Source organism: Dromiciops gliroides, chromosome 1 (genome assembly GCF_019393635.1).
Source record: "Dromiciops gliroides isolate mDroGli1 chromosome 1, mDroGli1.pri, whole genome shotgun sequence".
Classification (NCBI taxonomy): domain Eukaryota; kingdom Metazoa; phylum Chordata; class Mammalia; order Microbiotheria; family Microbiotheriidae; genus Dromiciops; species Dromiciops gliroides.
The window spans coordinates 624,465,618-624,734,399 of NC_057861.1; the positions used below are offsets into that span (position 1 = coordinate 624,465,618).

Genomic DNA, 268,782 nt, shown 5'->3' on the forward strand with positions numbered 1-268,782 from the left:
AAAAAATAAAATAAATGTTTGTTGCAATGATAGCAAAGATCTGGAAGCTAAGTAGATAGATGCCCTTTGATCAGGAGCTGCTTAAATAGATTATGATATATGAATGTACAACATATTTCTATGCTGTAAGAAATGATGAATGTAATGAATACAGATAAGAATGGAAGGATCTCTCTATCTCCTCATAATATTTCCCACTTGGTGGCACTCATTTTGGATTTCTTTGACTTCTTCACCATGGATCCAGTGGATTCATCATTGGGAAATTTCATTATCTTGTAAGATCCAATCAGCCTTGTTCTCACACCCCTTCAGTCCCTTCTGTCCCTCTGATTGGAGGATGGAACCATTTAAGGAAAAGGGATAGGATAGATATCTCAAATTCTCATTTCCCACCCCATTGCATGAATCTTGGACATCTACCATTTCTCTACCTGTTTCAACACTGAGAACCTCCTCCCTGAACCCCCCTACTGTTTTCTTTTCTTTTGGGTGGGGCAATGAGGGTTAAGTGACTTGCCCAGGGTCACACAGCTAGTAAGTGTCAAATGTCTGAGGTCAGATTTGAACTCAAGTCCTCCTGAATCCAGGGCCAGTGTTTTATTCACTGCACTACCTAGCTGTCTCCGCCCCCCTCCCCAAATCTTTTCAACTTTCTTTTGTATGTTGTCTTTCCCCATTCGATAGATTATAAGCTCCTTGAGGACAGGCACTGTCTTTTTCATATTTGTTTCTCCAGCACATAGCAAAGCAAAGTGCCTGGCATATAGTAGGCACTTAATAAATGTTTACTGATTTGACTACATAACTTGATACAGAGTAGAGGAGGTAACATCAATAAAACAATATATACAATGCCTGGATCAATGTAAATGGAAAGGACAAGTGTGTTGGTAAATGATAAAGAACAAGCATGGTTCAAAAGAAGAGATATGAGGAGACATCCTCACTGCACCCTTTCGCCAGAGGTAAGAGGTTTAGAAGTTTACACGTTATACCTATTTTCTTTTTTTTCTTTTCATTTTATATTTTTTCCAATTACATGTAAAAATAATTTTTAATATTTGTTTTTTTTAATTTTTAATTCCAAATTCTCTTCCTCTCTTTCCCTTCTTCTAGAGAAGGCAAGCCATTTGATGGACTATAAACGTGCAGTCATGCAAAACATAATTTCATATTACCATGTTGCAAAAGAAAACACCACCAACAACAGAAAAAAAAGCAAGAAAAATAAAGTTTTTAAAGTACGCTTTGCTCTGCATTCAGACTCCATCAGTTCTTTCTCTGGAAATGGATAGCATTTTTCATCATAAGTTGTTCAGAATGGTCTTGAATCATTGTATTGCTAAGAATAGCTAAGACATTCACAGTTGATCATCCTATAATATTATCATTACTCTACTCAATGTTCTCCTGATTCTGCTGACTTTACTTTGTATCAGCTCATGTAAGTCTTTCCAGATTTTTCTGAAAGCATCTTGCTTGTCATTTCTAGATTCTCTCTCTCTCTCTCTCCTCTCTCTCTCTCTCTCTCTCTCTCTCTCTCTCTCTCTCTCTCTCTCTCTCTCTCTCTCTTTTGGGTGGTGCAATGAGGGTTAAGTGACTTGCTCAGGGTCACACAGCTAGTAAGTGTCAAGTGTCTGAGGCTGGATTTGAACTCAGGTCCTCCTGAATCCAGGACCGGTGCTTTATCCACTGTGCCACCTAGCTTCCTCCAAACTTTCAACAGTTATGCTGAATTTTTCTTTTTTTTCTTTAAAAGATACTATTTGTTATATGGTAGTCGTTCTCAAAGTATGGTCTGGGGACCCCTGGGAATCCCCAAGACACTTTCAGGGGTCTACAAAGTCAAAACTATTTTTGTAATAATACTAATACATTTTATTTTATTTTTTGTTTTTTTTGTGAGGCAATTGGGGTTGAGTGACTTGCCCAGGGGTCACACAGCTAGTAAGTGTTAAGTGTCTGAGGTCAAATTTGAACTCAGGTACTCCTGACTCCAGGGCTGCTGCTCTATCCACTGCGCCACCTAGCTGCCCCCCCTTTTTTTTTTAGTGACTAATACATTTTAATAGGACAACTATCAATAGATATATAACTTAAAACACAAAAGTTCTTTGAGATCCTCAATAATTTTTAAAAGTGTAAAGGGGTCCTGAAACCAAAAAAATTAAGAATTAAGAATTACGGGGCAGCTAGGTGGCACAGTAGATAGAGCACCAGCCCTGGAGTCAGGAGTACCTGAGTTCAAATCCGGCCTCAGACACTTAACACTTACTAGCTGTGTGACCCTGGGCAAGTCACTTAACCCCAATTGCCTCACTAAAAAAAAAATATATATATATTTAAAAAAAAAGAATTAAGAATTACTATTATATGGGAGAGGTCTCTGGGAGAGGGAAAGGGAGGGATCCTGGAGGAAATTATGGTGATGTTTTAAAAAAAATGCATCAATGAAAACACATTTAAAGCAAACAAAAAGATTATACACTATGACCAAGTGAAATGTATATTAGGAATGCAAGGTTGATTCGATATTAGGAAAAACCATAAACATAACATAATGCAAGTTAATAATAAAGAGCTAACTGTACCTCCCTCCCCTACCCCCAACACCCCGCCCCACCCCCCGGATTTTTATGTTTGATTCTGGCAGGAACATTTTCGAAAGGTCATTGACAAGAGAAAGATTTTTCCAGAGAAGGATTACTGGGGATGATACTATGTCCTACTGCCCTCAGAAACTTTACTTTTCTCTCATTTCTTTTCCCATTTCTGTTAGGGATACCACTATCCTCCCAGTCACCCAGGATTACAGCTTTAAAGTTATCTTTGAGGGACAGCTAGGTGGCACAATGGATAAAGCACGGGCCCTGGATTCAGGAGGACCTGAATTCAAATCCAGTCTCAGACACTTAATACTTACTAGCTGTGTGACCCTGGGCAAGTCACTTAACCCTCATTGCCCTGCAGCAAAAAAAAAAAAAAAAAAAGAAAGAAAGAAAAGAAATGGGAACGTTTAGCCTGTAAAAGAAAATGCTTAGAGAAGGCATGATGTCCACCTTCAAGCATTTAGAGAGATGCTCTGTGGAAGAGAAATTATTAAGCTTCTTCTGCTTGGCCTCTGGTCAAAAGTGGGAGCAATGAATGAGTTGAAGTAACAGAAGAGCAGATTTAGGTTTACTACAAGCAAAGAATTTCTAACAATTAATTATAAAAGATATAGAAAAAAAAGGGGGGGAACATAGAATAGGCTTCCTCTGGAGGCAATTGGTTCTCTCTCATAAAATGGGATAATCAGGCAAGCTCTCCTGATCTTCCGAACTGTGACCCTTCCCATGAAGCTGAGCCTGCATCCTGGCCCCTTTTTATGGGCCCCATGCTCAGGCCCCTTGTTAAAGAACATGTGTGTTTAGAGGCTTCTGGTTGGTCTCCATCATCCCCATCACTTGAGGCTGTATCAGAAATGATTGGGTGGGGCAGCTAGGTGGCTCAGTGGATAAAGCACTGGCCCTGGATTCAGGAGGACCTGAGTTCAAATCTGGCCTCGGACACTTGACACTTACTAGCTGTGTGACCTTGGGCAAGTCACTTAACCCTCATTGCCCCACCAAAAAATAAAATAAAATAACAGAAATGATTGGCATCCGAGCAAGAGGAGATACCCACTCAGTAGGCTCTAAAAGAGAAAGAATTTCTAATCTGGATCTCTGCCTCATCTTTTGAGGCAGCCTCTTTGTTGAGAAAGGGTCAATACCAGCCCTCTTGGACTTCTAGTGATGAGGAGAAGGAATTTCTCTTCTGCCTTCCTGACCCTCCCTTTCCCCAACAGCAGCTATGGTGGCTCTAACACATGCAGTGAGATGATAATTGCAACCTTGGTGCTCACCTTGTGAGTTCAAGAGGCCAGGAATTCCAGGATGCTGATGGCAGCAGGAAGTGCTTTCTGAAACTACACTTTTCTCAGAGGAAAATATCAATCAAAAGGATGTGCCAGGCACATCTGGCTGGCCAGAAGATTCAGACCTTGAGTTGTTGCTCAGAATATCCTCAGAGAGAATATATTGGGAATGATAAGCTTCATCTTTTAAGTATTTGTCAGTGTTCCAATAGGGCATTTGTGGTGGAGGAAACAGTTACTTTAATCATGATATCTAGCTGTACAGCAAGTTTTCTAGAAGGGACTCTGTTAAATCCCTGTTGGTGGCACCCTAGATGTGAGCCATAGCTAAGCTTTATTTAAGAAATTTTCCTTAGATATACTTAGATATGCCCAGGGGGCATAATGAGCCAAAGGCTGCAAGAGAAAAGCCTGAACCCTTCTCTTTGGGGTCAGGCTTTTCTAGGACTGAATTCAAGCTCCGAAGGAGTCCAGAAGTCAGGGCTCTTGGGCAGGAGGGTAGGTTAAAGGGCACACTTACTGGAAGTCTACAAGTAAGGGCTTATAAACTTACTTATTGGGGATATTGTAGAGTGAATGCTTGGTAAAGAACTGGTTGAATGGACTAATCCCCTTTTTCCTTCAAGAAGAACCTCAAGGTCCGGCTTCTCTGAGAATCCTTTCTGGACCCCACCTTACTGCAAACATCTTCCCTCCCAAACTATTGTACTTTGAGGCTGGAGATTGTTTCATTCTTTGTATTATATTCCTGATATTTGGCACATAGTTGGGGCTTTAAAATGTTGACAGGGGGCAGCTAGGTGGCGCAGTGGATAGAGCACCGGCCCTGGAGTCAGGAGTACCTGAGTTCAAATCCGGCCTCAGACACTTAACACTTACTAGCTGTGTGACCCTGGGCAAGTCACTTAATCCCAATTGCCTCACTAAAATAAAATAAATTGTTGATTGATTAGAGACATATAGTATTAGATATAATTGTCTCACCTGTCCTAGAGAACTATTTTAAAAAAATTTTAGCCAGTTTTGATTACTGCTAGATAGGATAGGGTAGGATAGGGTAGGATTGGATAGGTTATATGATATTTAATTATGTGAAAAACAACATGGAATAGTGGTAACAGAGAGCTGGTCTCAGAGTAGGCTGTCCTGGTTCAAGTCCCTTCTCTGACACATATTTGCTTTGTGACCCTAGGTAAGTCACAACAGTGGCTGATTTTCATTAATAAAGGGAGTTTGCCCATCAGGAACTCCTTACATTGTTGAAATCACTGGTCTAGGCCACAGACACACACACACACACATAGTAGGGTATAATGTAGGAAGAAGAGTCCTCTGTTCTTTATTTCCCATTACTCTTGGCCCCAGAGGACATTGCTCATTAGGAGAAATTCCCAGGACGACATTTCCCATGAAATTGTGCGTCTGGAGTAAGAAGATTCTGATGGGAATAAAGAGTCTTCTGTGAGGTAGGAGGTTTCAAAAGGTAAGGTTTCCATGCATGCAAGGAAATGGAAAAAATAAGAGTAAAAAGTCTAAGGGAAAGGGAAATGAATTAAAGAATGGGGGTTCAAGAGGGCAGAACAGAAGAGGAAGGCAGAGCAAAATAGGAACTGGGGAGGGATAGGGTTGGGGTTAAAAGGAACTAAGATTGAGGAGTAGTAGCAGAATAAGAGAATTTTTACCTAGGGAGCTACTGACTCCATACCAGCATGTAGAAGTTTGCTAGGTATAAGAAATGTAGAATCATGTGACTTAGACTCTTACCCAAAAAGGTCCTATAATGGCAGAGCATAGCATCAGTTGGTATCCTCTCTGATGAAGAAACTTCTCCTGCCAGTCAGTGTTTTAGGATCAAGAAATTTGTTTTGCTTGTCACTCTTCCCTCCCTAGTATTATCCTCTCTTTTAAACCTCACCCAATCCTCACTTGTTTCCCTATTGAGCTTAATGTATTTCTCCACTAAACTGTGCATGCGTTAACCGTTCCTTGTCTATTTCAGATTGGGGGGAGTTCATTTGATGCCTCCATCTTTGTGTACTCTTCTTCTCACACAGTCTAATTATCAGAAATAGTAAGTTCCACCCCCTCCTTCCCCCTTTCTACTCAAGTGTATTCCTCCTATTGCCCTCTCTTTCTCTTCCTCCTCTTTAAAGCCTCAGAATAGAACCAATCCACCACCCAGGCCCTCTTTTTTTTTCCCCCTTTTTTTGGGCTGGGCAATGAGGGTTAAGTGACTTGCCCATGGTCACACAGCTAGTGTCAAGTGTCTGAGGCTGGATTTGAACTCAGGTCCTCCTGAATCCAAGACCAGTGCTTTATCCACTGCACCACCTAGCTGCCCCACAGGCCCTCTTTTTATTTACCCTCCAGTATACCCTTTGAAGACCTTAAGGTCCTGAAGAGACACTTGTTTTTTCTCCTGTCAGAATGTTAGCATCACACCATTGATACAGCTAATACAAATAGGATTGAACTAGGGCTGGTGACTGTATGAATAGAAAGAAGGGGCCAGCTGGGAGAGATTTGGAGTGAAATTGAAAAGATCTGGATTGGACATGAGGAGTGAGGGAAGAATCAAAGATAGCAAAGATATAAAACTGGGTGACTGGCTGGATGGTTGTGTAGTCAGCAATAACAGAGAAGTTTGGAAGAGGTAGGCGTTTGTAGTGAAAGATAATGTAATGAGATCTGCCATCGGTTATAACCCACCCATGCTTACTCATCCTGAGGGCTTTACTCTGTCCCACCACCCAAAGCTTGACCTCAGGAGAATCTGCTGCAGCCACCAGGAGATCTGGGCTGAGAGTTTTCCTAAAGCCACTTACACAGCTGCCTGTAGTAAGTAGTTGGGTTATAATCACTGAGGCGCCAGCAAGTAACTCAGAAAGAGGGAAGTCTTTAGCTTGCATAGTTGGAGGGATGGGGCAGATTTTTATTTTTGTTCTAACAAGTCATGGATTGAGTTTACACAGATAGCTGAACACCATCTCCTTCCCTTCCCCCCTCCTTCCCCACTTCATTTGTTTAGAGGCAGCTGGGTGGTGTATTGCATAGAATCTGGGCATGGAGTCAGGAAGACCTAAGTTCAAATCCGGTCTCAGTCACTTACTAGCTGTGTGACCCTGGGCAAGTCACATAACCTCTGTTTGTCTCAGTCTCCTCAACTGTAAAATGGACATAATAATAGCACCTACTTCCCAGGGTTGTTGTGAGGATCAAATGAGATCATATTTTTGTTTTTGTTTTGTTTTTTTGCAGGGCAATGAGGGCTAAGTGAGGCTGGATTTGAACTCAGGTCCTCCTGAATCCAGGGCCAGTGCTTTATCCACTGAGCCACCTAGCTGCCTGAGATCATATTTTTAAAGTGATTAGTACAGTGTCTAGCAGGTAGTAGGCATTAAATAAATGCTAATTCCCTTCCCCTTCCCCCCAGTTTCCAGTATGTTAAAATATAATCAGGGGGCTGCTAGGTGGTGTAGTGGATAAAGCACTGGCCTTGGATTCAGGAGGACCTGAGTTCAAATCTGGCCTCAGACACTTGACACAGTAGCTGTGTGACCCTGGGCAAGTCACTTAACCCTCATTGCTCCCACAAAACAAAACAAAACAAATATATATATATATATATAATCATTAAGTTATAACAATGACTGTCAATGATGGTTTATAAACTGCCACCTTGTCTATCATTTTGCCACCATCACTGCAGAAACAGAAAGGGTACAGTTGTCTCAACCGAGGACCATCATGCCACAATGAGGAAGAAGAAGAGGACTTTGTGGAAGATGGTATCATAAGAATATGGAAGTCCAACACCCCCCATTTTTTCCTTTTTCATACTTTCCTTTGAAATTAAGAAAAATTATATATATATATATATATATGAAAAGCTTAACAACAATCAACACAAACATTTCAATATACAAAAAAGAGCAAGAGAGAATCTAATTTTAGTCTTAATATGCACACACAGAAACTCACTCTGATACCTACCCCAAACCATTCACACTGGAAAATCACTGTGCTTGGTTCTGAGGGAGATACAAAGATAAATAAAAATAGGGTCCCTTCATTCAGTTTATAAAAGTCTAGCAGGGAACAAAACACATACACAAATAACTATCATATAAAATAATATATAACAGGTGTAGTGGTACAAATAGTGTGCTATTTGATGTCCAGGGAAAGAAAAACCATTTCTACAACAGATGACTAAGGAAGGTTTCAAGGAGGATCATAGGAGATAGCACTTGGATTCATCCATCTCTATTTTTCTCTCATTCCCTCCTCCAGTTCTTCTTTCTATTTATTTATTTATTTATTCATTCATTCATACATTTATTTATTCATTCATTCATTTGTTTATTTAGTTATTTATTTGTTCATTCATTTACCTATTTATTTGTTTGTTTATTATCTAGTTCTTTTTTGCCTTATCTTCTTGGCCTTGGTTTTAGGCCCCACCCCACCTCTTTGCTAGAGCCCTGGAAGAGAGTCAAATCTGAGGGTTCTCAATCTCATTACATTCTTTGGGTTCCAAAGATGTAGAGAACCATAGACTATCAGAGCTAGACAGGACCTTGGAACATAAAATATGGAACGCTGGAGATGGAAAGGACTTTAGAACATACAAAATCATAATATAGAAGAACGTGGAATGTTAGAGATAAAGAAGACCTTTTGATTGGGATTTCCAAATTGAAAAGTACAAGGACCCCCTTTTAAGGGCAAATTTCACAGATTCCCCCAGATGATAGTATCTACATTGTTAGTATTTGTTAATTTGGAAAATATATCATGACAAAAAAATGCTTTTAATTTAATAAGAGAATCTGTATTTTAATTAAGTCACAATAGCTTCTAAAGAGGTTAAAAAAAAACAGCATGGAAGCCGCCTAAAGAAAGTCCCTTTGCTCCCTTTCTTAGTCTGAAGCCTTAGTCTTTATTCTGAAGCCCTTGATCTAATTTGAAAGAGAAATTCCTATCCGTCTATTTCTAACTTTCACTTCTGAAACAATGTCTGGTTAGAGCCATGCAAGACCAGTAGCCTCTTTCCCAATACCCAGAAGAGGTTAATGATCTATCTTTTACCAAAAGAGATTAGGGTAATGGAAAGGAGAGAGGAGGTCTCCTTGATTAGTTCAAGTGGCCCGGTAGGAAGAGGGAAGAGTCCTTGAGAGAAGTGGGCACAGAGAGATTGATAGGAAAATGATTCTCCAAGATTCAGTAACTATTGTTCTGGATTGATGAAGCAAAATGTTAAATTTTAGCATTTAACCCTGAGCTCTGTTAATATTTTATTTTACCATGAAATCTACTCCTTGTTCAAGAATCCTATAAATAAGGACTTGAAATAACTCAGGTTAGAGATAATTCTGAGGGCATGAAGGAACTTTGTCAGTTTGGACATCTCTCAAGCAGAACAATGCCTGAATTTAGAATAATGATAAATTAATGAAAATTGTTTCCATTAGACTTGTACCTACAATGCAAAGTACAGTATTAATATTTTTTCTTCAACAATGATAATACATTTATACTATGTGGGAGACATGACAAATGATATCTTTGCTTAGGTAACAGGTGGGTTCTGCTTATGGGCCATGTGTGTATACATATACATATATGTGTACACATGCAGATGTGTGTATATGCACACATATTTTATGTGAAAATGGGTGAAAATGGTATGACAGGCAGGCAGGCAATCACTTGACTCATCACTCCCCCACCCCCTCACATAGCCACCCCTTCTGATAGGCCCAGGCTATTAGCAGTCAGTCTGAGAAAGTTCATAGTTAGTTTAATTACATTAATAAAAGCATGATGATATCAGCAGTAGCAGCCACAGTAGCTGCAGCAAATGTCGATTCTGACCCCAACCTTCTTACCACCATATGGTTCCTGAGCCACAGAGAGAGAAAATAGGAAGTTTACTTATGAGATATACATGTTGCACCTCCTGGCACTGAGAGTGGAGGCGGTCACTCAGTAACTCATTAAGGAAGCAAGTGACCCATCACATAGAGGGAGGAAAGGGAAGTGAAAAAGCATTTATATAGCACCTATGGTATTCCAAGCACTGTACCAAGTGCTTTTACAAATAATTAACTTCTTTAATCCTCATAACAACCTTGGGAGGTGGGTTCTGTTATTATCCCCATTTTATAGTTGAGGAAACTAAGGGAAACAGAGGACTTGCCCAAGGTAAATACAGCTAGTAAGTGACCGAAGCAGGATTTGAACTTAGGTCTTCCTGACTACAAGTTCAATGCTCTATCCACCATGCCAGCTGTCTCTTGAGAAGAATGTAGTTATACCTATAGTATAACTATAGTATAGTACCTGTAGAAAGTTACTCCCTGTGGGCAGCTAGGTGGCGCAGTGGATAAAGCACTGGCCTTGGATTCAGGAGGACCTGAGTTCAAATCCAGCTTCAGACACTTGACACTTAACTAGCTGTGTAACCCTGGGCAAGTCACTTAACCCTCATTGCCCTGCAAACAACACCACCAAAAAAACAAACAAACAAACAAAAAACCCCCAAAAAGAAAGTTACTCCCCATCCAGTCCTAGGAGGAAAGGAAGACCATATACATGGATGCAGCCATGTTCTTGCATGTCTCTGTTCCTTTCTCTTTCAAGCTTTTTGCCCCACTCCTAAGTCTTACGTCATGACTACAAACCATCACCAATCCAGGCTGTGCTGGCACCAAAGACCAACGGCAAATATCCCAGTACTGGCAGCCTGGATGGAAACACTGTATTCCAACAAACACATTCCCTATACATATTTATGGATTTGTAAGTCTCTTGCAAAATGGGGATGGTCCACAGGCTGGGAAGCACGGATGTACAAGACAGAAGAGACCACGACTGTGATTTAGTTCGAGGCCCCTCCCTCACTATACAGATAAGGAAAGGAAAGAGGGCTATCACATCATCTTCCTCATCTGCTGCCTAGCTTGTTCCCTTACCTAGACCCCTAAGCCCTGAACACTGGCCTCTGCTTCTTCTTGAGACCTCCATTTTTCCAGCCATGGAAAGGGAAGCTCACAGAACCAAGTTGGTACAAACTATTCCACCGCCCACCCCCACCCCCCCATGCCCCAAACTGGGCCCCACAGGAAGGCAAAATGAGAGGAATTGTTCCCAACAGAATGGGACTGCTGGAGGAGAGGAAGGAGAAGGAAACCCAGAACAGGAGAAGAGAGTGTTTACAGCTTCCAGCACAGTTATATTTAGTATTGGTGAATTTATGACACATTGTTTGGCTCTCATTCTGCCCCTCTGCACCCCGCCTTTCCCCATGTCCCCCAGCCTGGGCCACTCTGTTGACACAGGAAGTCAAATAATCATAGTCTACTGTTTTCTCCTGCCAGGTGTTCTCCGCTACGCCCCCTGCCCCCACCCTCAGTCCCTGAGTTCCCCTTCCCCACAGCCTCTCTGGACTGTTGCCTTGGGCCTCACGGCTGGGACCAGTTTGGGTAGAAGGAAGATACACAAAAGTCACAAGGCTCATGGGCTCATTGAATATATAGCTGGAAGGGACCTTAAAGAACATCTAATTTAACCTCCTTATTTTTACAGATGAGGATTCTAGGGCACAGAGTTTTTTTCTCCCAGGCTCCAGTTCTTTTCTCCATGAAGATGTGGAACTTACATAGGTAGAAAGGGGTAATGGGCTCCAAGTGCAAAACTACTGCACTGGAAGTGAGGGCAGGGGATATGAGGAGGAAGTAACTGAGCAACATAGAAGACCTTCAACTAATGATGAAAAGAGCTGAAATTCTGGGTTTACCAGATCAGAGGATCATAGACTTAGAGCCTGAGAGGACCTTAGGGACATAACCCTCCTTTTTTTCTCTTTTTTTGTGGGGCGAATGAGGGTTAAGTGACTTGACCAGGCTCACACAGCTAGTGTCAAGTGTCTGAGGTTGGATTTGAACTCAGATCCTCCTGAATCCAGGGTCGGTGTTTTACCCACTGTGCCACCTAGCTGCCCCCTATAACCCTCTTATTTTACAGGTGAGAAAAATGAGACTCTAAGATGTTAAGTGACTATCCCAAGATTATGATTATGCAGGTAGTGGCAAGACCAATGTCCACAGGGGCAGCTAGGTGGTGCAGTGGGTAAAGCACTGACCCTGGATTCAGGAGGACCTGAGTTCAAATCCAGCCTCAGACACTTGACACTTACTAGCTGTGTAACCCTGGGCAAGTTGCTTAACCCTCACTGCCCCGCCCCCCCCCCCCCAATAAAAAGACCAATGTCCAGAACCAGGTGCTTTGCTTCTAAATCCAGCACTCTTTCCATTGTACCACACTAGATGTGGGGAGGCAAACAATGAGTTAAAATTCAAACTTGACTCTACTGGACAGTGGATTCCATTTCCTACCCTTGGTAGCAAGAACTGCATGTGGGCTGAGATTAGGCCACTCTTGTCCTACCCTTTCCCACAATTAATTAAATTATTCAGTAGGAGGTCCAGCCACCTCCTTAACCAACAGTTGGGCATAATGGGCATCCCCATCTGGCCCGGGATACCCCAGGCTATGTGGGCAGTTTCATCATCCCTGGTCATTACAGAATTTCCACTGAGGGGAAGAAGGAGTGGGAAGAAGAGGAGGAAGGAAAAAGGATGCACAGGGCTCCCACATTCACCCCCATTTGCATTTTACTTACAAGGACCCACATGATCTCTGAAGTCTTATCATAAAACTGTAGAACATTAAAGCTGGAGGAGGCCTGAGAGATCAAAGATGATCAGATTTTCAAAGGACTTCAGAATCCCAATAGAACTAGCGTTTGTCATGGCTGTAATCAGAAGAGATGCTATTTATGAAGTGCTTTGAGATCTGCAAAGTCTTTTAGATATGCTGACTTGGTCAAACTCCCCAAGAACTCTGAAGTGGGTACTACAGCAATCAAAACCCTCATTTTACAGGTGGAGAAACTGAGGCTCAGAGAGCTTGATTGACTTTTCCTATGGTCATATATACCTATTAAGTCTTGGTCATGGGATTCCAACAGGAATATGCGACTCCAGGTCCAGCATTCTAGCCATTATCATATTAGCCAGCATTTCTAGAGGGCCATACTAGTTACACAAGTGCTTCACAAATAAGATCTCATCCTTATGACAACCCTGGGAGGTAGAGAATATCATTATCTTTGGTTTACCGATGAGGAAATGGAGGCGAAGTGACTTCCCCGGGGCCACCTGGATAGGAAGTATCTGAGATCAGATCTGAACTCCTTTGGAGTCCTTCTGACTCCAGTGACTCCAGACTCGGCACTCGATCCCTTGGATCACCTAGTAATTTCACTATTCCACTCTGCCTTATAAGAAGCAAAAAATAAAAAGAAAATTCTGTTCAAGGAGGTAACCAAAAAATGTCCCCAAATTACAAACATGCAACCATGCTATTAGCCGCCTTTTGTGCAAGTATTGGTTAGTGCCTCTCTCCCCGATCCAAACTGAGGCCATTCCTGACAGTCATCAAGCTCTGCTCTGAATAAGGCCCTGACTGACACATACATCTCTTTGTGGAAGCCCTCAAGCAAATGCTGATTGAATGCTGGAGATTCTTTTTCAGGCATGACTTAGACTAGATGAATCTTTACAGTGTAAAAGCTACCCCTCATTCCTACAGTTGTTTCTATATTTAGATGATCTAATTTCTCTATTTCCTTACAGCCATGCACTTTTTGGATTAGAACACTGAGGCTCAGGGGCAGCTAGGTGGTGCAGTGAATAAAGCACCGGCCCTAGATTCAGGAGGACCTGAGTTCAAATCTGGTCTCAGACACTTGACACCTACTAGCTGTGTGACCCTGGGCAAGTCACTTAACCCTCATTGCCCCACACAAAAAAACCCCCAAAAGAACACTTAGGCTCATAGATGCTAGAAATAGAAGAAACCTTGGAAATCATCCAGTCCAAATCCCCCTTTTACAGATGGAAAAACTGAGGCTTGGAGAGGGGAAACAATTTGGAGTAAGGATTCACACCTAAGTTTCCTGAGTCCCAAGTCTGTGTCTCTTTACTATAGTCCAATGTCACAGTGTTTCTTGTACTTAAAATGTGCCCTGAACGTCCTCAGTGTCTTGAATTTTACTGTCCTGTCCCTGTTCAATTGCTCACAGCCACAACCCAAAATCTATCCTCCCACATTTTGCCCTGGGAATAGAAGGGGGAATGTATAGTGGGAAGGAAGGTGGGAGTGGGAGGAAATGAGGTATAGTGGAGTGAATGAGTGAGGGATGAAGAGAAGAAGGCTCTGGCTCTGACCAGGTCCCTTGAGTTTCCATTTACAATCTTATTCTCTCCCTGGTTGCTCTATTATTAGCTTTTAACTCCTGATGACCAAAAGCCCTTTTAAGTCTATCAACATCCTACATTCTCTGAGTCTACATCTCATGTCTAATCCCAACCCTATGCATGCCCCTGGATGAATTGATAGATTGATAGATAGATAGATGGTAGATATACACATACTTTTTATTTTTTTATTGATACATTTTTTTTTTGGCGGGGTAATGGGGGTTAAGTGACTTGCCCAGGGTCACACAGCTAGTAAGTGTCAAGTGTCTGAGGTTGGATTTGAACTCAGTTACTCCTGAATCCAGGGCCGGTGCTTTATCCACTGCACCACCTAGCCGCCCCCATTGATACATTTTAAAAAATTTTACTCACATCTTCAAATATGTTCTTCCTTCTTTTTCCTATCCAGTGAGCCACCCCTTATCATACAAATTTTTGAAAAGGGGGAGGGATAAGTTTAGCATATCAACCATGTCTGCGGACATATGTAACATTGCATATACCTAGTTCCCAGCCCCCTCTACAAAAAGAGGAGGAGTTTTCTCAACTCTTTTCCAGGGCTCCAGGGCAAAGTTGGCTCATTATAGTTATACACACACACACACACACACACACACACACACACACACACACACACACACACACACACACACGACTTTTTAAACATCAAATACCACATCCTGTGGAGAATGTGGGCCTAGAGACCCTTACCCGGTCTTCTATTGTTTCTTTCTCTTCCTCTCTCTCTCTCTCCCACTTTTTAGTTCCCCCAGACCTGCTCAGGGTAGGATAGTAAGAAATTGCTCCTATTTCTATAGTGCCTTAGAGTATACATTTGTGCTTTCCCCAGTTCAGTGCCCCCACCAACAGTGGGGCATTTTCCTCCCTGTCTCCAGGCACTACTTGGTACAGCTTTCCTCATTCATTTTCATCCAATGGACATTAATTAGCTCAAACTCCAACTAGGCCTCTATACCTGTCAAGGACTTTCCTTAGCTCCTGGGATCCTGTTTACCACAGGATTATTTTAGCATTCAAAGCTGTCCTTCCAATTGGTTGACTAATAGCATAGCCCCCTACAGATTAAAAAGCACTTTCCTTACAATACCCCTGTGAGGTAGGTTGTGCAGATATTCCCTTTTTCCCCCCAGATGAGAACACTGGAGCTCAGAAAGGTTCAATGATTTACCCACTGTCAAACACTAAGTACCAGAGTTGGGATTCAAAAGCAAACATACAGGACAGAGAGCCATAGCAGTTAAAAGGAAGGGACAGGGGCAGCTAGGTGGTGCAGTGAGTGGATAGAGCACAGGCCCTGGATTCAGGAGGACCTGAGTTCAAATGTGACCTCAGACCCTTGACACTTACTAGCTGTGTGACCCTGGGCAAGTCACTTAACCCCAATTGCCTCACCAAAAAAAAAAAAAGAAGAAGGAACAGCTCTTGGTTCACTCCCCTTTTCTGACCCTCCAGCTGGTATCAAATAACTCTAAGATTTTCCCTGAATGTAAGGAGGGATGGCTGGTGCTCTTTCCCCTTCCCTATGCCATGCTCTACCAGTCCATAGAACAAGCAGACTCAATTAGGTGAGTTGGCTCTGGGTCCCTGACTGCCTTTTGTGATGTGTTTCCTCTCCTGAAGAAGACTGATCATCGATTTCAAAATGGACACGCCCAGCCTTCTGCGTTCAAGAGGCCCAAAAGTCCTTGGGTCCATCAGGTGGATGCAATGCCTGGCATAACCTACCAGAAGACATCTATCTTGATGGGAACAGTGCAGAGTAGAAGTGAAATATGGAATGCTTATTTGATAGTAACACCAACTGCTTTATAATCTGATGGGTGTACAAATCAACTTCCTAGGAAAGAGTGTTAGTTGTAAGTTACAGAATCTTGTTTTTAAGTTTTTCATGACAACACATGCTTGTGTTTTATGTTGGCATAAACACATGGCATTTCTCTTATGTATAGGAAATAGATACCTGTCCTATACCTGATTTCTACTCTCTGCTTTGGGGAGACCCTAGACATGAGCCAAAAACTAAGCTATAAATAATTTTTCCCCCTGTAACGATTGGAATGACGCCACCTGCTGGATACTTACTGTAGAAGAGTTCTGCCCATGAAGGGAAGGTCTTTGAGGGCAAGACCAGGAGTCAGGAAGTGACGCAGACTAGTGGGAGGAGGAAGGAAGAGACTGGCGCTCAGTCTCGGTCTTTTTTCCTGAGGACTCTGGCGGAGAAGGGAGCTAGAAATGTGCTCTCCCTTTAATAGATAGGAATCTAGGCCTTTTTCTCTCTCTTTACCAAATTCTTATTCTCCTTAATAAATGCTTAAAAGTCTAACTCTTGCTAAAGCTTATAATTTATTGGCGACCACTCATTAGATATTTTAGACAGACTAGCTAGAATTTTAGCCCTTAACAGATGGCTGACCACGAAGAGGAAAGCTGAACCTCACTTCTGATCTTCTGGTTGGGTAAGAAATTTCCCTTACCCTTTAAACTGCTAAGTACTGGCGTACTGGCTGTGTTTTCCCTTTAAATTTTTTCGAATGGATCTTTTAAACTCCCTAATTACCCTATTTTTGATTTTAGTCTGTTTAACCAGACAAATGGGAGATAAGATCATGTTAATGCTTTGTTTTTGTGGATTTTCTATTTTTCTTTTTATTTTTGTTAAAAGAGCCAGCAACTTACTCACACAAGGAAATATCTCTCCCTCTCCCAACCATGCTTTTTCAGAGAAACCTGAAGAGATTCCTGCAGCTTTTCCCAGTTCTAACACTAATTGTTGCTCTAATTTTGCATGCCTGGAGGCAATGACCCACCCTCTAGAAGCTTTTAATCCCCTAGCACCTGGAGGCAAAGTGGGGGAAGAGGAATCCAGGCCTGAGTTCAAAATCAAGTCGGATTCAAATTGCGCTGGTCCCTCCCCTCCTCCCCAGACCCCACCCTCTACTCCTCCTATGGCCAAGCCCATAGCTTCCCCTGCCTGGGAAGTCCAGAGATCTGATGCGCATGCTCAACTTTTTCTACCTGCATTTGCAGCTTCAGGCTCAGCCCTTCCCTGGCCTGGCTGTGCTTTTGAGACAATCTTAGAAAACTCTTTAAATTCCAGATATGCTCGTTTTGTTCATAATTTTGCTAACCTGCTTTTGTCTTTCATTAGTAATCTTATAAAGCATTTGTATGGTGAAAAGCCCGACAGACAATGTAGAGGGGTTAAAGAAGAAAAACTTAAGCTGAATAAGAATGACAATCATCAACATAGTTCAAGACTCTGCTTCTTTTGCCATGGAAGGGTATATATTGTACAGAAATGTAGAAGTAAGCAGCAAGGTATTGATATGAGTATTGGGGATTTTAGATATCGGAATCAAGAGTGTTCTGAATTCACTCAGATTATTAATGTCAGTTCAGAGGTTACATAGGATTTCTATGCTATTACATATACATTTTGGAATTAATGGTATAGGTTTATTTTCATAGAGATTTTAATGCTTTTGAGATTGTGTCTTATACTTAGTTTCTAAAACAAGGAGAATATTTGTAAAAGCTTTTTATAGTCATGCGATCAAGTTTATATTTTGTAATACTCTTATTAATATTAAGTTCATATTCATTTAGATTTCCCTAGTTTGAATTTCATTGTCTTTTATTATTCCACGTGTATTTTCTTCTGTTCATTCATCTATCTAATTTTGAAACATGGTTTTGATTTCATAATACAATGTTAATTCTAGGAGTATTGTGCTCCCATATTCTGAGTTATTTGTTTTTGCTATTTTTTCTCAACTGATTATTTGATCAAACTCTTTAAAGCATTTCCCTGGCAAATTGTTTGCCATGGCAAGTGTAAATTGATTCTAGAAGTATTATTTTTGATAAGCATATTCCAAAAAAAAAAAAAAAAAAAGAGAGGAACATTTGTAAAAGTTGTCTTTGAGATTGTGTTGTGCTTTAACTTGTATTTAAATATGTTCAGATTTTTCAAAAAAGTAATTGTATACTAAGTTAAAAAAGGGGTATTATTTGAAATTGTTGCATAATTATATATTATATTCTGAGTCAAGATGTATTCACATTTTTTGCAATCATTTATTATCCTCAATTTTTAAATCCATATGAGACTTGGATTATGGGAACTTATCATTTAAGACATTAATTGCCTTTATTCTGAGTTATCAGATGCCAGTTGGCCAAGATGCCATCCAATCACAAGAGGAATACATGCAAGAGCAGACACTGAACTGTCACATGAGGGGAGACTCGCATGAAGTCAAGGTATGGCCGAGGGAACGGCTTTTGACTAATGTTGAGGTTGGATTCTCTTGGTTTAATATTTTATTTTATTTTTCCCCACAATATTGTACAGATGGCTGGAAGTATTGATCCCACCCATCTCACTTCTACACCTGGCTTCTATGCTCCCTCCTATATGCCTGATGCCATGGACCATTTCAATCCCATGCATCTGATTAAGTCTGACTCAGTTTCCTCCAATATGTTTGGTGGCATGGACATGTATTCCATCCACCTATTTTAAGCCTGGCATACTGCATGGACAGTATATATTGCTCAAGTGTGGGAATGTTCATATCCCATCATTTCTCTGTTCTTTTATGGTAACCCCCATAATTATCTCAGGTGTCATGATAAATACAGTGTTGAATTTGGCCTTGACACCTGTTACCAATTATATTAGATTTTTTAATTTCTCATAATGGCATGAGGATAATTAGGCAGATGATGCAAAAAGTGATAAAACAAAGATAAAAATTATTTTTATTAATTAATATTGCAGCAATTGTCTTCTCAATTACCCTCCATAAGAGGGGACTATAGTAATATTATAATTTTAAAGAATGGTTCAATTTTTGTTTTATTATATGTTTCATGTGTAACAACTAAGATTCTGAATTCCCTTAGACATGTTTTTGAGAACTTTCATTGTTGGATTTGATTATTGACAAAGCTATTTTAAAGTTGTGTTAAGCTCAATTTTGTAGGAAATTTCCTGGCTGATTACCAGCATCCACACATCAACCCCTGAAAAGACTTCCATTCCACGACTACACCTAGAGGACATCTGAGAAAAGACTTTCAGAGACTTTAAATGAACAGTTTTGATTTGTTGTTTTTGTTGTTTTTTCTCTTTCTGTTATAATATACACCATCTGTAACATGTATTCTCTGCAGAGGCCCTCCCTTTGCAAGACTAATGTCAAAGCGTCAGTTCATGAGGACAAAAAATCGCCCCTCTGGACAAAACTTTCCTCTCTTCCTTTTCTATATTGTTGTTCACATATTATTAGTTAGCAATAGTTATTATATTCTTTTTACTGTTCCGTCAAGGAAACATTTTGTTTCTTGAGGAACAACAGGGGGGACTGTAACGATTGGAATGACGCCACCTGCTGGATACTTACTGTAGAAGAGTTCTGCCCATGAAGGGAAGGTCTTTGAGGGCAAGACCAGGAGTCAGGAAGTGACGCAGACTAGTGGGAGGAGGAAGGAAGAGACTGGCGCTCAGTCTCGGTCTTTTTTTCCTGAGGACTCTGGCGGAGAAGGGAGCTAGAAATGTGCTCTCCCTTTAATAGATAGGAATCTAGGCCTTTTTCTCTCTCTTTACCAAATTCTTATTCTCCTTAATAAATGCTTAAAAGTCTAACTCTTGCTAAAGCTTATAATTTATTGGCGACCACTCATTAGATATTTTAGACAGACTAGCTAGAATTTTAGCCCTTAACACCCCTTAGGGTAGGCAGTAAGCAAGACAAAGTATGTGAGAAAAGAGAGTCTAGCTCCCTTAGAACTGAGTCTGATACAGACCACCTGCATAGGTTCAGAGGACAAGGGCCCCTTAGTAGAGAAGGGATTTTGCACAGTGTCATAGCCCTTTGGGCCCAGCAGTGGCTGCTCAATGTCATAACAGATTGGAACCAGGTTTTTAAGAAGCCTTAAAAACCTGGCTGAGGAGTTTGTGTTTTATCCTTGAAGTAGTTAGGCAGCCAAACAGAGAAAGTTTTTTGCAAAGGAGAGTGACATGGCCAGAACTGTGTCTTAGAAAGATTACTTTGGCAGCTGGGTAAAGAATGGGTTGGGGAGGGGAGGGACTGGAAGCAGGAAAACCAATTAAGAGACTATAACAATGATCCAGTTAATAATGGTCAGAATTATGGTGATGTGAATGTGGAGAAGAAGAGCATGGGCGTGAAAGATGTTGTGGAGATAGAACTAACAAGAATTTGCAACTAATTGGACATGATAGAATGGGAGAAGAGTCAAGGATAACTCTGAGGTAGGGACATTGGGGAATGGAAGGCCAGTGGGGCCCTCAACAGAAACAGGGAAATTTGGAAGTTACTAATTTTATGGATAAGGAAACTGAAGCTCTAAAGTTTAGGAGGAAGATGCTAAATTCTCTTTTTTTTTTTTTTTGGTGGGGCAATGGGGGTTAAGTGACTTGCCCAGGGTCACACAGCCAGTAAGTGTCAAATGTCTGAGGCTGGATTTGAACTCAAGAACTCCTGAATCCAGGGCCGGTGCTTTATCCACTGCGCCACCTAGCCGCCCCCTAAATTCTCTCTTAAATAGGTCAACTTTGAGATAGCAATAAAGTCTCAAAGTGGAAATATACCAGAAGTTACCTTAGTAGATGGAACTCAGGAGAGATTATTTAGTGCAACACTCTCTCTTTACAGAGGAGGGGGTGTGTGTGTGTGTTGATTTGCCCAAGGTCACTAAACCTTTCAAGGACACACATTCATACATATATCTATATGTACCTAGCTCAATACACATTCAATTACATAGGCAGGGAAATGAGTGTGGGTTTGGAGTCAGGAGTCCTGGCTTCTGGTCTAGACTCTGCTATTTACAGACCTTAAGACCTTCGACATTTGAGATTGCAGTATGGAATTCCAGAGTCAGCCTCAGAGCCAGGAAGACTTTGGTTCAAGTTTTACCTTTGACACATACTGACTTTGTGAATTTGGCTAAGTCAGCTAACATTTCAGTGTTGTGGGCAACTCTCTAAGATTATAAGGTGCAGAAAGGGTACCAATTTGTATTGGGATAGGGAATTTCCTTATTGGAAGCCCCCTTCACTAGGGTTATGACAGGTCTAGTTTCTATCCCTGTCCTTCATTTGACTATAATCCCCTTAAGAACAGACTATCTTTTGGTTTTTTTTCGTGTGTCCCCTGTGCTTCACACAGTGCCTCACAAATAGTAGGTGCTTGTTAATTGATTGACTATAACCTTGGACAATAACACTGATTACAAGGTTAATAACTACATTCCCTCCCTCCCAGGGTTATTGTGAGGAAAGAGCTTTGTAAAGGATAAAAGCATGATAAAAATGTGTGCTATTATTACAGGAAGGGGAATGGGCCTTCCTTAAGGCGAGGAGTGCATTTAGGGCTAAAAGTGTATGGGGCCAAATCTTCCCTGTCCAGGAAGAAGTCCTGAAGGAGTCAAGACTTGGTGCTTGAGTAAGATTAATGCTGCAGTTCTTTGAGGGAGGAGAAAGCAGCCAGCTGCCAGTGACTTTGCCTCAGAGGTCACTCTAGCTTGGAGAATCCCACATAGTAGCAAATCTTCTATGGTGGCAGCAAATAGGCTGGACTCAGTGTATGCCAGGACCTGACCACTCTCATCAGCCCTGCCCACAGGGAAAGAAGCAGGAAGGCTGAGGGGAGCAGACTATTCTCTGAGGCCGGGCAGGACTGTGTGTGTCTATAATTAAGTGCAATCTGTCTGACCAGTGAGACCGACAGAACTTTCCATTTGCCTGTAGCCCAGGAAGATAGAGGTAGTAGAGTGATGTTTGAAGCCAGAGGACTGGAGTTTAAATGCTAACTGTCTCTTACTCCCTATGTGACCATTGGGCAAGTCACTTAACTTTTCTCATTCACAGTTTCTTTACCTTTAACGTGAGGGATTTGGCCTGGATGATCCCTAAGGTCCCTTCCAGTTCTTTTTTTTTTTTTTAAGTGAGGCAATTGGGGTTAAATGACTTTCCCAGGGTCACACAGCTAGTGTTAAGTGTCTGAGGCCGTATTTAAACTCAGGTCCTCCCGACTCCAGGGCCGGTGCTCTATCCACTGCGCCACCTAGCTGCCCCCCCTTCCAGTTCTAATACTGTTTATCTATCCAAATTATCATGAGATTTAAAAATCAGGACGATTCTTTTTTAATCTGCAGGAAGCTGGGTGAAATGACCCTAAGGTATTTCATATTCTACAGAATGGTTCTCAAATCTCCAGAATCCCAAGATCATCAAATGTCAGAGCTCAGAATAAAGTGTTCAGAGAGAAATGACACTGTAGTGAAGATGGTGAATTAATGGGCAAAACCTGTGTTTGAAGCCAGGCTTCTGGACTCCTGGTTTTGGGGGTTTATTTGTTGTTTTTTTTCCTTCTTCTCTATCATATTGCTCCTAATGGTGAGGAGAGGGCAGAAAGGAAGAGATTAGTTCTTTTTGAGAACCCTGATTCTAGCTGTTCTAGCGTTGCCTACATAGGCTCAGCAGAGGCAGGGAGAATGGTGTTTCCCTGGAAACACTGCTGATGGGGGGTGAGCCTTGTTGAATATGTCTCCTAGCAAGTGGTTAAACAAAGGGGAATCATGCGAGGCAAAATATCTTAGTGGAAAGAACATGTGACCTCAGGCCAGTCATTTTACTTTTCTGGGCCTTAGTTTCCTTATTTGTACAATGAGGGGGTTGGAATAGATAATCTAAGTTCCTTCCAGTCCTAAATCTATGATCTAAATTCAAATTCTCTGACTCCAAATTTATTTTCTACTACAATCTGTGAACCACGACCCCTTATTCAGAAAACGAGAGGGTTGGACCAGATGATGTCTGGGTCCTGCTGTTCTAGTCCAGTCCCTTCATCTCGCCTATGAGAAAGGAGAGGGCCAGATACCTAGGTCCCAAAGTCATGCAGCTGGTGAATAACAGAGCCAGGGCTTTAGACTCCACATTCAGTCTTCATTCCATTACATTAGGAAGGTCCGCTCCAGCTCTAACTCTTATGGTCTGGTTGGGGCAGGAAGAGAAGCTAAACAAAGGAAAGATATGGAGAGTCAATGGGATTATTCCCATGGGGAGAGTTCCGGGTTGAAACCCAGTAGGAAGGCAGAGGGAAGAAGAATGCCCTCTGGGGAGAGCCCTGGTCTGATATGAGAAGAGAAAGGCACCAACTCATAGGAACTGGGTTCCTGGACAATAGGGAGGAGAGCAGCAAGGTGGATGTGATTTTCAGCTCCAGACCATTCCTTCCTTCCTTTGACCATCTTCAGATGTCTCTCATCCAGGAGCCTGCTTTCCTGTGGGGGCAGGTTCCTCCCACTCTGGAAGGAGATCTTTCTCCAGAATTAAATACATTCATTTCCTGACATCTAAGGGGGGGAAGGGTTGGGACTGCTTCTAAAGTCATTTCTCCTTTCTCCTCCCTCCCTCAACTTCCTCTTTGCGGCTTGCTTTGATCCCCTACAACAAGGGAAGACTCTTACTGCCAAAGTTCTCCTGCCTCCTCCCCTCTTCAACATCTGGAGCTTGCTGGGGGTGGGGATTTCCTCTCATCCTACTCTGTCTACTCCTTAATCATGCCCCTTAATCACGTGGGTAGCTAGAACACTGCCTTAGAATTGGAAGAGCTGGGCTCCAGTGACTTAATCTCTCTGAGTTTCTTGATCTGTGAAATGGGCATAATAATAATAACACCTGTACCAACTCCTTCACAGAATGAGGAAAGTGCTTTACCTATAAAGTATCTTAGAAATGTGAGTTGTTATTACCATCCTGACCATCACCTGACCCTAATAATGACCAGCAAAACTCACATTTCTATGGTATTTTAAAGTTTTCAAAATGTTTTCTTCACAAACACCCTGTGAAGAGGCATTAGAAATACTCTTTGGGGGGGGGCGGGGCAATAAAGGTTAAGTGACTTGCCCAGGTTCACACAGCTAGAGTCAAGTGTCTGAGGTCACATTTGAATTCAGGTCCTCCTGAATCCAGAGTGGGTGCTTTATCCACTGTGCCACTTAGCTGCCCCAAGGCACTAGAAATACTAAACCCATTTTATATGTGAGGAAACTGAGATCCAGAGAAGTCAAATAACTTCCCAAGGTCACTATTTTGTTCTTATCATGTTCCAGGAATTGTGTCATCCAAAAGATAAAGAGACAAGAATAATTCCTGACCTCATGATGCTTAGATCCTATTGGAGGAGAAAGGACACATGCATAAGTATGTACAAAATATCTCTATATAAGTTATATGTGTGCACGTATATACAGATATGATATGTATACATACACATACCCATGCATATATACATACTTGCATAAATATATATGTGTATATACATAAATAATATATATCTATATAGATTGTGTGTATGTGTAGCTTATAGGAGATGGCATGTGGGGTAACTAGGTAGCACAGTAGATAGAGCACCAGCCCTGGAGTCAGGAGGACCTGAGTTCAAATCTGGCCTCAGACACTTGACACTTACTTGCTGTGTGACCATGGGTAAGTCACTTAACCCCAATTGCTTCACCAAAAAAAAAAAAAAAAAGAGATGGCAATTTGACCTGAGCTTTGATTGCAGCTAAGGCTAACTAGCTAGTCCAAGGTAATGAGAGGGTATGCTTTGGCAGTACAATGGTAGAGATAGGAGATGTGTTGCAGGATATACTACAACCATGCTGGTTTGGCTGATTGATAGAGTGTGTGAAGGGGAGCAATGTACAATAAACCGGGGAAAATAAGGGGGAACCAGATTGTGAAGGGACTTCATGTCCAAAACAATAGCTTGTGTTTTATCCTTGAGGTAAAGAGGACCAAATAGAGTTTTCTGATCAGGCAAGGAAGTGCCAAGGTCAGATCTGTTTTAGCAATATCACTTTAGCAACTGTGTAGTTCATGGACCGGAGAGGAGAGAGAGACAGGGAGATCCTTTGGGAGGCCCCTGTGATAATCTGGGTGAGCAGTAAGTGATGAGGGCCTGAACTTTGTTGGTGGGCAATTGACAAGACTTGGCAGCTGACTATCTATGTGAGATGAGGGAAGAGTATGGAGTCAAAGATGACTTTAAAGCTGTAATCCTGGGTGACTGGGAGGATAATGGTGTCCCTAACAGAAATGGAAAAAGAAATGAGAGAAAAGTAAAATTTCTGAGGGCAGGATAATGAAATGTTTTGGACATGTAACTTTGAGATTCCTATGAGAAATTCAGTTGGAAATGCCCATTTCCATGTGAGACTGGAGTTCAGTTACTAGGGCTAGTAAATGTCAGAGCCAGCATTTGTGTTTTGTTTTGTTTTTTGTGAGGCAATTGGGGTTAAGTGACTTGCCCAGGGTCACACAGCTAGTAAGTGTTAAGTGTCTGAGGCTGGATTTGAACTCAGGTCCTCCTGACTCCAGGGCCAGTGCTCTATCCACTGTGCCACCTAGCTGCCCAACAATCCGATTCTTTTTTTTTTTTTTAAGTGAGGCAGTTGGGGTTAAGTGACTTGCCCAGGGTCACACAGCTAGTAAGTGTTAAGTGTCTGAGGCCGCATTTGAACTCAGGTACTCCTGACTCCAGAGTCAGTGCTCTATCCACTGCGCCACCTAGCTGCCCCGAGAGCCAGCATTTGAATCTAGGTCTTTTCCTACTCCAAGTCCAATGCTTTTGTTACTATGCCACCATTTTTAATTGTACTTTACAGTTACTGTGGGACAGGCAGTGCAAATATTATTACCCCATTTTAGATACACAGAAACAAACCTAGAGGGGTCAAGGGACTTGCCTAAGGTTATATAACTAACAAGTGGTAGGATTAGAACTGAAAACTTGGTCTCATTCCAAGAAAACTGTTTTTTCCAAAGTCACAAAATTTCAGAATGGCAGAGCTAGAAGGGACCTTAAAAATCTAGTCTAATTCTTTTGTTGTATAGATGGGAAAACTCGGGCCTGGAGGAGCTAAAAGGCTTGTTTTGGTCACTCTTTCTGCATATGTACCACTTCTCTTCCCTTCCCAGGAAGCCTTCCCTTGTAACAAAGAATTAAAAGAGAGAGGAGAGAGAGAGAGAACAATCCATCAAAACCACTCAACATATCAGCCAATTTTGATGGTTCATATTTTTCTTTTAGGTATAATTTTATTTTTTTTTTGCGGGTTTTAGGTATAATTTTAATGAAGTTTCTCTGGTATATATTCATATGTTCTATTTTCCCTTAAAAAATAAGCCTGGGAAAATGTACTCTGAGGTGTGTAGAGGTCTGAGGTGTGTAGAAATGGGGCTAGAATGTAAAGATGGGAATGGCAGCTTTAAGACCAGGCACCCAGACTCCAAGTCAAGCGGAAAAAGAAGCAGGGGGTAGGATGGGGGAGGGGGGGATAAAAGGATTTTAGTACAACCACTATCTGAACTCAGGGACCCAAACAGTTTCAATGGCCAATAGGATCAAGAAGCTCAATGTCAGGAATTCAGTAATCAGGAAAGTTTATAAAGTAGTGAAAGGTGAAAGCACTTTGGCCAAATAAAAAAGTCTGCAGGATTGACTCCACAAGGAGAAGGTGGTGTCCTGGAGAGCTAACCAAGTGAGTGGGGCTTAAGGCTGAGAACAGGATCCTTCACCGGCTTTGAAGAAGTAAGATCAGATGTTTGGCTGAGACATGGTCACTTTAGTTGAAGAGACCCTTCTCTTGGCCAGTGGTGATGGAAAGTTACCAGTCCTCTGCATTCAGGTCTCTTCGCTGTTTCTCACACAAAACATCCACCTCTTAACTCCAGGCATTTTCACCAGCTGACCCCCATGCCTAGAATTCTCTCTGACATCTCTGTCTCCTTGTCTCTCTGGCTTCCTTCAAGTTCCAGCTAAAAGTCTTTCCCAATCTCTCTAAATGTCATTGCCTTCCTTCTCCTGGTTTATTAGTTTATGCTTTATGTATCTTGTTTGTTTATTGTTTTATTTTGCATGTTTTCCTCCATTAGACTGTGAACTCCTTATGAGCACAACTGTTTTTTTCTTTGTTTTAATACCCCCAGTGGTTAGGACAGTGCATATAGTAGGTGCTTAATAAGTGATTGTTGACAGACTAGTAGCAATAAACCAAAAACACCCACAAAACTCATGATTATGAGTCTTCCCTTTGTGGATTGCCCCAGGTCTATTTCATCATACACAGAGAGAGGCTGGAGAACAGAAGGAATGTCTGAAAAGGTAGTTAAGGCAGTCTTGATCATGGAGGGCAGTGAATGTCAGTTGGAGGGTATTATGATGCAATGGAAAAAGTGATGAATCTGGAGGTTTCTCCTCACCTATTAGTTTGGTAAAGAGAGCAAAGATGAAAATGGTAAATGTTGGAGGGGTTGTGGGAAGACAGGTACACTAATGCATTGTCACTGGGGCTGTGAATTGATCCAACTGTTCTGGAAATCAATTTGGAATTACATCACAAAGGTCACTTTGTAGTTTAACGTCTCCACACACCCTTTGATCTATATATAGCATTACGGAACATATACTCCAAGAAGAGTAGAGTATATCCCAGAGTAGAAATGTCCCAAATTCACCCAAATTCCACAGCAGCACTTTATGTGGTAGCAAAAAAAGAGAGACAGAGACACAGAGACAGAGATTAAAAGGAAAAACCCTTGAAACAAAGTGGGTGCTCATCAATTGGGGAATGGCTGAACAAATTATGGTCTATGAATGTAGCAGAATATTATTGTGCCTTAAAAAATAATGGGAAGGGGCAGCTAGGTGGTGCAGTGGATAGAGCTCCGGCCCTGGAGTCAGGAGGACCTGCGTTCAAATCCAGCCTCAGACACTTAATACTTACTAGCTGTGTGACCGTGGGCAAGTCACTTAACCCCAATTGCCTCACTAAAAAAAAAAAAAGAATTCTTCTAGTCATAGCTGTAAAAGGTAAGTGATGTCATTCTCTTCTAATTTTTGTATGTACTGACCTTTGATATTCAGAATACATATCCATTTTGAGGTTATTATGATGATATATGGTCTATACCATGTATGTTAGACTAAATGAAATTTCTGCCAAACTTTCCAGAAATATTGTCAAAGTGGGAATTCTTCCCAAATAATTTATATTGCCAGGTTTATCTAACACTGGGTTGAACTAAATTCTTTCTTATTCTTCTTGATCTAATATGTTCCACTGATCTACCAGATAGTTTTGATGATTACTACTTTATAGTCTGATTTGAGATCAGGAACTATTATTTCCCCTGTCATTCTTACTTTTTTTTTTTCATAATTTCCTTGAAATTCTAGACATTTTTCTTCTAATTAAATCTTATTATTTTGTCTAGTTCAGTAAAGTATCTCCTTAGTAATTTGTTGGTATGCCTCTAAATCTATAAATTAATTTTGGTATTATGATTTTTAGTATATTGTTCAGTCCAACCATGATCATATCGACATAAATATACATGGCTATTTTTTTGTTCAATTGTTTCAGCCACATCTGACTCTTCATAAGGCCATTTGGAGTTTCCTTGGCAAAGATAGTGAAGTAGTTTGCCATTCCCTTCTTGGGTTCATTTTACAGATGAGGAATTGAGGCAAACAGGGTTAATTAAGTGACTTGCCCAGGGTCACACACAACTATAATAAGTGTCTGAGTAAGGATATGAACTCATGAAGAGGAGTCTTCCTCATTTCAAGCTTAGTATTTTATTCACTGCACCAAATAGTTGCCTATACATGGCTTTGTGTGTGTGTATATACATATATACACACATATACATGAAGTTTATATTTATGCATGTATATACATGTACATAAATATGTTAAGTGAGAATTAGACCTAAAGCTCTGGAGTCAAAACTCATAACAACACTTACTAGCCATGAATATGAGCAAATCACTTAATATCTCTGAACCTCATTTTTCTCATTTGTAATGCAATATATAACACTTGTACTACCCAGCTTATTGTGAGCTGTTACTTGATGTGGTATATCATTCACCAACACTCAGGTCAAATGGGTTAGGGAATATGGCACAGAACCAGGAATTATAAATATGATGTAAAGGGCTAATTGGTCAGGAGAGATATTTTGGGGAGCACAGAAAAGTGAGGGTTTTGCAAAGCATTACAACAGGCTTAATATTGTGGATATACTACAACTCCCAGCATGCTACTGGGGAAGCCACCCATTTAACCCCTTCCTTCAACAACAGTTAATAAATATTTATTGAGCAGCTGTTCTACGAAAGAGACTATGTTTGGTGCAGTTAAAGGCTTCTATTAGGAGATTTCTTCCACAAGAATGCATCGCTGGCTTTATAGCCCCTTCCACAAGAATGCATCGCTGGCTTTATAGCCATAGATAGATAGATAGATGGATGGAAAAACAGGTGTCACTTTAGAGAAATGTTTTATAATTAACATTTTTAGGGTTCATTTATTCACCAAAAGATGTACTTGAAACTTTCACATGGGTCACAATAATCACAGAATGTCAGAGGTTTTTTAAAAAAAGACCTTAAGAATAATTTAATCTGGAAGTCCTCATTTCAAAGAGAAAAAACACGAAGACCTAGGATGTTAAGTGATTTGCTCAAGGTCATACAATGAGGGATAGCTCAAATACTCAATATAAGGTTCTCCTGTAATGTGGATACTGATACCATGGTGTGTTGGACTTTCGGGGCATCCAATTCAACTTGATTCAATTCAACAAACGTTTATTAGTCACTTGCTATGTAAATGCCAGGTACACAAAATCCTAGGCCCTGGGTGGGGGGAAAGTAAAAACTAAATCGGGGGCAGCTAGGTGGTACAGTGGATAGAGCACCGGCCTTGGATTCAGGATGACCTGAATTCAAATTCGGCCTCAGACACTTAACACTTACTAGCCGTGTGACCCTGGGCAAGTCATTTAACCCCAATTGCCTCACCAAAAAAAAAAAAGAAAGAAAAAGAAAAAAAGAATCGATCCCTGATCTCAAGGAATTTCCATTTATTCTGTTGTTAGTAACCAATCTGGAAGATAGAAAGGTAAGTGGTAGGGGTGTGTGTGTGTGTGTGTGTGTGTGTGTGTGTGTGTGTGTGTGTAGAGATAGACAGATACACAGACATAGCTAGACATGCAATATGTATGTGTATGCATGTATATATTATATATAATAATATATAGATATAGATGCACCTCTTTATTTGTCACCATCATCGTTTCCCTCAAAAAGGGCTTATTGTTTTGAAAACACCCAGATTATAAGGGGAGTGAGTCTGCCCTCCAGAATCTTTTATATATATATATATATTTAAAAAAAATTTTTTTTTGCGGGGCAATGAAGGTTAAGTGACTTGCCCAGGGTCACAGAGCTAGTAAGTGTCGGGCATTCCTGAATCCAGGGCCACCTAGCTGCCCCTCAGAAGCTTCTAAGTCCAGGCTTTGGCCCTTACTTTCACAAACCAGGAAAGACCATCCCTCCACTGCCTTACCTCAGGGGGTTAAGGGAAAGCATCGAAAAGAAGGACCCAGGATACTCCCCCAGCTGGAAGTGAGCTCTTCCCCCTCCCCCGCCTCTAGTCTTCCAGGGGGCAGGGCTTGGGGGACGTGACCCCGCCCCTTGCGGACGCCGAATCCGACGCCGCGCAGCGATTGGTGGGACGTTGGCGGGGGAAGCGGAGGTGGGGCAGCTGGTCTCGAGCTCTGGTCCAGGTCCAGATCCGGATCCGGCTGCTTCTCTACCTTGGACTCCGGGTTCCCTGGAGGAGATACCTCCTCCTCCTCCTTCCGGGGTAAGAGGCCTAGCCCCTAGAGACAAGACGACTGCCTCTAAGATTCTCCCTCCCTCTCCCTAGACGCCAACCCCAGTGTGGTCTTCTCCGCCTCCGCACCCCCCTCCCCCGCTCCTCCATTCCTCTGCCCCTTCTCTTTCTTCCGCCATCTCCTCCCCTTTCTTTTCCTCGTCTTCCCCTTCCCCTCCCCCCATCTCGCCTCTTCCCTACCCCCATCTCGATTCTGCCCTACCCTTCGCCTTCCTGCATCCGAGGGCCTCTCCCCACTTCCCAAAGCCCTAGGCCTCTGTTCCCTCTTTCCCGCAGCGCCCCGCCTTCCCTCCTCTAATGGCTTCCCCCTTTCCACCCAGCAGCTCCTTCCCTGTATCCCCCCTCCCCCCTTTCCTGGCCGAGGCTCTCGGCAAGGTTTCATTTCATCTTTCTCTTAAATCTTCCATATCTCCCTTCTCACCGACCCCCTCCCAGCCAGAGCTCCTTCCCAGGAATCAGACCCCCGCCCTCATTTTTTTTCTTCCATAGAATTTCACCCATCCCCTCCCCCACTCAGGTTTTTACTGAGAAATCGCCCCCCCCCCCAGGCCCCAGACTTTTCCTCCGAAATTTAATGTCTCACAATCATCCCTTCATTGGCTTCCTCTCCTAAGAAATTCTTTTCCTTATTCAGACGGCATTTTACAATTTACAAAGGCCTTGGAGTGAGAAAGCCATGGATTTCTAGGCCCAGCTCTCCTAGCCGTTATAACAGTGGGCAAGTCACTTTTCTTTGAGACTCTGCCTCAAGGTCAAGTGATCTTAATTTTTTGTGTTTCTTGGCCCCCTTAGTAGTGTGATGAAGTCTGTAGAGCCTTTTTCACAATGATATTTAAAAAAATTTTTCTAATTTGGGGGGCAGGGCAATGAGGTAAGTGACTTGACCAGGGTCACAGCTAGTAAGTGTCAAGTGTCTGAGGCCAGATTTAAACTCAGGTCCTTCTGAATTCAGGGCTAGTGCTTTTATCCACTGCACTACCTAGCTGCGCCCCCCCCCATCATAATATATATATTTTTTTAATTTAATTTTTTTTTTTTAGTGAGGCAATTGGGGTTAAGTGACTTGCCAAGGGTCACACAGCTAGTAAGTGTTAAGTGTCTGAGGTCGGATTTGAACTCAGGTCCTCCTGACTCCAGGGCCGGTGCTCTATCCACTGCGCCACTGCCCCCATCATAATATTTTAAATGCATAAAGTACCAACATTATAGAAGTCAGTTATGTTGACAGTTATCATATATCTTTTAAAAAAGAGTTAATTGACTCCATATTAAGAAGCACTGCTCTAGAAAAATGGAAGTGATAATTCTTTTTTTTTTTTTTTTGGTGAGGCAATTGGGGTTAAGTGACTTGCCCACGGTCACACAGCTAGCAAGTGGCAAATGTCTGAGGCCAGATTTGAACTCAGGTCCTCCTGACTCCAGGGCCGGTGCTCTATCCACTGCGCCACCTAGCTGCCCCATGGAAGTGATAATTCTTGAATCTGTTTCACCATGGTGATGTATTAACAAAATGTTTCGTCACCTTTTAGATGGTATAGAAAGGTGAAATTATTGTTACTATTTGTCACAGATCAGGACAGAGGCCTAGAAAGGCCACACGTGGTTATAATAACTCTTCCTGTGACCCTACAGTCAGCCTACTGGCCTCTGTTCTAAGTTCTCCAGTGTCCGTTTTCCCTACAGGTGCTGGCCAACACTTGGATGCCTGTACTGTCTTCTTCAGCATTACCATGCACCCTTGGCTTGCCTAGACCTGGGTGCTCTTCTTCCATCTTTTCACCCCTCCATATTTAGGAAGGGAATTCCAGCTTTCAAGATTACTCAGGTGAGTGGGGTTAGGAAAAGCCTTGGCCTGAAGTCCTGAAACGTACCCAAGAGCTTGTTAGAAGTCATAAATTGAAACCTGGATTCCAGACTCAGCCTTAACCCTGTATGACTTTGGACAGAGGGTTATATATTTGGATCTTGAAGGGATCTTAGAGATCATTTAGTCCAACACATCCTACAAATGAAGAAAAACAGGCCAAGATGGATTTTTGACTTGGTCAAGTTTACACAGTTATTAAGTAAGAGAGTCTGGATTAGAGCCTAGATCTCTTGACTAAATTCTGTGCTTCTCTAGCTTGAGGTTGGGATTCATTGGTGCTATTTGTTTTCTCCTCTTGCTGCTATTTTTCCTATGTAGGTGATAGAACTGTTTTGTATCAACTTGAGAATCACAAAGGTTCAGTGTGAAAGAACTTTGAAATATAGTCTAGTAGTTCATACAATTTTTTTTTTTTTGCGGGGCAATGGGGGTTAAGTGACTTGCCCAGGGTCACACAGCTAGTAAGTGTCAAGTGTCTGAGGCCGGATTTGAACTCAAGTCCTCCTGAATCCAGGGCCGGTGCTTTATCCACTGTGCCACCTAGCTGCCCCCCATACAATTTGTTTTTATAGAGAAAGAAATGTGGCTAGAGAAGTGACTTGCTAGTCAGTAAAATAGGAGAGGATTCTGACCCTGGGCCACACCACACAGGTAGCACAGAACATTTGCAGAATGTGCCTGGTAAACAGCTAACCAGGCAAAGGTTTGTATGGTCAGTGTAACAAGTACAGATTTGGGATGACCAGAGATTATCTTTAATCTTTTTTTTTTTTTTAAGTTCCCTTTCCTACTCACAGGAGGGCTCACCAAAAAAAAAAAATTCATTTAAGGGGCAGCTAGGTGGCGCAGTGGATAAAGCACTGGCCCTGGAGTCAGGAGGACCTGAGTTCAAATCCGGTTTCAGACACTTGACACTTACTAGCTGTGTGACCCTGAGCAAGTCACTTAACCCCAATTGCCTCACCAAAACAAACAAACAAAAACTTACAGGAGGGCCCAAGAATTGGACCTTTGCCCTTCATTAAGTGAGACAAGGCACAGCTCCAGAACTGGAACTGGCCAAATGGGCATTTCCCTTCTCTGTGCCTCAGTTTTCTCCACAGTAAAATGAGGGGATTAGACTACCTGATCTCTGAGATGATCTTCCATCTCTAGGACATTACCAGTCGCTGACCATAGGCCAGTAGGGATTCATTCAATTATTCACAAATTCGCTGGTTGAACATAAAATGATTCCAACAGACATGTTATTAAGTACCCACCATGCAGGAGGAAAGTCTTGTTTGGGGTGATAAGATGTTCACACAGATAAAAATTCTATAGATTTAAATAACAGAAATATATAATAGGAGAGATTATACATTAATGGACTGAGTAGTAAACTATTGTTACAGCCTACACATATATTGCATTTTATAATTTACCAAGTGCTTTTTTCACAACAACCCTGTGAGGTAGATTGTACACACATAACCATATAAGACTCCTTTTAATAAATCTATATCCCTAAAATGAGATTTAAAAAAAAAAGATCTTTGAAAGGAAAAATACACATAGATATACATTTTAAAATAATGGCAATTATAGGCTTCACTTGGATTTTATACAAGCCAGATGTTGGGGGAAAGTGCTGCTTGTATTTGAACTGGGGCAGGTATTTGACAGATAGGAAAAAGGAGGACCAAAGCGGGAATGAAACCTGTGCATTGTGACCTAGGGAGCTGATTAGGTCCAGAACCCAGGTCTCTGCACAGCCTCTGGCTTAATAAACTTGGTTATAGATGGACTCAAGTATAGTTTGGCTTCTGACAATGTCAGAAATGCTGCTAAGCCTGTTTGAGGGTAAAGACCTACTTGTCTTGGTGTTTGAGGCCACAGCGTTTCCTATTTGTGGAGACAAAATAGTGGTTTCTGATGTCACTGGCCTTAACTTCTGTCTTCTTAGAGGAGTCTGGAGAAGGGTGAGAGGCCTAGAGATCTAGTTTCACTAGAAGAAAAGTAATTACAGCAAACATTTCCATATTGTCTTATGGTTACAAAACACTTTGCATACATTATTTACTTTTATTCTCACAAATATGTACGGTAGACATTTCAGTTGTTTTTATCCTCACTTTACATATTGGGAAGCTGAGAACCACTTTAGGAAAGTGACTGTGCCAGGGTGACACTAGTAAGTTGTGGAACCAGGACATGAACCCAGAAGTCTGGTACTTTTTATACTACTATAGTATTTCTTGCTTATAATTGAGGTTGCAGAAAAGATGGATGGGATATAATCTCTGTAAGGTACTTTAATGTGCTTCCATTAGATTGTGGGCTAAGAGCAGACACCTTCTGTTTTTCATTTGAGCAACTTCTTTAGTGAAGTTTGCATGTTCATAGCTGTTGGCCTGGCCTACATTTGGAAGAATGTTGCTAGAGATTATTTGGTCTGGTTATCCACTCAGCACACTTACCTCTCGCCTGCACTTTTTCCTGTGGGAGCTCACTAAACTTCACTGGTGCCACTGGGACACGTGAAGTCTAGTCTGTCCAAAGGTTATTAATACTGAGTTGGATTTGGCATCTTTTTATAACTATCTATTTTTGAACATGACCACAGTGGGAAAGGTGAAAGACGAAGATGTGGAGGGCTCGGGAAAGACTTTGAGTAAGCAGTTTGTTGTACTGGAAAGCACGTTGGCTTGCAAGTCCTGGGTTCTAGTCCTTGTTTTTCCTCTTGTTAGATGTGTGACCTCAGGCAAATCATTTAATCTCTCTGAGTCTCACTTTGTCAGAATGAAAGGGTTGACCTAAATAAGCTCCAAGAGACTAGTTTTAATATCTGATTCTATGTCCTAACATTGTTTTCTTCTAAGGCTCCTTACAGCTCTTACATTTTATGAATGTAAGCTCTGTGAAGGTAGAGATCATTGTATTTCTGTCTTTGTATACGCAATACTTAGCACAGTGCCTTGTTCTTATTTGGAACTTAATGCTTAAATGGAATTGGATTAAATTCTATATTGCAACAATCTCATATTCTAGTATCCCTGCAGATTCTTAAGTTCAAATGAAAACTCTTGACACAACCATTCAGTTTGCCTCTCTCAGTCTCCGTTTTTTCTTTTGTAAAAAGGCCTGCTCTGTCTCACAAGGTGGTTATGAAATAAGTGCTTTGCAAATAGGAAGTAAATTGAGTTGTTATTATGGTATGATCTGTATTCTAAGTTCCTTTCGGTGTTGGCATTCTGATGTTTTATGACCGTTCAGCTGTTTGGGGATACTTGGAGATTGAGTCTTACCCATCTGACTAAGAGCTAGCTTAGTGCTCTGAAGCTTTGTTTCTGTAGCTCATGAATACTTTTGGATGGGAGAAATTAACTTACTTTTCATTTTCTTATCATTCTAGGCAAGTGACTCAGAATATTTGTGTCATTAGTGGGCTACCTGTTAGTGTATTTATTGATCAGAACATCATCTGTGGTATAAAAGCCACTGCTTGGTTCTCTGGAATGTTATGACAAAGAACTTTATTATCCCTGAGGGAGCCCTCGTGGCCAAAGAGCCCAAAGCTACAGCCTTTTAATTAATTCTCATTTGCTTATATTAAGTGGTTAGAATTGAAACTCACTATCGAGCCCCACCCAAAAAAACCCAACTCACTATCGAGCACCACATTGATACAATAAACCTTACCTGTTATTTTATTTAATCTATGTGATTGGCAATGCAGGTATTTTCTTATTTTTCCAGTGAGGAAACTGGGGCTCAGTGAAATGTATTTACATTGCACTTTAGGGTTTGTAAGATACTTTCCAAAGGTCAACTCATTTGGTACTTCTCCAAGATCTCGTACTTGGTATTGCTGAGCCTGGAACTCAGACTTGGAGTCAGAAAGACCTGGATTCAAATTCTGCCTCAGATGTTTAGCTCACTAGTTCCATGACTAAGTAATTTATTCAGCCTCTCAAACTCAGTTTCCTCATTTGTAAAATGGGAGGAGTAAGAGCATCTGCCTCACAGGGTTACGAGGCTCAAGTGAAATAACTTATGGTTAAAAACCCCAACAAATCACAGAAGACTTTATGACTCTAAAGTCAGTGTTCTTTCAGAGTGCTGGGCTTGGAGCCCAAAAGACCCAGAATCAAATTCTGTCTCAGGCATGACTCTTAAGTAAGTCACTCAACCTCTCTTAACCTCAGTTTCCTAATTTGGAAAATGGAGATGGTAAGAGCAACCACCTCACAGGATTGTGAGGATTGAGTGAGATCATTTATGTAAAAGACATTGTCAATATTTTAAGTGCTATAGGGCAGCTAGGTGGTGCAGTGGATAAAGCACCAGCCCTGGATTCAGGAGGACCTGAGTTCAAATTTGGCCTCAGACACTTGATACTTACTAGCTGTATAAGTAGGAATGGGAATATTTAAGTGCTATACATGTCAGCTCTTATTGTTTTTATAGAATGTGAAAGCTCAAAGAGACTTTAGAAGAGACATGGCAGAGCTAGGAGGGAATGTTAAGATCATGTAGCCCACTATAGCCCTTATCCCCTCAGGAACCCCCCCCCCCCATTATTCCCTTTAATGTGAAAATGCCTAGATGCTGTCCTTATGGCTCTCCATATTAAATTGTGCCAGGTTGGGATAACCTAGCATGAAAAATCTATTGTCTAAATTGTAGAGCTGTTTAAATATTTATTTAGTTATTTAAAGTGTTGAGTTCCAAATTCTATCCCTCTCTCATTCCCTCCCTCCCTCCCCTCCCCCCTCCCCAAGGTTGCAAGTAATCAGTATAGGTTTGTAGAGCTGTTTAGATTGTGAAGCTAGGTAACTGTAGCTTTAATTGTAGGACTTGTACTCTTCCATCATAAATGCAGCTTATGCATTTAGGAGGTTTGCAAAGGAGTGGAAAGAAGGGACAGAAATGAACTTTTTTTGTTTTGTTTTTTTAATGTTGCAGATAAGGATTTCCATTTTTTTCCATCTCCCTGCTTCCTTTTGTTTATCTAAATTTTAAATAGCATAATAGGAGTTAGGCCTCTTGAGACTCCTGCGTTTTCCAAACCAGCTGATTGTTCCTGTGCCTGGAAGACTTCTGGACCTCACTGGGAAGTAGAAGTGGAAATGGCAGGGGCATCATCTGTGGATTTTAAAGTCTCTGTGGACCAGGCATGTAGAGCCGCTGAAGAATTTGTCAATATTTACTACGACACTATTGATAAAAGGAGAAGGGTGCTGACTAGATTGTACCTGAACAGTGCCACTTTGATTTGGAATGGAAATGCTATTTCTGGGCAAGATGCCCTGAGTGAGTTTTTTGAGATGTTGCCTTCTAGTGAGTTCTATATCAGCGTGTTAGATTGCCAACCTGTTCATGAGCAAGCCACTCAGAGCCAAACTACCATCCTTGTGGTGACCAGCGGTTCTGTGAAGTTTGATGGAAATAAACAGCGCTATTTCAACCAGAACTTCCTGCTCACAGCGCAAACCACACCCAACAACACAGTATGGAAGATTGCAAGTGATTGCTTCCGCTTCCAGGACTGATCTACTTAGTCTTGGCAAAAAATAAACTCTAAAATATTTGAAATTTATTCATTTTTCTCTTGTCCCGTTCATTGTGAAAATGTGAAAAGTGTGCCAGAAGTGATGTATCTTTACAAATGTAGATCCCTAGAAACAACTTCTGCAGTTGCCCTTAAGAGGAGTAGGATTTTATTTGTATGTAATCTGCCTTTTAAATACTCTGATGTTGAAGTTCTGAGCTTGCTGCTGCTTTGTTCAAAGACAACTTGATTAAAAACAAAACAAAAAAAAGACAACTTGATTGATCGATTGAAAAACTGGAATTCTTTGTCCCCTTAGTGAACCATGGACACTCTTAGCTCAGTCTAACACCCTGGGATATGTTTTCTGTGTATATATATATGTATATTGTTAATATAAAAATACCTGCAGTGTTTCAGTAAATAGTGAGAGTAGTCTCAGCTTATGGACCACCTAAATCAGAACAGTAAAAACACCCCTTAATTGTACTTGTTGGGTTTTCATCCCTACTCTGACCTGAAGAAATGTCCACATTACTGTTTTGTTTTGTTTAATTTAAATCTTATTTCATTTATTTTATTGTTACATTTTATGTTCTGAATTGTTTCCTTCCCTCCCCGAACTAGAGAAGGCCACCATTGGACACATGCATTTGTGTTGTGTGTAAAACTGTACTATGCGTACTTTTATTTGTTTTTTTCTGGAGGTGGATTACATCTTTCTTCTTGGTCCTTCGTAGTTGATTTGAGTATTTTTAGTACTCAGAATAACTTAGTCATTCATAGTTATTCTTTGAACTATATCGTTACTGTATATAACATGTTTTTTAGGAGGAGTGATAATATTAACTTGTATGTGGGTTTAAGTTTTAAAAATACTATAGATACATCAATTATCTCATTTAATCTACTCAACAACTCTTTGGAATAAATAGTATTAAATCTCATTCCCATTTTACAGAGGAGAAAATTTGACCAAGATCACATAGCTGGCAAGGGTCAGAGAACTCTCTCTATTATTACATCATGATGCCATGATGTGGGGCAGCTAAGTTGCAAGGTGGATGGAGTACTGGGCCTGAGGTCAAATCGTACTTCAGATATATGCTAGCTGTGTGACTCTGAGCAAGAAACTTCATCTCTGCATTTCAGTTTCCTCAGCTGTAAAATGTGGATCGTAATAGTATTTTCTTCACCATAGTTGTTGGTTCATGGTTTTTCAATGAATTATTTCAAAATTAAACGATGTCATGACTATGTAACATAAATGAATTTGAATGGAAACAATACTGTAATAGTGCACTGTATTTGTAGCCACAGAATCCGAGTTTGTGACCTAGATATGCCATTTATTAATGTGAATAAGTGAGCAGGGGCAAATGAGGTCTCTTTGAGCCTCAAGTTTTCTCTTCTATAAAACAGGTATGATAATACTTCCTGTCTCATAGGGTTGTTGTAAAGAAAGTGGCCAAGTGCTATAGAAATGGGAGGCTTTATGATAGTAGTCAGTTGTATAGAATTTCACAAAGTTTTTATTGCTGTCTTTTTTGTTCTTATATGACCTTCATTTCCCAACCAATACTTCCTTCCCCAGCTAGAGAGCCATTCCCTACAATAAAAAATTTTTTAAAAGGGGGAAAAAAATCAGTTCAGCAAAACTACCAAATCAGTTGAATCTTACAGTGTAAGTAGTATCCCACTCCCATAGTTCCCTCCATCTTCAAAGAAGGGAGAGAAGTACATTCTCTTATGTATTCTTGGCTGTTATAATTGCAGTGTCCGTTGTTGGTTTGTTTTTTAAAATTCTGTTGTCATTGTGTTCATTGAAAAGCATACATTAAAATGTTCATTGATGTTTTTTGTCTTTACATCACCTTCATTTTCAGTTATATCTGCCTTCCCTATCCAGCAAGCCATCCCTTGTAACAAAGGGAAAAGAAAAGAAGAGTAATTTAGCAGAACCAACCAGCACATCAGCCAAGCCTAATAGTATATTCAATATCCATGGCCGTAATCTCCAGTCTAAGAACTAAGTCCTCAATCTAAGAATATATCTTTTTGACAAGGCTTCACAAAAGGGAATGTTCCTTGTCAGAACCCATATTCCAGTTTATAGTAACTCTTATTCATGTCTGCCTATTGTCCATGAAACCATCCCTGTTAGGTCTCCCATTTAATATGTGATGTTTATGGGTAGGTAGCATAAGTATTACTGCCCCTGTTTTACAAATGAGGAAACTGATACTTAGAATAAAAGACTTGCCTCTTGTCACATAGCGACAAAGTGTTAGAGCTGGCATTCAAATGCAGATTTCTCATGCCAAGTCTAGCATGCTCTCTGCTGTACCATATTACTGCTATTAAGGTAGAAAATGCTGATCTTCTTGACTTGTTTGTACCTTTGTCCTGTGTATTTTAATACTTGATTAGACCTTTAGTATCTATGATTCCATTAACATGGATATTTCTCTTACTCATGTGGATTGTAAACCCTCTTTATGTTGAGTTGTCTTTATAAGTTGAAGCAAAGTAAAATAAAAATCATCACCTGATGGTCAACCTTCTTTGCTCAGTAAACATTTATTAGGGGGAAAAAATCACATTTATTAGGCACCTGCTATGTGCAGGGTACTTTTCTAATTGCTAGTGATACAAAGACAAAATACTGTCTCTGCCCTCAATGCCTTCTATGTGCCAGGACCACTTTGCCCATTTTATCTTTTACCAAAGTTTTCTTATACAGAAAGAGAATGATTTACATGATTGCACATGTATGATCCATATCTGATCACTTATTGCCTCAGTAGGGGGAGGGGAAGGATAAAATTTAGAACTCAGAATTTTACATTAAAATGTTTATTTATTTTTAAAAAATATTTATTATTTAAAAAAATAATTGAGGCCTTTATCAGAAACACTGGCTGTAAAATTGTTTCTCTGCTTTCAGAAGGAGCCAGTAGAAAAAATAGAAACAATAGGGAAAGAGTTATGGGAGGGATATTGGGTGGAAGAGTGAAGAATGCTCGTTGAGACAAGTTGGCATATGTCCCAGTGGAGACAGGAGGAGGGGGGCATTGAGGATGGGTAAATGAGTTTGTCATGGCAAGGAGAAAGACTTTTTTCTTTTTGGCGGGGCAATGAGGGTTAAGTGATTTGCCCAGGGTCACACAGCTAGTAAGTGTCAAGTGTCTGAGGCCGGATTTGAACTCAGCTCCTCCTGCATTCAGGGCCGGTGCTTTATCCACTGTGCCACCTAGCTGCCCCAAGACTTTTTTCCCTTGGAAAGGAAGGAGGGACTAAAAAAGAGGGAAAGATAGAAGACTGGAGATTATGTAAAAGGGTTTGGAAGTATGAATTAGAGGATAAGAGAAGGCAAAACAAATGGCTTCCATTTTATTCATAAAATAGGTGAGTAGGAAGAAGGAAGAGGCAGAGGAATGATATAGGGGCCTTCAGAAGGGAAGGAAAGGTTCAAAAAACTTGTTCTAGAGGTCATGACAGAATCAATCCATATTGAATAAGAACATTGCCATCCAGCTGTGAGGGCCCAGTTGAGGTTAGATTAAAAAAAAATTTAATAGGACCAAGTCAACATGACATAGTGGTGTGATTTCTTCCAGAAGTAAATGATGGAGATTGGAGGAAGCCAGGGGAAAGGTATTTGGAGGTCGGAGACAGTAAATGTTGGACTAGTCAACTATAAATAGAATAAAAACTGAAGTGAGAAAAGTGAGGCCAGAGTGGGGATAATGGTCCAAGGAAGCAGGGAGGAAGAGAGGTTCTGGTTAATAATAGGAGATATACTTAGAATCATTAAAATTATTGAACATCAAGACTGCAGGGCATCTTAGTGGACAGAGCACTGAACTTTTGTATATCCTCTCTCTCTCTCTCTCTCTCTCTCTCTCTCTCTCTCTCTCTCTCACACACACACACACACACACACACACACACACACCCATACTCTTATTTTGTACAGTACTCTGCATGGAGTAGGCACTTAATGTTTGTTGAATGAATTTGAGATCTACCCATGGGCTGGACTATAGGACCATTGAGGTCTTTTCCAATTTTTATTTATTTATTTATTTTTTTGGTGAGGCAATTGGGGTTAAGTGACTTGCCCAGGGTCACACAGCTAGTAAGTGTCAAGTGTCTGAGGCCGGATTTGAACTCAGGTACTCCTGACTCCAGGGCTGGTGCTCTATTCACTGTGCCACCTAGCTGCCCCAGTCTTTTCCAATTCTGAGATTGTGAACTTGAATTCTAGCTTTTTCTCCCTAGACTACCACTTTTCTCTCGGTGACTTCACCAGCACTGTTAGGTTTAATTATCTCTGTGCTAATGACTCATTGATTTATATACCCAGTCCTAGTTTCTTTCCTGAACTCCAGTTTCACCTCACAAATTGCCTAACGGACATTTTGAGCTAGTCTCAAAAATATCTCAAACTCAAACATGTCCAAAACCAAACTTGTTATATTCTTCCCCCCCCCCCCCGCCCAACCCTGCCCCAAACCCTGCACCTCTTGTAAATGTCCATATTTCTGGATTCTAAGGTTCACAACATTGATGATGTCCTTTACTCCTCATTTACCCTAAGCCCACACATCTGCTCAGTTTCCATATCTTCTTATTTATACCACCACATCTGTCCCTTTGCAGCTCTTGCATCTGCCTCCTTCTTTCCATTCACATAGCCACCATCATAGGTCAGGCCTCACCACTTTTCCCCTGAACTATTGCTATAACCTATTCATTGGTTTACCTGTCAGAAGGCTCTCCCCTCTCTAATTTGTCCTTCACACAGCTGTCAAAACTCCAGTGTCACCTTATAGCCTCCATGATCAAATAGAAATTCTCCTGTTTGGCATTTCCCATCACAATCCGGCCCCTTCTTTATAACTTTATATTGTACCTTCTTCCCTCAGATACTGTGGGTCAGCCAACCTGGCCTTCTTTCTTCTCCTCCTCTTTGGCACTCCATCTTTCTTTGACCTGCCTTGGCACTGGCTCTGCCATGCATGGAATGCATGCCCTGCTTCCTCACCTCTCCTGCCCAGAGCCCCTCATTTCTTTCAGGACTTAGCGCAAGGTCATGAGTCTTGCCCTGATTTCCCCAGTTGTCCCAGCCTTCTTTCCCAATCACTGTGGAACTCTTTGAGGTCATCACGGACTGTTTGAGTTCTTGTCTTTGCACCCCAAGTACCCAGCTTAGTGTATGGCACGTAGTACATGGTTTAGACTAAATGTGTGTGGATTGGCTGATTCATTCTGTATTCATGTGTATTTCTTTGCAGGTAGACTTGGAAGTGTTTTGTAGTTTCTGCAATTATTTTATTTTATTTTATTATTCATTCATCTGTCTGTCCATCTGTTTTTGTGTGGGGCAATGAGGGTTAAGTGACTTGTCCAGGGTCACACAGCTAGTAAGTGTCTGAGGCTGGATTTGAACTCAGGTCCTCCTGAATCCAGGGCTGGTGCTTTATCTACTGTACCACCTAGCTACCCCAGCTGATTCATTCTGTTGAGAGGATCATAGTTTGAGGCTGGAGGGAACCCTCGAAGGCATTGAGTCTGACCTTACTCCTTTTTTACAGTCACACTGGAAATAGGCAACAGAACTGGAGTCACCCTAGGTTGTCTGATTCTAAAGTCAGGGGTCTTCCACAACCCTGTGTGATAAGGGATCTGTCATTAGGTGAAAATGTGTAGACGTACTTCATCTTCATAGAGCTTAAAGAAGGTCACATTTCAGATATTCTTAACATTTACCTTCCAAATTTTCTGTGAGGTGGGTCAGTAGTAAACCATTTATTTATAAGCAGAGGCAGCTACGTCAAGCACTGAGCTTGGAATCAGGAAGACCAGAGTTCAGATCTGGTCTCAGACATTTACCTAAGCTGTATGACCTTGGGCAAATCACATCATAGCTGTTTGCCTCAGTTTCCTCACCTGTAAATTAGAGATAATAACAGCACCTACATCCCAAGATTGAGGATCAAATGAGATAATATTTGTAAAGGACTTAGCACAGGGCCTGGCACATAGTAGGCTCTATATAAATGCTATTATTGTTATTGTTACCATGGAAACAGATTCCAACAGTTGAGATAGGAAAGTCCAATATTTATCCAGGTGTCTGCACTTTATGATAACTTTATTCACTAAAGCCTACATCATGGCATCTAGCAGTGACCCTAAAGGCTACACCAATGAAATATTAGTTGGGACAAATACCAAGCTGGAAGGACTTCAAGCATGGGCTTGGGTTTTTTTTGTTTTTGTTTTTGTTGTTGTTGTTGTTGTTTTGGGGGGCAGTGAAGGTTAAGTGACTTGCCCAGGGTCACACAGCTAGTAAGTGTCAAGTGTCTGAGGCCAGATTTGAACTCAGGTCCTCCCAAATCTAGGGCTGGTGCTTTATCCATTGTGCCACCTAGCTGCCCCTCAAGCATGGGCTTGGTGATCGAGTCTGTGGGCTGAAAACCAACGGACCCCAAGTTTGGAGAAGTTCATCTCCAGAGGCTTGATTGCTGTCTGGGTGCTACAGCCTCCATTAAGACACTGAGGTATGGGAACCTGTACCCAAATGCACGAGGCTAAAATCAGCCAAGCTGGAAGCACCAAAGCATACACTGTATTGCCCTGTCTCTTTCCTCTGATGGAACAGATCCCAGCTTTCTTTGCAGTTACATTCCAGTCATGCTTATCTAAGCAGATGGGGGTGGGGGAGGGCTATGCCCGAGTCTTTGTTTCTTTGATTGATTCACAGCTTATCAATCATCAGTAATTCCTTCCTCTTGCTATACTGTTGGGAAGATAACACTTTATTTTCCTTTAGTTACCTGCAGATTGCTGTCTCCCTAAGAGGCTTTTGGGGATATCTTCAATCTCTCATCCACAACCCATTTATAAACTATACCTCTGGGCTCCTGTGGGTTAAAGCTTCCTTTTACTGCCGGCTATCTCATCTGCTGTATTATGTTGATTCCTATTCAGCTTAAATTTCTGAGGCTCACTTTTATCTTTTCCTTTACTCCCCAATGCTGGCGGTTCCCTGCTTGGGGGGGACACAGTTCCCCTGGGCAGTGACTATGGGAAACCATGTCCTAAGAGAATGAAGTTCCTACTTCTATAATTGCCTCACGAAAACTCAATTGAATTCATCCAACAATTATTAAGTGACATACATACAGAGCACTGTGCTACATTTTGGTGATAAAAAAGATACAGATGAAGACCTTACATTCTACTGGGTGATACACTGTGTGCACAAATAAGTATATTACAAGGAAAATTGAGGGAGTAAAAGTGTTAACAACAGAGGTGGGAGGGAGCCACGTCTGAACCTTGAAGGAAGGTAAGTATTCTAAGAAGCAAAGTTGCAACTCGGAAAAACATTTATTAAGCCCTTCCTTTATGCAAAGCACTGACTAAGCACTGTGGGTTTCTTTGGGATGGACCTGTGATTTCTTAAATGTGGGAATCTCCAAGTGTGGATCAGTAGTGGTACTGAAAAAAGCTCAGCAACTTCTCTGTAGTTTAAGAGTCTAAGAAATTTCCCAGGACACTCCGGTTAATCTGCTTTCCCATAGTCACACACAGTGACCATGCAGACGGTATCCGAAGCAGGACTTGAATCCAGAGGCTGAACGCTGACACCAAAGCTGGCTTTCTATCCACTAAACCTCATCACTGGTGTTGGGCACTGATTATCTTTGCAGAGTCAAAATCAAAATGATCTCTTCCTTTAAGGAGCTTACATTCTGGTGGAGGGATACCTGTAAGTCAGCATATGGATGAGCAAATTGAAAGTACATATAAAGTAATGTTGAGAAGGAGAGCGTGCTAATAAGTGGGGGACTTCCGATAAGGCCTTGTGCAGGAGGTGGCACCCAAGTCATACCTGGGAGTATGTTCCAGATGTGGTGGTAGCCTGTGTGAAGGCAGAGAGGGAATGGAGGGTTGAGCTTAAGAAGCAGTTAGAGCTAGTTAGTAGAGGAGTTTGGTTGATAATACCTAGAGTTTGTGAAGGGGAATGATATGACATCAAGCCAATAAGCATTTATTAAACATCTACTATGTGCCATGCATAATGCACATACATATATGTGTAATAAAAAGACAAAAATAGCCCCTGCTCTATAAGTCTGCAATCTTGACTGGGGAGAAAACATAAATAAATGGGTACACATTGGAGATAATCTCAGAGGAAAGACACTAAGATTAGGAAAATTGGGAAAGGTTTGTTGCAGAAGATGGGGCTTTAGGTAGACTTCCAGGGCAGAGCCAAGATGGTGGAGGAAAGGCAGTGAGCTCTCGAACTCATGACACGATCACTCCAAAAAACATCCAAATAATGCCATAGGACAATGCCTGGAGTAGCAAAACCCACAGAAGAATGTGCTGAAATCATCTTCTAACCAAGAATGGCTTGGAAGGTCAGAAGGAGGGGGCTGCTGTGCTGAGACAGGAGTGGAGCCCAACCCCACAGTCATCCTGACACAGATGCAGTCCCAGGAAGACCTTGACAGAGAAAGAGACCCCCAGAGACTCTGAATCAGCTGAAACACCAGTGTCATCTGGAACTAAGCTCACAGTCTGGTGAGAGGGCTGAGCCCTTGGCAGGGGGGGAGACTACAGGGGTCTATGCTGGTGCTGCGGCAGAACTTGGGTTTTTCACCACTGTTGGGAACCAGGAGGTAGACTTGAGTAGCAGTGGCCCAGGTTGGGGAGGGGCACAGGCTCATCGGAGCTGACAACCACAACACACAAAGCTGGTTGATTAGAAAGTTGGTCTGGGGTCATCTATGGACCAGAGAACAGGCCAGGTGAGTGAAGAACCTGATCTTCCTTAAATCATACCACCTGGGACTTCTGAAGGTTGGGATAGTGCAGCCTGGAAACAGTGCCCCACTTTAAGGAGCTAAAAGTCTAGTAAAAGAAAGGCAAAATGAGCAGACAGAGAAAGGTGAGGATCATAGAAAGTTTCTTCAGTGACAAGGAAGATCGAGATGCACCCTCAGAGGAAGATGTCAACATCAGGGATCCTATATCTATATCTAAAGCTTCCAAGAAGATGGGCCTTTAGCTGACACTTTAAAAATTTATAATTTTTTAATGTAAAATTTTTTTCCAATTACATGTACAGGGTTTTTTTGAGTTCCAAATTTTTCTCTCACCCTCTCTTCCCTCCTCCCTTCCCCCTCCCTAAGTCAGCAAGCAATCTGATATAGGTTATACATTACAATCACGTTAAACTTATTTCCACATTAGTCATACTGTAAGAGAAGAATCAGAACAAAAAGGGGGAAAATGCAAGAAAGAACAGAAACAAAGAAGCAACAACAAAAGTGAAAATAGTATTTTAGCTGCCACTTGAAGGAAGCCAGTGAAACCAGGAGACAGAGATGAAGAAGGAGAGAGTTCCATGCTTTGGGGGCTGGGGTGAGGGTGGGGGGAAGGCAGCCAGTGAAAATGCCTGGAGCCAGGAGATGGGATATCTTGTTCAAGGGAAGGCATAGAGGCTAGTGTCATTGAACCTGAGTTTGTGGAGGGAAGTAAGGTAGAAGAACCCAGGGAAAGTAGGAAGGGGACAGGTTATAAAGGGGTTTAAAAGCCAAAGATTTTATATTTGATTCTGCCAGCATTTGGAAGCAAGGTAGAAGATAAATGTGAGGCTCAGATTTATCTTTGATATTTGGTTAATAGAAGTACTAAGGAATGACTGGAATTTATTGACTAGTGGGATGATGTGGTCAGACATGTGTTTAAGGAGGATCTGTTTGACAGCTGAGTAGACTAGAGTAGGGAGAGATGAGTCATGGAGACCAACCAGAAGGCTCCTGTGATAGTCTGGGTGTAAGGTGATGAGGCCTGTGTTGAGTGTGGCAGCAGCCTCAGAAGAGAGAAGGGAGAATGCATGAGAGATGTCACAAAGGGTAGAAGGAAGAGAATTAGGTATGGGGGTGAGAGAGAGTGGGGACTTGAGGATGACACCAAGGTTGCAAGCCTGGGTACCTGGGAGGGTGGTAGTACCCTTAACAATAGTAACAGGGAAGAACAGGGAAGTTAGGAAGAAGAGAGGGCTTGGGGGATGGGGGTGGGGGAAGGTAACGAGTTCAGTTTGGGATATGTTAAATGTCAGATTGTTACAAATGAGAGCCTGGAGTTTGGGAAAGAGGTTAGCTCTGGCCAGATAGATCTGAGAATCATCTTCAAGGATAGAATTGAATGCATGGGAACTGATGAGCTCACCAAGCTAAGTAGGATAGAGAGAGAGGAGAAGAGAGCCTGGGATAGAGCCACATAATCCGTGGGGAATAGCCATGGTTAGTGGTTGAAACCTGGATGCAGAGCCAGCAAAACAGACTGAAAAGGAGCAGTCAAATAGGCAGGAGAAGCAGGAGAGAGCCATGTTACAAAAACCTAGAGAAAGGAGAGTGATTGACGTTGTCAAAGCCTGCAGAGAGACCAAGAAGGATGAGCAGCTAAGAGAAATGGGAACCAGATTATGTTTTGGTTTTGTTTTTTGGTGAGGCAGTTGGGGTTAAGTGACTTACCTAAGGTCACACAGCTAGTAAGTGTCAAGTGTCCGAGGCCGGATTTGAACTCAGGTCCTCCTGACTCCAGGGCCAGTGCTCTATCCACTGCACCACCTAGCTGCCCCGGGAACCAGATTATGAAGGGTCTTAAATGCCAGGCTAAGGAGTTGGTTTATTCTAGTATTTGAATAAAGGAGCAGCATGACCAGATCTGTCTTAGATCATTTTAGCAGATGTATGGAGGATGGATTCAAAAGGGGAGAGTCCAAGTAAGAGAGAATGAGGACTTGAACAAGGGTGATGGCTATGGATGTGAGCAATGTTGTGCAGGTGAAATGTGCATGAGGCTTGTGTTTAGGGAGAAGATTTTAGACCTGTTTCTTTTCTTTTTTTTTTTTTGTGGGGCAATGAGGGTTAAGTGACTTGCCCAGGGTCACACAGCTAGTAAGTGTCAAGTGTCCGAGGCCAGATTTGAACTCAGGTCCTCCTGAATCCAGGGCTGATGCTTCATCTGCTATACCACCTAACTGCCCCCTAGACCTGTTTCTTTTGGCATGGCCTTGAAACATCTAGAAGTCAGATGATGAAGCATGACTAGCATTCAAGAGAGATATTATCCCCAATTGAGAAATGGTCAAAGGATATGAACAGGCAATTTTCTGATGAAGAAACCAAAGCGATCTATTCCCATATGAAAAGATGCTCTAAATCTCTAATGATTAGAGAGATGCAAATTAAAACAATTCTGAGGTACCACCTGACACCTATCAGATTGTCTAAAATGACAAAAAAGGAAGATAATAAATGTTGGAGAGGCTGTGGGAAAATTGGAACACTAATTCATTGTTGGTGGAGCTGTGAGCTGATCCAACCATTCTGGAGAGCAATTTGGAATTATGCCCAAAGGGCGATAAAGCTGTGCATACCCTTTGACCCAGCAATCCCACTTTTAGGTCTTTTGCCCAAAGAAATCATGGAAGGGGGAAAGGGTCCCACATGTACAAAAATATTTATAGCTGCTCTTTACGTGGTAGCAAGGAATTGGAAGTTGAGAGGGTGCCCATCAATTGGGGAATGGCTGGACAAGTTGTGGTATATGAATACAATGGAATACTATTGTGCTGTAAGAAATGATGAGCAGGAAGAGTTCAGAGAAACCTGGAGGGTCTTACATGAGCTGATGACGAGTGAGATGAGCAGAACCAGAAGAACATTGTACACAGTATCATCAACATTGAGTGTTGACCTACTGTGATGGACTATATTCTTCTCACCAATGCAATGGTACAGAAGAGTTCCAGGGAACTCATGATAGAAGAGGATCTCCAACAACAAGAAAAAAAAAGAAAGAAAGAACTGTGGAGTATAGATGCTGATTGAACCATATTATTTCTTTTGTTTTGGGTGCTGTTTTTTTTTTTTCCTATTTTGAGGTTTTGCATCACTGCTCTGATTCTTTCTTTTGTAACAGGATTAATGCAGAAATAGGATTAATGTTATTATGTGTATATATATATGTGTGTGTGTATATATATATATATATCTATATGTATATGTATAGAGATATATAGATATAACCTATATCAGATTACCTGCTGTCTAGGGGAGGGGGGAGGGAGGGAGAAAAAGTTGAGAACTATCTTTACATGTAACGGAAAAAATAAAATACCTCATACATTAAAAAAAAAGAGAGAGAGAGAGAGAGATTAGCATTGGGGGCTTAATGTTTGAGAGTGGATGAGATCTCCAGGAGAGAGTGTAGAGAGATGTGAAGAGGACCCCCATGCTAAGGGGGCAGGAGATGGACGATGATCCAGCAAAGGAGCTCAGGAAGGAGAGAGCAGACAAGAAGAAAATCACGAGAGGGCAGTGTCTTTGAAGCCAAGGGAGAGAGTCCTGCAGGAAGGATGGTCAGCAGTGTTAGGAGCTACAGAGGAAAGATCAAGGAGCATGAGGACTTAGCAGAGTCCTTAGGAGTTAGCCTTGAGGGCGATTGGTTTAGAGGAGAGTGTACCTTCAGTTAAATAGTGGAGTTAGCAGCCAGGCCAGAAGGGATTTAGAAGTGAGCTATTAACAGGTAAAAAAGAGGCTATGAGTAAAGATGAAGTGTTCTGGAAGCATCAGGGATTGCCAGGAGCATTGTCTCTGTCACCTCTTCATTCATGGTAACCTTGGGCAAGTCTCTGAACCTCCATTTCATCTGTAAGAATAATGACACGAGGGCAGCTAGGTGGTGCAGTGGATAAAGCACTGGCCTTGGATTCAGGAAGACTTGAGTTCAAATCCAGCCTCAGATACTTGACACTAGTTGTGTGGCCCTGGGCAAGTCACTTAATCCTCATTGCCCTGAAAAAAAAAAAAAAGAATAATGACTCACATTTCTATGATGCTTTTGGGCTTTAAAGATGCCTTCTTCAAAGTAACCCTGTGATGGAAGTTTTCCTCAGAGAAGTTAAGTGACTTGCCCATTATCATAAGACTCAAGTTTTTTGTTTTTTGTTTTTGAAGTCTTGCTTTATTCATTCATTCATTTACTTATTTATTTGGTCTTAAATTTTATTTTTATTTTTAATTTTCCTCATTTACATGTAAAGATATTTTTTGAGTTCCAAATTTTTCTTCCACCCTCTGTAAGGGCCAAATTTAGTATGGGAAGAGTTAATTGGGTGGCTCGCCTTAATATTAAGGTAAGAAAAGAAACAGCCTCTTTCAAAAACAAAACAGGTTTATTAATGGGAACAAATTTAAAACACAATATCTGAATCACACAAGTGAGATTAATAGAACTAGAAACAATGTATAAATCTCTAGGATGAAAAGGCCCCAGGCACCCGAACCTGCCTCCAGCCCAGCCAGCTCCCAAAGAGCTAGCTCTGCCTCAAAAACCAAAAAACACGAACTCACCACACCCAAAATCTATAGCTCTAAAGAGAATTATTTGTAGTCTCTTTTGTTTTGGTCCGAAGGTCAAACACCCGCAGCTCCTCTAAAATGTCTGCCTTCCTTCCCTGTTTCCTTCAGAACCCTCTCCTAACTGCCTTTTAACTGTATCTCCTTCTAACCGAAACTCTAACTGAACTCCTCACAGGAAGGGGAGGGACGGTAGTCTCCAATTGGCTCAGCACACTCACATGGGCTGTAGCCATTATAATCTTGCCAGGGAAGGTCTAGTTACATAGTTTCGATAAATGTTCCCTGTGATCAGAGTTCCTCTTGTTTGTTCATTTATCTCTCAAAGTACACACCCATCCTCACTTAAGCTTTTAAGCTTACATTTTTTCAGTTTGACCATAATAAAGCAAAGATAGGATCATAAAAACCACAAATCACAATTAATTCCTTACATTCCCCCCTTTGCTTCATTAAGAAACACAGGGTGTTTCCTTGATGAAGCAATAAAAAACACCCAGAATATCATAACCGGGGCAGCTAGGTGGCACAGTGGATAGAGACTGGCCCTGGAGTCAGGAATACCTGAGTTCAAATCTGGTCTCAGACACTTAACACTTACTAGCTGTGTGACTCTGGGCAAGTCACTTAACTCTAATTGCCTCACTAAAAAAATATATATATATCATAACCTATGCTAACAAACAATATACCAATAACAATATAGGAAAGGGAAAAAATTTTGTCCAGAGAGGCAGTCCTTCATGGACTCGCACTTTGACAATGTCTATAGAGGGAAGGCCTCTGCAGAAAATACATATTACAGATGCTGTATATAGTAACAGAAGGAAAAAAACAAAAATGTTCATTTAAAGTCCTTGAAATCTTGTCTTCATTGAGTGTTAAGATGCCATCAGGGAATCTGGATTCTGGTCTGGATTCTGGATTCTGGATTCTGGTTGTTTCTGGATACTTCTTTAACTGTTGAACTGCTGGATTTCCACTAATCTTTAGTATAGTATTGTCAATGATCAAATTAAACAGTGAGAGTTCTTCAAAATATAACTCATATAGAACAAATTAATTTTTTTTTTTTGGTGAGGCAATTGGGGTTAAGTGACTTGCCCAGGGTCACACAGCTAGTAAGTGTTAAGTGTCTGAGGCCGGATTTGAATTCAGGTCCTCCTGAATCCAGGGCTAGTGCTCTATTTACTGTGCCACCTAGCTGCCCCTGATATATAGAACAAATTTAAACTTGCTACATACAGCATATTACATTCCCCCCTGTGGAGGATACTTATACCCATGTGCAATACAGAATTGAGGCAGTTATGATACCAATAAAACTTTTTACCACCATGTGTCTGGATCAAGGCCCTAAAGAGGATATATGTACAACAGGAGGAGAGACAGGTACACTTAAGATGCCCTGATGGAGGCTGAGAGAACAGCCATTCAGCGAAACCTGGAGGCAGGATTTCCTTAGTCCAAATACATTCAGGAAGTCCATAGTTTGCTGATGACAGTGGCTATGTAGAGCACAATTGCTGGACACAGCAATTGCTTCTTCTCTCCCTCCTAAAATAGCCTGGTGTCATGGTAACTCCAACACATGCACTTGGTTTAACTTAACTTGGCTTTTTCACTCAGTCTGGTGGCATGGTTAGAATCTATCCACCTGAGGCCTAGCACAATTACTGGATGTCTATGGAACCACGAGATGTGGTACAATAACCTTCCCATAACATTTTCAGGTGTCATCATGGACGCATTACTAAATTTGGCCTTGATCCAGACACATGGTGGTAAAAAGTATTCTTGGTATCATAACTGCCTCAACTCTGTATCCTTCATATCCTTCACACCTCCCTTCCCTCCTTCCTCCTGAGACCAGCAAGCAATTTGATCTAGGTTATACATGACTATCATATTAAACATATTTCCAAGACTCAAGTTCTTGAGGCAGGATTTGAAACCAGGTCTTCTCACTGCCAATGCAGCGTTCCCTTCATGCTGTCATGCAGCCTCATCTGTAAAACAGAGACACTGACTTCCAGCCCTCATGGGTTCATAGAAGGACCCAGTGAAGTCACAGATCTAGAGCTGGGAGCGACCTCAGGGGCTACATCTCATCCACCTTCCTCTTTTTACAGGTGAGGAAGCTGAGGCCCCAATACTTAATGTTAAAGTGCTCTTTTAAGTCCAGCTATGGTAATTATGACTGTGATTCTAATTCCTACTTTATGGATGGGGAAACCTATGGAGGATCTGCTCATAATCACAAGGCTAGAAAGTGGCAGAACTGGGATTTGAACTCAGATCTCCGGGCTTCTACTCCAGTTTTGTTTCTACTCAGCTGTTTCTGTGTCTTTAGGTGCCAAATACCCCAGCCCTGGACATTCCAGTTAGTGTTTCATAAATGCTTGTTGGATTGAATCAGAGCAGTTGAAAGTGCTATTGAAGAAGGGAAAGATAACAGGGCTCTTTTGGCAAAGTGGCTCAACTCCCAGTGACGCCATGTGATCGGGATGCTCAGAGCAGGTGCTAGAATGGTGGCCAGACTGAAAAGGCAGGCATGTCCATGAGCGTTCACACCGGGCTTCTGTGGCATTTTACATTTAAAATGTAATGTCTTCACTTGCTTTAAAATGCTGGTTTCTGTCAAAGTAAGCACTCCTGTAGCCCCAATGGCTTGAGAGGAGGTGTGTTTTTTTTCCAGTTCTTGACCATTCATCAGCCTTCTGTTCTCCTTTAATCTTCCCTCTTAATCGCAGCTCCGAGAATAAGTTTTGGTCCCAAAATAACTAAGATTGTCTAGTCAGATGTTTTAGGACATGTGGCAGCCAGATGGACTGTAGTAAAGTTTATTCTTTCAGGAAAGTAATGACTTTTGCCATGGAAAACTCTACAGCATTTAACTCTTACTCTTCTGTGGTGGTCCTTGGGCCCCTGCCTCCTGTTACTTTGAAAAACAATACCAATTGATGAAACACTTTGTACATTTCCCAGTCACCCCTGTTTTCCAAAGGAGGCAATTGGTAAAGAGCACTAGATTTAAAGTCAGGACACCTAATGCATTTGCTGTCTTTGGCTACACCATTTCCCTTCTCTGGACGTCTGTTTCTAATATTGGTAAGAGAAGGGAGTTGCACTAGACAGTTTCTTCTTTGCTGACATTCCTTGTTGCTGGAGAAGTTGTGGGACCAGTTAGTGGTAGAACCAGAACTAGGATGTGTGTCTCTTAGGACAGTGGTTTTTCCATTGTACCATAATGCCCTTTAGTATCCATAGCCATTAAAAAAAAAATACGTTTTTATTGATGTCTTCTTTTTTTTTATATTATCATAGTTATCTCCATTATCCCTCCAGTTCTTCCTACCAGAGAGCTGTCCTATATAATAAATTATATTTTAAAAGAAAAAAAAAAGAAGAAAGTAAAAAATCACTACAACTGATGGATATGTTGAAAACATCTGTAATATGTCACACCCGTGGACCTCCCACCTCCATGAAGGGCTAGGTTGGAGGTATCTTCTCAGATATGTTTCTCTGAATTACTCATATTAATCATTTTTTACACTATAATGGTATTCCATTTCATTCATATGCTGAAATTTGTTTATTGAGTCCCCAATCAGTGGGTACCCACTGTATTCTCTTCCCCCCCTTTTTTTTGTTTCCACCAAATTTATTGCTGCCAATATTTTGATATATACAGGACCCTTGTCTTTGTCTTTGACTCCTTTAGGCTATATGCTTAGTAGTGGTCTTGTTGCATCAAAGGACATGAACAATTTAGTGACTTGCATGGTTGCAAATAATTTTCTAGGACAGTTGAACCAATTCTCATTGCCACAAATGGTATATTATTGTGCTTATATTCCCACAACCTCTCCGGGATTGACATTTATGTTTTTTATCATCTATGCTGAAATTCTAGTTTTTCCTGAATAACAGCTCTATAGCATCACTATGAGGATGTTGCTTTTAAAGAGATGGATTTTACAGGGATAGGAAATTTAGCAGTATACATTTTTCCAAGTGCAATCCAACCTGACTTTTTCCTCTTCCATCTTCAGCCTATTGCCTTCTCTGCATGTCTAAGATATACATATTGATATACTCATTTGATGGGATGCCTTTCCATTTGCATGGCTTAATCTAATTAATATATGTTTCTAGTACACTTTGTTTTTATAGTATATAGCTAGACTGTTTTCATTCATATTGCTGAGACTTTCTCTAAGTGTATTTAGAGTTCAGAGGCTTGATGCAATTAGTATGAATAAATGAATGAATGAAACCGTATTTATTAAGTGCTTGTTATGGGGATACAGATAGAAAAACAAGATCACCTCAGCTGGCAAGGAGTTCACACTCTTAGGAGGTAGCATAACGGATGGAGCACTAAACATGGAGTTGGGAACACCTGAGTTCAAATATGGCCTTAGCTATGTGACTCTAGGAAAGTTTGTCTCAGTTTTCTTTTTTTTTTTTGCAAGGCAATGAGGGTTAAGTGACTTGCCCAGGGTCACACAGCTAGTAAGTGTCAAGTGTCTGAGGCCAGATTTAAACTCAGGTCCTCCTGAATCCAGGGCCAGTGATATAACCGCTGCACCACCTAGCTGCCCCTCAGTTTTCTTATCTCCCAGGGTTGTGAAGATAAAATGAAATATTTATAAAGTGCTTTGCAAACCTAAAAGTGCTATATGTAAATCCTGCCTTTTATCATTATTACTATTGGCTAGGGGTGGGGGGTGGGAATGACATGGTCAAATCTGTGTGCTCACTTTGAGAGCTGAATGGAGGATGAGTTGAAGTGGGGAAAGACCAGTATAGACCAAATAGGGAGACCAGTTAAAACGCTATTGGAGTAATTTAGGCAAGAAGTGATGGTGGCTTAGCCTTGGACTAAGGTAGTGTTGTGTGGGTGGAAAGAGGGGAAGGTCTAGGAGAAATGTTATAGAGGTAGAGGCAACCATACTGATAGCAGATTGGATATGCAGGGTTTGTGCTTATGATAAATTGAGTATGACATCAAGATTGGGAGCCTGGGTGACTAGAAAGATGGTGGTACCTTCGACAATCTTGGGAAGTGTGGAAATAGAAGGGTTTGGGGGGAAAAGAATGAATTCTGTTTTAGAAATGTTGAGTTTGAAATGGCTATATGGGGCAGCTAGGTGATGCAATGGATAGAGCACTGGCCCTGGAGTCAGGAGGACCTGAGTTCAAATCTGGCCTCAGACACTTGACACGTACTAGCTTGTGTGACCCTGTGTAACCCCAATTGCCTCACCTAGAAAAAAAAAGAAAAAGAAAAAGAAATGGCTATATGATATTCAGTTCCAGATACCCAAAAGGCATCTTATTCTTTACTTTAAGTTTAGAAGGACTAGCCATAGCAATAAGACAAGAAAAAGAAATTTAGTGAATAAGTAAGGGAAAGAGGATTACAAAATTTTTGCTTTTGCTAATATGATGGTCTACTTAACACCTGAGAATCACCTAAAACAATAATTGAAATGATAACGTCAACAAAATAGGATAAAAATGAATCTATACTTTTTTCTTTATTTTACCAACAAAACTCAACAGAAAGTGACAGAAAGAGGAATTCTATTTTAAAAACCACACAGTATATAAAACATTTGGTAATTTGTCTTCTAAGACACACATCTATGAGCTATATGGCTACAATTACAAAAATACTCTTTAAAAGAAAAAAAGACAGACTTAAATACTGGAGAGATATTCCTTGGTCATGGTTGAACTGTGCCAGCAAAATAAAAAGTGAAAATACTATCTAAATTAATTTACTTATTCAGCACCACACTACCAGGGTGTATGGGGTGTTCAGGAGAACTAGCACCTCTGGTGTTGGGGCTTCATCCATCTTTGGTGTTCATGTGATTCATCCAGCTCTCACCCGTGGCTCCAAGAAGCTGTAGCATGTGCAGTAGCCATGCTCTGGTAAACCATTTCAGGAGATGGGCTGAACCAGGTTGAGGGTAACTGACAGGAGTCAAAGCTGTCTGTTAGGGGCATGTGGTCTGCCCAAGCATTTGAACATTTTCCTTGGTAGAATGGGCAGGTGAGAAGTTCGTTTCAATGGCCATGAAGGCAGCTAAAGTAGGCACTGTGGAACGCTTAGAGTTTGGTAAGATATCAAAGACACCAAGGTCATTTACTGCATCCCAGGCCACTGACAGTCGTTTGACTTTTGTCCTGCTAATAGACTTCATTGACTCTGGAAGAGAGAGTGAAGCCTGGCGATTTAGTGCAACTCTGCCTCACTTAAATCCAATTCACCAACGGAGTCAAGACGTCCACCGTGTGAGAATCTCTGGTCCTCTTTAGAAACAAAGGACAAACAACATGACAACTAACAACCATACCACCAAATGATTACTTTATTGACCTAGAAAAAATAGCAAAATTCATCCAGAGAAATAAAAGGCCAAGAATTTCAAGAGAAAGTGTTTTGTTGTTGTTTTGCGGGCAGTGAGGGTTTAAGTGGCTTGCCCAAGGTTCATACTGCTAGTAAGTGTCAAGTGTCTGAGAAAGTATTTTTTAAAAAAGGTAATTAGGAGACATATACCAGATCTGATGCTATACCTACAATACCCCAGGGTTCACTGTTTGATAAAGTAGAAAGACATAAATTATTTAGGAAAGAACTCCCTATTTATTAAAAACTGTTGGAAGGGCAGCTAGGTGGCGCAGTGGATAAAGCACCAACCTGGGATTCAGGAGTAACTGAGTTCAAATCCAGCCTCAGACACTTGGCACTTACTAGCTGTGTGACCCTGGGCAAGTCACTTAACCCTCACTGCCCTGCCCCCCCCCCCCCTAAAAAAAAAACTGTTGGAAAAACTGGAAAGCTGTCTGCCAATAATTAGTCTTAGATCAACACCTTATACATATTCCACAATACATTGTAAAGGAATACATGACCTTAATTTTAAAGATCATACTATTTATCCTACTTCTCTCTCTCTCTCTCTCTCTCTCTCTCTCTCTCTCTCTCTCTCTCTCTCTCTCTCTCTTTTTTGTGGGGCAGTGAGGGTTGTGTCTTGCCCAGGGTCACACAGCTAGTAAGTGTCAAGTATCTGAGGCCGGATTTGAATTCTGGTCCTTCTGAATCTAGGGCCGGTGCTTTATCCACTGCACCACCTAGCTGCCCCATAAGATCACGTTATTTAGAAAAGAAACAGATTATATACCTTCTTATGCCTATGGGTAAGTGATGTATTATTAATCAAACAAGGGATAGAGGCAGTTACAAAAGATAAGATGGATAACAGATTACATGAAACGAAAAAGCTTCTACATAAATAATATTAATATACCCAAGATAAGGAGGGAAGTAATTGAATGGGAAAGAAATCTTAGCATCAGATTTCTCTTATAAGGGTCTGGTATCCAAGACATATAAACAATGAACATATATGCTACTTATATGTACCTATGCATATTTATATGCATTATATGATATATACAGGGGTGTGAGGGGGTGTGGAGGGGGTGTCCAAAAGCCATTCCCCAATTGAGAATTGAGGCAAGTAGGTGGCATAGTGGATAGAATACTGGGCTTGGAGCCAGGAAGACCTGAATTCAAATCCAGCCTTAGAAATTTGCTAGCTGTGTAACACAAGATAAGTTCTTCACCTCTGTCTGCCTCACTTTTTTTTTTTGCCTTACTTTCTTTAACTGTAAAATGAGAATAATAGCAGCATCTACTTTCCAGAGTTGGTGGGAGGATAAAATGAGATGCCATTTGTAAAGCACTTACTTAGCATAGTGCCTGGCACATAGTAGGCATTTAATAAATCTTTATTTCCTCCCTTCCAGTAGACAAGTGGTCAAAGGATATGAACAGATAAAGAATTTCAAACTGTTACAATTACATGAAAAAATGTTCCAAATCACTAATTATAAGAGAAATGCAACCCAAAACAGCCCCCAGGTTTTACCATTCACCCTGTAAATTGGCAAAGATGATAACATAAGAGAATAGTAAATGTTGGAGGAATTGTGGGAAGAGTGGGGCAGTGGTGGTGTTGGAACTGTGACTCTGCGTAACCATTTTGGAAAGCACAACTTGCAAAAAAAAGTGACTTAAAGGTCCATACCCTTTGATCCAGAGATTCCATTGCTGGGCTTCTGCCCCAAGGAGGTCATTGATAAGAAGAAAGTCCCCATATATGACAAAATATTTATAGCAGCACTTTTTATGATAGCAGAGAATTAGAAACAGAGTAAATACCCATCAGTTGGGGAGTGGATAAATAAATTGTGGTACAAGAAAGTAATGGGATATTACTGTGCTGTAAAAAATGACAAATATGTTGAATACAGAAAAACTTGGAAGTATCTTCATGAACTTATGCAAAGTGCATTAAATAGAGCCAAAAAATGCATACACACGATGACAGAAGCGATGTAAATGGAAAAAAAAATCATAAAAAGAAAATCAAAAGCAAATGTTGCAAAATTATAAAGAATAAGCCTGGCTCCAAAGAAGAGCTATGAGAAGAAACTCCCAGCCTGCCCCTGTGCAGCAGTAGGAGGTCCAAAAGTGTTGTACATCCCACATATTTTCAGATTTTTTTGATGTATTCTTTTTTTGTTGTTGTGTGGGATAGCTTCAGAGGGGAAGGATTGTTGGGGGGAAATGATGGCTGATGGAAAGAAAACCCCTCAAAATACAACAATAAAAACTTACTTTAAAAAAAAAGAAAAGAAATAATTATTATAACATCTTTGCACTAATTTTTTTTCTGATAACATTTTTATATGTAAAATATATAAGAAATTTACTCAAATCTGTAAGGACAATAGCCATTTCCCAGTAAATCAATGGTCAACTATTTGAGTAGGCAGCTCTCCAAGGAAGAAATGCAAGCTATCAACAGCTGTAGGAAAAAATGTTCCAAATCTCTACTAATATGAGAAATGCTAATTAAAACATCTTTGAGGTTCTCCTTCATGCCCATCAGTCGGAGAAAGATGACAAAAAGAAAAATGGTAATGGTTGGGCGGGCTGTGGAAGAGCAGACATAACTAATGTGTGATACACATTCATCGTTGTCCTATGTGGTGGAGCTGTGATGTAGTCGTGGTCCAGACATTCTGGAAAGGAGTTTAGAACTCTCCCTCCATGGGCAGCTAGGTGGCGCAGTGGATAGAGCATCGGCCCTGAAGTTAGGAGGACCTGAGTTCAAATGTGGCCTCAGACACTTGACACTTACTAGCTGTGTGACCCTGGGCAAGTCACTTAACCTCAATTGCTTCATTTAAAAAAAAACTCTCCCTCTAAAGTCACTAATTTATACATACCCTTTGACCAAGTGATATCATAACTAGGCATATATAAAAGAAAGCGGGAAAGGACCCATATGTACAAAAGTATTTATAACAGTACTTTTTTGTTGTAGCAAAGAAGTTGAAAACTTAGGGGGTGCTCATCAACTGGGAATGGGTGAACAAATTATATTGTATATGTAGTTAATGAAAATATTTTACTGTAAGAAAAAAGACAAAAGGAATGAATTCAGAGAAACTTATATGGGAAGACTTGTCTAAATTAAAGCAGAGTGAGTTGAACAGAACCAGGAAAACAATTTAAACAACAACATTGTTAAAAACAACTTTTAAAGACTTTGGAACTTCAGTCAATTCAATGACCAGTCACAACTTTAGAGGAAGGAGGATGAAGTAATACTGCCTTCCTTGCCTGACAGTGAAGAGAGAAACTCAACCTGGTATCCTGAAATATGTATTTTTGGACATGGCCAGTAAATGGATCTGTTCTGTTTGACTGTGCTTCTTTGTTCCAAGGGAGATTTTTTTTTTATTGATGGGTTTTGTAAAGGAGAGGGGGACAAGCCCGGAAGAAAAAGTATTTTAAAAAAATTCATAGAAAAGGATAGAGGCTTAAAAGGACACACAGACAAGCAGAATAGCTTTAAAATTAATGTGCTGAATTTATTTCATTTAAAAAAATGCAAGATAGATTTGCACAGTCCTCTCTGTTATATTTATGTAAAATGCATATGTTTAATGTTTGTCAAGTACAGGTAAAAAATTAATTTTTCAAAACAAAAGGGCTGGGGGGCAGCTAGATGGCGCAGTGGTTAAAGCACCGGTCCTGGACTCAGGAGTACCTGAGTTCAAATCCGGCCTTAGACACTTGACACTTACTAGCTGTGTGACCATGGGCAAGTCACTTAACCCCCATTGCCTAAAAAATAAAAATAAAAATAAAAAAAATAAAAAAACCCAAAAGGGCTGGACTCTGATCTCCAAGGTTCATTTCAGTTATTTAAAAAAAAAAAAAAAGCTAGGTGGGGCACCTGGATTCAGGAGGGCCTGAGTTCAAATCTGGCCTCAGACACTTGACACTAGCCATGTGACCCTGGGCAAGTCACTTAACCCCCATTGCCTCACCAAAAAACAAACAAAAAAACAAAGCAAGGAGGCAGGTAGTGCTGGCTTTGGCAGCACATATGCTAAAATTAGAATGAAAGGAGATTAGCATGGCTCCTATGCAAGGATGATGTTCAAATTCATGAAGCATTCTTTTTTTTTTTTAAATGGGGAGGGGAGACAGAGAGAGAGGAAGAGAGAGAGAGAAAGGAGTACACATGAACGGACTTGTGTGTGACATGGTATTTGGCTAGGTCAGAGTTAGATGTCAGCACAGCTTCCCAGTAAGCCATCATTCTCAGGAGCTCCTGTGTTCCTTCATACAGCTTCAAACACATTTCCTGACAGAGCCCCTGGATTCCAGTTTGTGTCGGTACCTCGTGAGAATTGTTGGCAAGACCAGAAATGTGGGATTCCTGCTCTGTGGAAGGAGTTAGGTAGATTTAGATGAACTTAATTTCTTTGAACTTGTTTCTTTCCCTCCTTAAAATTGTTTTTTCCTCATAAAACATAAGCCAGGACTCCTTTCCATATAACTAAAAAGGTCATGCTATTTCTTGAAATAAGTGCTTGGGACATTTATATAGTATCAGTATGAGGAGTGTGAAAAAATTGATGGATGATTGTTGACTTTTCCACCCTTAAAGCAAAGTGATGATAACTCTTTGGAAAGCTTGTCTTTTTTTTCCAAACTAGCCCGTGTCCTTTTGGCCTCTCATTTCAGAATGGTTTACAAGAAACAAAAGTTAAAAGCTCCATGGATAATTCTTTTTTTTTTTTTTAATGTGGCTTTTTAGGCCACAAAAGGATCAGAACGTATTTTAGGATCTTCTTTTTTTTTTTTTTTGGCAGGGCAATGAGGGTTAAATGACTTGCCCAGGGTCACACAGCTAGTAAGTGTCAAGTGTGTGAGGCTGGATTTGAACTCATGTCCTCACGAATCCAGGGCCTGTGCTTTATCCACTGTACCACCTAGCTGCCTCAGAATTTTTTTTTTTTAAAGATCAACTTCTAAGGTCCCTTCTGGCTCTGACATTTTGTTATATCTTAATATACTAGGTTCTGAAATCTCTTCTAGCTCTGACAATCTGTGTTCTGAAGTTCTTCCCTGCTCTAGCATTCTATGTTCCAAGATCTAATCCTTTCCAGTTCCAAAATTTTAAGAATCTTGTGATTCCTGATAACCATTTCCCTATCCTGGGGTATATCTGTGGCTTAACTCACTTGTTTTCTTGTTTATCTTTTGGGGACTGTTCATTTCAAATCTAGGCTGCTCTGCTGATGACTCCCCCACCCCCACCCCAGTGGAAAGAGACTGCTTTCAATGTTTAAAGAGGTTTGTTTTTGTTTTCTTTTCCAATCCAGCTTTCCAGAACAATGCTACGGAAAAAACGACGGTTATCAGAGTCAAAGGCCAGCCAGAGTCAACCCAAGTTCGATTCCTTGGGGGATCATCCACTTGCCTCACCCCGTAGTCCTGCTCCAGAGTACAGTATCTATTTCACTCACCAGAAAAGCAGCGGTTCCCGACTGGGACCTGAGTTTTTTGACCAGCCTGCAATCACCCTGGCCCGGGCCTTTCTCGGACAGGTAATTTGCCTCTAGCTCCTTGGCTTTAGGACAAACGTAGAATTTGTTGAACCAAGAGGTTCATTCAGGTTTTCATTCATCATTCAATGATGTTTCTTAAGATTCCACTATGTGTAGTGGAAGGAGATATTCTCTGAAGGAGATACTAAGTTTAGATTTGATATGTCTGGCCTCTCATGGATCTTAGAATTTAGAAAGGGGATTATACATGTGTACACAGATAAATATAACACAAAGTAAAATGGGATATGTGCATTAAGGGCATATTAACTTCTGTCATATCAGTCAAAGAAGAGATTTCTGCTGCTTGGAAGAATCAAAGAAGGCTTCATGAAGGTGACTTTTGATCTGGGCCTTGCAGTATGAATACAATGTCAGCAGGTAGATATGGGGGATGGGGTGGAGTATTTCTGATAGAGGGAACAACATAAACAAAGGGGCAGTGGTGGGAAAACATAGGATGCACTTGGGGATTGAATGGGTGGGTTTGGCTAGAACATGAATTGTTCAAATGGAGATTATGACAAGATAAGGTTGGTGTCATATTATGGAGGCCTTTAGGATCAAAGTATCATAAAATTTAGAGCTGGAAAGGACCTCGAGGCTATTAAGTTTAATACTTTTATTTTACAAATGAAGAAACTGAGGCCCAGGGAAGGTTCAGTGAATTGCCCAACATCACACAGGTAGTGTGAGTGCGCAGGAAAGAATTTAGACTTTATTCAATAGGCAATAGGGTACAGTATCAATAAATAATGAAATATTGTCATCTAAAGCTAATGGAAGGGAGTGCCTGGGTATTGGTTATGGGGTCCTCCAAAAACAGCTACACAAGATTTGCACATGTCCCGACACTAGAAGAAAAAAGGAAGAGATTTAAACTGTTCTGCTTTACCTTTCTCTGACTGTACTTACTATTTGATGGCAATTGAAATGTAAAATCATTAAACTCTAGAGTGTTAGTGGTGGAAAGAACTCGAGAGCTTATCTAGTTGAACCTCTTTCATTTTACTGATGAAGAAATGGAAGCCAAAAGAGGGAAAGCTACTTGCCCTAAACCCATGATCCTTTTGGTAGCAGAGGGAAGACTTGACCACAGTCTACTTGACTCAGTTCAGTTTGATTTCTGGTATAACCTTCATGTTGAGAAGGTGAGCAGAAGATAGAGGAGTGTGTTGGGGCCTGCTTCTGAAACTTAATAGCCATAAGGTTACTTTTTCCTCTCTCTTGAGTTTCATTTTCCTTATTTGTAAAATGATGGAACTAGATGGGGAGACCAGAATGTATTTTTAGATAGTGGGGAAGGAGTCAGTAGAGAAGAAAAGACTGAAGATGAGAAACATGTAGTGAATAAGGGAAGAGGTCTGGGAGTAGGCGGGCAAGGAAAGGGTTAGCACAGATTGAGAGTTTAGCATTGTCACAGTAGAGATTATCCTCTGAGATTGGAACAATGGTGGAGGGCTGCTTTATCCTCTGAGATTAGAGCAGTGGGAGAGGACCATTTTATCATCTGAGATTGGAACAATGGAGAAAGGCTGTTATACCATGAAATTGGATCAGTCCGGGAGGGTTGCCTTTTCCTCTGAGATTGGTACTGTAGGCAGGTCTAGGAGAATAGATGGAGACATAAGAGTTTTTTGAGGATGGGAGAGGAAAGGACTGTTGACAGCCTGGTAGGATTTTCAATCTATTAAATAAAATAGGAGGTGATGCCATCTGTTTGAGAGAGGTAAGTTGGGGCAGAGTTGAGAGCTTGAGAAAGAAGGTTTGCTTATAGCCTTTGCAGCAGGATTGTGATAGGGAGTTAATCAGAAATTAGTAAAAGGATTATCGTGATGTAGTGAAGGCCAATTTGAGGTTATGTAGTAGGGATTCATAGTGGACCCAGTCAACACAATATCACGACTTCCTCTAGTTATGATGTGAAGGAGTTCGAGAATTATAATGAGTGTAAAGAACCAACTCGGATTAGTGAGAGACAATGGGAGATTTCACTCTGGTCCTATGACTATATGACAGGAAATTCTGGGCAGAAAGAGGAATTTCAGTGTCTGAGATCTCGTAGCCCTCTGTGTAACGTGTGGCACAGTATAGGTATGATATAGATGTAAAGGTCATGGGAATTGATCCAGTGAATAAAATAAGAGCCCAGGGTGGCGGTAGGACTATCATCCCTAATATTGAAGTTACCAAGGATGAGGTCAAGAATCGGCATGGAAAAGAAGATCATGAACTAGGTTATGGAGTCAGTGAAGAAGGACCTGGGGTCGGTAGCTGCATCTGGACAGGATCATATAATTGATTGAGGCAAAGGGGTTGTTGAGTGATGGTGGCAAAGGGAAGTTCTGGAACTGGTAGAACCTGAAAGTATTAAAGAATAAACAAAGGAAGGAAAGACACTTTCTAGGTGGGGAGGAAGTATTCATAGAGGAGATGGCTTTGGAGCCAGACCTTAAAGGATGGGCAGAATTTTAACAAAGGAGATAGGAAAGCTATATCTCTGGAGGATGATGAACAATTCCCTGTGGCTAGTCCTATCCTTAGTGGAGGTCATCACAGGAAGTTCCAGCAGGGAGCTGATAGAAGACTCAAGGTGATCTTGGGGCCTATTGCTGTCCTTGCTGTCCAAGAACACTTGTCTTACTTTTTTTTTTTTTTAGTGAGGCAATTGGGGTTAAGTGACTTGCCCAGGGTCATACAGCTAGTAAGTGTCAAGTGTCTGAGGCTGGATTTGAACTCAGGTACTCCTGACTCCAGGGCCAGTCCTCTATCCACTGCGCCACCTAGCTGCCCCACTTGTCTTACTTTTATTGCAGAACTTTCCCATGATTTGGGGCCTGTGATATAGAGAGAGGACTGAGCCTGGAGACAGGAAGACCTGGGTTCAAATCTGGTCTAAGACACTTCCTGGCTCTGTGATTCTGGGCAAACCATGTAACCACATTTGCCTCAGTTTCCTCAACTACTATAAAATGAGGGTGAGAATAATAGCACCTACCTCTCAGGGCTGTTATGAAGATCACATAAGATATTTGCCAAGTGCCGGGTACATAACAGGCACTTAATAAAAGTTTCTCTTTCTCCCCTCCCCTCCCTTGTCTTCCCCTTCCTTTCTTTCTCCTTTTCCCATTTTCTTTCCTTGGTGAGACTGCAAGTTCAGTATGAGCCACCATTGGGACATGGCAGCCAAAAGCCCTACTCCAACCTTAGGCTGCCAAAAGAAAGGGATGGTGGGGGGCAGCTAGGTGGCACAGTGGATAAAGCACCGGCCCTGGATTCAGGAGGACCTGAGTTCCAATCCAGCCTCAGACACTTGACACTTAGTAGCTGTGTGACCCTGGGCAAGTCACTTAACTCTCATTGCCCCGCAAAAAAAAAAAAAGGGATGGTATCCAGAATCAGGGAGGTGATTGTATCATTCTGTACACCTTGTCTGTACTGAATTTGGGAGGATTACATGCAGTTTTAGAGGGACGTGGACAAACTGGAACAGATACAAGGAGAGTGAGAGTCCTTGGAACCACTGACTGAAAGAGGTAGGAATGAAAACAGAAACCCTGGAGGCCTTGAGAGTATGGGCCTTCGTGTTTTTGAAAGGGGCTTGTTCTGCTTGGTCCCTGGGGCAGAACTAGGAGCAGTGGGTAGGATTTGTCCAGAAGATTTCAGCTGAGGATAAAGAGAAACTTCTTCATGATTCCAGCTACCCTGCTGTGGATGTCTTCACCTGCCACCCGGATGACCATTTGTTCAGGATGTTGTAGGGGATATTCCTGGTCACGTCTGGTTTGGACGGAATGGCCTTCCAACTCCGAGCCTCCATGATTCTATTTTTTTTTTCACTTATCTATACCGGTTTCTTCCTGCCAGATAGTACCAGAAAGTCTGTCACCAAGAAGAATGAAATGTGACTCTTGAGTATCTTTGTTTGAACAGCCCTTTCTAGGTTTTAGGGTGGACATTCCTCCCCTTATGTGTATGTTAATTGAGGTCTCAGCACACTGATTACAAACACTTATTAAGCACTGAGATTAGTGCCAGAGACACAAAATGAATAGGAATGATAGGAATCTGGCTTGCATACTAATGAGTATGATACTAAGTAAAATGTAGAATACAAGGTAGGAAACAGCCAGTGTTGAGGCGATAGGAGCTCTCATGTGTAAGGAACAACGAGAAGTCTACTTTGGCTTACTGTACATAGAATATGTTGGCATCCAAGTCATGCGCTGGATAAATTGCAGAACTTGGAATCTGGAAGACTGAATTTGGATCCTACTAGAGACACTTAATAGTTGTGTGGCCCTGGGCAAATCATTTAACATCTCTGTCTCAGTTTCTTTATCAGTAAAATGGGGGTAATAATAGTACTACCTCACAGGGGTGGCAGCTGGGTGGCACAGTGGATAGAGTGCCAGGCCCGGAGACAGAAAAACTCATCGTCCTGAGTTCAAATCTGCCTTGAGACACTTACTAGCTGTATGATCCTGGGCAAGTCACTTAACTCTGTTTGCCTTAGTTTCCTTCTCTATAAAATGAGCTAGAGAAAGAAAAGGCAAACCATTCTAGTATTTTTGTCAAGGAAACCCCAACATGGGGGTCATGAAGAGTCAGAAATTGACTGAACGATAACCATAACTTCACAGGGTTGTTGTGAAGATTGTGAATTAACATATGTAAAGTGCATTATATCAATGCTATTCTTTTTTTTTTTAATTTTTTTTTTTTGTGAGACAATTGGGGTTAAGTGACTTGCCCAGGGTCATACAGCTAGTAAGTGTTAAGTGTCTGAGGCTGGGTTTGAACTCAGGTCCTCCTGAATCCAGGGCCAGGGTTCTATCCACTGTGCCACCTTGCTGCCCCCCAATGCTATTCTTATTACCATTCCTAGTATTAATAAGGTGGAAAGGAGGCCTCAGAGTGTCAAGGGCTTTAAAAACTGAACAGAAGACCTTTTATTTGTTCCTAGAGGCAATGGGGAACCCTTGGAGTTTATCGAATGGTGGATGGCATGGTTAGACCTGTACCTTAGAAAAATCACTTGAGCTAGGCCTTGAGGGAGGAGAAGGATGTCAGTAGGAAGGAGCACGTAGGCATGGAGTTGGTCTGTACCAGTGCACAGAGACAGAAGACAGGACAGGATGGAGACTGGCTGAGAGTTTAGTTGATCAGGAACGTGAAGTACATGGAGAATTGTGAAGCGAGATATAGGTTAGAGCCCAATTGCAGAGGACCTGAAACACCAGGTGAAAGAGTTTGTATTTCAGGTTAAAGGAATCAGAGAGCAGCCTTTAAAGGCCTTGAGCAGTGAAGTCAGAGTGGGGCATTAAGAAAATTGTTCTGCTGGGTGGGTATAGGAGGAATTGGAGAGAGAAGAGAAAGAAAGGGAGTTGACCTTCCCATTCTGGCCTGGGAGCCTGCTGCCTGCCTGGCTTGTAGTCCTGTCTCTGCCACTGACTCACTAGATAACACCGGGCACGATGTTCTGGAAGGACTCTGGATTTTTTTTTCCCACCCAATTCCTGGTTTTATGATCTAAAGATATAATTTGTTAACTTAATGGGTTCCCCTTTCTGGGGCCACTTTTTTTTTCTCGCCTTTGGGAAATTGTGCAGTTCATTTTTTTTTTCTTCTTAATTTCCCAATTGCATGTAAAGATAGTTTTCAACATTCGTTTTTGTAAGGTTTTGAGTTCCAAATTTTTCTCCCTTCCTCCTTTTCCTCCCCTCCCCAAGACAGCAGGCAATCTGATATGGGTCATACATTACAATCATGTTCACCGTATTCTGGGGCTACGTTTATAGAGCAGAATTGTTGTTATGGGGCCCAAGTTAAGTCACAGGTGGTACCTTAGGCCTTGTGAAGGTGGAAGAACTCACAGCTCTGGAGAACAGCCTTCTTGGGTAGTAGGGAGCCTGGGACAGTGTCAGGAAGCACCTCCAGAGGGTCTTTGAGCTGGTCTGATCTGCAGGATTTGTGGGGATAACATTCAGGTGAAGCTGTAGCCCCAAAGTGAGTATAAGGACAGTACAGACCACCCCAGAGATTCCCCCCAGGTTCCTTTCCTGGCTCCTTGACTGAAGGAGGTGGGGCATGGAATTCTGGAAGAGCTGCACATTCCAGGCACTTCACACAGAGGTTAATTGAGGAAGCAAGGACTGATGGCAACCCTGGGACAGGGAATGAGGGGAGGGCATTACACAGCCTCAGAAAAGACACCATGCTCGGGGATATAGTACTAACAGCTCATTTAGGTAATATCTCAGTCATACATTCAGTCTTTTTTTTTGGTGGGGGGTGAGGCAATTGGGGTTAAGTGACTTGCCCTGGGTCACATAGCTAGTAAGTGTCAACTGTCTGAGGCTGGATTTGAACTCAGGTCCTCCTGACTCCAGGACAGGTGCGCTATCCACTGCACTACCTAGTTGCCCCCGTATATTCAGTCTTTACAGTGACCTTATGTGGTTGGTGCATGAGTGTGTATGGGTGTGTATGGGTGTTCAGGGAGGACTAGCACCTCTGGTGTGAGGGTGAGCCCTTTTCAGTGCTGCTCATCCACCTTTGGTGACCACCTTCACTCAGCTCTCCCCTGTGGCTCCAAGAAGCTATAGCACGTGCAGTAGCCACATCCTGCTAAATCATCTCAGCAGACGGGCTAAACCAGGTTGAAGGTAACTGCCAGGCCACAAACCTATTGGTGAGTTGGGGAGTGTCTACCCCAGGCATGTGAAGACTTCCCCTGGTGGAAGGTGACTGAAGCAGGTGCTGTGGAGCTCTTAGAGCTTGGTCAGACATTGAAATGCCAAGGTCACCCACTGCATCCTGGGCCATCGCCATTTGTCCTGACTTTTGTCCTGCCACTGGACTTCAGTGACTCTGGAAGAGAGTGAGGCTTGATGACTGTGCAACTCTGCCCTCACCTAAATCCAGTTCACATATAAGTCAAGCTGCCACTCTGTGATGTCATTGGTCCCCTTCAAAAATGAAGGACAAACAACAACATGTGGCTGGTGAAATGCCCATGTTACAGATGAGGAAGTGGAGATTCAGAAAGGGGAGTGACTTGTTACAGATCCTGCAGTCAGCAAGATATGGAATCAGGAACCTAAGACTTCCACTTTCTGTGTTACTTGATGCTGTCTTCCCTCCCAGCTTTGGTTGTGATTCATTATTATAGTTGTCTAAGAGGGACTGCTTTCAATGATCCCTCTTTTTCTACCTTTTACTGGTTTTTGTCTTTATGTCCGTGAGTCTTCTCCCTCACCTTTTGAACTTTCCCCCTGCTCAACCAGCCCTGGTGTTTTGGATAGAGGTTACTTTGAGGAATAGGCCTAAGTTACTTGGAATGCCTAATATCTAATGGGGAAACCTAGATTGTCCCAACTGCCCTCGAGAATTAGGAAGAGGACTTAGTGCCTTCCACGGAGGTATAGGAGACATTTGGAGGTCACTTTAGTAACAATAGTTGGAACTAAAGGAAATCACCCTTGGTGACAGCACCATGGGGTGCTTTTGGAGTAGAGTCAAATTTGAGCTCTTGAATCTAGAGCAACTGGAATGGGTGTCTATGTCTGAAGGTTTTGGAAACCTCCGGTTAGTATAATTTTGAGAGGAAAGTGTTGGGGAGAATGCATTAACTGGAGGGAGAGGGAGGAAGGGAGAGAGAGAGAGTGAGTGTGTATGTGTGCGTGTGCATGCGGGCATGCACCTCATACTGGTAGGAGTTTTCATGCCAACTTGAGGGTCCTGAGGTGGGTGCCTTTGGAAGGAGGAACAAAGCAGTTGTTGAGCCTAGTGTACGGAGTGTGTCAGAGAAGTGCCAAAGCTCTGAGGTGTCTAGTAGAAACCAGAGCGGCAGTAGATCTGGCCAAATGTCTTTGCCTAAGTGGGCACAGTCTGGAGGATGAATCCCATGGAATGGCAAAGGGCTTGGATTAAGCATCAGAGGAGCCAAGTTCAAGGTCTTGCTGTCTTCCTCATCACAGTGCTCTGCAACTAGCAGTCCCTGGATAAATGTTTGTCGGATGAAGGAATGAATTAAGGTTATCATTTTGACTCCATGTAAGGAAACACTCCTAGTGGGTATCTCTCATTGGAGGTCTTAAGACAAAGTGTGGATGAACAACTGTGAGGGATATCGTAAAGGAAGTTCATGGTTTGGGCTTGGGAGTCTTTAGCCTGGAGATGCATGAGATGAGGACATTAGTGCTTACCCTATATCCTTCTCGGGTTAGGAGAATGTGTTGGAAGCTTTGACGTGCGGTATAGACATGTGCTGTTACTGCCTGGTGCTTCAGGTTGTGACTCTGGCCCTCAGATGGCACCAGCTCAGAGAAGTTGGCGCTGTACTTGATGAAGAGGCGCTGGCTGTCATTTTCCCATTACTTGGCACAGAATGATGCCTCCAGAGGAAGACCGTGCAGCTGTTGGGAGTATGGAGCTCCAAGATGGACTTCCTGGAATTTCCCTTTAGGGGGATTTTCTTTCTCTTTCAATTTTGTTACATAAAACAATTTCAATTTTGTTACATAAAAAGACCCTCTCTGCTGTGTTCAGCTGAGGCTGTTAGTGTTGGATCCTGCCTAAGTGTGCTCAGTGACACTCCCCAGGGAGAGAGAGAGGGGCACACCCAGGCCGGCTCTCCGGCAGATAGGCTGAGCTGGGCAGGGAGGACAGACCACATGGCCCAGAAGAGGATGGGAAGGAAAGGAAGGGGCATCATGAAGACCTAGGGGAGGATATGTAGATTTGGTGGCTTTTCCTGCCAGACTGGTCAGGGGGGCTCGGGGAGGTGGGGGTGGCGAGCTTCCTCAGGACAGAATTCTGGAAACAAGGGATTTCTATGAAAAGAGCTCATTGCTGCTATTCCTCTGCCTGTTCTCTTTATTGCTAAACCAGGATTCTGGCAACAGCCTCCTGACCGTCCCTCCCTTCCCCTCCCCTTTTCAGCTCTCCCTTCCAATCCATTCTGCACATGTTGCCAGATACACCTCCCTTCCCAATGATAATAACAGCTCACATTTCTCTAGTGTATTACAGTTTGCCACATGCTTTTCTCACAACGGCCGTGGGAAGTACGTGGTCTACACTTACCATACTGGTCTACAGTATGCCACAGTGGGGAAAGGCTAGGCCAAAAAAACCTCCAAGGTCCCTTAGAAACTTCTAGTTCTGGCTTTGATAACTTAGCCTAAGTCTCTTAATCTTTCTGAGCCTCAGTTTTCTCATCTGTAAAACAGGAATAATAATACTTATCCTACTTATTACACAGGATTATTTTGAGGAAAGTGCTTCGTAACCGTAAAGCTCCATATAAAGAAGCAATCCTTTTCTTCTTCCTAATTGATTCTCTATCGCAGTGGTATCAAACTCATATAGAAACAAGGTCACCAAATCCTGCATAAGTATTCCTGCAAGTACATGTTGATTTAGAAAACTGCATATTGACATGATCAGTATTCGATTGTACTTTTATTTATTTTGTTAAATATTTCACAATTGGGGCAGCTAGGTGGTGCAGTAGATAAAGCACTGGCCCTGGATTCAGGAGGACCTGAGTTCAAATTTGGCTTCAGCTACTTGATACTTACTAGCTGTGTGACCCTGGGCAAGTCACTTAACCCTCATTGCCCAGCCAAAAAAACCCAAAATATTTCACAATTACATCTTAGTCTGGGTGCAACAGCTCACAGGATTGATTGTTGCTGGAGGCCAGAGCTTGGTGTTGGCATCTGTGTTCCCATATTCTCTTCTCTCCTCAAGACTCCCAAATGTTTCCTTCCCTGCACCTTTTCAGCTGAGGACTTTGCCTAGAAAATAAAGACCATATACCCTCTGCTTCCTCACCTCCCCTTCTTTATTTCTCAGAATTCCTTGAAATCATCCCCCAATCTTGTTTACTCCAATTTCTGATGAAAAGGTGGCCTTTTCCCTTGCCTAGTTGTCAGCCTACTACCTATACCCTTGAGTCCATCCCCTCCCATTTTCTCCAGAAGAATGCTTCTACAGTCATCCCATCTTTCTTTGTAACCTTCAACCTCTGTCTTCTGTTTTTTGTTTTTTTCCTGCTGCCTACAAACACATGCAAGTCTCCCTTATCCCCAAAACACCTTCACTAGACCCTGTTATAATTTAGCTCCTTCCTTTCTCAGCCAGACTGCTAAAAGCTGTCTGTGCTCATGGCCTCCTCTTCTCAACCTTTTGTGCTATGGCTTCTGAACCTCTTAATTCAATTGAAACCATTCTCTTTAAACTTAACAATGATTTCTTTTCTGAACATAGATTTTTACTGATATCTTTTGGGGGGGGCAGGGCAATAAGGGTTAAGTGACTTGCCTAGGGTCACACAGCTAGTAAGTGTCAAGTGTCTGAGACCGGATTTGAATTCAGGTCCTCCTGAATCCAGAGCTGGTGCTTTATCCACTGCACCACCTAGCTACCTCAATATCTTTTTTTATATCACTTACTCCCATATCTACCCCCTACTCCTTCCTAGTGAGCTATCCTTTATTTCATTTATTTATTTATTTTCCCATTCATTTCTATTTTTAATTCCAAATCCTCTCCCTCTTTCCATCCCTTTCCTACCCAATAAGAAGGCAAGAAATACAAAACCTATTACAAATATGAAGACATATAAAGCAAATTTCTGCATTTACCATGTTTTCCTTCCACACCTTCCCCTCCCCCCCCCAAAAAAAAAGAAAGAGGAAACAAATATGCTTTAATCATTACTCTAAGTCCATAAGTTCTCTATCTGGAGGTGGATAACATTTTTTTTTATGATGAGTCTTTTGGAACTATGGTGGGTCATTGTGTTGATCAGAGTTACTAAGTCTTTCAAAGTTAATTATCTTTGCAATATTGCTGTTACTGTGTACGATAATCTCTTGGTTCTATTCACTTCACTTTGCATCAGTTCATATAAATCTTTCTAGGTTTTTTCAAAATGATCTCCTTTGACATTTTTTATGTAATAAATATTTTTATTTATAGTTTGGGGTTCCAACTTTTATCTCTCCTTCTCTTCCTCCCCTTCCCCCTCTCTGAGGAAGCAAGCAATTATATATGGCTTATACATGTATGGTTATGCAAAGTATTACCATATTTGTCATTTTATACAAAAAAATTTGATTAAAAGGGGAAAAAATGAAAGAAAGTGAGAAATACTTGCTTCAGTTTGTTACATCAATATTAGTTCTTTCTTTGGAGATGGATAGTATGTTTCATCAGTAGTCCTTTGGGATTGTCTTGGATTATTGTATGGTTGAGAAAAGTCAAGTCATTCACAGTTCTTCATCAAATAATATTGCTGTCTCTGTGCACAATGTTCTTTTGGTTCTGCTCACTTCACTATACATGTCTTACTTGTCATACATGTCTTTCTAGGCCTTTCTGAAATCATCCTGCTTGTCATTTCTTATAGCATGATAATATTCCATCACCATCATATACCACAGTTTGTTTATCCATTCCCCAATTGATGGGTATTCCTTTGATTTCCAATTCTTAGCCACCACAAAAAGAGCTACTATAAATATTTTTGTACAAATAGGTCTTTTTCTCTCTTAGGTTTATATCCCAAAGACATCCCCAATCAGTGGTATCCCTTTGTCACAATCACAATTATATACCACAACTTTTTCAGTCATTCTTCAATTAATGGGTATTACCTCAGTTTCCAATTTTTTGCCACCACAAAAAGAGCTGTTATAAATAGTTTGATGTAGATGGAGTCTTTCACTGACCTCCTTGAGGTAGATGCCTAGCAGTAGAATATTTGGGTCCAAGAATATGGACATTTTAGTCACTTTATGGGTGTCCTATAGATATCTAAATTTAATAGAAATTTTTCTAGTTCTAGTTCAAGGCCTTGAACTCATTACCTTCTGTATAGGGGACCATACTCCTTCTAGTCTCTCAGGTTTACAACTGCAACATTCTCCTTGAATACTTTCCTTCACGCCACACATCTAATAAATTGCCAGACTTTGTTGTGTCTCCCTCCACCACATCTCCTCCCCTTCTTTCCACATACACAACTACAGCTCTCCTTAGGGTCCTTATCACTTCTCACCTGGAGTAGTGCCATAAGTTTCTTTTAATTGACCTTCCTGTTTCAAGTCTCCACCCCCTCCAGACTATCTTCCAGTGGCCAAAATGATTTTCTTTTAAAAAAACCCCAAAACTTTTATTTATTTATTTATTTTTGCGGGGCAATGAGAGTTAAGTGACTTGCCCAGGGTCACACAGCTAGTAAGTGTCAAGTGTCTGAGGTCAAATTTGAACTCAGGTCCTCCTGAATCCAGGGCTGGTGCTTTATCCACTGGGCCACCTAGCTGCACCCAAAATGATTTTCTTAAAGCACAGCTCTGACCATGTGATTCCCCTCCTCAGTGAACTCCTGTGGCTCCCTATTTCACCTGAGATCAAGTAAAAATTTCTTTGTTTGGCATTGGCAACCTTTACAACGTAGCTTTACCAGTCTTCTCAGCCTTATTATATACTATTCCCCATCCTGAACTCTGTGGTGCAGCCAAAATGGCCTTCTTCCTCTTCATACATCAAACACTCCATCTGCCATCTCTGTGCCTTTGCATGACTTATCTTTGCTGTGTGGAATACACTTTCCTCAGCCCACCCCCTCTGAGCATCCTTTGTTAACTTTCAGACTTGGCCGAGGCACTGCCACCTACTTGAAATCTTCCCTGCTTCTTGCAGTCCTTCAAGCCTTTTCTGCCAACATTACCTCATATCTAGCCTGTACATTTTTATTTGTGACCTTGTTGTCTTCCCAATAAACTGTCATATCCTGGAGAGGATGGACTGTCACAGTTTTGCCTGAGTCCACCGCTCTTTAACTGGCATCTGATGTATTCTCAGTACTCAGTAAGGCTTTTTGGTTGGTTTATTACCGTCATAATGACTGCCTCTGCAGAGGTGCCTAGGCCCTTTTTGTCAATGAGGGCCTACTCTCTGCCCTTGGACCTTAAGAGAGAGTGGAAAGAACCCTAGAGTCAGCCCCCCATTAGAGTCCCACTCTGCCACCAACTAGCTAACAGTGACCTCGGGCAGTCTGACTCACTTCTTGCTCCTCCTTGGCCCTCATTTTCCCCATCTGCCCAAGGTGGGCCGTTCTCTACTGACTAGATTTCCATAGCTGCTGAGGGAAAGCTGTGGGGTTTCTTTGGGGAGTCCTTGGAAATGAATGATTCCTCTTGCTTATGGTGAGATTCACAGTGTTTCTCACAAATGGTCAGTGTTTGGTTCTAAGTGGATTGTGCATCCAGTTCGAAGTCATAACAGGCCTGCTCTGAAAGCCCCCTCACTGACTTTGATTATGCTCGGCTCAGACTGCAATGAACAGTCCCTCTGTTGGGCTCTCTGGTTCTCTTTTGCCAGAAACTTCTCAGGCTTTTCTGAATGGTAATCCCAATTCATCGAAGGCATTTTGTATTCCAGCAGCCTGGCCTTCCCCGCAAAGTGCATTTCTGATGCTAATGATATTATAATGGGAGACCCTAGGTGCTTCCTCAGTCAGACTGGGCCCCTTTCCCTGGCCTTCAGCCAGAATGGTCTTTAACTCCTGGTAGCTGCCCAGCGCTTCCCTGCCTTGTAGAAAAGCCGATTGACTGCCCAAGTGGTCCCTCGTTCAAAGTTCCCTGGGCTTTATTATCCCCACCCATCCCCCAGCTTTGCTTCTAAGTGGAAAGAGAGCCCGATTGTGTTTGCGGGTCACTTTGATCAGCCTGGGAGTGTGTTCTGTTGACTAAGCTATTTTTGGTCTCCCTGTTTTGAATAATGACCATTTTCCACCTGCAGGAAGGGTGTTTTATTTACAAATGAACAATCCTTCCCAGTCTCCGGGGAGAGGGGCCCCTCTACATCTGCCTGGTTCTATCTAGGGGGAAGCAACTTGGCAGATTTAGGTTCCAAGAAATGATTTTCTATCAGTTGGAGGCTGTGGGGCCCAGACAGCAAGGGATGCTTTTCCTATGTGGAGGGGCTTTGGGAGGCAGCTGCAAACCCTTCTTTGTTGTCCCATCCTGAATGAGCAGGATAGCTTGCGGGCTTGGATTTTCCTTGAGAAACTTTGAGCAAAAGCCCATGCTGAAAGGGCTGTCAGATTCTTCATTCTTATCCGCCCCCCCCCCCATCCCCAAACTGATTCTGTCTACCGTTACTTTAACTTCCTTTGAGAAGTTAACTTAGGTAGTAATCTTCATTGAAAAACTCTTCCTGAAGCAAAATCTGGGAGTTAGTGAGCAGAGGTCAGCGATTTTATCTCCTCCTTCTAAAAAGTAATATGTTAGTTTAAAAGAAGGAAGCAGTCAACCAACACTTATTAAGTACCTACTGAATACTAGGCACTTTTTCAAAATTTTTCTTGATGCCATTATATATATATATATATATATATATATATATATATATATATATATATATATATATATTTTTTGGTGGGGCAGTGAGGGTTAAGTGACTTGCCTAGGGTCACACAGCTAGTAAGTGTCAAGTGTCTGAGGCTGGATTTGAACTCAGGTCCTCCTGAATCCAGGGCTGGTGCTTTATCCACTGCACCACCTAGCTGCCCCTTTGATGCCTTTTTAATCCCACACTTTCCTAGTATCTGCCCAACTTTTTTCTTGTCATGAAGAATAGTTAAGCGAAATCGTTGTAGCCACTGAGTATGACAGTATCCAGTTCTCAAAAGTCCTGTGTCTCTCTATCAAGAAGAGGGCCGCGTGTCGCATCATCTATCCTCTAGAACCAAAATGATCCTTGCTCTTAATCTAAGTTTAGCTTCCTTTAAGTAGTGTTTTAATTTTTATTACTATATCCATTTCACATGCTTTCCCCCACCCCTTCAGCTTTCTTCGCACTGCCTCAGTTCATCCCAGCCTTTGCCACATGTCTTTGAATTTTTTTTGTATAAAATGACAAATATGGTAATACTTTGCATAACCATACATGTATAAGCCATATATAATTGCTTGCTTCCTCAGAGAGGGGGAAGGGGAGGGAGAGAAGGAGAGATAAAAGTTGGAACCCCAAACTATAAATAAAAATATTTATTACATAAAAAATGTCAAAGGAGATCATTTTGAAAAAACCTGGAAAGATTTATATGAACTGATGCAAAGTGAAGTGCAGCCAGAACTGGACTAAAATGTAAATGGAAAACATTTAACAAAATAAACAAAAATGCCGTAAAACGCAGATAATATTACTTTTCAAAACTAAGTCAGATGATGAGTGAGATGAGCAGAACCAGGAGAACATTGTACACAATATCAACAACATTGTGTGTTGATCAACTGTGATAGACTTGATTCTTCTCAGCAATACAATGGTCCAAGATAGTTCCAAAGGACTCATGATGGAAAATGCTCTCCAAATCTAGAAGAAAAAAACCTGTTGAATCTGGATGCAGATCGAACCACACTATTCCTATTGTTCTTCTTGTTGTTTTTCTTTTTTGAGATTTTTCCTTTTTGCTCTGATTTTTCTCTCATAACATGACTAATGCAGAAATATGTTTAATGTGATTGTACATATATAACCTATATCAGATTACTCGCTATTTTGGGAAGAGGGGAGGGAGAACAATTTGAAACTAGAAATCTTATAGAAACAAATGTTTAAAACTATCTCTAAATGTAACTGGAAAATAATAAAATATTTATATGGGGGAAAAAAGCAACAAAAAACTAAGTCAGTATGCCATGGCAGGAATCCTCCTTAAGTATGGGTTAATGGTACCTCTTTCTGTCTGTGTTTGATACCACTGCCCCAGAGGTCTTAACTCTTTCATCCTGCTTTCATCTTCTTGCTCCAGGTCCCTACTATGCAGATTAGTGGTTGCTTCATAATCCACTATATCTTTTTTTTCTTTTGGTGAGGCAGTTGGGGTTAAGTGACTTGCCCAGGGTCACACAGCTAGTAAGTGTCAAGTGTCTGAGGCTGGATTTGAACTCAGGTCCTCCTGACTCCAGGGCCAGTGCTCTATCCACTGAGCCAACTAGCTGCCCCTATAATCCACTATATCTTATTTGGGCTCCAATTACACTTCACTTTATTTATCAGCTGTCATGTCATAATTAGTTTACTTTCTGCACCCCCTCCCCACCAGGTTTTCCAATTTTGGAATCTACAAGTCATTTAACCCTGTTTGCTTCAGTCTCCTCATCTGCAAAATGAGCTAGAGAAGGAAATGGCAAAGCACTTCAATATTTCTGTCAAGGAAACCCCAAATTGGGGTCACAGAGATCTGGACACAGCTGAAACAATTGGACAGCAATGAAGTCCAGCCCTCCCATTCAACAGAAGAGAGCTTAAGTGGTGCGTCCATGGTCGCACAGCTATAACGTGGCAGAGCTGGGAATTAAACACAGGTCTCCTGACTTCAAGTCCAGCCCACTTTCTACTGTGCCGTGCTGTATTCTAATTTAGCTGGAACTTAGATTACATGTGAGGGAACAATAGATTGCAAAAGTAGTCTGGTATCAGCTTGTGCAGGGCCTTGAAGGGCAGGTTAAGGAATATGGGCTTTATTCCCTAGGCAACAGAGGACTGCTCACTGCTCACAGTGAGTCAGAGGACAGAGTGAAGGAGACTGGGGAGAACCTCAGACATCCAGGGTAAAAAATCTGCTGATTCCAGGGCTCTCCTCAGTATTTCCCCCCCAAAATCAGTATAATTTTCCTGGCTGTGACTGTGCCTCCTTTCTCCCTTCTACTGCCATCTCCAACTTGTGTCTGAGGGGAGGAGATGGAAGTGGCCCCTGGGTGGAAGCAGTGGCACCAGGGTAGGCAGGACTAATTTTTGGACCAAGCAGCCTGTACCTCACTCAAGATTATACCCAAGTAAAACCAAAGGAATGTCCATCAATTGGAGAATGGTTAAACAAGCTGTGGTATAGGACGGTGATGGAATATTATTGTGCTATAAGAAATGCAAGCAGGATGATTTCAGAAAGGCCTGGAAAGACTTATATGAACTGATGTATAGTGAAGTAAACAGAACCAAGAGAACATTGTGCACAGAGACAGCAATATTGTTTGTTTTTGTTTTTGTTTTTGAATTAAAAAAAATTTTTTTTTTGTGGGGCAATGGGGATTACGTGACTTACCCAGGGTCATACAGCTAGTAAGTGTCAAGTGTGTGAGGCTGGATTTGAACTCAGGTCCTTCTGAATCCAGGGCCAGTGCTCTATCCACTGCGCCACCTAGCTGCCCCAGTATTGTTTTTGATGAAAAACCATGAATGACTTAAATATTCTCAACAATACAACGATCCAGGACAATTCCAAAGAACTATAGATGAAGCATACTATCCACCTCCAAAGAAAGAACTGATATTGATGGAACACAGACTGAATCATGCTATTTTTCACTTTCTTTCATTTTTTCTTTTATTCACATTTTCTTGCATAAAATGACTAATATGGCAATGTTTTACATAATTGCACATATATAACCTATATCTGATTGCTTACCCCCTCAAGGAGTGGGGAGGGAAGGAGGGATAAAATTTGGAACTCAAAACTATAAATAAAAATGTTTATTACAAGGGGTAAAAAAATCATGCCCGAGTAGCCCAGGCCATCTTCCGCTCACCTCTGGTGGGTCACTTCCCAGGCTGCCTTTGGGTAGGTACCTCTGCTGCAGCCGGACGCCCTTTTCTTGCCTGTGTGACTCTGCAGACAGGGTGATGTAGCCGCCAGAAAAACTAATTCATAGGGGCATTGGGTCCAAAATGCAGAATAGGACAGTCCTGCTGTCCACCCTGGCCAGGCCACGCCTGGAGTGCCCTGGACCTGACAGCACAGGAGGGACATTCAGAAGCTGAAGCACATTCGTGATGGTGAGAGGATTTGAAGCCATCACTTAAGGAACTATTGAAGGAGCTGTATTTGTGCTGTCTGGAGAAAAGAGAGTTTAGGCTTTGAAGGGCTCTTCAGTGGAGGAGGGAGTGGGCTTACCCTTCTCAGCCTCAGAAAGGAGAAGTAGGACCAACTTGTGTCTGGGGACGGGAATCGTTACGGGGGGAACGTTGTCCAAAAGCAGGATGGGCTGCCTTGGAGAGTCGTGAGATCCCCACCGTTCGCTCAAGCAGGATATGGTGAAGAAGATCAGGGAAAAGTCAGCCTAGACGACCTCCGAGGCCCCCTCCAGCTTCTATGTCCAAAACAAGACCAAGAAGAAAATGCTCCTTTGCCTCTTCTTTGGGCCTGTTTACTCTAGCTGCCTTAAGGGCTTTGGAGTGGAAACATAATTATAGGTCAGGCCGTGCTGCTGTCATGTGGTGAGGAAAACCCAAGCCTACGAGTCAGGAGTCCTGGGCCTGGGACGGAGCAGGCCTTAATAAATGTTGATGGATTGATTGGACCGGCTCCAAGCCTGTCATTGATGGTAACACTGGATGATTCGTTTGGTCTTCTAGGGCCCCATTTTCTCCACCTGCAAAATGGGACCACCCTGTTTCCACTTGAAAGGGACATGGAATGTTTTTATGCTTTGAATTCTTTGTAGGAAGGACCCCAGGGCACTTAGTAATAGCATTGATGGGGATGATGTAGCCCCTTCTTCACACCAGCCTTGTGAGACTGAGAAGACAAGTATCTTCAGCTCCATCTTCCTGAGGAGGAAAAGGTGAGGCGACCTGCCAGCATCTCCTGGCTAAGGGGTGGCAGTGTTGGAGCTCAGAATCTCCAGACCTGAGTTGGTCCAATCGAGCTCCCTCACAGCAGGGCCCAGCACCCATGCAGCCTTTTGTTGGTGGCCTCTGGGGCAGGCAGCCAGTCCCAGCTCCCTTTGCACAGCCTCCTTGTTAGGGACAGAGCCCATCTTCAGCCCTCCCACAGCTGGGCCCAAGCAGATTGAAGCTGGCTCCTCTTCTCTATCACAGCTCTGCAGATACTTCTCTTCTTCAGGCCAAATGCCCTAGTTCCTTCAGCTGGTACCCAGATTGCATGATATTAAGGTCCTTCACCATCCTGGTCACTGCCTCTGGATGCTCTCTAGTTTATCAATCTCCTTTTTTTTGTTGTTGTTTTGTTTTTGTGGGGCAATTGGGATTAAGTGACTTTCCCACTTGTCTGAGGCCGCATTTGAACTCAGGTCCTCCTGAATCCAGGGCCGGTGCTCTATCCACTGCACCACCTAGCTGCCCCTCAATCTCCTTCTAAAATGTGGTCACTGGTACTGACAGTGCTCCAGGTGGGGTCTGACCTCCTTTTCTCCTCATGTGAGAGACTGGTGGTACCCACCCATGATCACATAGCCAGTGAGTCTCAGAGGGGGGTTTTGAACCCTACTCCAAGTTCATTGTTCTTGGCTTTCTCCACTCTCCTGTAGGGCCCCTCAGAGGGCCCTGCTTAGGTCTGGACTGTGTGGCCTCTCTTCAGAGGAAGCTCACATTCTCTCTGGAGGATGACTCCTGTTGGGTTTGCAGGCCCCAAGTCTCCCGACTCCCAGAGCTTCGGCCTTTTTCACTACACCACTGTTGGTTGGAGTGTAGCTCTGGAGAATGGCATCTGCCAGGCCCACATGCTAGTTAAGAAGAGCTCCAGTCCATCAGCTCAAATTCTCACATGCATTTTAGGAACTAAAGTTGGCTTTGGAATGGAATGAAACCACAGCTTTTGCTCCTAGACTATCAACACCAGAACTTAAATTGTAACTGCTTGTTCTTTCTGACTCCTTCAAAGTACAGCCTCTACATTTGGCCAGGCATTGGTACAATGGCAGTGGGCCCCTGGTTTGGAATCAGAGGACCCGGGTTCAAATCCTAGCTGTGCTGCTTCCCCCCCCCCCCCCGTCACAACCCCCAGCATGTGGATGGAGCTTCAATTTAAACTTTAAGCCTGTCCCAGGCTGAAATCTTATGATCCTGGAATCATTGTCAGAAACTGCAACCGACCTCAAATGACCGTCTTTTCTGGTCATTGGGGATCCCACTGCTGTTGTTTTCTTAGCAGAGGTTGTGATCACAAATGACTTTTGGAATGCAGCTGTGACCTGTCAGGCCTCTGCTAACTCCATTAGGCTGGAATGACCCTGCCTTTGGCTTTAGAAAGCAGTCATCTGAACACAATTAAGTGCAATCCCGTTGTATGATCATCCAGAACCACTTGGGATTGGTTTGGTTTGGTTTGGTTTTATAATGGAAAGGCCAGAATGAGTCTAATTAAGTAGATGGGAAGGCTTGAGCCACGTGTCAGTATGAAGACAGACATTAAACACCAAGGCAAAAGTTGTCTGGAGAAGAGTTCAATTAGCTACTCAGAAAGCTGGTTTAATTTGAGGAACAGGTTAAATTGTTCTCCCTGGTGTGTACCCACCTCCCACATTTGGAGGGGTTACGACTTCCTTGTCCCACTCAGTCTTAAGTGCTCTGCTGACAGTATCTCAAATTGCTTTTCTTTCTTTTGGGCAGAGCCTTGGGGCTCAGCAGGGCCCTGGGACTTTTTTCTCCTTGTGTGAGGAGTTGAACAGATAAGAGCTTCACTCTTAGTCGTAGTACCTTTCTCTTCTTTTGTGTGAGGTGTTTGTTGGGAAATGATCAAAGATCCAGAAATGAGACTGAGTTGATGATGAGGGTAGTGCTCCTTACCTAACTCTGACTCACTGGGTCTGGGGCGGGGGAAAGCAAAGAGTAAGGCAGGCGATTCATGTGATTTTTGAGGAACTAATGACTATTGGAAAGGTCTGTGCCAGTGGGTGGGTTTAGAACCCACTTAATGCTCTACCATGTTCTCTCTTTTTTTTTTTTTGCAGGGCAATGGGGGTTAAGTGACTTGCCCAGGGTCACACAGCTAGTAAGTGTTAAGTGTCTGAGGCCGGATTTGAACTCAGGTACTCCTGAATCCAGGGCCGGTGCTCTATCCACTGCGCCACCTAGCTGCCTGTTCTACCATAATGCCCCGAAGGTGGTGTGCGCCAGAAGCAATGGGAGGTCAGCCCATGCTCAGTGATGCAGGGCTTGCTCTGTTATCATTAGCAATAACTTAGTGACTCCACCCCTTCCTCTCCCATCCTTTCTAAGTTCTGCTCATCCATCCAAGAACTCTGCAACTTACCTTTCAGATTCTGGTCCGGAGACTTCCTGATGGCACTGAAGTTCGAGGTCGGGTGGTGGAAACAGAGGCATACTTGGGAGCTGAGGATGAGGCAGCACACTCCAGGGGGGGAAGGCAGACACCTCGCAACAAAGGCATGTTCATGAAGCCAGGCACCCTGTATGTGTACATCATCTATGGCATGTACTTCTGCATGAACGTCTCCAGCCAAGGTGAGTGAGGCCAGGCATGGGGAACAGTCCTCTAGAAAGTCATGGGGGTGGGGGTGGGGGGCTGAACAAGGCAGTTCTTAGAGGGCTCAGCCCATATACCCTTCCTTTCCTTATCTTTTTTTTTTTTTCCAGAGGAAAGACTCCTCTTTTTGAGAGTTTCCAAAGGAGATGAACTTGTCTAAATCCAGTTCTTTTCCTCAGCTAGCACTTCCAGTATCTTCCTTTAGCCTTTACCTCTTCTGAGAGACAGCATGATCTTTTGTTTTTGTTTTTGTTGTTGTTGTTGTTGTTTTGTTTTTTTGGTTGTTGTTTTTTTTTTTTTGTGAGGCAGTTGGGGTTAAGTGACTTGCCCAGGGTCACACAGCTAGTAAGTGTTAAGTGTCTGAGGCCGGATTTGAACTCAGATACTCCTGATTCCAGGGCCAGTGCTCTATCCACTGCGCCATCTAGCTGCCCCTGTATTTTTTTGTTTGTGTGGTTTTTTGTTTGTTTGTTCGTTTTTGGTGAGGCAATTGGGGTTAAATGACTAGCCCAGGGTCACACAGCTAGTAAGTGTTAAGTGTCTGAGGCCGGATTTGAACTCAGATACTCCTGATTCCAGGGCCAGTGCTCTATCCACTGTGCCAACTAGCTGCCTCTGTTTTTTTTGTTTGTGTTTTTTGTTTGTTTGTTTGTTTTTGGTGAGGCAGTTGGGGTTAAGTGACTTGCCTAGGATCACACAGCTAGTAATTATTAAGTGTCTGAGGTCAGATTTGAACTCAGGTCCTCTTGAATCCAGGGCCAGTGCTTTATCCACTGAGCTACCTAGCTGCCCCTAGAGACAGCATGATCTTTTAAAAAATAGATATCATTTGTTTTTGCATCACCTCAGTTTTGCATTTTATCCCTTCCCCATCCTTCTCAGAAGGCTTACCTTTTTAATAAAAAATTTTTGAAAAGGAAGAAAAAAAAGTTCAGCAAAACCAACCAACAGATTGGAAACTGTCTGATGTTATATGCAGTGTTCCATACTCCTGGTTCTCCATTTCTGCAGAGACTCGGGGGAAAATGTGTTCTCCTCTGGAAAGCAGCCTGATGTTGGGGAAAGCCAACTGGATTTGGAGGGCCTTGGTCCCAGTCCAAGCCCTTGTTATTCACTGTCTGTGTGATTGGAGAATCCTTTTCTTATCTGGAATAAAATGAGGCTTGGATTTGGTGATCCCTAAGGCCCTTCCCAAGTACAAATCCCAGGATCTTAGGATCCTGTGAGGACTCCTTCCCTAATTCTCTGTATGTCATTTTCCTTCTCTACCTGCTGTCTTTTAAGAAAAGACATAGAGAGAAATCAAGAATGAATATATATATATATATATATATATATATATATATATAGCCCAGGGTCACACAGCTAGAAAGTGTCAAGTGCCTGAGGCTGGATTTGAATTCAGGTCCTCCTGAATCCAGGGCTGGTGCTTTATCCACTGCACCACCTAGCTGCTCCCAAGAATGTTGATTAGATCCAAAGTAAGGAGAAAGAAGGGGTCAGAACTAGAGCCTCAGAGTTGGATAACTGGGGATGGGCATGGATGGGACTTCAGTTCCCATCCTTGGGATTGCTTCTGAGACTTTCCCTCATGTCTCTGGGGCATTGAGACTGTCAGAGTGTTGGGGCCTGGATCCAAGGGTTAGGCTGGTGGGGAAGGCCATTCCCATGATATGTCTGGGAAGCTCAGCACCTGAGAGGTCTTGAGGTGTGTCTTAGCTTAATAAATGTTGATTGATTAGGTAGTAAATAATAGAAGAAAGGGGGAAGCCTAGTTGCTCTGAGTGCCTACCTAAGAAATCTGGAAACAGGAATTACTGGTCACTTTAATACTGTCCCTGTAACTCTTACCCTACCCAAGAAACAGATTGTCTTTTGTTTTCCTTGTAACAGATAGTTCTGTCTCCAGGCTACCTTGAAGGGATGGGCATTCTCTGTATCAGAAATAATCAAGCCTTAGCTCCCTTGCTTTCCTTCCAGATCTTGCCACTTGAAGAGTAGGGAGGGAATTTTACTCCAGAATTTCAAGGACCAAATCCAGAGAGTTTGGAAAGGGAGGAGAACGGTTCTGCCGAAATAAGAATGTCAGTAGTCACCGCAGCTTCAGTCCAGGGAGTGTTCCCTTAGTCCATTGGGGTGCCTAGGCTTGTAGGACGTACCATGGAAGAGATGGGAAAGCAGACGTTTGCCATCTCACAGAGTATGCGCTTGTTGGAGAGAACGAGTGAGCAGTGAGCACAGGGTCACAGGGGCCAGGAGAAGAGGGCGGAGGCAGAAAAGGAAGATGCTGGAGGTCAGGGAGGCTGCCAGGAAATGGTGAAAAAATGAAAAAGCATTTATTAAACACTTACTGTGTGCCAGGTACTGGGCTAAATGTTGGGGATACAAAATACAAAAAGGAATACAGTCCTTATTCTCAAGGGACTTATATTCTAATAAGGGAAGATAACACATCAAAGGGAGTGGGGGTTAGGGATGGGGATTTGGTCTGAGTAGTCACTGGGATGTTGACTGGAGCAATAGGGCGGGTGGTTGATTGGCATGTCCTTTCCAGGAATAGTAACTATACACATCTCTAGCAATACCAGATTGTGTATGATCAGGTACTAGTTAGAGAGGAGAGAAAGATGAACATAGGCTGCAATGGTTGAAGAAAGTTTCTTCTGGGAAGAAGTGGCTCTTGGAAGTAATTTCTTACTTGGTCCAGAGGCACCAGGCTTCTTGACACCCAGACCAAGCCCCAAACCTCAGCCACCTTGGGAGAGTGACCAAGCCCTAACACGCCTAACAAGCCAAGACCAAGACCTAGTGGCCCCGGCCTTTTCCCCTGACAACACCACTCCATGGAGACTGAGCATTCCAATTCACTTGCCACCCGAACTATCACTTCTTTGTTTAGCAAAGTCTCACCACCTGTTACTTTCCTTATCCTTCTATTAATTTCCAGATGCCTAGGAATAAACCATCCCCAACTTCCAGCTCCCATTGTCATTCCATCCTCACCATCCCTGCCCCACTCAAATCTAACTCCAACTTTTCTACTTTTCTTTCTTTTTCTTAATAAGTTTCTACCGGTATTTTCCATTTCTTGATCACCACAGTTATCCCAAGTATTCCTTCCCCTTTCCTTTCTCCTCCTGGAAAACCATCCAGCATGACAAATAGTATTTTTATTTATTTTTTTGGGGGGGGGGGCGAGGCAATTGGGGTTAAGTGACTTGCCCAGGGTCACACAGCTAGTAAGTGTTAAGTGTCTGAGGTCAGATTTGAACTCAGGTACTCCTGAACCCAGGGCCGGTGCTCTATCCACTGCTCCACCTAGCTGCCCTTGGGCTGAGTCTCAAAGGAAGTGAAGGATTCTCCTGGGTGGAGGTGAGGAGGGATTGATTCTAAGTATGGAAGACAACTAGAGCCAAAGCTTGGAGATAAGAGATGGAGTGCTGCATGTGCAGTACAAAGAGAGGGCCAAGGCTGGACAATAGAGCACAGAAGAGTAGTAGAGGATGAAGTTGGAAAGGTTGGCCGGGGCCATGTGGTAAAGGACTCTTAAAGCGAAAGACTTGGGGCAGCTAGGTGGCACTGCAGTGGATAAAGCACCAGCCCTGGATTCAGGAGTACCTGAGTTCAAATCTGGCCTCAGACACTTGACACTTACTAGCTGTATGACCTTGGGCAAGTCACTTAACCCCCATTGCCCTGCAAAACAAAACAAAAACAAAAGCAAAAGACTCTATTGGATCGTAGAGGCAAGAGGAAGCCAGTGGAGTTCATTCAGTAGGGGAGTGACATGGCCAGAACTGAGCTCTAGGAAAATCACTTCAGGAGCTGTGTGAAGGATGGATTGGAGTGGGGAGAGACTCGAGGAAGAGAGAGCAATTAGGAGTCCATTGCAGTAGTCTAGGCAAGAGGTGATGAGCTGAACCAAGGTGGTGATTATGTGAGTAAAGGGAAAGGGAGAGATACGAGAAATGTTGTAGACATAAAAATGATGATATTTGGCAAAGACTAATGTAGGTAGGCTGAAGGATAGTGAGGAGTTAGGGTAACATGGGTTACAAACCTGGGAGACTGAAAGAAAGGTGATTCTTTGGAAAGCTTAGCAGAGGATAAGTTCTATTTTGGACGTGTTGCATCTGAGACATCTCTGGGATAATCAGTGGAAATATCCAGTAGGCATTTGCTGAGTTGGGATGGGAGCTCAGGAGAAAGACTGGTACTGGATATGTAGATCTTCATAGAGATGATATAATTAAACCCACAAGGGCTAAATAGGGTCACCAAGAGCAGGAATATATAGAGAGAAGAGAGCCCAGCCTATAGTCTTGGACTATACAGTTACAAGGCATGATATGGACTAAGAGTCATCAAAGGAGACCAAGATGTGGTAGGAAGAGAACTAGGAGAGATCAGTGTCATTAAAAACTCAGAGGGAAAAGAATGTGCAAGGAGAGAGGTGGGGCAACAGCATCAGTGTGCGCAGGTTAAGAAGGATGAGGTCTAGGGAAAAAAAGACAGATTTCTCAATTAAACTGCTGGTAACTTTTAGAGAGAGCCGTTTCAATCCAGTGATGAGGCCAAAAGGCAGACTGCAGAGCTGAGGAGGGAGAGGAGAAGAAATGAAGGCAAAGAGTATACGTGGCTTTTTTTTTTTTTTTGCGGGTCAATGGGGGTTAAGTGACTTGCCCAGGGTCACACAGCTAGTAAGTGTCAAGTGTCTGAGGCCGGATTTGAACTCAAGAACTCCTGAATCCAGGGCTGGTGCTTTATCCACTGCGCCACCTAGCTGCCCCTATACGTGGCTTTTTGGAGGTTACATAGAATGATAGCTAGCGAGGTCTTAAGAGGATTTTTTAAGGATCGGGGAGGCTTAGGAGTGTTTGTAGGCAGCCAAGAAGGAGGCAGTAGAGGGAGAGATTGATGATTAGAAAGAGGGGATGATGGGAAAGGGATGTGATCAAAGGAATGTAGAGAGGGTTGGTATCAGCAAGAAGGGTCATTTCATTATAAGGGACAAGATAAAAGGAGAGAATGAAAGATAATGTCAGAGGGATGGGAGACAAGAAGAAAGAGGCAAGAGGGGTGAATGGCCTCAGTCTTCTTGGTAAAGTACGAACTGAGGTCCTCAACGGAGAGACTTGGGGAGAAGAAAGTGTGGGAGGCTTGAGAAGAAGTTGGGAATATAGCTTCTGTGGGAGTGAGATAGGGAATTCATTAGGACTGAATAAAAGGATTGCCTTGTTTCAGCAAAGCCTGGGTGAGGTTAGATAACAAATCTGGAGTGGATCCCCACCAGCGAGGTTGTGTGACTTTTAGTTATTTCCTACAGCAAATGAGTAGGAGTGGAAGAGGTGCATCATGGGAGTAATCCAGAGTTTGGGTTTTGTAAAGGATGAGCAGTAACAGGACCAAGGGTGAAGGATTTGAGACCTGAGAATGGTCTATGTGCAGCTGAAGTGTTTAACTATAGGATTGGTTGTTTTGCTTTGTTTTGTTTTTGTGGGGCAATGGGGGTTAAGTGACTTGCCCAGGGTCACACAGCTAGTAAGTGTCAAGTGTCTGAGGCCAGATTTGAACTCAGGTCCTCCTGAATCCAGGGCCGGTGCTTTATACATTGTGCCACCTAGCTGTCCCTATAGGATTGATTGTTAAATATATAAGAAGAGAGTAAAATGAAGTCAGAGTAAGATCAATGGCCTGAAGGCTGGAGGGATTGGAGGTTCTGAAGAGGATAAAAAATAGAGGTGTGAGGCCTAGGGAGAGAGGGAATGAAAGGAAGTTATGGCCAGATTGAGAATGTCCAGGTTTTTGATTAAAGAAGTGGAAGAAGACCACGCAGGGTGGACTTTAGAGGAATACCTGCCAGTGATTTTTTGGAATGTGACAAAGAAAAGGAGAAAAATGTGATGGTAGCAACAGTGGGCCCTCAGGCCCCAGAAATAAACACCATACAGAATTAACCATCTCTGCCCCCAGGGTCCATTGCATGCTATGGCATCTCAGAAGAGATGGGCATGCTTGGCATCAAGGGCACAGGCGATGGTTATATAAGTATGGCAAGGAGGAAGGAGAGCCATTTCCCCCTGAGACAAGGGGAGTGTGAAAAATCCAGGCATTCTGAGGCAGAGGGAAGGAAAGTTCATGGGGTCACAGAATTTAGAGCTGGAAGGTTCTCGACCTTTTGGAGGATGAGAAGCCCTTTTTAATGAAAAAAATTTCCCAGATCCCCACATTATAGTAGTTGCCCTGGTACCACCTGAAACTGATGACAAGATGCTCCCATGAAGTCAGTAATACTTTTATATTGTATTTAATCACAAGGCCATCTACATTCATTTGAAAAGTAGTAATAGGTATATATGTGTGAGAGTCTGTCTACTTGTTTTCTTATTTATTATACAAAGTCGTGCTGCATATTTTATTAGCACAAAATTAGCACAAAATGTAGATTAAAGTGAGCATTTCATGTACCCCAAGATCCTTTCAGTAATTATGTGTGGTTTACCCTTTTGCCCCTCCACCCTCGCTGGGGTCCTTATCCCAAGGATTGGGAACCATCGATCGAGTCCAATTCCTTTAATTTACAAATAAGGAAACTGAGGCCCAGAAAGGTTAGGTTTCTTTTACAGAGTCACATAGGTAGTAAATAGCCTAAACAGGGCTCTAGGTCCAGATCCGCTGACTCTTAACTAAGGAAATAATGCTCTGCAGCGGGAAAGAGTACTGGTTATAGGGACAGACAGCCTGGGAGGGAAGCCCAGTTTTACCCCACTCTGTCTTCTTGACAGGCAAGTCAGTTCATGCCTCAGTTTTCTCCTCTGAAAGATGGAGCAAGTAACTTTCTGCTTTTCTCCCTCATGCACAGGACTATAATGAGGATCAAATGAAATAATGAGTGGAAAGTATAAATGTATTTATGGTGCTCCCTTGAGGGAGTGAGCATGAAAGAAGTAAAGGGAATTGGAAGCTTGAGACTGGAAAAGTTTATACATGGGACTCTGCTAGCTCCTAATTTTGTCTTGTGTTTGGGAAAGAAAACAACCCGTTTTCTCCTTTGGGCTTAGAATGAAAGAGCACAATCCTTGAAAGGAAAGCAAGTTGTCTCGTCAGCACTTTGGCTCCCCCAGCACCTGTGTGTTGGGCGATGTTCATGAACTCTCTGTGTGGTCCGGGCGCCTCAAACCCTCAAACCCACAAGAACGAGACAGCCAAAGACGTGCCGGCCCCACAGCCCTTCAGCAAGTACAATGGGTTTCTTAAAGGCGCTTTCAGTTGCACTGACTCTTCCCAAAGCTATTTCCCGGGATGGCTAAGGGCCTTTTGTCACACACATGTTATAAACTTTCTCCTCACGCATGGGTCTCACCCAAGTACAGGCCTGGGCTCTTATTCAGGCCCCCAGCTTTGGAGTTTTTCCTCTTCAGAGCTAATCACTTTGATAGTTCCTAATTGTTGATTAGATCCTCTTCCCTGCCCCGCCTTCTAGCTGTCTCACCCTCTGGCTTTCTCAGTTAACCATTTTGTTCTTCTCACTCTAGTCCTTCAGAGCCCCTGACATCCCTGCTCCCTTCTCATGGGACTTTCACAGTTACCTCTGCCAAACATAGGCATTTCAGAGCCCTCGTAGACAGCCCACCTACACAGTTTCTTTTTCTCCTCTTCTAGAGACAATCTTTGGCTCTCCACACTATTTCAGCCCAAATTAACGTTTGTGTTAGTCCCGAAACTCCTGTGGCATGTGCTCCAGCTATAATAGTGGCCACTCCCTCACAGCCATTTAATATTGTGCAATTTAGAGAATGCATCACAATTTTTAGTACTTTCCCATTTGCACAGCACTTTCAGATACATTTTAATTTGAGCCTTAAACAACCCTGTGATAGAGGCGAGGCAGGGCCCATTCTCCTCATTGTACAGAGCAGGAAAGTGAAGTGATCTGCCCAAAGTAGGTTGTAGAACCTGTACTCCAGCCCCTACTCTAGGAAGATTCGTGAGCTCGGTCTTTCTCTGATGCCATTCTGCTTCCTTCTCATAGCCACGGAAGACACCGGCTAGGTTCTAGGCACTGTACAAAGCACTGGGGTACAAAAAAGGGCAAAAACTGGCTCTCCCAGTCTAATGAGGGAGAGAATCTGAAAACGACTGTACAAACATTATATATACATATAAAATATTATTTATTATATATACACATATGTACATATCTCCCTCATATATGCACACACATGTACATAAAAATCTCTTTCATGTATACATATATGTGTGTATATATGTATATACACGTACCCATGGGAGAATTGGAAAAAGCCAACAAAGGGATGTCACTAGGATTAAGGGGGATCAGAAAAGGCTTCTCATAGAAAATGGAACTTGAGCTGGGACTTGAAAGAAGCCAGGGAAACCAGGAGGTGGAGATGAGGAAGGCAAATATTCTAGGCATGAGGAGCAGCCAGTGAAAATGCTGGAGTTGTGTTGTGTAAAACCAGCAGGGAAGCCAGGGTCACTGGGTCACAGAGGATGTGATGAGAAGGAAGGTCTAAGGGGATGGAAAGGTGGAAGGCGACCCGGTCATGAAAGGCTTTGAATGCCAAGCAGAGTGTTTTGTATTTGATCTTGGAGGTGTGAGGGAGCTGCTGGAGTTTATGGAATTTTGGTTGGTCACTTGTTTTCAGTGGTGTTGGATTCTTTGTGACCCATTGGGGTTTCCTTAGCAGAGACACTGGAGTGGTTTGCTATTTCCTTCTCCAGCTCATTTTACAGAGGAGGAAACTCAGGCAAACAGGGGTTAAGTGACTAGCCCAGGGTCACACAGCTAGTAAGTGTCTGAAGCCAGATTTGAACTCAAGAAGATGAGTCTTCCTGACTCCAGGCCTGGTGCTCTATCCACTAGCTGCCCATTTATTGAAAAGGGGGTGATAGTCAGATCTGCATCTGAAGAAGATCATTTTGACAGTTGAGTGGAGAATAGACTGGAGTGAGGAGGCACCTGAGGCAAGTAGAGCCACCAGCTACTATTACCGTAATCCAGGTGTGAGGTAATGAGGGCCTGTCCAAGGGTGGGTGGGTGGATGGATGGATAGTGATAATGTCAGAGGAGAGAAGGGGTCATATTTGGGAGATGTTACAAATGTAAAATCAATAAGACTTGGCAGTTGATTGGATATGGGAGTGAGGGTAAGGAGTTGAGAATGACATCCAAGTTTCAAGCTTGGGGGACAGGGAAGATGGTGGTGCAACCCAACAGTAATAGCAAGCCCAGAATACTAGCAGGTTTTAGGGAAAAGAGTTAAGTTTTGGACATGCTGAATTTAAGATATCCACAGAACAGGAAGGGAAGTACACTGTTCCCCATAGGCCACCAGCTTTCCATGTTGTTTTTTACCATCAGATTGAAGGATAGGGATAAACGCTCTAGATAGTGGAGCCTCCAAGGACACGGATTCTAACAGTACCTATGCAGCTCTGAGCAAGAGAAGGACTAAAGAAGAGAGGGGCATACCCAGATCAGTCTTTCTTCCATCCCCTTTCCATTCCTGTGCTTCTTTTGCCCTGTCTCACCTCCTCTTTGTGATGTTTGCCATGGTTCCCATATTGTCCAGGTAGAGCCTTCCCCATTGTATCTCTGGATTCAGAGGATGGCTTTGGGTTTCCCACTGAGCTGAGGGCCACATTGTAATAGACTTCATCAGGTAGACTTGTCTGGCCTCAAGTAGTCCTTTCCATCCCTTGGCATGATTTCTGAGGATTCAAGCCTCTTTTATCCCATTCTCTGTACCTTTTCTTCACCCTACAGAATATACTGACTTTCCTGTTGCCCTTGGGGGAGTAGCCTCCTATTAAAACCATATTCATGAACCTAAGGTAGAAGGTATCAAGCTTCAGGATCTAAAACAAATCAGGCAGGATAATCTAAAACTGGTGGGCTAGGAGTCTCAGCCCTGTTACTGACTAGCTCTCCAACCTTCTTAGGTCAGTCACATTTCCTTGATGGGCCTGTTTCTCCCTCTAGAATGATACAGTTGGGTCCTTTCAGGACTAACATTCTGTGTTTTCCATCTTTACAAATCAAAGGGTTGGAGTAGCTATCACCTAAGAATGGCCTTGGTGGCTGAATGTAGACATTCTCAGCCTAGGGTGGCAGCTGCTTCTTCTCCCTATCCTTCCTCCCAGTGGACAGATGGAGAAAGGCCCTGAGGCCCATCTAATGGGAGCAGACTGCCGGTGTCAGGGTAGAAGAGAGGAAGCTAGAAAGGCTGAGGCCAGAGAACTACAGTGGCTATACTGAGAGGAATATTGGCTTTGGAGTCAAAATGCCGGTTCTTACTCCCAGCTCTGCCATGTACTTTACTAGCTGTGTGACCTCAGGTGAATCCTGTCACTCAATTGCCTCACCTGTAATGAAGATAATAGTTGCATTATTTCTTTCTTGTGAAGAAAGTGTTTGGAAACTATAAAACACCATAGGGATGTGAGTAGTTATTCCCGTGGAAGGTTTTAAATGCCAAGGGACCTTAGCAAAGAGCCCTCTCTTGGCTTCTTTAGGCCCTGGGTTCCCTGTTTAACGGGTAGATTCACCCCTGCCTTCGTGGCATCTGCTGAGGGTCAGGGAAGAGTTAGAGGATCCTTTAGGGGAGAGTCACAAAGTCTCCAATGGTGATAATAAATGATCTTGATGATTACTAATTATCTTTTTGCTTGAGTATGGTTAGGCCAAAGCTACAGGGCTCTGGTTTGAAACATAGCATCCATCAGAAATGGTACAACATGCTTTATTTACTCATAGATTAAAAAGAGTAACATCAAAGAGGGGGATCTACATTGATAACTTACCTTCACAGCACTAAGGGCTGAAGCAGGTCAGAATGGAGGCCTTGGATGGAACTCATGTTGTGGTAGTAGACATAGAGATTGACTGCTACTCATAAAGCCCTGCTTCTTCCATTGTGGGGTTCATAGAATGTCTTGGGCCACTGAAAGGGATCAGTTCCCTAGAGGCAGTCTCTGGGGATGATACTTTGGTATCCCAGGAGGCCTTCCTAGCCTGAGGGGGTTCTGGGAAAGAGTGTATATTCCTTCCTGTTGCAAACTGGATAGACAGAAGGTACTGCATTGGCAGTTGGTTGGCCCTTGGTCAGGGCAAGGAATGGTTCCACAAGTTTTGGATATGAGAACCAGGTGGGGAGAGTAGGGAGATCGTAAGACCAAAGGCCAAAAACCCCAAAAAACCATTGGAACGAGTTTGATGTGTTGTTGGTGAGATTAGGCAGGAATGGAGGCACGTGTAAGATAAATGTAGATAAGTGCACATCTCCTGTGTGAAGCCTTCCCTGTCCTCAGGGTAGCTGTGTTCTCTCTCTTTATAGACTTGTATTCACTTCTCAGTGAAATCTACCTTGTAGATTTCCAGTAGAAACCAAGCTCCTTGAAGGTGTTTTTATTTGGCTGGACTGTGTCTTCCATCCTAGAGGGGCTTAATTTATTGATAAGTAGGGTAGGATCAAACAGAGCATCTTAGATTTGAAGTGGGGAGCTATTGAAGGTGTTTGAATTCAGGAGCAAGACCGAGCAGTTCATTAAGATGGGTTAGATAGTGAGAGACTAGAGGAAGGGAGACAAGTTAGGAAGTTATCATAGTAGTCCAGGCACGAGGTAATGAGGACCTTAGTAAAGGAGGCTGTGTTGATAGCAAAGATTGGATGATTTATGAGACACGTTAGAGATAAATGTAAAGTCTTACAGTGAGTGATAGCAAAGACAGATTATTCATAAGCAGGAGAACCTCCAGGAGGCAACCATAATGGTGAAGATTTGTTTGTGTGAACAAGGGGTATTGATCCTAGAGAACACTTAGAGTGGACCATAACTGTCTTCAAATATTTAGAGATACAAGGGAAGGCTTCTACTTGTTCTATTGGGCCCTAGAAGGCAAAACTAGGAGCTTGAAAACTTGGAAAGGGATATACCTAGGCTTGATGTAAGGAGAAATTTCTTCACAATTAGAGCTATTCAAAAGAATTGGCCACCTTTGGGAGGGAGGGCTTCCCCTTTCGGAGACCTCCGAGGAAAAGCTGGATGGCCACTTGTCAGTCATGTCGTAAGGGGAGCGGGGAGTCTGTCATAAGGAGACTTGAGAAAATCTGGCTACAGGAGAGGAATTTGGGAATCAGAGAATGTGAGATGATGTCATTAACAGAAACAAGAAAGTCGGTGAGGTCTTGGGGAAGACCTTCTAAAGAAGAGAGGTCATGGAAGGAATGTTAAGCAGATCTGATCTGGCCTACTTGCATGACACCAGGCAAGATCCCCACTTCTCTGCCCCTCCATTTCTGCCTTTTCTTTCGCTAGGTGGTGCCCAGCTTTGGGGATGGGAAACTGATGAACAGAACATTGTGCTAGCACTTAAGGTTTTATAGAGGGCCCAGCAATGAATGTATTCTGTGGCTAGGGAGTGTCCCCATGGATAGGAGCACGGCTCCACCAGGTCAGGCACTGTTGTTACCCTGGGCCTGGCCTCTCTCAGCCACCAGGCCAGGCACTGCCCTTTGATGCTCTGCCATCGGTGGACAAACTTGGATGTGAACAAGCAGTTGAGGAACTGCTGAAGTATTTGCAGAGGAGCTAGAATTTCAAGGCTTTGTTGGCCTTGATCATATCTTTACATTCTTTGAAAACCGGCTGCAGAGGGGGTGTTTACAGACACATCCAGGCCAAGATTACCAGCTTCTTTCTATACTTTCCAATCTGTACCAGGAAGGCTTTGCTCACTTTATGAGTTTCCCAACATTTTGTAGCCCTGCTGGATATTTCACCCAGATGTTTTCTGAACAAGTAAAAGGGAAGTATAGTTTACTGTGGGGCAGAGGCACTGGGCCCCCCCACAGGAGGCTGATGCTGGGGGAAGAAGGCAGCAAGGGCAGTGAGTCACAGGGGTGGAGGGGCAGGAATATCCTGTTCTCCAGCAGCTCAAATTTGTCAGCCAGAGGCTGGATTGAGCATGAAAGCTCCGTTGAACTCAGCCTGCCTGATTGTTCCCTAGGGGCTGTGTCCCCTGTCAGGAGACTCTCAGCCTGTCAGGGCAGCCAAGTGGGAGGGTGCATGGAGGTTTATGGGAGAGTATGAATAGAGGTTCAGATTTAGTTGAAAACAAAAGGTATTTTGACATGGCATTGTCTCCCCCCTCCCCCTTGGGGTTTTGCACCTTTCTACTTCTATATGTGACCCTTTAGTTCTTGGCCAGTGGGCAAACCTAGAGGGATACCCTTGAGGCAGCAGGAAGGGCCCCTGGGGGGGAGGTGGTAGAGGAATCTGAGCAGACTGACTAAGGAAGGAATTAGGACTGTGGGTGGGGACAGGGAAGTGAGGAGGTGGTCTAAAGGGTGTGAATGAGGGAATTCCCATCTTAGCCCCTTCACTGCTGGTGCTGACATGGCACTATACACCGGGCTGCATGAAGATAATATTACTTGCCTCTACAGCCCTACCAACATTATCTTAATTTTATACGGGATGAAACTGGGACTCCAGGAGGGGAAGCCATTAAGGATCATAGGCTTTAGAATTGGAAGAGGGAGGCTCAGAGAGGAGTGACTCGCTTGGAGGTCACACCCATGAAATGGTGATGGAGCTCAAATTCCGACCCAGGCTTTCTGACTACAACATGCCTTCCACTTTTCTACTCAGAGAAGTACCTGAAGAGATCACCGAGCTGTTTTCTGCTCCCCTAAGTATCAAAGCTAAATACATGGGCAGCTCTTGAGAAAAATTCAGAAGAGATCCTCTTTGTCCTGTTTTTTTTTTTTAACCTGATTAACATGAATGCCCAGTGCTTGACAACAAAGGGCCACATGTGATCCCAGAAACCCTGGCCTCAATGCCAAGGCACTAGGGAGATAGCACCCACTTCTGTTACTTATGAGGGGAGACGTGTTTGTGCAGTGTTCCCCTCACTTAGTGTACTTTAGAAAGGTCCTGGGGAGAAGAACCTTCTTTTTCTTTATCATTCCTTAGCTGATTTGATCAGCTCCTCTGACTTAGTCCAGTCAGGACAGAGATGAGATGACATGTGAGTGAGAGAAACTGGAAACCTTCTAGCTAGTGCTTCCCCCAATAAGCAGGGCTTCTCTGGGGTTCCTGGTGGCTTTATTTACTGGGGAAAATAACCTGGGCTTGGTGAGCTCCAGGACCAGCCCTTGTAAGCTCAGGGCTGGAGGCTGAGGCCTTGGGCGTGGCCAAGAGAGTAAGGTCTCCTGAGATCTGCCCTGTTGGCCTCACAGATGGTATAGATAAAGAATCCTGTGGGAAGTTGACTATAAAGGAGGTATTATGCTTAAAACTCACATGGAGGCTGGATTTTTCCCAAATCTGCCCTGTCCAGACTTAGAGGGAGGCCTTTTCTGTCTCAAACACTAGTGTGGGGTTACAGAATTAGGCTTTTTACACTAGATTAAACTTGATCAATCTGACCACCATCTACCCCTCCTCATTTTACAGATGAGGAAAAGAAAACCTAGAGAGAAATGGAGATTTGCAGTATTCACACACACACACACCAGAGCCAACATGCCTGCCCATTTTATGACAGTCTAATGTTCAGGCTCTCTCCCCCTGCTGTCCCTCTTTGTAAGCCTCAATCTCATGACAAAGGGGAATATATCCCAGATTTGGATATACATATGGATATATATGAGGCCCATAAAAGCCCCACATCACCTGTTAACTTGTCCCTTGCATACGAGACTTGCCATGGCCTGGTATTCAGTGTCTTGGCTTAGTTTCTTTCCTAATTATTGATTTGCCTCTAACAGGACATTCATACTGATTATAGTTTCTTCCCCAAAATAACGAGAAAAGAGCTTTGGTCTGGGGTCCGTTTTCCATCAGTTTCCCTCCTGTGTTGTCTGTGATTGCCATTCTGTTTCCATGAGCATAAGGGGAGTATGTGGAGGAGGATAGATCAGGAGAAGTAACCAAGGAGGTGTCCCTCTCACGACTGTTGCTCACAGTACTGAAATAAAAACGTTTATAAACTAATTAGCAAGGCTAAAAATGTATTTCACTGTTTTGAGAAAATAGAATAAGTCACGGCTCTTGCCAGATTAATTTCCAGCCAGCAATTCCTCACCCATATCTAAGGATACCACAGTTGGGCCCTTTCTCAAAGTGGGAATGGGGGAGGGTTCCAACCACCCTGCATCACCTTGATCCACTAGCAGAAGCTCTTCAAGAATCCTACTCCCACCGGGGCGGCTAGGTGGCGCAGTGGATAAAGCACCGGCCCTGGATTCAGGAGTACCTGAGTTCAAATCCGGCCTCAGACACTTAACACTTACTAGCTGTGTGACCCTGGGCAAGTCACTTAACCCCAATTGCCTCACTTAAAAAAAAAAAAAAAAAAAAAAGAATCCTACTCCCACCCCTGTAACTCAGGGCTTGTGTTTGCTGTCTGCAGGTGAAGGGGCATGCATCCTTCTTCGTTCCTTGGAGCCAGTGGGAGGCCTGGAGACGATGCGGCAGCTTCGTAACGCCCACCGTAAAGGAGCTGCCAGGGCCCTCAAGGACCGGGAACTTTGCAATGGCCCCTCTAAGCTATGTCAAGCCCTGGCCATTGACAAGAGCTTTGACCAAAAGGACTTGGCAGAAGAAGAGGCCATTTGGCTGGAGCAGGGCCCTGAAAGGCCAGGAGAACATGGCGTGGTGGCAGCAGCCAGAATTGGTATCAACTATGCTGGAGAGTGGGCCCTAAAGCCACTCAGATTCTATATCCAAGGCAACCCTTATGTCAGTGTGGTAGATCGAAAGGTGGAACAGCAAATGCAGGCCAGTGGCTAGGGAAGCCCAGCAGCTGCTGCTGCTGAATTCAGTGCTTGCTGGCTGAGCCCCTGCTGTGTCAATGTCATGGCTTGGCTAGGCTCCAGCAAAGATTTTAGAGGTTTAGAAAAATAAATTCTTGTTTCCACAAAACAATGTTAGGTGAGTCATGTACATACTAGCGTCTCATTTCTTTTTTTTTTTTCAGTGTGGTATCGTAGGGCAGGAACGTCAACAGCCTTCAGGGAGGTGGTTCTTGCCACCACGGCCTCTAAGTCATGGGTTAGGGGTACCTCACCCTCTCCTTTAAAGCAATTTGACTTCCTAATTGCAGCCATTTGTGGCCTTGCCCAAACAGCAGGACAGAAGCCCTGGACATCCAAAGACACCATCTGAGCCACAACCAGGGCCATGGTCTTCCTTTTTTATATAGCCCTGAGGCTGCCATCCTTGCTGGTTGCCAAGGTGTCATGGCAGGCCTTGTCAGGGAGCTGCCCTGGGGACCAGGGCAATTTTCCCCACGGAGCCTGGGGCAGACACTAAGCTGTTTTCAATGCTGCTGGCCCAGGGATAACCTAGCTAGCTCTGCAGCTGATGCAAAACCCATCTAAATCAAGAGGCCCCAGTGTCACTGCCTACTTAAGCATTTTACCCTAATGGCATAGAAAGTGTATTTATTCCGCAGACAGAGTCTGGCAGAAGCGCTGACAAAAACGACCTAACTGGCTGTGAATCTCATCAGGGGCGGCTGCTCCGGCACTGAAGAAACGTCCTGTGTTCCCATTGCCTTGCTGCTGCTGCTGCTGCTGCTGCTGCTCACTGGTCTCCTGGCCAGCTGTAGCCCCTTGCTGTCAAAGCATGCGGGCTACTCTGTGTGGGAGGGACCCAAAGGGTTAAGCCATGTTTTCTATAATGGCTTGCATGAGAATACAGGGGTAAAAAGCTGAATCAAAGATGGGGTGCTCACTGGAGAACCTGAATGATCATTATAAGGGGCAGGGGAAAGGCACGAGGCAGAGAAGCTAGAAAGCTGACTCCTGGCTCTGACATTTTCAACAACCCCTTAGCTCTGGGACTACACCGTGGTTGGGTTGGGAAGGTTAGCCTTTAAGAGAACCTTACGAAAACCAGATGCTGCTTACGCAGGGAAAGGAAGGCCTCTCGGCTTCCCCCACCCCACCAACCCCAGGCTGACAACCAGTGAGTATACAGGATAGTCACATGTCCAGGAATGACTGGCAAACTCAGAGAAGTCTCTATGCCAGTCTAGCAGCAAGCTCAAGCTGAGCTAGAGCCCATAGTGGATTCCAGATTAGGAAGCTGGCGTATAAGTCATGTTATATCAGGGCATGTTCTTCAAGCTTCACTGAGCCAACACACAGGCTTTCCTCCACCGACATCCAGGATTCAAGGTCCAAATAAGTGAACCTTTACATCCCACTAATTCTGTCCTCCTCAGCAGTCCATAGTCACTGATGCTTCTCAAAAGGAGGAATAACATGAAGGGCCAACTTAGAGCTGGAGGGGAAACCAAACAGGGTCCCAAGACAGTCGCCCTTTTTGTGGAATGCCTCCTCAACCCCTCTGGCCCTTGGTGGCTCAAAGAATTCTCCAGGTGCCTGCTCCTCTGAGCAGGGGGCTAACTTCCCATTCATTTTAGAAGTGACTGGAAAACTGAGATCACTGGGTCCTCATGGTTGGTGACCACAAGCACACTTCGGAACTTGTCGAAGAGCATCAGCAGTTGGGACCGTCGCATGTTTTCATTGTACATAATCTCCTCTAGGTGATGGCGTCCCCGGAAATAATGTAATAGCCTAGGAGGGAAGAAGAAATGAGTAAATGCACCTCAAAGTCCTTGGCAGCACTGGGACACTGGAAAGTGAAGTGCCTTGCCCGGGGTCACCCAAATAGGATGAATCAGAAGTCAGGACTTAAACCCATGTCTCTCTGGATCAGTCTGGCCTGCCTTCCTCTCTCCCTCCCTCCCTTCCTTCCCTTACTTCCTTTTTTTGGGTGAGGCAATTGAGTTAAGTGACTTGCCCAGGGTCATACATCTCATAAGTGTCAAGTGTCTGAGGCTGGATTTGAACTCAGGTCCTCCTGATTCCAGGGCCAGTGCTCTATCCACTGCACCACCCAGGTACCCCAAGTCTGGCTTTTCTAACCACTACCATGCTGGCATTTATATGCTTTTAAGAAAGTTTGGAAATTGCTTGAACATATCTCATAATATGGAGATGATTATTTCCATCTGACAACTGAGGAAATTAAGGAAGAGAAAAACTGGGACACTAATGCACAGTTGGTGGAGTTGTGAACTGATCCAACCATTCTGGAGAACAATTTGGAACTATGCCCAAAGGGCTATAAAACTGCATGCCCTTTGACCCAGAAATACCACTACTAGGTCTGTGTTCAAAAGAGATTCCAAAAAAAAAAAAAAAGGAAAAGGTTTTATATGCCAAAAATATTTATAGCAGCTTTTTGTGGTGACAAAGAATTAGAAATGAAGGGGATGCCCATCAATTGGGGAATGGCTGAAGAAGCTGTGGTATAAATAAGACTGTGATAGAATACTATTGTGCTATAAAAAATGACAAGATAGTTTCAGAAAATTCTGGACTTCTATGAATTGATGCAAAGGGAAGTGAACAGAACCAGGAGAACATTGTATACAGTAACAGCAATATTGTATGGTGATAAATAAATTGTGAATGACTTAGCTATTCTCAGCAATAAAATGTTCCCAAGACAGTTCTGAAGGACTCATGATGAAAAATGCTATCCACCTGCAGAGAAAGAACTGATGGAGTCTGAATTTCACTCTGAAACATACTTTTTTTTTTTGGGTGAAACATACTTTTAAAAACACTTTCTTCTTCTTTTCTTTTGGTCTGTTTTTTCTTTTGCATCATGGCTAATATGTAAATGTTTTGCATCACTTCATGTGTATAATCTATATCAAATTGCTTGCCTTCATGAGGGGAAGGGGAGGGAATGAGGTAGAGAATTTGGAACTCAAAACTTTTAAAAATGAATGTTAATGCTTTTTACCTGTAAATGAAAACAATAAAAAAGAATAAAAAAAAGAATTGAAAGATACAGAAAAGTTAAAAAAGCTTGCCCAAGGTCATATAGTTGGTAAACAGCGGTGTGAAGACTCGCGGCTTTCCAGGGTCTCTTTCCACCTTTGCTTCACTTTATGCCACATGTCAAGTATGACAATACCTTGTACATTTCTTTTCCTCTGAACTCCCAGTACACACAGAGACTAAGGAAAGGTGGGTACACAGCGGGAAGCAGTGACAGGTGCACACATTTTCCCTCTTCCTTCAGCCATCACAAGATTATGAGATCGGTGCCTGGCATGAGCCAGGCACCTCTGACGAAGGGCTGCCTTCCGGGGACTTCCCTCCTTAAGATTTTTAGGTCCAACTCCTTGTCTCCCTCCCTGAAACGGAAGTGGCAGCACTCCCTCTAGACAGCTAATGCTGCCAGGGGAGATCACTGGCCATTCCTGCAACATCTCCCTGTTCCCCCAGGCAGTCCTGGGGGCTGGGGCCGAAGTGGCTCCAGATCAGAAGGCCCCTCTGTTCTTCAGTAAGTGGGGTGGTGTGTATTAGGAGTCCATTTCATGGGGAAAAGTTGACACCACCAGCCTTCTTTGCTCTTATAGTTATGTGCTCCCCTCCCACTTGCCCTGAGCTATTAAGAGAGGGGACTGCCCCTTCACTCATTCAGATTCCTCAGCAAGGCAGGCATAGCTCACGCACACAGCATATAGATCAGGCTCAGAATAACATCTATCCAAGCACCGCTCAGACTAAGGGAAAGAGAAATACTTGAGGTGAAGAGCTTTACTGGAGCAGGCACAGAGCTGAGAGGACGGCGTGAGCTGGAAAGAAAACTCATGCTCTGGAGGAGATTCTGGTGAGATGCCCTGGTGGGTCAGTTCTCTGGGCCCACAACCAAAGCCACACAACTAAGATGATTCTGCTCAGTAGGTGGTTGCCGTCCCCTAATTTGTTTTCCCGAAAGTGCTGGGCCCACCAGGCCTGACTAAGCAGTAAGATACTAGGATCCCAAAATACTATATAATCTAAGAACTGGAAGGGGCATCATCTGGTCCAGCCCCCATTACTTTACAGATGAGACCAAGGCCCAGGATCACACAGTAAGAAGCTAGAAGGGATATTCAAACCCCAGTCCTTTAGGGCTCTTTCCACATGCTCACTCCCATGCTGGTTTCCCTCTGCCACTTACACACTTGTGGGTCCCTGTCTCCTTTCGGTTGGCAGGTTCTCAGGAAATGCAAACTACATTAGCATGAAATAGGGATAAGGACAGGACCCGTGATTTTACTGGCACAGGCAAAGTCCAGTGGGAAATGAATTTGGCAGTGCAGGCGAGCACCTTCTCTACAGTGTACAGTCTTAGGTGCCTGGAGCACAGTTCACACAGCCAGTTGTTCATCCTTTGTTTTCAGAGAGGATGAATGACATCACAGGGTGATGTCTGGACTCATGCACGAATTGGATTTAAGTGAGGCAGAGCTGCACAAAATCATCAGCCTCACTCTCTCTTTGAATTCCAGTGGCAAGACAAAGGTGAAGACAACTGAAGATGGCCCAGGATTCAGCAGATGACCTTGGGGTCTTCAGTGTGTGCTCAAGCTCTAAGTGCTCCACAGGACTCACTTTAGCCACTTTCATGGCCGGTGAACAAAGTGTGCTCATCCTTCCATCCCACCAGGGAAGTCTTCATATGCCTGGGGTAGACACCCCCAACTCACTGATGGGTTTGAGGCCTGTCCCCTCAACTTGGTTTAGCCCATCTGCTGAGATGGTTTTACCAGGATGTGGCTGCTACACATGTTTCTTGGAGCCACAGGTGAGAGGTGGGTGCATCAGGTGGACACCAAAGGTGGATGAACAACCCTAAAGAGGGCTTGGCAGCCCTCATACTCCACCCAACTAGTATGTGTCTGTCAGAAGTAGGACTTGAACTCAGTCCGCAGAGCTTCCCAGCTCTCAACTATAACGATAATGACAATTCTGAAGAGCATTCTCACAGGTTCTCTCATTTGGTTAGCTCTCTACAGACTACACCGTGCCACCTCACTGCATTAGTATGGCTAATCCTAAGTGGACAGGGAATGGCTAAAGGGACTGGACTGATAGTCCTTTCTAACTTGCTAACAAAAACTATTTACCTAAATACCTAATTTTTTATATAGAAAGTATTTTTCCAAAGAGCTTTTTAAATTGATCATCCCCTATTTCTGTCTCCCAGACATGCCTGGGTTGTCTCAACTCACATCATTCCATTTTATCCTCAGTGAGAGAGGGCAGAGTCATCTTAAAAATGAGGAAAATGAAGGGAAGGAGGAAAGGACAGATTAGGGGAGAGAGCAGTAAAAAGCAAAGCACTTTCAAGGAAGATGAAGATGTTCTGCATTACTGCACCAGTATGACATATGGAATTGCTTGATCTCATAGAGAGGGTTGAGGAGGGAGGGAGGAAGAAAAATTTAGAACACAGAATTAGCTCAGAGACCCTGATCTCATTGGAGTGGGCTCATGGAGGGAATAGCTTTCATACCCAATTGGGAGGAGCAATCTATTTAACCCTGCAGGAAAGTAGGAGGGGAAGAGGATAAGGAAGGAAGGGTGAAAAAAGGGAGTGCAGAGCCAGGGAGAGGATAGTCAGAAGTAAGGCACCTCTGAGGAAGAATAAGTAAAAAGAAGATAGAGTAAATGTCATGGGAAGGGAGTGGGATGGAGGGAAATAGTTATGATGATTGATTATAATGGCAAAATGTATGGTACCTACTTTGCTGGGCTTTTGTGAAGAAGATTCTCTGTCAAGCTTAAGGTACTATATAGAGGTTGTGATGAATAGGATGCTATCGGGAAAACCTAGAGAGACCTACATGAGCTGAAGCAGAGTGAAATGTACTGTATACAAAATAACAGCAATAGTGGGGGATGATCTGCTGGGAAGCATGTGGTTGTTTTCAGCAAGGCAATGATCCAATGTAACCCTGAGGGACTTATGAAGATTGCAGCCCCATCTGCAGAGAAAGAACTGATAGTATCTGAAAACAGATGGAAACACATTTAAAAACATTTTCTTTTCATTTCCTCTTTGACAATTCCTTAATCTGAAATTTTGGGTTTTTTGACTGTTTTCTCTCACAATGGGAATTTTTCCATGACTACTCATGTATAACTTATTTTGAATTGATTGAGTTCTTGTGGGTGGGACGGGAATGGAGGGGGGAAGAGAAGTTGGAACACAAAGTTTTTAAAAAATTGACGTTAAAATTTTGTTTTTTCATATATTTTGGAAAATAAAATTCTATTCAGAATAAAAAAAAATAAATAAATAAAAAATAATGGAAAATGAGGAAAATGAGACAGACAAATGAAGTGATTTGCCTATGATTATGCAGCAAGTTAGGAGTAGAGTCAACACCAGAACCCCTTCCTCTTTTTTTTTTTTTAATTGTTTTTTTCCTCTTCACCCTTAATCTAGTGTTTTGGTTTTTTCCCCAAGAGGTCATACTGACATAGGCTCACAGGCACATAGTTAAGAGGTCAGGTAGAGATGCTTGTTTGTTGGGAGTGGGGGGCGGGTTACATTCCCTTCCTAGGTTCTTATTAACCAAATTACTTTTACACAGGAACACAGAATCACCTCTGCTGTAGGTATGTCCAGCAAACTACAAATACACCTCACTTTGTACAACAAGTGTGTTCTTGAGAAACTGGGTGGAAATCAAAATGATATTTGTCTCTTAATAACTTGAAGCCGCAGGTAAACTATAGATTTTAAATGACTTTTCTAAGTCAGGCTAGCATATTGCATACCCTTTGATCCATCAATTCCACTGCTAGGTTTATATCCCAAAGACATCCCCAAAAAAGAGAAAAAGACCTATTTGTACAAAAATATTTATAGCAGCTCTTTTTGTGGTGGCTAAGGATTGGAATTCAAAGGAAAGTCCATCAACTGAGGAATAGCTAAACAATCTGTGGTATATGATGGTGATGGAATATTATTGTGCTATAAGAATTGACAAGCAGGATAATTTCAGAAAGGCCTGGAAAGACTTGTATGAACTAATGTATAGTGAAGTGAGAAGAACCATGAGAATATTGTGCACAGAGACAGCAATATTGTTTGATGAAGAATGGTGAATGACTTAACTATTCTTAACCATACAATGATCCAAGACAATCCCAAAGGACTATTGATTAAGCATACTATCCACAGACCAGACTGAAGCATGCTATTTTTCACTTTCTTTCATTTTTTTTAATTCAAATTTTCTTGTACAAAATGACTAATATGGTAATGTTTTACATAATAATATGTGTGTAACCCATATCTGACTGCTTACCACCTCAGGGAGAGGGGAAGGGAGGGAGGAAAGAAGGATAAAATTTGGAATTCAGAACTATAAATAGAAATGTTTATTATTTTTTTAAAAAAGACAGGCTAGCATAGCAACCCAATTAAATGTATACCTAAAATTAATTCCCCTTTTTATAGAAATGCAAACTATTAGAAATGAGGCACTGATGCATAGTTTCTCTGAGGTAAACAGTTGGTCATTACATTGCCATTCACCTATGAGTGAAAAACCAAATGGTAATTAGCAGGCTCTGGACCTGATTAGCAGCCTGGACCTTGGGTTAACTCATGTAGAAACAGACCTTCCTGCAGCATTTCAATACCAGCTCTAGGGAATAACTGGTCTTTTTTATTCTTAAAGTTTATTTTATAATTAAGGGTTAATTTTCCAATTGAACTATTAAGGTTTTGCACAAGGAGGGTGACTAGATGTTAGAACTATAAATATTCTTAGAAATAATCTAGCCCAACCCCTTTGCACTGCTTTAATTGTTCCATCTCTTCAGATCACCGGCCGAAAGCTGTTACCTCTCACCCCCATGCCGGGGGCCCTGCATGTAGAACATGCTTGACAAATGTCTGGTGAATTTGATTGAATTATAAGCCAGACCTGCACCTGACACTCCACACGTTCAAAGTCAAGGTTTTTACTGACTATGTTATTTCTGTCAATGTTCTTCATCTTGGGGCAGCTTTGATTTTTCACTTTCTCACCATGTCTAAACTCTATCCATGCTATCTCTCACTATTGCCTCCTCTTCTCTATTCTCCCTGCCACCTGGTATAGTAGATGGAGCGCTGGACTTGGGAGTCAGGAAGAACACCTGACACTTACTAGCTGTGTGACCCTGGGCAAGTTACTTAACTGCCCTGGACCCACTGAGGTCCCTTTCCTGCTCCAAATCTTGTTTGGTTTTTTCACTTAATATTTTATTTTTTTCCAATGACATGTAAAGATAGTTTTCAAAATTCAGTTTTGTAAGATTTTGAGTTCCAAATTCTTCTCCCTCCCTTCCCTCCCTCTTCTCTGAGACAGCAAGCAAGCTGATATAGGTTATAAATGGACAATCATGTTAAACATATTTCCACATTAGTCATGTTGTGAAAGAAGAATCAGAAGGGAAATACCACAAGAAAAAAACTAAAAAGGGCACCTAGGTGGCACAGTGGATAAAGCACCGGCCCTGGATTCAGGAGGACCTGAGTTCAAATCTGGACTTGGACACTTGACACGTACTAGCTGTGTGACCCTGGGCAAGTCACTTAACCCTCATTGCCAGAAAGAAGAAGGAGGAGGAGGAAGAGGAGGAGAAGGAGAAGGAGAAGGATAAAAGAAGAAGAAAAAAAGAAAGAAGGAACAAAAAAAGTGAAACTAGTATGCTTTGATCCACATTCAGACTCAATAGCTCTTTTTCTGGATGTGGAGAGCATCTTCCATCAGGAATTGCCTTGTATCATTGTATTGCCGAGTCCGGCTCTAAATCTCTGAAGCTCTGCCCACTTTCATTGAGATTCTAATACATTTGCCTGAACTATAGCAACAACCATCTAACATCTATCTACCTCCGCTTTCTCCCCAACTCCAGTTCATCCATCCTCCATACTTGCTTACAGGCTAATCTTACAGGCATGCATTTTATCACGTCATTAATCTGCTCAAACGTCTCTGAACTTCTTATTGTCTAATGAATAAAGTTCCAAGCACTTGGTTATGCTAAAGCTCCCACCTGGCAAACATGCGGAGATCTTCAGGGTTCTGAGCAGCAGGGACATTGAGGATGGCTTCCCGCTCATGCTCCGACAGACTGGCCAACAGATTCTCAGTCATCCTTTTATTCAGTGGTGAGTCTCCACTGGGGAGCAGCTCGGCACTGGAGTTCTCCATGCTGGGGCTTGTGAGGGTCATGTCATCACTGCTGGCTATAGGAAAGAAAATGGGGTCAGGTGATAGAACCTTCTTCTCTGTGACAGGACTAAGTGAGGCCCAGGCCTCTCTCAAAACTTGTCTTCTTCCTCTTGGCACCATGAACACTCTCTTCAAGCCTCTGAATAAACCACGTCTTTGTTAACAGGAGTGCCCAGAAGATTCCCCGTGCTGACTGGCCCAGTTTATCTCCCCATCCCCAGGAAAAGCCAACTCTTTAGCATTCCCACTTTTGCTATTTCCCTCAATGGCATGTTTCCCTGAAGGCCAGCTGTTTGACACAGTCATCTGATGTGGAGGTAGCAATCCCTTCTCTTGTGTCCACCAAGGAATTCTGATGGAGGGGATGATACAGGTACATGAATATGTGGGCAGCCAGTAGTAGGGGAGGGAGGCAAGTAATATGAATTGTAGAAGTCAAGGTGAGAGGGGCAGCTAGGTGGCGAAGTGGATAAAGCACCAGCCCTGGATTCAGGAGGACCTGAGTTCAAATCCAACCTCAGACAATTGGCACTAGCTGTGTGACCCTGGGCAAGTCACTTAACCCTCATTCCCCCCCCACCCCCACCCCGGCCAAATAAAAAAAGAGGTCAAGATGAGGTCACTGGAAGGAATGTTTGGTTTAGGGGAAGCCAGTCACAGGTTATAGACTTGCAAATTAGTTTTAGTTTAGGATTTTTAGGTGGTACAGTGGATAAAGCACTGGCCCTGGAGTCAGGAGGACCTGAGTTCAAATCCAGCCTCAGACACTTGATACTTACTAGCTGTGTGACCTTGGGAAAGTCACTTAACCCTCACTGCCCCACAAAAAACAAACCAAAAAAAAAAAGTCCTTCTAAATTCCTGAAATATTCATAACACGTTGAAAAAAGACAATGCAAAGAGCACTGGATATGGAGTCAGACAACTCAGGTTCAAATCCTGGCTCTGTTACTAACAATCTGTATAACCTTTGGTGAATTGTTTCATCTCTTGGTGACTTAGTTTCATCTTCTGTACAATACGGGGACCGGAGCAGATGATTTCTCAGGTCCCTTTCAGCTTTAAAGCTCTGTTCCTAAGAATCACAGGTAAGTCCTAGACTGGAAACAAGTCCTGACGATTGCCTTACAATGGCAGGTTTGAGAAACAAGGAGACATTTTCCCATCTTTAGAGATAAGAAAAAGGAACACAAGGGAATTCTGGTATAAGAGGAACAGAGCTTTCTTTTGCAGACTTAGTTTCCACGCTAGAAGCTGTGACTGACTTTATAAAAAGCATTCAGAACTGAAATATCCATCTTGGTATTGTCCTTCCACGTAGCCAATCTGGGAAGGTATGCACTTGGTCCAACAGCTGCCTATTATTGCTCAGAACTTTTGAGAAACTATACTTGGGAATTACCTTTACAGCCTAGTAAACACTAAAATTGAAACGATCTTTGATGATAGCACATTTTCAACTTTTGTGGGGGACAGGTTGAAAACAACTGAATGTTTTTTGGAGCCAAGTCTGGCAAATACAGGGATCGTGCTGGGGAAAATACAGGTTTGGGGTTTGTTTGTTTTAAAGACATGTGAATCTAAAGTAAGGAAACTGATTCTTTTGTGTGGCTCCTAACTAGGTTTTAGTGGTTAGTTCTAAGAATCCTGAACACCACCAACAGGGATGGCGTTTCAGCACAGCTTCTGTTGGAAAGGCCCATTCACTGAAAAGCAGGTATTCTAATAAGTTGTTACAAAATCAGTTTCAACTTGGATGAAAAGGTAGTTTGGCTGGTGTTGGTTTTTTGTTTGTTTGTTTGGTTGGTTTTTTTGAGAAGTACTTCTGGAGATCAGTATCTCCTCAAACAGAGTACTCTGGGAAAGGCCTGGTTCAACTATCCTCTCTATGAACGGGAAGAAAATCTGCTGACTAGTTCCTTGTTCCCCAGCCCTTGGCTTGGCTGTTTCCAGGCTTAGCCCATGAGACTTCCTGACATACCCCTAGGGTCCTGCTCTTCCAGCAGTCCAGCAGGCCTATCTCAGGCACTGGGCTTGCAGTCTGGAGACCTAAGGCTGAAGCCAAGCCTTAGTACTGAGAGCTCTAAGACTATGGGCTTGTGACTTTATCCCTCCAACCCTCAGTTTCCTTGTCTAGAAAACAGGGACGAACAATATCTGTACCACCTACTTCATGGGGTTGTTTGGAGCTCTGTGAGCCTTGTGAGTTATTCTCCATAGCAATAATAACATCTACCTTCTTTTAGGGAACAAGTGCTTTCATAGAGTGCTCTCTAACTACTTCAGCCCTGGCTCTGCAGACATGGAGCCAGACACATGCTCTGCAGGCTAGAGGAAAGCCGAGGGAAGCGCCATGTCCAAGATGGCTCCAAGGTACTGGAGTCTCTGCCTCACACCCCACCAAGAGCTTGAGATGAGCTGCAGCAAAGAACTCTGGAGGATACTGCAAATGCTAACTGATCAATTACCCTGGAAGCTTGTAAATGCCTCCTTTAAAATGATTCTGACTCACTGGTGGTGACAGAGGAAAGGCCACTCCCAGCCCCAGGAGCTCCTAATGCTCCTGGGGTCACTCCTTCAGCAGCCTCATGGAGTTACCCAAGGGAGGAGGGCTCCAGCAAAGGGGACTAAAATGAGAAAACTTGGAGCCCATGTCTAGGCTGGCCAACGAGCAGTTTGGAGACCTCGGGACTGAGCAACGGCTGGGAGAGTGTGTACACAAAGGGGAACATTCTGCAGGAGGTCCTGGGCTGCTCCTAAGAATAGGTAAACACTGCAATGAGCTTGGAAGAAGTTCCTAAGACAAGGCCTGCAACCACAAGTGTTTGCTCTCTACTGGGTACACACCTGCACATGCAAACCAAGTTGTCCAGTTACCCCAGTTCCCAAGACCAGGCCCAGAGAGGTGGCAGCCCAGATATCAGGCCACTCCTCTCATCTTCCTGGGAATGGGGACATTAACAGGCTCCCTCCCCCATTGTAAAGCAAAGCTGGAGGATCAAGAGAGGCGATCCTACTTGGTGAGCCAAAGCTCAGGGCGTTGGGTGTGCTGAGGCTCCTGCCTCCGACGCGGGCGGTGAAGGGCACATCCTCCTCTCGTGCACGGCTCTCTTCTTCGTTGGGGGGCACCATCAGGCAAACATATGTGTGCAGTTGGATCAGAAGCCTATGCTGAAGCATCCAGATCACCATCTGGATGAGTTGTGTCTACAAAGACAGGAGGGGAATTTCATAAAGGAAAACAGAGAGGAAGAATGATACTCTCTGACATTTAAGGCTGGGGAGGCTGAGGCATTAACTACTGCCTCCAGCTATCTGGTTCCACATCCTCCTGACAAAAGGCCCAGAATCCACCTTCTCAGCTAAGGATCTCACCCTGTACTTTACCAAGAAAATGGAGACCACTCGCCATGAGTTCTCTTTTCTCCTTCTTGACATCTCCGAGTTCCCAGATATCATCCCACAGTCTCTCCTTTGATTCCAGTCTCCAATGAAGCAGTGATTCTTCTTTTCACCAGGGCCAACCCCTTTCCTGCTCCCTTGATCCCCCTGCCTCCCTTCTTCTCCAGCAAACTGTCCTCACAATCCCAGCTACTGAGATCTCAGGAACAGAATGTGGAATAGAGCATAACTTTAAGTGGGGGGAAAACTGATTATGACAAAAAAGGAGGAGCCTCTTCCCAAGGTTCTCATCTTCACTTTCTGGAACCCAAATCATCCCTTCACTCCTCACACTTCCTCCTTATTGTCAATGTCGTCTCGGGGTTGCAATGCCGCCTGTTTTGTAACAACCCAGGTGTCGCAGCCCCTGGAAGTGCCCTCTTTAATGACTGAGGAAAGCTCTTCTGCCCAGAGATGTTAACATTTCTTACTGCTCCATTCCCAGACCCCCAAAGCCTCCTCCCTGGGGCTGTCCTACTTCAACCTCTCTTCCAGCCTTAATGCATCTCATTCAGGCTCAGATAACATTTGACTCTGTCATCATGGGCCCACTTCCCTACACTGACCAGCTGGGTGTAATGTCCTGAGTCTGAATAAAGAGAATCAAAGACAAAGGGCCGGACGTGTTACCAGAGGAACAATGGAAAGTCTCAGCACTTAGGAAGAAAGTCAGATTTCAAGCCAGAGGAGGCCAGAGGGGCAAACTAAGAGGTCCAGGTGGGGAGCCAGTCGGCGTGGAGGTGTGTCCTCCATTAGCTAGCCCCAGGCCAGATCACACATTGCTTAGCATGCAGACATCTGCTCTGGCCATCTTGTCGTATGCCTTGCTATTGTTCTGCTTCTTCCATCTGGACCAGGACCTCTGGAATGGACATCCAGAAACCATGCCTCTAGTCCCTGGGGAAGTTCCTCCAGCCATTCAGCTTTAGAACTCCTACCCTGGGACTGAACTACACTGACTGATGAGTACAAACTTATACTCCACCATGCCTTATAGCCTATTCAACTGTCCACCCTAGCCATCTCGCCATCTACGTGCCCCTTCCCGCCCCCGTCCCCCCCACCCTGTGCCCTTTCCTTCCATCTCTTGTTCTGGAAACAATCACTGAATCAACTGCCTTATGGTTCTACCTGCATCCTTGTGCTTCCTAAGGCCCAAACCCCCTTATTCAGCTACCTCACTCACTAGGTGGATATCTGGGTCCTCATCTGGGACAAGGATGGTCTCACTCCTGTATCTGTTTTCCCAGAACTTGGTGAGTACTTGCTACATAGTAAGTATTTAATAAATGCTCCTTCACTCATCCATCATGGAAGCCAGGATTAGTAGTATACAGCGAGTCATAGAAAACTGGCTATCTGCTATGCTCCTCTCTTGGTTTAAAGGTTTCTCCCAATGGGGGCAGGGCATCCACTGGAAAAGATTGAACTAGAAGGCACTTGTTGGGGCCAAAGCCTGGCAGGCTACTCTTGGACCCGGCACGCGGCTCTCCTCACCAGCTTTCTCTCAGACCTCACTGAGCACCAGGGCTCCATTCCAGCTCCTAAAGGCTACGTGTGCCCTGAAGAGGAAAGCCGGATGTACAGTGCCAACAGCAATTCCCCATCTCTCGCTGGAGCAGCCACAGCCTCGAGATTCAGAACCTTAGGCCCCAGTGAAAACAAAGCTCTCTTTGCTTCTGATATCAATGGGAAAATATCCCAGGTCCCAGTAAGGGGCTGAACTCAAGCTTTGTCCTCTCAGTTAAAGGTCGATGTCATCTTGCCAGGGTGAAGTTTCCAGTTAAGAAAATCAACTCATTTTAGCCTAGAAGGGGCCCCTTTGGTAGGGGAAAAAGAGAAGCCAACCAACTTGTCCCACTATAACTAAATCAAGTAACCTCACTTGGAAAATCCACACCAGGGCACAGCCATACTCCTCGGAGACTTTTGGAATGCTAATGACATGGGCAGACCTTGCCTGGCAAGTAGAGAATAAAGAGTTAAAATGAATCCATTTTCTGTCACATAACTCTAACAATATGGGCAACATGTAAGGTCATGCCCACTTGAAACACTGGGAAGAGGGGAGTTACATAAAGGATAAATGGGGTGGGTAGTGGTTTTTAAAGGTTACCTTGTTTAACCCCTGCCCTTAGGCAAACCCAGTGATGCTCTCCGACAACTTACCTCCTGTACTGGTGGAGCAAGAGGATTCTTGAATTCTGATAAGGAAACTGGCAACGAGAATTTGGCAAGAACAGATGGCAAATCGTGAGCAGGAAACTGCCGAGAAAACTGATCAGCCAGTGGAGAATATCTGTTGGAAACAAAAATAAGAAACAACCATGTCCCTCTGTCAGAAATGTACACAATAATAATCCAGATGTCTGACAGAAGCAGAATACAGTGGGATCAGAAGCTCTTTTGTTCTGGATATTATGCTACCTGTTAATGCAGACTAATGCAGCCTTGTGTACTTGGCACATTTATTTCACACATTCTTCTCGTGTTGTTTTTTTCTGGTCAAGGACATAGTAAATTGGTCTCTCTTTCTCTCTCTCTCTTTTTTTTCGTGGGGCAATGAGGGTTAAGTGACTTGCCCAGGGTCACACAGCTAGTAAGTGTCTGAGATCACATTTGAACTCAGGTCCTCCTGAATCCAGGGCCAGTGCTTTATCCACTGTGCCACCTGGCTGCCCTCTCTTTTCTTCTTTTTCTTTACCATCTTTTATTTTTTTTCCCAATTACATGTAAAGATAGGGTTTGTTTGTTTGTTTTGCTTTTTTTTGCAGGGCAAATGAGGGTTAAGTGACTTGCCCAGGGTCACACAGCTAGTAAGTGTCAAGTGCCTGAGGCTGGATTTGAACTCAGGTCCTCCTGAATCCAGGGCCAGTGCTTTATCCACTGCACCACCTAGCTTAGCTGCCCCCCTAATCTTTGTCTTACATGAGAGCTCTTAGAATGTATGAAGATGGGCAGCTTGAACCTGAGTTCAAATCTAGCCTCGGACACTTGACACTTACTAGCTGTGTGACCTTGGGCAAGTCACTTGACCCTCACTGCCCCGCCAAAAAAAAAAATTTTTTTTAATTTAAGAATGTATGAAGACAGTGATAATATCCCCTCCTAAGTTTTCTCTTCTCCAGAATAAATATTCACCATTCCTTCAGTTCATCCCCATATGGCAAAGTTTCCTTCAAGCTCTCCACATACTCTAGGTTACTAATATCCTACCTAAAATGTGGGCGTCAGTACTGTACACAATACTCAAGATGTGGTCTGACAAGGGAAGATTACAACTAGACTATTTACTGTTTCATGCTGGACACTAGAATTCTACTGATGTTACCTAAAGCCACACTAGCTTTTTTAGCTCCTAACTTACATGTTTATGGCTCACTAAAAAGCCCATTGTCTTCTGATGAATGCTAGATCTCTCCCATCCATATGTGTGCAGTTGGTTAGGCTGTTTAAATTCAAAGCTAATACTATGTTTATTTTTCCTAAATTTATATTTGGTCCATTGTTCATGTCAGAACTTGATTGTGTCATCAACACATTTTTCCCACTCATGTCATTCTCAAATTTGATAATGTGAGTCCTTTATGTCTTCATGCCCGAGGAAAGTGAGGTAAGCTGGCTTAGTTGAAGCAGAAAGCACCCTGAGGGACAGACCAGAGGTAGCATGTGTCAGGCACCTCAGATTGCTACAACCATCTTGACCACTATCTCCCCTCAGAATTAGTTTGAGACAGCCCAAGGTCCTGAACCCAAGAGCCTTTGGAATGATATGGCTTCCAAGCCCATTTTTCCCCAGACTATCATCCTGGGAAACAGCCCCTATGAAGATGCAGCCAGGCAACTGCTACTGTAAGTGTTATAGCCATACTTACTGAAGACCCAGAAGAGAAAGTTCTTGTCACCAAAGTCCTTGACACTATCAAAAGGTTCAACAATAGAAACTGATAGGATTTTATTGGTGGAAATGACATTAAGGAAGAGGAGTTACCATCTGCCTTGTTGATATACCCTAAAGACCATGGGACCTTCCCAGCTGACTTATAGCTAACACTTTCTATATATGACGTCTCCTCCAATAGAATGTGAGCTCCTTGAATGTAGGGGCTGCCTACCTCTTCAATCTTAGCATCATGCTTTACACATTTATTAAATCATTTCAGTCGTGTCTGACTCTTCATCACCCCATTTGGGGTTTTCTTAGCAAAGATACTGGAGTGCTTTGCCATTTCCTTCTCCAGCTCATTTTACATATGAGGAACTGAGGCAAACAGGGTGAAGTGACTTGCCCAGGGTCACACAGCTAAGAAGTGTTTGAGGCCAGATTTGAACTTAGAAAGGTAAGTCTTCTTGACTCTAGGTCCAGCACTCTATCTACTGTACCACCTGGCTGCCCACTTTGCCCATTTTAAGTGCTTAATAAATACTTTATTTAGTATCACTTCTATACTAAAGCCTATTCTCCATCTTACATTGATATATTTATCAGCAGTCTTTGGGTGTAGTTATTCAAACAATTTTAACCTTCAACTCATCCTCAACTCTTCCCTCTGCCTCAGTCTTCTTTCTCTGTGGCTATATCTTGTCAAGTTTGCTGCCACAATGCATCTCACTTCTGTTCCCTTCTTTCCACTAATACAGCAACCATCTTAGCTCAAGTCAAGTTCAGATCTTTCATTTCTTATCTGGACTATTGCAGTAGACTTTTTTTTTTTTGGTGGGTCAATTGGGGTTAAGTGACTTGGCCAGGGTCAAGGTAAGTGTCAAGGGTCTGAGCCCGGATTTGAACTCAGGTCCTCCTGAATCCAGGGCCGGTGCTCTATCCACTGCGCCACCTAGCTGCCCCCGCAGTAGACTTTTAATAGGTCTTCCAGCCTTGAGTCTCTCTCCTCTTTAATCTAAGTTCCATACTCTTATCAGATTTAGATTCCATTTTTGTTTGGTTTTAGATTTTTGAACCAAACCTATGATTTCACTGGTATAGGGAATTCCTGGTAAAGGAACTCCTTCCACCAATGCAAACCAAACCCGATGTGCAACTTATAATGTTCTTTAGCCACTGAGAAGTTAAGTGACTTGGGACAGGTATTGGGGCGGGGGGGGGGGTTCCTAGTCAGTATGTGTCAGAGGTAGGATATGAACCTGGGTCCTTCTGACTTCAAGGATAGCTCTCTATCTTCTACACTACAGCTCTTTGTCTACAAATTGAGATTCTTAAAGCACGGGTCAGAACAAGTCACTCAAGAAGCTTCAGAGGCTTTCTTGCCTCTAGGATAAAATACAAACTTTTCTTTTTGACTTTTAAAGCCTTTGGCTCCCACCAACCTTTGCAGAATTATTGCACGTTACTCTTCATGCACTCTATGCTCCAACCAACCTAGCCTCCATGCTGTTTCCCAGCATTCCACCCCATGCCTTTCCAGGAAGTCACTTTTCACCTCAGCCACATGCCGGAATCCTTAGCTACTTTCCAAGTTCAGCTCAAGAGCTACCTCCCACAGAAAGCCCATCCTGATTCTTTAATAGTGCGTCCCCACAACCAGCTGCTAATATCCTCTTCCCAGAAATTACTTTGCATGTATTCTTTATTTAATTTCCTAAGGAGATTGTTTCTCCCATGGAATGGAAACTCTTTGAGGGAAAGGGCTATTTCACTTTTGCTTTTCCTTAGTGCCTAACACAGCATGTGGCACATAACAGGCACCTAATAAATACTCACTGAATGAATGAATGGATTACTACCTAGCCTTCATTTCTTCCTCTTTTCCATGAGTATAGCCATGAGCAATTTTGTCAAGTGCTTCAGTAGCTGAGTTAGAGGCAACAGAGGACAACAGAAGAGGCAACTGGCCTTGGGAGTCAGGAGAATCCTATGCTCAAACCCCGGCTATGATATTTACTAGCTAAAAGACAACAGGCAAGTGGCTTAACTTCCGTGAGCTTCAGATCCCTCTTTCCTATAAAACAGATATGAGAATCATCTACCTCACAAGGTTATGGGGATCAAATGTCATGATGTACAAGGGAGCCATGAGTGCACTTAGAAGTGCCATGTAGATATCATCTGTTATAACTGAAATTCGGGTGTTCTATGGTATCTTCCTAGTCTACTCTGATCAAAAAGGAAATGTTTGTGATTTTTATGTCACCAAGTTGGGTAACACACTAGAATCACGAGTCCTCCTCCTCTCCTGCCTAGATCACAGCATTGTTACATTTGAATTCACACCCTGTTTTTCACTATTGGTATGTGAAGGTTGGCATTCTCAATACATGGCTATAGATGCTTTTAAAGAAAAGTGCTGTGAAGATATAATCAAATCAACCTGGAAATCAACCACCTGGCTTGGGTGTTGAAAGCAGTACTTGGAATACTGGGATGAGAGTAAATGGTTGTACAGGTGAACAAAAAATCTCAAGAGGCATCTTTTGAGGTCTGCTGAGGTGAGAAACAAAGCCTTCCTATGGCTTTTTTTAAGGAATGGAATGGGGTGTTTTTTTTTCATGCTAGTGTTAATTAAAAGCGATACCCCCATTTTGTATTCTAAACTACTTTTGTACTCCCAAAGCACTTTCACGTATCTATTATCTGCTTTCTTGCTCTGAGCACTACTGGGTAGGTCACAGATAGGGAAACTGAGGATCTGAGAAGGAAGGGACTTGCCCAAGGTCACACAGCAACTAGAAGGAGTCTGCAGGTGTCCAGCACTATTCCCCTATCTGCTAGCTAGACCAGTAGGGGAGCAGCTCTTCTTGAAGCCCTCAGCAGACTGTATCCAGCAAGATAGCTCATGAAGCAGAAGGAGCACAGTGCTAGAAGGCAAGAGATGCGAGTTCTAACCCTAGCTCTACCACTAATTTCTTGTATGATATTGAATAAGTCATTATTCAACACATTCCAGCTGTGGGGTGATGGGCTGAAGTCATTTAACTTCCTTCTGCCGCAGGCCACCTTTCTGACTACAAGGTACAGAAGAGTTGCTGTTCTACTTTAGTAAAGGAAGTTCCCCACACGGATGAAATCACAGATCTAGATAAAAAATTGCCTGTTCTCTACCCGGATACCCCACAGGCATTTAAAATTCAATATTTAAATAGAATGAGGCTGAACTCATGATATTTCCTGCTAAACCTAACCCTCCTCCACACTTCCCCATTTCTACCATCCTTTCTTCCAGTCAACCTTGGAGTTGCCCTTGACTTTTTACTCTTCCTCTCACCTTCTATATTCAATTAGTAGTAAAGTTTGGGCATTTCTACATCCATAAAATCTTTCACATTCATCACCTCTCCACTCACACAGGTCCTCATCACCTCTCATGTAGACTAATTCAACAGCCTCCCTGCTTCCAGTCTTTCCTTTTGCCAATCTATCTGCCACAAAGCTGCCAAAACGATATTCCTAAAACACTCCTCTCCAATCAATCAAAAATCTTTGATAGCTCCCAATTGCCTTTTGGATAAGATGTGAAGCTGGGCATTTAACACCCTCCACAATCTTGCTCCTACTTACGTTCCCAGTCTCATTTCTTTTATTCCCTTTCATAGACTCTCCTATCAAACTGGCCTACTGGACACTCCACATTACCCTCCATGCCTTTACACAGGTGGCTCCCCACATTTTCATTCATTCCATCATCTCAGCCGTCTGTCACACTTAGCTCCCTTCAAGACACAACTTAGGTGTCCCCCTCCTCTTTTTTATTTTTATTTTTATTTTTTTTTGGTGAGGCAATTGGGGTTAAGTGACTTGCCCAGGGTCACACAGCTAGGAAGTGTTAAGTGTCTGAAGCCAAATTTGAACTCAGGTCCTCCTAACTCCAGGGCCAGTACTCTATCCATTGTGCCACCTAGCTGCCCCTCCCCCTCCTCTTTTACAAGCCTTTTCCTGATCCTGCCATTTGTTAAAGTTCTGTCCCTGGTGCAGTGACTTTGCAGTATTTTGTATATACTTTGTACTTACTTACTGTGTCATTCATCCAGTCAGTAAACATTTATTAAGGACCTAGTATGTGCCAGACACTAAAGATACAAAGAAAGGCAAAAGACAAAAAAGACACCCCCCCCCCCAAAAAAAAAAGCTCTTGTTCTCAATGAGCTCACAGTCTAATGGGGGAAAATATGAAAATAACTGCACAAACAAGCTATAAACAGGATGAACTGGGGGTAAGTTCAGAGGAAGGGCACTAAAATGATGGGGGATCAGGAAAGGTTTCCTGTATAAGGTGGAATTTTAGCTGGTACATGAAGGAAGTCAGGGAAGCAGAAGGCAGGGATGAGGAGGAAGAGCATTCCAGGCATGGGGCAGTGAAAATGCCTAGAATTGGGAGATGTAATATCTTGTTTGAGGAACAACAACGAAGCCAATATTACTGGATCATATGGTAGTATGGAGTAAAAAAGCTGGTGATGTTGGGGGGCAGGTTATAAAAGGCTTTGAATGTTAAACCGAGGTTTTTACACTTGATGCTGGAAGTGATGGGGAGCCACTGGAGTTTAATGGGTGGGGGGAGAGGGAGGGCAGGGACCTGGTCAGACCTGAACTTCAGGAAGATCATTTAGACAGCTCAGTGGAAGAGGGACTAGAATGTGGAGAGACGTGGGGCAGGAAGACAACTACAAGACTATATACATGTTCCATCCTTCTAGTGGATCCAATATTAGCCCCTTGGGAGAAGGGATTAATTAATTTTTTTTTAATCTCTGTATACCCACCATCTAGCACAATGCCTTGCACAGAATAGTTATTTAATTTCACTTGCTGAACTGAACTGAAAAATGAAGAGGCTTATGTGACAATTGGAGTAACGCCACCTGCTACAGAATTACCGTAGGAAAGCTCCGCCATGAGTAGAAGGCATCTGAGGGCAAGCCATGTGGCTTGGAAAGTCAGTTCCTTGGCGTCAGTAAGTGACGTTTGCTTGTGGGTACTGTCACTCAAAGCTACCAGTCAATTAGCTTGGAGCTGGGGGGGCGGGGGGGGGGGGGGGAGGAGGGATGTTTCTGGTTTTCACAGGAGGCTTCTGGGAGGAAGAAGGGGCGAGGTTCTCTCTCTCTCTCTCTTTCACCGGGACCTCAGTGGGGGAGTGGAGCAGAAGACGCTGGCTCCCTGAGATACATAGCTGCATCTAGGCCTCTTTCTCTCTTCACCAAATTCTTATGCTCCTTAATAAATGCTTAAAAGTCTAAATTCTTGCTAAAGCTTCTAAATTATTGGTGACCACTCATTGAATTTTTAGACAGTGTAGCTAGAATTTTAGCCCCTTACACTTATGTTTGTTATTACATGAGGCGACTTACTAATCTGACTACAGAGATGAACAATCGTTCAGTGGATAGAGCCCTGGGCCTGGAGTCAAGAGGACCTGAGTTCTGACTTCAGACACTTAATAGCTCTGTGATCCTGGGCAAATCACTAAGCCAATCTAAACCTCAGTTTCCTCAGTTGTAAAATGGGAGTAATAGCACCTACCTCCAAGGGTTGTTGTGAGGATCAAATCAGATTTTTGCAGAGCACCTGACATAGAGTAGTTCAACTGCTTGCTAAAATGTTTATTCTCCCCATCTTCACCCTCACCTCCTTCATTCCACTGGATTTAATAAGCACTCTAGACTTAAGACTCCAGAAGCAAATAGGTGGCACTTTGTCAGTTCCAGGAATTAGAAGACTAAATCCAAGACAATATTAGGAGTACAACTCTAGCTACAAAACCTGACCCCCCAAGACCACAGACACTGTCTGATGTCAGGAGGCTAGAACATACAAGGACTTATTCGTCACTCCAACAGAATGGAGCACTTGAGGTGGCATAGTGGATAGAACACCAGGCCTGAAGTCATCTTCCTGAGTTCCAATCTGGCCTCAGACACTTACTAGCTACGTGACCCTGGGCAAATCATTTAACCCCATTTACCTCAGTTTCCTCATCTAGAAAGAACTCCTTAGATGGAGTTCACAAAGACTGGGACATGGCTGAAAAATGACTGAACAAAAACAACTGAACCGTACAGAAAGGAAGTAGGTAAGAAGGACACAAGTGCCCCACTGCTTTTCTTTCTAACTGCAGCTTAAAAAAAAAAAGGTGGGGAGGTTGCCAGTGCCTTCACTTTTGGCCAAATGAAATCCCCCATGGTATGATTCAATCTTTGGTAATTGCCAATAGAGCCAGTTCCTACTCACAGGCACACGCTGGCATTGGGAGACAGCATGTAGACATTGTTCTCACACAGTGGGTAGATGATGATGGCCTTGCCCCAGTATACCAAGTGGGCAGCAAGCTGGAAAACCTGCAGAGACAGAGGAGGCAAGGGAAAATAAAGCTAATTACAATCTGGGTCTCACTCGGTAAGAGGTATTTGCTAGAGGTCCAGGAGAATAGGTGATCATTTCTGCTTCCTCTCTGGGGTGATTATCACAGGTCTCTGAAGAGACCCCCCATTTAGAGACAACATGTGGCAGGTAAGAATGAATCAGAGTTTCAAATGAAATAATGTATTTTCAAGGCTTGTTTCCTATTTTTGCACCAATTTTTACATTTCCAGCTTCCTACCAGGTCCCAGTGGGCAGAAATTGTCCAGACAGACAGTCCCTCCCCCTAGCTTGGAGCCCTGGATTTGTGCTTTAAACAGCTGAACTTGAAATCTGCTGTTTTGTATTATCATTTCCTGTGTAGTTCAACACACTCCTATTTTTAAAGAGGGTCATATTTTTTCAATCAGAGGTCCCTGCTATCCTGGCCTCTTCTGAGGGAAAGGGCTGGCTTCCTTATGACAAGCCATTTGTCACCAAGGCTATGTCGCAGTGGTGGGAGTCGTGGGACCATGCGGTCCTTCAGGAGGATTCAGGGTCCCTACAAAGACAGTGTCAGGCCTCATCTGAGTTAATACTATAACTACTCAGGACAGAGTAGGTTTAGCAGAACACACAAGCACATGGCAGCATTTAAGGAGATTTGACACACCACAGTTGTTAGTTTGAAATACGACAGGACGTCTGTTTACGTTTTTAAAACATCTGTTCATTTAAATTATTTCTGTTTTGAGAGGATTTGGGAGGGGGGGGTTGTTGTTGTTTTGTTTGTTTGTTTGTTGAGAAATCCACAACAGCCTCAAGATAACTGAAGACTGCCTAGGTTGGGAAGACAGTAGGATCAGGAATCCTTGTCCTAGAAAAACAAGTGTCATATGGTGCTAAGGGTTTATATGATTTAAAATGTGAGAGTCATTTGAGAGACCAGACAAATCTTTCACCCGGGGCATGCATTGCCAGCACATGGCAATAGCTCCATAATGCCCATGGACACAGCACTTCATGTTACAAAAAGCTCATTTTTAGCTCATTTTATCTTTTTCCAACAAGGCAGGTAGTATAAACATCTCCATTTTACATAAGGGAGAAACTAAGGTTCAAAAATGTAAACTGACTTGCTCAGGGTTGCCACTAAAGGCAGAGATGGGATTTCACCTCAGATCTTCTCTGCCACCCCCTAACCAGTGGGTGGTCATCTGGCCTCAGTTTAAATTCCTCCAGCAAGGAAGAAAATACTTTTTTGTTTTTGTTTTTTAGAAATCACTTTTTTTTTTGGTAAGAAAACGTTGTTCTATTATTGGATGGGTCTTTCTCTCTCTCATTCTCTCTCTCTCTCTTCCTTCCTTACATCCTTCCTTTTCTTTCTTCAATCTTAATGATTTTTTTTCTAGTTACATATAAAGATAGTTTTCAACATTTGTTTTTATAAGATTTTGAGTTCCAAATTTTTCTCTCTCCCTCCCTCCCTTCTCTTCCCCCTCCCCAAGGCAGAAAGCAATCTGATATAGGTTATACATGTACAATCACATTAAGTACATTTCTGTGTTAGTTATGTTGTGAAAGAAGAATCAGAACAAAAAGGAAAAACCTCAAAAAAAAAAAAAGTAGAAATAGTATGGTTCAATCTGCATTCAGATTCCACAGGTTTTTTTTCTGGATGTGGAGAGAATTTTCCATCATGAGTTCTTGGAATTGTCTTAGATCATTGTATTGCTGAGAGGAGCTAAGTCTATCAGAGTTGATCATGACACAATGTTCCTGTTACTGTATACAATGTTCTCCTGGTTCTGCTCACTTCACTCAGCATCAGTCCACTTAAGTCTTTCCAGGTTTTTCTGAAATCTGCCTGCTCATCATTTGTTACGGCGCAGTAGTATTCCATTATATTCATATACCACAACTTGTTCAACCATTCTCCAATTGATGGGCTTCAATTTCTGATTCTTTGCCATTTTTTGTCTATTTAAAGTAAGGCTCTTTCCCCCATAAAAATAAGAAGTACTACTTCCTAGCCCTGATTTCCCCTTATAAAGCTAGACATGCCCAGAATTGTGATTATAAAAGGGCTTTCCCACAGGAAAGTGATCTCTGGTGGCTTGGGCTTTCTTTAATTTGCTCATTCGAATTCCTTGCAATAAGGTTTCCTTTGGATTAATAAATACCATAGGAGAGTAAAACCTACTTTGCTTTCTGCAGATGAAAGATTGAGTCCCTACTCTTGTCTTGTGGGACAGCTTGAGAAGGAAACTTGAATGGAAGTTACAGGGAAGTAGATTTCAGCTTAAGGTAAAGAGGAATTCCCTGAAAATGAGACCCATTTGGCAGGCAGATTTCAGAAAAACCTGGAAAGACTTAAGTGGACTGATGTTGAGTGAAGTGAGCAGAACCAGGAGAACATTGTATACAGTAACAGCAACACTGTGTGATGATCAACTCTGATAGACTTAGCTCCTCTCAGCAATACAATGATATCCAATACAAATCCAAGGGACTCATGCTGGAAAATGCTCTCCACATCCAGAAAAAAGAACTGTGGAATCTGAATGCAGATTGAACCATACTACTTCTACTTTTTGTTTTTGAGATTTTTCCCTTTTGTTCTCATCCTTTTACAACATGACTAATGTAGAAATGATTAATGTGATTGTACATATATAACCTATATCAGATTACTTTTTGCCTTGGGGAAGGGGGAAGGAAGGGAGGGAGGGAGAAAATTTGGAACTAGAAATCTTATAAAAACAAATATTGAAAACTATCTTTACATGTAACTGAAAATAATAAAATATTAAGATCCAAAATTTATTTTTTAAAAATCATGGGTTCTATCTTTTGAACCTAATAAAATAAAATAACTGTAGGCAATATATTTTTTTAAATAGACAAAAAATAGGGAAGAACTCTCATTTACTTCACTCCACAATTCTGAAGCCTACCAAGCTTTTCTTAATACATCCATTCTCTTCTTAGTCTTGCATTTGCATGCCTGTAGGCTATCATATTTCAATTTATACTCTTGGAAATGTCTCCAGAAACAGGTTGAGCATATTTAAAAGGGTAACTATAAGGTGCTGGCTGTCTTTTTCAATATTTCCAATGAGCCAAGATCTCAGTGGTTTAGGCAACTCCTTCCAATGATGAAGACCAGAGCCTTCCATGCCCTTAGCAGATGCTCTTCATGAGTTGTTGTGGCTGAAAAAGTCATCACTTGGTAACAAACCACTTGAAAATAGGCCCCTCCAAACTTAGCTAAGCTGGGTTTCTCAGATGAGAGTCCACTGACAAGCCTTTGCTCAGTTTGATGGGATCTGCCAAAGCATGTGCTCTACTGGCACAGCCATTGAAAACCTGACCCCACCATGTCATTAGGAGGCTTCCAAAGAAGGCTTTCTGTTGAGGAAAGTGCTGGTCAAGCTTGTGCTCTTGGGTGCAGGCTCTCCTTTTCTGTCCCCAACTCCGTTTCTCTCGCCTCCCCTCCCATATCTTTCTTTCTTTCTTTTTTTTTTTCAGGGCAATGAGGGTTAAGTGACTTGCCCAGGGTCACACAGCTAGTAAGTGTCAAGTGTCTGAGGTCAGATTTGAAACTCAGGTACTCCTGAATCCAGGGCCAGTGCTTTACCACTTCGCCATCTAGCTGCCCCCCCATATCTTTCTATACACAGACACAGACACAGACACAGACACAGACACAGACACACACACACACACACACACACACACACACACACCATCACATAGTAATCTAGGAATTCATTAATCATTATTCCTCCTTAATAAAAATAATGACAATGGTGTTAAAGCCTGAGGCAAGTTACTTACTAGACAAAGGTCTTAACCTTGGTTTGGATACACTGCTAAAGACTGTGCATACTATCTGAAACATCCTGGACTGCACTACTTGGATTTTAACAACTGGAAAAAGGGTACTAATGGTAGGGGTGAGAGAGAAGCTGGTACATTGTAATAGCACACACAGAAAAACTTTCAGGAGGACGCTACGTCAAACCCTTCAGAGGTGTGCCCAGCTAACCTGGTCACAAGCATAGACCCTAATCACAAAATCCCCAAATGGGGGAGGTGGCCATCTGAACCTCTCCAGCTCCGCTCCCTTTCAATGTGCTTGTTCTATAATGTTTTCAAAGCTGTATATACCCTATCAGAGTCAGGAATGTAGATGAATGCCTTAATTCATAAGAAACAAAAGCATCAGAGGTCAGTTTGGGACATAGGCCCTGGAGCGAAGGAGCCATTTATGAGGGCTTAGACTTCCAGACAACCAAGGTGGTAATCAATATTTATTTACTGGCAATGCTGCTATTAAAAAAGGGCGATGTAGGGGAACCTAGGTGGCACAGTGGATAAAGCACTGCCCTGGATTCAGGAGGACCTGAGTTCAAATCCAGCTCAAACACTTGACACTTTCTAGCTGTGTGACCCTGGGCAAGTCACTTAACCCTCACTGCCCCACAAAAAAAAAAAAAAGAAAGAAAAGAAAAAAAGGGCGCTGTAGAAAGACAAACAGCAGCACCAGGGCAAGGAAACCTTTAGTTAAGGCAGCAGCACAGATCAAAGGGGAAAACTAACTATACCCACTGGGGACTCCTGGGACTCAGGGTTGTCTTTAAGAACAGGGAAGGCCAGGGTCCCCTAACTAGAAAGTAGGTTCCAGCACCAACAATCTAGATCAAGCTGCCATTCATAATCAGAGTTTGAAAGCTTTCACACACTGTGCATACTAACACACACACAACCAGACACAGTCAAATAGAAATTTGAAAAACTGAAGGCCTATGTGATAAGTGATTTTTTTGGTCTTTTCCTTCTTTTTACCTCCTTAATTACCTTATTTATGCTTAATGTCAGACATTATGGATGTGTCTCAGATACAATCACATCCACAGAGATGCCCAGGGACAGCCCCCCAACACACCACCCTTCAGTTGTACCCCAAATCTATCCTGCTACTCTTTTGACCCCTTTCCCCAAATCTCCCATTGTTCTCTCCACTCACACAAGCCTTACAAACATCCCATCCCTCATAAACCACTCCCATGCATATACCCCCAGGTAACCATCCCTCCTATATCTACACACTATTCCCATACAACCCTTCCAAGCACACATTTAATCCCTCCTCCCACATATACATACCACAAACACAGATAAACATATTCAGATACACATACAACATCCCTATACACTCAAGCATACGGACAGACAAAATTCTTATATGTTCGTGTGTGTGTGTGTGGTGTGTGTGTGTACATACAAACCCATACAGACACAGTCCCATTAAAAGACAAATGACTGGGGGCAGCTAGGTGGGGCAGTGGATAAAGCATCGGCCCTGATTCAGGAGACCTGAGTTCAAATCCAGCCTCAGACACTTGACACTTACTAGCTGTGTGACCCTGGGGCAAGTCACTTAACCCTCATTGCCTAGCCCCCTCGTCAAAAAAAAAACCAACTTCTTGTATCTAAAGCTGAAAATATCAATCAACAATTCTCTGATCATTTACCTCAAGTCCAGTATAATGGTAAACTGTAATTTGATTCATTTAATAAATAGATATTTTGCACCTGTTCTGTCCAGAGATGTGTCTAAGTGAAACAGGAGAAACAGAGATGAATGAGACAGTAAAAGCTTCAAAGAATACATTAAACCCATGGCTAATTGATCAATAATAGGTTGAGAAGGGAAGCTGGGGTCATATCTTTAACCATATAAACCAGGCATTTGTAACGTGGTGTCCATGACTAGAATTCTGGTCGTCTATGAACCTGGCTGGAAAAAAAATGACATCTTTACTTTCAATAGCCTTTGGTTTCCCTTTTGTTGTTGTTGTTGTTGTTGTTGTTGTTGTTGTTTTGGTTTTGGGGGGGGTTGCTGGGCAATTTGGGGTTAAGTGACTTGCCCAGGGTCACACAGCTAGTAAGTGTCAAGTGTCTGAGGCTGGATTTGAACTCAGGTCCTCCTGATTCCAAGGCCGGTGCTTTATCCACTGTGCCACCTAGCTGCCCCTCTTGGTTTCCTTTGTAATCCTGCATATTTTATTTTATGCATTTGAAAAAGGAATTGTGAGAAAAGGGGTCCATAAGCTTGGCCAGGCTGTCAGAGGGCTCCATGCTATACAAAAAGGGGAAGAACTCCTGACTAAACTGTCCCTGGATGGCCCAGAGACCAGACACTAGACTGGACTGGGTGGGTCATGAGTCAGTCCCAAGGGGGCATTTCCTAAGTTCTGATGTTCTTGGTGACCAGATTTTGTTTCTTCCTTAACCATAAAGACTCATGTAATTTCCTTAGTCTGTGTGAGCCCACAAATAAAGTGAAAAAAAGCTCTCTAGCTTCCAGTAACTCCAGGAAAGCAAGAGAATACATTCTTCTGAGATTTCAGCTGAGAGAAGTCAATGACTGCCATCTAGTTGTAATGGTCCATGTACAAATGCACACACAGGGTAGAGAGAAGGGGTAGAAAGCACATGTTTCCTACAAGGAGGCCTTTATTGGTCTCAGCTGTCTTCACAACAACTCTTCTTCCTCTTTTTCAAATCAGTTCTTCCCCAATTCTCTATTGCTTCCCAATGGCACCATCATTCTCACAAATATTCATGTTCCGGTAGTATAGTGGATAAAGCACTGGCCCTGGATTCAGGAGGATGTGAGCTCAAATCTGGCCTCAGACACTTGGTGCTTACTAGCTGTGTGACTCTGGACGAGTCACTCAACCCTCATTTCCCAGCAAAACCAAACTAAACCAAATCCTCACACTCAATGCATGCATGTATCCATCTACACATCCATCCAGCTTTCTTTTTTGGTAAATACTATTGTATTTTTTCCAATTAAATGTAAAGATAGTTGTCAACATTCTTTTTTTTTTTGGTAAGGCGATTGGGGTTAAGCGACTTGCCCAGGGTCACACAGCCGGTAAGTGTTAAGTGTCTGAGGGCAGATTTGAACTCAGGTCCTCCTGAATCCAGGGCCGATGCTCTATCCACTGCACCATCTAGCTGCCCTTCAACATTCATTTTTAATAAGATTTTGAATTCCAAATATTTTTCTCCCTCTCTTCCATACCCTCTTCCCAACCCAGCAAAGAATCTCATACAGGTTAGACATGTGTCAATGCATCTTTCTAACACAGTTAAATTAACCTTTTTTTTTTTTTTTGGTGAGGCAATTGGGGTTAAGTGACTTGCCCAGGGTCACACAGCTAGTAAGTGTCAAGAGTCTGAGGATGTATTTGAACTCAGGTCCTCCTGACTCCAGGGCTGGTGCTCTATCCACTGCGCCACCTAGCTGCCCCTAAATTAACCTTCTTAAAGACAACTCTTGTTATACCTTTCTGGTACCAAAATCCTTCAGGGGTTCTCCCCTGCACGTGGGATAAAGCAGAAGCTCCTAACACGTGAGGCCCTTCATAAGTTCTCCCCACCCTGCGTGATCTCTCATTCCTAAATAAATCGACAAACTCTGGTATTCACAATCCCTTATGTTTTCCCTATTCCTCACTTTTGCTCAGTCCCCTGACCCCTACAATGTGTCCCCACTTATCAAAATCCTGTCCAGTTCAAATGCCATCTTCTCCACAAAGCCTTCATGAGCCAACCACAAGTCATCCTCTAATTCTCCTCCTCTGAATCTCTATACACTTTGAGCCCATCTTCTGGACCATGTCACATTATACCTTGTACTGTAGTGATCTGGATATGTTTTAACTCCTTAACAGAATAAGCTCCACAAGGGTAGGGGTAATGCTGTATACATCTGTGTATATTTACCCCAAACCCTAGCACAGTGTGTGGTACATAGAGGGCACTTAATCTTTGACGGATAAATGAATGAATGAATGGATGGACGAGTGACTATTAAATAACCAGGAATGGGGAAATTTCCTTTTCCTCTTGAAAAGAATTAACACCTTTAACAATTACTCTGTAGAAATAAGGAAAATGCATACACATCAGCTTTACTGTTTGTATGGAAGAGGGAAAAGCGAGCCGGTAGTTATCATTTTGCCTTCAATTAAACCATGGGATTTTCTGTGGCCTTACCCTTACTGCCATGCAGATTCCACATGCTTCTCTTCACATTCACCTCCTACTCAGATGTTTTAAAATGCATTTTACATTTCTACAGCTACTGAGATAGCTTTTTTATGAGATGAGGCAACACCCACATGGCCTAGTGGGAGACTCCTAATCTCCTGACTCTCCTGGGTCCTAGAGCTAGCTTCAACACTTAAGAGCTATGAAACCCTGAGCAAGTCACCTAACCTCTGGACACATATGAGGGATGATGATTACAGTGATGTCAATGGTGATATAACCTTAATCTTATATGTAACCTCTATCTACTTTAGGTAGAACCTCCTCCCATGGCCCAATATACTAATATAAGCCAAATTACTCATTCTAGATGGACTTACTCCTAAAGCATGGGAGGTGCTCAGAGTGGGAAATAGAAAAGATGGAGAAGACAGAAAATTAGATTGCAGATTTTGAAGGACAGTCAAATGATGAGAATTTAAACTGATTCTCATTAGTCCTAAAGCAAAATTAGGACTAATGATTGGAAGTTACAGGGGGACAAATTTTGTTTTGGCTCATCATAAGGAATAACTTTCTTCTTTCTTCCTTCCTTTCTTCTTTGTTTCTTTCTTTCTGGGGCAATGAGGGCTAAGTGACTTGCTCAGGGGTCACACAGCTAGTAAGTGTCAACTATCTGAGGCCAGATTTGAACTCAGGTCCTCCTGAATCCAGGGCCAGTGCTTTATCCACTGCCCCACCTAGCTGCCCCCAGAATAACTTTCTAATAATTAGATCTATCCAGATATGGAATAGGCTGTCTCAAAAGGAAGTGCATTCTCCATTACTGGAAGCATTCAATGAAGGCAACATGAATATTTGGGGATTTGACAGAGGGGATTCCTGATTCAGGTATGCATTGCTCTTGATAACCTCTGAACTCCATTGATTCTGACCAAACAAAGTGATAGCTCTTAAAAAAAAAAACCTAGGTGAAATTAAAAAAAAAATTAATGTAAGTAAAAGCATAACATATCAATAATTCCTTTAAATTTTAAATCACTATTTGGCAATTATAGAAACCCCTTGCCTGTGGGACTAAACTCTCAAAAACAGCCTCTTTTCTTCCTCATAGTCACCTGAAAGCAAGTTTTTGTGTGTGTTGTTAACCTGAAGCATCAGGAGGTGGAATAAAATGCCTTAGACCTAATCTGACTGCCACCTTCCAGGGCAACATTACCTTGTGCAGCCTGGCAAATGCCTTATATTCTTCAAGCACTTCTAAGGTTTCTATACCCCATTTTATAGAAGACATGAAGGATCAGAGACAGGGATGTCCCCATGATCACATTATAATATGCAAAATTATGTACATATATGAACTCATTATATTCTCACAACAGCCTTTGAGTTAGACATTACAGGTATTATTTCCATTCCTCAGATGAGCAAACTGAGCTGAGAGGTTAAATGACATGGCCATGGTTATACACCAGAAGCAGGGGTGGCTCCAGACCTCTCTTGCCTCTCTGTCCAGTGTTTCTTTCCAGAGTACCATGCTGATCCAGAAACTACAATCTACCCTCAGGACTCTTTCTGTAAGGCCCTACGACTGGTTACCTCCCCAAAAATCAGACCAGTCTGTTTCCCCTCCAAAAAGTGGTGCAATACATACAGTCACTTTCGTAGCTTTCCAGAACATTAATTAACCCTCTTTGCTAACATGTATGCTATAATTATGGTCAAACTGGCTAGTTAGGGTGCTTGCTTCCTGCCTCAGGTGACCACACAGTGGGATGCTGCCTTGGACCCCTTCTAGCCTTCCACAGGGTCCTAATCAAAAGTTATGAAGGTTCATAAAATTTCCTAAATGGCTGATAGAAAGCATTTTAAAAATCCCATCAGATTCTTTGGGGAGTTTCTATTGATATTACTAGGATTCCCCTGGAGCACATCTTTAACCAGGCATTCCTAGACTGCTTAAGTTCCACTCGTGATTGTTAACTGTGTTGATAGAAGATTAGTCAGTAGAGAAACGGAGCTGAGGCATTAGGAACCACAGCCACTGAAGATTAATCTGAAAAGGAAGATGAAACATCTCTAAAATAAGGAGAAGAGAGTATTTCATTTCTGTCGGGTCCTGTCAAAAACACAATTGTTTCAAATAAGGCCCCTACCTAGAGCAAATAAAAAATACATTACACAAGAGAAGAAAGTGAACTACACAGTCAACAGCAAGGTATCTAGTTGTCATTAACATCAAGGGCCTGAGAGTACCAGATCAGGAAGAATGGCTCACTGATAAGATCAGAAGCCAGCATTTATATAGTGTCTTAAAGTTTATAAAGCATTACAAATATTTGAGCCTTATAATAATCCTGCATAGTAGAGACTATTATTATACCTGTTTTTCTGATGAAGAAACTGAGAAAATAAGCATTTATATGCACCTACTATGTGCCAGCACTGTTTTTAGGCATTTTACAAATATTATTTGATTCTTACAACATCCCCTGAAAGGTAGATGCTGTTATTATCCTCATTTTATGGTTGAAGAAATTGAGACAAACTGAGGTTAAATGACTTGTTCAGTTACACAGCTAGTAAGTATCTACAACAGATTGGATCTCAGGTCTTCCTGACTCCAAGTCCAGATCTGTGCCTGCCACTTACCTGCCTGTGAGAACAGAAGGTAGTGTGTTACAACTGTAAACAGTAGGAACCCAGGAGTGTGGAAACCTATGATGTCGTCCCAGCTCTACTGCTAACTAGCTGTGTGAATGTTGGGCAATTCGTTTTCTTGCCTCAGGGCTTTAATTTTGTCATTGATCAAAGGGATCTGGACTAGTGATCTCAAAGACCCCTTCCAGCCTTGACATTGCCTAGGATTCTATGAAAACCATCCAGAAAAAAATAATTAAGTGCATCTGCCTCATATATGTAAAAGCCCAGCTGGGGAAAAGATTTTTCAGGGTGGTCCAAGAGTGTCTGACTAATGTGAGGAGAAGCAGGAGACAAACAGCCAAGAAAATACTTTGGAAAAATCAGCTAACAGAACTTTTCAGAAGAGCAGTCTCAAAGGCAAGTGGTAGAAGCATCTTTAACTTTAAAAACCGGTCAAAAGGACTATTAATAAAATCTTCCTAGGAGAAGAGCCCAGTATTTCTCATCCCCCGGTTGCCATGAGAGATTGTTGAAGTTTTCAAACTAATTAAGGGGGCCTCTCCAGTGGACATTACCTCGCTCACTGAGTAATGTTGAGTGAGCAGCTGCAGGTTCTTCACAGCAAAAGGTGGTCTTTATCATTCTCAGGAGGGCAGGGGAACAATTTCGTCAGGTTTTCCTAGTCTTCAAATCTGTCTCCTAATCTCCTACCAAATAATCTTATTCTAATCCTTTCACCTTTTACATTCCCTTGGAACAAAATAACTAGTTTCCAAGGAACAATGAAACATGCAAGAAGGCCTGTGCTTAGGCTTTCAATGTTCTATCTATTTAACTAAACCTGTGAACATATATGCTGCCGTTCAGAAGATTTTCAGTCGTGTCCAACTCTTCGTGACCCCATTTAGGTTTTTCTTGCAAAGATCCTGGAGGGGTTTGCTATTTCCTTCTCCAGGCTCATTCACAAATTAAGAAACTGAGGCAAACAGGCTGAAGTGATTTGCCCAAAGTCACAGGACTAGTAACTTTGTGATCCAGATTTGAGCTCAGGAAGATGAGTCTTTCCGTGACTCCAGGCCTGGCACTCTATCCACTGTGCCAACCTAACTGCTCCATGAATATATATATGCATAGCAAGAAAACAGGATGAAGGTGAGCATAACCATTACAGAGGACACCTAAGAAACTGACCAAGTGGTGGCCGAGCTATAACAACTGCTTAAATGTTAGGGAGATCTGGCTAACTGAGCTGGAATTCTGTTCCAAATCATCTATCTGATACCAATGTAAAGGTGATGAAGACTTTTTATATTCATATTAAGGCCCAGAGTCTTAGAAGAGACTCCAGTTTCCTGATTCCCCTCCATTCCTATGCTTTTGACTTTCACTATGAACAGCCATTCCCTATATCCACAGGCAGATAAACACAGTAGTTGATCATCTTTGTGTTATGGGATATGGTCCTCCTTCCATTATAAATTCCTTTCCCTTCTTCCCTGCCACCTTCTCACTTCCCACCCATCACGATCTAGTGGTTTCCATGAATCACTGCTGTTCAGTAGACGTTGCCCTCTCACACGTACCTGCAGCAGTGCCAGATCGGCATCCGAGCAAGCTGGCTGCTGATTCTTCACGGCAGAGGTGGTCTTAATCACTCTCACAAGGGCAGGGGGAACAGTCTAATGGGAGTTCATTGAGTAGGGAATTCTCATCATTGAGCCAGCAGTAGGGCATGGTAAGGCCTGCACACAGGAGAAAAACCCACATGTTAACAGAAATCATTCCAATAACAGACAAGGTAATGAGGGGCAATGGGGGTATGGTCTGCTTCAGCACACGGCCTGCACAGACTATAGAGGGACTACAAGAAGACTCAAGGGAGGCCACCAAGCCAAGTCTGGGTTTGGCAGCTTCACTGCCTGTACCCTAGTGCGGGCAGTGTCAACCTCAAATAGAGAATGAGGGCTGCAATATGTACATAGGCATCCCTGTGGCTGCATATTGACTTAGTTTTGTTTGGGGGTGGTAGGGCCAATGAGAGATTAAGTGACTTGCCCAGGGTCACACAGCTAGTAAGTGTTAAGTGTCTGAGGCCAGATTTGAACTCAGGTCCTCCTGAAGCCAGAGCTGGTGCTTTATCCACTGCGACACCTAACTGCCCCCAAGACTATGTTTTTATAACCTTTTTCTTTGATGGAAATTGGTAAATTTGGTAAGGAAGCCAATGAGCAACAAGAAAGGCCTTGAGAAGGCAGCCACACGATGACTAAGTCAGCCCTTGAAAAGAGTTAAAATAAACTGCTCAGCTGAGCCCTGGGTTCAGTTTACCCCACTCCCCTAAAACAAATGATCACTGAGCCTAGAGCTGAGATCACAGAAAATGCTCTAAACCCATCCTGGGTGCAGCAGGGACAGAGCAAAGGGATGGGCATTTCAGTCATTCCTGGGCACTGCCACGTCTAAAATAAAAGCCTATGACAAATGGCAGAACCTCACTGCCCATTTCAGAAGTAGGAAGTAGAGGGTGGTCCAATAGCTTTCAGAAGAATGTGATCAGGAAAACATTTGGACTAGAGGGCACAGAGCAACTCAGAAAGGACGACGATGATCTAGAAATGACTGGAGAGCAGTGGGAGCACAAGCCCCTTGGAGAACAAGATGTCATTACCGGATGGCTTTCAGGCTTCTTTCAATGGCTTCAGGAGGTATAAAATTTGTTGCGACATAATGGATTTTATGAGGCAGGCAGAAGCTCACTTCCAGCCAATTGTTGATGTGTAACCGTACCACGCCGGTGGTGCACAGGCTGCAGAAAACCAAACATAACAATAAGTTGCTTGTGGAGTCTGTGTCCTGATGCATCAAACTGTACAGAGGTTGTCTGGCCCTTTCTGTAGGACTTTCTCAAATGGTTTTTGACAAGACATTTCCTTTTACACGTTGAGCACAGTACAAAGACGCACTTACTGAAATTTCGCAAATTAAATCCCAACCTGGGGATTCTGTTTCTCATTCAACCTGCTCCTGCTTGTCAGAAGAAACATGAAAGTGGATATTAAACTGTTCCCTTACCATACGAAAACCACAGGAGGAAGGTTGTTATTCCTTAGAAAATGAAGTAAATGCATGATAGAAATCACTCACATTCTTTATTTCTAGCCTTGGGATCTATAGTTCAGTAATGATGCTGAAAAAAAAAAATCAACTGTAAGAATCTTTGATCACTGCTATCCCTGGAGACCAATGAGAACAATGAGCACATGTTTGGCACAAAAAAATAAATTCAGTTATTGGGCTTCCTTTCAACAGCTCATCAGAGACTGGTTTTTGCCTCACTAACCACAACTTCAGCATCTGTTCTGCAGAGAATCTTCATAGAATTTCAGATCAGGGGGACCTCAATAGTCATCATATGGAACCCATACAAAGAATCCCCTCTATAACATATCTGATGAGTAACCACCCAACCTTTGCCTAAAGACCTTCAATGAGGGAAAGCCCCCTACCTCCAGGGGCAATCTATGCAACTTCAGGTAGCTTTAATTGTTAGGAAATGCGTCCTTATAGCGAGCCTGAATTTGAATTACAACTTTTGAGTTAGTACTCCTAGTTCCACCCTCTTCATCCACATAGAAATAACCCCTCTTCCAAATCCCTCCTTCACATAGCACGCCTTCAAATACTTGGAGGTGAATAGTCAGCACCTAATATTAGTATGGAAAGGATATGTCATGCCTTGTTTTAATGCATAAGTCTCAAAATTGGCCAAAAGCTGAAAGTAGAAAAGATCTCTGAGCAAAAAAATTAGTCTAGGCTCTGGTGGGAGGGAGGGGGAAAAGGAGGCATTCTCAAGGGGATGTATTATTTTACCTGACAAGTTTCATGTTCAGAATGTGTTATTTTAATATTTGTTATTTTTAGATTATGAAGATGGACAAGGAAACGAAATATGGGTTCTTTATCCTAGAAATTTAACACATGAGTTTATACTAACTGCCTCAAGGAGGATCATTATAGAGATAGCCACAGGAAGGATCATAAGAATGTAGCATGAGTGGAACCTAAAATAAGATAGTCTGAAAATGAACCCCAAGATGAACCCCAAATAAACTGTACAGAGCAGTAAAATGGTCACCAGACAGCAGAGCTTGGACCTTAAGCTAGGAATATATAGAGCTATATAAATTACAATAAACAACAACTCAGCAGTGTGTTTTAGGGGCAATTGAGACTAAAGGAGACAGCGTGCGGCTTAATGCATGGAAGGGCACATATGCAGGAAAGGAGATTTGGTCATTGGCATTCAGGACAGGTCCGTTTCCTATACCTTTAGCTGTAGCTATATGGGATCAATAAAATACTTAGATAAATCCAGGTTTCTTCCAAACTACTCCATAGTCCTTGACAAGCCACAGCAATGGCAGGGAGGAAGTGGGGAGGGCAGAGAGAGTTAAGGGTAAGAGGGATAAAACAAAGAACCAGAGAATCTTGAAGTTGATGGAATCAAAAAAGGCCCCTAGTCCTGTCCTTACTCTAAAAAGAATCCAAAATGTGGCCCTCCATCCTTTGCCCACTATTTTGTACAGCCCATTTTATTTTAGCATAGTTCTATCTGTTAGAAGTTAAATTAGAAAAAAATACTGTGTGACCCTGGACAAGTCACTAAACTCTCACTGTCCTGAAGAAAAAAAGAAAAAAAAAGAAAAGAAAAAATGAAAGCTCCTTATAACTTGGACTCTGTGTCCATTTTACATGTGAGCCATTGAGAAATGAGCTGTCTCTAATTCCACAGGTTGATCTCGGCTATTGGAGGATTATTTGCCAATCCCTAATAGTCTTTTTGTTTTGTTTTGTTTGTTTTTTAGTGAGGCAATTGGGGTTAAGTGACTTGCCCAGGGTCACACAGCTAGTAAGTATTAAAGTTGTCCTGACGAGCCGATTGAACTCAGGTACTCCTGCTCCAGGGCTGGTGCTCTATCCACTGCGCCACCTAGCTGCCCCCCAATAGTCTTTTTAACTACACAAAAAGGAGGCAGAACACTATGAGGCAGGACCTGTACAAAGATGCCTGTCATATGTATAACAGAGATGTTGGAGCTGTAGAGTCCTTAGAAATCATCTCATTCACTTCAGGGGGCTAGTTAGCAGAAGAAGGAAGACAGAATCTAGGTCTCCAAACTCCTATCTCAGTGCTCTTTCTTTTTGCTGTTCAGTTGTTTTCAGTCTCATCCAACTCTTTGTGACCCATTAGGGTTTATTGGCAAGATACTGGAGTGTGCCACTTTCCTTTTTCCAGCTCATTTTTGGGGTGGGGTGGGCAATGAGGGTTAAGTGGACTTGCCCAGGGTCATACAGCTACTAAGTGTCAAGTGTCTGAGGCCAAATTTGAACTCAGGTCCTCCTGAATCCAGGGGCTGGTGCTTTATCAACTGCGCCACCTAGCTACCCCCCCCCAGTTCCCCCAAGCTCATTTTACAGATAAGGAAACCGAGGCAAACAGGGTTCAGTGACTTGCCCAGGGTCACACAGCTAGTTTCTGATCCTAGATTTGAACCTCAGGTCTCCCTGTCTCCAGGCCTGGCACTCTAACCACTGCTGCACCTAGCAGCCCAGTGGTCTTCTTTCCCCGCCCCCACTCAGTGGTCTTTCAACTACACCTCAACTCTACAGAAGAGTAGAAAAAAGAATGAGAGAATAAACCTTCTCTATGCTGCCTGCAGTGCCACTGGTATCATGTCATTTTCCTTCTACCATATCTTGATAATTTCTGCTGACTTTTCTGAAATTGGTTTGGGTTTGGATATTTTTATAATTGATTGACAACCTCCACCTCCAAAGAAAGAACTGATATTGATGAACACAGGCTGAAATAATGCTATTTTCACTTATTTCTTCATCTTTTTTCTTCTATTTGAGTTTTCTTGTACAAGATGACTAATATGGTAATGTTTTACATAATTGCACATGTATAACCTTTATCTGATAACTTACTGCCTCAGGAAGGGGGGAGGGACAGAGGGAAGGAGGGATATAATTTGGAACTTGAAACTTTAAATAAAAATGTTTATTATTTTTTAAAAATTGAATGACACCACTGCTTAGGCAAAGCTCCTATTCCTTGCATGTAACTGCTGTTAGATGGCTTGTTTGTTTTCCAAATGAGTCTCCTGTGCATTTCCAGCTAAGAGACTTTCAGACCTTAAAAAAAAGTGAAGAGGCGTTTTTTGCTTTTTTTTTTTTTTGGCGAAGCAATCAGGTTAAGTGAGTGGCCCCAGGGTCACACAACTAGTAAGTGTCAAGTGTCTGAGGCCATATTTGAACTCAGGTCCTCCTGACTCCAGGGCTAGTGCTCTATTTTAGCCATTCCAACAGTGTTCTTTTAAGAATATTGCTAATGAAGGACTGATGATGAACTACAGGATCCAATCCTTCTGACAGATTAGTGATGGCTTCAAAATACAGAATGAGTCATTAGAGAAAGACAATGTGGGGCTCTGTTCTCCAATTACATGTAAAGATAGTTTTCAACATTCATTTTCATAAGATTAGAGTTCCAAATTTTTCTCCCTCCCTCCACTTCCTTCCCCCTCCACAAGACAGCAACGTACAATCCACAAGTGATCTTTTTTTTTTTTTTAGTCTGTGTTCAATCAATATCAGTTCTTTCACTGGAGGTGGATCGTATGCTTCATCATTAGTTCCTTGGGATTGTCTTGGATCGTTGTACTGTGGAGAATTAAGTCTTTCACAATTGCTCATAGAACAATACCTGCTGTCACTATACACAATGTCCTCCCAATTTTGCTCACTTCACTATACATCAGTTCATGAGTTTTTCCAGGTTTTTCTGGAATCATCTTACTTGTCATTTCGTATAGCACCAATAATAATCCATTACAATAATTATACCACAGTGTGTCTTCAGTCATTCCCCAATTGATGGACAGTTCCTTTGATTTCCAATTCTTAGCCACCTACAAAGAGTTGCTATAATATTTTGGGGGGCAGGGCATGAGGGCTAAGTGACTTGCCCAGGGTCACACAGATACTAAGTGCCAAGTGTCCTGACGTCGGATTGAACTCAGGTCCTTCTGAATCCAGGGTCAGTGCTTTATCCACTGTGCCACTAGCTGCCCCTTGCTATAAATATTTTTTGTACACCCCCCCCTTTTCTCTTTTTCACAATTACTATTTGTTAACTGTTTCCCTCTATCCTATTCCCTTCCCCATGATATTTACTCTATTATGTATCTTCTTTCATCCTATCCCTCTTCAAAAGGGTTTTGCTTCTGACTGTCCCCTCCCCAATCTGCCCCTCCCTTCTTTTGCCCCTCCCTCTTTATCCTGTGGGGATTTGTTTTGCTTGATTATACATATTTGGTTTTCTTTTTTTCTTCCTTTTAAAATCAAGGTTGTGTGGACGGAGAAGAAATGCTTATTAATTGAAAAATAAGATAAAAAGAAAAACAAACTCTTAAAGAACATTCCAAATGCCTTTGCCATAGAATAATCAGTAAAGATAATTTGTTTGCAGAATACATCTAAAAGGAGGGTCTTGGGAAAAAATTTTAGCAATAAGTTTTTATGGACAATTTCAGAGGAAACTGGGAAGGCCTTCATGAACTGATACAGAGTGAAGTAAGCAGGAGGACAATTTGTATAATGACAACAACTTTGTAGAAAAAACAACTTTGAGAGACTTTAGAACTGTGACCAAAGCAATAATCAACTATGAGTCTAAAAGAAAGATGAAACATGTCACTCACCCCCTGGCAGAGAAGTGATGAACTTAAAATCCAAAAGAGGACATACATTTAAAGATATGGCTAATGTAAGGATTCATTTTGCTGGACTAGTAGATGGTATTGAAGGGGTATGGGTATGGAGGTTTGTTTCATTTTTTAAAATTTGTCCAGTGGGTAGGAGGGAAAATAGCCGGAGTAGATTAATTTTTTAAAATACTTGTACTTGAAAAAATTTTTTAAGCAATAAAACCCCCCCAGTAAGTTTTATGCTTTGTACATAATCATAAATAAGCAACAGTAATTACACCCATGTATGTATTTATAGCTCTTCTTTATCTAAATCCATTGGGGGAAATGGAAAAGTCCTCTAGTAAGATTTTCTGCAACATCAACATCTCTAAAATATATTACAAGACTCATGACTAAATTATGTCAGTCCTGTTGTAGAAGATGGTGGTTATATTAGGAAACATTTCCTGTTCTGCTCAGGTATTCAGGCCCAGATATGTGAAAACAAAGACTGGAGTGTCCTTTAGATCCTATTTCATTTCACTTGGAGGTCAAATACAATTACTGCGCTTGTCTATTCCCAACGCCAGAAATCTGAAGAAATGCCATACCAATGAATGTGAAGTGGGTCCCTTGAATGTCAATAGGGAACAAGACCGGTATGCTATGGAAGAAACACAATCTACCTTTCTGCATCATGCCTGTAAAGAACTGAGATCCATCAAAGAAGGGACCCCCAGGGTTCTGGTGCTGCATAAAGATACTGCCCTTTCCCATCAGGGACACACTGTGGTGACCACTTAATTCTGGATAGGAAAAACCAGGGCTTTGATATGGTATGGAAAATGAGCTATAGTATGGAAGAGAGGCGGCATTGATATAGTTGAAAGAACTCTGGTTTGAAACCCTGTTAAAACTTAAAACTACTATGACTTCTGAAACACTGTATTTCAATCAAATCCCAGTTCTGGCCATTTACTGGCTGTATGACTTTGTCCAATCACTCAACTTCCTGTAGCCCTAACTGCTAATCCATAAAAAAAATAATAATTCATATGACTTATAGCAAGAGTGTGAAATCAATGAAACAACATGTGTAGTATCCTTTTTTTGGGGGGGGAGGCAGCAATGAGGGGTTAAGTGACTTGTCCAGGGTCACATAGCTAGTAAGTATCAAGTGTCTGAGGCCGATTTGAACTCAGGTCCTCCTGAGATGCAGGGGCTAGTGCTTTAGTCCACTGTACCACCTAGCTGCCCCTACAGTAGTCCTTTTTAAACAAAAAAAGAGCTATATAAGTGTGAGCAGTTATATTAGCTTTTACCCCAAACCCATGTTTCAGCCTTCAATGATAGCAGTCCCCCTAACTTCCTCTAACCAACCAACATCAACGAAAGTTGGTAAGACCTTTGTGGTCAGCTAAGTAAACTGGTAAAATTAGGAGGGGGTCAGCAGAATAATAGATCATAGCTATAAGAAACCTCACCAAATTCAATTCCACATTCGATAAATGAAGAAAATGAGGCCCAATTCCAACTCAGGTCCTATAAATTCAAATCAAGTACTCTTTCCACTGCACTAAATTGCCTCCGCTGAAATAGCAGCGAGAGGAAATAAAAGCAGCCCCAAATCCTTCTCTTTGAAAGCTCCTTACTGCATACGCTGATTCCTACTGAGAATTCTTTTTGGTAGATGGCTCACTTTGGCCAATATTTACCTCTTGCCTATGATTATATTAAATTATATTTAAACACACACACACACACACAAACTAGAGTTTATATTTTCACAGCATTTTGTAGTTGACAAAGGACTTTCCTCATAACAACTTTGCCACTTTGGTGATGCAAGTATTATTCTCATTTTTGTAGATGAAGAAAAAAAGCTCAAAAAGGTTAACGACTTTTCTATTAAAGGACTTTCATGGAGCTAATTCTGGGCTGCCAAAGGCAGTTAGGTGGCACAGTGGATAGAGTACTGGCTGTGGAGTCAGAAATACCTGAGTTCAAATCTCACCTCGGACACTTATTAGCTGTGAGACCCGGGCAAGTCATTTAACCCCCAATTGCCTTAAACATCTAGGGCCATCTCCAGTAATCCTGATAGATAGATATCTTGCCACTGACCCAGATGGCTCTGGAGGAGAGAGTGTGGTTAGTGCCTTTACCTTGCACAGCCCTCCCTCACTTAAATGCAATTCACTTTATTTTATTTATTTTTTGGCAGGGCAATGAGGATTAAGTGACTTGCCCAGGGTCACAAAAGCTAGTAAGTGTCAAGTGTCTGAAAGCCGGATTTGAACTCAGGTTCTCCTGAATCCAGGGCTGGTGCTTTATCCACTGCACCACCTAGCTGCCCCCTAATTCACTTTAAGTCATAACAATAGAATGCAAGCTCTGCAGGAATCACATCAAGAAAGAAAGGTTTCAAGTATTGCTCTAGGACCTGAACATCTGCTGTCCAAGGACCCAACCTTGGCTAAATTCAGAGACCAAAAGCCTGACCATACAGGTAATGAATTTTTCAGCCACAGAAACTCACAAAAGACCATCTTCTAAGATGTGTAGGCAAAATCCACAATAATTAAATTGCAGAACTTTGATGTGGGTAAAAATGCTCAAAGCAATGCTGTGAAGTAGCAAAAGCAGCCTTCTGACTCCAAATCCACGGCACTTCCTACTATACTGCATTACCTCTCTGAACTATACAATAGATTTTCTACCCCACTGTGCTCTGATAACCAGACATGCCATTTTGTACATGACATTTAATAAATGTTAATGAAATATTTATGTCAGGTCAGCTCTGTTTTTTAGTAGTCGCTTCTTTTTAGTGAATCTCCTTCATCAGGACACTTAACCTGATGTTTTCCCCCAAAGAAACAAAACAGCCATCAGTGATCACAATGACAAAGTCAAAGTGGAGGCAGTGTAAGCTATCCCTATGATCTGAGAGAAAGAACAGATCTAACCGTAACGCCCATATCCGAAGGACTACGTTAATAAAACTGAGCTATTGCTATCGGGCCTGAGGGCCTACTGTTCTTTTCACAAAGTCCTTCTGAGGGTGAATGTATAATAATAGGATTTAACAAGGTTCAAGAATATGATGGGGAAATCCATGGGTTTCCCCCTTGCTTCCTATATATAAATGCCTGGTCTTGACTTCATTAGGGAATGAGTATTAATAAAACATGTCTGGAGCTGATAAAGTCATGCTGTAGGCTATTTCTTAGCTTTCAGAGCTCTCCTTGTCTTTGGTTTGGGGTATTCCAGGATTGTGACTCTTTGACTAAACTCTGAAAAATGGTTTCAGCTTCTTAAGGAAACAAAGTAGAGAATAAGAAACCTATTAAGTGAGAACCATATAAGTGGTTCAATTTTAACTGCTTGGGATTTCTACTATTATGGTGACATTATAGAACTGAAAAAATGAAACAATGTTCTATTATCATCTTATCTTCCTGTTCAGTTGTTGTTTGGTTGTGTCCAATTCTTCATGACCCCATTTTGGGGTTTTCTTGGCAAAGATACTGGATTGCTTGGCCACTTCCTTCTTCAGCTCTTTTTTACAGGTGAGGAAACTGAGGCAAACAGGGTTAAGTGACTTGCCCAGGGTCACACAGCTAGGCAGTATCTGAGACCCGATTTGAACACATGAAGATAAGTCTTCCTGATTTCAGGCCCAGCATACTGTGCCATTCTTCTCTTTCATTCTGTTAAAAAAGCTAGATTGAAGATTTCTAAATGGAAAAGGTAAAATCCTTTCTATTTATAGATGTCTCATTTTAAACAAAATTCAAATACTCATCTGAAGACTCCAGAATTAGGAGTGAAGGAAATATCAAATATGTAAACTGTCATTTTAAACGTACAATTTACAAGTATTTCAAAGAATTCACATCCTTTTCTCTAAGGAACACAAAACATATACATGCAAAAAGGAAAACAAGTGATCATCTGGGTAGCAGCTTGATGTAATGGAAACAACACAATGGACTTAAGTTAGGAGAAAGAAGAAATCCAAGCTATCAAGAGTCATATGAAAAGATGCTCTAAATCACTATTGCTTAGAGAAATGCACATTTTTAAAACTCTGAGGTACAACCTCACACCTATCAGAGTGGCTAAATTAGAGAAAAGGAAAATGACAAATGTTAGAGGAGATGTTGGTGGAGTTGTCAACTGGTTCAATCATTCTAGAGAACAATTTGGAAGTATGCCAAGTACTGAGGTACTCCTGACTCCAGGGCTGGTGCTCTATCCACTGCACCACCTAGCTGCCCCCCAAAAAGATTTTTTTAAAAAAGGAAAAGGACTTATATGTACAAAAATATTTATAGCAGCTCTTTTGGGGGTAGAATTAGAAATTTTTGTGGAAAAGAATTAGAAATTTAGGGGAGGCCCATCAATTGGGGTATTGCTGTAAATTGTGGTTATTGATTGTGATGGGGGTACTCTTATGCTATAAAGAAATGATGAGCGGGGCAGCTAGGTGGCACAGTGGATAGAGCACTGGCCCTGGATTCAGGAGGACCTGAGTTCAAATCTGGCCTCAGACACTTTACACTTACTAGCTGTGTGACCCTAGGCAAGTCACTTAACCCCAATTGCCTCACAAAAAAAAAAAAAAAAGAAAAAGAAAAAGAAAAAAAAAAAGAAATGATGAGCAAGATGCTTTCAGAAAAACCTGGGAAGGACTTACATGAACGAATGCAAAGTGAAATGAACAGAACTAGGAGAATACTGTATTCAGTAACAGCAATTTGTACAATGATCAGCTATGAATGACTTAGCTATTTTCAGCAATATAATGATCCAAGACAATTCTGAAGGACTTATAATGAAAAATGCTATCCATTTCCAGAGAAAGAACTGATGGCATCTGAATGGCAAATTGAAGCATAGCGTTTTTATGTTCTTTATTCTTCTTGTTGTTTTGGTCTGCCTCTTCTTTGGGCAATATCGCTAATACAGAAATGTTTTGCATCACTGAACACGTATAAGCTGTTATCAAATTGTCCTCTCAAGGAGGAGAAAGGAGGAGGAGGGAGGGAGAGAATTTGGTACTCAAAATTTTTTTAAAAAGAATGTTAAAAGATTTTGTTTACATGTAATTGAGAAAAGATAAAATAGGGGGCAGCTAGGTAGCCCAGTGGATTAGAACACCGGCCCTGGATTCAGGAGGACCTGCGTTCAATTTGACCTCAGACACCTTGACACTTACTATCTATGTGACTCTGGGCAAGTCACTTTAAACCTCACTGCCCCGCAAAAAAATAAAAAAAAAAAATTAAAATTAAAGGATAGAATGGGGTTTGACATCATGGACAAGTCCCTTAACTTCTCTGTATTTCCATTCTCTCAAATGTAAAATAGGGAAAATAGTACCTATCATAAGGTTGTTGAGAGAAATCAATGAGATAATATAATATAAAATGCTCTGCAAATTTGTAGTATTATATGCCATCAGTTATTATTATCACTTACATATACACCTATATAACAAATATATATATGTATATATATGTATACATATACATATATAACACACATATACATAAACAAAGTGTCCCAAAGCTATCAAAGCTTAAAACTACACTGTGACTTTGGGACCCCCCCCTCCCCATCACCTCCCTTTCTCTTTCTCCCTCTTTCTCTCCCCTGGTCTCTTGTTCTCTCCCCCAGTCTCTCTTTCCCCTCTTCTCTCTCATTATATATTCATATATGTATACGTATATGTAGATAGCTAAAGATAGTGGGTTTTTTTGGTTATTCAATCTATAAAAGGATACCAACTAATTTTTTCAAGTATTATAATCTCACTTCACTGTTGAAGAAATGAAGTCACAAAGAACAATGACAGCGTTGAATAAGCAGGGGGCTTGGGAGGAGACTAGAAGAACTGGGTTGAGTCTTGGCTCCAAGTCGCTTCACCTAAAGAATCTCAGTTTGCTTATCGTAAAATAAGCATAATACTTGTCCTACCCTATCCCTGAGTAGTTGTGAGGAAAGACCTTTGTAAACTAGAGTCCTACAGAAGTGTGATTAAGACTCCTCGGTGGGGAAGGGATACATAGAAGTTTTCTACCTAGCTGCTATTAAATGTCTGATTTGTCCTTTTCCATGTACTCCAGCCATTTCTTCCAAGTAATTTGCACTGCAGCTGCCCCGCCACAAAAAGATTCTGAAGTAGAAGATAACGGCATACAAATATTGCACTGAAAAGGATGTACCCTTGAAACTGGAGGCTTTATACTCCATCCAAACACTGCTGAAACACCAATTAAGTATTGCTCCAGACCATAAAAAGAATGAAGAGAATGTAATTTTCAGCTCTCCTCAGGCTACTGAGAAGGTTCTTTGAAACCCTTCATAGCAACATGGTAAACATCAAAATCTGACACTGAAGGGGTCACAAGGAAGAGGAGAAAGGAGAGGAAAGAAGGACATTTTTTCTTTTTTAAACATCATTTTCAAATGCTCATAACCCACTTTGCTGAGCAGGACTTTATAACCTAAATGGTTCTGATCCCCAGTGTTTTTCTTTCATTTCACTTTGGTATTAATGGCATTGTCTGAAAAGGCTTGTAGGAAATAAACTGTAACTGCATGCCAAAGGCAGGAAGGGCCCCCCTTGGAGTTGATTCAAGCCTTCAAATAACTATGTAAGCATATTGAAAGCCTTGGCCCATAATGTGGGTGACTTGGGATGGTTTGCAGGGAAAGACCGGATCTTCAACAGATGATTTTGCTCTTGGGTGTGAGGCCCAGAGCAACTGGTCATCACAACACTAATGATGTCCAATCTGTTTTATATATAAAGATAAGACATATACCTACATTTTACATTCTTTAATACAAAGCCAGAATTTGTTGAGGAATTTGAAATGCCAAATTCATGGTCTAAGGCTGAGCACATGATTTTCTACTTGTCTTCCCTCCCTTCCTTTTGATGCCTCCTTACCTCTACCATATCTATCACATTCCCTGCTTCACAATATTGGCTCTAATTTAAAAAGAATTAAAGAATGGAGGGGGGCAACTAAGGTGGCACAGTGAATAAAGCACTGGCCCTGGAGTCAGGAGGACCTGAGTTCAAATCCGACCTCAAACACTTGACACTAGCCATGTGACTCTGGGCAAGTCACTTAACCCTTCCTGTCCTGCCCCCCCCCCCAAAATATTTAAAGTAATGGACTATAGCCTAAATAAGAGTCAAAAGTCATAAAATCACAGAATTCTAGAATTTTCTGGGTATATGGAGACCATCTGCGGTAAGATCAACCCTTACCTGCAGCATAATTCCTGATAGAGGGTCAATCAGATTCAACTTAATGTCTACCAGGAAATGGGGAATTCACTGCCTCCCAAGCTAGCACATTCTATCCAGACAATCAAAAGCATGAAGGTGGCCCACCAAAGTACAGGATAAAGTTAGCCAAGGCTCCGTACATGATATTTGAAAGCTTCCATTAGCTACCCCAGGTATAGAGCAGAACTCTATTTTATATCTACTTAACCTACCAGCTTATTAACTTAAAGACTTTTAAAATAAATTGTTTTCCCAAGTGCCTTGGGATCTGCATCATATTATTCCCCATTTAAAGGACACTGAGGCCCAAAGTGATGAAGCAATAGTAACAAAGAGGAAATGGATAAAGAGCAATCATTTCTCTCCATGTAGAAATAAAATAATAACTTACATTTATAGACCACCTAAAGGGCAGGCAGGCAGGTGTGTACAAGTACTGGTATCTCTCTCTTGCTCATGTGGAAGCTGAAGCTCAGGGAGCTAAGATGCCTTGCTTCCCTTACCCAGCCAAGTGTAAGAGGGTAAATTCAAATCCAAGTCTTCCGACCTGACACCCTGTTCCTTCCCCAATGCCACACTCTGCTCTTCTTTATGTGTTAGGAGCAAACCAGGCTTTCTCAGTTGTATTGGTGAAATACAGGGCCTCAAAGAATGAACACCCTAAGAATATTTACCATCAGAGTGGGGAGCAGGGGCTAGAGGGAGCAAACATCTCCTCTGCTTTATCCTCTACAGCATCCCAGGGAGAACACAAGTGAATTACAGAATGCAGACAGGAAGGAGTATGGAAGTTCACCTAGTCTAGTCACTTCCATTTTACAGGGGGGAAAAACTGAGAGGCTCAGGGAGTTTAACCCAGACAAGCAGGTGTAATTGCTGCCTTTTTTTTTTTTTGTGAGGCAATTGGGGTAAGTGACTTGCCTAGAGTCACACAGCTAGTAAGTGTTAAGTATCTGAGGCCAGATTTGAACTCAGGTCTCCCTGAATCCAGGGCCAGTGCTCTCCACTGCGCCACTTAGCAATGCTGTCCTTTCTAATACATTATGCTTATTAGAGATCCCCAGCAGAAAACTGTCACACCCAAAGCAGTTCTTTTATTATTTATCATGGTCCTTTATTAACAGTTTAAGCTCAGTTCTTCCCGTACAGTTCTTAAGATTGATTGGCACCGAGATCTGACAGAATTCTGAAACTCAAGACTAGTGCTTCAAAATAGTCATCAAATTGTAGGCATAATTCAGGGTCCAGAACAGCAAAAACTTTTATGCTTTCAATTTCATTCACTGACCACTGAGTGCGTATGTATTTTCAAGAAAACAACACATACACAGAAAAATGGAATACATATAATGCAAAGACACATATACACATAGTAACACAGAAAAAAGTTTTTGGGAACACAGAGGACCTTTCCCCCAGATGGGTAAATTAAAAGAGATCGTCACAGCCAGTGAATGAACCATGGATTTACAATCCTCAGACCACCCATGTTTAAATTTAGGTCGGCTACAGATGCCTATGTTGACACCTAGGCAAGTCACAGACTCGTCCCTGAGCCCACAGTTTTCCTGCCTTTGTACAATAAAGGAGTTGCACTAGATATTCTGTAAGTTCCCCTTCCAGCTCTAAAATGTCACGATCCTAAGATTCATGGTTTAACAGTTTGCAATGAGGCCAGCATTTGGCATAGTGAATTTTCAACTTTAAGTTCAAGGAGGCCACCGCTAGATGGAGCTGTGCTACTGTAAGTGCTCAGGTCCCTCCAGAAACTCTAACTTGGTCACCAAGCGCCACGCCCTCCACACTCTGCAGGAAACAGCTGACCCAACAGGGGCATCCTCTGGGAGGCTTAATCCCTTTAATTTTCCACAGTCAAGCAGGCATGAGAAACACTTCCTCAGAAAGAAACAGGAAGACACACCAGTTTTCTTCCTAATTATCAGGTTAACGTGATTTTTAATTAAGACCGGCTTTAGAGGTGTACAGACTTAGAATTGGAAGGGGCATTATAGACCCATAGGTAAACTGAAAGCTGAGTGAGGTTCAGTGGCTGGCCTGAGGATCCACAGGGAGGAGGGAGCAGAGCCCTCCTCTCCCACACGGGGTCCCTTGGTGAGACCCAAATGACCCTCCACCTCTGCTCGCTGAGAGCCACTGGCTGCCCCTTCCTCCCTCCTCACTCCCCAAGGTTGTCCAGGCTTGGAGGCTCATAACAGGATCTCATCGATGAAATAAATGGGTGCAATGTAAAAAGTGTTTATTAAGCACCTGTTATGTGCCAGATACTCTTGTGAATGGTGGGTTTAAGAAAGCAAAAGGGGCAGCTAGGTGGTGCAGCGGATAGCGTTGGACCTGGAGTCAGGACCTGAGTTCAAATTTGACCTCAGCTACTACCTAGCTTTGTGACCCTGGGCAATCACTTCACCTCTGCCTGCCTCAATTTCCTCATCTGTAAAATGGGGGGTGATAATAACACCTAAATCCTAGGGTTGTCATGAGGATCAAAAGTGCCTGGTATGGGGCAGCTAGGTGGCACAGTAGACAGAACACCGGCCCTGGATTCAGGACCTGAGTTCAAATCTGGCCTCAGACACTTGACACTTACTAGCTGTGTGACCCTGGGCAAGTCACTTAACCCTCATTGCCCACCCCCCCCAAAAAACACACACAAAAAAACAAAAACAAAAAAGTGCCCAGTACACAGTAGGCACTATATAAAACTTAGCTATTATTACTCTAAATATGGGAAGAATTTGTCATGGGAGGATTATGGGCCCCGGTCACCCCAACAATTCTCTAGGGGGTTCAAGGAACTTTTCCCTTGAAACCTCAGGGGTTTTTCCTTGAAATCAAGTAGGCTCTCTCCTTGAACACAATCAAGGACACACACACTCACCTACGGAGATAAGCGGCACAGATTGAACTGAGCATGCTCCAGGACCATCGCCCCACATTCCAGTCCTCCTAAGCATCTGGATGAGGTAATCCAGGAGAAGAACACCTGGAACCGACCCCACATCAGCAGACTGCTTAGAACCCATCAGGACAAAGTTGACACCCACCACCAGATCTCTCACGAGGGATTCTTCCTACCACAAGCACAATTCGGGAAGACCACCAGCCCCCTCACCCCAATAAGAGACTCTTAACCCACCCCCCATCTAAACCCTATAAAATGGCACCCCACAAGTCAGTTGGGGGGAAAGCGTTTTGTTCTGCAAAACCTTCCTCCCGGCCGGTTTCTCTTGTACCCCAATAAACCTGTTCTCTTATTCCTGATTAGGTCTGTGCGAGAGTGTAATTCTGTACAGAGGAATCCTAAGGACCCACGTGCTTTCTCCTATCGGTTTCCCCTTATCAAATTCCAAAGCAAGAAAATCTCTACCATGTCATGTTGTGGCACCAATAGTCCTGTAATAAAGACAACTTCCATGTGTTGAAATGTTTCCCTTCCTTTGAGCTTCAGCTCAGTTGCCCCTCCTCTGTGAAGCTTTCCCTGATGCCCCCACCCCACAGTTGGAAGTTTTCTACTTGTCTTTTAGTCTCTCATAGCAAGTATTCTGCAGATCCTTCTTCTGCACCAAGCACACTCTAATTGATTAGCTTTTGTCTGCCTTCCTGCCCTCAGGCAGGCTCTTCCAGGTCTTTCCCCAGTGACAAACACAGAGCCCAGCACTTAGTTTGTACCCAATACTGAGCTGAATCAGCCATGAAATGCAAACTATCCTAAAGGCTCAACTGCACGCACATCTTTTCAGAAGCTCACTGCTCAGGAGCAATTCCTTGGAGGAGGGGTCAAAAATCTTCCAATTATAACAATCATGTGTGAGACCTGAAATCAAAGGTTTAGAGGGCACGTTTCGTCCAGGTTAATTAGACTATTCTCTCACATCAACAACACATCAAGGATGAGGAAAGCTCTTTTGTTTCAGGTCCCCATGTTCAACAGAGTGACCACTTAGAGCTTCTTTTCCGAAGCAAGGAGGGGCCCATGGAGAAGCCATGAGCCTGCAGCACCAGAGGGAAATCAGACACCTCAGGGTCTTGTCCTGACTTCCACCATTACTGTTTGATTTGGGGCAACTTGGTTTTCCCTCATCTGTAAACAAGAGATAATAATATCTCTGTCCTTCCCTCCTCTGAGAAGATGTGAGGATGAATAAGGTATTTAGGAAGTATCCATAGTTCCCCAGAAAGCATCAGAAAAAATACCAGCTGTCATCAATCCTCCCTGAAATCCTTCTGCATTTATTTATTTCCAAAGGATCATAGGTTCAAAAGCTGTACGAAAAAGTTTGGGGATACATAGAGAAAGGACTAAATACATAAGACCAAGAGCCATTTCTCCACAGATAAGTGTCAAAGGATAGAACAAATAGTTTTGAGAAGGAGGAATACAAATATCAACAACCTATGTAAAGAATTCCAGGTCACTAATAAAGAAATGCCAATTAAATTACTCAGAGGTTTTATCTCCTTAAGCTTCTTAAGGACAAGAACTGTTTTTGATTTTATCTTTGTATGCCTGAAACAAAGTAAGTACTTAATAAATCCTTTTGGGTTTATTATTAAACTGGCAAAAATAATAAAATAAATCATCAGTATTGGAGAGGTTGAGGGAAGTCAGGCACACTAACCCACTGTTGGGAAATTATGCAAGAGATACGGCAACAAAAAATTTAGTTCATAACCTTTGGTTTGGGCAACATGCTACTGGACATAATCTGACAAGGCCAATGACATAAATAAAACCCTGTGTTACACCAAAATATCCCACAGCAGCATTTTTTGTATAGTAAAAAACTGGAAACAAATGGGAGCCCATCAATTGGGCATCTCTGCCCATCTCTGTAGCTAAACCGACTATTTATAGAGATGAAATAGAAATTGGGTAGGCAAGACAAAACGAATGTGAATAATCAGAGAAACAGGAGAATATGTTTATGAACTAATGTACTGAGAAGAACCTGGAAAACAATATGCACCATTTTATGCCAGAAACAACACTAAAAAGCAGATTAATTGTAATGACCTCATTCATTTAAATAAACTTGGATTAACTGCCATGACCAATCTTGGTTGTGGAGAACAGAAAATGAAATAAACTTCACTCCTGTCAGCAGGTGAAGGATTACAGGTTGGGACTGCTGTGCATGCTGTCAAACCTGGGTGTGAGTCAATTTTGCACTACTGTTTTTCTTATAAGGCAATGTTCCTAAGGGGGCAGGTAATGACAGTGGAAAGATAAGACAGCAGATAACTGTGGTATAAAACACAAAAGGTAACAATCAAACTTTTTTTTAAAGTAAAGGTTGGCAAAACAAAGAGGAGCTCAATACATATTGTGCTTTTATGGTCATGTGTCCTGTACCCAGATCCTAAAGCCAAAAAGTGACCACAGAGTTCATTTACTCCAATCAGCCACTATGGTTGCCAGGATAGTTTGAGGTTACCTGCTAATGACATTCAAAGCTGCTGTTGTGGGTCCCCCCTCATAAAGAAACTAATGGCAGAAGCAGAGAAAACCAGAGCTGCCTATATTCATCTCTGTCCAGGATATGCATTGGTGGCCTCAAAGCAGTTTCTACATACCAAAGGATGACCTTATCTCATTCACAGTCCTCATCTGTGAAATGGGTACAATACTACAATATCATAGAGCTACAGTGATGTTCAAGTTAGATAATAAATATGAAAGGGCTTTGTTTTTTGGGTTTTTTTTGTTTTTGTTTTTGTTTTTTTAGGTGAGGCAATTGGGGTTAAGTGACTTGCCCAGGGTCACACAGCTGGTAAGTGTCAAGTGTCTGAGGCCGGATTTGAACTCAGGTAACTCCTGACGCCAGGGCCGGTGCTCTATCCACTGTGCCACCTAGATGCCCCATGAAGGGCTTTGTAAGCTATAAATCTCTTCACAAATATTAGTAATTAAGAATACAATAATCACTGATAGCTTCACTAGGACTTCTAGACACTCTATCTATATTCAAATAGCCATACTTATTAAAACACCTTTCTTCCAATTATTTTAAAGCACTGTACAGACCTTTCCCCTTCCAAGTGAAGTTTAATTCTCTCCTTTTTTTTTCTTTTTTAAAAAAATCATCTCTTTTACCACAGAAAGGAAACTAGACATGGAAATAATTATTCTAGAAGACTGTCTTACGGATCCTGCTGTGCAGGAAAGGTCTTAGGCACCTAAGATTAGCCATCTTGAGGATATGCTGAAGAGAAAGCAGTACAACATAATCTTATTTAACCTACTTACAAAATTCAGGAAAAATTTCTGAGACAATTAAATTAAAACAATTAATTAAGACTGTCAGAGCTGAAAGTGACCTCAGAGGTCATTTAGTACAACGTCTTGTTTTACAGACTTGGAAACTGAGGACCAGTGAAGTTAAGTGATGTCCTTAAGATCACAAAGCTAAGAGCAGGACAAGGATTAGAACCTAGGTTTCCTGTCTCCTGGACCAGTGTTTTCCATTGTACCATGCAGTCAGAATCACAGTAGAATGTGGTACATTCGCAGGAATCTTATAGAATACCTAAGCCAAACCCTTCATTTTACAGAAGAGGACCATGAAAAGAGAAGTGTCCTTTAAGGCTACACTACAGATCAGTAGCAGACTAAAATTAGAATCTGGGGTCTTCCTACTCTTTCTCCACTCAGTCAAGTAGCACTTATTCAGCAACAAGTTTAATGGCACCTATGGTGCCAGGCACCATCCCATGTCGCTACAGGATCATTAATTATTGCATAATGACAAAGAGTGATTCCATAGTAGAGGCCTTATATACAATGGCAGCTATTTAAATGAGGACTACAAAAGCTCAAATAACAAGCAAGATAGAAGGTAGTGACTAATCTGAAGAGACAATAGTTCAATATACTTTTTCAAGCTGGTTAAGGAATATTGCTTACCTGTCATAAGCGTCCTTTGAGGTCTCTGGCCAATTACACTTGGGAAGAATGTGATGAAACGGAGACTGTGGACCTTCAATTAAAACGAGTAATGAGTAAAGTTTTCAAAGCAAAACAAACCTTATAAAAAACAAAATAGGAATACTTTTAAACGAGAATTTGATATTTGTATCCTTAATTCTCAATGATTTGTGATCATAGGACTGGATTTTAGAACAGAAGGGACCTAAGTATTTATTCCTATTCTTTTTTAAAAATTTATTCCCTATGCCAAAGGGCGATAAAGCTGTCCATACCCTTTGACCCAGCAATACCACTTTTAGGTCTTTTTCCCAAAGAAATCATGGAAAGGGGAAAGGGACCCACATGTACAAAAATATTTATAGCTGCTCTTTATGTGGTAGCAAGGAATTGGAAGTTGAGGGGATGCCCATCAATTGGGGAATGGCTGGACAAGTTGTGGTATATGAATACAATGGAATACTATTGTGCTGTAAGAAACGATGAACAGGAGGAGTTCGGAGAAACCTGAGGGTCTTATGTGAGCTGATGATGAGTGAGATGAGCAGAACAGAAGAACATTGTACACAGTATCATCAACATTGAGTGTTGATCTACTGTGATGGACTATATTCTTCTCACCAATGCAATGGTACAGAAGAGTTCCAGGATGATGGAAGAGGATCTCCAAATTCCAAGAAAAAAAAAAACCGAAAAACTGTGGAGTATAGATGCTGAATGAACCATACTATTTTTTGTTTTTGGTGCTGTTGTTTTTTTCTATTTTGAGGTTTTTCATCATTGCTCTGATTTTTTCTCTTATAAACAGACTAATGCAGAAATAGGATTAATGTTATTATGTGTATATATATATATATATGTGTGTGTATAGATATCTATATCTATATGTATAGAGATATATAGATATAACCTATATCAGATTACTGCTGTCTAGTGGAGGGGAAGGAGGGAGGGAGGGAGAAGAATCTGAAATTGTAAAGCATGTATAAACAAAAGTTGAGAACTATCTTTACATGTAATGGAAAAAAAAATACCTTATAAGTAAAAAAAAAATTTATTCCCTATTCTAACAGCATCCTTATGAATGAGGATTGAAATGGAGGCCCAGAGAGTGAAGTAACTCACTCTTGTTGTCACCAAAGTAAGAAGTAGCAGAGCCTGCACTAAATCCAAGTTTCTTTAAATCCAAGCCACTTTTCCACTGTCTCACAATGAAAGAATTTTTAAAAATAATTTTCACAATGAAAGAATTTAAAAATAATTTCTTTTAATAATAAAATAAAAAAGAAATCTTCTCTATTGTTCTTTAGGATCACTTTGAACCTGAGTTAAATAGAGATGTAGAGTTCATCTGACCCGAATTTCTAAGTATTCTGTATGAAAGACATGCATTTTAAGCCCGGTAGCTGACCAATATACTCCACATTCACTTTTTTTTTTTTTTGACTGGGCAACTGGGGTTAAGTGACTTCCCAGGGTCACACAGCTAGTAAATGTTAAGTGTCTGAGGCTGAATTTGAACCCAGGTCCTCCTGAATCCAGGGCCAGTGTTCTATCCACAGTGTTCTATAGCTGCCCCTGACCAATACTCCACAAATGAGGCATGTCACAGAAGGAGTATGACACAAAACAAAACAGGGAAGCACACTGCAATCAATCAGACCCCCAGATGTCAGCAGGGAATGAACCTAGCTCCCTCCAGCCACCTACTTTGCTACCTTTTCCTGCTACCTTTTCTGGATAAAGGGCAGAGATATTCAGAAACAAGAGTGCTTCAGTGCAGACTGGCATAGCCAGGGTACCTGGGGACCACAGTGAGGCTTTAGCAGTGCTGCCAAGTCCACTTAAAATAATACCACTCATAGAAGATGACAATGGTGATTTCACAGAATGCAGACACTAGAAGAGACAGCAGCACACCAACTAGTTTAGAACCTTTGAGATTTCTTAGTTCAACAACCTCAAATTTAAGGGAAGAAACTGAAGCCCAGAAAGCAAAAGTGACTTGTCACTCTCATTGTAACAAAATATACTTAAGTATCCCAAGTCAGTGGAAAATACAGCAAATAAAATGTTGCTTAATTTTTTCATTAATGTTATGACTAAACATAATTATGTAGCTACAGAAGCAAAAAAAAAATAATGCCATGGCCTTCATTATTAAGATATTGAATGTAAACATGAGTTTTAGCTTGAATGAAATAATTTGCATATGGAGGCTGGGGAAGAGGGGTTTATAAATGATATAGTGGAAGAGCAGTGGGGGGTTCAAATCCAGGCTTAACTTCATACTAGTTAACTACAGGCAAGTTACTTCATCTCTATGAACCTCAGTTTTCTCATCATTAATAACACTTGCACTATCTTACCTTACATGTGAACAAAGTACTGGTAAATTATAAAAAACTACTGATATAAACGATTGTTATTAAAAGCCCAATGAGGGGCAGCTAGATGGTGCAGTGGAATAGAGCACTGGCCCTGGAGTCAGGAGTACCAGAGTTCAAATCCGGCCTCAGACACTTAACACTTACTAGCTGTGTGACCATGGGCAAGTCACTTAATCCCAATTGCCTCACTAAAAAAAAAAAAAAGCCCAATGGAATTTTCAAATAAATGGAATAGAATAACTAACTCACTGCAGCATTTCACAGAGTATAAATAACTTGATATTTCACATTTCCTAGGCCTTCCAGGTGCCTTCAGATAGGATGAAGGCAGAAACCAAAAGAAGCTTCGAGTTTGGAGCAGGTACACAAAAATGGGGCTTAGTCCCAGTTTTGAACTCTTCTTCTAATGAATATCTACTTTGATCCAAATATTAGAAGGCAGTGTGTGTCAGCATGAAACCACTGTATCTGCAGTTAGATAATCCGAATGCAAATTCTGAGCAAGACACTTCAGTCCTCTGGGTCCTAGTGTTCCTCATGGAGAAAATTAATGGGACTGCCCTGAAGAAGCTGTAAGGCCCCTTCTACTTCTAAATCTATGATCACATGATCACAAGACATGGCCTTGAGACAGCTTGGATCGAGTTGGTCTGAGATGTCCAAGAGCCACATCTTTCAAACAAGTTAATAACAAGGCTCCAGGGGCAGCTAGGTGGCACAGTGGATAAAGCACCAGCCTTGGAATCAGGAGGACCTGAGTTCAAATCGGGCTCAAACCCTTGATACTTACTAGCTGTGTGACCCTGGGCAAGTCACTTAACCCCAATTGTCCAGTAAAACAAACAAACAAACCAAACCAAACAAACAAACAAACAAAAAATAACAAGGCTCCAGGCACCCCAAGTCACTTAGCCCAGAAACCAAAGCCTTCAGCAAACTGACTTCACTTTGACCCTTGCACCTGGCCTCACACCTATCTCTTCTTCTCCTCAAGCATGTGGGGACTCTTCTTTTCCATCTCTGCTTGCTGACATCCCCCCAGACTTCCAGGCTCAGCTCAGGGATCACCCACTCCTCAGTCCCACCCATGATAGAAGGATTTTCCCCTCTTTTAATCTCATAACTTTCTGAATTCTCTTCTCATTTTACTTAGTATCTTCTATCCTGTTTCATGCGTATAGATGTTTTCTCTATCCTAATAAGACCATAAACTCAGCAAGGACAGGAATTCCTTTTTTTTGGTCTCTATATGTTTCTCCAGAAATTTCCTATACAATGCACAGAGAAAGATGCTTAATGTCTGTTGAATGAATAATGTTATAAAACGTTCCTCTAAGGAAATATGCCCTTAAGGAAACAGGTTTTCTTTATCGTGGTTATTAAGAGTTTTGATCTAATGGAAGGTTTGACTCCACTGGCATGCTGAACCTGGATTTTAAATCTATGTCTTCTTCCTCAAGCAACTACACTAAAAGTTCTGGTTTAAGAGATTTAATGGCAATGAATAGTTCCAAATACCCCCTCCCCTCCTCCCACCAAAGTTCTCTTCTTTAGTTACTCTCCTCCAACACAAGAGAACCATCAAGCATTGCAGCTTGACAGCCTGAGAGACCTTTGCTTTAAGATGGATCCTTTATGACTGGGTAGTTTTATGAAAAAGAAAGCTGTACAACTAAGAGGCAACATGGGGTGACAGAAAGAACACTGGCTTTGGAGTCAGATGCCTGGCCTTGAGTCTGTCTACCACTGCCCAGTCATAGGACCTTTGGGGCAAGTCCTTAAGTCTCTAAGCTTCAGTTTCCTCAGCTATAAACTGGGTAACAGTAATTATATTAACTCTTCTAGAGGGGTGTTATAAGGGTTGACTGAGATAAGTATAGGCAAACCAAAATCTAAATGTGAGTTATTATAAGTGTAGCAAATTTTATTCATGGCCCAAAGCCAATATTTGAATGATTATCTCCAAAATAAGAAAAAAAAAACCTGTGTGATCCCGGGCAAGTCATTTAACCCTATTTGCCTCGCAAAACAAACAAAACAAAACAAAACAAAAAAACACATTCAAGTTAAAAAGTTCCCTGCTATGCAGCTCCCAGGAATCTTGGTTCTTGGCTTGCTATTACTAGCAGCATTAATGTACTAACACAGTCAGGGCTGAATCCACTTAGACTCATAGAACATCAGAGTTGGAAGGGACCTAAGAGATCAAGGTGAGGAGATTAAAGTCCAAAAAAATGATTTTACTTGTCTGAGGTCACACAGCTAGAAAGTGGCAAAGCTCAGACTTAAAAACCAGGTCTAAACTCCAAGTCTAGTGATTTTCTCCACTGTCCCACATTGCCTTTCATTTTAGGGAACATTTCATCTAACCACTAAAAACCAAGCCTGCATCACACACAGCTGACCTGCTCCTCCACCTGGGACTTGTCTTCTACTTAGGACTTTGCTATCAGGGTTACTGGGAATGGGAGGGCAGCGAGCCCAAGACTCACTGTCAGACATGGCAGACACTTCGTCCTGAATGGCTAGGATCAGCTTGGCCTCTCTGGTCAGGTACTGGCAACGCCGCTCTTCGTGCTGCAGCACAATGGCGATCCGACGTGATAGGTTATGCAGGCAGTTTATCACAGAAGGGTCTGCATTGGCCTACAAGGTAAGAGAGTCACTGGATAAGAAGTTTATATACACACTGTATCTATAAATATAACAGGCATGTTTCAGATGTGTATATGAACACACATGAAGAGTGTGTTGCCTTAGTCTATATCCTAACTGGAGCACGGGGCTCAGGTCTCAGTAATACATTTTAGGAGAAACATTGACAAGCAGCAGCGTGTACAGAGAAGGGCAACCTGGCTGGTGATGGAACTTAAAATCATGCACGAGGATACACGGATCAATTGAAAAAATGGGGGGGCTGTGTGATATTAATCCTAAAGCAGACATAAGCGGGGCATAACCGAGGTCATAAAATATTTCAGGAATTCTCATGTGGGGAAAGGATGATTTCTTTTGTTTGGACCCAGAGGGAGGAACTAGATCCCGTGGAAGGGCTACACAGGGTCAGATCCCACTCAATAGAAGGAGAACGATTTTATGACTAGAGCTCCCTCAAAATGGAATGGGTTTCCTTGGTAGGTCATGAATTATCCAGCACCAGAGACCTTCCATTGGAGGCTGGCTAATCGTCTGTGAGGACGGGGTAAAGAGTCTTCTCACTTCAGTGATGGGTTGGCTATGACGGCCTCCAGGGTCCCTTTTAACTAGAAGCTTTTATAGGCAGCTGCCTGTGTGGGAAACTCTATATACCACAGGAAATAATTACAGAATTACAATGCAGCCCCTTGATAATGTTGGCATCAAGAAATAAGAGCCCGGAATGAGGCCTAATTACTTCTCATGCCATGGTTTTTATTTTACATAGTTATGATTGGAGGATATAATTTGACCTAGGAATGCATACAATGATAGGATATGTCATAAAAGGGATGTATTGTCTAATCAAATAGAAATTTCTCTAAATGTTCATTTTGAATATTTTGCTTTTCCATTAAAAGATACAATAGAGGTGACCTTGCCCTGGCTCAACCCAATTTTACCAAGACATAAATATGCCAACATGGTTTAGGACTATACCATATTTCCCACCAAAGTATGAGCAATAGCTATACTATAGTGGACTCTTAAGAGCTAGGTCCAAGTCCTAACTCTGCTACTTACCAGCTGTGCGACCTGGAACAAGTCCCTTCACTTCTTTTTTGTTTGTTTGTTTGTTTGTTTGTTTGTTTTTAATTTTTTTGGGGTGAGGCAATTGGGGTTAAGTGACTTGCCCAGGGTTACACAGCTAGTAAGTGGTAAGTGTCTGAGGCCGGATTTGAACTCAGGTCCCCCTGACTCCAGGCCAGTGCTCTATCCACTGTGCCACCTAGCTGCCCCAAGTTCCTTCACTTCTGAGCCTCAGTGTCCTCATTTGTAAAATGGAGGAAATGATGCTTGTACTACACTATAGGGTGTTGTGAACATAAATGAGATCACGTATATAAAGTGCTTGGTAAACCATAAAGCTAGACATATATGTCCGCTATTATTATTATCATTTCTCATTTGTAATCCCTGTGTATATTTTGCTTTTAAATGGTGGGTTATAGGTATCTCTCAGAGCTAAGAAATATTAGCAAAATCTATTTGCTGTCACTCATGAAAACCTGAAAACTATCAGCCATGTACATGCCAGGGTGGGTCATCTGCCCCAGGTCAGAGAGGGTGGAGACAGCAGCTGTTAGATGTTTGTGGAGATGTTTAAAGGACCATCAGGCTCTAGGATTAACTGATAAATGAGCAAACCATGACTTAGGCTTTCTGAAGGCCAAGAGTACCTGCTGAGTCACTGGGGGTTGGGGGGGTAGGGAGGGGGAAGGGAGGGATGAAGGAGGATGAATTCTGCTGATTGTAACATGTGGGGCCTTGTTTGCTCTGCAACAGTTGTTCAATCCTGTTTATTTGTCACAAGTGGCCATGTGCAATCCCCAAACACAGTATATCTTTCTAAGTCAGAACCAAATATTAATACAGAGAACCCAGCCATTCCCTTCTTTCACAGGAAGTTATTCTCTTTTATATAACTTTAAGGACATCCGTGATCCCAAACAGCATCAACCCACTTATGAAAACAGAGAATTATCAGGCTTATGACATTTCAAAATCTCAGAGGAAAGAAACATTACAAATTAGTCACCAGAAAAATTGTCAAGAATTACAAACAGGATACTATTTCTTTTGTTTTGGGTGCTGTTGTTTTTTTTTTTCTATTTTGAGGTTTTGCATTACTGCCCTGGTTTTTTCTTTTATAACAGGATTAATGTAGAAATAGGATTAATGTTATTATGGATATATATATGTGTGTGTATATATATATATATATATGTATATGTGTGTATATGTATATAGATATAACCTACATCAGATTACCTGCTGTCTAGGGGAGGGGGGGAGGGAGGGGAGGGAGGGGAGGGAGGGAGAAAAATCTGAAATTGTAAAGTTTGTATAAACAAAAGTGGAGAACTATCTTTACATGTAACGGAAAAAATAAAATACCTTATATGTAAAAAAAAAAAAAAGAAACTAAAAGGATGGGGGCAGCTAGGTGGCACAGTGGATAAAGCACTGGCCCCGGATTCAGGAGGACCTGAGTTTCAAATCGGGCCTCAGACACTTGACACTTACTAGCTATCTGACCCTGGGCAAGTCACTTAACCCTCATTGCCCTGCAAAACCAAAACAAAACAAAAACTAAAGGGATGCCTATCAAATAAGAAAAGGCTGAATAAATGGAGGTATATGAATATGATAGTATTTGTGAATATATGTATATATGACATGTAGAGAATAATGTGAATAGTATATGAATACTATTGTGCTGTGAGAAATAAGGAAATAGATAATTTCAAAGAGACATGGAAAGACTTGCATGAACTCACACAGAGTGAAATAAACAACTAGAAGAATAATTTATATATTATTAATATTATAAACATGAACAGTTTTGAAGAATGTTATAAACTGATGAAGAATGAGATGAGCAGAACCATTAAAACAGTTTATACAATAACCATAATATTGCGAAGATAAACAGCTTTGAAATCTGTAAGAATTAAGAACAATTAAAAGAGCATCCATAATTCCAATAGGCTATAATGAAACTTGCTACCCACCTCCTGACAGAAAATGGATAGATTTAGGACATAGAATGAAACATATTATTTGAAAACAGCTAATGAAAGGATTTGTTTTGCTTGACTATGCATATTTGTCACAAGGAATTTGTTTTTCTTTTCTCTTTTCTCCCCCAGTGAGGTGCTAGTAATGCTGGGGCGTGGGAAAGGGTATGAAAAGAAAACACATTTTTGTTAATTACAAAAAAACACTTTAAAAAGAAAAGCAAAGTGCACTAGGTGTGGAATGCTTCATGCATTTTCAGTTTAGGTCACTGTTGTTAGTTTTGCTTAATTGCTCTAGTTTGTTATAGGCTAGTTCTCACCTAGTGGAGTGATCTGGCGATTTTTATATTATAAAAACAAAACACATCAATAAAGCTTTAAAAAAAAAAGAATTACAAACAGGAACAGCAATTCACCCCCAAAGGGCATCATTACAGAGACCACCAGGCACTTCAATATTGAAATGGACATTATTTAGCAATAATCTGCTATGTACCTGGGGGTAACACTGCCATCATTAAACCCTCTTTTAGGAAATTTTTTCCCCATGTTATATGAATGGGAATAAACAGAACCTATTCTTTGCTTTATGGAACTTAGAAATAAGAATCTGAAAGACAAATCCAGTAGCCTCAAAATAAAATTAATATCTGGAAGAATCTAAAAAAATACCATAGCCGGTAAACCTGCACAGGAAAAAGTATACCTCACATTTTTCCCTTTGAATAATATACAAATAACAGTACATTTCTCAAACCCTTTAAAGGATTACAAAGAGCTTTCCTCACAAAAAATCTTATGAAGAGCATAGTGCAAGCATAAGCAACCACATCTAACAAATGAGGATGAGGAACCAGCCCAAAACACCAGGAGCAGACAGAGAGGAAAAGAACCAGGACAGAGCAGTGAAAGAGTGAGCATCAAGTAGGAGAGAATGTTACATTCATGAAAGGTGAAGCCCGAGACAAAAACAAGAGTGAACTAGAAAGAACAGTCTCAATAGAGTGAGAATGGATAGAGGCCAGAGACAGGAAAAGTGGAAGCAATGACACTGTGCTTTGTTTCTTTGTTTTTTGGCAGGGCAATGAGGGTTAAGTGACTTGCCCAGGGTCTCACAGCTAGTATATGTCAAGTGTCTAAGGCCGGATTTGAACTCAAGTCCTCCTGAATCCAGGGCTGGTGCTTTATCTACTGCACCACCTAGCTGCTCCCGATACTGTGCTTTAAGAGAAAGAGCACTGGACTTGGAGACAAGAGGCCTGGACTCTGTGTAACTCAGTTTCCTCAGCTGTAAAATGGAGATGATAATATTTAGACTACCAATCTCATAGGATTTTTGTAAGGAAAGTGATCATAGACTTTAAACTGCTATAGAAATGAGTGCCATCATCATCATTATTAGAAGCTTAGCAGTAAAGGTTAAATGCCCACCTCACTGGTGTTATAAGGGGCATAAAACTAAATACAAGGGCACATCTCCTATCGATTTATGATCAGTGGAATAATATCATTTTAAGGGTAAAATATTGAATCTTATGAATGTGAGCCTCCTTTAACTACAAATCACAGAATCTTTGAACTCAAAAAGGTCATTAGAGATCATTTGGTCCAGCTCCATCCTCAGGCAGGTGAACATCGAAAACACTGAGAAGACAAGGTTGTCCAGTCCATTAGTCCCTAAGGACTGAGACTTCAGACCCTCCCTTAGTCACTCATTTTAATCTCTCATTCACTTTAGCCTTAATGAGAAAGAAATCACAAATTCCCCTACTCCCAACAATTTGTATGTGATCATTTGAAAGATTAAAAAGACAACCTTACCCTTAATGCAAATACCACATTAAAGAGAATCATCGTCGGCATCTCTCTTTTTGGAGATGGATCTGTTTTGGACACCTGTAAAATAAACAGAAGTCTATTAAGAAAATGAAATTACTTTCAGGGAGCAATGAAAAAAAGATAGAGCTGGAGATAATCTGATGATGAATATGCCACAACAGAAGTTAAGGACAATGTCAAGACTACAGTGGAATGAGAGCTAGAGAGAGATCATTGGAACCAGCCCTGCTAACTGTGTCTGGACTATCCAATACCACCAGTATTTGTTGGGTAAATCTGTGGGTTTATGGGTCTGAGGTGGTACAGGAGAACTGAGCTCGGTTACAACAGCCACACTCCCATACTGCTAGAACCTCCCTGATTTTGGAGGTTGTTCCAGGGATACAAGGAATGCAACATAATCAAACAGTAAATGTGGTTCTGTTTTGTATTCCTACTGGTATTTTCAAAACACTAAGTATTACGCTATAAATGTACTACTCCTATAACAATAACAGCAAACCCACCCAATAGCTCAGTCCTCTATCCCACATTATATTTGTATAATACTTTATGTTTCTGTAGCACTTTTTTGTGCGTTATTTCATCTTTATGGAGGATATTATCTCCATTTTATAAAGAAACTGAGGATCACATAGGTTAAGGACTTTGCCCAAGGTCAAATGGCTAATGTAGTAAAGCCAGGCCTAGAATTGTAAGAGTCTTCAGGCTCCTAATTCAGGTCTTTGCCTCTTCACCATAGTGCCTCTCAAAAACACTTGGAATCACAGAATATTATGAGAAGGGACTTTGTAGATTATTTAGTCGAACCCCTCATTTTTAAATGAGGAAACTAAGACCCTGAGTAATTCCTCAAGTGACTTGTACACACATAGTTAAATAAATGGTTAGTGACCAAGCTGGAACTAGAACTCCCAGGCCTCTCCATTACACCACACTGCCATATCCAGGCCATTACAAGCATCATAATAATGTGGACGAATCTAGAGAAACAGGATCCCATGCAATAAAACCTGACATCTTTATTTAGAGTTTTACGTCTCGTACATTGAGAATAGTCAAAAATAACTGAATGGAAAAGTTTTTAAAAATAAGTTTTCTGGGGCAGCTAGTGGATAAAGCACTGGCCCTAGATTCAGGAGGACCTGAGTTCAAATCTAGCCTCAGACACTTCACACTTACTAGCTGTGTGACCCTGGGCAAGTCACTTAACCCTCATTGTCCTACCCCCCCCCCAAAAAAAAAGAAAAAAGAAAAGAAAAATAAGTTTTCTGCTTGAATACAAGTCTGGTATCAAAGCATCATAGAATTGGAGTTAGAAGGGGACCTTAGAGGCCAATGAGTTCAACCCATTCATTTTACAGACAAGCAAAAGTAGGAACAGAGCCATTAAGTGACTTGCCTAGCATCACACAGCTAGTAAGCATTTGAGGTACTATTCAAACCTGAGTCCACACACTTATTAAGTAATATATATTTTCTACACATGTCTTATGTTCTCTACTTCAACTGTAAACTCCAAGAGGGACAAGGATAATGTCTTATTTAAACTCAGTATCTTTCCTAACATAATAGGCAGTAGAGCTGTAGCTAGAGAACTCCCTTGGAATCAAAAGGCCCTCTGAACAAGTCACTTAACTTCTCAGTGCTCTAGGCAACTCTCTAAGACTTTAAGTTGCAGGAAAGATGCCAACCTGCATTGGCAGAGGGAGTTTCCTCACCTGTGAGTTAGTTACTTGTATCAGTGAAATTACAGGTCCAGTCTTTATCCAAGATATAAAATAGAGCATTGATATAAACATGTAAAACTAAACGCCATTCTCCTGAATAAATGGCCAAAGAGTAGGAATAGTTTTCAAAAAGTCAAATGCAAACAAATCACTAATAAGAGAAATGCAAATTAAGACAACTCTTCAGTTGTCTTTTCAGTGGAAAAGATGAAAAAACTCAGAATTGGTCAATGTTGGAAGAACCATGGGTAAACAGTCACACTAATACACTGTTGGTGGAGCTATGAATTGGTCCAACCATTCAAGAAAACTATATGGAATTATATGAAGAAAGCCAATAAACTTAATTCATATACTTTGATTCAACCATTGCACTACAGGGCATAAATCCAAAGGAGGTTAATAACAAAAACAAAGGTGCCACACATAATAAAATATTAGTAAAAGCACTTTGTGGTAGTGCAAAACTGGAAACATGAAAATCCATTGATTGGGGAATGGGTGAACAAACTGAGGTATGTAAATGTAATGGAATATTGTGTTGTAAGAAAGGAAAAAAATCCAAAAAATCCAAAGAAACCTAAGAAGATTAATCTGAACTGAACTGGAGAAAAGAACTTTACAAACAAATAAAAACAGTGATTGCAATAATGTAAACAAAAATGTTGTGAAATACAAATAAAATGCAATGCCAATCCTGGTCCCAGAGAAAAGCAAAGGAAACACCTGGTTCCTCTCTATAGAGAAAAGGCTTGCAGGTGTAAAATAATCCATATATTATCAGAGGAATTTTATTGATAGGGTTTTACATAAAATTTTCTTTTAATGAGAGATGAATCAATTGGATAAAGTGAGGCTGGGAAATGATTCTGATGTTTAAAAAGGGGACATAAATAAAATTTATTAATTGGGAAAAAAATTTAAACTGCGCCACAACAAAATAAACACATAAATAAAATATGAATTCACTGGGTCTTTTAAAAATGTAAATGGGATTTCTGGATCATTCTTACATTTTCCTTATCTCAATTATTTCCAGTTCGTGTTGCCACAAATAACTGAAATCTCACTATCATTCATAGTTTACAGGTATAGGGGATCAACTAGGTGGCGAAGTGGATAAAGCACTGGCTCTGGATCCAGGAGGACCTGAGTTCAAATCTGGCCTCAGACACTTGACACTAGCTGTGTGACTCTGAGCAAGTCACTTAACCCTAACTGCCCACCCCCCCCCCCCGCCCCCCCCCCCCCCCCCCCCCCCCCCCCCCCCCCCCGCCCCAAACCAACCAAACAAAAAAAAATTATTGAGTTTGTAGTTCTTCTATACCCTGCATTGGTCAAATCATATCTGGAGCATAGTTTACAGGTATAGTAAAAATGGAAGAAGGATGAAGGACATGGTCAAGACAATCCTTCAGGAAGGTAGAGATCATGTAGGAGAAAAACCAATGGCATTAGAATAATAAAACCTGGATTCAAATCATGTTTATGATTTACTAGCTGAGTGACTCTGGGCAAATCAATATACTGCTTAGACCACCTTCAACTTCTCACCTATAAAATAGAAATAATAATATTTACATGGGAATATTATTATACTATCAATCTCAGTTATTGTGAGGATCAAATAAGATAAGATACTTTGTAATTCATAAAACACTATAAAACTGTCAGCTATTATTAGTGCTACGATTGTGTAAAAGGTAGCAAAGAGGCACATTATACATAGCAGGTGGCATGATAAATGTTTACTAAATTTTCTACAACTCACCCTCAACCTGTATCTCTACTCCAACCCTTTATATCTGTGGTTCTGGACCATTAAACCACTATTTGCCCCTAAACAGAACAATTGGCATCTGTTGGGCAGATTTATTCTATGCATGGTCAACTTTAAAAAAATAAAACGGTCATTTTCATGAGCAAATGTTACCACAGGGTGGAAGAAGAGCTCTAGTTGGGCCATGGAAGGCTTTTATCACACATTGCCAGACAGAAGCAATGAAGCTTTTTGCTAAGAAAAGACCACTGTAAACAAAACACACCCTTTAGTTTTTTGAACCATCAAAGAAAGCTCATTCTCTTGGTAGAATTTCAGCAAAAGTTTTGATCAGATGGAGAAATGTGACACTTAGTGATCATTCCTTCACTCCTGCACACTTTCTGATGGGAGGTGGCCAATCATAGAAGCACAGAATTTAAGAACAGGAGGGAGCCTTAAAGATCACAGGCCAAGGAGCTTAATTCTTTTTGGCAGTCTAGTGAAACCTATGAGCCCCATTTCAGAAAAAGGTTTTAAAATGAATTAAATAAAAACCAATTATATTGAAATAGATCAAAATAATAAAAAACAAGTTCAAGGGCCTCAGATTAAGGACCCCTGATCTAGACCAATCCCCTCATTGTATAAACAGAGAAACTAGGGACCAGAGAGAAGAAATAACTTGCCCAAAGTTGCAACTATTAATAGAAAAATTGAGACTAGACTCTAAGTTTCCTGACTCTGAGTCCAATAAATGCCCAGACCCTTTTAACTTTACTCAGCTCACATGACCCTTAAATAAAAGCAGAGCAAAAGAAAGATGGGATTTTTCTGGAGAACAATTTGGAACTATGCCCAAAGGGCTATAGGGCTGCGCATAACCTTTGACCCAGTAATACCACTACTAGGTCTGTGTCCCAAAGAGATCATAGATCAGGGAAAAGGAGCCACATGCACAAAAATATTTATAGCAGCTCTCTTTGTGGTGGCAAAGAATTGGAAATCGAGGGAATGCCAATCAATTGGGGAATGACTGAACAAGTTGTGGTATATGGATGTAATGGAATACTATTGTGCTGTAAGAAATAATGAGCAGGCAGATTTCAGAAAAACCTGGAAAGACTTAAGTGGACTGATGCTGAGTGAAGTGAGCAGAACAAGGAGAACATTGTATACAGTAACAGCAACATTGTGTGATGATCAACTATGATAGACTTGGCTCTTCTCATCAGTGAAATAATCCAAGACAATTCCAAAGGACTCATGATGGAAAATGTTCTCCACATCCAGAAAAAAGAACTGTGGATTCTGAATGCAGATTGAACCATATTGTTTCTACTTTTTGGTTGTTTTTTTTTTTCTTTTTTGAGGTTTTCCCCTTGTGTTCCGATTCTTCTTTCACAACATGACTAATGCAGAAAATATGTTTAATGTGATTGTACATATATAACCTATATCAGATTGCTTTCTGTCTTGGGGAGGGGGGAGGGAAGGGAGGGAGGGAGAAAAATCTGGAACTAAAACATCTTATGAAAACAAATGTTGAAAACTATCTTTATGTGTAACTGCAAAATAATAAAATCCTTTTATGATAAAAAAGTAAATAGAAGAAAAATGGTAAGTTAGGATTTCATTAAGGAATGATTATTAAAGGAGAGGTTAAAATCAGCAAAAAAAGAAAAAGAAAGATGGGATTAAGATAACCAAATTGAAGATGATCCCCAGGGTCAGAAATTGGGGTTATTAAATGACTTCTACTAGGTTAAATTTTTAACTTCTCCAGGGCCTTACATAGAGCTTTGTAAATAGTGTTTAATAAATATCTGTTGAAATAAATTAACAATGAACCGCGTGATCTTTACAACTAACTGATTTTTGATGCTGAAAATAAATGTGTTGGGGTTTTTTTGGTTTTTTTGTCTTTTTGAGGTAAGGCAATTGGGGTTAAGTGACTTGCCCAGGGTCACACAGCTAGTAAGTGTTAAGTGTCTGAGGCTGGATTTGAACTCAGGTACTCCTGACTCCAGGGCCGGTGCTCTATCCACTGCACCACCTAGCTGCCCCTAATGTGGTTTATTTTTAATTCCTAAAACACTGGGTTCTGACTTTTCATTTGCAGGTTGGGTTATAAAAACGTTTTTCTAATAAGTAACATTTATTTAAATTCTCATCATTGCTTATAGGAGTATGGTCTCCTAATAATAAGAGGAATGCAAATGAAAACAAGTAATGTTCTACTTCACAATCAACAAACAGGCAAAGATAAAATAAGAGAATAGCAAATGTTGGAGGGACTGTGGAAATACAGGCATACAAATACTTTATTGGTGAAGCTATGAATTGGTGCAACCTTTCTGGAAATTTGGAATGCTAATAAAGCAACTAAAATGTCCCTACCCTTTGATCTGCAGCTCCCACTACTAGGAATTTACTCCAGGAGGTCAATGATAAAAAGAAAGATCCCAAAACACAAAAATATTTATAGCAGCAATTTCTGTGGTAGTAAAGAATCAGAAACAAAGTAAATGTCCATCATTTGGGGACAGGCTAATAAAATTGTGATGCATTAATATGGTGGAATATTACTGTGATATGGGGAATGATGACTATGAAGAAACATGGGAAGACACATAAACTGATATAAAGTGAGCAGAACTAGGTAAACAAAGACTACAACAAAAAATCAAAACAGAATGCTGTGAAATTCTGATGAAGCTGCCTCAGAAATATGAGAATACACCTCCTTCCCTTTCTTGCAGAGGTGGAGGACTATGAATGTGGAACTGTGAACTTGGCTGTTCTGTTGGTTAGCTTTGCTGAACTGTTTGGTTTTTTCTCTTTTTCTCTTTTTATTTTTTTTAAATAAGAAATGGCTCTTTGGGAAAGAGAGAAGGAAGAAATATCAGGAAATGAAGCTGATTTAAAAACAAACTATACCAATAAAATTAGGGTGTTTTTTTTTAAAGTATGGTTTCTCAAGTAGACTGAACTGGAGAGTTCAGGATACCTGGATTCAAAGTTTCAGTTCTGCTTTTTGGGGTATTCTTTGTTAAGTCACCTAACCTCTGTGGGCTTTAGATTTGTCACTGGTAAAGTGAGGGATTACATTACCATTCACAGAGGTGGCTTTAGAATGTTCTGAATAACTAGAAGAATGATATAGCTATATCACCTATTTATATATTTATTTATTTGTTTGCCTATCTATCTGTATGTCTGTCTGATGATCTATCTATCTATCTATCTATCTATCTATCTATCTATCTATCTATCTATCTATCTATCTATCCATCCATCCATCCATCCATCCATCCATCCATCCATTTATTTTGACATAACTACATTAGACCCCATCTTTAATGATCCTGTATGCTGTTGACCATACCTGTCCCAGGGCATGTTGCAGAAGTGTAGGGTGACCAACAAAGCGTACGTTATCAATCTTCAGCTCAAATTTCTGACCACACATGTCAGACTTAGTTGCCAAAATCGTTGCTAGAATAACATCTGAAAATCTTCAAAAAGAAGTAAAATGGAAAAAATTATAATGGAAATTAATAGCACCATAACCCCAAACTGCTTCCAAAGGAAAAGGCAGATAATATTAAACTGGAGTTTCATTTAGTTTTTATTTTATTAGAGTTCCAATTAAATCTCCCAATTGTTAACCTCATTGATTTCTAACAATCCATCTTTTTAAAGCACTTCCCTGAAATTACATATTTCAAATCACCACAATTATAAGATGAAAGGTGCCAAGAAGCAAAGATTGTAGGCACATGCTGCCATTTCATGACATGCTCTGTGAAGTACAGGAGAGAAATATAAGTTGCAGTTTGCTTTTTTTTTTTTTAAGGTAAAAAAAAATATTTGGAGGTAGCCACTGCCTTGCTAGAGCTACATGTTAATACATGTACTAAGCGATTATTGACTGATGCAGCCTGGTGCTCAAGCAAATAAAGAACAGGTATTAGCCACTATGGGATTTTCATAATTAAAAAAATATATAAATATCGAAACCTCCTTTTACCTGCAGCAAATACTCAACTAAATCAGTAAAGTTCAGCATTCCTGAATGAAACTATAAACATATTAAGGATTAATTTTTTTCTTTACAAATGGTTAAATATTCCTTATGTAATAAGAGTATTTTAACTTTATTATTTTATTATTTTTATTATTAGCTTGTTATTTTATTATTTTGGAAGAAACAATATATATGTGTGTATCTATACATACATGTACATATGTCAATACATGTTATGTTTGGATGTGTATATATTTCTTAATATTGTATGTAATATTTATGTCTTAATATGTATGTCACTCTCCCCCAATTTCCTAATGCAAGGATTACAGATAACACAGTATCACTGAAAGAAATAAGGGTGGCTTATGGGTGTGTCAACTACATTCTTTTATCTCCTGTAGCCCAGACCTCTGAAAAAAACCTAGGTCTTAAAAATAGGAATGTATCTTTGTATAATTTTTAAAAAGAATTTAAAAAATAATAATCTTGTCAGCAAAAACCTCTGTAGTTTTTATTAGTTAGGTGAAAATCTCAATATATGAAATTGGTTTTAATAAGGCCAAGTGTATTTTTGTTTATTTTGAAATACTAAGGTCATACTGTTCTGGGGAAGCCAAATGTAATATTGGAAAGAACCTCAGGTTTATATTGTCTAGTTTTACAGTGCTAGGCATCTGAATCATCAGAAATGAATTATTATAGAATCCATTTTTAAAGATCAACACAATACTTTTGGTAAAATCTTTAATCACTGCAGAAGGGACCTTAGAATTCATCTAATCCAATATTCTCATTTTGCATGTAAGGAAACTGAGGTAAGAGAGGTTAAGTGGCTAGCCTAAAGCCACACAGATAATAAGTGAAAGACTCAGAACTTGAACCCAGGCCTTCTGACTCCAAACCCAGCAGGGTATACCATTGTACCTCTACGGCCTCAAAAAGCAGTTCTGTCTACACTTCCTCTTGCTAAACACTAAGCAAACTGTTTTTATGGTAGAAAAATCAATCTATTTTTGTTGTTTGTTTTTTTTTTTTTGCAGGGCAATGAGGGTTAAGTGACTTGCCCAGGGTCACACAACTAGTAAGTGTCAAGTGTATGAGGCCGGATTTGAACTCAGGTCCTCCTGAATCCAGGGCCAGTGCTCTATCCATTGTGCCACCTAGCTGCCCCAGAAAAATCAATCTTCTAGTAGCTTAATGGATAGCTAACACCATGATTTTCCCCCTTGTTTTGGAAACTGAGGTTCTATTTAGTCTGGACCATTTCTTTAGGTCAAATACTTTACAATAAAAAAGATTCTCAAACACTAAGCCAATAACTCATTTATTTTAAGCAAACTTCTATACAATCTGGACAATTCTCAATGTGTATATAATGTGATTTCACTCATATTCAGTAGAACCTCCCTACAGATGAATAACATACTGAAAGAAATGTTGCAAGCAGAACAACTGTTCAAAAATTCTTTTCATATTCAGGTCACTCCTGTTCTGGTCTGCAGCAGAACAGGCCTAAAAAGTTTTCAAGGACCTTTAGGAGACTAGATTGGTTCTGGAAGCCCTAAAAGTTTAGGTTTCCTGATGGCAGGCCTAAAGTTGTCTGAGTGATCCTGAGTGATCCAAATGAATTGCCCATTGGGTTCACTAGAATGATGTAACATACAATTAAGCACTAACATCTGTTTCTTTCATGGTCAAATGACTAGAGACACATTTTCTACTTGAAAATACTGAGTCTTTGGATATGTAAAAAAAAAAAAGTGGAAACTTACAGAGGAATTAAGTAAACCCCTTTCAGGGTCAGAAAGACTGAAGGGTACTTGGCCATTCTGTGCAAATTTCTACTACCTGGGATATAACATAGTGCCTGGTACCTAGTAAGCACTTAATAAATACATGTTGACTGATTCTTGTTGGCTATTGTCCAACACTTTAATGAAAAGTTCCTGTCTTGGATCAGGGCAAAATAACTAAAAACTTTAATGAAAGTTCCCATCTTGAATCAGGGCAAAACAACAACAATCAATTGTATAGGCGTTACATTTTACAAAGCACTTTTCTCATAACAACCCTGTGAGGTGGGTGGTATTATTATTCTCCTCTCCATTTCAGAGATGAGGAAATTAAGGCCCAGAGGGCCCACAGGGCTAGAGAAAGGTGTTATGTGATTAAAAAAAAAATGCCATAAATGGATGTACTTTTAGTAGAGATAGAGTTTAGGTACTAGAAACTAGTCAAATATTAATCCTGTGCAAGTGAATAACCTCTTTTCTCTACCACCAGGTGGCATGGGGAAGATAGGGTAAGAGGCTAATAAAATAAACTCCACCTCATTCCAGAAAGTTCTTTTTGAAAAATTGTGCTAGCTAGGCAAAATTTTGCAAGAAGAACTAGGGTCTTGAATATAGGGAGAGACTTAACCCAAATAAATTCTTAGCTTTTTCATAAAGACTATTATCTTCTACCCTTAAATGAACGAGTAAAATCAGCTTCTCTTCAGCAACTGGATTTAGTTAATTATTTCCAAAATTTAAAATGAACCAGATATAAATGTAAAAGAAGATCCTGGGCTTTTAAGAGTAAAACCACACCTCATCCAGGCCAACTTCTATAAACCCAACACTGTGTCTATTAGGTACAATCGATATATTTGAAAAGCCTAAAAAAGGGAGTTTTCCCCAAAGACTAGATGGAAGCAAAATGGGTCTTGCAGGGGGACATTACTCTCTTTAATGTATACAAGATAAATCATTTTCAAGACCCTATTTTATTTTTACAAAAAAATTTTTTGGGTGGGGCGATGAGGGTCACACAGCTAGTAAGCATCAAGTATCTGAGGCAGAATTTGAACTCAGGTCCTCCTGAATCCAGGGCTGGTGCTTTATCCACTGTGCCACCTAGCTGCCCCCTATAACATAATTATTGACAATAAAACCTGATATCAATATTCATCCATAATTTGTCAGAAAGGATTGGTAAAGGGTTTCAATGTGGTTAAAGCTAAGCCCTGTCCTGAAAATCTTCCCTTGTATTCACCTGAGCTCTCCTGGAAATACACAATAGCTAAACACCTCAGGGCTCAGAAGAGAAAAGAATTTGGGTAGGAGGAAAGCAGAGAAATGTTAGCAGGTCCTTGGTAACTCCTTTGGGGAGGCCTCAGCACAGAGCATCAGAGTGACGGCTACTGTTGTTTCGTTAGTTCATTGATCAACATCAAGTGAAAATCAGAAATTAAGCACAATTATAAAGAGAAGAGGAAGCATGAGGCAAAAAGACAGTATAGAATGCTTTGGTCTTACCCTGCAACCAATTGTTCATCAGTTAGAGGACATTGCTCGCTGAAATGGGAATATGACCATCAACACCAAACAAAAATACAATAGAAGAATAAACCATGAAAAGTAATGTGAGGTTGTTTTGGCTTTTATTTTTAAAGACAGTATTAAAAACTGGAAGATGTACCAAATTGTTAGAGGTTAATTGCTGTAAAGCAAAGATAAACAGTTGATGAGGGAAGAAACTACTGTATTATTTAAAAAAAAACAAAAAGCATTACCCACTTTCAAAAACAAGGCTTACAAATTGTCTTCCTTTCTGTAAGTGTATCACCACCCATCTACCCACCCCAAAAGCCCCAGTTTTCATATTTGGGAGGCAGGGCAGTAATAAATGAGAAGGGTAAAGTGCAAAATTAGTCTCAATTCCTCTGAGCTTGATTTCTTCATTTAAATGTAGCAACCACACCCAATCTCTAGCAATATAAGCCTCTCTTTTTGAAGCCCTTCACTACCTATAATATATTTGTAGTCCATCTCATCTAAAGTTACTTAAGGAAGATACTCCAAAACCTCAGCTTCTAAAAGAAGAAACATCTGATATTAAAAACATATAGCAACAGAAAACATGCCTAACAAAATTCTCAGGATTATGTATCTCTGAATTTTTCTATTCTAAATCTGTCAGTGAGGAAAAACTTACAAATAATAATAGTGGTTGGCAATCGTATAGCTTACAAAAACTTTACACACATTATTTCATCTGAGGCTCATGATAATCCTGTGACATTACCCTCATTTTATGGATAAAGAACCTGACACTCAAAGAGATGAAGTATAAGAGGTACATGCTATAGGATAAAGAGCTCTAGCTGGAAAATCAAGAAGAGGGTTCAACTCTTGGCTCTGGCACTAACATCTGGTATGAGCTTGAGCAAGTCACTCCATCACTCTGGTTTCAGTTTCTATATCTGCACAATGAGGGTGTTCAATTAGATCAACTCTGGGGCAGCTAGGTGGCGCAGTGGATAAAGCACCGGCCCTGGATTCAGGAGTACCTGAGTTCAAATCCGACCTCAGACACTCGACACTTACTAGCTGTGTGACCCTGGGCAAGTCACTTAACCCCCATTGCCCCACAAAAAACAAACAAACAAAAAACCAATTAGATCAACTCTAAAATCTCATCTATTTCTGACATTCTAGATTTTTTTTTTTGTAGGGGCAGGGAGGGGGGGGGGGTGAAGCCGACCTGTGAGTCCACTGGTCTAGGAAACTCTGTTAGAAGAGCTATATGAAATAGCAAGGCTGAACCACAAAAAGGTAGAGGAAACTCCCTCTGCCACCGCAGGAAAACCTGCTGACTACATGGCCCCGAACAAGTCACTGAACCTCAGTATTACAAGAAACTTCCTAAGACTATGAGCTATGGAACAGGTGTCAATCTGAAAAATTCTAGAATGAGTATATAATTCTCTGTCAGTCACCTGTTAAGTGACAAAGCTGTGATCTGCACCTAGACCTTACCCCAAATACAATGTTCTCCACAGCACAAAGCTGTTTTCCATGGGAGGACACTGACTCAAAAAATGAGGGGTCTACAGAAGACTCGAAAGATCTGCAAAACTCCACAGTAGTGCCTAGGAGACAATGAGTGTGCAACAAATGTATGTTGAATGAATGAATCAACTGGGCAATCCCCAAACTAAACAAATAAGGAGGGGAAGAGTTTGAGATACTATAGCGTTATTGACTATAGTAGTTTGTCCCTAGGGCACCTACAGTTTCCCTCTTCCAGCTCAAATGCAAATTAGCCAATAGAAAAAGAAAAGAAAAAATGTTTGAAAGCTTCTGAAACTTTTCCTGACTTTGGACAGCTGATATAGAAAACTAAAATCAAAGTGAAAGTTATATTCTTACCACTATACACTATCATGTTGTAACAAATAAGATTGTTTTGGTTCAGTCTCACTGCTTTACATAGATCTTTTAACATGGAAAACCACAACAACAATAGGCTTGAAGATAAAGAGCTGTGCACACCACAGAAGAGAAATGTACAGTCTAAGGATCTCCAATTTCAGAGGCGCTCATGCTTTATCTCATCAGGCCTCGCAGTGTCGAGAATTATCTCCATTCAAGGGTGAAAGGGTGTGACATAAAACACTGGAATCATCAAGTCCACAGTGTTCCAAGAAAACATTCAGTCTGAGAGAGGAATCCTGATCCCTAAGATCACAGAGGAAAATTGGGGACAGGGGTAGGATTAGAATCTAGACCTCTAACACAACTAAGTTGTTTATCATATCACAGGATCATAGAGTTAGAGTTGGAAAGGACCTTAGAGGTCATCCAGTCTAATCCTGCCTCCTTTTTTTTTTTTTTAAACAGGTGAAGAAATTGGGGTCCAGAGAGTTTAAATAACTTGTCCAAGATCACAAAGGTAATTAATTAACAATAGAGATCTTGACTCAAAATTCATCATGTCTAAAATGGAATGGTCCATACTGTGATGGACTATATTCTTCTCACCAATGCAATGGTACAGAAGAGTTCCAGGGAACTCATGATAGAAGAGGATCTCCAAATCCAAGAAAAAAAAAGAAAGAAAGAACTGTGGAGTATAGATGCTGATTGAATCATATTATTTCTTTTGTTTTGGGTGCTGTTTTTTTTTTTTTGAGGTTTTGCATCACTGCTCTGATTCTTTCTCTTGTAACAGGATTAATGCAGAAATAGGATTAATGTTATTATGTGTATATATATATATATATGTGTGTGTATATATATATATCTATATGTATATGTATAGAGATATATAGATATAACCTATATCAGATTACCTGCTGTCTAGGGGAGGGGGGGAGGGAGGGGAGGGAGGGAGAAAAATCTGAAATTGTAAAGCATGTATAAACAAAAGTTGAGAACTATCTTTACATGTAACGGAAAAAAAATAAAATACCTCATACATTAAAGAGAAAAAATAAATCAATAAATAAATAAATAAAATGGAATGGTCCAAACAGAAATTGATTAATTTTTACATTAAATCTACCCTTCTTTGCATTAAACCTACCATTAAGCTTTCAGTGAGTGCTATTTAATACTTAAAAGTCAACAAAACCGCTTTGCAGGCTGACAGTTTCAATAAGCTAAGCCCAAATATTTCTAACAGGGCCACTCACTAGAAACACTGTCCAAACTTTTAGGCATGTTGTTGCAGAGTTCCTCCAGATGGCCCTGTCTTCCAAAACTGCCAGGCACCTCCTTACAAATATTTACTATTCATTTCTGATGCCCATAATACATTTGGAAAGTGTTTTGACAGGGAAAAGTGATGAAAATTAGCTTGAAAACTAAATCAATTTGGTTGGTATGGCATTGTAAAATTAGAGGGAAATCCTGTTTTTTCCTTCTGTGGGTCTTTTAGAATTGGAGAAGCCCACTTTGAGATATGAGTGGCCCAACCCCACCTCAGGAGACAGGGCTGTGCCCCTTCCTGTTTCTGCTTCCCATCAAACTTGTTTCTTTTGGAGGAGGGTTTCATCAGTGGGGAGCTTCTGGTGTGGAAACTCCATCAACAGATGAAGCCAGGTAACCTGTAACTTTCTTAGCAAGCTGCCTGGGCCACTAAGAGGTTGAATGATTTGCCCAGGGTCATGGGTCTGTGCTCAAGGTAAGACCTGAACCCAGGTTTTCCTGATTCCAAGGCTTTATCTACTATCTAATGGTGCCTCTCCATGATATTTATGGCCACCTGAATGAGAAATATCATTTTGAAAAAGGACAGAAATTATGTTAAGAGAGAATATTCAGCACTCCAACACTGTCTTAAAATTTTATAGTTCTGGGGTAGCTAGGTGGCGCAGTGGATAGAGCACTGGCCCTAGATTCAGGAGGACCTGAGTTCAAATCCGGCCTCAGATACTTGACACTTACTAGCTGTGTGACCCTGGGCAAGTCACTTAACCCCAATTACCTCACCAAAAAAAAAAAAGAAAGAAAGAAAGAAAGAAAGAAAGAAAGAAAGAAATTATAATTCTTTCCAAAGGAGGACACAGTTTCTAACTGCTGGAAGGCATTCATTTTAGGCTTAGATTGTTTCCTAGAAAGACCTTCACAACGCAAACCTATACTAGAAGGAATAAAGCTAACCTGGATGACAGACTTTATGATTCCCTGGTTTAAACTGGCTATGGAAATTGATTTCATAACGAATTTTCTAGTTTTTAGTATTTCTCTGGGAAATAAAATAGATGACACCCTAGAGCTTTTAAGTTAAAGAGCAGTCAGAGTCCTGTACCTCTTTGACTTCACATGGATTGACAAGTGTGTGGAGACATCTCATCCATTGCACATTCTTGTAGATAATGCGAGTGAATTTAACAAATATTTATTAAGTGCCTACTAGGTGCAAGGCATTATCTAGGCACTGGAGATGCAAAGACAAATGCTAAACCCAGACCTTTATCTCAAGAAGGTATATTCTTTTTTGTTGTTGTTTTTGCGAGGCAATAAGGGTTAAGTGACTTGCCCAGGATCACACAGCTAGTTAAGTGTCAAGTGTCTGAGGCTGGATTTGAACTCAGCTCCTCCTGAATCCAAGGCCAGTGTTTAATTCACTGTACCACCTAGCTGCCCCCACAAGAAGGTAAATTCTAAAGCATGATGATATATTTCCCCTTGGACAATCCATAGCATTTTGTTTTGCAACTAACTATCCCTTGCATCTATAATATAGAATGATACATGATAGTCTCCCTAATAGATATAAGTTCCACTAGGAGAGGGAGAGTTTTTTATCTAAACTTTATATCTCTCCCCATGTCTAGCACAGTGTTCTATATACAGTAAGTGCTTAAAAAAAATGTTTGCTTAAAGAACAAATAAATCAAAACATCTGAAGACACCAAAAAAAGTGTCATTCTTACAGGCAGTTCAGCGCACTACATGCACACTGTCTCACACAGTCAACACATGGTCCCGTGAACTGCCATGATAAAAAAAAAAAAAATTGGCGAGCCTTTTGTTAAAGAGCTTTCCCAACACTAGGCTGTTAAACTCCATAGGGCAGGTTACTGCCAGCGCCGAGCACACCACCTAGCAAATTAATTAGACAACAGTGTGTGGCCAAGTCCATATTTGAAACCTCCGGCAAAGGCTTTAACAGCCCAAGGGAACCACCCCAACACAATGAAGCATCAAGGAAGACAAGTAGAGGACTCACAAGTAGGGAGGTGACAACCCTGCATTATAAACAGTCCTATCAAGCAGTTAGAAGAATTGCCAAGTCAACCAGTCACAGTGCACAGAACACCAGTCCCACAACCACCAAAATGCTCCACAAAATATCTCAAATTCATTATGTCTGAAATAGAAGGTCCATACAGGAACAGATCAATTTTGCATTAAATCACCCTTCTCTAAGCTTCCCTCCTTCCAGGGAGGGTACCACTACTTTGCCAGGCAACCAGCTTCCTAACCTTGCAGACACAATTTCCTCTCCCCTTTCCTTCATCTCTTATATAATTATTATGCCTTGGTGACTACACATGGCCTATCTCCCACACCTGGTTGATCCTCTCCATCCATATGGCCAGCAATCTGAATCAAGTACTCATCACTTTTCACCCAAACTATTCTCACAGCTTCATACCTGGTCTCCCTCCTTCCAGGCTCACCCCTTTCCAACTCACCTTTCACATGGCTTCTAAAATAATCTCCCTAAGGCACAGGCCTATCCACGTTGCTCCCTTGCTCATAACCTATCAGTGATTCTCAATTGCCTCTACATATATAAACTCATCAGCTGGGAATTTAAGACCATCCACAAACTGGTTCCAACCAGCTTTCCAAACCTTATTTCAAATTATGCCCCTTAATAACTCTACATTACAGGCAAAGCAGAGTAGTGGCTGTTCTCAAAAAGCAGTACTTTCCACCTCAGTGCAACATCTCAGAATTCTTGCTTTCCTTCAAGTGCTGCCTCCTCTCAAAAGACTTCCCTTATGTGCCCTCTCTGTAAATGTTCTTATCCTCCTCAAATTATCCTGTGGACCCTGATTTGTGTACATGTAAGCTCCCTGAAGGAGATGTTGGGGGGTTCTTCTTTATGTCCCCAGCACCCTGGATAGGGCCTTAAATACAGTGGACACTTACAGGAGGAGGGGGATGGGATGGGATGAGGTGGGAGCAGTGTATTTTTCTGACACCCTATTTTTTTTATCCCCCACCATTTCTGAAAGGGTAGGAAGGTTTCCTTACCTGGAGTCCCCATCTTGGTCATCTGTATTGTCTCCTGTGTTGTTAACAGCATATCGGCTACGTGGCTTATCTATAGCAAAAGGAAACAAAACATCTTATTTTACATATAAGTTAGGGGCCAAGGCTAGCACAGATAAATGAACACAATGGATAATCTCCAAGCTTCTATTTTAATCATAGGTTTCTACCTTTCCCTATATAGTGATGTATTTGGGAAAACACTGATATGGAGTCAAAAGATTCTGTTCCTAGTCCCACAACTTTTTTTTTTTTTTTGTGAGGCAATTGGGGTTAAGTGACTTGCCCAGGGTCACACAGCTAGTAAGTGTGTGTTAAGTGTCTGAGGCCGGATTTGAACTCAGGTACTCCTGACTCCAGGGCCGGTGCTCTATCCACTGCGCCACCTAGCTGCCCCTAGTCCCACAACTTATTAGCAAAAGACAATCTCCTTGTTTTTTCAACTATAAAATGGGAATAAAATGATCCCTGACCTACCTACCTACCTCATAAATTTGTTGTGAGAAAATTACTTTGTAAACTATAAAGTACTAGAGAAAGGTAGGAACTATTATGTTAACAAACTGCGGACCAATGTTCTTGGTGGCTGATTTTCATTTCCACCTCCCAGACACATGAAAAGGTGTTTTAAAAAAGCAATGAATTTGAAAATGGTTAATAACAAAAGAGGAAAGGAGTCACCAGAGGTCTACATCAGGGTGGTTAAACTCTGAGAAGTCCAACCTATTCAATGACACCTTCCCTAACTCCTTCAGATCACAAGGACCTCCCTCTACTCAGAATTTTTACAGAATTTCAAAGTCTGAACCATGCAATTTAGCACTTAATTGTATACAACACAACAATGCACATATTACACATACAACATTGATGCTGCATAATTAGTATGATGTCCCCAATTAGATTGAAAGCTCCTTGAGGGCAGGAGATACAGCCTATTTTTTCTTTTAAATTCCCCATACCATCTAAAATAGTGCTTTGTATGTAGTGGCACAGTGGAGAGAACACTGGGACCTGAATTCAAATCCAGCCTCAGACACTTACAAGCTGTGTGAGCCTGGGCAAGTCACTTAACCTTGCTTGCCTCCATTTTCTCAACTGTAAAATGAGCTGGAGAAATTAATGGCAAACCACTTCAGTATCTCTGCCAAGAAAACCCCAAATAAGATCATGAAGGGTCAGACATGATTGAAAAATGACTAAAAAACAAAAGATATACTTGTCGATTGATTGTGACAAGAATAGTTTACTAATAAACTTTTTTCCCCCTTTTGTTTTGGTGAGGCAATTGGGGTTGAGTGACTTGTCCAGGGTCACACAGCTAGTAAGTGTCAAATGTCTGAGACTGGATTTGAACTCAGGTCTTCCTGAATCCAGGGTCGGTGCTTTTTCCACTGCACCATCTAGCTGCCCCAGTTTACTAATAAACTTATCTCAGAATGTACTTACCTCATCTTCCCCTCAATATCACTTTCCTTTTCATTAACTAGTCATAATATAGTATTGAAGTACATTTTAGAATATTTGGTACATTTATGTTCCCCATTAGTTTAAAAATCAAATGATTTTAACTTTTCTCTCTAAAAAATAAAAATAAAAAACCAACCTAACTAAAGCATTTTTTATTTCTATGGTGCCCTTAACTTTTCTACTGGTCACTATTCCTCAACAAATAAAAAGGCTCACCATCCTTGATCTAAGTATATAATACATAAGCTAGATAATTAAACTCAATATATTTAGAATTGACTACATAATAAAAGCTGACATTTACATGGTGTTTTAAGATTTGCAAAGCACTTCACCCACATTGTTATTTTTATTTATTTATTTTTTTTTTGCAGGGCAATGGGGCTTAAGTGACTTGCTCAGGGTCACACAGCTAGTAAGTATCAAGTGTCTGAGGCCGGATTTGAACTCAGGTACTCCTGAATCCAGGGCCGGTGCTTAATCCACTGCGCCACCTAGCCACCCCCCTCACATTGTTATTTAATCCTTATAATATCAGTAGATACTATTAGTATTATTATCCCCATTTTATAGATGAGGAAACTGAGGCTCAGAGAGGTTAAGTAATCTGCTCACGGTCACACGAATTGTAAGCAACTGGGATAAGAATTAAGGCCAGGTATTTCTGACTCCAAATCCAGCACTCTATCCAAGATACCACAATGTCTCTATGTAATTAAAAAATCTGATAGGCTATAACAATTTTTCAAGAAGACAGCCAAATAGGGGCAGCTAGGTGGCGCAGTGGATAAAGCCCTGGCCCTGGATTCAGGAGGATCTGAGTTCAAATGTGACCTCAGACACTTGACACTTAACTAGCTGTGTGACCCTGGGCAAGTCACTTAACCTTCATTGCCCTGCAAAAATTAAAAAAATTTTAAAAATAAATAACCTTGTTAAGAAGACAGCCAAATGGTGAAGCATACCTCTCTCCTCACTGTGGAGAAGGGAACTACTAGTTCAGAAAGTCATATAAAACAGGTCAACTGTATAGATGTTTTTGCTTGATTGGTTTTCTTTTCTAAAAGACAGAGTTCAATTGGGAAGAGAGGGCATTTCCAGAAGGACTGCATTGTAAAAAACAGAAGGCATCAATTAAACTCTTTTTAAGACATGAAGAACACTGGATGGCAATTCTCATTCCTATGGTAAGTTTGCTGAAAATAGTTTATTGGGAAGCAATGTGATGCAGTGGAAAGAGAATCGTATTTAGGATTCAAAGACCTGGGTTCAAGTCCTACCTCTGACACTTTATAGCTGTGCCACTGAGCAAATTTCAACATTAATATTTTGGAGCCTTTATTTCCTCATTTTTAAAAGATGAATAATATTTTAAGCATATAAAAATTTAAGGGAATAGTTCTCACTATTTCCTATTATAGGAAGCCCCTTTAATATGAAAAAATGCTGGGGATCTATACATGATAATAGTTGTACTATTATTATATGTTGATTAAAAACATAATGACAGAAAGCCACTATAAATTCAGTAAAGCTTTTTTTATTTTTGCAGGGCAATGGGGGTTAAGTGACTTGTCCAGGGTCACACAGCTAGTAAGTGTCAAGTGTCTGAGGCTGGATTTGAACTCAGGTCCTCCTGAATCCAGGGCCAGTGCTCTATCCACTGTGCCACCTAGCTGCCTCTCAATCCATGTGACTTTGAGCAAGCCACTTTCCCTCTCCTGGACTCAGTTTCTTCATCAATAAACTGATGGGTTTGGATTAGATGACTCTAAATCTGATTCTAGGAGCTAATGGTTGGTGCACAGCACATTGGGTGAATCCCCCACGGTAGCTTTTTTTTTTTGGTGGGGCACTGAGGGTTAAGTGACTTGCCCAGGGTCATGGTAGATTTATGAGAGGACATGGATAACAACTTCACAGGATAAGCAGCCAGAGACAGATTAAGATCTGTTTATGGGAGGGTGCATTCACATCAATAAGATTACAAATCCACAAAAGTATCAGAGCATGGGAATAGCTCCAGGAGATAAGGAAAAATGAATAAAATGTTTTCCCATAACAGAAAGTGTAGTTGATTGTGAAAATTCTGACAATTTCGGAGTAGCATATTAATTTGAAAAACATTCCTTGAAGAGGGGGCAGCTAGGTGGTCCAGTAGAGGATAAAGCACCAGCCCTGGATTCAGGAGGACCAGAGTTCAAATCCGGCCTCAGACACTTGACACTTACTAGCTATGTGACCCTGGGCAAGTCACTTAACCCTCATTGCCACACACACACACACACACACACACACACACACACACACACACACCAAAAACAAAACAAAACAAAACAAATACCCATTACTTGAGGAGTCCTAGTATTCTAAAGTAAAAAAATTAAATTCAAATAACTATTGAGACTTTTCCAAAAAATGGCTTCTTACTCAAGAAATGGGGGCAGCTAGGCAGCACAGAGGATAGGAAGCCTTATGTTCCTAAATTCAAATCTGGACTCAGACACTTACTAGCTAAGTGACCCTGGGCAAGTCACTTAACCCTGACTGCCTCAGTTTCTTCATCTGTCAAATGAGCTGGAGAAGGAAATGGCAAACCACTTCAGTATCTCTGCTAAGAAAACCCCAAATGGGGTCATGAAGAATCAGACAGGACTGAAATGACTGAACTAAGAAAAACCAAAAACACAAAAATTATGAACAGATGACATTCCAGATTTTGAACAGACCTCAGAGACCATCTAGTCTCTAGACCAGAGGTGTCAAACACCTGACCTGCCACATGCCTGATCATGGCCCTGACCAGTTAAAATGTAATTGAGAAATGTTTTTTTTTTTGGTTTTGTTTTTGTTTTTTTAGTGAGGCAATTGGGGTTAAGTGACTTGCCCAGGGTCACACAGCTAGTAAGTGTCAAGTGTCCGAGGCCAGATTTGAACTCAGGTACTCCTGACTCCAGGGCCAGTGCTCCATCCACTGCGCCACCCAGCTGCCCCGAGAAATGTTTAACAAAATAAAAACGCAATAGAACATAATGTTAATATGCGGTTTTCTAGAGATCCTTACAATTGAATGACCCCCTTTTCTATTTGAGTTTGATGCCACTGCTCTAGATTATTTAGTTTTAGACCCCTTAACATTACAGATGAAGAAATTGAGGCACTGGGTGGTTAAATGATCTGCCCAAAGTCATATATGTTGGGTCTGAATTGTGATTTCAACCCAGGCTTTCTAACTGCATAGCCAGTGTTCTTTCCATTATACCATTGTTATTGAAATGTAGTCTGAATACTTCAACCAATTTAGAAACTTTGGGGGGGGGGAGGGGGCAATGAGGGTTAAGTGACTTGCCCAGGGTCATACAGGTAGTAAGTGTAAGTGTCTGAGGCCAGATTTGAATTCAGGTCCTCCTGAATCCAAGGCCGGTGCTTTTTACACTGTGCCACCTAGCTGCCCCAATTTAGAAACTTTTTATTCTCAGAACTTTTCAATACATGATTTTAAAACCACTCATAAACAGTCTTCTCTGAAATAAGTATGAAATTCATTTAGAAAGGAAGCGCATGAAGTATTTGCTATCATCATTTGGAATATCATCCTCTATGATCTGAGATCATTAAACAAACTGCCTCTTGTAGAATATGAAGGAAAATAAAGGAGGCAACTAGGTAGCACAGTGGATAAAGCACTGCCCCTGGATTCAGGAGAACCTGAGTTCAAATCCAACTTCAGATATTTGACACTTACTAGCTGTGTGACCCTGGGCAAGTCACTTAACCCTCACTGCCCCGCAAAAAAAAAAAAAAACACAAAACGACAAAAAAAAAACCCCAAAACAAATAAAGACCAATAAACATTTGTTAGAAAGTCTTTCAATAAGTAAAAGAAACTTGTTTAAATTTTTTTTCATTGCTTTGTGGTTCAGACTGAAAAGCATTTTCTGTAGTTTTTTTAAAAGGGGATGTAGAGAGAAATGAGCTTCACTTAGAGGAAAAATATGATTCCAAGGTCATAAGGACATGCATTTTCTAGGATCTTTGGGAGTTGTCATTTTTTATTTCTGTATTCCCTGCACACAGGGCGGTACTTTGGTGGAGCCTCAGAAACGCCAGAGATTCTTGTTTTCACTCCAAATGAGCTCGATTTTCAGTTTCTACACAAACCATTGAGGCTTTTCAGTGGTCAAGGGGAAGGATGAGAAGGGTAGAGAAGCCCAAGAGTCGGACTTCAGTCACTGTTACCACTCTTCCCTCCAACCTTAAAGGGCCGGCTTCACGTCCCCAAGAGTCCCATACCACACTGCCAACACTGGCTCACTTACTTGTCTGGGATGCAGGGTGTTCCTGGTTTCTCTGAAATGGATACCTGAATAGCAACTTATTGCCCCTGCTCCCTGAACTGACCAGGATCACACTGATGGGGCTGGTGTTGTCCCCCATTCTGGACCGAGTGGAGGAAAGGGGGCGGGGGTAGGGGGGCACCAGGTTTAGGGGATGTAAGAGGCTGGGGATTTGGAGGGACCGGAAAGCGTGTTCTGGGGATAATGATGATGATGAAGCAGGGACGGGGGTGAGACCTTGGGGTGACTGGAACCAGGCCTCTCTGGTGCTAGGAATTTGGGGGGAGGGAGGGGCTGACGGAAGGGAGAGGTCGGGGGTTAGGTGTGAGCCGGGGTGGGGCCTCGATCTCTGAGGATGACGGCTTGGAGGGTAGAAGAGAGAAGGATCCAGGCTTGAAGGAGACAGAAGCGGGAGGCCGGGGGGTAGTGGGGCTTCTAAGGCTGAGGGGGGCGGGAGGGAAGGTAGGCCTGGGAGTGCAGAGGGAACTAGGCCGGGCCTGAAGGGTTGAGGGGAACTTGGGGAGGTGGGGAGGGGGTCGGTGGAGAGGAGAGATTCAGAGGGGATGGGAAATAACAGAGCCCCTCTGGAAAGATGTAATCTCGGCCGCGGGAGCCGGAGGCGAGGGACAGACCCCTTGAGCCGCGAAGGCGGAAACGTCAACTTGCTCACATCGGGTACGGGAGAGTCACGTCCGGAATTGCCTCCCACGTCCACCCAGCCTCGCGAGGCTTCCGTAGGCCTCGAGCGGTTGCCCTAGCAACGCCGTTGCGCCCATCCGGAGGGGCCGGCTCTCGCGCTTGCGCAGTGGCTCGTTGCCGAGAGTGTACAGGCGTCCGGAAATGACCATAATAGCCTGTCTGTGGTTATGGTTTTAGGTGACGCTACTTCTAAAGACGATCGCGATTGGCTTTTTCCTTTTAGAGCTGTTCTGCTCTCTAAGAAAATGCGTGCTTCCACCCTCCCCTCAGCAAGGCTACAGCCAATCCCCTGCAGAGACCCCATGAGAGTAAAGAGAGCTCTGCTTTGGGATCGGGGGCCTGTCTTCGAATCTCGTCATTCGCTTCCTGTGTGGCTTTGGGCGGCTCTCTTCCCCTCTGTGGGCCATAGTGTCTTATGGAAAATGAGTGGGCTTGGGCCAGAAAGAATCCAAGTCTAGTTGCTTGGCAAGCCACAAATGCTTGCCAAATCAAGCCCTTGTTAAGCGCTGGGGATAACAAAGAAAGACAAAAAGACGTTCTCTGCCCTCAAGGATCTCACTGTCTAATGGGGAGACAACATATAAACTGCTATGTACAAATAAACCACAAACAGTATAAACTGGAGATAATTGTACAGAATAGGCACTTCCATTAAGGGGAAATCAGGAAAAGCTTCCAGAAGATGCATTTTTTTTGCTGGGTCATGAGAGGGACATAGGGATATGACCCTCCACTGAGATGGAAAGCGCCCCCCCCTCCCCCCATCGGCCTAGTGATCTGATTCTCAAAGTCTTAAAGCCCCTTAGAGCCCCCTATTTCTCTCTCTCTCTCTCTGTTTTTTTTCTCTAGAGAGAGGCAATAATGGGAAGCTACTATCCCCCTTTCTAAATATAGGTATATCAACTTAAAAATTGCTTCATAGGGTCTGCACCGAGATATTATGTAGATATGATAGATTGTTGCTGAAACAGGAAACTTTGCAAAATAACCTATGGCTGAACCCCTGAGGATCGGGCACTCTGACCCAGGAGAGAGAGTCTTATCGCTGAACATCCCAGGAGAAAGATTTATTGCTGAACATATAGTATTAATCCAATTACTGCATTTTGCTCAAATTAGATGTCTGTAAAGATTATAAAAACTGCTTGGTTTCCTAACCTCGGTGTGTCACACCTCCTGAATGTCCCAGTGAGTGTGGTACACCTTTCTTTCGAAAGAAATAAAATCAGTGCTTTGGCCTCCTTTCTCCTGGAGTCTCTATTACAGGGGTCAGTGGGTGTACTTCCCATCCCACTCAGTCAGAAAGAAGCCAGGAATCCTGTGTTGAGGGTCCACCTTGTTTTTATGCCTGCCTACAGTCTGCTTGGTTATGTATTGTCTGTTATGTTGAAAAATTCAATGCAACAAACATTTATTAAGCATCTAGCCAAAAGAGCACTGGATATGAAATAATAAAAAGACCCAGATTTGAATCTCAGCAGTGCCATTTTATTATCGTTTGGCAAATCACTTCTTTTCTGGAGCCTTGGTTTCCTTCAGAAGAGATCTCTTAGGTTCCCCACAGAAGAGAACTCTTAAGTTTCCCCCTAACATAATGTATTTGAGAAAGAGTGTTGGATTTTTGAGCAAGGAGTCTTGGGTTTAAATCCTCACTCTGACACTTAACAGGTTTAACCATGGGTACCTCACATCACTACTCTGAGACTCAAATTTGCTCACCTATAAAATGAGAGGGTTGAACTAGGTAGCCTCTTAAATCCCTTTCAGTTCTAAAGGTATATTCTTATTATCCTCTTTATTTCCACTACCACCACTTAACACATAGCCTATTACTAACCATCTGGGTAATTGCAATAGGCTCCCATTAAATTTTCTTGCTACCTCTACCTCCTGTCTTCAGATTTATTTTCCTTATAGACAGAACTGGTGTGTCACTCCTCTTCAAAATCCTTTCAAGGACTTACTATTGTCTATAGAGTAAAATTCAAACTCCATAGCAGGAAATTCAAGACCGTTCATAATGTGGCTCTACCTTTCCAGTGTTCCCTTAACTACATTTTTAAAGCGTTTACAACTGACAAAGTGTTGTTTTGTGGACAATTCAATTTGACCATAAAATGACCTAATAATAAAGTGTTTGGTCTATTTCAGCCATTTTGACACATCAACCAGGTGTTTGACTATTTACTATTATCTGTAATACTGGGGAAGGAACCAATTGAGAAATGATGAAAGGATATGAACAGGCAGTTTTCTTTTTTTTACAGCAAGCTTTTTTTGGGGGGTTAAGTGACTTTCCCAGGGTCACACAGCTAGTAAGTGTTAAGTGTCTGAGGCCAGATTTGAACTCAGGTACTCCTGACTCCAGGGCCAGTGCTCTATCCACTGTACCACCTAGCTGCCCCCAACAGGCAGTTTTCTGATGATGAAATCAAAGCTATCTATTGCCATATGAAAAAATGCTCTAAATCACTATTGATTAGAGAGATGCAAATTATAAAACAACTCTGAGGTACCACCTGACACCTATCAGATTGGCTAATATGACAAAAAAAAGGAAAATAATAAATGTTGGAGAAGCTGTGGAAAAATTGGAACACTAATGTATTGTTGGTGGAGCTGTGAAGTGATCCAACCATTCTGGAGAGCAATTTGGAATTATGCCCAAAGGGCGATAAAGCTGTGCATACCCTTTGACCTAGCAACACCACTTTTGGGTCTTTTTCCCAAAGAGATTATAAAAAAGGGAAAAGGACCCACATGTACAAAAAATATTTATAGCTGCTCTTTTTGTGGTGGCAAGGAATTGGAAATTGAGGGGATGTCCATCAATTGGGGAATGGCTGAACAAGTTGTGGTATATGAATGTAATGGAATTCTATTGTGCTGTAAGAAACGATGAGCAGGCAGATTTCAGAAAAACCTGGAAGGACTTGCATGAACTGATGATGAGTGAGATTAGCAGAACCAGAAGAACTTCATACACAGTATCATCAACATTATGTGTTGATCAACTGTGATAGACTAGATTCTTCTCAGCAATACAATGCTCCAAGATAGTTCCAAAGGACTTATGATGGAAAATGCTCTCCAAATCTAGAAAAGAAAAAAAAAAAAGGAACTGTGGAATACGGATGCTGATTGGACCATACTATTTCTTTTGTTTTTGGTGCTGTTGTTTTTCTGTTTTGAGGTTTTTCCTTTTTGCTCTAATTCTTCTCTTATAATATGACTAATGCAGAAATATGTTTAATGTTATTATATATATATATATATATATATATATATATATAACCTATATCAGATTACCTGCTGTCTAGGGGAGGGAGAAAAATTTGAAATTGGAAATCATATATAAACAAATATTGAAAACTATCTCTACATGTAACTGGAAAATAATTTTTTAAAAAATACTGGGGAGGAAACAACCCAAAACCATTATACCATTTTGAGAGTTGTTTCAGTCTACATGTTTCACTAGAAAGAGCCTAAGCAAACCACCATACATTGACATCAGTCCAATCCGATAAGATTATCCCAATCTGCCATCTTTCTTAGTCCAACTTTACAATAAGGTGGTTGAGATGATGTTAAGCTAATAGGAAAATGAAACGGAGTAGATAGAATTGAATTCTAAATCACATCTTCATTATTGTACCATTGGTATCTTATGAAAATACACATTCAGAAGTAAAACATCCTATTGGTAAGGAAGGGGTAAATCCAAAAAAACTGAACCAACAACATCTAATGCTGTACCACCATTCATTCATCTCAGCAGCACAAGGGGATCTGTCAGGAAAAAGAAATTGTTTTGCAGCAGGGTCTGCTTGAGATAGACCTGGGCCTGAAGACATCCTGTGGAATTGAGGGAAGCCTGATGATTAATATTCAGTCTCACACCTGTTGCTTCTCTTACTGAACAGGAAAGGAGGATAGTCTGCCCCTTATCATCTACCTGTGCTTTTGACCTTTCGAAAACTTCCCAAATATGGGAAGTTCATTCCTGAAAAGTGGCAAGGTACCAAGCTAACCTTCTTTTCACTGCCTACCTTCAGTATTACAAAACTTAAAGGAGTCTCTGGCTACAACATTTGCCTCTAAAGGTGCTGAGACTGAGCACTCTCTACAGGATAGAGGTTTGGTCAGAGTTCGTGCATGATTTAAGGCTTCATTGAGGAATGTTCCTGTAGTGTTGATCTCGATCAAGGTAAGGTTAACCATCTTGACATGTGCTTCCTGCTAATTGACAAAACTGTCTGCAGACACCTAGAGTTTAGCTATTCGAGTATGCCACATATCCTTAATCGGGGTGTGGATCTCATCTGCTTTGGGGATGTTATCCGAGGTGTGATATGACAACAATTTGGTAAGTTCCATGTAGTAAGGAACTTACTCACATCTCAATCTCACATCTCCTCCAGTTTTTCAACATTCATCCATTCAGAAGGCATCATTGGACACTTCTGTCTCTGTTTTAGGTTGATTGCCAGTCAAAGAGGTACTTCCATTTGTAAACCAGGATTAAAAGGGCCCAAATCCTACCCCACCCTCCCCAAGGATCTTGTCCAGGCTGAAATTGGGGATGATAATGATCAACTCCTTCTAAGCCAGGAACTCTACCTTGGCCAAGTCAATGAGCCCAGTCTAGGGTCCTTTCAGCTGCCCCTCAGTAGCACTGGACTACTTTCTGTCCTCAGTGCAGGCATCCCCTCTCCTACCTCCTTACCCCACTTTGCTCATACTGTTACATAGACCTGAAGGGCTATACCTTGTCCTCTCATTCTGTTAAATTCCCACCCATAATCCTTTAAAGCCCAAATCAAGTGCCATATCCTCCATGAAGACTTCCCTCACCCCTCTAGTCATTAATGGCCTTTACCCCATCAGATCTCATACAGTATTTTATACATATCTTATACACTTGGATTATTTTGTATTATAGTTACATCTTAACCAAACATTCTATCCCTTATAGAGCTATCACAGTAAGTACCTAATAGTTGTCATTTTTAAAAACAATCTGAATGCACTAAACTCTCTGCAGGGAGAGTTAGGAATGTATGCAGATAACTAAAATATAGGAATGTATATACACATATTTTATAGTACTTATGTATAATACAATACTTATGTATTATATGCAGATAACATGTATTCAAATAACTATAATACAAATTAGAATGTGAGATGTGGAGATCAGACAGGCAGACATGCAGTTCAAGAAGGCAGAGATCACTTCTAACTAGACAAATTTAAAAAGGTCTCATGGACGCAGTAGATAGAGCACCGGCCCTGGAGTCAGGAGTATCTGAGTTCAAATCCAGCCTCAGACACTTAACACTTACTAGCTGTGTGACCCTAGGCAAGTCACTTAACCCCAATTGCCTCACTAAAATAAAATATATATATATATATATATATATATATATATATATATATATATATATATAAAAGGTCTCATGGAGGAACTGACATCTTCTTTGAGCTTTGAAGGAAGGAAAGGATTTTAAAGGGGATCAGAGATGTGGAAGTAGATATATGGATGTGCTAAGAAGTAGGAAAGAACAGAATGAGATTTGAGGATAGCTAATATGGCCAGAGTATAGAGGTTATGAAGGAAAATGCTGTGAAATAAGACTGGACAGGCAAATTGGAGGCAAACTATGAAGGGTCTTTAATACCAGAATAAGGAATGTGTATTTTATCCTATAAGCTAATGGTTCTTAAAATGTATTCAGGGGCAGCTAGATGGCGCAGTGGATAGAGCACCGGCCCTGGAGTCAGGAGTACCTGAGTTCAAATCCGGCCTCAGACACTTAACACTTACTAGCTGTGTGACCCTGGGCAAGTCACTTAACCCCATTGCCCTGCAAAAAAAAAAAAAAATTTATTCAGAGGACCCTGAAACACTTTCAGGGAATCTGCAAGTTCAAAACTATTTTCATAATAACATTAAGACATTTTAATTTCTTATATGACAAATATTGATAAATATAATCCACATAAAATCTCTTTGAAGATCCTTAATAATGTTTGAGTATAAAGGAGGAGGAAGAGCCAAAATGGTAGAGAAAAGACAGGGACTTGCTTGAGCTCTCCCAAATTCCCCTCCAAAAATTTTTAATAATGCCTCAAAATGAATTCTGTAGCAACAGACCCACCAAAAGAATAGGGTGAAACAATTTTCCAGCCAAAGACCACCTAGAAGGTTAGCAGGAAAGGTCTATGCACTGGGGAGAGAGTGGAGTATGGTCCAGCACTGGCAATGCCAAAGCAGGACAGCAGCAGGTCTTGGAGGCAATTGAACCAGCAGCATTGGCTTCCAGAGTACTCATCACACAGGTGGTGAGGGGGTCAGACAACTGCTCAGAAGATTACAGGGCTCCTTTTGCTGGCCCTGGGTACAGAGCTCTGTTGCATTACCCATACACAGGTCACAGTCCTGGATCTCAGTCCCAGGGCAAGGGTAAGTATTTAGAACTTGCAGCCTCAGGGAAGCAGGGACATTCATCACAATTCTAGAGTGGAAAAGAGTGTTTGTGGTTACTTACATACCATAGCACAGGTCAAGATAATAGTAAACTCATCTCTCCTTAGATCATACCACCTTGGAAGAACTGAAAACTTACAGGTCCCCCCCCCCCCGAACTAGCTCAAAAACAGCTGCACAAAAAAACCCTGAAGCTTGGGGCAGTGCCCACTCAACCCTGAGAGCGGAACCCAACTTTAACATAAAGTTAAAAGTAAGAAAATAGGTTGGAAAAATGAGCAAACAACAACAAAAAGAACTCTCCTCTCTACCTCCTACTCCCCACCCCCAAATAATCTGACCACAGAAAGTTACTATGATGACAGGGAAGATCAAAACACAAACTCAGAAAAAGACAACAAGGTCAAAACTGCTACATCCTAGCCTCAAAGAGAAGCATGATTTGGTTTCAGACCCAAAAAGAATTCCTGGAAAAAATCTCAAAAAGGATTTAAAAAATCAAATAAGAGAGGTAGAGGAAACATTGGGGAAAAGAAATGAGAGTGATGCAAGAAAATAATGGAAAAAAGTTAAAACCTGGTAAAGGAGGCTCAAAAAAACCCTAAAGAAAATAACACCTTAAAAAACTGAATGGGCCAAATGTAAAAGAAGCACAAAAATCCACTGAAGAGAACTCCTTAAAAAGCAGAATTAGCCAAATGGAAAAATAATTATTTAAAAACTAGAATCAGTTAAGTGGAAGCAGGTGACTTCATGAGACATCACAGAACAAAGTCAAAAGAAGAAAAAAATAAGAGAAAATGTAAAATCTCTCATTGGAAACACAACTGACCTGGAAAGTAGATTGAGGAAAGATAGTTTAAGACTTTTTAGACTACCTGAAAGCCATGATCAAAAAAAGAAACCAGGCATCATCTTTCAAGAAATAATCATGCATCCCCAAAAAGAGAAAAAGACCTATTTGTACAAAAATAATTATAGCAGCTCTTTTTGTGGTGGCTAAGAATTGAAAATCAAAGGAATGCCCATCAATTGGGGAATGGTTAAACAAACTGTGGTATATGATGGTGATGGAATATTATTGTGCTATAAGAATTGACAAACGGGATGACTTTAGAAAGGCCTGGAAAGACACGTATGAAATGATGTATTGTGAAGTGAGCAGAACCAAAAGAACATTGTACACAGAGACAGCAATATTGTTTGATGAAAAACTGTGAATGACTTGACTGTTCTCAACAATACAATGATCTGGGGGCAGCTAGGTGGCACAGTAGATAAAGCATAGGCCCTGAATTCAGGGGGACCTGAGTTCAAATCCGAGCTCAGACACTCACACCCTCATTGCCCCACAAAAAACCAAAACAATACAATGATCCAAGATAATCCCAAAGGACTAATGATGAAATGTACTATCTACTTCCAAAGAAAGAACTGATATTGATAGAACAGACTGAAGCATGCTATTTTTCACTTTCTTTCATTTTTTTCTTTTAATCAAGTTTGCTTATACAAAATGACAAATGTGGTAATATTTCATGTAGTCAAACATGTATAACCCATATCTGATTGTTTACCACCTCAGGGAGCAGGGAGGGGAGGGAGAAAAAGAGGGATAAACATTGGAACCTAAAACCATAAATTAAAATGTTTATTATTTTAAAAAAAGAAAAAGAAATTATCATGGAAAACTGCCCTGATTTCCTAGAACCAGAAAGTAAAGTAGAAATGGAAAGAATCTACCTGTTACCTCCTGAAAGAGCTTCCAAAATGAAAAATCCCAGGAATATTATAGGCAAATTTCACAGCTCCTAAGTCAAGGAGAAAATATTGCAAGCAATCAGAAAGAAACAATTCAAATATTGTGGAGCCATAGTCAATATAATACAAGATTTAGCATCTTCTACATTAAAGGATCAGAGGACTTGAGATATTATGTTCTGAAGGGCAAAGGAGCTAGGATTACAACTAAGAATCACCTACCCAGTGAAACTTTGTAATCTTTCAAAGGAAAAAAAATGAATTTTCAAGAAAATGGAGGAATTTCAAATATTACTGATGAAAATACCAGAGGTGAATAGAAAATTTGACTTTCAACTACAAGACTCAAAAGAAGTATAAAAAGGGAAACAGGAAAGATAAATCATAAGGAATTCAACAAGGTTAAACTGCTTACATTCCGACATGGGAAGATGATACTTGTAACTCCTAAAAACTTTCTCATTATTAGGGAACTTAGAAGGTGTGTATAGAAAGAAGATGTGGATATAAGTTGAATATGATGGGATGATATCTAAAAAAATAAAAGTAAGGGGTGGGGAAGATGAATGCACTGGGAGAAGGGGAAAAGATGGGGTAGAATGGGGGAAATTATCTCATATAAAAGAGGCAAGAAAGAGCTTTTACAGTAGAGGGAAAGATGGGGAGGTGGATGTGTCAATGGAATTGTCTCAGAGAGGGAATAACATACATACTCAGTTGGGTATAGAAATCTATCTTACCCTACAGGAAAGAAGGAGGGGAAAGGGATAAGAAAAAGGAGGGGGGCTAAAGAGGGAAGATTGGGGGAAGTGGTAGCCAGAAGCAAAACATTTTTGCAAATTAAAACAACTCTGAGGGGCAGCTAGATGGCGCAGTGGATAGAGCACCAGCCCTGGATTCAGGAGTACCTGAGTTCAAATCCGGCCTCAGACACTTAATACTTACTAACTGTGTGACCTTGGTCAAGTCACTTAAAGCCAATTGCCCCACAAAAACCAAACAAACAAACAAAAACAACTCTGAGGTACCACCTGACACTAATCAGATTGGCTCATATGACAGAAAAGAAAATGACAAATGTTGGAGGCAATGTGGGAAAACTGAGATACTAAGGAAGGCACTGTTGGTGGAGTTGTGAACTGATTCAGCCATTATAGAGATCTGTTTGGAACTATGCCCAAAGGGCTATAAAATTGTGCATACTCTTTGGCCCAGCAATATCAGTACTAGGTCTGTATCCCAAAAGATTAAAAAACAAAAAAGAAAAGGTCCTATATATACAAAAATAGCCTACTTTGAATACTGGAAAAGAGCTATTCTGTCTCCCCCAAGACTGCTCTCTGCTAAGCATCCCCATTTTCTCCAAATGATCCACGGGTGGCAAGATCCATATTGAGACCCTTCACCATTCTGGCTGAGGTTCTCTGTGCACACTCCTGCTTATTAATATCCTAAAACGGGGAACTCAGAATTGAATGTAATCCTCTAGAGGTAGTTTGACTTAATCACTTGCTTAGACCTGGACACCATGCCTCTCCTAGGAGTTTATCTAGTGCTTGATTTTACAGGCTCACAGCAACCACAGTTTACAGATGAAGTTGCTGAGGACCAGAGAGGTTAAGTGGATTTGCCCAGGGTCAAACAGCTAGTTAATGTCTGAAGCAGAATTTGAACTCAGGTCTTCCTGACTCTAAGTCCAGATTGCTATCTACTACACCACCTAGCTTCCTCTCTTACTGCAGTATGAGCTTGAATTTGTTCTGTCTTTTCTTTTTTGTTCTTTTTTTGTTGTTGTTCTGTCTTTTCAAGTCTGAAAATCACTCTTGGCAGAAACACATAAACACACACACAGACACACACACACTCACACACACACGAGATTCCATTCTTTTTCCCCTTTTGGATAACTGTCACAAAATGTAAAGAATTAAGAAAAACCCAATATGTAAAGAATATACATTACCATCTACTTTGCCACTGTGCTCTAAGAACCATGGGACTTTTCAATCTGACTTACAGCTGAAACCTATATGTGCCGTGCCCTAAAAGTCTTAGTGAAGGGGGGCAGCTAGGTGGCGTAGTGGATAGAGCACAGGCCCCGGAATCAGGAGGACCTGAGTTCAAATCCAGCCCCAGACACTTGACACTTAACTAGCTGTGTGACCTTGGGCAAGTCATTTAACCCCAATTGCCTCACACACAAAAAATGTAATTGGGAAATAGTTAACAAAATAAATTAAAAAAAAAAGTCTTAGTGAAGTTTTAATTTTTTTTTCGGGGCAATGGGGGTTAAGTGACTTGCCCAGGGTCACACAGCTAGTAAGTGTCAAGTGTCTGAGACTGGATTTGAACTCAGGTCCTCCTGAATCCAGGGCCGGTGCTTTATCCACTGTGTCACCTAGCTGCCCCCAGAAGTTTTATTTATTTTTTTTTTTTGGTGAGGCAATTAGGGTTAAGTGACTTGCCCAGGGTCACATAGCTAGTAGGTGTCAAGTATCTGAGGCCAGATTTGAACTCAGGTACTCCTGACTCCAGGGCCAGTGCTCTATCCACTGCGCCATCTAGCTGCCCCAGAAGTTTTAATTTTTAATAGCTTAAAACTATACTAAGATTTTTGGTACATACTCTGTCTTGTTTCCCCCAGTAGAGTGTGAGCTCCTTGACTGGTTTGCTTTTCTGTTTGTATGCCCAGTGCTTAGCTCAGTCATTTGCACATTTATTCAATGTTTTTTCATTTGTTCCTTTATATTTGCCTTTATCGACTCTCCCATTCTTCACGATCTTTCAAAAATCACTGAAATTGGTTCAGCAATCATAGCCATCTGTGTTTCTTATTTTTAATGATTTATTGATGGTTTCTGAGTTGTTGTTGTTGTTTTTTAACATAACTGTCACTTCCCAATAACACACACATATTCACACTAGAACTCTCCCTAACCAATGGAAAATAATTGAGCATAACAAGGTGACAAGCTGACCAGGTCTGACAGTATATACCTTATTCTATAACTATAGTCTACTATCTCTCTGCCAAGATAACAGGGAGGGGGCATATACATATTAAAACATGCTATATGATTATATATTATATGTCCTATCTATAAATATATATATAAACATCAACAGTACTAGGGTGTCAAAATTGGTCTTGTGTTAATCAAAATTCTGATGTGTCTTTTAATCTTACTTTTCTTTGTACCACCGAGGTCACTATATATTTTGTTCTCTTTATTCTGGGTTGGTTTTTTTGTTTTGTTTTGTTTTGTTTTGCCCAGGTCACACATCTAGTAAGTGTTAAGTGTCTGAGGCTGGATTTGAACTCAGGTACTCCTGACTCCAGGGCCAGTGCTCTATCCACTGCGCCATCTAGCTGCCCCTGGGTTGTTTTCTCTGAATCAGTTCATAGGTTGGTTCATAGGTCCACGTTTTTCTTAGTTCTTCATATTCATCATTTCTTAGGGCACAATAAAATCCTCTCATTCATATAACACTATGTTCAACCATTCCTCAATCAATAGGCCACAATTATTTACAGTTTTTGGCTACCATACAAAGTGCTACAATGGGAACTTTCACTCTCTCTTTGAACCCCTTAGGGTATATTTCCAGGAGTTACTTTTCTAAATTTTTCCAAATTGCTCTCCACAATGCTTGAAATAATTCATAGCTCTATCAAGTGTATTCATCTGCCTGCCTTTCTTCTGCCCCTTCCAGCACTGACTTTCCAACACTAATTCTTTCATTACCTTGGAATACAGTTCACCAGGCCCTGGAGGTTCAAACTCATTAAGAGAAGCTAGGTTCTCTTTGACCATCTCCTTTATTTGAGAATTCAACTTCCTGTTAGCAATTTTTATACTGTCCTTTCCAATACAAAATTCATTCTCTTTGGAAGACAAGATGAAAAGCAAAATAAAGATTTAGTAGTTCTATTTTCTCTTTGCCTCATTCACCCAGAGCTAATTTCCCTTATCTGAAGAGATTTTAGAATATAGAACATAGAATGTTAGAAGTGGAAGGGTCTTAAAACATAGAATGTTAGAACTAAAGGGTCTTTTGAGTAGATAATGTCAGAGACAGAAGGGACAAGCCTTCATTTGATTAGAGGAAGACTAGTTCAGAGGATTGATTCTATCTGCCAGTTTAATGGAGGTTGAGAGGACCACGCACATAGTCCTTGTCTTGTACATTTTAGGCACTTAATAGATGTTTGTTATACTAAATTGAATTGGACTGAACCTGAATCCATATTGCTGTTAGGACTGAGACCCCGAGAACAGTTTGACTATGTAGGAGTTAGAAGGGTATGTGGGTGGAGTAGGAGTGTGGCTGTTATCTCTCCTGCCATTGGACTGGGGGTGTGGGTGGGTGATAGCAAGCAGAGGAGGCAATGTGAGCATAGGAGACATAGGCCAGGGATGATTAACGAGAAGCTTCTCTATCTAAGAGCAACACCCTGACTACCTGCAACCTGAGCTTTAGCATTGAAATGTCTCTGCTAACATATTTAGTCTCCCCGTGAAGTTTTTGGCTTTTAAAAAAGAACTACTCATATATGAATAGATGTATTTGTGTATGTACACACACATATATATTACATCTTTGAGATCAAACGTGCATACACACGTATGTATATAATGTATGCATGTGTACATATACATGTGTGTGCAGAGGCACAAACATGTGTATTGTGTACAAGCACAATCGTGTATATACTATGTAACACATCTTTTTCAAAAAAATAATAAACATTTTTATTTATAGTTTTGGGTTCCAATTTTTATCCCTCTCTCCCTCTCTTCCCTCTCCCTCCCTGAAGTGGTAGGTAATCAGAGGTGGGTTATACACGTATGATTATGTCAAACATTACCATATTTGTCATTTTGTATAAGCAAACTTGATTAAAAGAAAAAAACGAAAGAGTGAAAAATAGCATGCTTCAATCTGTTCCATCAATATCAGTTCTTTCTTTGTAAGTGGATAGTATGTTTCATAAGTAGTCCTTTGGGATTGTCTTAGATCATTGTATTGTTGAGAATAGTCAAGTCATTTCCAGTTCTTCATCAAACAATATTACTGTCTCTGTGCCCAATGTTCTCTTGGTTCTGCTTACTTCACAATACATCATTTCACACATGTCTTTCCAGGCCTTTCTGAAGTCATCCTGCTTGTCATTTCTTATAGAACAATAATATTCCATTACTATATACCACAATTTGTTTAGCCATTCCCCAATTGATGGGCATTCCTTTGATTTCCAGTTCTTAGCCACCACAAAAAGAGCTGATAGAAATATTTCTGTACAAATAGTTCTTTTTCTCTTTTTGGGGATATCTTTGGGATATAAACCTAGCAGTGGTATTGCTGGATCAAAGAATATGCACAGTTCTATAGCCCTTTGGGCATAGTTCCAGATTACTCTCCAGAATGGTTGGATCTTTTCACAACTCTACCAACATTGGATTAGTGTCCCAGCTTTTCCACATTATAACACATCTTTGAGATCCAACAAAAGGCAATATATGTATACACACATGTGTGCATAGACATACACACATGTATATGTTTATGTGTGTTTGTGTAAGTACATGTAAGTCACCTCCTTAAGATACATCAAAAAGGCCAAAATATCCCTGCAGACGCATCCAAAAATGTCAGGAGGCCTGGATTCTAGGGCCATGTCTGTCACTAATTCACTATGTACACCTCAGCAAGTCATAAAATGGCTTTAGGATGATATCTGTAAATTGGGTATAATAATCCATGTTATTGTCTACTTTTTAGGGCTGTTGAATTCGTCAAATAAGATATGGTTACTATTATTATGTTCACAATTAAAATATCTTCGACAATTTACAGTTTATGGAACACTTTCCTCACTTTGACAACCCTATGAGGGTTGTCAAGTATAATTATCCCAAATTTATAAATAAGGAAACTGAGACCTAGAAAGAAGTGATTTACCCAAGGTCACACAGGTGGCAGTTGGTAGATGTAAACTTAGGTTTCCTGATGCCAAATGTAGTACACTTTCCATGATAACATGCTGGTATTTCAAACTTATTGAAAACTAGAGTACAGAATTTTCCTAGAATTGAAAGTAAAGCTAGGGGCAGCTAGGTGGCACAGTGGATAGAGCACCGGCCCTGGAGTCAGGAGTACCTGAGTTCAAATCCGGCCTCAGACACTTAACACTTACTAGCTGTGTGACCCTGGGCAAGTCACTTAACCCCAATTGCCTCACTAAAAAAGTTTTTTTTTTTTTTAAAAGCTGAGATAGGCTAAAAGAAACCAAAACTGAATGGGGAATGTATGTGTGTGTATATATGGAAACTGTGAATAACTCTGACATGAGGTTCTGGACTTAGAGGATTATAAATTTAAAGCTTTGAAGAACTTTAGAGACCACCAGTGCTCTCATTTTATAGGAGAGGAAACTGAGGCACAGAGAGGCATTGCTTCTGGATTTCTAAACCATATCAAATCATTATGAAATTCTCTAATGATCTGGTGAAGGAGCAATAGGACATGTATGTGGAGTACAGTGGACCCTGTGCCAGGGACCCTGCTTTAAGGTCACTGGGACCAAAGCCTCTGAATGCTCATCCCTAACGCCTTACCTCCTGGGAATCTGCACAGCCAAGACAGACTAGGGGAAAAGGGACAGTATCTATCCTTAGTGAGGAATGTGAGCTTTAGTATGTTAACCACATGTACCCTGGTCACCTGGGATGAATCCCCACAGGGAAGTGTAACTCTGCTGTTAGAAAGCTGACTGGGAAACCATTGCCCTATAGTAAGAGATCCCAAAGGTCCTTAAATGCCTAGAAAGCTGAAGATTATTGAACAAGTCCCCTTTGGTAGCATCTTCCATGATGACTTCCACCATTCCCAATGCCTCTCACATCACTAATCCTACTAGCAACATAGTTGCCTTCTTTTTGACACATTCTGGTCCATCAGTGTCCTTTCTAAAAGGTGGTTCCCAGGAATGAATACAATGTTCCAGCTGTGTTATGACTGGGGCCAAATACAGCAGGTTTATTGTCTCCCTTGTTCTAAATATTACCCCTTTATGACTGTGATTTGGGCTGCCATGTCACCCTGTTCACTTGTTTCAGTTCCTCGTCTCCCAATCAATGATCAACCCTTTGCATACTGGCTTTAGAATTCATCACTTAACTGAAATTGCTCTCTCTAAGGTTCTGGCAATCTCTTAATTTCTTAATCAAGTGGCCTTTTCCCAGTCTTTAGCTTTCTTTACCTCACTACAATATTTAAAATGTTGATAATTCATATGCATGGAAGTAGACAACCATTGTCATCCATTGTACCCTCTTCCAGGTAGTTCTGTCCTCTCTTGGTTTTCATATGACACCATTCTCTGTCTTGATCTTCTCTTGATCTTTGATCTATTGATATTCTATCCTTCTATTGATCTCATTGCTCTCTTTCAGTCTCCTTTGCTGTACCATGAACCATGTCCTTCCTTCTAACCTTAATGGTATCTCTCCAAGCTCTGCCCTGTGCTCTCATGTGTCTCAGTAATCTTAGTTCAGTTACCATCTATCTCTATACAGATGACAACCATATCTAAATATTCAACTCTGGTCTTTCCTGAGTTTGTGTCACAACACCAACTTGCCTGTTAGCTAACGCCCCATGCCTGTCATAAAGACATCTTAAATCCAACATGCCCAAAATGGAACTCATCATCTTTCTCCCTAAATCTCTTTCTCCTCCTAACTTCCCTGTCTTTGTTAAGGAAACCACTATCCTTCCAATCACCTAATTTTGCCACCTCAGGATCATCCTGAACTCTTTCCATTTCCTCATTTCCCATTTTTCAGTAACCAAGGCTCATTTATTCTACTTCCACAATCTTAATATTCAGGCCCTCATTACCTCTCACCTGTACTATTACAATGGCCTCCTAATTTATGTTCTGGCTTCCCATTTCTTCCACTTCAATGCATCTTCCACAAAACTGCCAAAATAATCTTTCAAAAACAAAATTATTTGAATAAAACAGAGAAAGAGAAGATCAAGGGATTGGGCATGCAACTAAAAAGCTAGAAAAAGAACAAATGAAAAATCCCCAATTAAATACTAAATTGAAATTCTGAAAATCAAAGGGGAGATTAATAAAACTGAGAGTAAGAAAACTATAGAATTAATAAATAAAATTAAGAGCTGGTTTATGAAAATCAATAAAATAGATAAACTTTTGGTTAATTTGATTTAAAAAAAATAAAGAAGAAAACCAAATTACCAGCATCACAAATGAAAGGGATGAATTCACCACCGATGAAGTATCAATTAAAGCAATAATTAGGAGCTATTTTGTCTACCTGTATGCCAATAAATTCGACACTCTAAAGGAAATAGATGAATATTTTCAAGAATATAAATTGCCTAGATTAACAGAAGAGGAAATAAAATACTTTAAATAAGTCCATTTTAGAAAAAAGAAACTGAACAAGCCATTAATGAACTCCCTAAGGAAAAAATCTCCAGGGCCAGATGGGTTTACAAGTAAATTCTACCAAACATTTAAAGAACAATTAATTACAATATTATATAAATTGTTTGGAAAAATAGGTGAAGAAGGACTTCTACCGAATTCCTTTTATGGCACAAGTATGGTGCTGACACCTAAACCAGGAAGAGCAAAACAGAAAGAAAATTATAGACCAATTTCCCTAATGAATATTAATGCAAAATTTTAAAATGAAATATTAACAAGGAGATTACAGCAATATATCACCAGGATAATACACTATGACCAGATGGGATTTATACCAGGAATTCGGGGACTAGTTCAACATTAGGAAAACTATCAACATAATTGACCACATCAATAACAAAACTAACCAAAATCATATGGTTATCTCAATAGATGCAGAAAAAGCTTTTGACGAAATACAGCACCTATTCCTATTAAAAACCACTAAGGAACATAGAAATAAATGGAGCTTTCCATAAAATGATAAGTAGTATGGGGCAGCTAGGTGGTGCAGTGGATAAAGCACAGGCCTTGGATTCAGGAGGACCCGAGTTCAAATCCAGCCTCAGACACTTGACACTTACTAGCTGTGTGACCCCGGGCAAATCACTTAACCCTCATTGCCTCACCAAAACAAACAAACAAACAAAAAAAAGATAAGCAGTAGCCACCTAAAACCATCAGCAAGCATTATATGTAGTGGGGATAACTTAGAGGCATTCCCAGTAAGATCAGGGGTGAAACAGGGATGTCTATTAACACCTGTATTATTCAATATTGTATTAGAAATGTTAGCTTTATCTATTGCCATATGAAAAAATGCTCTAATTCACTATTGATTAGAGAAATGCAAATTAAAACAACTTTGAGGTACCACCTGACAACTATCAGATTGGCTAATATGACAAAAAAAGGAAAATAATAAATGTTGGAGAAGCTGTGGAAAGGACTACTGATGAAACATACTATCCACCTCCAAAGAAAGAACTGATATTGATGGAACAGACTGAAGCATGCTATTTTTCACTTTCATTTTTTCTTTTATTCAAGTTTTCTTATACAAAATGACTAATATGGTAATGTTTTACATAATTATACATATATCTGATTGTTTACTGCCTCAGGAAGGGTGGAGGGGAGAGAGGCAAGGAAGGATAAAAATTGAAACCTCAACCTAAAAATAAAAATGTTTATTACTTTAAAAAAAAGAATATTCTTCCTACTTATAACTGTGAAAGGTAACTGGTCTTATTATCTTCTATTTTTTTATGTTCTGACCTGTAAGTTAAAGTTGCATATACATCTTGAGTTTTTTGTGGTATTTGGTGTAGGATATTTATCTAAACCTGATTTCTGCCAAACTGCTTTCCCGTTTTCCAAGCAACTGTTGTAAAATAATGAGCTCTTTCCTATGTAATTTATATTTGTAGATTTATTGAACACTAGGATATTTAGTTAAATTGTTTTTGATTTTTCAAAAAACATTTTTTAAAAAGAAAAGGATTGAATGGATTGGGGGAAATGAGTCTCTAAGGACGTTCCCAAAATTATGTGACTTTTATTCTGCTTAATAAAGTAAAATGTTATTGATAAAAAAAGTTTCACTATGTCATTCTCCTTCCCCCAACCCCACTCAAGAACCCTTATGGCTCCCCATTGCAACTAAATTTCAGAGATAAAATACAAGCTCCTCAGCTTGGCGTTTTGAGTCCTTCCTAATCTGGCTCCCAGGCTTATTTTACAAATTGCTGCCCTTCACACTCTACATTTTAGATAAACTGAACCACCTGCTGTTCCTTAAACTTAGCTTTTCATTTCTCACCTCCATGCCTTTGTACAATCTGACACTGCCAACAAATGACAATGACACAGTAACCTTTGACAAGCAGACACTAACACAGTCTGTATTTCATTCTCTCTCTCTCTCTCTCTCTCTCTCTTTTTTGGTGAGACAATTGGGGTTAAGTGACTTGCCCAGGTCACACAGCCAGTAAGTGTTAAGTGTCTGAGGCTGGATTTGAACTCAGGTCCTCCTGAATCCAGGGTCGGTGCTCTATTCACTGCGCCATCTAGCTGCCCCCATTCTCTCTTCACTTTAGAGTCCCTAGCTTCATTCAAGGTGCATTTCGTGCACTATCTGCTAGAAAGAAAACCTTTCCTGATCTCCTTGGTCATAAATTTTCTCTCTTTCCTCATTATTAGATGGATAGACAAGATGGATGGATGGGTGGATGGATGGATGGATGGATGGATAGATGGAGAGAGAGAGAGAGAGAGAGAGAGAGAGAGAGAGATTCAATACAATGTAATCTTCTTGAGAGCAGGGACTATTTTCCCCTTTTCTTTAATATCCTTGGAATCTAGCACAATGTGGCTTCTTTCTGGTAGGCAGGAGACATAAGAGAGCATTAAACAGTTGGAATGAGGGAGTTGACAAAAGGGTCATTACTCTCTAAAAGGAGAACCAGAGAAATGAGGAATGCAAACTTTGTCTTCTTCCAAAATCTTCTGGGGGACTGATCCTGCTTAAAACATTTGGGGCTAGGTCAGTAGCAACTAAAAAACCTCCCCATTTTCCCCTCAAACCCTTCCCTCAGCGCTCTAGCCGATAGTAATCTCAAAGTCATAGGATCAAAAATACATAGAATGTAAAAATAAGAATGAAACATAAAGACTATTTAATCTCTCTCCATCATTCGAGCTTAAAGAGGGGAGGTGACTTTTTCAAGGCTACTCAGCTAGTAAGTGATGGATCCCTGCTCCCCACCCCATAGTCCTCCTGATATTAAACCACATGGGACCTCTGAAAAAAAGGGGTGGGGAGAACAGCTAGGTGGCACAGTGGATAGAGCTCCCGCTCTGAAGTCAGGAGGAGCTGGGTTCAAATTCGGCCTCAGACAATTGCTAGCTATGTGAACCTTGGCAAGTTACTTAACCCTGATTGCTGCTGCTTCTTCTTCTTTTTTTTTTTTTTTAAAGATCTTCTAATTAGAGATCAGCTCTTCTAATTCACGGTTTAGTCCTTTTTCCACTCAGCCATCTTGCAACTATCTTCTAAGATAGACAAGAACCAAGATTATTCTTCCCATTTTTAAGATAAGGAAACTTGAGGCATAAAGTAAGGGACAACTACCCAACACATCAGAAGCATGAGTGAAAATCCCATGGCAGTCCTATAGCAAATAGTCATACTTAGCTACAAAAACGTGTGCTTTCCTGGAGGCATTTGTTTTTAGTGGAGAAAAGAACATGAGGGTCAGCAGTCTCATGGCCTGAGGGCCTCTCTGCAGGACGTCTGAAGTCTTCTGGCCCAATTTAATATAAATAAAACAGAGTCCTTACATCGGAGCTAGAAGGGACCTTAGAAAATAGAAGACTAAAACTGGAAGAAACCTTAGAATATACACAGCCACAGCGGGAAGAGAATTTGACAATTGTCTGGTTCCAAATGCTCATTTTACAGATGAAAGAAACGAGACCCAGGAAGGCTAGTGACTTGCCCAAAGTCACTCCTTCTAAATCTGTGAAAACACTTGGAAAAGTTATGTGCTTCAAATGCCAGGAATTACTAGTACCATTGTTTTTATTAGACAGCTTGATGTCAAAGAGGATGGAACACTGGGCTTGGAATCCGGAAGATGAATCTTCCTGAGTTCAAATCCAGCCTCAGACACTTACTAGCTGTGTAACCCTGGGCAAATCACTTCACCCCATTTGCTTCAGTTTCTTCATCTGTAAAATGAGCCGGAGAAGGAAATTCCAAACCCCTCCCATATCTTTGCCAAGAAAACCTCAAATGGGATCACAGTCAGATACAACTGAAATGACTGACCAACAACAAAAGGCAGTCTGTCTCCTCATCATCCTTCTGGTGAAAATGGATTTGTGATTATGGGAATGATTTGGGACTTTTTATTCTAAGGCCTGAGTTGCTGAGACAAATGCAGGAGGTTTGACTCTCATTTTTTAGACAAGGAACAGTAAGACCACTTATTTTCATGACTGCAGCTAGAACATTATAAAGTAAAAATCAGGCCCTATTAATCTTCTTATATTCTGGGCAGGTCAGACCTCATATGGATTGCTGAACTAAGTGCTATGCACCACGCTTTAATAGAACCATTGACAAGCTAGTATGTGTCCAATGTAGGGCAACCAGGACAGTGATGAGACTTGAAACCATGTCATATGAGGCTCACTTAAGAAAAGGGAGAATTAGCCATTCTGGAGAGCAATTTGGAACTATGCCCAAAGAATTGTGCATCTCCTTTGATCCAGCAATACTACTATTAGGTCTATACCCCAGAGAGATTTTTTTTAAGGGGAAAGGATCTATTTGTACAAAGATATTTATAGTAGCTCTTTTGTGGTGGCAAAGAATTGGAAAGTGAGGGGATGCCCATCAATTGAGGAATGACTGAACAAGTCATGGCATATGATTATGATGGAGTACTATTGTGCTATAAGAAATGATGAGCAGGCTGATTTAAGGAAAACCTGGAAAGACTTACATGAACTGATGCAAAGTGAAGTGGGTAGAACCAGGAGAACATTGCACACAGTAATAACAGTATTGTCAATATTGTACAATAATAAACTGTGAATGATTTAGCCATTCTCAGCAATACAATGATCCAAGACAATTCCAAAGGGATCATGATGGAAAATCCTCTCCATCTCCAGAGAAGAACTGATGGAGTCCATACAGATCAAAGCATACTGTTTTTTCACTTTCTTCATTTTTTTCCTTTTGGTCTGTTTCTTCTTTCACAACATGACTAATATAGAAACATGTTTTACATGATTGCACATATATAACCTATATAAAGTTACTTACCATCGTAGGAAGGGGGGAGGTAAAGGAGAAAGAGAGAAAATTAGGAACTCAAAAAATTTTACAAATGAATGTTAAAATTGTCTTTATATGTAGTTGGGAAAAAATAAAATACTATTAAAAAAAGAAAAGTGGGAATCTTACAGAAGAATTAGGAGGTACAAAGCATCTGATTTATAATTTCTAAAGAACTATTAGGTAAAGGATATTATATCCTCTTCTCTGTGTATCCACAGGTCAGAACATATAAAATCCAAACTGGAGTAGGAGAAGTCATACCGAGGCAAATTTTGCCTCAATTTATGGAAGAACTCCCTAAGAAGTGGAGATGCCCCAGAATGGAAGGGAGATCGTGAGCTTTCTGTGACTGGGAACATTCATTCAGAGTTTGGATGATCCCTGTCACTGATATAATAGGAAAGATTCTAGGGCAGCTAGGTGGCGCAGTGGATAAAGCACCGGCCCTGGATTCAGGAGTACCTGAGTTCAAATCTGGCCTCAGACACTTAACACTTACTAGCTGTGTGACCCTGGGCAAGTCACTTAACCCCAATTGCCTCACCAAAAAAAAAAAAAAATAGGAAAGATTCTATCATGGATTTGTACATCAGACTAGGTGATCTCTAACAGCTCACCAATCCCAAGATTTTGTGCATTACATACAATTAAGTGCTAAATTGTGTGCAGAGTCTAAGTTCTGTAGGAATTCAAAGGAAGGAGATTAATGTGGAATCAGTCCTTCCGGGCCTGGAAGGACTTCTCAGGGAAGGTAGACCTGGAGCTAGGTTTTCACTCTCACCTTTCTGTCCTCCTTCTTGATCACCAGGTCCCTGAGGAGATGCTTCCTATAAGAATACATCAAATATTATTCACCATATAGCAAAGGGGCAGCTCATGTGGTGGTTATAGAGCCAGTCTCAAGGCCAAGAAGATCAGAGTTAAATCTTGTCTCAGTGGGTATGTTCTACTAAGTCAAGGTCACTATGTGACTCTCAGAAAGCCATTGACCTCGAGTCTGTAAATTGCAGAGAGGGTGCCAAGCTGCATCTATGGGGATATATACATATAGGGAGTTTTCTCATCCAAATGGAAGTTCTTTAGACCATGACACTCTACATCCAGGCTCTATTCCTATATCTCATATGTTAGAGTTTGAAAGGACCTGAGAAATCTCCTGTTCCAACCCCTGCCTTTTATAAGAGAGAAAATGGAGCCCCAAAGAGAGTAATTTGCCCAAAGTCGCATAGCTACAAACTAAAGTTTAGATCAGGTACAAAGTGTATGAAATATGCTAGTGGGCTTGCTGAGTTAACAAACAACTATAATTTTGGGTCACTGGAGCCTGGGCCCCTCAAACTTCCATATCTTCCCCCTGGACCTTGTGTCCAGAGTTGTGGCCAACACCTCCCTTCTGGACCTCTGTTAAGATGGTAGAAACTGATAGATCCTTCCCGCTCATTTCCCTAGCCTTTCTCCCCACCCCCTGACCCATCCACCCACCAGACTATTGTCTTCAACAGAGATAAGATGACCCCACCTCTTTGGGCTGTCCCCCTCATCCCTACTAGCCAATGGCTAGGGATAGCCGTGCAGCCCTGTACTGATCATAGTCCTATATAAAGGGACCCTGGGCAAACAGATACTCACCCAGGTTTGTCCTGAGTTTCTACTGCAAGCAGAACTCAAGCTCAACCCAAACCCAGCCACCATGTCTCTGACCAAGACCGAAAAGTCTATCATTGCCACCATGTGGAGCAAGATCGCCACACAGGCTGATTCCATTGGCACTGAGGCCCTGGAAAGGTAAGAACGGGCTCTGGGGCTAGGGATCTTTCACCTTTCTCATTCATAATAACATTAGAGATTTGGGTTTCTTAGCTCCCTAGGACCATCAAGGAATTCCAGGCAATAAGTATACTCCTAGTTACCTTTGAGCAAGACAGAAGTCAGAAGAGCATTGTCCTTTCCAGTGCTTAGTACAAGATTAGGGGTAGGGATAGGGTGCTGAGTGGAAAAAAGAGTTGGCTAAAGGTTATGTTATTTGAAGAAGCTTTTGAAAGAAATGGAGTTTAAAGCAATATCATCAGCTTTGCATTTACCCATCCTGACCCCAGCAATTCTGTGCACATAATGATGAGCTGAGCAGGATGGAAAACCTAGAACCACTTGGAGGGCTGGGGTGTCCCTTGCAGCCTCAATACCCTTCTCCCAGACTCAGCTAAGACTCTATGTTCTCTTCTCCCCAGGCTCTTCACCAGCTACCCCCAGACCAAGACCTACTTCCCCCACTTTGACCTGCACCCTGGCTCAGCCCAGCTGCGTGGCCACGGCTCCAAGGTGGCCAGTGCTATTGGGGATGCTGTCAAGAACATTGACAACATTGAAAGTGCCCTGTCCAAGCTCAGTGAGCTCCATGCCTACATCCTCAGAGTGGACCCTGTCAACTTCAAGGTGAGGATTTGGGCTCAGGAAGGGCAATGGGTTTGATATCCTCAGGAAGCAGGGACCCAGCCCCATAGAGTATATCCCCAGTTCCATTTCTCTCATGCTTTCTCTCCTCAATTAATCCCAAGATCTCATCTGTTTCTCATCCCATCCCTTGATTTATTGTCCCCTGCTCTCCTAATGTTTCAACTCCATTTATCCCAAGTCCTGTTGTCTCACTTCCTTCTTTTCCCTTGCAGTTCCTATCTCACACCTTCCTGGTTACTATTGCTGCCCACTTCCCTGCTGACTTCACTGCGGAGGCCCATGCTGCCTGGGACAAATTCCTTTCCATTGTGGCTTCAGTCCTGACTGAGAAGTACAGATAAGGCCCCTGGACCTGGAGTCCTGAGAGAACAGAGGAGTCTGTGTGGTCACCAATCTCCGACCTTGATTCAGGCACCCTTTTCTTCTGGTGCCTTCCCTTACATGCCTATCCTCTATGACCCTCAAATAAAAGGATAAACTTCATCTTCTGTTTCTCTGGTTATTATTTCTGGTTACTTATGACCCTTGGAATAGATCCAAGGCAGGAATGGGAAAGGGATGGCTGGAAAAGCAAAATTTTTACCATGATTTTAACCTTGTATAAGTGTTTCTTCATTCATTATTTCACTTTTATCCCTAACCATAGATTTTTACCATCCAGGTCAGAACAGAAAGGAAACTTAGGACTTATGGCCAAGATGTGTGTGGGGCATGTGTGTGTGTGTGTGTGTGTGTGTGTGTGTGTGTGTGTATAAAATCTAGGTACATATGACCTACATGTGGGTAAGCACAATGTGCTTCTGAAGGGGGATCTGATATGTATGCATATCTGTTACCCCACTTCTAAAAGCTGGGCCTGCCAGTAGGGTGCCTGATGATATAATAATATTCTCCTAATACTTCAATCTCAGCATTGGCACGGGAGGAACCCTCCTGGAAATAATCTAGATAACAACCTCTCCATGCCTTCTAGTTTTCACCATTCTTATCCATGCCCTCTCATAAATCCTATATTTTTAAAGGATTTCTATTTATTGGACTGTGATTCCTTTAGTAAAGTGCATTCAGGCACCTGCTCTGCAATGTACAATCTTAGAGGCACTGAGGGATTAAGTCATTTACCCAAGGTCACACTCCTAGTATGTGTCCTAGGAAAGCCTTCCTGACTCTGAGGCTGGCTCTGCCTCTCTATCCATTATATCAGGCTGCATGTCATAGAGGACTTACTCTGTGTAAAAAATTATTTAAAAAAAATTTTTTTTTTTTTTAGTGAGGCAATTGGGGTTAAGTGACTTGCCCAGGGTCACACAGCTAGTAAGTGTTAAGTGTCTGAGGCTGGATTTGAACTCAGGTACTCCTGAATCCAGGGCTGGTGCTCTATCCACTGCGCCACCTAGCTGCCCCAAAAATTATTTTGACAAAATGTTTGTTCTTACTTTGATGACAGCCTTTTCTCAGATGTTTTTCCCTTGGCATATTTCTAGCCATTTCATTCCATTTCCAATGGATACCAGTTTTGTATTTTTGAAATCCATTTTTTTCTTTTACATATTTACAAACTCTTCATATGTTTTAAGAACAAAAAAAAGTGTTGGTGCCCTGTCAGATATTTTGATCTTAAAATATGAATTGTTTTTCAAGTACATTCATGTAGTAAAAGTCCTATGGCAGGTGACAGGGATGGGGTGGGATGGAATTGTAGTGTGTTACTAAGCCTATCTGCCATCCTAATGGTATACATGTGGGTATACTCATACTGCACCATATAGCATACTCATTATATATCTTTTTGGTTTCTTCATATACATTGTCATCATCTATTGATAACGAAGGCAACTACTTCACCTTAACAGTTTGCATACAGTTAGATGGTTTTGTTTCTATTTAAGTAACCTGAAAGCTTTATGAATTTTTTGAAAATGGGATTTACTGTATGTTATAAACCAGTCTGAATTCAAATGTACTAGGGGCTATCATAAGAGCAGTGTACATTTTAGAATATGAATCATTTTTTTGAAAACCTTGTATATAAAATAATAGAATGGTAATCATTTCCTAGTTTGTTTTCAAAACAGGGCTTTGAAAGTTTTTCAATATGAAGCCATAGGTTTTTGTTTTGTTTTGTTTTGTTTTTAGTGAGGCAATTGGGGTTAAGTGACTTGCCCAGGGTCACACAGCTAGTAAGTGTCAAGTGTCTGAGGCTGGATTTGAACTCAGGTACTCCTGACTCCAGGGCCAGTACTCCATCTACTGTGCCACTAGCTGCCCCAAGCCATAGGTTTTTTAAATTACAAACTACTTGGAAAAGCCTCCACAGTCTTGTGGCCTCAAAATTCCAGGGGATCTGAATTTTCACTGTGATTGAGTACAGGTTTTATGGGATGTTTATTAATTGAGAGTTAGCAGGGACCTTAGAGGTAATCTAATCTGACTACCTCATTCTACAGATAAGGAAACTGAGACCCAGAAATATGACAAAGTCACAACCAACATTACAGAGTAATACAGTAAGCATCAGAACCAAGATTTGTTCCTAGTTCCTCTGCCTCAGAATCTTTCCACTCTATTACATTATCATTATCAGGATAGGCCTGGGGAGGGGTGAGTCTCAGTCAAGATTAATTGGTTGGGGGCAGCTAGGTGGCGCAGTGGATAAAGCACAAGCCCTGGATTCAGGAGGACCTGAGTTCAAATATGCCCTCAGACACTTGACACTTACTAGCTGTGTGACCCTGGGCAAGTCACTTAACCCCCATTGCCCCACCAAAAAAAAAAAAAAAAAAAAGATTAATTGGTTGACAGATCATCAAGAACCCTTTGGTGGACTGTAGGATTACCAAGAACCATATTGAGAATTCTCTTACTTCCACCCCAATCAGCTCCCTGGTACAGAAGTGAACATTTCCAAAGCAATACCCCCAGTCTCCCCCAAAAAAGATAAAGCTATAAGGTGAAAATGTTTGTTTTCTTTCCCATCCTTTCTGTACTTCTTTGCCCAAATGTCCAAGGATTTCACATTGCCTTGAGATGACCAAGGCCTCCCTCTTCTTTGATGCCTCCAAGGGCCCAAGTAATATCTTAGTCTCTGTCTTCTATCAACATGACCATCTCACATCATGCTTTTGATGCAAGTATAGAACCAAAGAATTCATAGCAATTCAACAAATATTTATTGATCATCTACTTATGCAGGGCATAGTTCTAGGCTCTGGGGTTCCAAAAACAAAAATTAAGCATTCCGTGCCCTCAAAAAACTTATATTTCACTAAGAAGTAAAACACACATATATACTAAAGGAAATACATGGTATTTTGAGGAAGGAGAAACATCAACAGCTGGAGGAAACATAGAAAGATTCCCAGAAAAGGTGCCACCTGAGGGGGATCCTTGAAGGAACATCAGGATTTTGAGAGCCAGAGCTGACAACTAAGGATTCCATTCATTCCAGGCATAGGGAACAACTTCTAGAAGTGCACTAAGGTAGAAGATGACCTGTCCAGTTTGGGAAATAGTTAGTGGCTCAGTTTGACTGAAAGTAGAGTGTATGAGAGAGAAAGTGTGGTTTGAAACAAGGTTGGAAAGTTAGAGATCAGATTGAGGCATTTTTGGAATATCCAGGTGAGGCTGTCCAGCAGGTAGTTGTAACATAAAATGTCTGAGGGGAAAGGGCTTACTCTCTTGAAATTCTGCAGTCCCACATTTCCAGCTCCCTGGATAGCTTCACCTGGATATTCCCAAAAGACCTCAAACTTGACATGTCCCAAATTTCATCCCAAATCCTGGCCCCCTCCTCCATTTTATTTATTGCTGTCATTGACATCATCACCCTCCTGGGTCACCTAGAGTCAAAGCACCTATCTACATCATTAATAAATCAGGAAGCATTTATTAAGTGTCTATTGTGCCTTCTGTACCGTGCTAGGTACTGGGGACATAGTCCATCCCCTCAAGAAACTGACATTGTACCAGCCCCAGGTGACTTGCCCAGGGTCACACAGCTAGTAAGTTTCTGAGGTTGGATTTGCACTCAGGTCTTCCTGATTCCAGGTCCAGTGCTCTATCCACTGCACCACCTGCACCACCACGGCCTGTGGTCAAAGAACTACACCAGTGTTATGAAGCATATGTCTGGGGAAAATGGAAGGAACCATACTTTCCTCTATTTCCCTATTTCTGAGCACTGACTTGAGCCCATAGTAGGACATCAGGAAAGAAATATTGAATGAATCTGCTCTGTCAACTAGAGCTCTACCATGAGGTTTGGCCTACTCTTAGGACTGGGCTGGTTCTGAGGAGGGTGTCTTTTCCCAGGGTTGCTGCATAGAAAGAGGACCAGCTATGTGATCCCCTGCCAAGTCACAAGGGTCTTCAAATATGGTAGGTGCAGGGATCTCATGCAGGTGGATGGCTACTCTGTCTCCCTGGGAGCGGAGGGCAGTGTGGGGAATAGGCTAAAACTGCTGCAGCAGAATATTAGGGTGAAGATTTTCTGAATATAAAGAGGTATGTCAGAAGAGGTGGGGAAGTTCTTTCCCTAGCTGGGAGGATGGAGAGGATCCTGTTCTGTGTGAAGATATTTAAGAAAAATGCAAATGGTTCATAGGGGGGAGTAGGGAACTTTTAAATAGTAAAAGAGGGGGATAGGTGGGTAAAAAGTGTGGCCCACAAGAGCAGTGGAATGCCAAAGCAGTGACCAATCCAAGGCAGAACCCCTTAAAGTAGCAAGCAGCCAAATTAGAACTCAGGAGGTGGAAGTTGGGCAGGAAAGAATATACCTGACATTTACATTGTATTTTAAGTACATGATTTCATTAAATACTTACAATAACCCTACAAAGTGGGTACTATTATTCCTTATTTATAAATAATAATAATTGATACAACATTCAATTCAACTTTTTCAATTAATAAGCATTTATTTTCTTTCCTTCCCAACTCCCACTGCCCCCATTCGACATTTAAAATAAAACATTCATAACAATTATGCCATTTCCCAATTGGTAGTAGGCACTCTCTTAGTTTCCAATTTTTTACCATCACAAAAAGAAATATTATGGATAAATATTTTTGTACATATAGATCCTTTCCCCTTTTTCTGATTTCTTTGGGGTATCCAATTGCAAAGTGCTTATGCATATGATCTCATATAAGCCTCACAAAAGTGTTGTCAAGTGGGTACTACAGGAATTAGTCCCCATTTTTCGAATGAAGAAACAGACTCAAAGACATTAGATTGACTTGTTAAAGGTTATCAGATCCAATGCTGCCTCAGCATTCTCACAGGCTGATAGATAAACTATTGACTTCACATCTCAGAGCTGGAAGAGACCTCTGAGGTCAGCTGGTGCAATCAGAACTTGAACAGAAATTCTCTCTGCAACATCCCTGACAACCTTTGCTTAAAGATTTCAAATGATAGGGAGCTCATTACCTTCCCTTTCACTTTTGAGTATCTGTAATTGTCATGTTGAACCAAAATCCGATAGTGTAAATGGGAATATATGTTTAGGACCAAAACAAGCTCTCTGCACAGAGCAGTTGCTCAATTAAAAAGCTTTGGACTGGTTGGACATAAAGAGACTTGAGTTCTAGTACCATCTCTACTACAAGCTAGCTGTCATTCCATTTGTCTGATCCTCAGGATCCAACTATAGAATGAGGGAGTTAGATTAGATCGTTATGTAGAACCATAGACTCTAAGAGTTAGAAGGGACCTCAGAGGACACCCAGTCAATTAAATATCAAAGGTTTTTTTAAGTTCCTACTATATATGTGTTGACAAAATGGAAAGAGACCTGGGCATGGAGTTTGGAGGACCTGAGATAAAATCCAGCCTCACACACTTCCTAGCTGTGTGACCCTCATCAAGTCACTTAACCCTGTTTGCCTCAGTTCTCTCATCTATAAAATGAGCTGGAGAAAGAAATGGCAAACCACTCCGGTATCTTTGACAAGAAAGCCCCTATAGAGTCACAAAGATGACTGAAACAACTGAACAACAGTTCCTTGATCATACTTGACTCCAGGGAGTAGTAAGCATATTCTGGAAACCACTGATACCTTTGTACCCACAAGACCTCTCACCACTCTGTCCCTGCCCTCATCCTCTTCAGTCTTTCAGGCTACCTTTTCCACTTCACTACCTACACTAGAGGCCATGCCCTAGAAGAATTTCCACCCTGATATCTCTTGACTGCTTCCCTTGGAACATTATTTCAAGAAAGTTCCAGCTATTGCTTCTCTTCTCTCTTCTCTCTGGCCACTTCCTCCATACCCTCCTCACCAACTGCCTTCTCCATCAAATCAACTGCATTGTTCCTGGATGGGGTGTATCAATATACTTTTTATGGCCCCACCTACCATCCCAGTAACTTTCTCGTACAAGTTCCATTCCCTGGCTATTGTTCTTCTATGTATGATGTTTCTGCCATTAGAATATATGCTCTTTGAGATCATAAAAAAGGGAAAAGGACCGACATGTACAAAAATATTTATAACTGCTCTTTTCGTGGTGGCAAGGAATTGGAAATTGAGGGGTTGCCCATCAATTGGGGAATGACTGAACAAGTTGTGGTATATGAATGTAATGGCATACTAGTGTGCTGTAAGAAACAATGAGCAGGCAGATTTCAGAAAAACCTGGAAATACTTAAGTGGATTGATGTTGAGTGAAGTGAACAGAACCAGGAAAACATTGTACACAGTAACAGCAACATTGTGTGATGATCAACTGACTTGGCTCTTTTCAGCAGTGCAATGATCCAAGACAATTCCAAAGAAATCATGATAGAAAATGTTCACCACATCCAGAAAAAAGAAATGTGTATTCTGACTGCAGATTGAACCATACTGTTTCTACTTTTTGGCTGTTTTTTTTTTCCTTTTTTGAGGTTTTTTGCTTGCATTCTGATTTTTCTTTCACAATATGACTAATGAAGAAATATGTTTAAGATAATTGTACATATATAACCTATATCAGATTCCTTTCTGTCCTGGGGGTGGGGGAGAGGGAAAGGAAGGAGGGATAAAAATTTAGAACTAAAAATCTTATAAAAACAAATGTTGAAAACTATCTTTACATGTAAGTGAAAAATAATAAAATACTTCTTTGATAAAAAAGAATATATTATCTTTAAAGTCAAGAGCTATCTTTGCTTTTAAATTTGTACTCCCAGGGCAGCTAGGTGGCGCAGTGGATGGAGCACTGGCTCTGGAGTCAGGAGTACCTGAGTTCAAATCCGGCCTCAGACACTTAACACTTACTAGCTGTGTGACCCTGGGCAAGTCACTTAACCCCAATTGCCTCACCCCAAAAAAAACCAAAACCAAAACCAAAACCAAACAAACAAACAAAAACAAACAAAAAAACCCCCCAAAGGATTAGAATAAAGGACATTGTCCAAGAAATCTAAAAAAAATAATAATAATTTGTACTCCTAATGCCTAACAAGTCCAGCCCATAGCAAATGCTTAATAAATGCTTTTTCATTCATTCATTCATTCATTCATTCATTCATTCATTCATTCAGTTTCACGGGATCTTCATGGCTCTGACTAAATCCTGCCCAATATTTCTCTCCAATGCCTATGTCCAATTTTTCTCCCACTGAATTTCAAACATAGGCACATAGGACCCTGAGCTGACACTTGGACAAGAGTTCAGATAAAGAGTCCACATTTAGTAGACAGAACAATTCTGTTAGGTCCCAAAACAGACATGCCCTTTTCTTTTCTTCTTCTCTTCCTCTCCCTTATACTCCTCTCCTCTCTCTTCTCTTTCCACTTTTTCTTCCTCTCTCATCCCTTCCCTTTTCCCTTTTCCATCTATTTCTTCTCCCCTTTCCCTATCCTTTCTCTCATTTTTTTCTCTCCTCCCGCTCTTCATCTATTTTTTCCTCCTCATTATATCTCATCTTTTTTGGTCTCTTCTTATTTTCTTTCTCTTTTTATCTATCTTTTCTCCATCTTCCTTCTTTTCCTCTTCCACTTTTTCATTATCATCTACTCCTCTATTTTTCCTTCTTCCTTTCCTCTTCCTTCCCCTCCTTCCCCTGCCATCTGCCCTCTCCCTTTTCAATTCAACAAACATATATTAAGTGATTTCTACCTGCTAGGCACTAAAAGAAGTACAAACATGAAAATAACAGTCTCTGTCCTTAAGGAGGTTATAATATATATGGGGATATAACTGTACAACATTCATATGATACAAGAGAAAATGAAAGAAAGGCAAAGGAGAGGTCCAGTAAAAATGTTCCAGGAAAATCTGAATAGAAACAGATCACAATTCTATAGGGAAACTCAGGGAAGACTTCTTAGAGAAGGTAGCACTCACAGTGAACCTGAAAAGAAAGATTCCAAAAGGTGGGGGTGAGGCAAGTGTATATTCTAGGTATGGAGGTCTGCCTGGGCAATTGCACAGAGGTGGGAAAGGGCAAGAGGAGATTAAGGGTCACTTAGCAGTTCAGTCTAGCTAGAATGTAGAAAACAGAAGGGGATTGGTATAAAATAAAACTGAAAAGGGAAATTGGAGCCAGACTGTGGAAAGCTTTAAATATCTCTTTACCTTTTCTCCTTTTCTCCCTTTCTTCTCCTTTTGTAACTTCCTTCTTCCCCCTTTCTGTCCCTTTTAATATCTTTTTCCATTTTGCTCCCCCCTCCCAGTCCTTCTCTCTCTTTTCTTCCTTCCTTCCTTCCTTCCTTCCTTCCTTCCTTCCTTCCTTCCTTCCTTCCTTCCTTCCTTCCTTCCTCTAGCTCTCTCTTTCTCTCTCTTCCCTTCTCCTCTCCTGCTTTCTCTCTCTCCTGCTCCTTCTCCTTTTAGCCTTCAATCATTCCATTTGCAGGCATTTATTTATTAAAGATTTACTACGGGGGCAGCTAGATAGCACAGTGGATAAAGCACTGGCCCTGGATTCAGGAGTACCTGAGTTCAAATCTGGCCTCAGACACTTGACACTTACTAGCTGTGTGACCCTGGGCAAGTCACTTAAGCCCCATTGCCCCCCAAAAAAAAAAAAAAAAAAAAAAAAAAAAAAAGATTTACTACTATGACCTCATGCCTTGGGCAGACTCCATTGAGAGAAAAAGAAACCTAACCCAACATCGAGATTGGTTGAAGAGGTACATGTTGTACTGGAGACCAACACAAGGTATCATGAAATTAGACATAAATTGTACAAGTAATACATAAGTTCAGGGGAAGGGGTTCAAGTGAGAGAATTGATGTGTACTAGAGTACTGAAGAAAAACTTTGTGAATGAGGTGGGGAATTCAAGTTAGACTCCCTTCCTCTTTGAGACACTCTTTTCCCACCTATATCCAAAGTCTCCAGAGACCTATCCTTTGGGACAGACATACACTGTTTTTTGTTTTTGTTTTTAATTTGGAATTTTAATTTTTCCCCAAATTACACGTGAAAACAAATTTCAACATCAATTTTTAAAACTTTGTGTTCCAAATTCTCTTCCTCCCTTCCCACTCCTACTTAAGAACTCAAGCAATTCAATATAAGTTATACATGTGTAGTTGACCTACACTGTTAGTGAGCATATCATGGACTAACAAAATGTCAGTCCTAGCAGGTTTCTTAGAGGTCCTCTGGAGTCAGAGGATTTCGAACTGGAAAGACCCTAAAAATCATCTAGTGAGCAGGCCAATCCCTTCACTAAAGTCCAGGGAAGTTAAGGGATTGGGCCACAAGTAATGAATTACAGGGCTAACATTTGAACCTGACTCTTCTCATTCCATTAATGTTCTTTCCAGCCCAGTGATGCTTCCCAAGTCTAGCTCAATCTTATGGAGGAGGAAATAGACACAGAAAGGAAGGGACTTGCTTAGGCTTGAATAAAATTAGCCACAGAGCCAGAACTCTAACTTGTAGTCCAATGAAGCTTACTGGACAGGTCGCTGGGGCCAGGGTCCCTTCGGCCTCCATATCTCCCCCAGGACCTTGTGTTCAGGGCTATGGCCAACGCCCCCCTTCTGTGCCTCTGTGAAGATGGGAGGACCTGATAGCCCCCTCTCTTACACACCCTAACTGCCCCACCCAACTCTATGGAGCCCCTAGCCCTTTTGCCCACCAAGCCATTGTCTCTAAGAGAGATAAGATGACTCCACCTCTTTGGGAGGCCTCTTCTTCACTGGCCAATGGCTATGGGCAGCTGTCCAGCTACACTCTGCCCCTGGCCCTACATAAGGAGGCCATCAGAGAGCAGAAACCAACCTAGGTTTTTCCTGAGTCTTCACCACAGGAATAACTTGACCTCACCCCTGACACAACCACCATGTCTCTGACCAAGTCTGAAAAAACGCTCATTGCTAGCATCTGGACCAAGATTGCTACCCAGGCTGATTCCATTGGTACCGAGGCCTTGGAGAGGTAAGAGCAGCCCTGGGGCCCAAGACCCCATACTTTCATACCTTGGGATTTGAGGAGGGGTGCTATTTTGGGGAGCGCTAAGGAGCCCAGGGACAGGAACTCTGATAGGGATACCTCCAGTCCTTCCAAAATCAAGTCCTTCCTGGATTGTTTCTGTAAATTTCAGAAAATTCCACCTTGCCAGGCTGGCCCTGGTCCAGAACAGGGAGGACTCATAGCCATATCCTATCCTGGCCTTGTAAAGCCTTGAACTTTAGTTATAGGCTCTGCTTGAGATCACTTCTAGGGAATCAGGACTGGCTTAGACATAAGGATGGTGAAGAGCAAGGGACAATTTGTCTAACCTTGGACAAGTTTCCTCTTAACTTCCCTAGGTCTGATTTTTTTTTTCCTATTTATAAAATGGTCTCTCAGGTCCTCTCCACCAAATTTGTCATTTTCTATCCTTATAAAGTATCTCTTTGTAAACTATAAGGTGACACCATAGGTGAAAAGAGAGCTTTCGGTGCCATGAAAATGAAATGTGCTCCAGGTGATTGCTGCACGTGGCTATGTAATAATTTTAGCAATCCCTGTGGCCCTAAGGCCCTTCAAGATCAGACCAGAAAAATACTTTAAAAGGTCTTATAAAATATCTTCTACTTCCTCATTCTGTCCTTCTAAACTCTATCTTGGAAGGTTTCTTCTGCCTCTTACACACTATACTTCTATTCCACAATCTCGACTAGTTCTACCATTTTCTGCTCCAGAATTCTGTGTCCCACAGCACTTTACAGTACTGGAAGGGTTTTCTTTGCAAGCACTTGTGAAGAAGATAATGTCACTATGGTTATTTCCATTTTAAACATGGAACCTGAATGAATGTCAGAAAGATAAAAGTGATTTGCCCCAGGTCACAATGAATAGTAGCTCAAGCTAAGTAGATTCAACTAAGACTCTGTGTTCTCCTTCTCCCCAGGCTCTTCGCCAGCTACCCCCAGACCAAGACCTACTTCCCCCACTTTGACCTGCACCCTGGCTCAGCCCAGCTGCGTGGCCACGGCTCCAAGGTGGCCAGTGCTATTGGGGATGCTGTCAAGAACATTGACAACATTGAAAGTGCGCTGTCCAAGCTCAGTGAGCTCCATGCCTACATCCTCAGAGTGGATCCTGTCAACTTTAAGGTGAGGATTTGGCCTCAAGGTGGGGCAGCAGAGGTTGCCACTGTCTGGGCCCTAGAGAAAGATAGTTGATCTCCCCAAGAAGTAAGAACCCAGTTCACAAGGGGTCCACTCTATGCCCCCTATCCCCTAGAGCCTCACCCTCTTTACTCCTCCATCCCCTCAATGCTCTACTCCCTTCTTTCTTCTATACCCCAATGTCTCATTTCCTTCTATCCTCCCATCCCTCGATGTCTTACCTCTTTTCTCTTCTAAACACTCAAAAATCCGCTCCTTCTCTCCCGTTTCCTGCGTCTCATCCTGTTCCTCCAGTCTCTGATATTTAACCTGATTCTCCTCTTTATCTCTTCAGTTCCTACCTTTCCCCCTCCCCAACATTTTGTCCTCTTCTCACTGTCACTTGACTAATTTCTTGCCCCACTCATTCCCCCAGTCCCCCAATTTTTACATTCTTCTTTCTTTTGTCTTGGCAGTTCCTATCTCACACCTTCCTGGTTACTATTGCTGCCCACTTCCCTGCTGACTTCACTGCGGAGGCCCATGCTGCCTGGGACAAATTCCTGTCCAAAGTCGCTTCAGTCCTGACTGAGAAGTACAGATAAGCCTCCTGGACTTAGCCCTGGAAAGACAAAGGGGGCTTCACTGCCACTGAGCGCTGGAGCTTCATCTCATCCTTTCATCCCTTTCTGCTCTCCCCCTTCTCCAATACTGTTCTGTCCTTCATGACACCCTAATAAATGGATAGACAAATGAAGTCAGAGTCTCTGTGTCTATTTTCATGATTTTTAATGGTTTCTATTCCAAGAAACCAATTAAAGATAAAAGTCTCAGATCCTTTGGGAAAGGGAAAAGAAGGGGATAAGATGGAAGATTAAAGTCAGAGTTGTGGTCATGGTTAGGACACCCTAAATCAAGCTTGACCAATGTTTTTGGTTTTGAGGGTTTTTTCCAAGGCAAAATCAAAACCACCTAATTTAGTAGCAGCTACAGAGGGAGTGACTAATTTTGAAGGGGAATCATTGATGTTAAGGGGAAAGAGCAAGAACTGAGAGCCCAGCAGGGAAGAGATCAGTGGACAGAGCTAGGAGATTATTGGACATTTGGACAGAGAACCAAAGACCACAGAATGTTAGAAGTGGGACTTAAAATATAGAACACAGACTATCAGTCCTGAAAGAGATCTTAGAAGAAAAAAGTGTCAAAACTGGAAGGGGCCAATGAATTGGGTGGGGAAAAAATTATTATTCCCCTTTAGTTTCCTCATCTGCAAAATGGGAATAATAATCATTGTACTATCTACTCTATAGGAAGAAAGGTGCTTTGTCAATCATAAAGAGCTATATAAATATGAGGGGTTAAATAACTAGCTCAAAGTCACCTAAATAATGACTTAATACAAGATTTCTGCATTCAGTCCCACTTCTCTTTTGTACTGGGATGATTTAGGGCAGGGAATGTGTATTCCAATCCTATTTATTTAGCATCTACTTTGTGCAAAGCACTGTGCTCCATTCCAGGAATATGAAGAGAAAACAAAAATAGTCCCTGACCTCTGGAAGCCTTACGGTCTTTTGAGTTTAAATAGATAGCTAACTATACACAGGATAACTTGAGGAGGCAAAGGACACCAACATGGGCTTTCAGAGAAGACTTGAAGGAATCTAGGGATTCCAAGGGAAGGGAGAGCATTGAAGGTATGGGAGAAAGATATGGAATATTGAATTCAGGGAACAACACCAAACCAGTCTGGCTGGAACAGAGTGCATAAAGAGGAATTGTGTGAAATAAGCTTACCAAGCCAAGCCACAGTGTGTTTGGAAAGGACTTTTAAATACCAAGCTTTATTCTAGAGGTAATAAGAAGCTTCTCATTACTCCTCAGCAGGCAAGCAGTGTACAGTGTGCAGGAAGATTATCTTGGCAGCTTTGTGGAGGGTAGAAGTGGAGAGTCTAATTAGGAAGCAGTGCCAGTAGCCCAGGAGAGAGAGAGGTACTGAGGGTTTGCCTTGGGGTATTGGTTGTGTGAGAGTAGAAAAGGCAACCAAGGAAAGAGATGGAGAACGTTGTAAAGGCAGAATTGGTAAGCCTTGCCAATGGGGGTAGGGAGGCGAGGGGAAGGGAAGATGTAGCGATGGCTGTGAAATGTTACACCTGAGTGCCAGAGGGAGCATCTTCCAAATACCCATGGCAGTCCTCTGGCCACTAAAAGGGGATGCTTTACTATACTGGATATGTGATATATACAAGCATAATTACATATTTATGCAATATAATATTAATTATATATTATTCAAAATTTTTTTAAATTTTTGTATTATTCGAATTGTTAAAGAATTTCAGAACTATAAGAGATTTGGGAACACAAAATGTTAAAAGTCAAAGAGTAGGGGCAGCTAGGTGGCCGCAGTGGATAGAGCACCGGCCCTGGAGTCAGGAGTACCTGAGTTCAAATCCGGCCTCAGACACTTAACACTTACTAGCTGTGTGACGCTGGGCAAGTCACTTAACCCCAACTGCTTCACTAAAAATAAAAAATAAAAAAAGTCAAAGAGCTTTAGAGTCCGTCGAACACAACCCACTCATTTTATAGATGGGGAAACTGAGGCTCAGAACAGTCGAGACTTAAGACCTCTCTGACTTTTTATTGGAGTCTCCCAATAGTAGAGCCCATTGCTTCATTTATTCTCTAATTTGTTAATTCACTAATTTATCCAATGATTTATCAATTCGATGGTTCATTCATTCATTCCTTCGTTCATTAACTTCCCTGGAACACAGAATGTCCAATTACTTGAGGATCGCTGTTGCTTTCGTAAGAAACTAAACGGTTCTCACTGGAACCACAGCAGGAAACAAGTGGGTTCTTCGGGACCCAGAAATGCATTAGCAGGGCGGGAGATAAGAGGTAGGCAAACCAGACTTGGCGTGGTGATATAAAAAGGGCTCTGACCGCGGTCGCCGCTCCTATATTTGGACCACAGAGGATCTAGCGCGGGCACGGGTTCGAAGACATGTTCAGCGCAGAGGAACAGGGACGCATCGTCCAGATTTGGAACTTCATAGCTGGCCATGAGGCCGTCTTAGGGATGGAGTTGTTGCAGAGGTGATGCCCAGACAGGGCTGGGGGAGGGAGTAGAGTGGGATACGGAAGCGGGGCGAGGGAGGGAGCGAAGGTCCCCCTCCCCCAGCCCTGGGGTGGGGGGAATGAGAGGGAGGGGCCTGGGGGCAAGGGTCGAGTGTCCCCGGTGCTCTTAGTTTGGAGGGGATGGGGGAAGGGTATAGTTCTAGGCGGGGCTGCGAGGAAGAACTGGGCCCTGAAATCTCAAGGACTGAATGAGGGGCTGGAAAAAAAAAATGCAGTTCAAGGAGGAAGAGAAAGATCCTAAGGTCACAGAGGCCAATGGCGGGAGTTGGGGGCGGGGGTGCGCAGGGGAGGGGGGTTACCCAAGGGAAGTGGAGAGAGAGATAGAAAGGCTACAGAAAGAAGCGCAAGGTCTCTAGTCTGGTGGAGAGGGTGCGGCTAACCACAGCTAAAGGGATGCGGAATGAAGAAAAGAATCTCAAGCGGCTTTGGGAAACTTGTCCGTGCAAAGGGTTTAAGTGAGTCTAGTTAAAACAGCTAACTTTGAGGAAGGGAGTAGACTTTGGGGGCAGGCAGCCCGAGAGGGGCGGAGTCTCACCTCTAGAGGGGACCTAGTTAGGACCAAGCCGGGGGTAGTAGAAGGGAGATCGTGGGGAGACTGGAAGGCACCCCCATTCCTTCTGCTCACGTTCCTCCCTTTCCACTACCACCCAGGTTGTTCGCCGCATATCCCAGCACCAAGAGCTACTTCCCACACTTGATCCCCGGCCTGGAACTAGCTCAGATGCAGAACCACGGCGAGCAGATATTGATGGCCGTGGGCCTGGCGGTGAATCACATGTACGACCTGCGGGCTGCCCTAGGCAGTCTGGCTGATCTGCACTCCGGTATCCTAAGGGTGGAACCGACTAACTTCCATGTGAGCCTAGGAGCCCTTCCATCATCAGTCCTTTTATTCTTCTTCCTAATCCTCAGCCCTGTCTCTCAATCATTGCCAGCTCACCAGCCACCTTGACACCCCATCGTCCTGTCCCTTCCACCCATCTACTTACTTATCCGTGAGCCCATGCATAGGATAGGCACTGGAACTGGGATCTCATTGGTATAGGGAAGTCCCAGGTAAGGAAACAATAGCTACCGGATGAAAGGCCAGCACCGTCTCCAAAAGCTATAGCCTTTTTTATGTGTGAGGCAATTGGGGTTAAGTGACTTGCCCAGGATCACACAGCTAGTACTGTCAAGTGTCTGAGGCCAAATTTGAACTCAGGTCCTCCTGACTCCAGGGCCAGTGTTCTATCCACTATATCACCTAGCTGCCCCAACCAAAGATAGTTGCCCCCTAAAGCAATGAGAGGTTAAGCGACTTGTCTGCCCTCCCCCAGGTGAGACTGGAATCTCCCGTTCAATGCTGCCTCTCCATAAGTATTAGGAAGCTATCCAGAACAGTACATGGCAGTAATAAAAATTAACACGGATATCGTAGTTTACAAGGAGCTCAAGATAGATTTTGTTTTTCATTCATCCATTCACTTATCTAGTAGTTCAGTAAGGGGGAATCTTTGTGTGGAAACTCCTCCCAGGGAGGGAAATTGCCAGCCACCCTCTATGACTTTAAGATAAAGTCTGGCTAGTTTACTGAGGCACATAGAGATCTGTAGACCTGTCTAGGGTCACCCAGTCAGTAAGTGTGAACGGTGGGACTTGAATTGGGGACAGGCTGACTCCAAGCCCAGCAGGTTCCAATTTACACCAAAAAACAAACAAACCAGAAGGAGCATCTTCCTGGGCAATGATGTGTCACAGTGCATAGAGCATGGACTCTTGGAATCAGGAGGACATGAGTTCAAATCTGGCCTCAGACACTTGATATTTACTAGCTGTGTGACCCTGGGTAAATCACTTAACCCTAATTGCCTTGCCAAAAAAATTTAAATAAATGAAACAGATCACTAGGCCTCTTGATCTATAAATTCATGTTGTTTCACCTTTACTATACTGCTACAGACAGTGCAGAAAGCCTTGGCCTTGGGGTCAGGACACCCAAGAGGAGTTGTACCAATAACTAGCCTTGTGACCTTGAACAAGTCATTTCTGCCATCTGGGATTTGGTTTTCCCATCTGCAAAATGAGAGATAAAGATACCTGCCTTGACTGTTATGAGGATCAACTAAGAATGGGAAAGTTATTTTGTAAACTGTAATGGGTAATTCTTATTATGACATCCTGAAGTTAGGTCTTCCTCCGGTTGTCCAAGTTAAAATAGCTAACTTTAGGGCAGCTATGTGACACAATGGATAAAGCACTGGCCTTGGATTCAGGAGGACCTGAGTTCAAATCCAGCCTCAGACACTTGACACTTACTAGCTGTGTGACCCTGGGAAAGTCACTTAACCCTCATTGCCCCGGGGGGAAAAAAAAGAATGGTGGAAATTAAAAAAAACAACAACAACAAAAAACAGCTAACTTTGAGGAAGGGAGTAGACATTGGGGGCAGGCAGTCTGAAAGGGGTGGAGTTCGGGCTCCATTGCCTTTACACAACCTCCGTAAGCCCTATTAAGGGGTGGAGGGTATGGGTACCTCAAAGAACTTTAAAACTTTAAAACTATCAGCCAATCTGATTTATTCTAAATGGGGAATGATGGAGAAGACCCTGCCCACATACCCTCCATTGGCCTTTCCGATCATGATGAGTCACAATTCAGAGGTCACAGGTTTCAAGTGGTTTCTGTGTCTTAATGTTGCCCTCCATCCTCTCTGCCCCTCTACAGTTCCTGATCCATTGTTTCCAAGTGATGCTGGCTTCCCACCTGCAGGAAGAATACACTGCAGAGATGCATGCAGCTTGGGACAAGTTTCTGACCAATGTGGCTGTGGTTCTAACAGAGAAATATCACTGAGGAAGTCTGAGTTGCCCTAAAAGAAACTCTGCCTTCTTTCATCCTCCAAAACAAAATAAAATCCTCAGTTTTCTCTAAAGTGTCATTGCCTTGCCTTGAATGGGATGGGCTCTGTGGGGCTGGTGAATAATTGGGACAGAAAAGTCTGGAAATAGGAGCAATCTCAGAAAATGGGCTTGGATTGACCCAAAGAGCCCCTTGCCCCCTCCCCCTTTTTTGGCAAGAGGGTAGGGCAGAGAATCTCCTAGAGACCTAGTGACTGGGAGGTGCCACAGAGAGTGAATTCTGTTATGCCCAGAGGACCCAGTTGAAGGCTCAGACCCTTAGCACAATTGCTGGCACATAGTAGGTGCTAAATAAATGCTTATTGACTCAAGTGACTGGTGACCTGTCTTGTTTATAGGAAGCAGCTGGACACTTTAAAGAAGGAAGGCCCAAGGGGCAGCTAGGTAGCACAGTGGATAGAGCACTGGCCCTGGATTCAGGAGGACCTGAGTTCAAATCCAGCCTCAGACATTTAACAATTACTAACTGTGACACTGGGCAAGTCACTTAACCCCAATTGCCTCACACACAAAAAATAAGAAGGAAGGCCCAAGAATGAGTGTTGAGTATTTCAGGGACACCCTTGTGTGCCAACCCCTCTTGTCCCACTGCCAATCCTCAACCCCAAAGGACCACAGTGTTCTCCCCAAGTCAGGAAGTTAATCCTCGATGGAGAAGGCAGCCAGATCACAGGATCATAGATTTAAAGCTAGAAAGGATTTCATCTAGTCCAACCCTGTCATCCATCAAATAAGGAAACATGAGTCTTGGAGTGGTAAAGTGGCACAAAGCTGAGTCTGAATCCAGGTTCCCTGCTTCCAAATCCACCTTCCCCCTCCCCAACCCCACCCCCTGCATGAAGAATTGCTACAGAATATCAAAACCAGAAGAGGTCTTAAAGCATAAAATGATTTTAGCTAGAAGGTACCTAAAATCATCTAGTTTTATGACAGAAGAAATGGATATGGATAAAAGAATGGGAAGATCCCTGGCCTAGAACTTAGGTTCTAATCCCAGATCTGTAACTAATTAGCACTGTGATCTCAATTTTCTAATGTGTAAAGTGAAGATAATAGTGTCTGCCATTGCTATTGCACAGGGTTATTATGTTCCAGTGCGAAGTGCCATCAAAATAGAATGTATCATTAAAGTGTTAACTATGATCTCCTCCCATAAAGTATTAAGGAGTTTTATGTGCCATCAACATTATTATTGTTTTTTAATTTTTGGAGGTAGTTGGAGTTAAGTGACTTGCCCAGGGTCACACAGCTAGTAAGTATCTGAGGCTAGATTTGAACTGAAGTCCCCTTGACTTGAGGGCTGATGCTCTATCCACTTTGCCACCCAGCTGCCAAAAATATTATTAAAGGATGCTCAGGATTCTTCTAAAAGCTTTCCCCCAAATAGTGTGACATCCTTCCCTGTCTTCCCCTCCCCTCCTCTTCTCTCCCCTCCCCTCCTCTCCCTTCCCTATATTTCCCAAATTTTCACAAGTTCTGAAATTCTGTCTTTTAACTAGAAAACATGACTCTAGAAGGGTTATAGATTGGTCACATTTATTGTTAATGTCTGATTAAATTACTTCCCTTTTAACACTTAGCTAAAGTTCAGAGTTGAAGCTGAGATGTGAACTAGAGAGAGGAAAGGAGAGATGAGGTAGAGGAGGCCAGAGCATTCTGAGGACCCTAACTAACTAGTAGATATGGTCTCCAACCAGAGGCATCAACCAGGGGCATAGTGCCTCATATACAGTGGGTGCTCCAAATACATTTGCTGAATGGAGCCACAGAGCCTAGTGTTGTCCTGGGATGGGATAGCGTGGGAGATCCAGGGATTGGGCAGAAAGGGAAGAATAGAATTGGAAGTAAGGTGGAAGGAACTTGAAAGGTGGGCGGGTCTGGGTCTGAACAATCATTTTGGCAGGGGGAAATATAGGGACTGGGGAGAGGAGTGAAAACATGGAGTAGTGGAAAGAATGGTGGTTTTGGAGTCAGAGACCCTGGGGTTGACTCTGTTATCTGCCACTTAATAACTAGATGACCTTAAGCAGATTACTTCTCCTCTCTGAGCCTCAGTTTCCTTATCTGCAAGATAATAGGGTTGAATTAGATAAATTTTAATGTCCCATACATTCCTATGAATGAAATAAAATTGAGGAAGAGAGTCCAGAAAAGGAGGTGGGCATAGAAACACAGTCCTTCATCTATTTTCCAGTTTCGTGTCATAAATCTTTATGGTTGTAAGATGGAGGAGAGTAGGGCACTAAGATCTATGAAGGGTTGTTTTTATTCAATCAAGTCTGACTCTTGGTGATCCCATTTGGGGTTTTCTTGGAAGAGAAACTGGAGTGGCTTGCCATTTCCTTCTCTGACTCATTTTACAGATGAGGAAACTGAGACAAAAAGGGTTAAGTGACTTGCCCAGGGGTCACATGGCTAGTAAGTATCTGAGGCCAGATCTGAACTTAGGTCTTCTGATTCCTACTTTTGAAAACTGTCTGTCAAATACAGATTTTTCTGGTTTTGAATTCTTATTACTTTACCCTAGGCCTTGTAGATCTGTAGACCTTCCAAGATAACATTAATCTAGTAACTGCTTCTTTTAGGTCAGGTTATTTTTTTTAATTTTTTTTGCGGGGCAATGAGGATTAAGCGACTTGCCCAGGGTCACACAGCTAGTAAGTGTCAAGTATCTGAGGCTGAACTTGAACTCAGGTACTCCTGAATTCAGAGCTGGTGCTTTATGCACTGTACTACCTAGCTGCCCCCTACCCACGTTATTGGAATGATCTCCCTGACTTCTGTCTGCCCCTCTCCCATCAATCCTTCCCACAAGTGTCAAAACAATTTTCCTAAGGCACAGTACTAAATACCTCACTCCTTTGCTCAAGGACCTAAAGTAGCTCCCTTTTGCCTTGGCAATAAGATAAAATATAGACTTCACAGCTGGGAATTTAAAGTACTCCAGAAGGGGTGGCTAGGTGGCATAGTGGATAAAGCACCGTCCCTGAATTCAGGAGTCCCTGAGTTCAAATCCAGCCTCAGACACTTGATACTTATTAGCTGTGTGACCCTGGGCAAGTCACTTAACCCCTATTGCCCCATGAATGAATGAATGAATGAATAAAGAAAGAAAGAAAGTACTCCAGAGCCTCATTCCTAATTAACTCCTTCACACATCATATGTTCCAGTCAACCTTAACTTCTGCCAGTTTTCCAAACTGGACGTTCCATCCTCTGACATACTTTTCCTCCTCATTTCTGCTGCTTAGAACCTTTTTCTGTATCCAAGGTTCAGCTTAAATACCTCCTCCTCCATGAAGCCTTCCTTGATCCTTCCCAACTGCCTCCCTCCTCAAATTCTCGTACCCAGAATTATATTTATCTGTGAAAAAGTGATATTCTGTGAGAGACTCTAAGTTTTGTGAGGGCAAGAACTGCTTCATTGGTGTCTTTTTATTTCCACAGCCAAGCTCTATAGTCTTCAGGAGGTAAGCACTCATATTAGAAATCTGATCAATGCAGGAACCAATTATGATTTCAAGAGACTGAAAATGAAAAAGAGAGAGAGAGAGAGACTGAGAATGATTGAGAATCCTGCCTCTTAGCCAAGAAGTGATACAAGACCATAGGGGCAGAAAACACATTTTCAGGAAGGACCAATGTGTTGATTTTTTTTCTTGGCGATGCTATTTGTTATATCAAAGGGCTTGTTTTGGGGGATAGGGTAGTGACAGAACTTGAAGGAAAGAGAAGGATCATCAAGAAAACATTTGTAAAATACACAAAAGAGGATGAAAAGTTCAGAAGTAGACAGAAGCAAACAGGGGTGTGTTTGTGAAAGAAGGGAAGGGAGAGAGGGAGGGAGAGAAAGAGAAAGAGAGGGAGTGAAAGGGAGAGGGGGAAGAAGGTAGAAAAAGTGAGAGAGGGAGGGAGAAAGAGGAGAGAGGAAAGGAGAGAAAGAGGGAAAAAGAGAGGGGTAGGGAGGGAGAGGGAATGTGTGTGTGTGTGTGTGTGTGTGTTTAGCAAAATATGTGATTTCATTGGTATGGGGACCTGTCAATGAAGGACTCCCCCATCAATCCCTCTTGAGGTCTATAGCTTGCTTAGGACACTAAAGCCAAGGTCACACAACCAATAGGGATCAAATTGGAGCTAAGAACTCAGGGTTTCTGGACTATGAGACCCCACTCTCTCTATTCACTGAGCCATGCTGACTGGATGTTAATACATTGAATATACACTTTTTTGTTGGTGGTGGTGGTGAGGCAATTGGGGTTAAGTGACTTGCCCAGGGTCACACAGCTGGTAAGTGTTAAGTGTCTGAGGTCGAATTTGAACTCAGGTCCTCCTGAATCCAAGGCTGGTGCTCTATCCACTGTGCCACCTAGCTGCCCCGAATATACACTTTTAAAAACCTCTATTAAGGGAAGTTCACAATGTCAAACACAAATCTCTATTTGGTAATTTGTATTATTGAAATCTTTTAGTTTGTTGCATGATTAAAAAGAAAAAGAAAATGGAAGGAAAGGGGTGGAAAGGAAATTCCTGGTCATAGGGAAAGAAAGGTTAACCAGACTGGGGCTTATGGGGAACCCAGGACAGGGAAAAAGATTCCACTGCTGTGAAACATATGCTGCCTTCCTGACTATCTATCTGCATTACACATACCACCTGGCCCTGAGTGTGTTCTGATCCCCCAACAGCTTCCCCCTGGTTCCATCCTAGCTGATACCTCCTAAGGTCTTCTGATGCAGGCTTCTTTCTGGAAGCTCAAGGTTGTGGAGAAAGCTAGGGAGGGGTTGGGCTTGTGACCTTTGAGTTCCCTTTGAGATCTAAATCTATGACTCTGTGCACCTCCAGGAAAGCTCCTTGGACCGTAACATTCATATGAAGGGACTATTCCCTTGCTAGTAACCTGTGGTACCCAGGTAGGACCAATCGGGCCAGGATGCTTCCTGGGATTACCCCTGTAATGTGGAGAATGGGAACCTCCAGCTTTACTACTGCACTGGCTGTTTGACTAGTGAGTGAGCCAGAGTGTGTGACTTGGCTGCCCATGGCCACTTCTGTACTATGTTGGAGCCTCCTGACATTCCTAAGGGGCAGCTTGTTCAGGGACACAGAAACTCAGTGGCAGAGCAGGGACTGGCCCATGTCCCCTGAACCTCAGGACAGAGATGCTGCCCAGGATGTCTTCATTTGGCTCCCAAGGCTGCTGGTATGGACGGATAGACAGACACCCAAGAGTGAATGTGGGCCAGAGACCAAACACTCCTATCCAAACTCAGCTGTGAGCCGGGTCCCCCCTTTCCCACCTCAGTCTTCCAAACTGTAGCATCTGGGTATCCAACTGTCTGAACTCTCTGATCTGCCAGGGGGCTGTGCATCACAGGATGGAAATGATAGCCTGAATGAAAGCTGGAAGAGACCTTAGAGCTCATCTACAACTGCTTCTCCTCATTTCACAGATAGGGAAACTGAGATCCAGGGAGGTTAAGTGATTTTCTCAAAATCACACAGGTACTAAGTGAGAGAGCCAGGGGATTTGTACCCAAGTCTCTTTATTTCAATCAGTGTCATTCCACAGTCCCGCTCTGCTTTCCAGAAGGTGGGGGAGGAGTGACACAAGAGGTTTCGCCCAGTCTGATGGCAGAACAGAAAGGGTTCAGAGCCTGCCAGGGCCCCTTTAGAGTTGGGGATCCCTAAAGGGAGCACAGCGCCTCTTGCTGGGGATGCACAGCCTTGCACCGCCTAAGTCAGTGACTCAGCGGGGCCCCTGGCATCCTAAACTGGGCACTGCGCCAGCCAATGAGCGAAGTCAACTGGGGGACCTACCCAGGGCGTGCCCTTCCAGGGAACCCCATAAAATAGACTATGGGACTCGGAGCTACATATTTCTGGTCCTGCACAGAACCGGGAAAGAAGTCAACATGGTGCTCTCCAGCTCTGACAAGACTCACGTGAAGGCGATCTGGGGTAAGGTGGGAGGCAACGCCGGTGCCTACGCCGCTGAAGCCCTGGAGAGGTAAGGGCCCCCCCTCTCCTCCGCAGCCTCCCACTTCCCTCCCTCTCTGCTGCCGCTTCCCAGACCCGCAGACACAGACGTGCCCCTTCCCCGAATTCCAGTCCAGGTCCAGAATTCCAACACGTCCCTTCCCGAACTGAGCCCACAGGATCCCCAGCGATCGTCGGAGCTCAGAATCTCTTCCCTCTCTCTTAGTACCTCCCCGCTATTTCCCCTCGTCCTCAGCCCTGGGGCTGGCTCCACAGTGTCCAGTGGACAGCGCTCAGAATGTGCTCCAAAGGAACCCCCTTTCCTTTCCACAGGACCTTCCTCAGTTTCCCCACCACCAAGACCTACTTCCCCCACTTCGACCTGTCCCATGGCTCTGCCCAGGTCAAGGGTCATGGCCAGAAAATAGGCGATGCCCTGACCCAGGCTGTCGCCCATGTGGATGACCTGCCCGGGACCCTGTCCAACCTGAGCGACCTGCACGCCCACAAGCTGAGGGTGGATCCTGTCAACTTCAAGGTGAGCCAGAGCTCAAGGGACCCACCAAGGGCAAGCTGAGGGATCCGAGGCCGGCGACTGGGGATGCTCAGTGTGGTCCGGAAGGCAGCTCCGTTGAGGGCAGCGGTTCTTACAACGAAGACTTGGCACGCGGGCGGATCACTGGGCGCCAGAGGAGAGTAGGGTTTGAGCAGGATCAGGTCGGGCGCAGTGGGCGGGTGGAGAACAGGGAAGGTAAGAGGAGGAAGCAGGCAGGTCCAGTGCGGTGAGGGAAGTGTGTGTGCTCACACAAAGCTGGAGGAGCCTGACTTAAGAGCTGTCCCTTCTCCTCTCTCCCAGTTCCTGAGCCACTCCCTGCTCGTGACTCTGGCCAGTCACCTCGGCAAGGAATTCACTCCCGAGATCCACGCCTCCTTGGACAAGTTCTTGGCTGCCGTGTCTACCGTGCTGACTGCGAAGTACCGTTAAGTCTGTGTCGGAGGCCAGAGATATCCCCCGCCACCGCGGTGGCCACCATCCAAGCTGCCAGACACTCAATGTCCCCAGCCCCTCCCTCCCCGCATGGGCAGATGGAAGTATTCGAATAAAGCCTGAGTCTGCCAGAACTTGAATGTGTACATTTGCATTGTGTCTGGGGACAAAGGGTGTGTGTGTGTGTGTGTGTGTGTGTGTGTGTGTGAGAGAGAGAGAGAGAGAGAGAGAGAGAGAGAGAGAGAGAGAGAGAGAGAGAGAGAGAGATACTTAAGAGGGATGGGCAACCCCAATGTTTGGTTTCTACCATCCTGACTCCCTGCTCCTTGCACATCCTGAAAGGGTGGAGTGGGGAGAGAAAGCCTTGCAGTAGAAATGGGAGAGAAGATGGACCCAGACCATCCTCCTCATCTCCCCCAGTACTCTTGGAGCCTCACAAGCATACCTGCCCACACTCTAACCCCATTTTATTTGTTCAATTGTGGTACAAACATTGACTGTAATCTCTGGGTGGCAAGGCTGGGTTCTCTAAGTGGAGAGACAAAGTATAATAAAACTTGGTCTGGACCTGGGAGGAGCTTCCTCACTAGAACTGGAAAGATGCAGTGGACTCATCTTAGCCTAGTTGATACCCGAATTTACATATGCTTGCAGGGAGGCCTGGTTGCCTGAATATGTTGTCTGATGGAGTTGGAAGGGGATAATAAACTGAGAGGTGGTATTTTCCTTCAACTGCTCTTTCAGACAGGGAGTGAGAGAGGCCAGCCTAAGGCAATCCTAGGTTTCAGCTCATTGTGGGAGTTGTGGAGAAAGAGAATTCTAGCCTTGGTACACCCTGGGCTCTCATTAGCAACTCTGAGACATTCTATGGGGAAATCATGAGATAGGACACTTTAAGGAGGGGTTCTTCAAGGAAGGCTCAGATGCTTTGGACCTAGAGACAGCCTCTTGACTAGAACCCCCAAGATAGAGGAATTATGACTGCCACTCCTTTTTCCTCCTTTGTTTCTTGTATTTAGGTTTGTTGGTGCTCTGTGGCTGCTTGCATTCATGATTGAGTTCAGAAGGGCATGTAGGGAGCTGGGGAATGGGTGGGAGCCAAGAACTTGATATGAACTGAATAGGTCTTGTTTCTTTGTTGATACTGGGCTTCCCCCCTTACCATTACACTTTCCATCCCCTACCTCCAAGAGTTCTAGTTTGGACTCTCTCATTTACATACTCCATCACTTGCAATAAGCCACTTCCTTTTTCTAGGTCTCATTTGCCTTCTCTGTCATGAGTGGCTTAGTCTGGGGGCTCCCTAAGGTCCCTTCAGCATTGGTAGGCTATGCTCTCCAGATCCTTTTCACTTCTTCTTTTTTTTTTTTTTTAAGCGAGGCAATTGGGGTTAAATGACTTGCCTAGGGTCACACAGCTAGTAAGTGTTAAGTGTCTGAGGCCGAATTTGAACTCAGGTACTCCTGACTCCAGGGCTGGTGCTCTATCCACTGCGCCATCTAGCTGCCCCTCCTTTTCACTTCTAACATTGTATTGACTATATTTCCCACATTCTATATTCTGAGGTTCCTGCCAACTCTAATAGTTCTAAATTTTGAGCATGCTTTCAGCTAATGGTCTAGGATCTAGAACAACTGAGTCTATCTATGTGAATATTCTAGTCTTGTATAACAATAGCAGTGCAAGAACACCACATGGATGTGGATCTGTCTACCAGGCTCAGGCTCTGTTTAACCTTAATCTACTATTCTCTTTGTTCTTTACTGGACAAAAGAGGGTTAAGTGACTTGCCCAGGGTCACACAGCTAGTAAGTGTCAACTGTCTGAGGCCAGATTTGAACTCAGGTCCTCCTGGATCCAGGGCTGGTGCTTTATCCACTGTGCCACCTAGCTGCCCCTACTATTCTCTTTGAGTCTCAGATCTCTCATCCTGAAAATGGGGATAATCATCTTCACCCTAACTCCCTCACAAAGTGTTCAACAGGATCAAATAGAATCCTTTCCAATAAGTGCATTGTAAGCTTTAAGCTCCTATTCATTTGCCATCTTAATTTTTTTTGTTGTTTATTGTTTCAGTTATATCTGACTATTTGTGACCCCATTTAGGGTTTTCTTGGAAGAGATACTAGAGTGGTTTGCATTTCTTTCTCCAGCTCATTGTAAAGATGATGAAATTGAGGCAAACTGGGTTAAGTGGTGTAAAGTTGTTATCTATACTGTCTAAAATATGTCTAAAATATGTAATGAGTGGTTGCCAATAAATTAGAAGCTTTAGCAAGAGTTTTAGACTTTTTAAGCATTTATTAAGGAGAATAAGAATTTGGTGAAGAGAGAGAAAGAGGCCTAGATGCCTACAGCTATCTATCTCAGGGAGCCACTGTCTCCAGCTCCTCTCCCCGCTGAGGTCCTCGAGAAAGAGAGTGAGAGATCGAGCCTCGCCCTGTCTTCATCCCACAAGCCTCCTGTGAAACCCGGAATATCCCATCCACTCGTGCACACACAGCTCCAAGTTAATTGGCTGGTAGCTTTGATAGACAGTACCCACGAGCAAACGTCACTTCCTGACACCAAGGAACTGACCTTTCAAACCACATGGCTTGCCCTCAGATGCCTTCTCCTCATGGCAGAATTTTCCTACAGTAACTCTCCAGCAGGTGGTGTCACTCCAATTGTTACAGTGGCTTGCTCAGGGTCACCCAGCTAGTAAGTACCTGAGGCCAGATTTGAACTCAGGAAGATGAGTCTTCCTGACCCCAGGCCCTGCACTCTATCCACTGGGCCTCCTAGCTGCCTTAATGCTTACAAACTCCTTTTCCTCAAGACAATCTTGTGAAGTAGTATGATTGGACAAATGGGCTGGAACCTTGGATTCAAGGATGGAATGAAATTAGACAGTCTTTGTCCATATAACAATTAATAAAGAGGTGACAGAAGAGCAGAACCAGGAGAACATTGTACACAGTAACAGCAACATTGTATGATGATCAACTGTGATATACTGGGCTCTTCTCAACAGTGCAATGACCCAAAACAATTTCAAAGAATTCATTATAGAAAATGTTCTCAACATCCAGAAAAAATAACTGCGGATTCTGAATGCAGATTGAACCATACTGTTTCTACTTTAGGAGTGTTTTTCCCTTCTTTTTGAGGTTTTTCCCTTGTTCTCTGATTCTTTCACAATATGACTAATGCAGAAATATGTTTAATGTGATTTTACATATATAACCTATATCAGATTGCTTTCTGTCTTGGGGAGGAGGGAGGGAAGGGAGGGTGGGAGAAAATTTTGGAACTAAAAATCCTATGAAAACAAATGTTGAAAACTATTCTTACATGTAACTGGAAAATAATAAAATACTTTTATAAAAAAAAAGAGGTAGACATCCAGTGAAGGGGAAATACATTCAGAAAAGGGAAAGAATATTTGTGGAGGATACAGCTGAAAAGAACTTATAAGTGTTGACAATATTCTTTCTTACACAAGTGGGTGGCACAAGTATCCCACCTCACAATGACTATTTTATCAGTCAGTCATTCAACCAGTCCCTTTTAAGTGACTAATATATATCAAGGGGCAGCTAGATGGGTACAGTGGATAGAGTGCAGGACCTGGAGTCAGGAAGACTCATCTTCCTGAGTTCAAATGTAGCTTCAGACACTTATTGGCTGTGTGACCCTGGGCAAGTCACTTAACCCTGTTTGCCTTAGTTTCCTCATCTGTAAGATGAGCTAGAGAAGGGAATGGCAAACCACTCCAGGATCTTTGCCAAGAAAAACCCAAAAGGGGTCACAAAGAGTTAACACACTGAAATGACTGAACAATTGTGTCAGGCACCATAGTCCACCATGGGGATACAAATTTAATTAATGAAGTAATCTTTATTCAAATGAAGCCTATATTCTTTTTTTCCATAAAAGTATTTTGTTATTTTCCAGTTACATGTAGAGATAGTTGGCAACATTTGTTTTTATAAGATTTCTAGTTTCAATTTTTTCTCCCTCCTTCCCCTCCCTCCCCCCTCCCGAAGACAGCAATCAATCCAATATAGGTTATATATGTACAATCACATGAAGCCTATATTCTAATGGAGGAACCAACAAGAACATATGTGTGTGGATATAGAGATAGAGATATGTGTGCATATATACACACATATAACTACATACAGAATAAATATAAAGAGAGTAAATATAAAGGAGTTGTTACAAGATAGTTTGTTCCTAAGGGAGGGCACTAGCAGGGGAGAAGATCAGGAAAGATTTTATGGAGAAGGTGGTGCCTGAGGTTTCTCTTGAAAAAAGAGGAGAGGGGGCAGCTAGGTGACTCAGTGTATGAAGCACCGACCCTGGATTCAGGAGGACCTGAGTTCAAATCCAGCCTCAAACACTTGATATTTACTAGCTGTGTCACCCTGGGCAAGTCACTAAACCCTCATTGCCCAGCCAAAAAGGAAAAAAAAAAGAAAAAGAAAAAAGAGGAGGATTCTATGAGGCACCGGTGGTGGTGGTGGGCATTTTAGGCATAAGGGACAACCAATGAAAAGGACAGAGGCAGGAGATGGAGTGTCATATGTGATGTGATGTGATGTGATTTGACCCTTCCGACTGGAGGGCAGTCAGGAACTCCAAAACCAGGCCAATCATCTCCAAATTTCCCACATGATTCTGAACTCTTTTGGATTTATGTGAACTTCTCCAACATGTCCCCATGCTGGAGATCGTCTCTTTGCCCCCATTCCTGCTTGACTTTCAGCTTTCTTGTGTGTTGTCTTCCCCTCAGTGGACTGAAAGCTTCCTGGGAGCAAAGACTGTCTTTTTCATACTTGTATCCCCAGCTCTTAGCACAGTACCCGGCACAGAGTTGGCACTTAATAAATGTTTATTGACTGACTGTGAACAACAGAGAGAAGGCCCTTTTATCTAAGTCAGGGAACTCAGGTGGAGGATGTAATTTCCATTTTATAAACTTTAATATTTGCAAAGCACTTTAAATTGTAATACCTAATTGATCAAGCCTTCTAAAAGCATCACTTTATCATTTACCAGGCCCTGCACTAGGCACTGGAGATATACGTATGATAAAAGGGATATGGTCTCTGAACTCCATGATCCTACGTGCATTGAACCTGGAGACAATCCATGTGAGAATCAGTGAAAACTAGAAAAGGGGAATGAGTCAGCTTCCCATAGGAGGTGCTGCATGAATTGGCTCTTCCAAATCTCTCCACAACCCTCCTATTACTCCTTTTTCCCCCATCCTCTCAGCTGAGGATCTCAACTGAAAATAAAGGACATTCAGGGGCAGCTAGATGGCACAGTGGTAAGGCACTGGCCCCGGATTCAGGAGTACCTGAGTTCAAATCCAGCCTCAGACACTTGACACTTACTAGCTGTGTGACACTGGGCAGGTCACTTAACCCCAATTGCCTCACCAAAAAAATAAAAAGAAAGAAAGAAAATAAAGGACATTCCCTAGAAGCTGCCTCTTCTTCTGCTCATTTCATTTCAAAATCTCTTGCTAGAATTCCTGGCCCTCATCTCCTCCTTTTCTCCAGTCTCTGACAGAGATGTGGCTCTTCTAGAGCCACACTATCTACATTGGATTGGCCCTTGATTCCATCCCATCTTTCCTTTCCTAGCAGATTGCCACAATTATTCTCTCTTTCCTTCTAATCATCAGTTTCTAACTATCTACTAGTTTGTTTGCCTGTAGCTGACAAAAATGACAAAATTTAAGACCATGCTAAAAAACAACACCAAAAACCTTTCACTGGACACTACTAGCCCATTAAGCTATCATCCAATATATCTCTCTTCCTTTCCTCCTTCAGACTCCTAGAAGCAGCTGTTTATATTGGTAGCTTTAATCTCCTTTCCTCCAATTCATGTCTCAAACATGTATAATTTAGCTGCTGACTCCATCGCTGAATTGTAACTGCTCTCCTTAAAGTTACGTGTGCATACATAGGTATTGTAAAAATAATTTTAATTTACTAACTAGCTAACCGGTTGACCTAATCTGTTGACTTTTGACTGGCTGACTATCTGACTGCTATTAATTGTTTAAGGCAGTCTGTTAGGGCCTTATAAAATCCCATACTGCTCCTCCCAAATTGATAAGCAAAAAAGAATTAAAATGCCTCTTTTAATTAAAGCAAATATGGGGTTTATTTAGGTGAACAAATTTAGAGTTAAATGTAGAATCAAGGATAACAAAATTAAAATACGACCTGTCCGTTTTTTAAACTTTCTGCCACCTCTTGCCTATGGGTATGCTGGCCACTGCCACTGGCCTTGGACAGGTTCGCGTTCAGTCCTCTTCAACCTTCTCAGTCTTCTCCCTTTCACTCTTTAACTTCTCTCTACTTTTTAACTGAAAAGCCCCCTGCTTCACGGCTCCGCTCCTTTCTTCTAACTCCAAGCCCCCTTCATTTTGTCGACCCCCCTTACTGTCTAACTTCCCTCTCTGTACGTAGCGATGAACTCCCCAGCGTCTCTCTTCTTCACTCACCGACCTCCCTGAAAAGCCCCTAACTCTGTACTGTTGCGAACCCCCTTCGTCTCCCTTTGTCTCTTTTTATTAACTTCCTCTCTCAGGTGAAACTCGGGCTGGCCACCCGTGCTGCCCGTACCAAGAGCTGGGGGCTGGTGGAAACAAACCCTCGTGTCTCTCCCATTTTTCCTGCGAGCAGCTTAGCCTGACTCAAAGGTCCCCTGCAACTGAAATGGAGCGGGAGGGGCAGCTCTGTTCAGGGAGCCTGAGGCTAATTTAAACGCCTACAGTATATAATATATATTAATGTTATATAAAATAAATGGTAGGGCAGCTAGGTGGCGCCGTGGATAAAGCACCAGTCCTGGATTCAGGAGGACCTAAGTTCAAACCCGGCCTCAGACACTTGACACTTACTAGCTGTGTGACCCTGGGCAAGTCACTTAACCCCAATTGCCTCACCAAAAAAAAACCCAACTAGAATAAAATATATGGTAAATGATATAATATAAATATATACTATATTATAATATTCATAATATTATATATAAATATAACATTATAGATAACATTATGTATTATATAACACAATATATAATAGTATATAAGTAACATAAAATATAATATGAAACAATATAATATTGTGTATAACAGAAACACATAATATAAATTATATGCCACACACCAAACATGTGTACAGTTACATATATGTATATGAATATATATGTGCACAACACATGTGTTTATGCAGGCACATGCATATGTAAGCACACAAACATACACACACCACATAGAGCAACTACAATAAAAGGAGAAGAATATCAGTTAAGACACCCAAAAGTTCACAGGAGACCAAATGCAAAAAAGGAGGCAGAAGTAGAACCCATGATCTCATATGTTGAAAGATGACCAACATTAATACAACAAACAAGAGGAGCTAGATATGCTAATGAAAAGAGGCAAATTTTACCTCATAGGTTTCATTAAGACTTGGAGGAATGAAACCCATGACTGAACTACAGCTCTGGATGGGTGAACTTCTTTGTATATTAAGAAGGTATATTCATGGTAGGAAATACGATGGAAAATACAGAGTAATGGAAGGAGAAACAGAAGTAATTTTATAGACCACTTGGACAGAAAAAGGAAATAGACAAGGAGCTTAGGAAATAGATCACAAGCCTTACACAGAGGAATAATATGTAGACATTTGCTGGAAGTCTCAGTCTTTCTGTCTGTCTGTCTCTCTCTGCCAAAAGTGAGAATTTGGTTTGTAATTTGGCTTAAATTAGCCTTGCATTCAGAAATTTTCTAATCTTTCCACAAAAAAAAATGTGGAGGACACCCACAGAAGAAATTCTGTTCTAGATCTGATTCTCACTAATGGGAAGGAACTGGGTTGCTGGGCTGGAAATGGTAAGAGCCTTGAGGGGAAGTAACTCTAGAGAAAGTCATCCCAGGAGGAATGGAAGATGCTCAAAAATGAAATTCTGAGCACACGAAGGGGAACAATTGAGGAAAAAAAGGAGATTAGGACACTTCTATCTGCTGCTTAGAGACCCTTAACTAAGGACCTAGGTTATGTTGACTAGAAACCCAGTTTTCTCACAATTGTACATCTCAAGCAACCCATATATCTTATCTGAAAACTGGCATGGTACTGATCAATCAGTTACTGTTCCCATGTTCTTTTGATGCTAAGTGGGTATGGGACAACTCTTTTTCTGAATTCAGGGAACTGTATTTTCTCCCCCTCCAACTTTTTCATCAAATTAGAAATCAGATTACCCAATTCTGTATTGTTTCCTTTTAATTAGTTGGGCTTATTTGATTGTTTTCAATGTGTGTCCCCTTGTAATGGGGGTCCAGTCCGAGTTGAGGTGATCTGGTCCCAATTTGTTAAGCGATTGACATGCATTGCTTCTATATGCTCAGAAGTTTGAACCTTTGTTTCCTTAATCATTTCATCTTCCCACCCCCCCACACACACAATATCAGTGAAAGGCAGAAATGGAACATGTCTGAAGAGACCAGTGTGAATGAACAGAGAACTTACCAACCAACTTGGATTTCTAAAAAGAAAAGTGCAGAAGGTGAAGCCAGATAATGGAGGAAGGCAGGTCCTCTAAAAGTAGGGTGAGGAAGGCTGAAGCTCAGAATGGACTGAGGTTAATAAGGGAATCTCAGGACAACAAAGGGCTTTTTAGATATATTAGTAGGAAAGGAGGATCACAGAGCTGAGAGGACCTTGGCATGGAGAGGATGGGACTCTGATAACTGACAATGGAGAGCAGTAGAAATGTTCCATTCTGATTTTGTTTCTGCTTTTTCTTCCAAAGAGAATGCCCTTTGCACTGGAAATGGCAGAACAAAAATGATGAACAGGGAGTTGCTGCCAAAGATAAGCAAGGCTATGGTAAGAGAACACTTGAGTGTCCCTGATGACTTTGTCACCTGGCCCACATGAACTTCATCTTCGGGCACAGAAAGAACTGACAGAGGCAGTTATTGGATTCCTGAAAGTAATATTAGAAAGATCATGAAATCTACTTAAGATGATGACACTAAGGGTGCTAGAGGAGTTCAGCTCTCCAAAAAACATTCCAGCAAAGTTCTAAAAATGCACCAGAAGGAGCAATGATAAAGAAAATCAAAGAAAGATATTGGAAGAAGAATGAATGGTTTAGAATAGATGTGGGGAAATTTACTCATGAAGTAGACTTTGAAAAATAGAAAATGCAATCAAGAAAAAATATAATGAAGCAAGCAGAACTCAAAGATTCCATGGGACAAGAAGAAATATTAAATAAAGTTAAAGCAACAATCTTGAAAAATATAGAAGGACATGTACTATATCTACTATCAAAAACAAGTGACCTGACCACCTCGCATCTATCAGGTTGGCTAATATGACATAAAAGAAAGATTATAAATGTTGGAGAGGATGTGGAAAAATTGAGACACTAATGCACTCTTGGTGGAGTTGTGAACTGATCCAAACATTCTGGAGAGCAATTTGGAGCTATGCCCAAAAGGAAATCAAATTATGCATATCCTTTTATCCAGTAATACCCTTACTAGATCTATATCCTAAAGAAATAATGAAAAAGGGAAAAGGACCTACATGTACAAAAATATTTATAGCAGCTCTTTTTGAGGTGGCAAAAAATTGGAAATTGAGGGGATGCCCATCATTTGGGGAATGGATGAACAAGTTAGTATATGAATGTAATGGAATACTATTGTGCTATAAGAAATGATGAGCAGTATGCTTTCAGAAAAACCTGGAAAGACTTACATGAACTGATGCAAAGTGAAATGAAGCAGAACCAGAAGAACACTGTACACAGTAACACCAACATAGTGCAATGATCAATTGTAAATGCCTTCCCTTGTCTCAACAATGCAATGATCCAAGACAATTTTGAGGGACTCATGATAGAAAATGCTATCTTCATCCAGAGAAAGAACTAATGGAGTCTAAATGTAGATTAAAGCATATTGTTTTAATTTGTGTGTGTGTGTGTGTGGCTTTTCCCTTTTGATCTGTTTCCTCTTTTACAACATGACTGATGTGGAAATGTGTTTTGCATGATTGCACATGTATAACCTATATCAGATTATTTGCCATTTTAGGAGGGAGAGGTGAGGGAAGGAGGAAGAAAAATTTGGAGATCAAAGTTTTTAAAGAATGAATGCTGGGGGAGGCAGCTAGGTGGCGCAGTGAATAAAACACTGGTCCTGAATTCAGGAGGACCTGAGTTCAAATCCAGCCTCAGACACTTGACATTTACTAGCTGTGTGATCCTGGGCAAGTCATTTAACCCTCATTGCTCCGCAAAAAAAAAAAAAAAAAAGAGAATGAATGAATGAATGAATGCTAAAAATAGTCTTTATGTGTAATTGGAAAAAATTAAATTATATTAAAAAAAAAAAAAAGGAACAGGTTTACCAAAAAACTCACATGGAAAATAAGACAATGAAAGAAATGTTAAGAATCATCAGACTCTAACATGAATGTAAATTTAAAAATAAAGAGACTCAATAATAAGATAAAATAACTAAATTCTCAAAGAGAAAACCCCCAGGATCAGATGGATTTATAAGTGTATTTTACCAAACATTCAAAGTCAATTAATTCTAAGACTACATAAAATGTTTGCAAAAATAGAGGGAAATGGGATTCTTCCAAATTCCTGTGAAATGTAAAGAGGATTCTCTGCCTCACTCTTTCAGAGCTAGGCCAGCTGTATCTCCCTTCTCAGAGTTCTAGGAATACTTGAAGGATTTGGAATATCTATTTTCTAATGCCTTCTGCTCAAACCTCCACTGGTTTTACTATTTCTACTCTTAGGTACCAGTAATTAATACTCCAGTTATATTCCCTTAACCTTGATTGGTTCTTACTAAGGGATATTGACTTCAAAGATTTAGCAAAAGCAAAAATACATCAATTTGCTTGTTAACAAGAAAGTTAAAGGATGAGGGAAAGAGACACCTTTTGCAACTACTAATAAGGCAGGAATTATTGACCAAAGAAGCTGTCGAAAGGCTCACAAGAATAAAATGAACAGCTTTAAAGCCTAGAAAATCGAAAATTTGTTCTACAAACAAAATCAATGCAATTAAAAATAGAAGGAAAATCACTAACTGGGAATTTCCCCCCAAAATTTATATGATAAATATGTGATATCCAAAATATGTAGGGAATTAGAACAAATATATAAGAACAAGAGTCATTTACCAATAGATAAATGGTTTAAAGCATATGAATAGGTAGTTCTCAAGAAGAAAGCAAACTATAAATAACTATTAATATGTGAAAATGTTCTAAATAACTAAAAATAAGAGAAATTTGAAATCTGAGGCTCTAATTCACCATTACTTGAAAGTAGATTATCAAAGATGGCTAAAGGGGGGAAATTATAATTGTTGTAAGGGCTATGGAAGTTTATCTAAATTAAGTACTATTGGTGAAATTCTGAAGTAGCCCAACCATTCTGGAAAGAAATTTGGAACTATACCCTAAAAGTCATTAAAGTATGGGCAACTTTCTGAAATTTCATTTATTTATTTTTTTAAATTTTGAGTTCCAAATTCTCTCTCTACTTCCAGTCCCTCTCCAATCTATTGAGAAGGCAAGCAATACCAATTATGCATGTCAGGTCATGCAAAATGTATTTCCATATTAGCCATATTGCAAAAAAAGGGGAAGAAAAATACAGTTTTTAAAAAGCATGCTAGGGGCAGCTAGGTGGCACAGTGGATAGAGCACTGGTCCTGGATTCAGGAGGACCTGAGTCCAAATCTGGCCTCAGACGCTTAACACTTACTAGCTGTGTGACCCTGGGCAAGTCACTTAACCCCAATTGCCTCACCAAAAAAAAAATTATGCATCAATATGCTCTCAGAGTTCATCAGTTCTTTCTCCAAAGGTAGATAAAAAATTTTATGATGGGTCCTTTGCAATCGACTTAGATCATTGTACTGATTAGAGTAGCTAAGTCTTTTCATATTTGATCATAGTTACAATATTGCTGTTACTGTGCACAATGTTCTCCTGATTCTGCTCATTTCACTTTGCATCAGTACATATATGTTTTCCCAGGGTTTTCCAAAAACATCCTGCTCATCATTTCTTTTTTTTTTTTTCGTTGTGAACGTTAAAAAAAATAAACATTTTATTTATAGTTTTGAGTTCCATATTTTATCCCTCCTTCCCTCCCTCCCCTAACCCCTCCCTGAGTCAGTAAGCAATTATGTAAATTATTATACTTGTTCAATTATGTAAAACATTGCCATACTAGTTATTTTATACAAGAAAACTTGAATAAAAGAAAAAATGAAAGAAAGTAAAAAATAGCATGCTTTAGTCTGTGTTCAATCAATATCAGTTCTTTTTTTGGAGGTGGATAATATGTTTCATCAATAATCCTTTGGGATTGTCTTGGATCATTATATTGCTGAGAATAGTTAAGTCACTCACAGTTCTTCATCAAACAACATTGCTGTCTCTGTGCACAACATCCTCTAGGTTCTGCTCACTTCACTATACATCAGTTCATACAGGTCTTTCCAGGCCTTTCTGAAATCATCCTGCTTGTCATTTCTTATAGCACAATAGTATTCCATCACCATCATATACCACAGCTTGTTTAGTCATTCCCCAATTGAAGGGCATTCCTTTGATTTCCAATTCTTAGTCACCACAAAAAAGAGCTGCTATAAATGTTTTTGTACAAATAGGTCTTTTTCTCTTTTGGAGGATGTCTTTGGGATATAAACCTAGCAGTGGTATTGCTCATCATTTCTTACAGCACAATAGTATTCCCTCATAATCATGTACCATAACTTGTTCATTTATTCCCAATTGATGGGCGGCCCCTCAACTTCCAATTTGTTGTGTATAAATTTTTACCCAGTCATTCCATGACTAGGCTAATATCCTACAAAGATCAAAGAAAGAGGGAATAATAATAGTCTATCATAAACCTGTGTGTGGATGGAAAGGGGATGTCCCATTTCTGTCTCAGACAATAGATACGTGACCCTGGGAAAGGTACTTAAACCATATGAATCTCAATTTCTTTGTCTGTAAAGTGAAGGATTTGCACTCAGTGACATCTGAGGTCCTTTTCAGCTCTAAATCTATGATCTTATGGACCATAGGATAGCTCCTTTCATCATAACCTTCATACTCAGCAGAGCTATTTCAAGAAGGGTGGGGATGCAGAGGGGACAGCTCCCTTGTCAGTAGCCTGTGGTACCCAGGTGGCTCCCATCTGGTCAGGATGCTTCCTAGGGAGGTCCCAGGGGACACAGAAACTCAGTGGCAGAGAAGGGACTGGCTCAATCTTCTGAACCTCAGGACAGAGGTGCCCAACATAAGCCTTCATTTGGCTCCTAGGCTGCTGGTGTGGGCAGATAGACACCCACCTGCGAATGTGGGCTAGAGACCAGACCCTCCTATCCAAATTCAGCTGTGAGCCGGGTCCCCCCTTTCCCACCTCAGTCTTCCAAACTGTAGCATCTGGGTATCCAACTGTCTAATCTCTCTGTCTCTCTGATTTGCCAGGGGGCTGCACATCACAGGATGGAGATGACAGCTTGAATGAAAGCTGGAAGAGACCTTAGATCTCATCTACAACAACTGCTTTTCCTCATTTCACAGATAGAGAAACTGAGATCCAGGGAGGTTAAGTGATTTTCTCAAAATCACACAGGTACTAAGTGAGAGAGTCAGGTGATTTGTACCCAGGTCTCTTTATTTCAATCAGTGTCATTCCACAGCCCCGCTCCGCTTTCCGGAAGGTGGGGGGAGGAGTGAAACGGAAAGCTACAGGCGAATGGGATAATAATAATAATAATAACAATAACAATGTTAACATTGCTATAGCAAATGCTACATGCCAAATATTGTGCTAAACTTTTTTTTCCATTCTTCTCTCCTTTGGTCCTCACAACAAGCTATTACCGTTTCCATTTTACAAAGAAATGAGGTTAAGTGGTTAAGTGACTTGCCCAAGTTCCCACAGCTAGTAATTTCCTGAGGTCGGATTTTAATTCAGGTCACCCTGCTCGGAACTCACCCATCATGGTTGCAGAGGAACTCAGAGCCTAGGCAGAGCCCCATCAGAAGTTAGGAAGACTGAGAGAGAGGCAGGAGCACAGCGCCTCCTTCAGGGGATGCACAGCCTTGCACCGCCTAGGTCAGTGACTCAGCTGGGCCTCTGGCATCCTAAACTGGGCACTGCGCCAGCCAATGAGCGAAGTCCACTGGGGGACCTACCCAGGGCGTGCCCTTCCAGGGAACCCCATAAAATAGACTATGGGACTCGGAGCTACATATTTCTGGTCCTGCACAGAACCGGGAAAGAAGTCAACATGGTGCTCTCCAGCTCTGACAAGACTCACGTGAAGTCGATCTGGGGTAAGGTGGGAGGCAACGCCGGTGCCTACGCCGCTGAAGCCCTGGAGAGGTAAGGGCCCCCCCCTCCTCCGCAGCCTCCCACTTCCCTCCCTCTCTGCTGCCGCTTCCCAGACCCGCAGACACAGACATGCCCCTTCCCCGAATTCCAGTCCAGGTCCAGAATTCCAAACACGTCCCTTCCCGAACTGAGCCCACAGGATCCCCTGCGATCGTCGGAGCTCAGAATCTCTTCTCTCTCTCTTAGTACCTCCCCGCTATTTCCCCTCGTCCTCAGCCCTGGGGCTGGCTCCACAGTGTCCAGTGGACAGCGCTCAGAATGTGCTCCAAAGGAACCCCCTTTCCTTTCCACAGGACCTTCCTCAGTTTCCCCACCACCAAGACCTACTTCCCCCACTTCGACCTGTCCCATGGCTCTGCCCAGGTCAAGGGTCATGGCCAGAAAATAGGCGATGCCCTGACCCAGGCTGTCGCCCATGTGGATGACCTGCCCGGGACCCTGTCCAGCCTGAGCGACCTGCACGCCCACAAGCTGAGGGTGGATCCTGTCAACTTCAAGGTGAGCCAGAGCTCAAGGGACCCACCAAGGGCAAGCTGAGGGATCCGAGGCCGGCGACTGGGGATGCTCAGTGTGGTCCGGAAGGCAGCTCCGTTGAGGGCAGAGGTTCTTACAACGAAGACTTGGCACGCGGGCGGATCACTGGGCGCCAGAGGAGAGAAGGGTTTGAGCAGGATCAGGTCGGGCGCAGTGGGCGGGTGGAGAACAGGGAAGGTAAGAGGAGGAAGCAGGCAGGGCCAGTGCGGTGAGGGAAGTGTGTGTGCTCACACAAAGCTGGAGGAGCCTGGCTCAAGAGCTGTCCCTTCTCCTCTCTCCCAGCTCCTGAGCCACTCCCTGCTCGTGACTCTGGCCAGTCACCTCGGCAAGGAATTCACTCCCGAGATCCACGCCTCCTTGGACAAGTTCTTGGCTGCCGTGTCTACCGTGCTGACTGCGAAGTACCGTTAAGTCTGTGTCGGAGGCCAGAGATATCCCCCGCCACCGCGGTGGCCACCATCCAAGCTGCCAGACACTCAATGTCCCCAGCCCCTCCCTCCCCGCATGGACAGATGGAAGTATTCGAATAAAGTTTAAGTCTGCCAGAACTTGAATGTGTGCGTTTGCATTGTGTCTGGGGTTGGGCAGCGATTAAGAGGGATGGGCACCCCAATGTTTGGCTTCTAACATCCTCCCTGTTTTGTCCACATCCTGAAAGGGTGGAGTGGGGGGAGAAAACCTTGCAGTAGAAATGGGAGAGGAGATGGACCCAGACCATCCTCCTCATCTCCCCCAGTACTCTTGGAGCCTCACAAGCATACCCGCCCACACTCTAACCCCATTTTATTTGTTCAATTGTGGTACAAACATTGACTGTAATCTCTGGGTGGCAAGGCTGGGTTCTCTAAGTGGAGAGACAAAGTATAATAAAACTTGGTCTGGACCTGGGAGGAGCTTCCTCACTAGAACTGGAAAGATGCAGTGGACTCATCTTAGCCTAGTTGATACCCGAATTTACATATGCTTGCAGGGAGGCCTGGTTGCCTGAATATGTTGTCTGATGGAGTTGGAAGGGGATAATAAACTGAGAGGTGGTATTTTCCTTCAACTACTCTTTCAGACAGGGAGTGAGAGAGGCCAGCCTAAGGCAATCCTAGTTTCAGCTCATTGTGGTTGTTGTGGAGAAAGAGAAGAGCATTGGTATACCCTGTGCTCTCACCAAGAACCTTGAGAAAACCTCTGGGGTGTGACATTGCAGGGGAAGTGCATTTCAGAAAAGGGGGTGCTCAGGCTAGGGTCATATGCCTCTGGCCTGAGCTCAACTTCTTGCCTGTTTCCCTATCTGTCCTCCCTCCTCAAAAAAAGGGGAATTATGACTGCTAAATCAATGACCTTTCCTCCATCCTTCAGCTTCTCAACACCTGTGCAGCATTTGAAACTGTTGACCATGCTCTCCTCCCAGATGTTCTGTCTGGTCCTTCTCCTACCTATCTGAATATTCTTCCTCAGGCTCCTTGGTTGGTTCCTCAACCACATCCCTGCCTCCTAAATCTTAATGTACTCCAAAACTCTGTCCTATTGTGACGGGGAAATAGAGTGGGGGTTTGGGATAGGGATTTGGGATAGGGGTTCTTAGGAATTCCTCTTTAAAGAATTACACCCTCTTGCACACAAATCTGATTAGAATAAAATAATAGTTTATTTATGGTGCTAGGGAAAGGAAACCAAGAGAAAAATCCTTGGACTTCTTCTCATGGGGAGAAGGCATGGCACAGAGACATGGTTCTGAGATACCTGTCTCCTCGAGCAGGAGACAGGCAGATATGTTTAGAGGTTCAATGGTGGTCCGATGAGGTGATCACCTGACTGTGGAAAGTTCCACTATTGGGGGAGGACCATCCCCCACTGGTGGTGGCTGAGGGAAGTTGGGTGAGGGGAGGCTCTGGATCTCTCAAGCCATCTCTCTCCCCCTTATGCCATAAAGGCAGCAGCCACACCCAATCTTATCCCCCTGAGGGATGGGGGAGACTGGAATGAAGGGTGGTGGTCCTGGAGCTAGCTCAGTCCCAATCCAGTGCCACTTATCTCTTTAGGTGTGTCTGTCCTTTGGTTTAGTTTCTCAAGGAGAAGGTTCTTTGATTTACCCCAGAGAACTTCTGGGGTCCTCTAGGCCCATAACCCTATGGTCTCTTCTCCCTCCACATTCTCTTACTTGATGCCCTGTGAAGTCCAATGGATTTCATTAGAATTGCTATGCAGATGACTCACAGCTCTACCAAGCTAGTACTAGTCTCCTGAGCTCCACTCTCAAATCTACTGACTTTTGGACATTTTAAACTAAACATAAACAAACAAATAAATTGATAGATGGATGGGTGAATGAATGAATGCATGAATAAATAAATTAATAAACAAATGAATGAATAAGTAAATGAATGAACAAACAAATGAATAAATGAGATAAATATTTGTATAACAAATAACTAAATCCCCATAGATTTCTTAAATTCAATATGTCCAAAACAAAATTCACCATTTCCCCCCTCCCACAAAATCATCCTTTGTTTAAACTTCTCTATTTAACTGTGAAAGACAACTATTCTCAACAATACAATTATCCAAGACAATCCCAAAGGACTATCAATGAAATATACTATCCACCTCCAAAGAAAGAACTGATATTGATGGAGCACAGACTGAAACATACTATTTCACTTTCATTTTTTCTTTTATTCAAGTTTTCTTCTACAAAATGACTAATATGGTAATGTTTTGCATAATCATACATGCATAACCTATATCTGATTGTTTACTGCCTCAGGACAGGGTTAGGGGAGGGAAGGAAGGAGGGATAAAAATTGGAACCCAAAACTATAAGTAAAAATGCTTATTACTTTTTAAAAAAAGTTATGTCTGGGAGACAATTTGTTGAAGAAAGAGACTTTAAGTGGGCATTTGGCTATCCTAAAATAAAATGCCTTTTTATAGTTGAAAAACAATAAAAACAAAAAATAATAAACTTCTCTATTTCAGTCAGGGATAATAATGCCATCTTTCCAGTCCCCCAGGTCCACAGACATAAGTGTTATCCTCATCTCCTCACTCAGGTGCAAAATGTTGGCATTTCTACTTGAACAGCATCTCTCCTATTCATGCCCTTGTCACCCCTCACAGTCATCACCTTAGCTCATCACTTCTACTGACTATTACAACGGTCTCTGAATTGATTTCCTGTTTCAAGTCTCTCCCCATTCCAATACATCCTCCTCAAGGTTGCCAAAGTGATTTTCCTTAAGCCCAGGACTTCCCATCCCTCCCTCAATGAATAAACTCCAGTGATTCCCCATTGCCTCTAGAAAAAGAATACTAACTCCAGGTCAATAAAGAGAATAAAGCATTCCTAAAGGGAACAGAACTGAAGGCTCAATAGGGGAAAAGGGGGTTGAGGAGGAGAGGAGTAGATGACCCCTCAGGATGTTGGAGAGTGGAGAAGTGTTGCCCAAAGGCAAGGTCAGCTGTACAGTTAGAGCTTCAAAACAGATTTGAGACCCATGCAGAAAGGAGGGAACTGAAAGCTCAGAAGAAAAAGATGCTTGTCCTCCAGAGAATGCTATAGCAATGCTACAGAAGCAACCAGGTGAGAGATCAACCAGGAAGGGTCAGAGAGAGAGAAGGGAAGAGTGATGCATGGTCAGTGAATCTCTGCTCTGGGGTCTGAGGCAGTTCTTTGTTAACCTGCTAAGAACAACAATGAGGACTGTTGCTTTTTATCAAAGACATTTCAGGGAACCTCCCAAGACTTATTGAAATGGATGACAACTCCCCACTTCTAGTGACTCACAAATGATATTTTGTGAGTGTCCATGAAATGGGCACTAATGATATTCTCAAAATGAATGTCAAATATTTTGTCAGCAATATTTGAAGCCTAGAACAAAAAACTAAAGCCCATGGGCACAAAGGTTATATTTTTCACACTGTTGTCCATTGAAGGCAAGGTAGTCTAAAGAGAGAACTTAATGTGGGAAGTGAATAACCAGCTAAAATATCTGTGGGTATCTAAAACGAGATTTGAACTTTGGGACCACAGTTCAAAATATAAGGATAACAGATTTCTGGTTGTGGCACAGTGAATAGAGCTCAGGTCCTTTATTCAGGAAGACCTGAGTTCAAATCCAGCCTTAAACACTTAGTAGTCATGTGCCCCTGGGAAAGTCATTTATCCTCTGTCTGCTTTGGTTTCCATAATTATAAAGTGAAGATAATAATAACACCCACCTCATGGTGCTGTTGAGAAAAACAAATGAAATAATATTATAAAGGGATATTTATAATGTGTCTGACACATAGGAGGTGTTGAGTGAATGTTCCCTTCCTTTCCCTACAAAGCTTAGTAAGAATGTATTAACCAAGGTATGTTGCAGATCTAAATGAAAGGATTTTACATTAAAAAGGATAGGGAGGGGCAGCTACATGGCCCCTTGGATAGAGCGACCCTGGAGTCAGGAGGACCTGAGTTCAAATCCGGACTCAGACACTTAACACTTACTAGCCCTGTGACCCTGGGCAAGTCACTTAACCCCGATTGCCTAAAAAAAGAGGAGGGGGGAAGGATAAAACCTTCTAAGTAGGGGCAGCTAGATGGCGCAGTGGATAGAGCACTGGCCCTGGATTCAGGAGTACCTGAGTTCAAATCGAGCCTCAGACACTTGACACTTACTAGCTGTGTGGCCCTGGGCAAGTCACTTAACCCCCATTGCCCCGCAAAAAACAACAACAACAACAACAAAACCTTCTAAGTATATACCCCAAACTTGATACCAAATATGCTCAGAAGCATGAACTTTTGTTTCCTAAATCATTTCATCTCTCACTCCCCAAACAATACCAGTGAAAAGTAGAAATGGAACATCTGAAGAAACCAATGTGAATGAACAGGGAGCTTACCAACCAACTTGGATTTCTTTTTTTTTTTTTGCAGGGCAATGGGGGTTAAGTGACCTGCCCAGGGTCACACAGCCAGCAAGTGTCAAGTGTCTGAGGCCGGACCCGAACCCAGGCACTCCTGAATCCAGGGCCGGCGCTCCATCCACTGCGCCACCCAGCTGCGCCCCCCCTTCCCCCCCCCCCCCCCCCGACAACTTGGATTTCTAAAAAGAAAAGTGCAAGAGGTGAAACCAGATAATGGGGGGAGGCAGGTCCTCTAAAAGTAGGATCAGGGTTGCTGAAGCTCAGAATGGACTGAGGTTAGTGAGGGACTCTCAGGACAACAAATGACTTTTTTTAGCTATATTAGTAGGAAAGGAGAATCACAGAGCTGAGAGGACCTTGGCATGGAGAGGATGGGACTCTGATAACTGACAATGGAGAACAGTAGAAATGTTCCATTCTGATTTTGTTTCTGCTTTCTCTTCCAAAAAGAATGAATGCTAGGGGCAGCTAGGTGGCGCAGTGGATAAAGAACCGGCCCTGGATTCGGGAGGACCTGAGTTCAAATCTAGGGAAGTCACTTAATCCTCATTGCCCTGCAAAAAGAAAGGAAGAAAGAAAGAAGGAAAGAAATAAAGAAAGGAAGGAAGGAAGAAAGAAAGAAGGAAGGAAAGAAAGAAAAAAAGAGAGAACGAATGCCATTTGCACTGGAAATGGCAGAACAAAAATGATGAACAGGGAGTTGCTGCCAAAGATAAGCAAAGCTAGGGTAAGAGAGCACCTGAGTGTCCCTGATGATTTTGTCACCTGGCCCACATGAACTTCATCTTCAGGCACAGAAAGAAAGAACTGGCAGAGGCGGGTATTGAATTCCTGAAAGTAATACTGGAAAGATCATGAAATCCAGTTAAGATGATGACAACTAAAGGTCTTAGAGGAGTTCAGCTCTCCAAAAAAAAAAAAAATGCTCCAACAAAGCTCTAAAAATGCATCAGAAGGAGCAATGATAAAGAAAATCAAAGAAAGATATTGGGTGACCAGGTGGGATTTATACCAGGAATGCAGGGCTGGTTCAACATTAGGAAAACTATCAACATAATCAACCACATCAATAAGAAAACTAACCAAAATCATATGATTATCTCAATAGATGCAGAGAAAGCTTTTGACAAAATACAGCATCCATTCCTAATAGAAACACTAGAGAGCATATGAATAGGTGGAGCTTTCCTTAAAATAATAAGCAGTATCTACCTAAAACCATCAGCAAGCATTATAAGCAATGGAGATAAGTTAGAGGCCTTCCCAATAAGACCAGGAGTGGAAAAGGGATGTACATTATTACCTCTATTACTTAATATTGTACTAGAAATGTTAGCTTTAGCAATAAGAGAAGAAAACAGAATTAAAGGAATTAGAATAGGCAAGGAGGGGGCAGCTAGATGGCGCAGTGGATAGAGCACTGGCCCTGGATTCAGGAGTACCTGAGTTCAAATCCAGCCTCAGACACTTAACACTTACTAGCTGTGTGACCCTGGGCAAGTCACTTAACCCCAATTGCCTTACTAAAAAAAAAAAAAGAGAATAGGCAAGGAGGAAATAAAACTATCATTCTTTTCAGATGATATGATGGTATACTTAGGGAATCATAAAGAATCAACTAAAAAATTACTTGAAACAATTAACAACTTTAGCAAAGTTGCAGGATATAAAATAAATCCACATAAATCATCAGCATTTCTATACATGACCAACAAAGTCCAGCAGCAAGAGATAGAAAGAGAAATTCCATTTAAAGTAACGGTAGACAATATAAAATACGTGGGAGTCTACTTGCCAAGACAAACCCAGGAACTCTATGAACACAATTACAAAACACTTTTCACACAAATAAAATCAGATCTAAATAATTGGAAAGATATCAATTGCTCATGGATAGGTCAAGCTAATATAATAAAAATGACAATTCTACCTAAATTAATTTACTTATTCAGTGCCATACCAATCAGACTAGCTAAAAATTATTTTATAGAGCTAGAAAAAATAATAACAAAATTCATCTGGAAAAACAAAAGGTCAAGAATATCAAGGGAACTAATGAAAAAAATGCACAGGAAGGTGGGCTAGCTGTACCAAATCTGAAGCTTTACTATTAAGTGGCAGTAATCAAAACTACTTGGTACTGGCTAAGAAATAGAGTGGTGGATCAATGGAATAGGTTAGGCATAGGAGACACTGTAGTAAATGACTTTAGTAATGTACTGTTTGATAAACCCAAAGACTCCAGCTTTTGGAATAGGAACTCAGTATTTGACAAAAACTGCTGGAAAAACTGGAAGATAGTATGCCAGTATAGGCATAGACAAACATCTTACAACTTATACTAAAATAAGGTAAAAATGGGTACATAACTTAGATATAAAAGGTGATACCATAGGTAAATTAGGAAAGGAAGGAATAGTTTACCTCTCAGATTTATGGAAAGGAGAACAGTTTATGACCAAACAAGGAGATAGAGAATGTTATGAAATGCAAAATGAATGATTTTGATTACATTAAATTTAAAAGGTTTTGTACAAACAGAAGCAATGCATTCAAAATTAGAAGGGAAGAAGAAAGCTGGGAAACAATTTTTATAGCCAGTATTTCTGATAAAGGCCTCATTTCTAAAATATATTGGAAACCAAATCAAATTTATAAGAATCCAAGTCATTCTCCAATTGAGAAATGGTAAAAGGATATGAACAGGCAGTTTTCTGATGAAGAAATCAAAGCTATCTATTGCCATATGAAAAAATGCTCTGAATCACTATTGATTAGAGAAATGCAAATTAAAACAACTCTGAGGTACCATCTCACACCTATCAGATTGGCTAAAATGACAAAAAAGGAAAATAATAAATGTTGGAGAAGCTATAGAAAAATTGGAACACTAATACAATTGGTGGAGCTGTGAACTGATCCAACCATTCTGGAAAACAATTTGCAACTATACCATTAGGGCTATGGGACTGTGCATATCCTTTGACCCAGCAATACCACCATTAGGTCTTTTTCCCAAAGAGATCATAAAAAAGGGAAAAGGACCCACATGTATAAAAATATTTATAGCTGCTTTTTTTGTGGTGGCAAGGAATTGGAAATTGAGGGGATGTCCATCAATTGGAGAATGGCTGAACAAGTTGTGGTATATGAATGTAATGGAATACTATTGTGCTGTAAGAAACGATGAGCAGGCCGATTTCAGAGAAACTTGGAAGGATTTACATGAACTGAAGGATTTACATGAACTGATGCTGAGTGAGATGAGCAGAACCAGGAGAACATTGTACACAGTATCAACAACATGGTGTGCTGATCAACTGTGATAGACTTGACTCTTCTCAGCAATACAATGCTCTAAGACAGTTCCAAAGTACTTATGATGGAAAATGCTCTCCAAATCCAGAAAAAAAGAACTATGGAATCTAGATGCAGATTGAACCATACTATTTCTATTTTTTTTTCTTTTTTGAGGTTTTTCCTTTTTGCTCTGATTCTCCTTACACAGCATAACTAATGCAGAAATATGTTTAATGTGATTGTACATTTATAACCTTTATCAGATTGCTTGCTGTCTTGGAGAGGGGGAGGGAGGGGATGAAGGGAGAAAAATTTGAAACTAGAAATCTTATAAAAACACATGTAACTGGAAAATAATAAAATACTTTTATGAAAAAAAAAAGAAAGATATCAGAAGAAGAATAGGTGTGGGAAAGCTTACCCATGAAGTAGACTTTGAAAGATAGAAAAAGCAATCTATAAAAAATATAACAAAGCAAGCAGAATTCAATGACTCCATGGGACAAGAAGAAATATTAAACAAAGTTAAAGCAATAATCCTGAAAAACATAGGACATGTAACAAACTCACCATCAAAAACAACTGACCTCTTAAAAAAATTAGAAACAAAGTATATGCCAATCAATTGAGGAATGACTAAACAAATTGTGGTATGTGACTGTAATGGAAACCAAAAATAATATTTTGGTTGAAGCAGACAAAGTTAATTTATTAAAGAGCAAGTGGGTGGGGGTTGGCATGGCCCCAAGAAGACAGCCATGTGTTCCCAGTTCCACTAGCTTTCTGCCTTGTATATAACTACTGGAGACAGGAATGCACTGTCTTAAAATGGTTCTCTCCACTCCAGTAACTTGAGATTCCTGGGGTCCACCCTGCCCTTAGGGACAGGATGCTTATGCACATTCCATGACACATTGCCAAGGAAGGTCAGCATCGTGGTATAAATGTAAGTATATATCACTGAACTTTAAGAAATGGTGAATGTAGGGGGCAGTTAGGTGGCGCAGTGGAAAGAGCACCGGCCCTGGATTCAGGAGGAACTGAGTTCAAATCCAACCTCAGACACTTGGCACTTACTAGCTGTGTGACCCTGGGTAAATCACTTAACCCTCATTGCCCCCCCCCAAAATGGTGAATGTGATGAATACAGAGAAGCATGGAAGAAAGATTTTCATGGCCACATCCAAAGTGAAGTAAGCAAAGCCAAGAAAACTATACACATTGACTATAACTATGTACATGGAAAGAACAATCCCCCCCACACACACACACACAAATGTTTCCAAATAATAAAGAACAAGAAAGGTTTGAAATAAGAGATAGGAGACCAACTCCTTCATAGAGGTGGGAGGTCCAAAAGTGTTAGACATTGCACATGTTTTTAGACTTATTATTCAATGTATTGTTTGGTTGTGCTGACCTTTTCTTCTTTTTTTCTTGTTTTTTTTTGTGTCTTGAAAAATATTACATGGGATGGCTCTTTGAGAGGGAAAGAGAGAAGGAGAAGGATACTGGGGAAAACCATGACAATGTAAAAGACACTAACAAAAACTTTAGGAAAAAGAAATGGACTCTAGTTCACTCTCCCAGAGCCAGGCCAGTTACATCTGCCCCCTCAGGATTTTAGGTGTATCCTAAGGGGTTTGGAATATCTCTTTTCTATTGCTGTCTGCTCAAGACTCCACTGCTTGTAGTCTTTCTACTTCTTCTTCTTTTTTTTTTTTAGTGAGGCAATTGGGGTTAAGTGACTTGTCCAGGGTCACACAGCTAGTAAGTGTTAAGTGTCTAAGGCCAGATTTGAACTCAGGGACTCCTGACTCCAGGGCTGGTGCTCCATCCACTGCGCCACCTAGCTGCCCCGTCTTTCTACTTCTTGATGCCAGTAACTAGTACTCTATTTCTACTTTACCACTTAACATCAATGAGCTTTTACCAAGGGATATTGGCTTCAAAGATTTAGCAAGAACAAAAGTACAACCATTTCATTTGTTAACAAGCAAATTAGAGGAGCAGAAAAGGAAGTATTATTTTGGAACTAGAGGTAAGGGATGAGTTCTTTTCTTTTTTCTTCCTTAATAGTATTTTTTTCAATTACATGTAAATTATATGTTCAACATTCATTTTTGTAAGATTTTGAGTTCCAAATTTTTCTCCCCAAGACAGCAAGCAATCTGATATATGTTGTACAGTACAATAATGTTAAACACGCATTAGTTGTGTTGTAAAAGAAGAATCAGAATAAAAGGGGAAAACCACAATAAAGAAAAAAACAACAAATAAAGTGAAAATAGTATGCTTCTATCTGCATTCAGACTCCATAGTTCTTTCTCTGGATATGGAGAGCATTTTCCATCATGAGTCTTTTGGAATTGTCTTGGATTGTTGTATTGCTTAGAAAGCTAAGTCTATCACAGTTGATCATCACATAATGTTGTTGTTACTGTGTATAATATTCTGGTTCTGCTCACTTCACTCAGCATCAGTCCACTTAAGTCTTTCCAGGTTTTTCTGAAATCTGCCTGCTCATCATTTCTTTTTCTTCCCCCCCGCCCGGGGCAATGAGGGTTAAGTGACTTGTCCAGGGTCACACAGATAGTACATGTCAAGTGTCTGAGGCCAGATTTGAACTCAGGTCTTCCTGAATCCAGGTCCAGTGCTTTATCCACTGTGCCATCTAGCTGCCCCATCATTTCTTTCTTTCTTTCTTGTTTTTGGTGAGGCGATTGGGGTTAAGTGACTTGCCCAGGGTCACACAGCTAGTACATGTCAAGCATCTGAGGCTGAGGCCAGATTTGAACTCAGGTACTCCTGACTCCAGGGCCAGTGTTCTATCCACTGTGCCACCTAGCTGCCCCCCCTCATTTCTTATAGCACAATAGTATTCCATTATTTTCATATACCACAATTTGTTCAGCCATTCCCCTATTGATTGGCATCCCTCAATTTTCAATTCTTTGCCATTACAAAAAGAGCTGCTATAAATATTTTTGTATATGTGGGCCTTTTCTGTTTCTTTTTTTATGATCTCTTTGGAATATAGACCTAGTAGTGGTATTGCTGGATCAAAGGATATGCATAGTTTTGTGTTTTGTTTTTTTTTTTATTTTTTAGTGAGGCAATTGGGGTTAAGTCACTTGCCCAGGGTCACACAGCTAGTAAGTGTTAAGTGTCTGAGGCCGGATTTGAACTCAGGTACTCCTGACTCCAGGGCTGGTGCTCTATCCACTGTGCCACCTAGCTGCCCGGATATGCATAGTTTTACAACCCTTTGGGCATAGTTCCAAATTGTTCCTCAGAATGGTTGGATCAGTTCACAACTAAGGGAAGAGTTCTTGACCAAAGAGGATCTAGAGAGGCTCACAGGAAATAGAATGAACAGTTCAGATTTGATAACATTGAAAAATTTTGCACACAAAAGAGTCAATACAGGTAGAATTATAAGGGAAATAATTAGCTGGGTATTTTTTCCAAAATTTATCTGATGAAGGTCTGATATCCAAGATATATAGGGAATTAATATAAGTATATAAGTTTAAGAGTCATTCCCCAATACATAAATGGACAAAGTACTGGCCATTTTCAAAAGAATAAAGACAAGCTACAAACCAAGAATATATGAAAAATATTCCTAATTACTAATAATAAGATAAATGAAAAATAAAATAACTCTGAATTTTTGCCTTCCAACTGGGAAAGATTACAGTTTTTTTTAAAAAGGGAAAATAACAATTGTTGGAGGGATTGTTGAAAGATTGATAAGCCAAAGTACTATTGATAGGGTTGTGAAGTGGTCCAACTGTTCTGGAAAGTAATTTGGAACTATACCCTAAAAGTCACTCCACTGTGCATATTCTTTGAATCCCCCCTTTTTGCAATCTTCCCCAATTGGAAGGATGGGAAGTTCACCTTTATTATTAAAAAAAGACAACAACAAAAAACACCTTACTTGATCTTTCCATCCCCATCAGTTATCATCCTATATCTCTCCTGCCTTTTGTAACTAAACTCCTTAAGAAATTCATTTACCTCTACTTCACTCGTTTCTTCACTCATCTCAACAACTCTTTTTTTTAAAATTTTTTTTTTTGCGGGGCAATTGGGGTTAAGTGACTTGCCCAAGGGTCACACAGCTAGTAAGTGTTAAGTGTCTGAGGTCAGATTTGAACTCAGGTCTTCCTGAATCCAGGGCCAGTGCTCTATCCACTGCCCCATCTCAACAACTCTTTACATTCTGGCTTCCAACTTCCTGTTTCAGCCTTCAACAGAAACTGCTCTGTCCAAAATTTGTGATCTCTTATTGCCAAATCTAATGGCTTTTTCTCAATATTTATCCTTCTTGACCTTAGACATATTAAATTTAAGAGGTTTATAAAACATCCAGTTTGAGAGCCCACATTACTGGGAGGACGGTGGTAACCTATGAAATTGTCAATCATCCTCTTCTCCTTGATAATCTCTCCTCTCTAGGGAGAATACTATTTTATCTTCGTAATCCTACCTACCTGACAATTCCTTCTTAGTCTCCTTTGCTCAGTCTTTATCCAGATCATTGCTGTTAATGTTCTATATCCCATATATCTGTCCTGGGCCCTCCTCTTTTCTCTCTATATTATTTCACTTGGTGTTCTCATCAGCTCCCATTAATTCAATTGTTATCATTTTGCTGATGATTCTCAGATCTACTCATCCAGCCCTAACTTCTCTCCTAATCCAAGACTCCCATCTTTAACTGCCTATTGGACATCTCAAACTGGATGTGCTGAAGGTATCTTTTTGTTTGTTTGTTTGTTTTTTTAATGTATTAGGTATTTTATTTTTTCCGTTACATGTAAAGATAGTTCTCAACTTTTGTTTATACAAGCTTTACAATTTCAGATTTTTCTCCCTCCCTCCCCTCCTTCCCCCCTCCCCTTGACAGCAGGTAATCTGATATAGGTTATATCTATATATCTCTATACATATAGATATAGATATAGATATATACACACATATATATACACATACTAACATTAATCCTATTTCTGCATTAATCCTGTTACAAGAGAAAAAATCAGAGCAGTGATGCAAAACCTCAAAATAGAAAAAAAAACCAACAGCACCCAAAACAAAAGAAATAATATGGTTCAATCAGCATCTATACTCCACAGTTCTTTCTTTCTTTTTTTTTTCTTGGATTTGGAGATCCTCTTCTATCATGAGTTCCCTGGAACTCTTCTGTACCATTGCATTGGTGAGAAGAATATAGTCCATCACAGTAGGTCAACACTCAATGTTGATGATACTGTGTACAATGTTCTTCTGGTTCTGCTCATCTCACTCATCATCGTGCTGAAGGTATCTTAAAGTCAATATGTATAAAACCTAATTCATTATCTTTCTCCTCCCAGCTTCTGAACTTCCTTAGTGCTGTCAAGAATGCCACCATCTCTTGGGGCAGCTAGGTAGTACAGTGGATAGAGCCCTGGCCCTGGATTCAGGAGGACCTGAGTTCAAATCAGACCTCAGATACTTGACACTTACTAGCTGTGTGACCTTGGGCAAGTCACTTAACCCCAATTGCCTCACCAAAAAAATAAAATAAAACAAAATAAAATAGCGCCATCATCTCAGTAACACAGGCTGGGTGTCCCATAGACCTCTTAAACTCATGTCCAAAACTGAATCCATTATATTTTCCCCAAAGCTTTATCATCTTCTTAACTTTTCTATTATTTTGGGGGGGGAGGTGAAGCAATTGGGGTTATGTGACTTGCCTAGGGTCACACAGTTAGTAATTGTTAAGTGTCTGAGGTCGGATTTGAACTCAGGTCCTCCTGAATCCAGGGCTGGTGCTCTATCCACTGCGCCACCTAGCTGCCCCCCTTTTCAATTGTTTTTGAGGGCATCATCTTCCTAGGCTTGAAACCTAGGTGTCATCCTGAATTCCTCATTCCCTCTCACACCTTACTCCCACCCCCATATCTAACCTGTGGCAAGGGTCTATTGCTTTTACTTTCATGGTATCTCTCTCATATGCCACCTTTTTCTCTGGTAGAGTTGCTCATCACCCCTCACCGAGACTATTGCAATAGCCTTATGGTTGCTCACCCAGCCTCAAGTCTCTCCTCTTTCTCTCCCTGTCTCAAAGACAGTCAAGGGAAGCAGTAAAATCAGTCCATGTCAGATACTAAGGGGATTGTGAATGAACCACATTGACTCCATCTTGTTACTCAATTCTGGAACTAGCTTAGCTCCCTTTCTATTCAATTATAGTTCTAGTCCAACTTCTGTCTTGTGAGAAAACTTTATTCAATTAAGGAAATTATGAGAAAACTTTATTGCATTGTTTGAACATAGCCTTGCATGACTGGAAAGCTGGACTACCTCTAACTGTTGCTTAGAGACCCTTGACTAAGGACCTGGATTATGCTGAACAGAAACCCAGTCAGATCCAAAGATTGATGCAAGGAGTTTTCTCACAACTATACATCTTGAACAACCCATATGTCTTTTTTAAAAATAATAAACATTTTGGGGCAGCTAGGTGGCGCAGTGGATAGAGCACCGGCCCTGGAGTCAGGAGTACCTGAGTTCAAATCCGGCCTCAGACACTTAACACTTACTAGCTGAGTGACCCTGGGCA

General features: G+C 41.7%; 7 protein-coding genes, 1 non-coding gene and 2 pseudogenes across 8 annotated transcripts; 8 read left to right on the forward strand and 2 right to left on the reverse strand.

Annotated features, from left to right (window-relative positions):
- The first annotated feature begins 913 nt into the window (after positions 1–913).
- On the forward strand, positions 914–101,119 carry MPG (N-methylpurine DNA glycosylase). The gene is made up of 7 exons (XM_043999933.1): positions 914–968; positions 10,567–10,664; positions 30,797–31,008; positions 32,722–32,863; positions 63,665–63,889; positions 84,976–85,180; positions 100,648–101,119. The coding sequence occupies exons 1-7, from the start codon at positions 914–916 to the stop codon at positions 101,025–101,027; spliced, it is 1,317 nt and encodes a 438-aa protein (XP_043855868.1). The 3' UTR covers positions 101,028–101,119.
- LOC122725543 lies at positions 32,724–40,997 on the forward strand (annotated as a pseudogene).
- On the forward strand, positions 62,359–62,461 carry LOC122737690. Its single transcript, XR_006354496.1, has one exon. It is a non-coding gene; the product is annotated as a U6 spliceosomal RNA (small nuclear RNA).
- NPRL3 (NPR3 like, GATOR1 complex subunit) lies at positions 101,095–190,337 on the reverse strand. The gene is given in 16 exon segments (XM_043962860.1): positions 101,095–102,823; positions 110,156–110,348; positions 113,352–113,541; positions 115,945–116,074; positions 123,956–124,062; positions 136,363–136,449; positions 136,451–136,498; positions 136,500–136,521; positions 137,448–137,585; positions 156,768–156,840; positions 161,671–161,824; positions 166,717–166,791; positions 173,612–173,741; positions 177,556–177,594; positions 183,796–183,865; positions 189,603–190,337. Coding segments are annotated over 16 exon segments (1,740 nt in total). The 5' UTR covers positions 189,721–190,337; the 3' UTR covers positions 101,095–102,657.
- Positions 190,338–194,419: 4,082 nt separating this feature from the next.
- Positions 194,420–204,253, reverse strand: LOC122752936 (annotated as a pseudogene).
- Positions 204,254–213,621: 9,368 nt separating this feature from the next.
- HBZ (hemoglobin subunit zeta) lies at positions 213,622–214,726 on the forward strand. Its single transcript, XM_043972408.1, has 3 exons — positions 213,622–213,716; positions 214,160–214,364; positions 214,598–214,726. The coding sequence occupies exons 1-3, from the start codon at positions 213,622–213,624 to the stop codon at positions 214,724–214,726; spliced, it is 429 nt and encodes a 142-aa protein (XP_043828343.1).
- A 9,942-nt stretch (positions 214,727–224,668) lies between these two features.
- Positions 224,669–226,525, forward strand: LOC122734316 (hemoglobin subunit zeta-like). The gene is made up of 3 exons (XM_043975044.1): positions 224,669–224,763; positions 225,722–225,926; positions 226,397–226,525. Exons 1-3 carry the CDS (start codon positions 224,669–224,671, stop codon positions 226,523–226,525), a joined length of 429 nt encoding a protein of 142 aa, XP_043830979.1.
- A 2,346-nt stretch (positions 226,526–228,871) lies between these two features.
- On the forward strand, positions 228,872–231,965 carry HBM (hemoglobin subunit mu). Its single transcript, XM_043977306.1, has 3 exons — positions 228,872–229,025; positions 229,719–229,923; positions 231,774–231,965. The coding sequence occupies exons 1-3, from the start codon at positions 228,934–228,936 to the stop codon at positions 231,900–231,902; spliced, it is 426 nt and encodes a 141-aa protein (XP_043833241.1). The 5' UTR covers positions 228,872–228,933; the 3' UTR covers positions 231,903–231,965.
- Positions 231,966–237,742: 5,777 nt separating this feature from the next.
- Positions 237,743–239,065, forward strand: LOC122735499 (hemoglobin subunit alpha-like). The gene is given in 5 exon segments (XM_043977093.1): positions 237,743–237,817; positions 237,819–237,871; positions 237,873–237,974; positions 238,277–238,481; positions 238,800–239,065. Coding segments are annotated over 5 exon segments (549 nt in total). The 5' UTR covers positions 237,743–237,757; the 3' UTR covers positions 238,929–239,065.
- Positions 239,066–253,098: 14,033 nt separating this feature from the next.
- Positions 253,099–254,497, forward strand: LOC122735674 (hemoglobin subunit alpha-like). Its single transcript, XM_043977407.1, has 3 exons — positions 253,099–253,406; positions 253,709–253,913; positions 254,232–254,497. The coding sequence occupies exons 1-3, from the start codon at positions 253,114–253,116 to the stop codon at positions 254,358–254,360; spliced, it is 627 nt and encodes a 208-aa protein (XP_043833342.1). The 5' UTR covers positions 253,099–253,113; the 3' UTR covers positions 254,361–254,497.
- The last annotated feature ends 14,285 nt before the right edge of the window (positions 254,498–268,782 follow it).

Coding starts and splice junctions, on each gene's coding strand:
- MPG (XM_043999933.1), top strand. CDS start 914: ATGGTTCAAAAGAAGAGATATGAGGAGACATCCTCACTGCACCCTTTC. Junction 10,665..30,796: donor GCAGCCTGGATGGAAACACT/GTATTCCAACAA, acceptor CCCCGCCTCTAG/TCTTCCAGGGGGCAGGGCTT. Junction 85,181..100,647: donor CATGAACGTCTCCAGCCAAG/GTGAGTGAGGCC, acceptor TGCTGTCTGCAG/GTGAAGGGGCATGCATCCTT.
- HBZ (XM_043972408.1), top strand. CDS start 213,622: ATGTCTCTGACCAAGACCGAAAAGTCTATCATTGCCACCATGTGGAGC. Junction 213,717..214,159: donor GGCACTGAGGCCCTGGAAAG/GTAAGAACGGGC, acceptor TCTTCTCCCCAG/GCTCTTCACCAGCTACCCCC. Junction 214,365..214,597: donor TGGACCCTGTCAACTTCAAG/GTGAGGATTTGG, acceptor TTTCCCTTGCAG/TTCCTATCTCACACCTTCCT.
- LOC122734316 (XM_043975044.1), top strand. CDS start 224,669: ATGTCTCTGACCAAGTCTGAAAAAACGCTCATTGCTAGCATCTGGACC. Junction 224,764..225,721: donor GGTACCGAGGCCTTGGAGAG/GTAAGAGCAGCC, acceptor CCTTCTCCCCAG/GCTCTTCGCCAGCTACCCCC. Junction 225,927..226,396: donor TGGATCCTGTCAACTTTAAG/GTGAGGATTTGG, acceptor TTGTCTTGGCAG/TTCCTATCTCACACCTTCCT.
- HBM (XM_043977306.1), top strand. CDS start 228,934: ATGTTCAGCGCAGAGGAACAGGGACGCATCGTCCAGATTTGGAACTTC. Junction 229,026..229,718: donor GGGATGGAGTTGTTGCAGAG/GTGATGCCCAGA, acceptor ACTACCACCCAG/GTTGTTCGCCGCATATCCCA. Junction 229,924..231,773: donor TGGAACCGACTAACTTCCAT/GTGAGCCTAGGA, acceptor GCCCCTCTACAG/TTCCTGATCCATTGTTTCCA.
- LOC122735674 (XM_043977407.1), top strand. CDS start 253,114: ATGCACAGCCTTGCACCGCCTAGGTCAGTGACTCAGCTGGGCCTCTGG. Junction 253,407..253,708: donor GCCGCTGAAGCCCTGGAGAG/GTAAGGGCCCCC, acceptor TCCTTTCCACAG/GACCTTCCTCAGTTTCCCCA. Junction 253,914..254,231: donor TGGATCCTGTCAACTTCAAG/GTGAGCCAGAGC, acceptor CCTCTCTCCCAG/CTCCTGAGCCACTCCCTGCT.